This window comes from Harmonia axyridis, chromosome 7, assembly GCF_914767665.1.
Source record: "Harmonia axyridis chromosome 7, icHarAxyr1.1, whole genome shotgun sequence".
Taxonomy (NCBI): domain Eukaryota; kingdom Metazoa; phylum Arthropoda; class Insecta; order Coleoptera; family Coccinellidae; genus Harmonia; species Harmonia axyridis.
Window position 1 is genome coordinate 15,648,970 of NC_059507.1, and position 248,148 is coordinate 15,897,117.

At 33.7% G+C, this 248,148-nt stretch overlaps 20 protein-coding genes and 3 long non-coding RNA genes across 37 annotated transcripts; 10 read left to right on the forward strand and 13 right to left on the reverse strand.

The window, feature by feature from the left end:
• Positions 1–2,424: 2,424 nt before the first annotated feature.
• On the forward strand, positions 2,425–16,105 carry LOC123685061 (H2.0-like homeobox protein). Its single transcript, XM_045624643.1, has 2 exons — positions 2,425–3,199; positions 15,298–16,105. Exons 1-2 carry the CDS (start codon positions 2,827–2,829, stop codon positions 15,633–15,635), a joined length of 711 nt encoding a protein of 236 aa, XP_045480599.1. The 5' UTR covers positions 2,425–2,826; the 3' UTR covers positions 15,636–16,105.
• A 2,883-nt stretch (positions 16,106–18,988) lies between these two features.
• LOC123685054 (facilitated trehalose transporter Tret1-like) lies at positions 18,989–24,754 on the reverse strand. 2 transcript variants are annotated; one of them, XM_045624631.1, is made up of 2 exons: positions 24,078–24,177; positions 18,989–20,865 (listed from the first exon to the last, which is right to left on the reverse strand). In XM_045624631.1, the coding sequence occupies exon 2, from the start codon at positions 20,831–20,833 to the stop codon at positions 19,553–19,555; it is 1,281 nt and encodes a 426-aa protein (XP_045480587.1). In that variant the 5' UTR covers positions 20,834–20,865; positions 24,078–24,177; the 3' UTR covers positions 18,989–19,552. The 2 variants fall into 2 exon arrangements, with proteins under 2 accessions (XP_045480587.1, XP_045480586.1); XM_045624630.1 differs by lacking the exon at positions 24,078–24,177 and adding an exon at positions 24,556–24,754 and having other exon boundaries at positions 18,991–20,865.
• Positions 24,755–27,313: 2,559 nt separating this feature from the next.
• Positions 27,314–49,496, reverse strand: LOC123685051 (proton-coupled amino acid transporter-like protein pathetic). Of its 4 annotated transcripts, none has more exons than XM_045624622.1 (6): positions 49,327–49,496; positions 33,861–34,068; positions 32,332–32,572; positions 31,911–32,268; positions 29,981–30,162; positions 27,314–28,414 (listed from the first exon to the last, which is right to left on the reverse strand). In XM_045624622.1, the coding sequence occupies exons 1-6, from the start codon at positions 49,402–49,404 to the stop codon at positions 27,988–27,990; spliced, it is 1,494 nt and encodes a 497-aa protein (XP_045480578.1). In that variant the 5' UTR covers positions 49,405–49,496; the 3' UTR covers positions 27,314–27,987. The 4 variants fall into 4 exon arrangements, with proteins under 4 accessions (XP_045480578.1, XP_045480580.1, XP_045480579.1 ...); XM_045624624.1 differs by lacking the exon at positions 49,327–49,496 and adding an exon at positions 43,326–43,548; XM_045624623.1 differs by lacking the exon at positions 49,327–49,496 and adding an exon at positions 38,067–38,324.
• A 7,973-nt stretch (positions 49,497–57,469) lies between these two features.
• On the reverse strand, positions 57,470–69,019 carry LOC123685057 (aquaporin AQPcic-like). Of its 5 annotated transcripts, none has more exons than XM_045624636.1 (7): positions 68,628–69,019; positions 64,897–64,963; positions 61,697–61,881; positions 61,099–61,242; positions 59,587–59,799; positions 58,043–58,129; positions 57,470–57,693 (listed from the first exon to the last, which is right to left on the reverse strand). In XM_045624636.1, the coding sequence occupies exons 2-7, from the start codon at positions 64,913–64,915 to the stop codon at positions 57,574–57,576; spliced, it is 768 nt and encodes a 255-aa protein (XP_045480592.1). In that variant the 5' UTR covers positions 64,916–64,963; positions 68,628–69,019; the 3' UTR covers positions 57,470–57,573. The 5 variants fall into 5 exon arrangements, with proteins under 5 accessions (XP_045480592.1, XP_045480591.1, XP_045480593.1 ...); XM_045624635.1 differs by lacking the exon at positions 68,628–69,019 and adding an exon at positions 66,478–66,634; XM_045624637.1 differs by lacking the exon at positions 68,628–69,019 and adding an exon at positions 65,042–65,099.
• Positions 69,020–70,436: 1,417 nt separating this feature from the next.
• Positions 70,437–74,656, reverse strand: LOC123685068. Of its 4 annotated transcripts, XR_006748238.1 has the most exons (13): positions 74,464–74,656; positions 74,301–74,356; positions 73,350–73,915; positions 73,160–73,291; positions 72,860–72,987; positions 72,560–72,687; positions 72,257–72,386; positions 71,956–72,083; positions 71,650–71,781; positions 71,345–71,476; positions 71,045–71,172; positions 70,748–70,870; positions 70,437–70,568 (listed from the first exon to the last, which is right to left on the reverse strand). It is a non-coding gene; the product is annotated as an uncharacterized LOC123685068 (long non-coding RNA). The 4 variants fall into 4 exon arrangements; XR_006748237.1 differs by lacking the exon at positions 73,350–73,915 and having other exon boundaries at positions 74,464–74,629; XR_006748239.1 differs by lacking the exons at positions 71,345–71,476; positions 73,350–73,915 and having other exon boundaries at positions 74,464–74,629.
• A 337-nt stretch (positions 74,657–74,993) lies between these two features.
• On the forward strand, positions 74,994–76,476 carry LOC123685060 (Werner Syndrome-like exonuclease). Its single transcript, XM_045624642.1, has 6 exons — positions 74,994–75,222; positions 75,279–75,391; positions 75,476–75,697; positions 75,891–76,032; positions 76,089–76,190; positions 76,262–76,476. Exons 1-6 carry the CDS (start codon positions 75,157–75,159, stop codon positions 76,340–76,342), a joined length of 726 nt encoding a protein of 241 aa, XP_045480598.1. The 5' UTR covers positions 74,994–75,156; the 3' UTR covers positions 76,343–76,476.
• A 211-nt stretch (positions 76,477–76,687) lies between these two features.
• Positions 76,688–77,495, reverse strand: LOC123685063 (60S ribosomal protein L13-like). Its single transcript, XM_045624645.1, has one exon. The coding sequence runs from the start codon at positions 77,390–77,392 to the stop codon at positions 76,730–76,732; it is 663 nt and encodes a 220-aa protein (XP_045480601.1). The 5' UTR covers positions 77,393–77,495; the 3' UTR covers positions 76,688–76,729.
• A 1,405-nt stretch (positions 77,496–78,900) lies between these two features.
• On the reverse strand, positions 78,901–79,608 carry LOC123685066. Its single transcript, XM_045624649.1, has 5 exons — positions 79,553–79,608; positions 79,420–79,490; positions 79,181–79,356; positions 79,063–79,122; positions 78,901–79,010 (listed from the first exon to the last, which is right to left on the reverse strand). The coding sequence occupies exons 2-5, from the start codon at positions 79,466–79,468 to the stop codon at positions 78,936–78,938; spliced, it is 360 nt and encodes a 119-aa protein (XP_045480605.1). The 5' UTR covers positions 79,469–79,490; positions 79,553–79,608; the 3' UTR covers positions 78,901–78,935.
• Positions 79,609–79,641: 33 nt separating this feature from the next.
• On the forward strand, positions 79,642–82,924 carry LOC123685053 (probable ATP-dependent RNA helicase Dbp45A). The gene is made up of 4 exons (XM_045624629.1): positions 79,642–79,825; positions 79,918–80,620; positions 82,229–82,584; positions 82,670–82,924. Exons 1-4 carry the CDS (start codon positions 79,759–79,761, stop codon positions 82,912–82,914), a joined length of 1,371 nt encoding a protein of 456 aa, XP_045480585.1. The 5' UTR covers positions 79,642–79,758; the 3' UTR covers positions 82,915–82,924.
• A 2,499-nt stretch (positions 82,925–85,423) lies between these two features.
• LOC123685065 (60S ribosomal protein L27a) lies at positions 85,424–86,697 on the reverse strand. Its single transcript, XM_045624648.1, has 5 exons — positions 86,605–86,697; positions 86,367–86,430; positions 86,102–86,199; positions 85,834–85,986; positions 85,424–85,578 (listed from the first exon to the last, which is right to left on the reverse strand). The coding sequence occupies exons 1-5, from the start codon at positions 86,605–86,607 to the stop codon at positions 85,450–85,452; spliced, it is 447 nt and encodes a 148-aa protein (XP_045480604.1). The 5' UTR covers positions 86,608–86,697; the 3' UTR covers positions 85,424–85,449.
• Positions 86,698–86,940: 243 nt separating this feature from the next.
• LOC123685059 (post-GPI attachment to proteins factor 2-like) lies at positions 86,941–89,449 on the forward strand. Its single transcript, XM_045624641.1, has 3 exons — positions 86,941–87,462; positions 87,655–87,855; positions 87,930–89,449. Exons 1-3 carry the CDS (start codon positions 87,036–87,038, stop codon positions 88,061–88,063), a joined length of 762 nt encoding a protein of 253 aa, XP_045480597.1. The 5' UTR covers positions 86,941–87,035; the 3' UTR covers positions 88,064–89,449.
• An 894-nt stretch (positions 89,450–90,343) lies between these two features.
• LOC123685052 (L-2-hydroxyglutarate dehydrogenase, mitochondrial) lies at positions 90,344–92,595 on the reverse strand. 3 transcript variants are annotated; one of them, XM_045624626.1, is made up of 5 exons: positions 92,476–92,595; positions 92,175–92,329; positions 91,593–92,112; positions 91,205–91,542; positions 90,344–91,135 (listed from the first exon to the last, which is right to left on the reverse strand). In XM_045624626.1, the coding sequence occupies exons 2-5, from the start codon at positions 92,276–92,278 to the stop codon at positions 90,718–90,720; spliced, it is 1,380 nt and encodes a 459-aa protein (XP_045480582.1). In that variant the 5' UTR covers positions 92,279–92,329; positions 92,476–92,595; the 3' UTR covers positions 90,344–90,717. The 3 variants fall into 3 exon arrangements, with proteins under 3 accessions (XP_045480582.1, XP_045480584.1, XP_045480581.1); XM_045624628.1 differs by having other exon boundaries at positions 92,175–92,401; XM_045624625.1 differs by having other exon boundaries at positions 92,402–92,519.
• Positions 92,596–92,688: 93 nt separating this feature from the next.
• On the forward strand, positions 92,689–102,040 carry LOC123685055 (ATP-dependent RNA helicase me31b). Of its 2 annotated transcripts, XM_045624632.1 has the most exons (8): positions 92,689–92,839; positions 93,180–93,355; positions 94,050–94,149; positions 94,409–94,577; positions 96,998–97,206; positions 98,484–98,831; positions 99,406–99,601; positions 100,352–102,040. In XM_045624632.1, exons 2-8 carry the CDS (start codon positions 93,300–93,302, stop codon positions 100,612–100,614), a joined length of 1,341 nt encoding a protein of 446 aa, XP_045480588.1. In that variant the 5' UTR covers positions 92,689–92,839; positions 93,180–93,299; the 3' UTR covers positions 100,615–102,040. The 2 variants fall into 2 exon arrangements, with proteins under 2 accessions (XP_045480588.1, XP_045480589.1); XM_045624633.1 differs by lacking the exons at positions 92,689–92,839; positions 93,180–93,355 and adding an exon at positions 93,540–93,588.
• Positions 102,041–102,636: 596 nt separating this feature from the next.
• LOC123685070 lies at positions 102,637–103,249 on the forward strand. The gene is made up of 2 exons (XR_006748243.1): positions 102,637–103,094; positions 103,170–103,249. It is a non-coding gene; the product is annotated as an uncharacterized LOC123685070 (long non-coding RNA).
• A 24,092-nt stretch (positions 103,250–127,341) lies between these two features.
• On the forward strand, positions 127,342–128,391 carry LOC123684827. Its single transcript, XR_006748194.1, has 3 exons — positions 127,342–127,944; positions 128,054–128,198; positions 128,253–128,391. It is a non-coding gene; the product is annotated as an uncharacterized LOC123684827 (long non-coding RNA).
• A 6,550-nt stretch (positions 128,392–134,941) lies between these two features.
• On the reverse strand, positions 134,942–138,240 carry LOC123685440 (60S ribosomal protein L31). Its single transcript, XM_045625142.1, has 3 exons — positions 138,139–138,240; positions 137,749–137,982; positions 134,942–135,110 (listed from the first exon to the last, which is right to left on the reverse strand). Exons 2-3 carry the CDS (start codon positions 137,970–137,972, stop codon positions 134,960–134,962), a joined length of 375 nt encoding a protein of 124 aa, XP_045481098.1. The 5' UTR covers positions 137,973–137,982; positions 138,139–138,240; the 3' UTR covers positions 134,942–134,959.
• Positions 138,241–141,352: 3,112 nt separating this feature from the next.
• Positions 141,353–141,790, reverse strand: LOC123684589 (uncharacterized mitochondrial protein AtMg00810-like). Its single transcript, XM_045623904.1, has one exon. The coding sequence runs from the start codon at positions 141,788–141,790 to the stop codon at positions 141,353–141,355; it is 438 nt and encodes a 145-aa protein (XP_045479860.1).
• Positions 141,791–145,399: 3,609 nt separating this feature from the next.
• LOC123685441 (translation initiation factor eIF-2B subunit epsilon) lies at positions 145,400–151,424 on the reverse strand. The gene is made up of 11 exons (XM_045625143.1): positions 151,231–151,424; positions 151,054–151,178; positions 150,634–150,822; positions 150,399–150,576; positions 149,568–149,812; positions 149,461–149,502; positions 148,156–148,481; positions 147,830–148,015; positions 147,440–147,558; positions 145,796–145,951; positions 145,400–145,717 (listed from the first exon to the last, which is right to left on the reverse strand). The coding sequence occupies exons 1-11, from the start codon at positions 151,321–151,323 to the stop codon at positions 145,517–145,519; spliced, it is 1,860 nt and encodes a 619-aa protein (XP_045481099.1). The 5' UTR covers positions 151,324–151,424; the 3' UTR covers positions 145,400–145,516.
• A 16,226-nt stretch (positions 151,425–167,650) lies between these two features.
• LOC123684590 (jerky protein homolog) lies at positions 167,651–168,318 on the forward strand. The gene is made up of 2 exons (XM_045623905.1): positions 167,651–168,267; positions 168,315–168,318. Exons 1-2 carry the CDS (start codon positions 167,651–167,653, stop codon positions 168,316–168,318), a joined length of 621 nt encoding a protein of 206 aa, XP_045479861.1.
• Positions 168,319–168,352: 34 nt separating this feature from the next.
• LOC123685443 (jerky protein homolog-like) lies at positions 168,353–169,449 on the forward strand. The gene is made up of 3 exons (XM_045625144.1): positions 168,353–168,439; positions 168,502–168,969; positions 169,022–169,449. The coding sequence occupies exons 1-3, from the start codon at positions 168,389–168,391 to the stop codon at positions 169,313–169,315; spliced, it is 813 nt and encodes a 270-aa protein (XP_045481100.1). The 5' UTR covers positions 168,353–168,388; the 3' UTR covers positions 169,316–169,449.
• Positions 169,450–180,400: 10,951 nt separating this feature from the next.
• Positions 180,401–183,218, reverse strand: LOC123685444. Its single transcript, XM_045625145.1, has 2 exons — positions 182,596–183,218; positions 180,401–181,104 (listed from the first exon to the last, which is right to left on the reverse strand). Exons 1-2 carry the CDS (start codon positions 183,073–183,075, stop codon positions 180,544–180,546), a joined length of 1,041 nt encoding a protein of 346 aa, XP_045481101.1. The 5' UTR covers positions 183,076–183,218; the 3' UTR covers positions 180,401–180,543.
• Positions 183,219–185,349: 2,131 nt separating this feature from the next.
• On the reverse strand, positions 185,350–189,530 carry LOC123685446 (coiled-coil domain-containing protein 42-like 1). Its single transcript, XM_045625148.1, has 2 exons — positions 189,042–189,530; positions 185,350–186,093 (listed from the first exon to the last, which is right to left on the reverse strand). The coding sequence occupies exons 1-2, from the start codon at positions 189,528–189,530 to the stop codon at positions 185,599–185,601; spliced, it is 984 nt and encodes a 327-aa protein (XP_045481104.1). The 3' UTR covers positions 185,350–185,598.
• Positions 189,531–190,081: 551 nt separating this feature from the next.
• On the forward strand, positions 190,082–199,485 carry LOC123685445 (cilia- and flagella-associated protein 73-like). Its single transcript, XM_045625146.1, has 3 exons — positions 190,082–190,582; positions 191,262–191,501; positions 199,032–199,485. Exons 1-3 carry the CDS (start codon positions 190,091–190,093, stop codon positions 199,353–199,355), a joined length of 1,056 nt encoding a protein of 351 aa, XP_045481102.1. The 5' UTR covers positions 190,082–190,090; the 3' UTR covers positions 199,356–199,485.
• Positions 199,486–248,148: the final 48,663 nt, after the last annotated feature.

The following is a 248,148-nucleotide window of genomic DNA, read 5'->3' on the forward strand; positions in this document are numbered from 1 at the left end:
CGTTCGTCCATGATGCTTAACTACTTCCGTTTTGTGAAACTGTTTCGAGAAAAATCTTTTTTTTCGATATTATTATCTTCATCATATTAATCCACACGTGAACTGGGTCTATCAGCATCCGTTTATTTAAAAAACATTGAACTCAGTATCAGATGGCAGAGCTGAAACTGGAATAAGAAAAAAACATCGAGAATAGTTATTTATAATACAAGTGCAGAAGGCATTGGTATTCTTCCACGAGTTCAAAATTCAAAAACGAGCCACGAAGTGGCGAGTTTTGGAATGAACGAGTGGTAGAATGAGCCTTCTGTACGAGTATTATACATTATTTTCTCTAATTCATTGCATTTTCATTGAAATTAATGAAATATTTCCATAAATATAATTTAGTGATTTTTGCATTGAAAAATGTTGGTTGGCAGAACTGATTTCTTTAAGGCAAATTGTTGAATTGACAGATAAAGCCGTGGCGGAAAGTTCGGAGTACTAACATAGAATAATAAAATATAACCATGAAAACTGTGCGTTTCTGATATATTCTCGCACGATTTTGTTCTACAAGATGTGGAAGAATGAACGGAATAACATTCTTGGAGAAAGGCATTAATTCGAATCAGAAGCTTTTCAGTGCTCGTCATTTATGTGCCACAGAACTATATAATTGACAGGTACACCAGGGTATTCCTAAATTGGAGGTACAAATAAAAAATAAGAGATTCCTGGAATAATTAAAACAAAAAGTCCTATAAATATAAGCCGCAAACGCGTTGTTTTCGAGATACAGGGATGTTTCTTGTAGTCCTACTTTTTGTGATGATTATGCCAGCTTATCGAATCTCAAGAAACCAAAACGTTCAGTACTGGATCAATGTTTATTTCTATATTTTTCTAAACTACCAGTGGTCCACCAAAAAAAGTTCTGTTCCAGAAGGAATATCATCCTGTAATTTTCATTCAAAATCAGCAATCTCGAAAATAAAGAGTTTGCAGGATCATGTTTATAGGACTTTTTCTTCTTAAAATTATTCAGAAAATCTCTTATTTTTGTAAGTACCTCTAATTTAGGAACTCCCTGTATTATATGAGATGTGATAGATCAGCCTATGTTGTTGATTAGTTTATCTAGATGGAAGGTTCTGATAATAATATACAAAATTAATTTCAACTCAGTTAGATCTATTGTTACCAAAATTTCGGTAATTTTTTGTGGTGTTTTGATTTTTCTATGGTTCTTGTGACGCAATCAACAAATTCTGTACACAGATTGAAATCGTAATTGCACGCATGCAAAATTTCAATTTAGTCGGGTCTGTTGTCACTAAAATTCAAATTCAAAAGATATTCTACGATTCATGGGGTTATCAGATCAAAGAAACTTATTTTTCATTTAGTGGGAAAGTTAGATATATAGCTGAATTTTTGGAAGATTTGTTTTAGCCACGAACTTTATATAGTGAGTTATCCAATAACGATCTGATACAATTCACAAATAAAAAGAATTATAAGTGAGACTATACATACTGCATTCTGTCAACCCCATTTTTTATCCCTTTTCACAATACGTTCAACAAATAAAAGTGCTTTTTGCAAGGTTCTTTCTCATTTCATCATTTTTTTGATGATATGACACTATACAATAAAACTGTTAAAAATCGAGTAGCTTAATAGGATTCAAGTACTTGAAAAATAAATACTTGACTTGACATTGAAAAACTACTACTTGACTTGATTTCAAGTCAAATCAAGTATCTTGAAAATCAAGTCAAGCCGTGAATCGTTAGTTCTTTTATAAAATAAATTTAATAAATAAAAGTGCTTTTTGCAAGGTTCCTTTCCATTTCATCATTTTTTTGATGATGTGACACTATACAATGAATCTGCTAAAAATTGAGTAGCTTGATAGAATTTAAGTACTTGATAAATAAATACTTGACTTGACATTGAAAAACTATCTACTACTTGACTTGATTTCAAGTATAATCAAGTAGCTTGAAAATCAAGTCAAGCCGTGAATCTCTAGTTCTTTTATACAATAAATTTAATAAGTATAAGCTTTTTGGAAGGTTTCTTTCCATTTCATCAATTGTTCAATTATGTGACACTATACAATAAAACTGATGCTCAAAATCGAGTAGGTTGATATAATTCAAGTAGTTGATAGATGAATACTTGACTTGAGATTGAAAAACTATTACTTGAATTGAAGTTAGTAGAAACAATTCGTCAGAAACTTTCTCAATACAATTGGCAGTACCCGAGGTAGTACCTATTGTATAAAGAAGATCTTCATACCACCATACCAATAAACAAGTCTGCTACCTTACCTTGTATTTTCGCATTATATGCTCAGATAACCTCAATTATCGATTGCATTTAATAATCGCAATACCCAAGTCCGTTCCTGCACCATCCAGCGAAATCAGCATCAACGATACCCCTAAATCAAGATCTGAATAATGATTATGACAGAATGTCACGACTACTGATGACACGGAACGCTTTCACATGGACTAGATCATGTGTAGATACTTCACTTTACAACCCTCCACTCGAGATCCAGTATTACCATAATTAACGAATAAAGGTATCAATAAAAGAGATAAAGAACAATAATTAATGCAGCTGAGAGCGCCCGCTTAACGCAGCGGATCTCCCAAGACCAATAAGAACGTACCCGGCTCCAAAGGCTCCTCCCAATCCCTGAACACGACCATGCATGTGGCCCAAGACGTTCAGGCCTCATTAGTTCCCAATTAGCATCTTCTCTAAATCAACCGCTCATCGTCGAGACCACAGAGGCGCGAAGTGGACAATTCGAATATTTCGATGAACGTTTTCTGTCACAGACACGGGAGTTTTTCCGCATTGCACGATAATATAATGCAGAAAAATAGCCAGTTCGTGGTGAATGGGTCGAAGGGTGAGCCTCTCAGGCTCAAATTCGGCATAGATCAGTTGCTGGCCGAAGATACGAAGAAGAAGACGAAAGAAGAGACGGCGGATGTGAAGGCGGAAGTTGTTGGTGCTTCAGTTCCGTGTTCGGACTGTGTTACGTCACTGTTTCGCTGTTGCAGATTGGGCGAGCCTGGTGGTTGCAATCAGGGGCAGGTTTCGAACTTTTTGGGACATCATTTTGGTTATGGGGCTGGCGTTAATGCTTATACGGTCCAGCCGATTAGACCTTTTGCTACTAGACCGAGTAAGTAGAAAAATAGGAATTAAGTTGTGGTTGGATGTTTGATTGTCTCATTCTCACTTACATCTTGGAATTTGAATGAAAATAGTATATACACTTTGACAATAAATTAACGCACCACTAAAAATTAGGCAAAAGTTTAAGATACGTTTTCGTCAAAGCTACTTGTCCCATTTGGACGTTTTTTTTTTTTGAATGACAGGTTATTTTCTTCTGAATGTTAGTGTGTAAACCGTATGCATATAAAAACTTATTTTTTATAAATACCGGGTGTCGCAATTATAGCCTGCTTTTTTCATTAAATTTTCAACACTCTGTATAGTGTAGTATCAGTTATATTATCAAGTTGAAATTAAACTCACACTTCAGCCTTATCTTTTTTAAACATTTTCATTTTTGATTCAGTTCATTATGTTTCTTATTACTCGATTTTACATGATTTTATGGAAAATGAAGATCCGAATTTAACAATAGTAATAATAATAATAAAGTTTATTTCATAAATAAAGACTTTACATCACGGAGGTACATGAGGTATGACCTGTATGTGAAATGAAAAAACAAACTGAAATAAAAAAAAACAAGTTGAACGAAAGTGTCAGTGGGGGGTATTTCCATCTTTGGCACGAATAACTTTTTGACAACGACGATCCCTACTTAAAATGAGAGACTGTCATTTTGGTCTTCCCAAATTGCAATCACTCTCTGCTGTACGTCTATCAAAGTATTCAAGCTACGTTCCTCTTGTAATCTTCTGCCAAGAATATCCTAAAGATTCTCTATGGGATTTAAATCCGGGCTCCGAGCTGGTCATACCCTGGTATGGCCATCGCACTCCTATATCTATGCCACTGTATAAGTTTGGGAGGAGACACTTACCTAATTCGAAACATTACATTTTCGATTTTCAAGACTTCAATACCTAAAAATGAAAATGAATGTAATAATACTAGAGTTATAAGAAAAAAACTGATTTTCCTACAACTGCTATGAAAAGTAGCGTATTCTTCATAGCTTACTCAATTTCAAAACTATGTATTGCTCATACTGTAGGAAATATTATTTCTCACGGAACTTTGCGCACACTCCGCTTGGTAGACCAATGAAATTGGGCTTTTGAGTCGTTTCTTCTTCTTCTTCTTCTTTAAGTGCCGTCTCCTCAACGGAGGTTGGCGACCATCAACTGGAATTCCTCTCTGTCGTCGTTTCTATAGAAACGCAATAAATTAGCACATACCTACTGTCAACGAATGCCATTTTGATTTGAATCAAGTCCATTACTTGAATTATTGAAATTTGTGCAGTTGTGGGAAAAGTATAGTGTGCAACATGTGGAGAATAGTATATTGTGCAACAAGTGGGGAAAGTCCAACTTTTCTCGTGAGTGGGGAAGTTTGTGGCACGAGGCTGAAAGGCGAGTGCCGCAAACACACGAGCGAGAAAAGGACTTTCTCCACATGTTGCACACTATACTTTTCCTACAACTGTACAAATTTCAATAATTCAAGTAATGGACTTGATTCAAATCAAAATGGCCTTCGTTGATAGTATGTGCTAATTTATTGCGTTTCCATAGGAAAGACTAAAAAGCTCAATTTCATTGGTCTACCAAGCGAGGTGTGGGCAAAGTGCCGTGAGAAATAATATTTCTCACAGTATGAGCAATACATAGTTTTGAAATTGAGTGAGCTATGAAGAATACGCTGCTTTTCATAAGAGTTGTAAGAAAAGTCCTTTTCTCGCTCGTATGTTTGCGCAAACTTCCACACTCGCGAGATAAGTTGGATCTTTCCCCACTTGTTGCACAATATAATAATTTCTTTCATGGAAAGAGTTGTTCTATCCGATGCCAAAGTTATTGCACTAAAATTTGGACCACCCTGTATTGTATAATCAGAATCTAGAAATGCACACCTGATACGATAAAGTATTTTTAAAAAATAAAAAATAACAATAATTTAATACAGTTTCATTCAAAACATTTGCATTTATTGAAGTACTCTTTTAGTTAGAGAGGCAGATGCGCAGATGAATGAGTTATTCCAAGAAAATTTTACAAAATAATTTTATCTCACACAATATCTGAAGTCATTCAATATTCTCATATCGATTTCTCAGAAATAATCAGTATCGGCCGTAAAATTTAAACCTTTTGAAACCTGTAATTATATCATAGCAGGCTTCCAATTCATGTTTTTATATTATGGAGTTTTCCAGGGAATTATTCATTTCAATCATATTTGTCCAAAAATTATAAAAACATTTCAAGAGCTTCTGCGTGCTTGTCAAAATTTGGGTAACCTTCGAATTGTTATTAGATACAATCACTCAACCTGTAGAGTGACATGACATAGAATCTTACGTGATACTTTGAAGATAAGGTCATTCATCACTTTTTTGAAACAATTTTTTTTAGTGAACGAGTATCCTTTGTGGCATGTAACCAACACATCACGAGAATGTATCTTGGTATTTTTCCGACCCTCCATATAAAGAAAAAAATTAAAAGGAATTATCAGATCAGAAAAACTAGATTGTTTTTTCGGGTGTAAAAATCACATAGCGAACTTTAATACTACTCATTTTATCGATGAATTGTAAGGCATCCAAATTTAAAACAAAAATCAATCATTCTATGATGCGATGCGATAAATTATGTATAAGAATTTGTTTCGAGGATTTTCAAATTTCAGTCCAATCGGATACATTTTTTCAATTATTCCATTAAGAAAACCAAATTTCATATGGACATCGTCTGAAAATGTCAATGTTTTTAGTGTCTTCCATTCGAGACTTAAGTGTATTGCAATTGAAGACATTTGGCCGAATTTTTCTTCAAAACCACCTGACACCAAATCGAGTTAGTAAATATTTATAACTAAAGAACGATTTTTTTAATTTTTAATTTGGTAGATTGAACTCAGAGCCGCATAGCAAAATAACTATCGATTGACAATCGATGTTAAGTTGCAAAAGAACTGAGGTCTATAGGTTGACGTCAGATTGACATTTTATTGGCTGCTGTTCATAAAAGAGTCTGGATCAGAAAGGTGAAAATTGGAATTTTGTTATGAAATACTGCAATTTCTATATTTAAAACTAGCATGCGATAAAATTCAATATTAGTTTGAGATTTAAACCTAAAATTACCTTGTTGGTTCTGGTAGCTTAACGGTTATCTTGCAGAACCCACGAATTCTCCAACAATGGGAAATAAAACAATTTTTTAAATAAGTTTACTGTTAAAAGGAATTCCAGAGAAAGAACTTCGGTTCTAATGAAGAAATTATTGTTGAAGTTGAAGCCTTGAGAGCAAAGACAAATCTTTGTGCAGAAAATGTATTGAAAAGCTAGAGGAGCGTTAGAGCAAATGTATCACTTCTTGAAAGTGACATTTTTGATGAATACAGTCAAGTTTTCAAAGAAAAATAAGTTTTTACTGGCTAGAACCGGCACTTATTATGTGAAGTGTCATTGAAATGTGTGATTTGAGTTTTTTTTTTATTTTCGAAATAAAACGAAAGCTGTATTTTCGGGCTAGACGTTTGCTGGGTCCACTAATTCCTTATAATTTTTAGAAGGTTTAAAATAGTGGTTCCCAAACTTTTTTCTTCGTGGACCCCTTTTATAGATTTGATGGTTTCGGTGGACCCCCACAATAAATAAAGGTATCTACAACCTTTATTTTAGTTAAATAATTGCTATGAAAAACCAAGAACGAGGGCTATGACATTAAATTCGGTAAAGACAGAGAACATTTTTGCCCATTATGCAAATTCTAGATATTATTTAAAAACGTTGAATATTTTGGATTAATACAATAAAATTGGATATTAACAATTAAATTGCGTCACTACGCAGTTTCGCGCAGCTTAGTGAGTGAAGCTAAGCCGATATTTTTGTTATTCACAATCAAAACAAGAAACATTTTCGGGAACCCTAATCAACAACTTGTGGACCCTCATATGATCTTCCCGTGGACCACGTTCAAGTCCACCCCTGGGGGTCCACCTGTACTACTTTGAGAATGACAGGTTTAAAACGTCAACAGACAGTAACTTAGAGTGAAAGGAGCTTAGAATGAAAAACTATATAAAACTTATTTTTCGTTGAAGAGTTAATAGTAAACCGTAGCCTAAAATTTGCAGTATTTTCAAGACTGGTTAGGAATACTTGTCACAAAAATTGAAAATTCTTATAATATCGTGAGAAGATCTTATTTCCCCAAATGAGATACCTCCTAATAATAGTTGAGTTGTTAAGTACCTAATATAGATTACGAGCCGAATCTTCTAATCTGACTACATACCCGAATGCTAATTAATTAGGATATTAAAATACTTTTTCTGGAAACACCGCTTTCGATTACTATTTATGTTTCCTGCTCCTAACAGTTACCTAATGTTCCATCTAATGATGAAAAATCAATTAATCGAATAATTATATTTATATTCCCTGGTATAAATTTCGCCAAGCCAAGATTAACTAGATTGCTCGATAAATGTTTTCGAGGAATCTATTCAAAACAGAGCAGAAATAAATCAGGAAGCAGATCACTAGAGTGGAACAGATATAATCTATTAGTGAAGCAATAAAAGATTATAAAAATATATTGCTTAACCGTTGATGAGGACCAATTTTATACGCTACTTTAAACATGTTATATGTTTGGAAAGGCACTATTACCATAAACATTTTCAGATGGTACAGTTTACATCTAACCAAATCCGAGTATTTCAGTTTGTGTATATTGAGATGGTTAAGTGTCGGATGAACGTTAATAGACATGGCTCTTTATCTGAAAAACATTTGGTTTGATTTGTTGTGCCTGAAATAAACCAGTCGAGGATGACTCTTGCGTTTTCGATGTTTTCAATGAAGGAAATCCAAATAAATAGAGCGATTTTCTTGTTTATGTGACGAGAGGAACTCGACAATAAGGCATTCTGATTTAGAGAAGCTGTCTTTCAAATCAAATTTGGCCACCTGAAATAATGAATAGGGTCACGGGCGTAGCCAGGGGGGGGGGGGGGTTTTGGTGGTTCAAACCCCCCCCGAAATGTTAAAGATGTCAAAATTTAATAAAACGAAACATGAAGTTAACATGATTAATTCAGTATGTTGAATTATCTGAATCTGAAGTACTTAGTAATTTCTGATCGTTCACTATGTTTTTTATTGTCAGTTTTTATTTCAAAAGATTCAACTTGTAGCAACTTTCTTTTCTGCTTTGCCTTTTTTAGCAGGTTTCAAAGGTGATTCTGGTTCGCTAGAATTCTCTGTTAACCAAAGTATGTTTATATTATATTTTTTTTTTCAAAATATCGAAAATATTTTTTCCAAGGAATTTGTAAAAAGTGAATGAAATTATCACTCTCAGTTTAATTCATTTGTAATCTGAAATCTGAATTAAATTACCTCCACGTAATCCAGTCAACTTGTGCTCATATGTGCCTCTCAAGGGAAGTTATGCGGTAGTTTCAATTTCTTCGATCGTATGTATTTTTTTTAGGTGCTGAATCCGAATCCGACGTTTAGCACCAAAATTTCGTAATTTTCTTTGTTTCTTGAGTACAGAATTCGAATCTGAGGTTTGCCACCAAAATTTCATGGTAAAACATTGCAAAAAATGCAAAAAAGGTGAATGAGTCTATCCGCCATCGAGCACAGGAATTGGATCTGTGTCCATCCACTTTATGGAAGATTTTGGGAAAAATCTTGTTTTGCGTGCGTACAAATTCCAACTCGTGCAAGAATTGAAGCCAAACGATCATCAAGTAAGGCGTAGATTCGTCGAATGGGCCCAAAATGAGATTGCCATTGTTCCCGATTTTCATAAGCGAATTTTGTTTAGCGATGAAGCGCACTTCTGGTTGAATGACTACGTCAACAAACAAAACTGCCGCATTTGGAGTGAAGCTAATCCTCAAGTGTATGTCGAAACACCGTTACATCCAGAAAAACTAACTGTTTGGTGCGCTTTATGGCCTGTTGGAATCATTGGTCCGTACTTCTTCAAAAACGATGACGGCCAAAACGTTACAGTCAATGGTGATCGGTATAGAGCCATGATTACTAACTTTTTCATTCCTGAATTGAACAACCATGATGTCCAGGAGCTGCGATTCCAACAAGACGGCGCAACATGTCACACAGCTCGTGCCACAATCGATTTATTGAAAGACACGTTTGGTGACCGCCTAATTTCACGTTTTGGACCTGTGAATTGGCCTCCAAGATCTTGTGATTTAACACCGCTAGACTACTTTCTGTGTGGCTATGTAAGGTCATTGGTCTATGCGGATAAGCCACAAACCCTTGATCATTTGGAAGACAGCATTCGTTGTGTTATTGCCGATATACGGCCACAAATGTTGAAAAAAGTCATCGAAAATTGGACGTCCAGATTGGACTACATCCGAGCCAGCCGTGGCAATCATATGCCAGAAATTATATTTAAAATGTAATGCCACAAGATTATCTTGCGGATAAATAAAATTCATGTCAATCGAATAATCCATCGTTGTTTTATTGCAATTTAAAGTTCTATAGCTTTAAAAAAAAACACCCTTTATAAATACAACGACGGTATTTATTTTCTAAATATATTCATAGGAATCGATGTAAATAAATAAACTAAATTTAATTTGCTTTTTTTCTGAAAACATACTTGAGAAATACAACTAGTGAAAATAGAGTGAATTGGTTGGCTCTGATGAAGTTGATATATTTAAAAAGAAAAACAGAAGACATTTTTTATAATATCTAAATGAAATCAAATGTACTTCTTTTTTTCTGATTTTTTATATGGTTAAATAAACCATTTTATAATAAATATGATTATGGTTATGTCAAGCCCTTTTATTCGCATTATTTTCTTGAACCAGTGGCATATACAGAGAACGAGTTTTTTGCATGTACATGCATTCACAATACGAACATTCATTTATTTCTATGAAAAAAATTCTTATTTCTCCCATTATCCTTTCTGTATACGCCTTTGTCTTAAATTTCGTGCATAAATGTATGTTCTTGAAATAAATTTTTTTATTACACTTCTACATCTCATATTGTTATGAAGGGTGTTTTTAGAGGTTGAGTCATGATTTTTTTGGAACAACTTCTGTGGTTATCGATGAATCTCGTGATAAATAAATCTGCTGACATCATGTGACTACAAAAACACAAATATCTCGAAAACGGTTCATTTTTTCGTATTTGGATAGATAGATAGATAACTTTATTTTCACATCACCATAGCTTCAAGTGAAAAGGAAATACGTCACATACAAAATTTCAACTTAACCTAAATACACAATATATACCAAACAATATTCATTTCAATCTATAACATGCTGAACAAAATTCTTCAACGCTATATGGATCTATCTTCAAAATTAATAGTTTTTTTAAAGACAACAAAATTCCTCTCTTTCCTGATATTAATAGGAATATCTTTTTCATGAAAATTTTTCGCCCCATCGAATGCTTCTATTTTTTTACGAAAACGAATACAACGAAAGAAGTTGCTCCGAAGAAAAAAAACACAATATCAGAAATGTAGAAGTGTAATAAAAAAAATTTTAACAACATACATTTATGCACGAAATTTCAATCTGGTGGCATTCAAGTTATGAAGAGAATTTTTCTAAATTTTATCAACTTTGGAGGGATATATCTCCCTTAATAGGTATGCATTTTAGGCCATAACTATATATACCTATTTTCCAATGTGCTTTCACCCCCAAAAAGCTCGGTACACATTTTTGACTCACCCTGTATTATCACTGCAGTTGAGTGATTGTAATAACGGTTTAAAGGTTTCTACATTTCGTGAATTTTAACTAGTGCGCAAAAACTTTTAAATTTTTTTTTCATTTTTAGTCGAATGAGAATGTAATAAATAATTTCTTGGAAAAAAGTCTGCTATGGTACAGTAACAGGTGTCAAAAGGTTTAAATTCAACGGCTGATACTGATTATTTTGGAGTAATCCAGTAATCGATATAAAAATATTGAATGAGTTTAGATATTGTGTGAGATAAAATTATTTTGTCAAATTTTCTTGGAATAACTCATTCATCTGCCTCTCTAACTAGGCTAGGAGATTACATCAATTAACGACGCAATAATTTGAATGAAACTATACTCAATTATTGTTATTTTTATTTATTTATTTTTAGCTTATCATACCAGGTGTGCATTACTAGATTCTCATTATACAATATAGAAACAAGTGTTTGAATCACAGCCGTCTGTAGAGATTTTTGATGGCTGTGTATATATATTTTCATTTATATTATTGTTTCTGTTATCAATTTAATCCACTTTCGAATAACTTTCAGTTTCACCGTCATGAGATTTCTGTTGAAAAATTTGTAAAATGATCGCCCGTCTACAGAATAGTTCTTACCTTATTGATATTTTTTCACTTTGAATATGCATTTGGCTTTTCAAAGGAAATTATAAAAATTTCTCAAAACCTAGTGTCTCTACTGATTTTGTTTGAGATAATTCTGGCGGCTCGATTGATTCAAAATCCGGCTTTACAGTAGTTCCCTTTTCCCCGAAGATGGCGCTATTTGATAATATGGCCATATTTCTATGAAAACCATATCGAAAAATATTTTTTTCGATTTGGCCGTCGACGTGGAAGCATGGCCGGGATATCCCTATGATTTTCTGCGATTAGGATCTTCGTAATGATCCCATTTTTCATCTCCAGTTACAATGCAATGCAAAAATCCCTTCCGTCTTTGCCTCGCAAGCAGCTGTTCACAAGCAAACAAACGCCGTTCTACATCTATCGGCTTCAATTCGTACGGCACCCAATATCCTTGTTTCTGAATCATTCCAATGGCTTTCAGGCGTTTTGAAATGGCTTGTTGCTTCACTCCCAATGATCCTGTCAATTCTTGTTGCGTTTGACACGAGTTTTGATCAAGTAATGCCTCCAATACTGCATCTTCGAAAACCTTCTCTTTTTCACCGTCATGAAGCGTTGAAACCACTCTCGGCACTTTCTTTCACTAACCTTAGGTATTTGAGAGAATTCGATGTGCCTCAGCCGCAGATTACTTCATAATAAAGCAGAAAATTGAAACCTCCCGCAAATGACGAGAATTTGGCTCCTAAGCTGACATGTTTAATCGAGAATAACTTTATGATGCAGTCACAAATCGACTAATATTTCGATGGCGTTATGTTAACAAATACCTAAGCTTATTGTATGACATCTACGATTTATTTATTTCGACAAGCTTGACTGAATCTATTGCAAAACGGCAGAAGCAAAGTTGTACACCAATAATCCAAGAAGGCTGGATATTTCAACATTTTTATCCTAAGCTAAGGGTGACATCAGTATTTCTAGTGATTAAAGATGTCTGAATATACTATACAACTCAGATAGATTTTCTAATTGATCATTACTCCTCACTGAGATGTGTTCGATATAATGATACAGCAAATGTAATCATAAACCGTCTTTCGATTACCAGCGTTTTATATTTCGGATTTGTTTATGAATTGACGAAATCCAATTTGCCCAATGTTTGGTTGTATTGAGAGCGTTAGTGATCAGCATTGACGTATTCATCGCTTTTACTCTGATTGAGGCTACTCCATTTGATCACGGAAGTTTCGCAGATAATTCTCTCCGAGATGTTTATCTTGCAGCAAAAGTTTCATTCGATCAGATGAATCTGGGGAATTTTTCGATTGAAGTTTCAGCAGTGTAGGTACGTTTGGTGGAAGTAATAAATCTAATAAATGAATGTATAGATAAAGAGCGTAGAACACATGGAAACAAGGAGTATGTTTATACTGTTTTGGCGCGTGTGATACACTGCAGACGCCGTATAATCATCAGTAATAAAGGATGCTGCTTGAGAGTCTTGAGACAGGCAGGGGTGGCTTCAGATGAAAAAACTTCTAAGTAGTTGAATGAAGTCCTGCAGTCTTATTTGTTATTTTGGTGATCTATCTATTGAATACGAATTTAACCTTGAAATGTTGGGTGGTCTGTGAGGGTAGTTCCAAATATGGTCTATATTCATATATGTTCTCCAATCAAAACGAACGCAAGACCCGAAAGAGAGTAAAACATCATTTTTGGTAGCAAAGCATTCCAAATTTCAAGACTTGATTGTTCTGGATTTCACAGCTCTGTTTCAATGACATATGTGAAACAGAACTGTCATCTGAAGCATCATATGTTCAGTTGAAGATTATCCATTTAACAATTTGGTTCGTTTATCTATTGCTGAACGTGTGAAAATTATGAAAACTTATTAGAAAAAATAACTATTCTGTAGTAAGTACGTTTCGTGCATTACAGGTAGATTATAGTCGACATAAATGTCCATCTGAGAGTACAATTGGTGAGACGGTGAAAAAATTGAAAGAGGATGAATGCATGGAAGCCAATGCATCATCGAAATAAACGCTCGACTGAATATACCTATTGCTGCTGTAAGTGAAAGTAGGAGAAGAATAAATTTATCCATTCCTCGGCGCGCACAACATTTGGGCCTCTTTTACGGCATACTATGGCGTATTTTGAATCTGAATTGGCATCTCTATCCTTATAAGGTTCAGTTGACACAAGATTTGAGGCCAAATTACCACAGAATGCGTGGAATATATGCTGAAGATAAAGATTTTTCGCATCAAATTTTCTTCATCGATGAAACTCATTTAAATTCGATGGCTATATGTATAAAAAAGCAAAATTCTCGTCAATTTTCACCGCTATAACTCAATAACTACCGTTTTTTTGGCCTGAAATAATAAAGTAAAACGTTATACTGGACATCATCATCAACGACCGGAAGGTTGTGTTATGTAGTCCTCGTTCCCCGACGAAATTAAACCCAAATCTTTCTGAATAGAAAGAATAAAAAAAGTGAAAACAAAGTTCAACACATACACACACGCAAAAGCTTCGGATTTCACTTCAGTGTGTGGAAATTTTTTTATTTCGAACTGATTTAACAATTTTTGAGAATATCTCAAAAATAAGTCAATACGTCCCTGGTGATTGTAGAAGACGACCACAATCTGAAGTTTATTACCATGTTTACAAAATGCATCCTGTCAACCCACAATAAGGAGCTCAGTCAATTATTTTCAAGTGGTAGAATAGTAGTGAACGGATACTTAAGTAGATACTAGCAATTATTGAAAGGGTTTGAATGGAATCGAGTTTTCCTATCCTAAACTATATTTCACATTTTTGAGCGTTCGTTTCCAGAGCAGAGAACTGTATCATTTCATTACGGTTTATGTATTTTTCGAATTTTCAGAACTAAAACAATTTTGAAGGTTCCATTCACTTATGGGGAATATGACTAACGTGGAAGCTTGAAATTTTCAGGGCAGATTTGTGTCTGCACCATAAAGTTATTCTCGATTGAACATGTCAGCTTACGAGCTTACTGCTTGTGAACAGCTGCTTGCAAGGCAAAGACGGAAGGGATTTCTGCATCGCTTTGTGACTGTACACAAAAAAGTGGGTTCATCACGATGATCCCAAGCGCAGAAAACCATGGGAATATCCCGGTCATGCTTCCACGTCAACGGCCAAACCGAATATTCACGGTTCCGAGGTCATGCTGAGTATTTGGTGAGACTAACTCGGCATAGTGTATTATGAGTTGTTGAAACCGACTAAAACAACCATAGGCGATCGTTATCGAATGCAATAAATGCGTTTGTGTCGAGCATTGAAAGACAAACGGCCGCAATAAAATGAGAGACATGATAAAATTATTTTACCGCATGACAATGCTCGACTCCACGTTGAGAAAGTGGTCAAGACATATTTGGAGAGGTTGAAATGTGAAGTTCTACCCCACCCGCCGTATTATCCGAACGTTGCTCCCTCGGAATATCACTTGTTTCGATCAATGTCACACGACCTGACTTCAAAAGATGACCAGTTTTTCAACGCGGGATTCGTACGCTGCCCGAAAGATGGTATAAAGTAGTGGCCAGCGATGGACAATAATACTTTGAATCATAAATGTATAACCAGTTTCTTACAATAAAGCCTCGAATTTCCGGTTTCATAACAATAACTAACGCAATTTCTTCTTTCAGCTTTAAGAATACCACAACCAAGCACATCACCAAGTCCACCGATATCAACCAACAACGGAAAAAGGAAAAGGTCCTGGTCAAGAGCAGTATTCAGTAACCTGCAGAGAAAAGGTTTGGAGAGAAGGTTTCAACTGCAAAAATACATCACCAAGCCAGATAGACGACAGCTGGCTGCTACCTTAGGGTTGACAGATGCACAGGTTAAGGTTTGGTTTCAAAATAGGAGGATGAAATGGAGACACTCTAAAGAAGCTAGTAAAGCTGGAGAGAACGCTGCTGATTCCACACAAGACCAGGAATTCAATATAGACGTCGATACAATATCTGAAAATGAGTGATTCAGAGTATTGCGAATCTACTTGAGTACGGAGATTTCTGATATTTCAGGACCATAAGTTTCTCTTATTTGAGCAATATTCATGAAATTTTCAAATTACATACTTCTGTTATTTGGATGTTTCTTTCCAGAAAAAGAATTCTATTGATTATAATATACTGACAAAAAAACCGCAACAACCAGAAGGAGCTGTTTAATTTTTTTTGTTGGTAAAACAAAGGAGTAAATGATTGAAATTTGGAGAAAAAAACGGAGGGTTTACAATTTTTTTAATAAATTTGTTAATAATGTGTTTCTCTTCCGCGATTATCTATACACTCCCCAACACGTATCGGCATTGATGCAATAAGATGGTCTATTTCTACTTGAGGGATACTATCCCAAGCTACCTCTACTTCATGTCGCAGAGTCACCAAAGTCTGTGGGGGATGGGGTAAACTTCCAAGCCTTCTACCCATGATATCCCAAACAAGCTCTAAGGGCGAAAAATCGTGGGATCTGGGCGGCCATGGCAAAATATTCACATGGATCGCTTCAAAAAAGTTTGACCTAACTCTGGTAACATGAGGTCGGGCATTATCTTGCTGAAATATTGGATTCTCGAGCCGGTTAAGGTAAGGGAGAACATATGGCTCCACTATTTCTTGAAGGTAACGCAGCGCTGTCATGTTACCTCGAATGAAGACTAAAGGTGACCTACTTGCATGTGCAATAGCACCCCATACCATAACTCCTACTGTCCGGTGTACATGACGCTCAACATCAAACCGAGGTTCACGTCTTTCTCCCCGACGTCGTCTTACCCTTCTTCAGCCATCATGTGCACCCAAGGAGAATCGAGATTCACCAGAAAAGACGACCTGATGCTATTCCAAATTTCAATGTTGAAATTCTCAACACCACTGTAATTGTTGCCGGCGATGCTCAACCGTCGGAGGTAACACAAGATGGGGTCGATAATACTGCAGTCCAAAAGACCTTATCATTTACTCCTTGCTATACTATCTATGTTTAATTAATTTAAAATTTAAACAGCTTCTTCTGGGTGTTGCAGTTTCTTTGTCAGTTAGTATATATTCTTAAATATCGAGAAATAATAGACTGAACTGAAACCAATCTTTGATGCCATTATGGGATTGGACAATTGAAATGTATTGAATGTTTTTCTAAAAGTTTTTTGTTCAAAATTACTCTGTTGATTATAGGATGAATATTTTTGTAATCAGATATCTATTATATGAACTGTTGATATTTTTAATATAATAGTCGAATTTATGAATTTCTTTTTTCAAGAAAATGTTTTCCACTTTTTTTATTATTATTTTTTATTTATTAGTTTGCCGCTTCGACATCTAGGTTTTCCACTTTTGAATAGTCTCGAACGGAATGTGCTAAAAATTTGAAAATTTCAAGGTAGGCATATAGTTAATTTTTACAAATCATTTTTAGTGCAAATCGGTAAATACCTTCAATTGAAATTATTTTTCAAAAAGTTCAGATCGAAATGATTTGAAAGCATTTTATAAAAAATATTTTTATATATGTTTTTCAGGGATTCTGTATTGATGAATTGGGTTAGCATTTCGAGAAAAAAACAAATTGTCGTACTATAGGCTGTTTTGCCGCACGAATGGTCTAGCGCTCAAGGGCACCTGACTTCACGTTAGTGCTTTCCTCATTGATAAAATTTCCATATCTCAGAATCTATTTCTAACCACAAAATATCTGTAGAAGGCAAGGGATTTTTACGAATTTTCGTTTTCCAAGGATAAATGAAGAAATGCTAAGGCGAAAGAAAGTATAACAAGAACAGAATGATGGCAAGAAGATAAATAATTTATTTTTGTAAAATTCGTACATTTTTATAAAATTACGATTCCCTTCGGAATTTATAAATTTGAATTCTTTTTCTATGATTTACGAATATAAAGGTAAAATCGACTTCTCAAGCATGGCAAATGTGTTGATAGTATCATGTTATTCTATGTTTTCTTGGCATCTCACTTTGGAGGTTAATTCGTTAATTGAGTTTGAATTAAGATGCATAGAATACCTGGTGTGTCTACTTATAGCTGTAAAACTTTCAGACAAAACGGGAGATTTTTCGGATTTATACCTACTTGATTTCGAGGGATCGCGGGCTTTTCAGATGGCGCATACATCGTTTACATTTGACATTTCTCGACTCTTGTGAAACAAGGGCGTAGATCTTTTTTTTCTTGGGGAGGGATAATCGAAAAAAAATTTTTGACGACAACTTTTATTCATATCTGTAATGTTAGAAAAAGAAGTTTTATAATGAAGTTTGAACCAAATTACTCGAAATAATTTTTGTTGTTACTAATTCAGTTGTGCTTACCTTGTTCTCAAATAAGAGTTACGAAGGAAAATGAGAAATTACTTGGATAATTTTGAGAAAAAAAAGTTTCATGAATATGAGCCCACAAACGCTTTGCTTTCAATATACAGGTTGTTTCTAGTGTATCGTACAATTTATCAAATATTTATTAATCTTCGCTACAGATTAGGTAAATAAATACCAAAACTTATAATTAATGCATTCATTAGAGCTTACTAGCTGGATCTTCATAATAATTTGGATTTTCCTGAGGATTACTAGAAATTTTTCTCGAAATCGATAGCAGATACGACAAAACTATAACAAACCAAAAAGTATAGTACTGGACCAGAGTTTTTTTTCTACATTTTTCTAAACTAACAGCCATTCACCAAAATATAGTTTTGGAGGAAGGAAGCAGGCATCCTTCCAGAAAATATATCACCCTGTAGATTTGCATTCAAAATTAGCATATCACATAGTGAAAACTTAAAACAGGAATATCTATGGCCAATTCATATTAAATATCTTGTGAAGGGAAGGTTATACGAGAAAATAACTTGAACTTCAACACATGTATCTCAAAACAAAATGTTTGGGGACTCATGCTATAGGACTTTTTTTCTTAAAATGATCCGGAAATCTGTCATTTTCATTTGTATCTCCAATTTAGGAGCACCGCGTAATTACCCCTAGTATCCCCCTATTTCTACGCTCTTGTCGTGAACTTTGAGTATAGAACAATAATATTTTATATTCTATGGTCTGTCATTATATTCCATTCATTTGAGTAAAAATTCGATATGAACTGAATTGTAATTTATTATGAATGTTTGCAGTGTCTAAAATCAGTATTTCCTTTTTAAACGGCACCAGGCAGATGCGGGAATTCGAAAAATTTTAAAGAGCGCCACCTTACAGCACTCTGGTGAAGCACACCACCAAAGCAACAGGTGGGTCTCTCAAAAAGTCTGAAACAAAATCGAATCAGTAAACACACCAGGTATTCTATGCATCTTAGTTTGAATGTATATGTGAACGTTCGTGAAAAAATTCACGTAAGTGCTTTGATATGATTTGAATTTTGAAAAGAATAAAATCTCCTTTACGAATGATATGATACTATTTAATCTGTGTTTCATATTACAAGAACATATACTATCTGTGTTTCATATTTCAAGAACATATACTCAGTAACATAAGAATGGTTATATCCAGAATGATTGGTTTCGAGAAGTTGGGTGAGCTTAAACAATAACTTATTCCCCAACTCATTGTTTCAAATAGTCAATTTGATATTATGGTCTCGTAGAGCTTATTGTCTATTAGACTTTGTGGTCAAAAACAAAATTGAACGTATTATTTCTTATAGGAGTAACATTATCGTCACTGAGTATAAATATAGACATTTTGCGAAAGAGAGAATATAAACTATATATGTACCTACAATATTCATATCTTTCATTAGACAATTAGGAATTTTAAACAAATTTTTAACAAAACGAAATATTCAAATTATTAAATTATCTGAGTTGGTAACAATTAATTTACTTCAGTGTACCTATTGCGGATCTCCTCAATCATTTACCTAATTTCTTCAATATTTCAGAAAAGCTTTTTCCTTTAGTTTCCGGTACTACCAACAAAACAAATATCAACAAAAACGTACTCAATCCAGCGAACAACCATATGGTGCCAAAGTAATGCAAATTGTTGTTTAAAACGTAGTAATTCTTTCGCAGTAGTGTTGAACTTATGGTTCCAAATATACCGGAAACAGTGGAAACAAAAAACTTAATATTTCCCGGTAAGATCTCTGAAGTGATCGTCAAAGGCATCGGACCCATACCAATAGAAAAGAAGAGCATATATCCCATCAAACAAACCAGAGGTAGCCACTTGACCGAAGTGATGTCATAATTTTCCTCTCTTAAGTAGTAATACGAACCAAAAATCAGTTCCATGATTATAATACCGGTAATGGAAATAACAAGAACGAATCTACGACCCTTCTTGTCTATTACGAATGGACACAGAAAACTAGCAAAAAATGTAACACTACCAACGATCAAAGAGCTTGTAGCTGAATCTTTGATACTACTACCAGCTTCCACAAATATTTCCTGGGTGTAGGAAGTGAACACAGCCTGCCCAGATAGTTGCTGGAAGGTTGTCAACATCAACGCTATCAAACTTCCTTTCAGAGCATGCTTTTTCATCAACGTTTTTAATATATCTCCCTTTTTCGAGCCTTCTATTTCAACCTTTATCTTCTCCAGCTCTGCTTCAGGGTTGCTACGTCCCAATTTCTCCAGAGATTTAGTTGCTGCAGTGTAGTCCTTCTTCAGTACGTGGAAATACGGAGACTCGGGAGCTATCAGAAGGAATGATAAGAAGAAAGCTGCAGGAAACATAAACAGGAACATGTTGAACCAAAACATGGAAAAATAGGGACCGGCAGAGTATGACAATAGACTACCGAAATGTGAGAAGATTCCGAAAGTGACTAGCATGAGACCTCTGTTGGAGTTTTCGGAAACTTCCGCCACATACATGGGTAGTACAACGTAGCAGGAAATTGTGGAGATGCCACTGAAAAATCTGGCAACGTATAGCGTGAATACTGATTTTGCGATAGCTGCTAGCCCAAATGATATCATGTGCGGTATTCCGATGAGTAACAGACTCGGTTTTCTTCCTATGAGATCTGGAAGGAAGACGAAGGGAATGACACCGATCAGTGATCCTAGACCGCTCACAGACGCTATCCAGGAACGTTCGTCTTCACTCAGTGGTGCTCCCATTGGGTTATCTGAACCAGTGCTGTTGAGTTTTGTGAGTACGGGTGACGACCAAGACATGGATGCATCTCCGGTGAGAGCCAGGAGGTTTCCTAGAATTGAAGATAAAATGTTAGTTTTCTTCCAAAAGAGTGATTAGTTGACAAAGAAAATTATTAAAATCTTTTTCTACGATATTATGTGAAATTTAACGCCCAAAAACTGTTTTATAATACCTGCATCATGATTCTTGTTTTACGAAGTGAAAAACGTCCGACATTTCAAGATTAGAACACATATTGAATAATAACAAGAAGTATAACTCTTTTGAGTGCCTGATCTCTGAACGATTAATTCTCATGATGATATCTCTATATCTATATCGGATGTATTTTAAGCTGGTAAAGGCATCAAACGATAAGGTTAACTCACTGATGTAAAATTCAAGGTCAAATTCAATTCTGTTCCACTGTTTGGTCGTCCAAATTTTCAGGGTAGGTTTTGATCTCGAATGCCGAGATTAAATCTATTGCTGGAAATATCCAACTAAATAGATATAGTCGGAATTTTGTTCTCCTAAAAAATTCAAAGCTACAAATTGGATGGAGAACGAATTTTACATTTAAAATAATATGTTGATCGTGTAACCCGAATCAGAGAAAATTTCAGAAGAAACTCAAAAAAATGATCAATATTTCAGCTATAGGTACCTAAATGTGAAATATATACTATCTGATAAAAAAAACTGCAACATCCAGAAGGAGCTGTTTAAATTGAAATTTTTTTTTTGTAAAACATACAGGATGTCCCATAAGTGGCACGTCACAGTGACACCGGAGGTAGGTCAGCTAAAGAGGGACCTAACCAGCCTAACATGACCCCAGTAAAAGTTGCATGGTTTTCGAGTTATTACCAAATTACGTTTTTTAGTGAATTTTCACCTTATTTAACATTGTCAGGGTCAGAATTCTGCTGGAAAGCTCTCGAAGCTTATTTTTTTTGTTGTAATGGAATCTTAAATAGTTATTTAAGATGACATGAATATGATTCTGTCAAAAAGTTATTCGGATTTCCGTAAATTAATGGATAAATCTTGATTTCAATTGCTAGCAAAACGAGAACTTCGACTTTGGACACCTGCTGTGAAAAAAAAATCCTTGAAACAAAACGAGCAAGTAACATAAAAAAATTGGGCATTTTAGACAGATTTAGAAATGGTACAATACACGAATCTTTTGCCCATAAAACTAGGTATTTTCATCATTTTACCGATGCCCTACTTAACTAAGTTGAAACTAGGAACCCCGCTATCAGGTAATTTTGCCGCTTGCTATGACATTACATTTTTGATACCGGGCTTTGTTATTATTTGTAAAAGTCACAATACGGAAAAAGATGGATTAGGGGAAGCGAAAAAGGAATATTATTGAAAAAAAAGGTAAATTAATTAAAAACAGACTTAACTTTCGATTATTTATTTAATTCTTAAATCTAACTTACAGTAAATGTTCAAACTGTTTCCCTCGGACTCTAATGCATAAATGACACCGTTTTATAAAATTACGATTCAATTTTCTTAAACTAATTTCCGATATGGTCCGGGCTGCGTCGAATACGCGTTCACGCAATTCTTCCTCGCTCCTTATTGGTTTTGCATACACTTTGTCCTTTAAACATCCCCAATAAAAAATGAATCGTAATTTTATAAAACGGTGTCATTTATGCATTAGAGTCCGAGGGAAACAGTTTGAACATTTACTGTAAGTTAGATTTAAGAATTAAATAAATAATCGAAAGTTAAGTCTGTTTTTAATTAATTTACCTTTTTTTTCAATAATATTCCTTTTTCGCTTCCCCTAATCCATCTTTTTCCCTATTGTGACTTTAACAAATAATAACAAAGCCCGGTATCAAATGTAATGTCATAGCAAGCGGCAAAATTACCTGATAGCGGGGTTCCTAGTTTCAACTTAGTTAAGTAGGGCATCGGTAAAATGATGAAAATACCTAGTTTTATGGGCATAAGATTCGTGTATTGTACCATTTCTAAATCTGTCTAAAATGCCCAATTTTTTGATGTTACTTGCTCGTTTTGTTTCAAGGATTTTGTTTTCACAGCAGGTGTCCAAAGTCGAAGTTCTCGTTTTGCTAGCAATTGAAATCAAGATTTATCCATTAATTTACGGAAATCCACATAACTTTTTGACAGAATCATACTCATGTCATCTTAAATAACTATTTAAGATTCCATTACAACAAAAAAATAAGCTTCGAGAGCTTTCCAGCAGAATTCTGACCCTGACAATGTTAAAAAAGGTGAAAATTCACTAAAAAACGTAATTTGGTAATAACTCGAAAACCATGCAACTTTTACTGGGGTCATGTTAGGCTGGTTAGGTCCCTCTTTAGCTGACCTACCTCCGGTGTCAATGTGACGTGCCACTTATGGGACACCCTGTATATAGTATATCAAGGAGTAAATAATTGAATTTGGATAAAAATAAAAAATTGTGAAGGTTTACTCTTTTAAAGTTCTTCCTCGATAACTCTTAAAGTATTCATTTTAGGTATAGAGTTTGCTTAAGTAACCTCCACTATTTTTGTACGTATAGAATCGACTGAAATAATAAAAAAATATAGGTTCTAATTAGAAAATCTTGAGTTTTGATGAATTTGAGTTGTCTCAAGTTCATGATCTTCTTATGAACACCCTGTACATTTTTGATCCAAACCGCAAACAGTCTTATGATACTACGTATTTGCAGAATCGAAAAAAAAATTTTCGAAAAAAGTTTTTTCTGCCGAAATATTGAAAAAAATGTGCGTCCTCATCGCTACCATTTTTTTATAAGAATCCCATTAACTCATGAACCGTTGATTTTTTACCCAAGGTATGACATATTGCCGAAATTATGATCAAAAAATCTATCTAATGATGCAATAATATACTGGCTAAACCATTTCAAATAATACCGGAAACAGTTCCGGTATAACCGGAAGTTGTAGAGATCTGAAAATATTTCAGGGAGAAAGATCATTATCTCAAACCCCAATATGCAAATTTTCTGCTCAATGTTATGATAAGTTTTCCATAAACGTCTAATAGGCCATCCCGGTGTATCACCCTATATTTACAAGCAAAATATCAACTCGACCAGATCAGTTGTCAAAGAAATATTAGTAATTTTTTTCGATATTTTGCTTCAATTTATCATCAATATCAAATTTCTCAATTTACTTGAAATTTTTATTTTACATCAAAGTGCATCTCGTTCTTTAGTTTTGAAATGATCAGGAAAACAAAATTACGAATGCTCATAGTTACGGAACCCCTAGTCGGATTGTGACCATTAACGTTGAATGTTGTTGCATTCGAGAATTATCGTGTTAACCGGACGGACGTACAGAAATGCATTTGACCAAGGATTCGTCATCAAAAGGTCGAACCTTATCGTTTGAGACCATCGCAGGTTCAAAATAGTTACGAAATTATATAGGTAGCCCTATAGTAACGAACGTGTTGAAAAATCATCACTCAAAATATTGCGGTATAGGTAAAAAGAATAACAACTGAACCATTCTGTCTATTTGTTTTTCTCTCACTTCCTACCAATGATTATCCAAATGAACTTGAGATCAAACTATAACCGAAATGTGTATATGATGCAATACATATAACAGATATCGACTTATCTAACCTAGTCAGAACAGAATATTTAATCGTGTTTGTGGGACAATTAAAATCCATATAACGCTAAACTATTGTCAACAATGTTGCATAAATCAGAAAAAATGAGACTTACCTGACAAAACCACGAGGTAAACATATTTCTCATGAGTGAAAGAATTCAACATGCTGGACTTTGCAACAAAGAAAAAACGCAGTCTCGTTCAGAATTTCAAATAAATGTGGTGCTCAGATTGTCGTTCACTTCGAACTACAATAATGAGAATATATTACTATACATTACTCGTTCACTCCTTTAATACAATTCGAATAAGCATTAATTAATCAAGATTGATATTGACAAAGGGATTCCTATCTCAGATAATTACATGATTTCGGTTATAACTATTATCAAATTATAAACTATGTAAAAAACAACCCCATAAAAAATATTTGTATCAATTTTCCCTAAAATGCTTTAATTATCATTTTCATTGGAATTGTTCTAAAAAAAATTGTGAACTCAGAGCTAAGAGCTTTTCCGAGCGGGGTGGGAGAAAAGGATTCTAGCGCCGCCCATTTAAATATACAGGGTGAGTCTTTGACTTGTGCATATATTTCAACCAAGGATTCCTGAGGTCAAAGGAAACACTTTTTTCCTTTACTTTTTTCCGATTAGGCTCGGTTGAAAAGATACAGGATGTCGAAAATCCATAAAAAAAATTAATTTTTACTTATATCTCGCAAATGGAATGGAATCAAAGGAAATGCTTCTCGGAATATAGTTTTTTATTGATGTGATGAATCTTTTTCGAACATAAAATTCCATCAAAGTCCAGTCAACTCCAAAATGCTCACTATACTAAGTGGGAAGTGTTTCTTTTGGCCTCAGAAATCAATTCGGTTGAAATTTGAAATAAATGTATAACTCAAAGACTCACCCTGTACACAAAATATAGGAAAATACAAAAATATGTAAACCTTACAGAGTGTTTCCAAATTGGACGTGAATCGTAGTATGAGTCATTTGCTGTCGTTTGAGCCATATTTAGTGATAAAAATCAACAGTTTATGAGATATTTGAGTACCTACTTGTGATTCTTAAAAGATTTCACATTTTTCGTCAATTTTTCTACGTTAACCAAATTTGATTATATTTTTCGATTATTTTCGTGGCCATCGAGAAGTCCGGATCTAACACCGTTAGAGTAGACAAAGCAGCGAGAAGATTGATAGTAAATTTCAAGCGGAAACTAACAACTGACAAATAAGAAAGATGGCACTTGCTTGTTTAAGGAATGGTGGAGGTCATTTCAAATATAATTTATGAAAACATTTTCTACTGAAATTTTGAGTTCAATTGCAATAAAAAAATATTTAATTCATTACTTTCCTTTCTGTGCTTCTTTCAAATCAAAATCTATACTGAAACGGAACTAGTGCCTGCATTCTAACGAAAACTTTTTCAAAAATAAATAAGGAATTAGTCAAGTTTTTAAAATAATTCTGTCATAGATAGATTGTAGAATTCGAAAGTTGCAGCAAATTTATATAAGAAATTTAATGTTATTTTCTCCATATACCAACTTTCAAATCATACTTATTCTTATTCAACATCTAATACAGCAAAGTTTTACTTTTTTCATGCATATCATATGCTTTTCTGAGGAAAATAATCCAAAATTCAAATCGAACTTGGACAACGTAGAAAAACATTGACGAAAAATGAAGTAAGGTGAGAAATTTTTAAAAAAATACAAGAACTCAAATATCTCGGAAGCTGCTAATTTTCGGTTATCAATAAATATGGCTCAATCGACAGCGAATGAGTGATACTAACACCTCCATCAAGTTTAACGTCTAATTTGGAAACACCTATTGATGAAATACTCAGATCACATTCTTCACTCTTTAAACAAACTCCAAGAGGTCACCATTGATTCAAGGAAATCTTTTGAATTCTCATCCAGACGGTTTCAATTTTTTTTTTTTTTTGATAGGTTCCATAATCCATTTCTTTGAAACATGCCCCGAGGAGGGGTAAGCTCAGAATTTTACCAAACATGAATCTCGAAATCATTTTCTCAATAACACCTTCGTCGTTATTTGATTAAATTTTCTTAAATGGGTCTTAATAACTCCCCAATCTAGTTCTATTGATAAAATGTGGAAGATGAGCACAACTCCTATCAATAACAATAAGGATCAAATTGGCATGCGACAGCATGTGTACTATGGCAATGAAAGTAACCAAATCGACACATAATATTTCATATGACGATCAACTAGCATACTCGGATCTATTCAAAAGGACTGGTGAAATCCGTAAAACAATAAATTTTCTGCTCCCTAATACATTTCTATGAAAACGCTTGAATATTAGAAATATTCTGGCCTATTGAAATGAGCTTGAATACACTTCAGCCCAATGAAAATAAAAAATCAGTTACACAACGATCAAAAACCGAGTGAAAATGAAAACAAGCAGATGTTCTCTTCTGTTTGTTTCCTTTTGAATTAGTAGGGCCTGAAGATGATCTCTTGAGAGTTCAAAACATATGTAGCCATTTTAATAAAAGACTTGGAGTCGACATAAAGAGTTTCTTCTTTTTCCTTTATACTTATTATACCTCCAATGAGTTAAGAAGTATTACGTTTTTTTCTACACATTTTGATTCCAAAGACGATCCACTATAATTCCAAGGTTTATTCAAAAGTATAGTGTTGGGGAATAAATACCCTGGCTCGAAATTTGAACAACCCTTTTATAATCCAAACATTCTGGCTTCCTCAATGTACTTTGGATATACTCTACTTACTAGTTCAATCAAGAGGAGCGACTTGCATGGCCAGCTGAAGCTAGTAGTTTATTCAGACATAAAAAAAAACTCATGGAGAGGTATATGATATATTTTATATGTTAAAATAAATACATTCACGGATAAATAATTACATATGCTACATTTTTACAATATAAGGAATACTGTCACATTAGACATTTTGAATCGAATAATACGTAGATTCCAATACTACTTCTTATGGGGGTTGGGAATATAACAATTAAAAACTTCTATAAAAAGCACATCTGCAAAATATACTCTTCAAAACAATTTGCTATATAAAACTTAAGAATCAACGATATGTCTTCACTTCGATTAAAAAGATGCAGAATTTATTGTCGTGATAGCTTATTGTCTCATTTTTCAGATCAAATCGAACATTCTCACAGTGATACCCAATCTTTCTGAGAATTCTGCCTTACATTATTCGACACAGTCAGCTTTGCCGTATATCACATTCTTCTATTCTATAATGTCGATTTGCCGTCCGCAAATCCATACAGAACAAGATTAAAATCCAACATGTACACAGTACATAATATAACAAGATGATCTGTTTTATCCGGTTTGGAGCTAAGGTTTTTTTATAACACTGAATATAGACAAACCTGAGGCCCAGCTAGATGTTGGCAATTTGAATAAATAATAATAGATATATGTATTATCTACGCACTTGGTTTGAAAATCACAGATATGTTAAACGGAAAATAAAATCAGGTACCTGAATTTCACTCCAAAGTCATGATATTTATAACGGCCGAGTATGTGCCGAAAAAGAAGCCGATAAAGCCGAAAATGATGATGAATATGTCTTTCCATACGATGTAATTGTATTCACCCCATCGATCAGGGTAACAGGCCAATATTTCAACCATTGGTGGGAATATTAGAGCTAGGGCTGAACTGCTAAAAGCCCCAACCAAGGTTATAACTGCCCCTAGGTTGGGCACTGCAACGGCCAACAGAAAGGTCAAAAAGATCAGTATCGTTCTTGTGGTGTATTCGGCTATTAGACTTTCGTTGCTATCATCGCATTTGTCCCTGGTCAACTTACTCTTCAGTGGCGGCCAAATTATATTGAAGGGGACATAGAATTGTAGAGGGAAGGAGAAGAAGATAGCGATGGCCATCATCAAGCGTACCATTTGTGCCAATCTGAAAAAATAAAGATGGGTTGTAGTCTTCGTATAGAACCTACTCGAATCGAAAACATTCTTAAAATTTGTTTCAGTTCAATAACGCTTTCAAGATGTTTCTTGAATATCTTGAAGGGGTTATAAAAGCTATTTAACGAAGGAGAAAGATAACTTTTGGTGTTTGCATGTGGTAAGGTTATAGTTATTCGATAGTGTTACTCGTTCATTTTCACCTCGAAAAATCGAAGAATGATTGTCGAAAAACCTCTCCATCCTCAACGTGTTACTATTTGGTCACGGTTTTTGGGCTAGTGGTGTGATTGGACCTTAATTATTCGAAAATGTGGCAGGTGCAGCTGTTACCCTGAATGGATTCCACTACTGAACTATGATAAATGATTTTTAAGCCCAGAATTAGAAGATATCAATATGGTAAAGGGTGTTTTTTTTCGAGGTATATAACTTTAAGTTGGCATTACTGTTCAAGATAGCGACCGATTTAATAGCTGTTAAGTGATTTATTCTCAGTTTGGTTTGACAATTCATCATGAATAGACTCACGCTTGAGCAACGCTTGCAAATAGTGCAATTTTATTTCGAAAATAATGGTTTCTGTGCGGAATACGTATCGCGCACTACCATTTTATCTTATTTAGCGATGAAGCGCACTTCTGATTGAATGGCTACGTCAACAAACAAAACTGCCGCATTTGGAGTGAAGCTACTCCTCAAGTGTATGTCGAAAAACCGTTACATCCAGAAAAACTGACTGTTTGGTGCGCTTTATGGGCTGGTGGAATCATTGGTCCGTACTTCTTCAAAAACGATGATGGCCAGAACGTTACAGTCAATGGTGATCGGTTTAGAGCCATGATTACTAACTTTTTCACTCCTGAATTGAACAACCATGATGTCCAGGAGCTGTGGTTCCAACAAGACGGCGCAACATGTCACACAGCTCGTGCCACAATCGATTTTTATTGAAAGACACGTTTGGTGACCGCCTAATTTCACGTTTTGGACCTGTGAATTGGCCTCCAAGATCTTGTGATTTAACACCGCTAGACTACTTTCTGTGGGGCTATGTAAAGTCATTGGTCTATGACCGTCTATGCGGATAAGCCACTAACCCTTGACCATTTGGAAGTCAACATTCGCCGTGTTATTGCCGATATACGGCCACAAATGTTGGAAAAAGACATCGAAAATTGGACGTCCAGATTGGACTACATCCGAGCCAGCCGTGGCGGTCATATGCCAGAAATCATATTTAAAATGTAATGCCACAAGATTATCTTGCGAATAAATAAAATTCATGTCAATCGAATAATCCATCGTTGTTTTATTGCAATTTAAAATTCTATAGCTCTAAAAAAACACCCTTTACATAAGTTAGGTTAGGTTAGGCGTTTTTTATAACCGAAATTGGGAGATATAGATTTAGGACGTAGGTTATTCACTCGACAAAAATTGAGTTGAAGAATGTCTTCCTTCTATACCTTTTATGCCACTCAGTAATAGATCTAGCAATGTTTATACCTACAAATTAAATTATTGCATTTTAATCTCTATAATAAGTACTTACAAGTCATTTGGAGGCAAGTAGAGAGTGACGCTTCCTAAATCACATTTGTCCCCGTATTTCAAATAGCCAAAAAATCCCACTGCTGTATAGAGACATGTTGTGAACACCATTCCTGTATTCAAAACCCCATTCCATCCACCAAAAGCACATGGTGTTCTCATGTTATTCTCCAAGGGCAAGATCTAGAAGATGATGAGAGGTTAATACATGTTTGCAGCATCAGAAGTCGATGATAAAGATAAACGGAAAGGGTCTGACAGAATATCTCAAATGATTGAAAAAAGCCGTTGAAAATCAAGAGGTTTCATTTTGAGTAGCCCCTATAACTGGGCAGCTGTCACATTTCAAGGTGTCATATTATGACATCCGACAAGTAAAAAATACACCATTATTAATGGAAACCTACATGCTTCAATAACAGATTGAAATTGTTAAAATTCACTACAAATATGGTGAAAATTTTGAAGTCATTGTTCTCAAAACTAAAGCATCTTTGGGTTATCGCGAAGCACCTTTTCGGTCAGCAATAATGTAACTGGTGGGAAAATTAAATCAGTTGGAATAAGTTAGTGATGTAAAGAATCGAAACCGTGTGCGTCACTCAAGAACAACTGAGAATATTAAAAAATTTGGAATTAATATTTCTCAAGCACTCTTCCAGTATATTCAGCTCTATATTGCCTATTGCTTCTTCGAATTTGGAAAATCCGAAATTTGATAATTCAATAAACAATGTTCAAAATAGTATTCTCTATTCTTAAATATACTCGTACCAAAAAATTGGGCGAAGTCAATATCATTGTTCGTTTAGATTTGCCACATATTTCTCCATATAAAGGGTGTTTTTTTCGAGGTATATAACTTTAAGATGGCGACCGATTTAACAGCTGTCAAGTGATTTATTCTCAGTTTGGTTTGGCAATTCATCAAATTTAGCCAAAAGATTATCAAGTAAGACGAAGATTCGTCGAATGGGCCCAAAATGAGATTGCCGTTGTTCTCGATTTTCATTAGCGATGAATTTTGTTTAGCGATGAAGCGCACTTCTGGTCGAATGGCTACGTCAACAAACAAAACTGCCGCATTTGGAGTGAAGCTAATCTTCAAGTGTATGTCGAAACACCGTTACATCCAGAAAAACTGACTGTTTGGTGCGCTTTATGGGCTGGTGGAATCATTGGTCCGTACTTCTTCAAAAACGATGATGGCCAGAACTCACAGTCAATGGTGATCGGTATAGAGCCATGATTACTAACTTTTTCATTCCTGAATTGAACAACCATGATGTCCAGGAGCTGTGGTTCCAACAAGACGGCGCAAGACGTCCAGATTGGACTACATCCGAGCAAGCCGTGGCGGTCATATGCCAGAAATCATATTTAAAATGTAATGCCACAAGATTATCTTGCGGATAAATAAAATTCATGTCAATCGAATAATCCATCGTTGTTTTATTGCAATTTAAAGTTCTATAGCTCTAAAAATAACACCCTTCACATAACTACATGTTTATACATATATAGAATTAGTATCATTGTTTTCGGATAAAAAGTATTTGTAAGCATCGTTGAATCTCAATACTAAATTGAAGTGAACAAAAATATCGAGTTAGAATGGAAATTATGAAAGTAATAAAATTATTTCATGTCGTTCATTTAATGACTAATAAAATGAGAAAACAATGATTAACTATCGATCGGAATATTGAGAACTTTGATGGAGGTTTTAGTTCTAAATATATTTAGAACCATTGTAAGAAAGAATGCACATTAAAAATTTTGTTATAGACTTAAACGGATTTTTCTTTTTGTATAAGTTTGATTCTATAAATCAACATATAATATTTCTTTTGCTAGAAACATTATCCTTCTGCTTTTATTAACATTGCCCTGAATTATGTTTAAAATAGAAACAAAATGAAGAAACTTACCACTCCGATGCCCTCAAACGCATAAACAGCAGTTCCAAAGAATAGGGCCAACGATTGCGGTTGTCCAATCGTTTTAATGCTTTCTATAGAAGGTACGTTGTGCAGAAGATAACCGAAGATAATAACCAAGCCCGCAGTCATCAGTAGAGAGGCCACCAGCGAAAAAGGCGTCAGAAATTTCAGATTTCTAATCCAGTTCAACAGTACCAACGGTACCAACAAAAACGTGAGAAACCAGAAGAAGTCGATGTCGTAGAAGTAGTGCTTCACAACCTCTTGAAGATTGGCTGCGACGAACACAAAATAAACGCAACAAAAACCCATCTGGGTGATGCAGAGGAAGATATTCGTCATACACCTGAAACAGAAGATTGAAATGTAAAGATGGCTGTATGGGGACAGATCAGAAAACTGTACTTACCTAGCTGCAGAAGAGTACCTTTGTATCCACTTGGGGCCTCTCTCGAAGGATTTCTCCATGACATCAGCAAAACTGAGGGAGCAACCGCCACAGTCTTTGCCTAAATGATGCGCAACTCCAATCATTATGTGCATACAATGTGTGCAAACGGCGCCCATCATAAGGGTGCCAAATAGACCAATTATCCAGCCTGCGTTTCTAAAAGCATCTGGCATGGCTAAAATTCCGGTACCGATATTACCTGAAATAGATTTGGAATTAATATAAATTGTTTGCTAAAATCCCCATAAAATTGGTGTTATTTGAAGAGTTTAATAACACCAGAAGATCATTTACTTAACATAGCCCTATAAAAAGTAATCGAGGGACGTTAAGTCGCACGAAGGAGGGGGCCAGTAAACAGGACCACTTCAATAAATAAAGTTGTAATCAAATTGATTGTATGGCAAATCTTGAAAGATATGAAAACCGATGATGCCAACTCTAATGGATGTATTGGTGAATAGTTAATGGCTTGAGGATTGCCATTGCTCCATATACGGAAATTTTGCTTGCTGACGAAGCCATTTAACTAAAAATGAGCTCAATCCTAAACACAATTTTTATAAATGCCAGTTTCAAATAAACCCAATCAGCAAAAATGCGACGTAAATGATGATCTGTATTTTATAGGCACGTGAGCCATGATCCTTACGTAAAATTGTCCACTTAGTCGAAGGACAAAGGCCAACAAGTTGGGAACAACGCCGTATCGATATTTCGGCGTCTTCTTCAACACTTCGCGCTACAGCTGCAATATTCCCTTTTGGTACGCACATTTCTTTATCTTGTTAATGGTTTTGAATCGAGAAGAGTAAAATTAGTGCGAAAACTATGAGTACATATCTGCACGAATTGCTTATTCGTTAAGCCGATTATGTTGACTATGAAATGGACGAAGTGCTCTACTTTGAGAAGATATTTATTTTCAAAAGTAAAGGTTCTGGCGTTGAATTGCCGAATAGTAAAAAGGAGTAATATCAACACAGTTTGACAACAACCATCAAAACTTCTCATGCAGCTATAAAAACACCATTCAGGGTCGCTGCCAGGAGCGGCATACCGGACATTTTGCCGGGGCGCCAAATTGTAGGGGCGCAAAGACTTTTGCCCTTAAAGAACCACGTTGTCTCTTTACTATGGTCTTACAAATAGAGCGTCGTACTTTTAAACAATGCAGGACGTTTTTTGATGAAATCGACAAAGCGTCGGTTAATAAAGACGAGGGATTTCAAATTGAAAAATACGTTTTCATATGGAATTAAAAAAATGCCTGAAAGGAATAACGAAGGCTCCTTTGAAGAAAATTCGTTCAAAGTAGGCAAAGCAGGGTGGCAAAATTTTATTTTGCCAGGGTTGCGGCCCTGACACCACTTCAGTATAACTATAACCTCAACATGACATTGTTCACGCATGCGAGTTTAGCATTTTCTCAGGTTCAAGGTTACCTATCGATTTTGCGTGGTTCGTGGTTCTCAATTCAGACTTACCTTTAAGCAGATGGACCAGAGTTTCGAAGTTCGATAAAGGATGTTCCAGCTTCCTGTTGATCATGGGATCATCCCAACTCTTATAGAAGGGCGGCTCCTCTTCCATAAAAACGGAAGTTTCTGCGCTCTGATAGTCACTGTCCAGTAAATGTTGTTTTTCGTCGTTTCCATTTTTTCCCACCTGCTTTGGCGAAAGCGCTCGATTTTCCTGAAACAAAAAAGGTGATTATAAGCTAAACCAAGCTATCGTTTAGTGAATTCAGAGAGCTTTGGTGTAGTTGCTGATATGCACTTACTAATGTTACGACGTAAGGTAAAAATTTGAAGCACACAAAATATACGTTAGCCATAAATTGGTGGAAAATTACTGTTGGAGTATTCACTGACGATTTCATTTGAAACGATCACATCATTCCTTGTCTTTTGTTATAGGAGTATCATTTCAATGATTGAATATATTATACCCAACATGTGGACGTCATGTCTTACGTCAAAGAGACACTTTTCAGGAGTCCCCTTACTGTATTTTGTGATCTCTGAGTTTTTAGCACTAGTTTTCCGGACTTAGCATGATATTTTTTAATCCCAATGTCGGTACTTTAAAAATTTTGATCCGGGAATGGTCTCAAGTTATAACGTTCGACTTATTGACGATGAGTTCGTGGTCAAGTTCGATTCTGTCCGTCCGTCCATAAACATGATAATTCTCGAACGAAAAAACCTAAAAACTTGACATTTTCAGGGTACGTTCGGATATCGAATGGGTTCGAGGGCAAAATCCATAGAGTTATGAACATAGAAAAAAAGAGTATATATAAATTTGAATATTTGTAATTCGATATTTTCCCCAAATGTTGATTTATAGTGAGAAGAATGCATATTTGTTTTATTCTGTATCTACTTGCTGAAATCCAAGCTTTGTCATCGGTTGTTTCACGTGATTTAACCAGTTTGAAATTAGTTTTTTGATATTTTCAGGTGTTTATTTGATTATATTACATTACATTATTATTATATAGGTACATATTTTGAGTTAATATGAAACTTGGATCACTATGGGACATAAAAAGTATGTTTTTGTGGAGAAACCCATGAATTGAGAGGAACATCGTATTAAAGCTGATTAATGTTTTGTTTTGATATACATTGGCGTTCGTCTCGTGTTTTGAAACAATTAAATTACATCAGATTCCTACTGATTTTGAGATGAGTTGAAATTTTTGAATATGAACGGGAACACGATTGGGTCAGTTAAATATTAACCTGTATTTTGTAAAGATACTTCCAGTCGAGGTATATTTACTGGTAGGTATAAATCATTTCAGAAAAAAATCATTGTTATGTTATGTTCTATTATAATGAACTAGGATTTTAGTTGGAAATGGTTCCTTCAGTCAGATCAAAAATTCTGTTTGTGTTTCTGATTGAGTACATTTATAGCAATGTATTGAATGATTCATTTATGAATTTGAATTTAACAGTATCCTAATGATGGTTATTGCAATCTTAGCTATTCTATTTTAGTATCTAATCCAACTAACTTAATCATTTCAACTCTACTTTTGAGTTTTAAAACTAAACGCCAGAAAACCAAATCGTCTGGTCATATCAATTTCGGAAGTAATTACGTTATTTTTACATATCAGTGAGGTTTTGCTCACTGAATGTTACGCCTCTGATATTTTCCTCCTTATGTCAAATTTGATTTTTATGAAGGGACCAAAATTCGCGCACTGAAAATGACGTATGTTCCCTCTATCTATGTTTATATAACTCTATGACAAAATCCGACTAGGTCATCAATAAATATGTCTGTTAAGAATTATGTTTTCCTGATTATTTCAAAATTACAGATTCGATAGAAGTACATTTATTTTATATTTACAATATCGGTTGAAAAAAACCTATATTTTAGTGCCAACAGATCCGACCAAAATGTGATTTAGCGTGTTAATATAAAGTAACAACCTGAACATTCAAGCAAAATTTGAAGAAAATTAATATCAGGCTCTGTGCAAAAACCGGAGACTGTGAAAAGAATTGGAAATACAAAATAATTCTGAGATCTGAATTTTTTTTAATAGAAAGAAGATTTTTCCTAATATTCTTTAAACTACTAGGAGTTCACATTTTTCCAGGAAAGTACCTGTTTATGAGATTATTTTAAAATTATATTATATCTAAATGATATGTGTAAAAATCCATATCATTACCTACTGTTAAAAACAATTGAAGAGACTAACCTATTCGTAATGTACCTACTTGAACTTTTCCATGTTCAGAATAGGAGTGTATTATTTGTTTTCGATAATGACTAACAGAAATGACTGCTGAAATTTATCGCTTTGCGGTTGTTCATTTTTTTCATATCATATTTAGAAACACGAACCATTCTATGAACTGAGTATCAAGTGACTAAAATAATGCGAGTTAATTGAAATATCTGCACAAATAAATTCTATAGAACGATAATAATTTTGCAGATTCTGCTCGAGGAATTGTATTTCACTTGAGGGTCTTATTTCCTCACATCAAGAATTTAGTTGGTAGAATTGCTAATTCGGATTTAAAGTCAACTTGTAGGTATACAGAAAAGATTTGGTTTGATGAGTTTTTCATTCATAGTGATAAATTACACTTTATACAGACCAACAAAATGTAGTAGTAGTAGTAGTAGTAACAGTACTTTATTGTTAATAACAAATGGCCATCGACCTAAGATCCTTCAGCCAACAAAATGTTTTGCTGAAAATCCAACAACTGACTTAAGACGTTTACAATGTTCTGATTTTGGAAAACGTCACCATATTTTGGTAACCATCAACCATCATCGATTGGTAAGCTAAGTTTAAACGTGGAGAAATGAGCACCGAAGACGTCGAATGCAGCGGACGCCCAAAAAATGCTGTAACCGACGAAAACATTAAAAAAGTTCACAAAATAATTTTGAATGACCTTAAAGTGCAGTTGATCGAGATAACAAACATTGTGAAGATATCATCTGAACGTGTACATCATATCATTCACGAATATTTGTACATGAGAAAGCTGTGTGCAAAATGGGTGCCGCGCGAGCTCACAATCGATCGAAAGCAACAACGTGTTAATGATTATAAGCAGTGTTTGAAGCTGTTTAAGTGCAATAAACCTGAATTTTTGCGTCGATATGTGACAATGGATGAAACATGGCTCCATAATTTCACTCCAAAGTCCAATCGACAGTCAGCTGAGTGGACTGCACACGATGAACCGAATTCAAAGCGAGAAAAAACACAGTCGACTGGCGAGGTTATGGCATCAGTATTCTGGGATGCGCAAGGTATAATATTCATTGATAACTCCAAAAGGGCCGGACCATAAATTATTATATAGCGTTATTGGATCGTTTAAAGGATGAAATTGTTAAAAAACGGCCCCATTTAAAGAAAACAAAAAAGATGCTGTTTCATCAAGACAATGCACCGTGTCACAAATCATTGAAACAATGGCAAAATTGGGCTTCGATTTGCTTCTGCATCCACCGTATTGGCCAGATCTGGCCCCCAGCGACTTTTTCCTATTCTCAGACCTCAAAAAAATGCTCGCTGGAAAGAAATTTAGCGCCAATTAAGAAGTAATCGCCGAAACTGAGGCCTATTTTGAAGCGAAATGGTATCAAAAAGTTGGAAGATCGCTATAATCGCTGTATCGCCCTCGAAGGCAGCTATGTTGATTAATAAAATCGAATTTAACCATAAAAATGTGTTTTACCATGATATGCTGGGGACTTTTCAATTGACCTGTTAGTGCGTCGAAGTTGAAAAATGGCATTTTTTTAAAGTAATATTTCTCGTAGGTACTTACCCATAAGGTAATCAAGTAGACTCAATAAACTTTTATAATTCATACTATGATTTACAGACATATACCTAGCTGAAATATGTTTCAAAAAGGAGAATAGAGGTGATTTTCGAGTTGAAATCTTTGATTCTTTTGGTCTTTACTTGACGAATGTTCGTCTTAAAATAATGAATAAAAACAATATTTTACTTCCGCTATTTATATTTTTATGACAATAATTGTTTCCTCATACCATATCTTTAGCTGTTCACTAACAATTAGGTACCTGCAGAAGTCATGATATGACGAAACAATTGTCGTAGAAATAAAATAGCGAAAGTAAAATATTGTTTTTATTAATAACTACATTGAAATATGTTCTTTTACCTTACATAAACCCCTAGATTTCAGTTTATAGTCCTTATTGGATTCCATGGTGCAAAAATGTCACTTCAACATGTTGATTGTTGGAAAACACTGAGAAAACTCGGAAATATATGAAAATAATAATTCTTTTCGCCGATGTTACCGTTTATAATCATCAGACCAGGAAAGTGTCCAAGGTAACTAACTGTATAATAATGGAAACCGGCAAGTATGACCCAGTGCACCTGCGTAGGTTGGTAATCGGAGTTACGCTAGAGTACAGCGGTATCTCAGGGACTTTTCATCAATTTGATGTAAATGATAATAAAAGGGAATAGTCCTTATCTGTGGGTAGAGGCGCAATGTAGATTAGAAAAATATAAATTTTCCGCGTTTGACTATTGAATATGGAGAGCGCAATCATCCTTCTCAGCCGGTGGAATTAGATTTCAACAAAATTCGAGTTCTATGGCGGGTATCACAAAATCAGAATGCATAGAAAGTATTGTGTTGATTGTCATCATGATCAACTTGTTTCTGTGTTCAATTTATACAGTAATAAACTCAGATAGAGGGAGTATACGAGTATACGCAATCTTTACATGTCCCCAACATGGTTAGATTACGTTGTCGGATTGTGATATATTTTCAAATCCACAATTTTACTATATCATTATGAATGTATATTATATTGAATGAAATATATTTATTTGGATGATTCCCGATTAAATATGCAAATTTGAATATTTGGAATCTGATATCTTTCCTAATTGTCGAATTTATAATAAGCAGAATATTTATTATTTTCTGCATCTAAAATCTGCTGAAATCCAAGGTTTGGCAACTTTTGCTCTCCTTGTGTCATCGGATGTTCCACATCGTTTGGCTCACTTGAAACTTGTTTTCTGAATTTCTGATATATTTAGGTATTTATGTCAATATATTTTGAGTTAATATGAAACATTGATTCACTATGGGACATAAGAAGTACGTTCTTTGTGATGAAACTCGCAAATTGAGTGAAATATCGTATCACTGATATATTTTCATTTCCACGCGCTTCATGTCAAATTTGATAGTTCATGTTGGGGACAAAATTTGCTTACTGAAAATTACATATGCTCTCTGTATCTATATTTATTATCTACTCTGAGGTTTACTCCCTATATCTATTTTTATTACTCTATGGTTAATTCAATTGATTTGACACTTAAAATGTAAATGATGAGGAGGGTGTGTTAAGGTATGTCACAAGTAGAGTCAGTTTCATACTCTATCAATTCGTTGCTTGAATCAAAGGAGAGAGAGAAACATCATTTATATGAAGCGGAAAAATAAGAGTAATTCAAAGGCAACAATAATTTATAGAGGCCCTGTAGTTTGACTCGCGTAGAAGTCGAAATTATAATTAAAATAATTCGTCAACTTGTCTTCTAATGCCTTCTTCAAAAAATGTTTCATTACTGCAGCAGAGCCCCATTTTTAATAGTTTCAGAGTAAATTTTTATGGATTTTATTAGGTTTCCAAAAATAATCTTTAAATGAATAATACGTTTTACCCACACGGGTTTAGATCTTCTATTGTATCAGCTCGGATATCAGATAAAATGATAAATATTGAAATTTGAATTTTTTCTTGAGGATAATGAATACAATTATTAGACAGCTTGTCTAGCCTTGTTATTTATGTTTGTGCAAAAAGCCGCTGTTAAGGGTGAAGAACATTTTTTATCATTGACCCTAACAAAAACAAAATCACAACATATTGTCCTAATAAGATAAACTTTCACGACTAATATTTGATAAGTAATTTTCCACGACCATTATCAAAAAAAAAAGAGTAACATTCTCTGTGTTCACCATTTCCACTGAACAGCCATGTGCACGCGAAAGATAAATATTATCTAATATGAATCGTTTTAGAATGATTACAATTAATTACATTTGGTTTTGATAAGTTGCTGCTAAAATGTTGGAAAGGAATGCTGTGCTTTGAATAATGTCATTTTTAACGTGTTATCAACCAACAATTATCGCCAACGTTATGTATTTATCATCCAAAAAATATCTCAAAAACAATGGAGTTTTCCAATCACGAAGTGTCTGTTAGAATTAGTAACTTTCTGGACGAAGAAGTTTAACTTGATAATAATTTGTTATAGTACGGAGTTCTGTTCTGTTTTCCCTTAAAAAATATACTTATTATAAGCAGGTTGCATTTTTTAGGGTGATGATCCACAAAAAATTAAGGGTCTTCAAATAATTGAAGTTGTGGGAAATGTGAGCTCTCGTCCTTCAACATACAGACCGAGTTTTTTTGCATGCATCCATAGAATATTAATTCAAAGCTTCGTGCAGAATTTCGCGTAATAACCATAAAAAATTCAAGCAAAATATGGAAGGAAGGAAAGCATTGAAGTGAAGTCTAGAGCTGTTGAGAGCTCGATCATTCTCGCCAACTGCAACCGTACTGACCACATATGTATATACCTAAATACAGTTATGAAGGGTGTTTTTTTTAGAGCTATAGAACTTTAAATTGCAATAAAACAACGATGGATTCTTCGATTGACATGAATTTTATTTATCCGCAAGATAATCTTGTGGCATTTCATTTTAAATATGATTTTTGGCATATGACCGCCACGGCTGGCTCTGATGTAGTCCAATCTGGACGTCCAATTTTCGATGACTTTTTCCAACATTTGTGGCCGTATATCGCAATAACACGGCGAATGTTGTCTTCCAAATGGTCAAGGGTTTGTGGCTTATCCGCATAGACCAATGACTTTACATAGCCCCACAGAAAGTAGTCTAGCGGTGTTAAATCACAAGATCTTGGAGGCCAATTCACAGATCCAAAACGTGAAATTAGGCGGTCACCAAACGTGTCTTTCAATAAATCGTTTGTGGCACGAGCTGTGTGACATGTTGCGCCGTCTTTTTGGAACCACAGCTCCTGAACATCATGGTTGTTCAATTCAGGAATGGAAAAGTTAGTAATCATGGCTCTATACCGATCACCATTGACTGTGAGTTCTAACCATCATCGTTTTTGAAAAAGTACAGACCAATGATTCCACCAGCCCATAAATCGCACCAAACAGTCAGTTTTTCTGGATGTAACTATGTTTCGACATACACTTAACGATTAGCTTCACTCCAAATGCGGCAGTTTTGTTTGTTGACGTCGCCATTCAACCAGAAGTGCGCTTCATCGCTAAACAAAATAAAATGGACGTAGTGCGCGATACGTATTCCGCACAGAACCATTATTTTCGAAATAAAATTGCACTATTTGCAAGCGTTTTTCAGGCGTGAGTCTATTCATGATGAATTGCCAAACCAAACTTAGAATAAATCACTTGACAGCTGTTAAATCGGTCGCCATCTTGAACAGTAATGCCAACTTAAAGTTATATACCTCGAAAAAAAACAGCCGTTATATGATAACTTATACTTATATACAGTTATCTGCTCGGTTATGTGGTTTCCAAATTTGCAATTGGCGTATTTTTGAACGCTCGTTTTCTGAAAGAAATCGGCTTTCCAATGCAATTTTTAAAAATAATACAAAATCGGTTGAATGCATCATTAAAATTTTGTCATTAGGTCCGAGATAATTGAATTGCATAATTGCTCAATGATATGATAACATAAGGGTTAAAGTTAACTGGTATCTATAAATTGGTTATGAAGTAATCTCCATGACATTGGAATATTATTCAAGATATTTGATACATGCTACTCTTCTGTTTATCAACATAATATTTTTATGATACCTAATTTGAAGTGGCATTGCTAAAATATTAATTAGATCGCCAAACACTCATTTAAATGCATGTACTGAGTGTGCCTTAAACTTAATCAGCAAGACTACCTAATTCATTGGTAATTTATATTGAATAGATTAAAATGAATTATTATTTATTTTCCTCACGAAACTAATTATTATATCTGTAAGAGTTCGAATCAAAATAGAAAACGTCTCGATAAACTGGCCAAATCTTAACTTATAATGAATTTTAAAGGCTAAAGTTAAAACATCCAATACATTCGTGAATGAAAATGAAAAAAAATGATGACATTACCACACTGAATAAAATATTCAGTTCTGCCCACTAGTAGACCCAATATATTAGAACTATAAAAGACCAGCATTGAGAAAATTTCGAAGTAGCAACAATAAAAGTGCTTAGAACCATTACAAGAATAAGGCACCCGAATAATATACTTCACACAATCCTCCAAACGACTTACTCTATTCAAGCGCCAAGATTTAACCAATAAGATCCAGAGTCCAGACTGAATAAGTGAATACACTTTCAACCAGATTTGTTGAAAAACTCAAAAAACAAGACGATGTATTAGCCCTCTACCAAGATGATATCAACAACAGCTCCTCAAGAAAACACCCAAGACAGATCTTTAAAATATATTTGGAAAAACATGAAAATTATAATTTTTTTAATAACCAAGCATGTGAAAACAATGTTTTTGAAAGAACAGGCTGAAGGACCCAAAGTCTATGGCCATTTGGTCCGCAATATATGACTATTAAATTAAATTATCATATAAATATTATTATAAAAAAAAATTAATACTTATGTATTTCAGAATTCAAGACTGGAGTTCTTTATTCTTCTATTTGATTACTTTGAAATAATAAAGGGATATTATTTCTGTCGCTGATAATAATATTTTCGTTGAATTACAGAACTTGAAATCTCGAAAAAAAGTTGAAATAAAAGCACTTTTTATAAAATTCATATATTCAGTTGTGTAATAAATATACATAAGCATTTCCTTTAATTTATCATTAATTTTATTGGACTAAAACGGAAATGGGAACTTGAAAGAAGGCACTGCTACACAATTACTCTTCTCTTGCAATAAGGAACAAAGAAATCCTTCCTTGAATGGAGTAAATCATTCGAGAATTTCTAGGATATACTACTGTTACTTAATTAAAAGTAATTGAATTAATATTCTGTTCGAATTGAAAGTAGCTAACAATAGAGCAGTGCAACACAATTGAACACCTTTTGTAATGAAGAACAAAGAAATCCTTTCTTAAATAGATCGAATCATTTCATCCTAGGATACAGGTACTTACTATTTTCTCTTAGTACAATATTGCACCCTGCATAAATTGAAAATATGTAATAAGATTCAACAAATACCTACTCACATGGTGCAATAAATCAAAACAAAAAAAACAAAAATCAAATTGAATTAAACGCTAATACATTTAATGAATGAATACACTACAACACTTACTTCATAGTAATCGTCAATCGTTCCATAATGGGTAGGCATTCTGAATATTCCTTGTATTTACTCAATTTAGGAAATAACAATAAACACAGTATTCTTGTTCAACGTCAGATCTTCTCTCTGTTGTTATTCAACTAGAAATGCCGGTATTAGAGAAAGATAACCAAACCCGCATAAAATTGGAGCAGTAACGTCCACACAACCGATACTCGGATACTAGACAGTACTCCTTACCCCCACTTTATATATATATATATGCTCAATAATCATTCTGGTGATAGCTCTTCAGAACTGGAAGAAATTAAAGAGTGTTAATTGAACGTGTAAATTTCCACTGTACTGAAAAATGTTATTGGTTTAATCCAATTCTGATGATTAGGATTGTCTGGAGTTCAGAATTCGCTGAACTCATTTGGTTTTGGTTGATTATTTCTATTAATTTCATAGTGTGATTTGAATAGTAAACGTTTTTGTATAAACAATCGTAAAGTTGAATAAAATAATCTGTCAATCTATCCTGTAGAGATCTTCTCGCAAAACTATTTGTGATATTTATATCGCTTTCATTTTGGCAATTCTTCAACCCTTCCTACAGATAAATTGAAAAAATTCAAAACATATCGTTCTCCAAAAGATAGGTATTCTGTGGTTCAGATCAGATTATCGGATTAGAAATATAATATGAATTTTTCCCTTGTGGAAGTTTCATAGCTGAATATTTGAATAATACAATTTATCATTTCATATGCCTCTTGAAAAATTTCAGTAAAATCTGATGGAAAATTACACAAAATTTTATTTTATTTTTTTTTACAATGAATGTTTTAGCGAACCCAATCGTTTAATAACAAATAACAGACATTTGGACGAAATTCTATGCTGTTCCCTTGAGACAATCGCGCAAAAATGATAACACGAAAATTTCACAGGATAAATTATTTTACCGCGAGGCTCTAGCCTCTAGCCGTAATAGTTTGGGAGTTATGATTTTTTAAAAATTTTATTTGGATTCCGAATAATTTCTTCTTAGTCAAATCCAGAACCATGATTTTTTGCACTAGTGTTGGGATGTTCTATGTCATAGGGAAAATGATAAGCCAAAGCATAGTTCAGTATTTTGCCTGAAAATAGACATTATTTTCTCTATTATAAAGTAAATGTAGATTTTTTTGTATAGTCTCTAGTGCATTATTTTATAGTATATAAAATAAAATAGAAGACTTCAGAATTCCCCTTGAATTTACACCAATTGTTGATTATTCCAAAAAATAATCTTTTTTCATTGAATCTATGCCATATCAGAAACCATTAATCAAATCGAAAATATCTGCAAAATTGACATGTTACCAGTATAAAAGGATAATTAAGGATATTCGCGATATCTAAATCATTACATTCTCACTACAAATATGAGAATAAATAAAATCAATAAAAACCGGTCAAGGTTGAAAAATACTTAACAGATCAAATATGCAAAAGCAAATTTACCCCAGCGACAATTAATTGTTTTTGTATTAAGTTTCAGTTTCTTATTTTCCATGATCTTTGGGTATATATAGATTTATCTCATATAGACACTCTTAAACATTCTAACTGATGCCAAAATTTGCAATTCAATAGATATCCAGAATGAACGAATATTAATAATAGTGAATTATCAGTTAAAGAACATAAAATCGTTTGTATTATTATATTATAAAGATACACCTGCATATAATGATGTAAGTAGGTATGTAAGTGAACAAACTTCAAAATAATATAAAATAATATGTATATTCGGATTATCATAAGGAATTTGTATCTAAATCAATTTCAGAATTTTGTAAAATTATTCCACTCATTGCTTTAGCTATTTACTTGCATATGTAGTACAAATTCTATTATAGAATTCGATTTCGAACATATCCCTGAATGTTCATACAATACTCGTATACCTATGCACAAGGAAGACCCAAAAGGCTTCACACGAATTGTAGGGGAAAATTACAATCACTCATTAACTTTAGAGTGAGTAATATTAATCAAATATCAACCCAGTGGAATATTCCACTGGGTTCAATGTCACAGACTTTATTGAAGCACCCTCCACAGTGGCGTAGTAATGAATAGGCCTGATGAATCACAAATATATATGTATGTTTCGATAAACATGATATGCATAAGATATTATTAAAATTATAATATCGATAAAATCATCATGATTATTTTGATTGAAGTGTATAACTCAACAAAAATTCTTAAAAAAGCGGTATTTATATTACATTGTAAATGAACCAGATTGTTTCTTGAACCGTACTATAATATTATTGAAATTAGAAAGTAAATTGAGTTCACTTTCATGCTATCTACATTTTCGTTAATTAATTTTGGCTCTTTATCTTGAATAAAAGCTTCTTTGGATGTTAAGTAGACTATTTCCTAAATTCCAAGAATTTGAAGAAAAAAAACGAATTGAAATATCTACAAATTTGACAATGAAATTCGAAATTTATATGTTTGGTTATTTTTTTTGTATATTATCTGCAAATAAAGTTTATTATTATTATTATTATTTTATGTAATTTATCAACAGATACCTACCTACGTCACTGAATAGCGAAAAAAATCTTCGAATCTAGCAGCAAATGGAAAATTCCACTGTGAACAATTCTATATAATAAATCATAATATTAACTATTTAACACTCTTAATGTTAATCTTATATCATTCCTTATAGATTTGAATGATAGATGCCTCTATTAGGCCTACTTTCTTCTATGTACTTAGGAAAAATATGATAAGGTTAGCGAAAGATTAGAATTCGAAAATTCAAACAATTGAAATTTCATCTAAAAGAGCCAATCATGAAAATTCTTATCTAAAATTTCAGCTCATATCGGGCATTATGAAAATATAATGAAGTAAAGTATTCTTCAGAACAATGTCTTTTTTTTGGGGGGGAACGAAAAAGCATATTAAAATATTTTATACTAAAATACGGCCTTTTGAAATTTGGTTTTCCTGATAATTTCAAAACCACGAATTTGGTGAAGATGTGAACGTATTGATTGTGAAATAACAATTCTAAGCTTCGTTCAAAATTTCTTGTTGGCGGCGTACCTAAACCCTTGTGAAATCCGAGAAGAATATTAAAAAAAAATCCCGATATTCACGTGATCATGAAATCGACGGATATGAAATAACATAATATGTTCATAGAAATTTCAAGAAAAATATTGGAAAAAAAATACCCCAAATTTCCGTGACAACAGATTTGATTGGGATGATAAGATTTTGCTTGATTTTGCTTATCTAATAAATATTCCAAATTTTTGCTTTTGAGTCGTCTTCTATCGTGAAGAAAGAGATGATCACAATATTTGTCCACCGAGATTTTGTGATTTAACCCCTTCTATTCTTTTTTCTTTGTGGCCACGTGAAAGATAAGGTCAATGCCAATGCTTCACAATCGATTCAAGATCTGTTTTATATCAGAATGAAACCTCTTATTGGAAAACCCTCCATATGCCTATTTCTCCAAGGGCGCATGAATCAACGAGAGCTCAAAAGCTCACGACTTCACGTCAAAATGATATATGTTCATTTTTCAACTTGAATATAAATATTAATTCCTTGTGAGATCCACACTGTATATCACTCTGATTTTTATTCCGCGTGAAGATAGTCTCGGGTTAAATTCATACGTAATATTCGTTCAAGTATTTGAGATAAGTTCAAGCGAAAGACGAAAGTATTCACAAATAAACAAAATTTTTTCGAATATCTTGAGTATTGGGTCAGTGTTTATCTAGGGAATGTAATTCAGGTTATTTCGTTCTATAGCTGAAGACATTTCCTGTTTGATAAAGACTCCTTTGTGAGAAATATCATAAAAAACGTTTAATAATTTTCTATGCACCAAAATTGACTATTTGTAGTGAGTAATGAGTTGGGACTATAATCTTTGGGATTTTTTTTCAAATTTCATTCATTTTCCTGAGGAAATTTCGCACTTTATGCACAGCTAAAAGACCTTGGCACTGTAATAAGTGAGCAATGAGACAGAGCGCAAGAAATTAAAAGTTCCAAAGACGAGGTGAGGACGGTTTTTCAACGAAACGAATGTCATTTTCAAGAGCCACAACATATCCCTTTGAAGAAGCCAAAAGTGAAGTACCTAAAAACTAAATGTCCCCTCCAAATTATTGCATACTATAGAATCCTGGACACTCACAGAAGCCACCACGAAAACACTGGAAGAATTTTAAATGTGTCTATACATGTAAGAGAATGCTCAAAACAACACGGTTAACTTACATAGCAAATAGAAGTGCTTAAAAGAAAAAATATCAACAAGTCAAATAAGCCGTTAAGAAAAAAAAAACTATAATAGAAGACAAAGTAATGGATAAAAGAGCACCCAGAAGGAGAAGAATGGTTGCGAAATTTGATTTGGGAAAAAGTCAGCAGGACTATTTCGAGCTACTACCAACAAAGTTATGATCGCTAACATCTGAAACGGATAGGTACCTGAAGACTAAGAATAAGAAAATCAAGATATATCTAATAGTAAGCATCTAATTGCTTAATATTAGAATATTTTTCCTTGAGCGAATATATATGGAAAATAATCGAATAAAATTAGTAATATTTTTACACTAGTAGCCTAAGCTACTAGAAAAGAAAATTCAAGCCATGAAGTGTTGAGGATAAAAGTCAAGAGATCATATTATGAGGAATATTGAAGATTATTAATTATGGTCTGATAATAATGATAATACTCAAAAGGATATTTTATTTCATTGCCCCCAATAATAAATATTTAAAGACAAATGTATATTATTTTGTCGGGAAGCTTTTATAATAATCTCAATCATTAAATAATATACGAAATCTACTGTTTATACTTCGATCGATATACCTTGAATTCTAAGAATTTATCAGAATATTCCAGAAATCTATATCGAACATTTTTATCAGGTGAATTCACTATAATTTATATCTATCTTCTGAATTCTTTGAGGTCAATGAATTAACTCGACAAATATGATTCATAGGGTTGACTATTTGAACATTTGTGACTTCAAACACAGTTATTTTCCATCACGAATTGGCTTATATTTGTTATATGTATTATTATTTATATTAGAAACCATATCATAAATAATTGTAACTCCCTATTATGTACTATGATTAGTAATTGAAGATTTAATGAAAATAATAGATTAAAGGTAATAATAATATATGATGCCGAACTTTTTCAGCTACTATAATTCGTTTTGTACTGATTTTCGAATGAAAAAATTTCAAGAACATTCTACCATCATTTAAATAGCTAAATAAATTAAAAATTTCATTAGATTAGGACATAAGACTTATATATTTATAAGATATATTTCTTCAATTATTGGGAAAATAAAAGTTAATATCAGTACAACTCTCGGTATAACTATAGAACCGATTTTGCCTATGAACTCTTCGGCAACTGGTCTGACATAGAATTTATTATGACCTCGAATTCTTCATCAGTCAGTCGAACACAAACATTTGAGAACACTCTCGGCTAGAAATTCGAAACTTACAACTTGTGCAAAAAAATTAGAGATAGGTACAAGATATTGTTTCAATCAAAATTACGAAAATCTACATATTGAAAATGAAATATTGTATGTATTTTAGTATTCGAGGAGATGCTTTTCCATTGTACTGATAGTCATAAAGTTAGTAGATACCTTATAAGAGTAGTATAAGGATTATCCTTCCTTTACCTTACCTTTATACACCAACTGACCAAGCAGCAATCTAGAATTAAATGAAAATAATGGAATTTAAATGTTTCATTTGTTAAAATATCTCGGAAAATGAGAGTTCTTAATGATTTCACCATTATTTATAGTAGGTAATTCCATATTCCGCCGCAACAAGTGGAAAATGAGGTTAGGAATTTCACGACTCGAAATCACAACACGACCAAAAAAGTCCCGAACACACCACCATCAATAAAAAAAAATTGTGAAATATTTACGTGAAGCTGTATGGATGTAGTAGAAGTGGATTCCTTCATCCTGCTATCAGGTTCTGTGTAGGATCTTGCCAACGACATCCTGAATTCACTTCAAGCATTTGTTAAATTTGCGAAAAATCCCATTTGTGGTTTTCAAGACTAGAGTCCTAACAGCAGCACTTTTTGAACGAGTTTCCACTTACACGTAATTTGCATTTTAATCTTTGGCAGAACGGTTTTAGTTGTATCGGTTTGAACGAGATAACGTGACTTCTATTCACCAGAAGTGTAATACGAACTTGCTGAGGGTAGAGATCGATATGGGTAGACGAAGAGCGGCTGTGCCATTTTTCGTGAATTTCTGTCGGAGCTTAGGACGTGAATTCTCTTAGGAAAAATTAGAGCATCGCTTTAGGGGAGTTAAAATGAGAAAGAACAAAGTCATCAGTATTCAGTTTTAGTTGTGAACTACTTTTGATTGGATTCTGTATCTTCAGCCTCAAAAATCCCATCATTCCTAAATTATTCACTCTTGCAAATTAGGAGAACGGACAAAATCTGTCAGAGCTAGTAACGGGTGTTTTTTTTCGAGGTATATAACTTTAAGTTGGCATTACTATTCAAGATGGCGACCGATTTAACAGCCGTCAAGTGATTTATTCTCAGTTTGGTTCGGCAATTCATCATGAATAGACTCACGCCTGAACAACGCTTGCAAATAGTGCAATTTTATTTCGAAAATAATGGTTCTGTGCGGAATAAGTATCGCGTACTACGTCCATTAGCGATGAAGTGCACTTCTGGTAGGAATGGCTACGTCAACAAACAAAACTGCCGCATTTAGAGTGAAGCTAATCCTCAAGTGTATGTCGAAACACCGTTACATCCAGAAAAACTGACTGTTTGGTGCGCTTTATGGGCTGGTGGAATCATTGGTCCGTACTTCTTCAAAAACGATGATGGTTAGAACTCACAGTCAATGGTGATCGGTATAGAGCCATGATTACTTACTTTTTCATTCCTGAATTGAACAACCATGATGTCCAGGAGCTGTGGTTCCAACAAGACGGCGCAACATGCCACACAGCTCGTGTCACAAACGATTTATTGAAAGACACGTTTGGTGACCGCCTAATTTCACGTTTTGGACCTGTGAATTGGCCTCCAAGATCTTGTGATTTAACACTGCTAGACTACTTTCTGTGGGGCTATGTAAAGTCATTGGTCTATGCGGATAAGCCACAAATCCTTGACCATTTGGAAGACAACATTCGCCGTGTTATTGCATTTTTTATTTGAAATAGAATGAAATAGCATGTGCATACGTTGAAGTAGCGCTCTGAGTAAATCTGATATTTTGTGTTGAATTTTGCCGAATTAATTTTCGTGAACTGTTTTAGAGGAAGTACATTTGTTTTGGCCACATTTGGTGAATGATATATATATATTATTAATTAGTAATATATTAATATTTTGAAGTTAATCGACTCGATTGATCGGGAGATTAATCGCTTATCTTCAGTCTCTCCATACGGCGACGGTTGATAAGAAATTTTCAAACAGGACCGCATCGAGTGGAATTTGTGAAATTTCATTTCGAGAAATGACAGGAGTTGAGTTGACAAACATACAACTTCGAGATGAGATTGTAAAGGGAAATGAAGATGTAAAATCTTTTTTACGAGCATTAGAGGTGAAACTTTCATTGAAAATCGAGGAGATTAGTCACCGTCTCAACAAAGCGGAAAAAGAAAATGATGAACTGAAGAGGAGAGTTGAATACTTGGAAAGAGAACGAAGAAGGAACGGAATTATAATTTTTGGTTTGGAGAGACACACTGCGATAGTTGGAGTTCAGGATATTGTAGAGTTTATTGGAAATAGTCTGAAAGTTAAACTGGTGGAAGGTGACATCAACAGTTTGTTTACACTAGGGAGGAATAAAAATAGTCCTATAAAGGTTGAATTTACATCCTATTTGAGGAAACTCACAGTGCTCAAGAATACTAAGAACCTAAAGGGTTCCTCAATAAGGATCACGCAGGATCTCACTGAACAGCAGAGATCTGAGAATAAAATTTTGAGGAAACATCTTTACTCTGCCAAACAAAGAGGGGTGACCAATTGCTACATTAGGAAAGGAAGACTTCATATGGACGATCGTGTCTTCACTCCAGCCGATCTTGAATGTCTAGAGGAAGAAGGTTTTGAGTGTTTTCCCAGTAGACCGCATAGTGATCCAGGTACACCAATCCACCAAACCAAGTCTACAAAGGAAGAAATAGGACACGCAAAGCCAGGTGAATCTACGGTGAAACTGCCCCCGCCAACCCAACCAGTGAAACTGACAACAACCAACAGCGTTTCTGAAAGAGGGTCTTCCATTACGCCTAAACCAGGTACTGTACAAAATTCTTTAAGGGCTTTGGCAAGAGATCGACCAAATACAAGAAAAAACTCGGCTAAAGCGAGTCTCAGAGATTAGTTTCTGTATTATTTGTGTGCTTGTTATGTGTGCAACATTTTGTTGATGTAGATTAGTAACTCCTACTACAAGAATTCTTCGTGGGATTATCCTGATTTATTTTCACATTACTTGAATTGTTTTCATTTTGTGCTCGTTTTTTTTTTCTGTTAGGTCTACAAGAGTTTTGGGATGGATCAATATATAAGGGATTTCGAACATCTGCAGTACGAATCGACTGAAGTGGACGACGACCAGGGCTTTAGGATCATTGATGGGGTAGCCAAGAAGGCGGGATTTGCTGTTTTTCATGCGAACATTAGAAGCATCAATAAAAACTTCGATGAAATGTCAATTTTACTGAAAAAGTTCGATTACCATTTTGATGTTATAGTCTTCACGGAAACATGGTGTGTTCCGGATATCAACCTTTTCAAAATGCCAGAATACGAAATAATTTATAACTCAGGAGATTATAATCAGAACGACGGAGTTGTCGTGTATATAAAAAAGAAACTGGTGTTTCAGTGTTTTTTTCTCGATCTTGGTATTATAAGGACAGTTCGCCTCACCATCAAAGGCGTAGACAGAGATATTACAGTTGATGCCCTCTATCGTTCTCCCTCATCCAGTCCGTACGAATTCAATGAACATCTCTGTAATTACATGAAGAACTACTGCCTGGACAACAAATATACGTATTTTTTTGTCGGTGATGTTAATATAGATATTAAATCAGATACTGATTTTTGTAATGAATATCTGAATATACTAGGAGAATTTGGCTTTAATTCAATGATTGATAAATATACGAGAGTACAGGGTGAGTCCCAAACTTTGTTGGACCATATCTTTATCAAGAATCCGGTGAACCCTTCAGGATGCAAGTCATATGTCCTCCACTGCAATGTTACAGATCACTTCCCTATACTTGGAATATGTCCAATGTCAACCATTAGAGAACAACCTCCATCAAAAAAACGAGTTGTATTAGATCGGAAAAAACTTTTTGAGACCATGGAGGTGGAAGACTGGAGTGACTATTTCTGTTTGGATGATGTGAACCGGATGTCTGAATGTTTGCTCAACAAGATAAGAAGTGCTGTGGCATCATCTTCCAGACGACATATTAAAAGCCGTAAAGTGAAGAGAAAACCATGGATAACGAAGGGTTTGGTAAAGTCTGTTGATGAAAAACAAAGGATTTATAGGTTGGTACTTAGTAACCCGAACGATGCTCAATTACTACACAAATACAAAACATATAAGAATAAACTCACCAATCTGATTAGAACAGCGAAGAAAGACTACTACTCAGAACAGATAGGAAAAAATAAGGATAATTCAAGAGCTCTTTGGTCCAATATCAGAGATCTGACGGGAAGTGAGAAGACCCAACCTGGAATATATAAGATCAATAAAGAAGGTACCAGCATCACAGATACAGATGAAATTGCTCGGATGTTCAATTCATACTTTGTGAATTTGGGTGGAGAGATGGTTAATCAGATCAGGAGACCAGTGACCCGTATTGTGAGGAGAGACAGAAAGAGCAAAACAATGTTCTTGAGGCCGACAGATGGAAGAGAAGTGCTTGAAATAATAAATGGACTAAAAAATCATAAATGCCCTGGCTTCGATGAAATAACTGGAGAACATCTGAAAATTATTGGTGAACACATAAAGGAACCTCTAGCGTGCCTGGTGAATGTTATTTTTGAAAGAGGAAAGTTTCCAGACAACCTCAAGACGGCTATGATAAAACCTCTGTTCAAAAAAGGTGATCGAGAAAGTCTCTCCAACTATAGGCCAATCTCACTGATTAGTACCATTGCAAAAGTTGTGGAAAAGGTGATCAGGGTACGACTGGTCGAGTTTCTGGAGAGAAACAATTTGCTTTCCAAAAAACAATTTGGTTTCAGACCGGAGAGATCAACGGATGATGCTATTGTTTGTTTGACGAATGGTATCTATCGAGCACTCGATGGGGGAAAATGTACGATGGGACTCTTCTTAGACTTGGCCAGGGCCTTTGACACTGTCAACCACCGCAAACTATTGGACGTCATGGAGGACCTTGGTATAAGAGGAGTAGCGGGTGATTTGTTCCGGTCGTATCTTGAGGATAGAAAACAATGCGTGGAGGTTAATGGAGTCGTGAGTGAGGGGCAGGAGGTTTTGACCGGTGTGCCCCAGGGGACGGTCCTAGGACCTGTACTATTTCTCATCTATATAAATGGATTCCTGTCTCTTGAGGTGGATGCAGAAATATCGTCCTTCGCAGATGACACTGTGATCCTGTTTACTGGCTCTACCTGGGAGGAAGTTGTGGATAAGGCCGAGAATGGAATGGAAGAGATGAGAAATTGGTTAAGTGAAATGGACTTGATGCTGAATATGGAAAAGACCAAGTGCATGGTATTCTCTAACAGAGTATCTGGCTTACCCAGGATTCAGAATTTGGTATTGAGGAATGGCAGTGTAATTGAGTGCATAAAATCGAAAACTTATCTTGGAGTGGAATTCGACGAACACCTTAGATGGGACCTTCACATCGCCAGGGTGACGAAGAAACTTAGATCCCTATTATTTACATTCAGATGCCTGAAAAGAATCATGGACGATGGTATTCTCAAAATTTTGTATCATGCACTGGTTGAGTCGCACTTACAATATGGAATATCATCCTGGGGTGGAGCGTACAAATGTCACAAAACACAACTCAAAGTTTTACAAAAAACCTTCCTCAAGATTATGTATAACAAGGAACGGACTTATCCCACCCAAAAACTCTTCGAGGAAGTAACCATGTTAGAATTGGAAAAACTTTATTATTTTAGAGTTCTTTGCCAGCAGTACAAAAGGAAAACGGAATTGCCGTCTATAAGCCATACTCACGACACTAGGCACAAAAAAAGATCGGAATATGTCACTGAAAGAGCAACAAAAGCAGTAGGTCAGAGATCATTTTATTATATGGCTCCAAGAGTCTTCTCGCTGGTTCCGCTTCATATCAGAAATGTGAATAGTCCAACATTATATAAAAAGTGGTTGAAGATCTGGTTGAGAGGTGTGTCCGCGGATGAGATTGACAGGATTACCGTGAATTCTGGTTAATGGCACTCTAAGAACATTGAGAGCGATCTGTTTTTAATTTTCACTCTTGCATACGATCCCGGTTTGGATTGCTTATTGTTTTTTTTTTTCTTCTTGCATTTTTTGTGAATTACCTACAAATATGATTTTTCATAACTGATTGTATATGTATTAATTTCTGGGAAATAAATCTTATTATTATTATTATTATTATTATTATATACGGCCACAAAATTTTGGAAAAAGTCATCGAAAATTGGACGTCCAGATTGGACTACATCCGAGCCAGCCGTGGCTGGCATATGCCAGAAATCATATTTAAAATGTAATGCCACAAGATTATCTTGCGGATAAATAAAATTCATGACAATCGAATAATCCATCGTTGTTTTATTGCAATTTAAAGTTCTATAGCTCTAAAAAAAACACCCTTCATATCCAAAGTCACCTGAACTAGTCCATAAAAACGCTTGGCTAGATGTCCCTTTGATATAGATACTATGATCCGCCATATACCGGAGTTTATTTGAAAGTATTGTTAGGCAATAAATTCACTGTATAATCGAAATATACTGGCTTCCTCCAAGTGACTTTGGATATACTATACAATTTATTGTGTTTCATTCAAATTGCAATTTATTTTTGAAGACATCAGTTTTGAATTGACTATATCTAAAGGGTGTTCCTAAATTGGAGATTTCTCGGATCATTTCAAGAAAAAAAAACTCCTATAACATGAGTCCGCAATCGCTTTGTTTTTAGATACAGGTGTTAAAGTTCAAATTTTTCTCTTATAGCACCTTCCCTCCACAAGATATTTAACTTGAATTGGCATAAATATTCCAATTTAAAGTTTTCATCATGTGAAATCCAAATTTTGAATGCACTTCTACAGGGTGCCCGCTTTTCTACTCCAGATTATTTTTTTATGAACCACTGGTAGTTTAGAGGAATTTAAAAAGAAGCTCAGGGACCGTAATCTCGACAAGTGATCTTTCAAAACGTTTCTATACGTTCATTCAGTGTTCAGAGCACTGTAAGTAGGTATGTATACGTTTTGAAAGATCACTTGTCGAGAATACGGTTCCTGGCTCAGTACTACACTTTTTGGTTTGTTGTAGTTCTGTCGTATCTGCCATCGATTTCGAGAAAAAAATTCAAACAGCTCTCTATAGTCATCCTCAAGAAAATCCAAATTATTATAAAGACCCAGTTGTAATAAATAAATTAATTATAAGTTTGGCTACTTACTCAAGAAATCTCTCATTTTCCTTCGTAACTCCAATTCGGGAACACCCAGTATGAGATAAGAACAATCGAATTGGTAATAAAAAAAAATTATTTCCAGTAACTTGGTTCAAACTTCGTTATCAAACCTGTTATTCTCACATTAGAGATATGAGTAAACAATGTCGTCAAAAAATTTTTTTTCGAATACCCCCCCCCAAGAAAAAAAAAAGATATACGCCCTTGTGTATTCAAGTTTGAATTTTCCTTACAACATTAAGGGTCGTTCCATTAATCATTCACATGAAATTCGGACTTTTCTGCTGAACTGTTTGTTTTCAGTGCATGTTCTCTCATTGATCATTTGAAATTGACGAAATAATTTATTCTCAGATCAAAATAATTCCCATTAATTAATAAAGGATGTATCAATTGAAAGAAGATTATTTGGAATCTAGTAGAAATCTGCGACAAGCCGTCTATATAGACGTTTTCTATTAATTCAACGAAAAGTTGGATAATTTACGTAATGTGAAATTCCTTGTGAATTATTAATGGAACAGATCATTGAGATCTTTTAGTGAGTGACTTGATAAAACACGAGTGGTCTCATTTTTGATTGGCCGCCGGGTTTTTAGTCAAAAAATGGCGGATTTTTGTTCACATTCTCCGTTTACCTAATTTTTGGAATTTATTCAAAATGTAAGGCCCAATTTAGTAAGGAAAAGTTCACTGTCTAGAATTGTACTTGATATCTGTGTTAAAGCTAAAAATAACCTAATAGGTAAATCACTTGTTGGCCACTAGTAAAGCGCGCATTTTTCAAATAGTAGCAATTTCAATTTTAAGTCAAAGTTTAATTCAACTGTTTGTGATTATTGAACCTTCGAAGTATAAATTTATAGATTCATAAATTGTGTATGCTTTTTCAATTCAATTATAAAATTTTAAATAAATACAAGGGCTCAGAAATGTCAGTACTCAGTATAGAAAAATTTAAACAGTTTATGTTTTCATAACCAGCAAGTTTCGACTTTAGATTTGTGTTTAGAAGAATGATAAATTAAAAGTACCAAAAATCTAAATGCAAAATTCCGTAGAAAATACACATGAATACGAATTCAAAGAAGCGCGCAAAAAGCTCTCGATTTTTTCATTAGTGTTTTTCTAGTTTTGAATAAGGGTCGTAGTAAATTATATAAGAATAAATAAACAAAAGTATTAGTTTTCCCTTTTTTTAATAATTACAATTTTCGAAATATATTCAATACAATATTAAAAAAATATCACTAAATTACCTACACACACTGATATGATCTTAGGTGTTGTACCTACTTCTTGAAAAATAACATTTCTTTAATTGAAAGACTTGAGACGTTGGTAACGATAAATATATATTCACAGGTACATTTTGTTTATAACAACATAATATAGGAAAAAAATTGTATTTTCATACAAAAACATTCTGAGAGGTAGCTGGTTCAACTATTGATCGCATTAGAGTATTCTTCACTTCGATTCTTAGCCTTTGTTTCAGAAAAAAATAATTTGTAGAAACCTACTGATATAAACGGCGATATATTTGGAGCAGTCCAGTAAACCTGAAAAAAAAATAGATAATTTAGGATTACAGAGAAGTATTTACAAAACCACATAAAAAAAAACAAAAAATATCCCAATTATAAAAATGCTATGAAGAAACCAACCAGGATCTGCAGTTAATCTTATTCTTGTAAAAAAATTAACAATTTTATGATTTTTTGAATGATTTGTTCTCGAAACCACCAACTTATGTTCAAATCTGGACCCTCTGTATTATCCAAATATAATGCAAGAAAATAAATTAAAGAATAATATTGCAAGAAAATGAATTGATGAATAATAATTCTCACATTCAGAATGACTCGCTAAGTTGATTCTTAAAATGGACTTAATAATATCTGAACTCACCCATTGATCTTCCCAATCTGATTTATTTCCAAATACTGCTGGCGCGAAAGATCTGGCAGTGTTCATACTTGCGCCAGTAAGAGGACCCTGAAAATCATAGGATTCAAAAACATATAATATCTTCCACCAAAACCAAACACCAAAGAAAATCATTTTAAATCCTCTCAAAAATATCAAGATAACGTTTGAAATGTGAAACCTAAATAATTGTAAATCTTCCAGAGATTTGTTGGACATTGGTAATTAAAAGAATTAATTCACATTAAATTCGAAAATATTAGTTTCTATACAGCAACAGTAATTCCAGTTTGAACAACAAGTAAAAAATTAATGTGTCGAATTTTAGAAATTTAATGGAATTCAAAACATGTCGATGGAATTGGAATGATTCCTGATCAAAAAATCTTCATTTTTTTCCACAACTTATAATTAGTGGATCTTCACGATCTTCACTCTCTTAACTTTATTTCAAAACTGAACAAAACAATCAAACAATTGCAAATAAAGAAGCACATTTTGCCTGAAGATGTCAGAGTATAATAGAAGAGTGCTGAAGGTATTTTACACTTTGTCCGTAAAGTATGGAAAGAATTCATTTTTAGCTAAACAGACCATTTTAAGGAATAATCCTGAAACACGTCGATTTTTTATTTTAATTTACCGTTTTTTAAAATAATAATCTAATATACAGGAGAGTAAATTACTTTCGAGTAATGACGTCACTCTATTTTTTTTTAAATGGAACACCCCCATTTTGTCTCAATTTTCCTATTACTCTAGCTGAGCTGATTCCAAAAATGTATCACATGTTGATTCCAATTGGTACAGGGTGGACAAAAATACAATAATTTTTTGTGTGCTCATAAAGTACCGCGTAACATTCTTTATTAGTTAAATTAACAATATTATCAAAAATACTTATTATCTAGCGGCAATTGGTATGAATGTAACACCCTGTAGTTTGTTACATTTTTAGATTAATAAAATGAACTGTTTCCAAACATGTTTGGTATTTGAGGTCTAGCAGACAGAATATGAAAGAAATTATTTCTTATCAATTTAAAAAAAAACATAGTCGTGTAGTTTTTTGTGAAATGTCATTATTTATTTATTACTTTATTGGTGTTCAATGACAGTTTAGTACTACAATATTTTTGGTATTCGTGAATGTTTTAATTGTTGTTTAGATTTAATTTATTATTTTTGTCCACCCTGTACCAATTGGAATCAACATGTGACCCATTTTTGGAATCAGCTCAGCTAGAGTAATCGGAAAATTGAGACAAAATGGGGGTGTTCCAAAAAAAAAAAATGACGGTGACGTAATTACTCGAAAGTAATTCACTCTGTATATTAGATTATTATTTCAAAATAATATCAAAAATCGACGCGTTTCAGGATTATTTCTTGAAATGGTCTGTTATTCAGCTTAAAATGAATTTGTTCCATACTTTATGGACACAGTTTATAGCAATTATGGAGAAAAATAATTGCAAAAATAAAACAAACCAAAAAAAGATAATTTTCCTGCTAGAAATACTTACGCCTATAATAGATAAAACTCCTACAATTATGGCAAATCTGAGTGGCGTTGAGTCTCCCCATTGGGCATTCCTATCATCCCACACTGAACAAAGAACGAAACATAAGATGCAGGTGATGACAAGCTCTATAAAAAATCCCTGAGTTAAAGTTGCACCCCCTCCCACCTTCGTCATGCAGAAACCATTCTGGACGTAATCTTCTGGAAAGAGAACCTGAAAAAAAAAACCACAAATTGTACTCTACCTCGACGAATATTCTAAATTCGAAATAAATATTATTCAACTGGCTGAAGGACTCAGGTCGATGGCCACAAATACATTTATTATTATTATTATTCAACAGGAAATATCGATATAACCACTAGTTGATAAATTCGTCGATTAAATTTTCACACAATTAAATTATAAAGCGTTGTGACTTATAATGAATATTCGTCCAGGGGGGAAATATATCTCCCTTATCCCTCCCATGGGTATGTCTGAAAATTTATATGATTTACATTTAAAAAACACAAGTTTGTATTATAACTTAAAAAGTGATTGCAATAAAAAAACAAATGACTCCAACAATGGATTCTACTGGAAAAAGTCCCTGCAGAATGTTTTTGTTAAATGTTGCTTGCACCAGTACCTAATAAAGAAGTTATGAGAACTTTTCATTTCACGCCATTTTCCAATCTTCTCTCATAGCTTGAAAATAGTTAAATTTATGAGGTTGCAGTTTTCACAAAATTAATGCTCTAAAAAATCGGGCACGAAAATGTGCCATTCATTTTTTTCTCGCTCAAAGGGATTCTGAAATACTAGACAACGAATTTGGGACACCCGATACATAGGTGTGCTAGGCTTTATTTGTCAGTTAGTGTGTGGCTAGCCTTATTCGTGGATATTTTTGAATTAATTACCCAATTATTGCCATTATTCAATGAAATCGAATGGATGATCGAAAACGTTGAAATACTCTGGTATTTAACAAGGGCGTTGCTGGAAAAAATTTCTCCAGAAAAAATATTGCAGAGTTTGCGATCAATAAAATTAAAAAAACAATAATAATAATAAAATAGAAAAAGTTGAGACTATTTTCGGTGAAATTTGAATTATGTATTTCTGAACGAATTTTGGGGGGTTCCGGACCCCAACGGACCCCCCTGGGCCCCTGGTATTTTCATGTAGGTATTCGATAAAATTTGAGACGTGATATTCATCTGAAAAAACAGAGCATATTTTGTCCCAGTCTGTACTTATGTGTACATCTACCTTCAATACGAAATGTTTCCAACCTTCGATTTATGTTTGCTCAAATATTCTGATCCACATTGAGTAGATAGGTAGCATTGATTTATTGATTGGTTATATTTGAATTCCTCTAAGGTTTTATGCGCTTTTTATCTATCGAAGTATAAGTAGCATGATCTGATAATTGGAGATTGCATTAGATATAACGATATTTCAATCCGCTTTTTCAATGTCTGAAACTATATGTTTGACTAAGGACTTATGATTTAATCTCACCTTCAACAGTCCAAATCCTAAAACTGCTCCCAGGAATTGGGCCAAGAGATAAACCACAAACTGAATTATATTGATTTTTCGTAAAAGTAAACTTGTAATACTGACTGCCGGATTGATGTGACACGCTGTAATGTGTCCTACAACCTGTGGAGAAATAAAATTAAGAAAACAAATCAGAAGTCTATTTTGAAATTTCAGATATTTTCAATAGTCTTGACATTTTCAATATAAATAGTATTTTCCAATTAAAAATAATAGTGTTTATATGAATTACATAGTTCACAAGTTCAATGAATCATAATCTTTCAAGAAATCAAAAGGAGAGCAAGAATCCATTCGATAAGTAACAATAAAATCAATAATTAACTGGGAATATACGTCATACAACTGAAGAAAGACCATTAAACTTTTACCCACAATGAGTCGACTTTCAACTTGAATGATAATAATACATCCTCCGTATTGGAAAATTCCATACAGAAAGTATTCGAAAAATTTTATCACTTACTCTCGCACACATGCAAAGTAGGTAAATAATTAAGTCCAATCTACAAGTGGATTTATCTAAAGGTGTATCTGAAATCGAATGAATACAGACCTGTATAGCCACATGCACTGCAAATCCAAATCCTAGTGATTTTATATGATGTGGTACCGCAGGATCTTCATTGAAACTGATACAACTGGCGCATCCTACAAACATTAAAATCATAGTTCCAATAAGTTCCGCAAAAAATAATGCCAGAAATGGTCTCACCACTCCCACTACTGTTGGTTTACCACCTGGAAAAAAAAATTGTGGGTTGGATGAAGGGTTTTCGTTCTTTTTGGAATGTTTTCATTGATCCATTCATAGCCAATTTTTTACCATCAGGCATGATTCCCACAGACGATCTTGAAAAAAAGTGAACAATCGTTTTAACGTTCGTGTATATTTTGCTCGATTTCATTTACAAAATCGATATTTTCCATCAATTTCATTATTTTCTGACATTAAACTTACTATGCTGGTTCTACAAAACTTCAATCGATGATCTATATCTATATTCAATTTGAAATCTATGGACAAACCGAAATGAATTGAACACAAAAGTGCTTTGATAATTGCATTGCTATAAAAAATTTTAGAATCCCACTTATACAGAGTGATTCACCGCGATGACCTATTAGACGTTTATGGAAAAATAATCGTAATTTTGTGCTGAAAATGTTGGGTTTGAGACATTGATCTTTCTCCCTAAAATATTTTCAGATATCTACAACTTCCGGTTATACTGCAAACAAACTACTACTTCCTTAGTTGTTTCAGATTTTATACTATTATATGACGTAAGTTTGGCGTCAACGGGTTCGTATTCATATTTGTTTTGGCACTTTCGATATTTGATATATTATATAAAATCCTTCTGAAGCATGCTCCAGTCGAAAAACTATAGAAATAGATAAGATTATCGATGACATTGCTGAAACTCCAGAATTATTTCGAATTGCGGAGTAAAATTCTGTTCATCGAATATATTAGGAGATTGGTGGTAGTGATCTGCAATTTCTGATAAGGAATATGTATATCTACGTATAATGTACTCGTACCTACATTATTTCGTTTCAATATAGTAGATAATCATTATTTTTTCGATAACATGCACCAGCTGTTTTTTTATCTCAATAACGCGCAATTGAAACCAAATAATCCAGCAATTATGCATATTTTATGACGTTATTACATCAATCAAAACGGTATGCACCTACAGTTAATCCAGCTTTTAATTCCAAGCTGTTATTGTTAGAATTTCAAACTGAGTGATAGACTGCAAGAACAAAATCTCAGTAGACTAATGAAATTCAGTTCAATTATAGTTTATTATTTTTCATAAAATACAACAAATTGTATATTATAAAGGCCAAAAGAAGTTTGAATAAATTCTGGGCAAACTAAGATATAATTTATCATTTTAACTGAGATTTACATTATTTATTCATTCATTTCGGGATCCATACGGTATTTATATCCAACTGACTTTAGTACCAAATTTCATACATCAGAGTCATACAGCCAATTATATTTGATTGATTTGATTATATTTGAAACAAAATCTTGGCTTGATGAAGAGGAAAATCAACCATCATTGATTGGTATGCTAAGTTTAAACGTGGTGAAATGAGCACCGAAGACGGCGAACGCACTGGACATCCAAAAGAGGATGTTACCGACGAAAAAATCGAAAAAGTTCACAATATAATTTTGAATGACCGTAAAGTGAATTTGATCGGAATTGCAGACATTGTGAGGATATCATCTGAACGTTTAATCATATAATTCACGAATATTTGTACATGAGAAAGTTATGTACAAAATGGGTGCCGCAGGAGCTCACAATCGATCAAAAGCAACGTCTTAATGATTCTGAACAGTGTTTGAAGCTGTTTAAGTGCAATAAACCTGAATTTTTGCGTCGATATGTGACAGTGGATGAAGCATGGCTCCATCATTTCACTCCGGAGTCCAATCGACAGTCAGCTGGGTGGACTGCACACGATGAACCGAATCCAAAGCGAGGAAAAACACAACAGTCAGCTGGCAAGGTTATGGCATCAGTATTCTGGGATGCGCAAGGTATGATATTCATTGATTACCTCCAAAAGGGCCAGACACTCAACATCGATTATTATATAGCGTTATTGGATCGTTTAAAGGATGAAATCGTTAAAAAACGGCCCCATTTGAAGAAGAATAAGGTGCTGTTTCATCAAAACAATGCGCCGTGTCACAAGTCAATGAAAACAATGGCAAAATTAGATGAATTGGGCTTCGAATTGCTTCCGCATCCACCGTAATCGCCAGATCTGGCCCCCAGCGACTTTTTCCTGTTTCCAGACCTCAAAAGAATTCTCGCTGGAAAGAAATTTAGCGCCAATGAAGAAGTAATCGCCGAAACTGGGGCCTATTTTGAAGCGAAAGACAAATCGTACTACAAAAATGGTATCGAAAAGTTGGAAGATCGCTATAATCGCTGTATCGCCCTCGAAGGCAACTATGTTGAATAATAAAATCGAATTTTGCCAAAAAAAAATTATTTTACTATGGTAGACCGGGGAATGTTCAATTGGTCTGTTAATTGCGCCCCAAATTTTTAACAAATATCTTCGAATAACCATCGTTTTATTCAGAAATGGCTCTAACCGCCTTTATTGATCATTAACATCACATATTTTGTGCCTCATTGACTTATTCTCAGTATTCTTATTTCTTAGAGTATTCATCAGTTTTAAAAAAAGCTCTGAAAAGCGCATAGCACAAATTTTGCATTCGATTTTTAGATTTTACATATTCTAAAACTAAAACTGAATTTATTATTGTAGGTAAGTATTATCAATTTCCCATTTAAAATTGGCACTTCAATTTCGTCGCAGATTATAACAGGAATCAAGCTAAAAGGGAAATCATGACCATGGACAAGGTCATAGTCGAATAAATTCCGATAAATTATCTAGATCATCAACTTCCCGAAATCATTGACTAACATCTCTACCTCAGATTGATAAATGAAACTTATGTAATTCCAATAAATCATGTACCGAATGAACTATCCATAATTTAATCTAAAACATCGTAAATCAATTTTCTACTAGAATTAAAACCTAAAAAGATTAAAATCTATTGGATATTGAATCCTATTCTTTTGGAATTGGCGATCTGAACCATTCAGAGAACGATTGGTAGTATGAAAGAATTTGAAGAAAAATGTTTCAAATTTTTTCATTATTTTACGTACTTAGTTATTCTATATAAGTACTCACCATCTTTGTTTCTAGCCATATTTATCTACCTAGTGGTATAGTTGGTAGCACCAAAAAGCGGCTGTAGCTGTTGAAAGAATAATGATAGATTAAATGGCAATTTTAAAAATAGGGGGGCCTTATAAAATATTCGCACAAAGTATACCTAAACCGGTTGGCGATCCAGCCGCCAACACGTATAATTCAAAAATGGATGTATCCTGATAATAGATGGGCTATTCCCCACTATTCTCATCAAACTGAAATGATGTGTATAAATACATAACTAATTAGAGATGGTTTTTATACTGATATCACTCATTCGTTTAAGTACACACAAATGGATTATAAAAAATAGTTATTGGAGACCAAAAATTTTATGAAAAAATTGAAAAATTTCGATTTTTCAAAATGGGGTAAACCCCCCTCATGAATCAACTCTAGTTATGTCACTGATTATGTACCAAATTTCATATATCTGTAGGGCCGAATTTTTTTATTCGATTACTGAATTCTAAACATTCTGGAATGTACCTATATAAGCTATACTGGGTGTCTGCAAGTTCATAGGTTTTCTCAATTGCGATGCGGTTTTCGAGACACCATTCTACTTTTCGATGAATCCTAAGATACCATATGCAGATTTGCTCTAACTGTTGTGGTGTCTATGCTATAGGATGATTTTCAAATTTTCAGACATCGACTATATCTGTTGCAAAATATATTGAAATAATTTAGGATGACCATTAATATTTTTAAGTGAAATTCAGTGGCGTACTGATATTTTTCCAGGTGTCGGAGTTTTTGATGATATAATTTACCCCTTTTCCTTTTCGTCTGTAACGAATATGGTAAGGTGAAAAATAAAATCATCATGAAACAGTCTATTTACTAATTTTGAAATCTTATCCCTTTGAAACATATGCGTGGAAAGTCGCCGTACAAATCATGAAATGTGAAGAATTTTTAAAACTATTCATTTTAGGCACAATATGTCTCAATAAAAAAAAATTAGGTTACTCACAAGGCTATCCGACAGGCAAAAACAAATCAGGGCATGCCATTTGAATGAATGGACTTATTGACATTTTTTAAAGGTAATTATTTTAAAATACAGTACGTTTAGGGCCACCTTTAGAGTGAAACGTAAATTTGCAGTAGACTTGAAAACTTTTCGAGAATTCAAAAAAATAAATCGTACAATTATCTCCAACGGTTTTCAAGTTATGATATTTTGTTTAAGGCCTCAAGATCCATGAAATTTGTTGAAAAAAGTGGCCTACGTCAAAAAGTATCACAGATAAATGATGACAAGTGGGGTATTTCGAAATTAGAATTTTATGGAAATGAGTATGATTTAAAAATAAGGCATTCTCATTTAAAAAAAACAGGGTGGTATCGTGTACCACCACTTTTGGACCATCCTGCCCGAAATTTCCAAGAGTTGTAGACCGATCGAGCACTATTGACTCACCCTGTATATCCTAATGTACATGATACCAAACAAACTAAAATATTCAAGATGAAAAGAAAATTGTTATCCAGCAAAAATGAAACCTATTATGAATTGCATCATGCATGGTTTTTCCCATCAAAACTCACCTCAACAATTGATTTCGAAAAACGTAGAAAAACCGGTTGCTCTAAACTACATCCAATTCCAGATTGTACTGTGCCCAATGGTTGTTGAGTAATCGAGTGAATAATAGCAAATCACGATTCGAAATGAGCTAGGAAGTATCGTCAATAGTAGCATCTTCATTCCTAATCAAAATGATAAACCAGATGGAGAGATTTCAATGTCGAGTAGACACTGTTTATGAACGAACAAAACGCTCTTGATAATAAAACTCATTATTTCACATTCAATTCAATTTATTTCCTTCAAATTAGAGTACAGGGAGTCCCGAATTCGAAAGCACCTCTAAAAGATTTAGAAAAAAATCTACAAGAACCTCCTGATCTTTTTTTTCGAAATAATAAGATAGTGTTTGATAATTCATTTCCTTTTTGTATATTTTTACTTTATAACAGGCTAATTACCATAGCAGTCGATCCCTTCATTCAGATTAAAAAAAAAGATATCAGAAAGCAGATCATAGGTATACAGGTGGTTCAGATTTTAGTTCAATAACTTTAACGTCGCACAGAACAAAATTTTTTATGAAAAAAAATTCACATAAACATATTGCCTAACATGCTTCTTTCATGAGTTAATGGGATTCTAATGAAAATAATTGTGGCATTTTCTGCAGAAAATTTGACATTTCATGAATTGTAATTCACAGACTACTCCACACAATTAGAAATTGCGGTTTTTCCTCATTTAAAGTTTTTCCTTGATAATTCTTAAAGTGTTCATTTCAGGTATAGGGTTTGCTTGAGAGTAATCCCCACTCTCTTTGTACGTAGAATTGTCTAAAATAATAAACAATATAGGTTTCAATTTGAAAATCTTGAGTTTTGATGAATTTGAGTTGTCCAAATTCATGATCTTCTGCTAAACATCCTGTACATTTTTCGTCCAAACTGTAAACAGTCTTAAATTACTACGTATCTGCAGAATTGAAAATAAAAAATGTTTTTTCGAAAAACATTTTTTCTGCAGAAATATTCAAAAAAGTGCGAGTCCCCGTCGCCAACATTTATAAGAATCCCATTAACTCATAAACCGTTGAGTTTTTACCCATGGTATAGCATATTGCAGAAATTGTCATCAAAAAAGCTACCTAATGATGCAAAAATATACTGGGTGTGCCATTTGAAATAAGGAAGTAGTAGTATGTTTCCGGCATAACCGGAAGTTGTAGAGATCTTAAAATATTTTAGGGAGAAAGATCATTGTCTGAAACCCCAACATGCAAATTTTCAGCACAAAATTCTGACTAGTTTTCTAGGAACCTCTGATATGCCATCCAGTGGATCACCCTGTATAGGGTGTTAAAGTTTGAAAAAAAAATAGTTTTTTACTTATAACTCTATTTAATTGTTTGCAACAATTGTTTCACAACACTGTGGTTTCATTAGGCTACATTATTGACTGATGAAACAATTGTTACTAACAATTAAATAGTTTACTGGAAATTACTTCATGTTATTTTATTTATAATGAATTTCCTCAATGTGAGGATTACAAAAAACAAATGACTACACCAATGGATTCTACCGAGAAAAGTACCAGTAGAATGTTTTTGTTTCATGTTTACAACTCCGGTAAAAAAAGTTATGAGAACTTCTCATTTCACGCCAGTTTCCAATTTTCTCTTGTAGCCTGAAAACCGTTTATCCTAGAAAGTTGCGGCTCAAAAATCGGGCCCGAAAATGTCTCATTAATTTTTTCTTACTCGAAGGGGGTTTTGAGATCCCCCACACAAGGAACTTGGGACACCCTATACATATATGCAGAATTTCATCGAATTCTTAGCTTTGAAATTATCATGAAAACAACATTTCCAACACCCAAAATCTACGTAACCCCCATAATTCGATTTTGCCCATTAATATACTCAACCATGGCATTCCAGAACTATGTTCACGGACAGTCGGCCGGACGGGCAGAATTATATTCGTCCACGGATTCGTCATGAGCGCAGGGTCGAGCCCTAAGGTCGAGCCTCATCGTTTGAGATCATACCCAGCACAAAATTCGAAAATTACAAACATGTCTTGACGAAATGATGTTCGGGGAACAAACATTCAAAAGGGAGTTGATATGAATGAAATGATATTCAACCAAATATCTGATAACTCACCTCCAACTACTAGCTCAAAGTCGTGTTGTAGTCGATAAACGTAAAATATTAACTTTGACAAACAATCCCCCTCTCAATTATCATTCAATCTTAGAAAACAATTAAATAATATACAATCTTCTGTTTTTAGAAGCTTTGTATGTCAGAAAGGATCACATTATCACAAAACAATATTTTATAGACAAATCCCGAGGGACAAAAATTTAACTTAGGTATTTCAATTTACGGCACCAAAAATTATCAGCAGTGAAATTTTTAATGTCACAATATTGCAAACAGAGCGATTATCAATACTCATGACTCGACTTTTCATCTATAATTAAAATACACCGGCATCGAAGAACCTTTTAGATGGCATAATATTCGAAAGCTTCCCCGAAAAAACTCAGGTTAAACTATTGATTTTTCACCTTGGCAATCTTTTTACTATTTCGATACTCAGTATTGGAATGAAGCCAGGACACATCCTGATCTTTTATTTATTTTTAAATTGAAAAGTACATATTCAGTTTATTTATTTTAGTAAAAACATTTGCCACTCCCAGTAAACGAAAAGATTTGAATTATGCAGAATGGATCATTACAGTCTGCCATGAAAATGCCTAATAACTCAACTAAATCATCAAAACTCTACAAATTTAACATAATGATCCACCGTTATATTACTCTTTTATCGCAGAATCTTATGAAAAAATCAATAATTAATTTTAATTAGTGGCGCACTGCTAATCTGACACTATTATTGTAAGTATCCAGTTTCGAATTGAATAATCTGAGTAGGTAAATAGATCCGAAACTAATATAGAGTTATGACTTTACGTTGAAAAACACACATCGTAACATAAACATACCCTTGCGAAAGATCTCATATTGTTATTCTTTGCACATGTAATTAAAATTTATTCTTTCCTGAATCGCTTTTCAAGAATTCCCATAGTAGAGTCATCTGTGAACCGCTACAGAACCTGGAACTTTAGAATATAGCGAGGCAATATTCCTTTGTATAATGTATTCTGTATAATGATTGTACAAATACAGTATGCTACTTCATACAAGTATGCCATCTGCTTGGAAAAGTTCCGTACTAAGACTCGAAGATGCCTATATTCTGCACCGGGTTATTTTTTTTAATTGAATCAGTTAAAAATCTCGAAATTACTTATTATTATTAAACAGGGGTTCCAAAGTTGACCCCTCAAGGGTGAAGGTAAGGGTAAAGAGGTTGTAGCATAAGCGGAGTTCTCTCTCAAAACCACCAACTTATTTAAAACATTTTTCCATGTTTCCTTTTCCAGATTTGAACGGATCCAACTAAAAAATCACCCGGAATATTTATTCACTTGTGGTATGAAATGAGATTTTAGTTGATATCGTAAACTTCTTGAAGCATTCACAAATATGGAGATATCTTTTTTCACAAGCTAATGTCTGATACAGAGAAATGGCGAACGAAATGCGGCATAGGCTGTAGGACCACCGCTTATATACATATATAATGTCTCTTGACGTTAACTCCGTTCCTATGAATCATTCTGATTGTGAATAAAATGTGTCCTTTGAATTTCACTCTTCCAATGTTTGTTTGGTAATTTTAAAAAAGTAAAAAGTTTTCGAATTTTCATTACATTGAAATGGTTGTTAGAAAGAATTTCATGAAATTATGGATGCTTTCAGTTGTGAATCGATAACTTATCATTTTTTTGTTACTAATGTTATTTTTATTAGTAAAAGTTGGGAGGAATTGGCATAATTTTTAGTTCCATAAAAAAGGCATGGGGAATTCCAGCTTAACTTCAATAATAAAGCCTGTCCAAATAAATTCTTTATTTTAATTCACACAATATTCAACATATTTCAAGATCAGCAGAATAAGAATAATCTTCAGAATACAATTTCAAATAATAAAAATAAAAGGATGCCATCTTCCAGAACAGCATAAATCTGAAAAAAAAAAAAGTAATTGAACCTTCACAATAATTTAATTACATTTCAGACATAGATAGCTAGGTAAATTATATCAGAAACGAACACTAATCACAGAATTTATCATTTCGCCCGTTCGACAAAATCATCATATGGATATTTCTTCAAAACTCAACAAAAAAATTCTCAATGTTTACCTTTTGTCGAAGAGTCTGCCAATTCTTCCAATGGTGATATTAATTCAACTAAGAGAACCCTTCCCCCAACAATCCTTCTGTTTTTTAATCATCTTTGGTATTAAACCAAAAAATAGCAGTTACCTTAAAAAAAAATTTAAATTAATTTGAAGAAGATCTCAAATTAAAAAATTTAAATTAGAGACATGCTATCAGCAACGAACACTAATCACTGGATTTATCATTCCGCCCGTTCGACTAAATCATCATATGAAAATTTCTTCAACTCCCAACCAAAAATGCCTATTCAATGTTTACCTTTTGTCAAAGAGTCTGCCATCTTCCAATGGAGATATTAATTCAAGTAGGATAATTCAGAACCCTTAGCTCAACAATCTCCTGTTTAAAAATCATCGTTGTATTGAACTAAGAAAAATAGCAGTCACCTTAAAAAAAAAATTAAATTAATTTGGACAAAATCAAATTAAAAAATTAAAATTAGAGACATGCTATCAGCAACGAACACTAATCACTGGATTTATCATTCCGCCCGTTCGACTAAATCATCATATGAAAATTTCTTCAACTCCCAACCAAAAATGCCTATTCAATGTTTACCTTTTGTCGAAGAGTATGCCAATTCTTCCAAAGGTGATATTAATTCAACTAGGACAATTCAGAACCCTTAAGCTCAACAATTCCCCTGTTGTAGGATCATCTCAATATTAAACCAAGAAAAATAGCTGTCACCTAAAAAAAAATATTAAAATTAGTTTCAAGAAAATCAAATTAAAAAATTAAAATTAGAGACATAATATCAGCAACGAACACTAATCACTGGATTTATCATTCCGCCCGTTCGACTAAATCATCACATGAAAATTTCTTCAACTCCCAACCAAAAATGCCTATTCAATGTTTACCTTTTGTCGAAGAGTATGCCAATTCTTCCAATGGAGATATTAATTCAAGTAGGACAATTCAGAACCCTTAAGCTCAACAATTCCCCTGTTGTAGGATCATCTCAATATTAAACCAAGAAAAATAGCTGTCACCTAAAAAAAAAAATTTAAAATTAGTTTCAAGAAAAACAAATAAAAAAATTAAAATTAGAGACATAATATCAGCAACGAACACTAATCACTGGATTTATCATTCCGCCCGTTCGACTAATTCATCATATGAAAATTTCTTCTACTCTCAACCAAAAATGCTTTTTCAATGTTTACCTTTTGTCAAAGAGTCTGCCATCTTCCAATGGAGATATTAATTCAAGTAGGATAATTCAGAACCCTTAGCTCAACAATCTCCTGTTTAAAAATCATCGTTGTATTGAACTAAGAAAAATAGCAGTCACCTTAAAAAAAAAAATTAAATTAATTTGGACAAAATCAAATTGAAAAATTAGAATTTGAGACATAATATCAGCAACGAACACTAATCACTGGATTTATCATTCCGCCCGTTCGATTAAATCATCATATGAAAATTTCTTCTACTCTCAACCAAAAATGCCTTTTCAATGTTTACCTTTTGTCAAAGAGTCTGCCATCTTCCAATGGAGATATTAATTCAAGTAGGACAATTCAGAACCGTTAAGCTCAACAATTCCCCTGTTTTAGGATAATCTCAATATTAAACGAAGAAAAATAGCTGTCACCTAAAAAAAAATATTAAAATTAGTTTCAAGAAAATCAAATTAAAAAATTAAAATTAGAGACATAATATCAGCAACGAACACTAATCACTGGATTTATCATTCCGCCCGTTCGACTAAATCATCACATGAAAATTTCTTCAACTCCCAACCAAAAATGCTTTTTCAATGTTTACCTTTTGTCAAAGAGTCTGCCATCTTCCAATGGAGATATTAATTCAAGTAGGATAATTCAGAACCCTTAGCTCAACAATCTCCTGTTTAAAAATCATTGTTGTATTGAACTAAGAAAAATAGCAGTCACCTTAAAAAAAAAATTAAATTAATTTGGACAAAATCAAATTAAAAAATTAGAATTTGAGACATAATATCAGCAACGAACACTAATCACTGGATTTATCATTCCGCCCGTTCGATTAAATCATCATATGAAAATTTCTTCTACTCTCAACCAAAAATGCCTTTTCAATGTTTACCTTTTTTCAAAGAGTCTGCCATCTTCCAATGGAGATATTAATTCAAGTAGGATAATTCAGAACCCTTAGCTCAACAATCTCCTGTTTAAAAATCATCGTTGTATTGAACTAAGAAAAATAGCAGTCACCTTAAAAAAAAAATTAAATTAATTTGGACAAAATCAAATTAAAAAATTTGAATTTGAGACATAATATCAGCAACGAACACTAATCACTGGATTTATCATTCCGCCCGTTCAACTAAATCATCATATGAAAATTTCTTCAACTCTCAACCAAAAATGCCTATTCAATGTTTACCTTTTGTCAAAGAGTCTGCCAATTCTCCCAATGGAGATATTAATTCAACTAGGATCATTCAGAACCCTTAGCTCAACAATCCTCCTATTTTAGAATCATCTCAGTATTAAAACAAAAACAAATAGCAGCCACCTTGAAAAAAAATTGAAATTAATTTGAAAAAAAATCAAATTAAAAATTAGAGACATACTATCAGCAACGAACACTAATCACTGGATTTATCATTCCGCCCGTTCGACTAAATCATCATAAGTATATTTTATATAACACTATAGCGAAAGTCTGATAATTGATATTCATCAAATATTCAATAAGGATCAATTATTTACTCATCTAGAATACTCCAACTCAACATGACTCCTTTCTCGATATTAACCACCTTTCAAATAAGAAATCATTAAATTGAAAAAATTTACAATAACGAAAGACAATATAATATATCAATGCTAATCATGGCATATGATCATACTTCTAATTCATGGAACTAAAAATTCACCATTATAAGAGAAGAAAGCACTAGCGTGAACCAGAAGCTTTTGGGTGCTCTTCATTCATGCACCAATTGCCCTCCCAAGAGTCCACAGAATTTATATAGGTATATTGCGAATGAATGTCGAGCGCTCATACGCTTCCGACTTCATGTCAGTCCTTACCTATTCTTGTTCGAAATTCTGCTTGAATTAAATATGGTTCTGGAGAAGCTATTAACAGGAGATTTTGACCCAGACTTATTTAAATTGTTTGAAACTGTAGCCGCTGAAATATTAGATATTCTGCTGTTTAAAAAATATTGAAAAAAAATTTTGCATGAATCTTGAAAAAGAATATTATAACAAGACTAATTAGTTTATTCTGGTCACAAAAAAAAAAAATAACTTATTCAATCTATCATATCGATATGCCACTGATCAATATACCTATACTGTGTCCGTAAAGTATGGAACAAATTCATTTTTAGCTAAACAGACCATTTTAAGAAATAATCCCGAAACACGTCGATTTTTTATTTTAATTTACCGTATTTTAAAATAATCTAATATACAGGGTAAATTACTTTCGAGTAATGACATCACCGTCCTTTTTTTTTTTCAAATGTGTATATGACTTACACCAATTGGTGAAAAGAGTTGATAGCACTTACTTGAATAATGGTAATACCACACCCAGAACATGGTATAAGCTTCCAGGGGATATTTCCTACACAACAGTAATATTTAAATATGAATATACAAACACCTCAATTGAGAAATTAAATTATTATTTTAGCAAATAGTATAACATAATGTAATAACAGAAGAGCCTACCAATACATATTTTAGAAGACATAGGGAAGTGTCCACCTCTTGAATCGCAAATAATAAGAATAAATTGGCAGGATTTAGGAAACCAAGAATCCAAAAACTACAAAGTGCAACTGAACAAGAACAACTTAGCACGTGCTCGCGTAGAATCACAGAATAGGCTATGATTATAGAGCATAGAGAAATGGTATCTACCACAGAATACTAAATATATATCTACTCTACCATTACCACAGAACACTAATATATCTACCCCTTAGAAGATTATTAATGTTCTATTCTTAGAATATAGATTATTTATGTTCTAAGATTCTATTCTAAGATTATTAATGTTCTAAGATCTTCCCTAGATAAAGAAAGTTTATTTCACTATGGTCTCAGCGCAAAGATTCTTCACCAGTTTTTTATAATATATACATACAAAAATTTCCTCTTTTATATAATTAAATATATTTTTGACGGAAATACTGCTGGAAGAATCCGAATAAAAAAAATTTTCAAATGTTTGAATATTGATGTAATAACTAACAAAAGTTGTTTCTTTTAATATATGGAGAAAAAGAATTATACACAGAAATAAATTTGGCGGGATTTCATCTCTTATTCGTATTTTGATTGGAATAATTTTGTATTAAAAATTATTTCTTATACTCTAAAATTTATATTAGTTAATTAAGTAATTGTTGCTGAGAAAAAATGGAAACACCACATCCTAGAATGAGATTGCGGTCGGCAGTATCCCAAGAAGAAAAAGAACAAAATGTAATATATACATTTCAAGCTAGTGCAAATCAAAATAATGATCAACAATTTTTCAGAATAAAAAAAAACTAAAAATTTCAAAGGATGTTCTACCTTTTATCAAGTTTGAAGGAAAGATTGTTTATCGAACAGATTTGATTGGATGTGCAATGGCTTGTGATGAGTTATTGTAGGTATTTTAGAGGACCATTTCTTTTTTAAAATCTTACTACACATCTATAGTAGTTCACAGCTTAAGCTTTAATACTTGCAGGAAAATAGCAGATACTAGTAAAGATGTATTGGTCATAGGTTTCGATATGGAATGGCCATTCAGTTTTCAAACAGGAGCGGGTAAAACAGCTTTAATACAAATATCACCAAATTTAGATATAACATATCTCTTACATGTAAGTGAGTTGAAAAATTTACCAGCAGGTTTATGCGAATTTTTGGCTCATCCTAATGTTCGGTTGACTGGTAACAATATTAAAAAGTAAGTTGGAATTTCCCTTTTGACCCAATATAATTTTTCAACTCGACTAACACAAAACTCTTTACTTTTTTACAATAAGTGAGTCATGAATTATTTCAGATGAAAAAATAATTTAAATTTCAATAAATCATTGGAATTGATATGTTAATTATCATGTTTCTGAGTTATTCCTACTTAACAATCAATCTTCCAGTGACGTCAGGAAACTTTCAAGGGATTTCAAAGTGATAAATGTTGAGAAAATAATTGAGAATTGTATAGATGCTGGAGTTTTTGCCAATGAAGTTTTGCCAACAAGTAGAAGATGGAGTCTAGCAGCATTAGTAGAACATTTGGTATATATCCTCATTTTAATTTAGAGTTTATCAATAATAAAGGTAAATTTTTCTAGTTGAACATGAGAATAAGTAAAGATAAAAAAGTCAGAATGAGTAAATGGGCTATAATTCCATTGAGTAAAGACCAGGAAACATATGCTGCTACAGATACTTATGTAAGTGACTGAATATTTTAAATATCATGATGATTTTTGAAGGATGGAAATCATTATTCCCACTTTTTCAGGCATCTTTGAAAGTTTACCTCGAAATTAAGAAACTACAAAATGATCCTTCATTGATTGAAAAATTAGCTGTAATTGTATAGTTATGCACATTTAATTATTCACAAACATTTTTTCATTGACTACTTGTAAATCTTGACTAATAATTTATAATTTTAATATTTTTCATTGAATTATACTATAATTGACTTTTTTTGAGATTGAATTATTAAAATAATACTTTGTATTTCTTTAATCCTCCTACTTTTATCCCAAAAATTGTAAGTTTAATTATCTAGTTTAATCAAATGAAGTGAAAATAATCATAATCTGAAGTAAATTATTTATATTAAAATTCCCAATAATTTGAAGGGTATTTGTTTAAGGTCATTACATACCATAACTTTGGAATTGATAGGGGAAAATTTGAAGGGAACAAAAAATCAATATCCATGTATATTAACATTTATTTAGATATTTCGAAAATTAACTTATTTCTTAGATTTCTTATCTTTGCCAGCTTTAGTAACATCCTCATTTTCAGCAGCATCTTTAGCTCTCTTAGCACGTATCCCAATTAGTCTAGAATCAGCACGAGCCTTTCTAAGGGTATTATATGGACTGAATGCTTTCTCTTCTTCTGTAGGTACCTTAGTTTTCAATTTGATTGATGGTTGACGGATTGGGAGAACTTCCGTTGTCAATTGAGTAGCGACTTTTCTTTCTTCTTCTGTTGCTTCTCCAGTCTTCAACTTTTTCTTATTATGGACAGGGAAGAGAATCAATTTGGATTTATACTCCTTAAGCCTTTGAGCGTTTAGTTGAACAGATTCAATAGATTTATTTCTTCTTCGGTGATCTACTGCAATACCAACTGTTCTGGCAAATCTAGCATTCAAACCGACAGTTTTCAATTCTCTCAGTGTAAAACCCCTACCAGCACGAAATTTGGTATGATATCTTATCGATGGACATCTTACAGCTGGACGTAGAGGACCTTTCGCAGGACGAGGAGCAATGGCTCTTGCCTTCTTGATTCGGTTTTGATTCCTCCTATGTTTTCGTGCAGGCTGATCAAACCATGTTTTCGAAAATCGTTGCCAATCTTTGTGAAAGTGACCATTTGGAATGATATTATTACCCTTAGGTGCCATAATAATACTTTGTTCTACTAAAACAGAATTGATCAAATTATGCTCAAATTCTTATATCAAACTTGAGTCTTGACATTAACCAAACAGGCTAGATTCAAGCGCGGTGTTGCCAGGTTGAAAAAATTACTTTCCCTAGAATCTGTATCAAAAGTACAAAACAATAAAATAATTAAAAGAAGCCAAATTTTGAATTAAATCCCAAGATTTTTTATTTTAAATTTTCACATAAATGAAAAGAAGACATATTGTGGTGTCTTTTACCCTTAAAAAGGGTAGAAACTAGACATCACTGCACACAGCTATAAAATCAATGGGATTATATTTTTAAGAATTCGAATTTTTCCTGATACCTCATAAAAAAACAAAATTTTCACATTGGGTTTTTACAAGCCTTTACTCAAAAGAAAAAGATTGTTTTCGTCATAGAACACAAATACATTTTCCAAAGATTAATTAATCTTTGACATTTTCATTTCACCTGATTGGTAAGAATAAGAACAATAGATCAAATGATACATATTTGCTATAGATATTTTATCCATAGACCTAATATCAGATATAAGATCTCCTTCTTCTTCTTCTTCCGTCTATGATTTTATCACAGATCTGTGATTTTATATCCAACGACCATAGACCTAATATTTGGTCTTGGTCTATGCCAACCATTGAACTAATAATAATGGTTTTATTAATTCTATGATGCCAACGACAATTCCCGATTCAAGGGTAGGCAGCGCCCTCTTCAGCATGCTTTTTCGGCTAAAGGTAAGATATTGTAAACAAAAATATTTTGAGTGTTATTTGTGAAGAAAGAAATATGATGGACAAAGAAAATAGTGTATTCCTCAGTTTAACTGAATATTTCCGGTATTTGGAAGCAACTCCAAATAATAGGAATGTGATAGAAGGTGAATTCAATCTAATTTAAGAATAATCGTCCATTATCTAAAAAACAAAAAAAAAAAATATATTGAGAAAATGTTACACCATATTTGTAATGAATAATTGAAAAATTAATATATTTTTTGAAATAAAATTACAGTTATTCTATTTCCACTTATTTATTATTTAAATAACAATTAACCCATACACCGAAAGGTAACAAATGGGATACAGATTATATATATATATATATATATATATATATATATATATATATATATATATATAAATAACAACTGTTTCGCTACACAGAAGCTTTAGATTTAACATCTATATTGCTACTCGAAATAAAGGCAAAATACAAAAATATTCAGAAATTAGGTGGAAGATAGCTCGCAGGTTTCAATACTGTCGCTAACACAGTTAGCATGTCATAAAAAATTTCTTTTATACTTTGGGAACTGATGTTTCCAAAGAGTAAAGACAATACAACATAGCTCGTGTCATTCTTTAGTTTTGTAAATGTATTTTTTCCCTAATATTGAGGGATGAAACAAAATTTTCTCTTTTTATTCTTAATACTAAAATTTCAATAGTTTGCAGCATTTCGAAAGAATTCAACCCTGTCAAGCTGTTAAGCTTTTGATTTGTAGTAATATTGTCACAAATTGTCCTTATTGATAAAAGCACATAGAGCTTCAGCAGCCAACAATTCATCAGGCCTGTGAATCATTTCCTGAAATTTCAATATCATCATTTGATTCAACTAGAATATCTCAATACTTTACCTGAGCATGAAGTTCATTTTCATCTTGATTTTGTGTCATTACTTCACAGTCAGATTTCAACTGAAAATTTTGTAAATATTAGATTTATTTTCATTTAAAAAGATCATTATATAATTACAATTGGTTGTTGTACAGGATCATATCTAGTTAAATTCCGTCTTTCTTTCTTCTTTATGTTCTCATGAGTACCTGTAGGAAGGTTTTTTGTTGGGACTGCATTTCTTTTCAAATTTCGGCGTCTCAAGTTAGTTTTTCTCGGTCTCAAACACAAATCTGCGTGTCTCAGCTCCTTACCTGAATATTGAAAAATATTACTACACATGGAGCTCCATTGATACTGATATTTTTAAAACTTACTTTGTGTATGAAAATCAGACTCTTCAAAATGCTTTGAACAAACTTTCATATATATTATAACTCCTCGAACACTAAAATATAAAAATTTAACCTGCAGAAATGCACGCCGTCAAAGCTTTCACTCCTACCGTACCTTAAGCCGATATTACAGTTTCTTCCGATAGGTGGCTTGGGGATGAACTTGAATCGCTAATAAAGAACGAAGAAGAAGATGAGTTATTTATATTTTAACAAAGACAAAGTCTGTGATTTTATATTTTGAGGTTATGAATGAAGATTAAAGCTTATGTTTATTTAAAATAATTGTTTTTAAATAAATTGTTCTACATTTATGTGAAAATGAGTGAAAAAACTTTTGAAGATTTAGGACTACCACCATGTATTATAAGAAGGCTCTCGTCGATTGGTGAGTATGTAAACGTAGTAAGATATTCAAGCAATACCAAATAGCTCAGTATTTTTTTTGGAACATATTTCTTACGCTTATTTTGTTTTCAGCTATAAAGAAACCAACTGATATCCAAATAAATTGTATACCTGCAATACTTGCAGGAAAAGATTGTGTGGGTGCAGCCAAAACAGGAAGTGGAAAAACTTTAGCTTTTGCATTACCAATATTTCATAATTTATTAGAAGATCCCTACAAAATTTTTGCTGTCGTTCTGACTCCAACCAGAGAACTTGCGTATCAAATAACTGATCAGTTCGCTGTTTTAGGAGCTAATTATCATATAAAATGTACTACAATTGTGGGCGGAATGGATATGATTGTCCAAGGCCAAGAGATAGCAGATAGTCATATAGTCGTAGCTACACCAGGAAGATTAGCAGATATAATAGAAACGTGCATGACCTTCAACTTCAATCGTTTGAAATATTTAGTTTTGGATGAAGCAGATAGATTACTGGGTGGAAGCTTTGATGGCCAGATTAAAACTATTTTTTCAGTGCTACCAAAAAATAGACAAAACCTCTTCTTCTCTGCTACTATCACAGACACATTGGCAACAATATCAAATTTTACTAAAAATGAAATGTTCACGTATGAGGCGCCAGCAGAAGTAGCCACTGTGGAAGATCTTGAGCAGTCATATGTTCTTTGTGCAAATTATGTGAAAGATGCATATTTAGTACAAACCATACGTAGTTTTAGGGAAAAAAATGAAAAGGGGAATATTATGATATTTACAGATACATGCAGGTAATAACCAATAGATGATATAAGATATTTATAATATAAGAAAAACAAAGAAAGGCTGAGAAAATGTGCTCAGGCAATGCTCGACAAATTTGTAGACTGGTGGTTCTAAACACAGAAAAAACGGTATTTGAGTATTTTATTATTGCTATTATTGAAAAAAAGATGGGAAAAGTATTCAACAAGTCTCGAAAACAAAATTTTTAGGATAATATCTAGAAAATGATTTTGGATGGGGGGTCGTGTTGACTCTGTATGTAGTAACTTGTGGATAGCGTGTTACGCTCTGTATGATTGGGAGGACTGACCAATTTTAAAATAATGAATTCATACTATTATTCGCATATACACTCTAGAATGAACTATAGTATAATAAACTGCGCTCATCATTGAGCTTAAGAGTATTCTGCTTTCAAAAAAGAGCTTTATGAATTATGCTGGGTGCACAGAGATGTGCCTTGTTTTTTTTTTTTTTTTTTTTTAAATTCACACTAGCGTGGTAGTTTACTTGTGATTATTCGGGCCGGAAGGCCAAGAATAATTTCTGTTGTCAATGGGGAAAGATTATCTGTCGTATGATACCAACTGTCCCCAAGATCACCGCCTTCTGCATCCAAAGAGTAGTGTTGGGAGGCAGCTTCAATTCCTGGAGATGCTCTGTAGTTTTTCGATGAACCAATCCATTGCAGCTCATAATCAGAGGTTTATTTCTACTTTTTCCAGTTGCCACATACTTTTCATTTGCCGTGACTGTGCCTGGTATTTGGTAATTTTTTCTCCTTGTATATATATATATATATTTGTTGAATTCATTTTCGGGATATTCCGTGTAGAAATAAATGACATTTTTGATGGCGCCATCAAAAATGTCATTTATTTCTACACGGAATATCCCGAAAATGAATTCAACAAATATTTCTATTCGTGAAAATTTGAAATTAAATATATATATATATATATATATGGAAATATTAATATTTCTTAAATCCAATTCTGACTACCATGATTATTCTACAAGACATAGATTAAGCATATTTCAACATGACCTTGCCTATATGGGTATCATATTAACCAATTACCTAATTCGATTAAAGACCAGCAGAAAATAACAATAACAATAATAATATTTATTTCAAAGATTATCACAGATCCAACAGGTGCAAATGATAAAATTGAAACATGTCAGACGAAACCACAGTCTAATGCTGGATGATGGAACAGTAATTATAATATTCATTTAGATGATAAGGTTCTGCATCAAGGATAAACTGACGAACTCTTGTTACATAGAGACTCACACTACCAATAGCCCAGAAATGTTTTGGGAGAGCATTATATAATTTCATACAAATACTTGTTTTTAAACATACTGTAATAAATTCATTGATAAAAAAGTGCTACTATTGTGTTCAAGAGTTTCTCAATGATAATGAGCCACATCAAGGTGGCTGTTTTTGTTATATAATTTTTTTTCTCAGCCTTGTTTTTCTTCTTGTAATTGACTCGTCCTATATTATAATATTTCAATCCACAGGATCAATAAATATTATTATTATTATAATACTTCAATTTTATTGATCTATGTGAATTTACATAATTAATTTGTTTCAGAAATTGCCAAATTTTATCTATGATGCTCAATGATGTTGGTTTTGAAAATGTAGCCCTCCATGGCATGTTAAAACAGAAAATGCGTATGGCAGCACTAGTTAAATTCAGGTCAGATCATTCTAAAATACTTATAGCAACAGATGTCGCAAGTAGAGGTTTGGATATTCCCAAAGTACAGTTAGTCATCAATCATACTCTTCCCAAAGTTTATAAGGAATATATTCATCGTGTTGGTAGAACTGCTAGGGCGGGAAGAAAGGGAAAAGCTGTTACTCTAGTGACACCATATGACTTGCCAAAATTATTAGAAATTGAGGAACATATCAATACAAAATTGGTAGAGCATAAAGTTGATGGTGAGTATTATTAAAATTATACTTATGGTTTTCAAATAAAATTGTTGTGTTTGCATTTAATCTTTATCAAACATCTTTATTACAGACAAAGAAGTCGGAATAATTTTCACCCAAATATCTGTTTCTAAAAGTGAGGCACATATAAATTTGGATGAAAATAATTTCAGTGAAAAACGTAGAATTAACCTTAGAAAAAAATGGATACTAGAAGGATTAGATCCAGATGAAGAAGAGGCCAAGCTATTGAAAAAAAAGAAGAAAAATGTTGAAAAATCTAAAAAAACAGATAAAAGAATTAAAGGAAAACCTAATTCAGAAAATAAAAGTTAATAAAAAGGTGCATTTTGCTTTCTCATTCCCTAATTTTTATTATGAAATAAGACAGTAGTTCCTAATGGGGACGTTAACGCCACCAAGGGGATGCTGGAGCCCTCAAAGCGGACAATATTAGATGGAAAAGAAATCAGGGGGTGTTGATGAGAACAAAGGGGACGGCAACTAATGATTTTCTATTTTTTCTTTTACAAACAGAGTACACTTCTATTAATTATCATAAATATGCCTGAAAATGGCTTTGTTTTATGTTCAAAACTAGTATTATTCATAGAATCTTATCAGTTCATATTTCGCCCACAATTACAGTAACTACCATACAGGCTAAATATTTTGTTTGTAGGCACTATTCAAGTTATATTCTGACCATCAGAAGAAACCAAATCATTTATTGAAATTACAGTACGAGCTAACACTTACTAGGTATATTTTTTTATTATTATTTATGAATGCACCAAATTATTCTTAATAGTTTTGTATTAACTCTTTTCTCCTAAAATTTTTAATGAAAATCGTTTATGAATCCTTTCAGAACCAACTCTCTGGCTACATGATTTTTATTCAATATTAAGTTTGTACAGCAGCCATACTCAACGTGCGGCCCTTTGTCCCTTTTTATGCGGCCCGAGCCACGGCATAGTCCATTATTACAATTTTCATAGTATAAGGATAGTTATACTATGGTAGTATCACAAATAAGGTTTCGAAATTAGGCAAAAATAACGGTATTAATATTTACTCATTTATCTTTGTTTTCTTCCTTATTGCGTACACACAGAACACTATTACCATAGTACAACAATGGATTCTTTATACATGCTATGATACTACCTATACCTAATCTTCTTAGCGAGAATGCTTTATCTCACTTTTTTTGCTCTTGTAGTTTTCGTTTCTATGGATTCTTGGGTGCGTTTTTTAGCTGATTATATCGTTTTTTCTGGCTAGTACCATGATTTTTAAAACCACTTGTAAGCATTATTGCGTGACTTATGCTAAAAAAGGGTTTAGAAAACATAGTACCTACCAAAATAAAAAATTGCCATAAAAAAATCAGTCCAATTTTCTTAAAATCATCAATAGAGTATCCCCGGTTTCCGTTTTCGGGAGCGTTTCCCTAACATCCTGCATATTTTTATTTTCGTACTTCCCTACTAATATTAGAAATGCGAAATAACGTAATCTGCCTGTCTGCTACGCTTTGACGCGTAAACCACTGAATCGATTTTGATAAAATTTGGCACACAGACAGGAACCAGTAGAGCTTTGAAAAGGACTTAGGCTACTTTGTAACCGACTTAAAAAAAGGGTTTTGATTATGCGCGATAAACGAAAACCGCGCGGGCTAAAGCTAATTTTACAAGTAGGTAAATTACTGCGGCCCGTAAGAATGAACAGTAGCAATTATGCGGCCCACGTTAAAAAAAGGTTGAGTATGGCTGTTGTACAGTATTGAATTATCATTATATGAGAATATTCTTTATACCTACAGACTTCAGTACTTTCCTAATTTTTTTTCAAGTCTTTTTGAATGATTTTGGTCGATCAACATAAATTTGCAAATTATTTCACCTCAATTTTCAAAATTAACAGGAAATAGTTATTTATGCAACAAGTGCAATAATCAATTTTTGCACGAGTTGCATACTAGGTGTAGGAAAATGAAAAGCGCAACTTGAATACTTTATTATTAATATCGATTTGCATTGAAACAGGAACTAATACGTTACGAACAATTTAACTCAAACTTTATTTTTACCCTCAATGTTGAAAGTGAATGAACAATATTGCTGCAATTTTCAATATGAATAGTTCGTAGTGAAGTACTTTTTAAATCCACTTCTTGATTTGTTACTGCTGTAAACGTAATAGTACTTGGTAACTGTACATCGTTATTTCCTTCAGGCTGAAATATTTGTTCGTCATGATGACAGCACGTTGAAGTAGAATGACAGATGAGTGCAATAAAAACTTTATTGCACTAGTGAAATAAAGAACTTCTTTTTCCACTCAATATAGTTCAATAAGTTTTGCTTTTTGCATGAATGTAGAAAAACAAAATTTCGAACGCCCGTATTTACGGAAACCCTGCTCAGAACTGGGATTTTGGCCATTATTAAACTCAACTGGGCTTTCTTACGAATCTTTTTCTCTAATTTTTAGATGGATTGCTTTACAATTTCAATCATTTCTATCAGAACATCATGTTTACTATTTGAAGATATTTCTTTTTTAATTCAAACGTTCTCAGTTTAACTTAATTTCCAAGGTGTAATTGCAGGTTTCCCAAAAATCTTACTTGTTAACTAATTAGAATTCAATGAAATACCTGACATTCTAATAAATTTTGTTCAAGGCGTACAAGCTAAAACCGGCTTGGATTTGAGCAAAAAATAATTACCAATATATATTTCAATTATTCAAATTAATGGAAATTACTATGGCAATAAGTTTTTTGCAATTTCAATTATAGGTGATCAGTGGGTTATAATAACATAAAAACATATGATTTACAAAATAACTTTATTAAAGTTAGGCAGATAAAATACAAGCTCCTCCTACAGCCTTGATCTTATCTTCTGCCCTTTTAGAGAAGAATTTAGCCTTCACTATGACTGGTTGAGCAGGCAACCTTCCTTTTCCTAATAGTTTGTAGTATCCCTGAAAATAAAGTTCAGAATCAGTATTGAATAACCAAAGGAATTTCAACATAATAACAGAGCAAATAATAATAGTTTATTGGTTACGATTAAAAAAATGTATGCTTCTGCTATATTCATCAAACTTAAATAAATCGATGAGAAGTAGACAGAACCATTTACTTTAGCATTTTTGATTCCCCCTAAGTTGAGATTTAAGATCAAATTAGGTCTACTAAAATGCATAATCAATATTGAAGACGAAAGCTCTACTTACAGCTTTAATAAGATTTATAACTGGGGCCTTTCCATTAGGGTCATCTTTGTACTTCTGTCTTGTTTGTTCACTTACAAGTGTCCATAATTTATCAATGTTGATGGCAGGCTGCCATTTAGAGTTTTTCTTTTGATGATATCTGACCATACCAAGCTGTTGATTAAATAATAGTGATAAAATAGGTCTATGTTTCAAAATACAATGTAATATATAGATGTTATCAGAAGGAAGGACACGAAATTAGTTAATAATATCAGTAAACACTTGCCTTTCCAAAATATCCAGGATGGTATTTGTCGAAGTTAATCCTGTGGTGATGCATACCACCAGCATTACCGCGACCTCCAGGATGCTTACGGTGTTTACCTGAAAATTATAATAATGTGAACACCTGCACCAACTCACAATATAGGAAGTGTTTAAACAAAAATTTCAGATATGAACATTAATCAATGAACAATTTCATTCCGCCCGTTCGACAAATCATCATGAAATTTAATGTAATGATAGATTGAAAATATTCGAATACTCACCGATTCTTCCATGCCCATGGCTCACATGACCTCTCAACTTCCTAGTTTTTTTCTTGTGGGTCGACTAAAACAATTTTTATAATTTTAAACGTGTTGAAATAATAACATGAAAAATATCATTGAATTCTAAATCGTTAAACTATGAATTGAAGATGAAATCAGATTTATGTAGAAATAACCAAAGATCTATTGGGTAAACTCAGAATTAGGATATAAAATACCAAGAAAAATATCTTACCATCTTGAATATCCCAAAGAGACGATAGGACGGTAACCTACGAAAGAGAATTTACGTTCAGAAAATTCACAGAAGTTTGAATATTATTAAAATCATAGAATTCTATAACATTTATTGGCCACGCTATTAAAATAATATTATTATTTTTGAAATTTGTGAATATTGATGGAATACATCATAGTTCCAATTTTCAGGGGTTTGATGATTCACTTTTTTTTTTCATTTTTTGAAAATTGAATATTTTCAACCATTTTCATAAATCAAATATATTTAGTGTTCTGTGATTCAAATGTTCTATGAGTCGAATGACATTTGACATCCCCTGAAAAAATTAGAAAACAAAAAAACTAACCTAGATTCTAAGATATTCGTTGATAGAAAAGGATTGAATGAAATATTAGGAATTAGAGAATAAAAATATGAAATAAAATATGCCAGTGGAAGCTAGATATGCATTACTTTATAGTGATTACGAAGTGGTTCCTTGTTTAAGGATTCCATTCGAAAAATTAACTTTCATTATCTTAACATTACCTTTATTCGCTTTCGTTTTTTGTATTATTTATTCAATTTTATTTAATTTTGAAAGTGTGACTAGTACTCATTGTCATGTCTTCAATATATTACCTTCTATATCTTCTGCAATTGGAAACTATTCACCACAACGAGAAGTTTGGCAAGCTGCAATTTTATTGCAGTCTATCCCTAGATTTTATATAGCAGTAATATATTTACAATTCCATTATGTTATGGCATATCCTAGAGATATTTGGATGGGAAAAATTGCTCTTTTATTGAATTTAACTGAGAACATTTCATTGATAGTACTATCATTTTGGACCTCCTCAAAGCAATATGGTATGCGATAATTAGCTATTCAAACAACTCTTGAATTAAATTAATTATTTTGTGGGATACTATCGTGACTGCTTTGTTCAAATATAGTTGATCTATATATGTTTGACTAAATCTAAGATAGGGAGAAGTAATAGACCACTTATCTACACTGATTGTAAAAATTTGAGACTATATAATTTTTAACTTTTTCAGCTGTTCATGAGAAAGCTTTTATTGCTTTTATTACAATGTCAGAGTTTTACATGATGTTGTCATGTATAATGCAGAGTAGATTTAGAAAACATAATAAAAAAAGTCTGAGGTGGAAGCTTAGATTATTTCTGACAAACATATCATGTATCATATTAGGAACTTATTTTTACATGAGACACAATTCTTTGTGTGAACCATACAGTAAGTTTCCTTAAATTGCCACGAACAGTCTAAAGAATAACATTTTCAAAACATTAATGCATTTTTATTTACAGTGTACTCCCTCTTTGCCTTTGCTGAATATATTGTTGTTCTAACAAATATGGCATTTCATACTACTGCCTACTTCGATTTTCAGAAGAAAGATTTTGTATTATACAGATATGGAGCTGCTATTACAGAAAGATAATATTTGGTGATTTAGCTAGTATTCGAATAACTCCTTGTGATTTTGAAAGTATTTGTTTTATTCCATTATGTATGTAACTATAAAGATATTTTTTTCATCTCTTACGTTACCTTGGGTGCTAAAATTTAGAGGTATTGAGATCTGTTATGTAAAAAAGTCATTACTATTGGTACTGAACTAGATCTTTCTTAAATTGAATTGTATAATATATACAATTATGAACATGTTCATAAAAATGCAATTAAAGTATTAGGTTTTATGACAAAATAATTCATAATGTCACCAATATATGTATAAATTGTTAATATTATCATGGATAAGATAAGATTTGATGTATTAGCTGTGTAACAAATGTTTTATACCTTTTCTTACCTCTGAAATGTTCATTCCCAATTTCAATGAAGCCAATCACCTGAATAATGCACTAAACTAGATCTAATGATGTTCAAACTTACCATTTTTTTATTTAAAGTATTTATTTATTAATGTTAAATCATTGGTGACATTTGAAGCATAATATTAATGATTGATTTGAGAGGAATTTACTCCATTCCTTGTGAAAAATTGTGTTGATTGTTCAAAAGTATAGACTTAGACGTTAAAGAACAGTATTTTCAATTTTATTGATTAGATGTTATCGGAATTTATTCTTTTTACAACTAATTTTCAAGATATTCATTGTTATGGATCTTCCAATTAGGAAGGAATAATTTTTTCTGTTAATAGATATGCTAGCTAATATTCAAAATATTACATCTACTTAACAATTGTTTTTGTTGAAAATAATTTTTATATAGAAAATAAATATATAATTTATTATCAACTTTGCTAATTCGTGAATATAAACTGCCCTTCAAAAGTTAGAGAACTTAAGAAAAAATTGATATATATTAACACTTTTGAAATCATTCTTTTTAGTGGCGTAAGAAAAAACGACAAAAGCTGCCTATCTGTTGTTATGTACATTTCAGAACATTATATAGGTGTGATGTTCGAAAAATTCAGAGTTCCTTAACTTTTGAAGAACAGCATATATTTTATGTATTTATTACTATACATAGGATAGTTTATAAATGTAAAAAGCAAGTCTAATATAACACCAATTTTAAAAGAATCAATTATTGAATTCAATGTAATTTTTTATACTTGCTTACTATAATAATAAGGTATGTATCTCAGAGGTATGTAATTATTCGTTAAAAACTTTAATTTCACTAAGATTATTCACTTGGTAAAAACAATGCTGGTGGTTAATTTTGTTAACTAGGACTCATCTAAACAACAAAAAGGGAATAGGTAATTAATTGAAACTTTCTTTTTTGAGATAATTATTTATATTTTATTTATTTCTACACTTAAATGAAAATAAACATGTTTTTAAGTTTATATATTGTCCAAAAAATTCCCGTCAATCCATCAGGCTTGAAAATCTGATCGATAATATTCAAATATCTTGATAAATTATCAGTATGCAATGACGATATTCAAAATATGCATGCTACTTAATAAAATATTCTTCATCTTTTGGTGTTACGAATTTTTAAATATTCTTATTCAAATGTAAGTAACGTCCCAGTGGCTCCTTGCATAGTGGCTCAAATTTTTGTCATTTCCTATGCCTTGCTAGTATATTATAAGCAGTAAAGTTACTAGTAAGTATTAGATTGTCAAAAAGGTAAATAGACTATTTTGACAGCATGAAAAATATTATCCTAATCATTCATATCCGCATATAACGAGCGTTCATTAAAATTCGTGGTCGAGAGTGCTGTGGAGAATTTAGAGTTGATTTTCTGTGATTACAAGTAGCGTTTAGCTTGTACCATATATAGTTTCCAGATTCAAAGTATGTAAACAAATGTGATATGGTACAATCTAAGAGCTACTTGTAATCACAGAAAATCAACTCTAATTTCTCTACATCACTCTTGACCAGGAATTTTAATGAACGCTCGTTATTAAGAACGACATCTATCAATTCAACAAAAAAATATTCAATATGCGAAAAAGACAAAAAAAAAATTCAAACTTCTTATCTTGTGATGATAAACGAGTGAAGTGGGCAAATATATGATGAATTCAATTTGAGGTGAACATGTGTATTATTTGCATTTTCGTTAAGTGTTATGCTGCTAGAATTTCAACATATTCCAGAATAAAAGATGCCAGTTATTCAGAGATTTTCAACAGATTTATGTTCTGGAGCATTTGATAATAATATCGTAGAAAACTAACCCCAAATAGATTGCTATAAAAAATGTAATGAATCAATACTTACAATGAAATACTAATAAGTTTATTGCTTACATAAAAATGATCTTCACAAAAGAAAACGGTTGAATCAATAAAACAAACACTTTTGTATAAGGCACATCATTTTCTATATATCCAAGGGATGTCTCTGATGCCTTGTTAGGTGAAATTGAATTCTGGAGGTCTTTTTTTCATTGCTATTATTTTGAAAAATATTTATGCGAATTGAAAATATCCACTTTTATTATGCTTAATAAGTATCACCGAATAATTAGAGAGGTTTTCAAAATTTGTCAAATATCCTATTATTTCAGAAGATAAATTTCAGCTTTGATCTAACGTAGTATAATCATAAGATTACACAGACTTTTTATCGATTTATTTTTGTACATTACTTCACTTCAAGTCTTTAATTTTTTTTTTATTTCTGCATGTATTTTCTCAAGACCAAATTCCTTACCCATTTTTTCAACCAGCATTTTAGCTATTGCCATTGAACTGGTGGCACCTGGACTTGGACAATTTCTACAATGTAGAACCCTATCCTTCAATTGGCCTTTTTGACTTTTATCAAAATAAAAATCTTCAAGTAGTTTACCATCAGGACCCAATGCTTGAGCTCTAACACCTGAAGGACCCCTTTCACAATCTTCACTTGTTATATTTGGCAAGTATTTTTGTAGTTGTTTAATTTGAAGAGGCCATATTATTGAACGTATCATTTCGCCCACTCCATATTTCATATTTTTGAGACAGAGTGCTATGAATCCAGTATATGTTAAAGCATCTATAAGCTCCAAAAAGTTTATATCAAAGTAACTGTAAAAAAGGATTTATTTCAATGAGAATACAGAATTTAAAAAAAATAATTTTTTAAATTAGACTAACCTATATCCTTCTCTCTTGAAAGCCAAAACTGCATTAGGTCCCAGCCAAACATTTCCATCCATCCTTGGGGTGAAATGTACTCCCAAAAATGGGAGTTTTGGATTTGGAACAGGATAAATGTTGCATTTCACCATTTTTCTCTTGGAAGGCTTTAATAGTAAATATTCACCTCTGAAAGGCACAATTCTAGGATTTCTAGGACAACCAGTTAACATTGAAATCTTATCAGAATACAGTCCTGCACAAGTTAGAACATATTTTGCTACTAAAACATGATCATGAGTATCAACAACTTTAACAGGATAGTCCTCTCTTCCAGACTCTTCTATTGTAGCAACCTGAAAGTTATGATCCAGGTAAGGAAGTAAGAAGTATGCAAATATCTTACCTCAGCACGTAATCTGATTTCACCACCTACAGTGTGAAAATCATCTGCATGAGATATAGCAAGATTTTTGTAGTCCACTATCCCTGTATTTGGAGACCATATAGCTTTCAAACCTTTACATTCTGGTTCTATTTTATGTATTTTTTCTTGAGAATCAATCAACTCTAATCCAGGAACACCATTACTAAGTCCCCGTTCATATAAAACTTTAAGATATTTGACTTCTTCCTCATCAGTTGCAACAATGAGTTTACCTACTTTCTTATAGGGTATCTTTTTTTCATCACAATGTTTCATAGTAAGTTTGCTTCCTTCCACACATAATTTTGCTTTGAGTGATCCTGGTGTATAATATATTCCTGCATGAATCACTCCACTATTGTTAGCTGTCTGATGTATTCCGAGCTCTTTCTCTTTTTCTAGTAAAACAGCTTTAAGCTTTGGATATACAGATAATAATTCCCTTGCTGTTGCTGTACCTATGATTCCCCCACCAATAATAGCAACATCATATTCACCACTAAAATTAAATCAACAGTTAATAGGAATGATTGTCATATAACCAATTTACGAGCTACGTACATCTTTTGCGTAGCCTTATGTGCAGAGTACAACCTTCGAGAAAATAAAATAGGTTTGAGGAACTTCATTGTTTGATCGTCTGGATACAGTTTCATGAATTTCATTTAATCCAAATAACCAATAATCACATGATTCTCAGTAAACAAACGTTTTTTCTATGACGGCAATAAGAAACATTATTGTGAGTGATAATAATTAATATCAATTTTAGAAAGCTGATAACTGACCTACAAATAAAGTTTATCCTATATCTAAAACATAACAATTACTGTTATCTTAATATTTCTGATACATTTTTTACCTGAAATACTGGTTTTTGAATTTTCCACTATCAAATTTCAAGTTGATAAAAGCAGAATCTGTTAAATTTAATTGATTTTGACTTGAAATAGTTTTCCTTTCTACAACTTGTAGATTAACAGTGATCTGTCATATCTACTGTGTTGCTAATTCATTCTACTCAAACTAGAGGGATTGTAGTCATTTTTTTTTACAAGATGTTACACGCAGCCATATTTATAAAACTTCATTTTAATAGTGGTGAGTGAAGAGTTCGTATTAAGTTCAACGCGAAATCAATTGAATTTGATAACTATTTTCGAAAAACATATGATATTAAGTATGCTTACTTTCAGTATCAACTCAACAAAAGTGAAAAATTCATCGTGAGTACTGTTTTGAGTTCAGATAATTCTATAAATTTAGGCGTAATGAGTGTATAGTTTAGATGTCTTGGTAGCAGCCATTTTATATTTGGATTTGTCATAGATCTGAATATTTCGAATTCATCCCTCGGTATTTCGTTCTTATTAGTTTTAATTTCCGAAAGACAATTTAACTGTACGATTTTTTCAAGAATAGTTTTCAGTTAGTAGTGAAATGTCAAATGATTTTATACTTTGTTTACCTTACGTTCCCCCTTCAATTTCACCAAAAGTATAATATATTTTTATTAACCAGCTTTTTTTTCTTCTCTAATGACATTTCTTATTTTAACTGTTACAGATAATTAGGCACTTCATGAGATAATTTTTTTGAAGAGAAATCTATTGGCCTATATTGTAGTAGGTATAATTATTGGGTTTTATAAATCCTGTTAAATATTAATATATACTGTGCGAAATCATGATGACCGACACTTTGACTCCAAATAATCATGTTATTGCTCTCCCTGGCAAACTGTAAGTACATAATTTTGAATTTTTCCTCTTTTATTTCATTTTATTGGTTCCTCAATTAATGAGTTCAAATATATAAGTTTTTCTGAATATCTAACCTCAGAAGTAAAAAAAAGCCATCTGTTCCATATGTATGAAAAACTTTGTTATGCTTCATCCTTCTTCTGCTAGCTTTTTTTAAACTCATAATTTAATGATAATATATGAAAGATGTGGCGTCGATCTAGGTATTTGAGGTAAGTTCGAATTACATGAAAACAATAGATTTGAAGATTCTCTTACCATATTCATTTAAGTATTTATTTTCAAATATATAAATATTCTTTTGAGAATATAAAATGAGGAATAGAAGACATTCATTTTGGAGAAGTAAGCTTTGATTTATTGCACATCTATGATAATTTGAATTCACTCTTTAAAATTTCATATGTATTGATAAGAAAGAGAACAACAAATGATTTTCAAAGATTAATGTTTTGGTATTTGTTAGAAGTATTAAGCTTTGTTACAATATTGTCTAAATTAGATTTGAAGTAGAATAAAAATGTTATAAAACCATTGTTTCTTGTAATTGGACTTTTCCAATTCATTCATAATAATAACTAAGCAGAATCTCGTATAGATGTTTTAGTTATTAATTTAGGTCACTGGTATATTTCTGTCATTTTCTTGATTTGGACTATTTTAATTGTTCTAGAGATATTGAAAGCCAATCTACTACTCCATCTAATAATGATGATTTAGGCTGGAAATCCAAGCTTAAAATACCCCCTAAGGACAGAAGAATACAAACCAGTGTAAGCATACCCATTTCGTAAATTATTTAATTCAGGTCTATATTAATATTAGTAAAATTATAATTTTTTCGAACTATATACTGTAGTACTAAATTTCCTCTAATTTCTGGTGTTGGAAAGGTGGCGTTATTGTATGATGAGTAGATTCTCCCTCATTTAATTAATAAATGATAACCTCTTAGGCTGATTAATTGTGTTATCCATTTCATATGGTATTTGTTCTTGTTTCATTATTTAAATTTGGCCAAATTTTTCACAGGATGTAACAGATAGACGAGGAAACGAGTTTGAGGAGTTTTGCCTTAAAAGAGAACTGTTAATGGGAATTTTTGAGAAAGGATGGGAAAAACCCTCACCCATTCAAGAAGCATCCATTCCAATTGCTTTGTCAGGCAAAGACATACTGGCAAGAGCCAAAAATGGCACAGGTAGGAATTAAATAAATATACATTTAGTTAAATGATATTATCTTCTGGTTTCACAAATGGTAAAATGGCAATATTTTTTCAAACAAAAAGAAATGAACACGAGACAGAAACTATTTCAGGGATAGATCTTATAACAATTTTTGTAATTTCCATAATATTTTGTAAAAACAATTTTTTGCTTCACAGATAATTTTCAGAATGAACACAGATCTTATCAGAAATTATATAATATTTGCAAATTGTGTGTTAAGGTTTTTTTAGTTGCAAATGATATATTTTTTTGAAAATTTTTATTACGTTTTGAATCTACTACTCAAAGTATATAGGTTTTTTATTTAATTAGTTATTATTTGAGAAAATGAAAAGAATACGCCATTTTTTACAAACTAGATCATACTATTTAATTCAACCATTGAATTTCACTCATTTTCAGTGGCATATTAAGTTATTCTTGTTCAAATTTCCATTTTGAATCAAGGAGTCAAATATGCCAGATCATAATGATCTTTATTACTCTTTCACTGGGACATTCAGGTGAATGATCGCAAGAAGATCTACAATCTCATTGTTCTACTTATGCTTTGGTTTATTATTTCCAACAATAACAAATATTTAAAGAATCCTTTGTGGAAAAATAAATTTTTATCTTTCCTGATATATTCATAGTTCACATTTTGGAATTTTGGAAATTTTTGTCCTCAGTCAAAAGCTTTTCTGAGAAACTATTATGTATTATGTAAGTGTTTTTTACTGCAAATGAATAAGAAATCCACTGAACCTACACTTTGAAGACCTTTCCTATACATCGATATTTATAGATTAATGAATTATTATCATTATTATAAAAGCTATTTGCATGAACTTTGATAAAAAAAAATCTCTCACACCGCATAAATTCTTTAAACTCGAGGTGGCTATCCACAAGTTTTTATGGCGAGAAAATTCAAGTAACACAAATTCTTTTGAGATTTTTAATCCTTTTTCTTTTTCTCTCACGAACAAAAATCGACTCTAGAGACTAATAAAATCTGAAATGATCGTCACTTTTAAATAAATATTGTAGTAAATTTGACTACAATTTTTTTCTTATCGCAAAGTTATTTTCCCAATATCAAGCTCCTACCTGGAAACTGGGTTGGACATATGAGGATATTGAATCAACTAGATTCAAACCTCTTGGCAAAACCATTGGATGTTATGCCAACCATCTTTGATTTTGAAACGGTCCAAGTGCAATAAGTTTTGTAAATCGTGTGGACAAAAAGTCATCCATATGGTTTACCGATGGATCAAAATTAGAGAATAAATCTTTAATGAAAAAAAACTTTGAGGATCTCTAAAGCCCTGGGAAGTGAGCCCTCCATTTTACAGACCGAGTTACTGGCTGTTTACGTATGTGCTCAGGAGTGTCTTAAAATTAACCTCTAGGCGTCGCATGTGTACATTACCACGACAGCCAAACCAAGCTGAGACCCCTAGAATCGTACTGCCAGGGATCTCTGTTGACCTGGGAGTGCTGTAAAACCATAAGGCAATTGGCCAGAGGCAATAAAGTGACTCTACTATGGGTACCAGGGCACTGGTGTTGAAGGAAACGAAAAAGCCGCTGAAATTGCAAAAAAAAGCAGTAAGGTTAACACCTGCTGGATCTGAGCCTTTCTGTGGGCTAGGAAAAGACCAATATAAGGCAGCGGTCCAGCAATGGGAGTTGAATAACAGGGGCAAACACTTCTGGACTTACTAAGGCCAAGAAATTTGTGATGATTTCACCTATCTATGCCAGAAAGCTCTTGAAGCTGTCACGAGCCAAGCTTCGGGTGATGAAGGGACTGCTGACAGGGCACTGTCAGTACAAACATAATTTGTAAGGTATGGGAAAGTCAGCAGATGAGATTTGCAGGCTTTCTGGATCAGAAGCAGAAACAGCCGAACACATGCTATGCAAGTATCCAGAGCAGAGAACCATTCATATGGGAAAGCCGGTCCTGTGAGGTAACAGCCAAGGCTCCTAAGGAGGTTGTCAGTTTTATCAACGCCATTGACGACCTCCTTGGGTTTCCATGAATGAGTAGGGTAGAGAACAAAAGATCTACATGGTCCACTTCCCAGAAAGCTTACCGAGCCACAAGGACCCAGTTCAAATAATAATAATACCCCGATATCAGAGTTATGGAATTTTTAATATCCCCTTCTGAATACCAATTGTTGTGTGTTTGTGACCAATTAAGGCCAACATGTCTTGGTAGCCAGAAATACCTGGAGTTACCACACAATGGTTTGGATATTCTATAATCAAATAGAATGTCCAAATCACTGTAGAAAGGCTAGGAGGAAATAATAAACCATATTGTGAAGTTTCTTTTTTTTTTTTTAGCATTAAATAGAGTTAATAAATTTTTAACTGTTAAAATGTTTCATAGGAAAGACTGGTGCATACAGTATACCTGTATTGGAACAAATCGACGTGACAAAAGACTACATTCAAGCGTTGATAATCGTCCCGACCAGAGAACTAGCCCTGCAAACGTCGCAAATTTGTATTGAACTTGCCAAGCACATGAATGTTCGAGTCATGGTGACAACGGGCGGCACTAACCTGAGGGATGATATCATGCGCATTTATCAAAAGGTAACATTCCTTCCAAAACATTCCTCTTGTCCCAGCAATGGGATAATAATTATGAGATATCATTATGCGGGAAAATTGAAGAAAAAAAATGTTGATCTATCTTGAAAAGTTCATTGATTTCAAATTGATAATATTTGTGTTTTGATTTCTGTTATTTTTGAATTGAAATAATGGATGTTTTTAGAAAAATTACTCGAAATTGTGGGTACACAAGATAATTTAATGTTTCATGATGAGGAAACAACATTTTTTTTTCTATTACTTCTGGCAAGAACCCACTGAGCTCTTAGCTGAATTTACTCAACTGACCAATTGACTTTACAAGTTTTTCAAATCCTCTCAAATTATTTAGTGTTATTTATAAACTTTCAAAACTGGAGTCAACCAATAAGGAGTAAAAGCATTTGTTTTCGTTAACACTAAATGCAAAAGAACAAAAATTCAGATAATGCAAATCTTTATTTCATTTTTTTTTTAGTCTTTCCTTAACCCAGTTTGGGTATAGTCCGTATATCGCCGAGGCTCTGAAGGGTATTTGTTTCATAATTAAAATAATATAGTTTTTTGGTGTCTGATATCATGGAGAAAATATTCATGAACAATAATCAAATTGGCAACTGTCAACTGGAGTGGGCGTGGTTACTGAACCTAACCAGGGACCATATTCTCGACAAGTGATCTTTCAAAACGTATACGTTCTTTCAGTGCTCTGAACATTGTATGTGCGCATACGTTTTGAAAGATCACTTGTCAAGAATACGGTCCATGAACAAAAGTACGGTTGCTCTGGTGACAGATAACTCACCAAAGTTTGAGGAAACAGTCACCAATTTTTGAGGAATTTGACATATATGGACCACCAACTTACTGACCATAGTAACCAAGGTGATATACGGACCAGGCCCTTCGTTTCTTATGTCTCTTGTTGGAATTATTTCTTTCATTTGATTTATGTGATGATATTCGGGTTTTTAAAACTTTTTGTTTCATATTTTAATTTTTTTTTTGTGGAAAGTAATTTTAATAGTTCTTGAAAGTCAAACCTAGAATGTCAATTAATAGAACAATATTTTTATATTGTTAAAAAACCTATTTTATAACTGGTACCGGTATTCAATTTATTTTGTTCTATACATGAAATCTTGAAGGGTTAATCCAAATCCAATTTACCTCAACCAAGTTTAGTCAGCTAGAGGCCAAGTCATGTTTTTTGGCCCTTGTTTATGCAGTTGATCAATAGTAAATTTTGTTTTTTTGAAAATTAATTTGTTTTTCAGGTACAAGTTATAATTGCCACCCCAGGTCGTATATTGGACCTGATGGAAAAGAAGGTGGCTGAAATGGATCAGTGCAAAATTCTTGTCCTGGACGAAGCAGACAAGCTCCTCTCACAAGACTTTAAGGGTATGCTTGATGTGGTTATAAGAAACCTTCCACTGGAAAGGCAAATATTGCTGTTCTCCGCTACTTTTCCATTGACTGTTGAGCAGTTTATGAAAAAACATTTGAGGGACCCTTACGAAATTAATTTGATGGAAGAGTTAACCCTAAAGGGAGTCACTCAGTATTATGCGTTCGTGCAGGAACGACAGAAAGTTCATTGTTTAAATACTCTATTTTCAAAGGTGAGTGGTCTTCGGATTCAGATTCAGATAATAAACTTTTGAATTGTAACGAACACAATAATCGAATAAAAATTAGCTTGGTTCGCCTTTCAGAGCATCAAATTCAGTACAAACATAAGTCGTTATACTTCTTGATCCTCCTGGCTTTCTACATTTTACAAGCAGGAAGTCAAAGAATCAATTTGCAAAATTCATGTCTTCAAAAATTGTTTTTACTCTCGTTTATTTTATGGCATATTCGTTATTCTTGTTTCATGTAATTTTTTGGATTAAGATGGGTTAAATATGCTAAATTAAATGTTCTCTAATACTTTTTCATCTGACTTACGATGAAAGGTCTAAAAGATCTACAATTGAAAATTGTCCTAAAAGTATTAGCTACAGGCAAGCTTGCTTTATGGACATAATAATAATTATAGTTTATTCAACTTGAATTTACAACGTGTATTGACAAAAATTTGTTAAATGCAATCGGCCTGAGCTTTCGCTTGTATGCTGAAAACCCTTAGTTGTAATAAGATTAAAATTTTGTACTTATATCTTCTACAGCTTTCTCTCTCTCTCATTTTTCTAGTTACAAATCAACCAAAGTATTATTTTCTGCAATTCCACACAAAGAGTGGAACTACTAGCGAAAAAGATCACCGAGCTAGGCTACTGTTGCTACTATATACATGCGAAAATGGCGCAGGCGCACAGAAATCGGGTGTTCCACGATTTCAGATCAGGATTATGTCGCAATCTAGTCTGCTCTGATCTTTTCACGAGAGGTAAGATAAAAAAAAAGTGGTTTCTCTATTTCAGTATCGTAATGAGTTCATTACTGTACTAAAAACAGTGCTGTAATGAACTCATTACAGCATTGTTTTCAGTTATATTTTTCGTTTGTGTTTGCCAACACTGACTTCCGATCCAATCAACTTTCATCACATTTCAATTGTCAATATGAGATATGGTCCATATATCGCCGAGAATTTCAGAGCGGTTACTAGTGGTTCTCAATGTTTGGGGTAACCTGCTTCGTATTTACGGACCGCTTGATATTTCTCAATGGTCAACTAAATTTTTCATTGACAGAATTTTGGAGGTTATAAATGGTTGATCTCTTTTAATTTGTAAATAACTAATAGTTCTTAATTGCTCTGAAGGATATTTGTTTCATAATTAAAATAATGAAGTTTTTGAGTGTCAGATGTCATGGAAAATATTCATAAACAATAATATGAAAATTAAAATGACAACTGCCAACCGAAGTGGGCGTGGTTACCGATACCAACCTGAATAAAAGTACGGTTGCTATGGTGACAGATAACTCACCGAAGTTTGAAGAAACAGTCACCGGTTTTTGAGGAATTTGACATATACGGACCACCAACTTACTAACCATATTAACCAAGGTGATATAAGGACCATACCCAAAGTCAACTTTACTCATTATTGAAAATCATGTATGAGGTGTCTTGTGTGACACCTTCCGTTACCTGAAACGTAGTCCAGTTCAATAACAAATTCACTTGCAGGTATTGATGTACAAGCAGTGAATGTTGTCATCAACTTTGACTTCCCCAAAATGGCGGAAACTTATCTCCATCGTATTGGCAGATCCGGAAGATTTGGTCACTATGGTTTAGCAATCAATCTAATCACCTATGACGACAGATTCACCTTGCATCGCATTGAACAAGAATTGGGTACCGAAATAAAACCCATTCCCAAGGTGATTGATCCCAAGCTCTATGTTGCATCGAAACTGGATGGTGATGAAGACGATGACGAAAAATAAAACCCAATAAAGCAAAAAGATACTTAAATCTTGGGTCGAGCAAATAAAAGTTTAATCGATCTAGTTCCAATTTATATTTAATATTTATCAGAGAACATAGTTTCAGTTGAGTTATTTTTTACGTAAGAGAATTTCAAAACGGAAAGTGTCCGATGCTCAATTCATTGTTAACATAAAGACATTAAGGAGGTTAATAATTTGAAAGACTCGAAAGTGAAATCTTAGTGGAAGTGAATGGGTATTTATATGGAAAATATTTTAATGTGTTTCTATTGGCCTGTTTATATTTCCCTGGTATGGGTTGCATTTTTGATAAATTATCATTCATTACGACATTGTTTTCTCCAAATATCATCTAGTAATTTCAATAATTGAATAATAAATCAAGGAAGAATAATTAGTTATTTGAATGATACTTCATTGAAATTTTTGAAATTGTGTAAGTTACCCATACAATTTCAAAACGACCAATATCATGGTGAAATATTTGCAGGCTGATAAAAAATATTAAAATATTTTTAAAACGGGCGAATTCCATTGTATTTTTAAAAACTTATCAACACCTAAATCTCCGAAAATCCAATGGAAATCTTTTGTTTTGCAAGTGAGAGATCTCAACATTTCAAAGACATTACAAGTGCAAGAAGACAGGACATTATGTGCTTTGAGAAAAAGTGGAGATAGGGACTCCCTGTTATTGTGAATGAAACGAGTAAAAAAATGAAATGATTTACTCTGAAAAAAGTGATAATGTAAATAAAAGGAGATTTCTCTCAATTTCAGTTATGATCTTCTGATTACGAGACTAGTCAGTCATAAATTTTCCTTATAGGAAGAGTTTTAAAAAAAGATCAAATCTCAAACGATCTGTGATAGCTTAATAATTATTTGATAATTAAAAGGCTTTCCTTGGTCGTTTTTACGATGTGAAACAAAATTGTAAATTTTCATCTCTCTTTTGGTGGATTTTCAAAATTAATATCTTTTGTTTTGGTCTTTTTCAATAAAAATTTAAATGAGATGAAAATAGTACGCACTGTACGTTGTCTGAAGCCATCCAAACTATTTCTTCGGAAGTAGTTTCGAAGTGATCTTATTGAAAGACTTCTGTTTTTTATATGGGGGGAGAACTTTGTACTATTTATGACTTATGATGTTATTTGTATGCTGAAGTTATTTATAATTTTTCTTGATTATACATTTTTTTCCAAAAGGGTAACAAATTTTTGCATACATTTAACAATTATTTTGTTATAGAAAAATTGGAAAAAACTCGTGAAAGGTGTTTGCTTGTTTCCAAAGCAAAGTATTTTTGAAAATAGTATTAATTGCAGCTGAATAATCAAATTATCAACACTTGTTATTTAAAAAAAATTCTGTTTCCCTTGATTTATGCACAAAATTATAAATAAATACCTTTCACACCTATCTTAGTTTCATTACCTTCCCTGGCATACGTAAGTCCAAGAAGTTTGTGATAAGAAGACACTTGAATATCTCCATTCCTGAATTATGTATTCAAAGTTGTTTTGATTGTTTTTAACTCTTTTCAAAACTCCAATAACTACATCAAAACTTTTAGAATGTTTAGACATACAAGACAATTTGCACAAGAGTAAATTATATATTATATTCGAAATATAAATCCTAATGATGTTGACGGTTTAATTGACTTGAAAAGGGCAGTATATAACTATTCTTTTCAACGTCATTATCTTCTGGAGAAATAAAGGGTAGAAAAACTGGTATAGAAAATAAACTGCTGAATATGATCCATCAACAGTTTTTGAGAGGTTTGAAAGACAAAGACGTTGATATAATTACAAGGTGCCTTAGAATGTATAGCAACTTGAATAAACAAAAAGAAGCTGAGGAGTTCTATCAAGTGAGATTTGTTAGGTCAGTTTTGCGGCCGATGTATTCAGAAAATAATTTAGATAGATTCAATCAAGATATCAATAAAATTTATAAGGAAACATTGAATTTCATGTATTCTGACATGAAAATGTTGGATGATTTTAAACAGTTTTTGGACAGAAGTAGATCGTCAATGCAGAAAAGGACTTCCACACATTACAGCACCAGGAAATCCTGAGTTATTTCAAAAAAGATTTGTAAGCACCTGGAATCTTCTTGTAGAAATTGCCAAGAAATATGGGAATAATGAAATGCTGAAAACAAATCCATCATTTCAAGACCATATAAAGAGATTCAATTTACCAGTATATTTCGAAATTAGATTCCAGCAAATTGCAAGCCAGTTTGAGACTGATCTCACAATTAAACCAAATGACTCTTCAATTTTCAATGGTGATAATGACTTTGGATTCAAACTAAAAATAACACTTGATTTGTATGTTGCTTTGAAAAAATGCTTCAATGGCCATGTCTTCATTGATCAATTGGCAGATCATTTCCTCAAATTCTCAATGTTTCTTCTATCTAGATACATTATGTGGTTCAAGAAAATATTGGAACAGGTGAAAGTCCTTAAATCTACAGAGTTTTTATTGATTTAACTAATAACAAACATTTCTCATCAGATTTTTTTTTAGCGCTATACTAATATGAATTGGGAGTACTTCATTATGAATTCTCTGATGGATTTCAAAAAACTTCTCACTATTCTTGGTGACAGGGCCCCCGCAAGGGTCATCAACGCCCGCGTGCCGAAAATATTTTGGCGCCCCTTAAAGGGGGGAAGTGGAGAAAAACGTCGCAGGATAATCGGCAAAAAATGTTTCAGTTTTTGTTAGGAATTTATTTGTAGAAGGGTTAAAAAAACTATCAGCAACCTTTATTGAATGCCTTAAGAACTTTATGCTGTCAGTTGTTGCATAATACATTTTTTAAATTTTTCATTATTTTATTCAAGCATTCGATCAAAACCGCATTTTATTTTAATTTTGTAATGAAACTGCAGAGTTTTCAAAACCTGAGCTTTATTCTTCTTTAATCTATTCATAAATATATAAACCAAACAATAAACAAATAACAAATAAAATATTCAATTAAAGGATAAAATTAAATTGATGTTTTTCTAGATTTGGCTGCTGCGAATTCTTTTATTATATCATCAAAATCAATTTTATCGAGTATCTCTTGCTCTATAGCTAAGATGGCCAAACCAGATAATCTTTCTTGTGACATAGTAGACCTCAAATAATTTTTAATTATTTTTAATTTAGAGAATGATCTCTCACCAGAAGCAACAGACACAGGTAGAGTCAGAAGGATTTTTAAGGCAATACTAAGATTCGGTAGAGAAGAAGTTAGATTATTTTCAAAAATATATTGTAGAATTTCGAGAGGATTTGACGCTTCAGGTAATTAAAACAATCTTAGGGCTTTTATCTCGTTGAATAAATCATTTTCTTCCACGTCAGCCTCCTTCTTTTCCTGATCAGTAAGCTTTTGTTGAAGAGCATGACAGCATTTTAATAGATCTTCGTCATTTAATTTAAGAATATCACAAATAAAACCAAAAACGTTATCGTATTCAGATATCATATCGAACCTACTATTTAAAGAACTTAGCGTTTGATCAATTATTTTCAAAAAGAAATTAATTTTGAAAGCGATTTTTGGATCTTGAGGTGCCTCATCCGTGTATTCATAATCGAACAATTTTGGTTTATACTTTCGTCTTACACTATATAATGGAGGAATACTTTGCTCTATTTCAAGAGCAGCCGCTAGTTTTCCAGCTTCAGAAAGTTTTTCCTCAAAAACATTATCATCTCTATAATTTTTAAAATGATCAACTAAATTCTTTAAATAGGTTTGGCACACTTTAATGTCAATCGCTACACTCTGCATCATTTTGCTTACAATATTAATTTGGAATAAAACATCATACCAAATTATTACACTACAAATAAATTTGAAAGTTTGAATATTTGATAAAAGAGAATTTGCTTTATGTCTAGTTTCTATGGTGAAATTATATATATATTTAGTATTCTGTGGGTGAAAGTATCATTTTCAGCTAATTCTAAAAGGCTGTCACATATTTGAATTAAATGAAATTTTAGCGGTTTTATAGCATCAATCCTACTTGACCATCTAGTACTAGTATCACTTAGGGGTTCTAGATGTAACTGAGGAACATGCTTTTTTATAACATCCCATCTTTTTGTGGATGAGGAGAAAAATGTATATAGTTCTTGTACAATATTAAAAAAATTCAGTGTTTCATTTGAAACCTTAGCAGCATCATTTACAGTTAAATTTAAGCTGGGTGTAGCACATGGCATAAAAAAAGCCCTAGAATTAGCATCGAGTATGCGTTTTTGTAAACCAATATGTTTTCCGCGCATATTCGCCCCATTATCATACCCTTGACCTCTCATGTCTTTAATATCTAAATTTAAATTTTCCAGAAATCCCATAACAAAATTGAATAGCCCTTCCCCTGTAGAGTCGAATATTGGACTAAACGCTCTAAAACTTTCTTGTATTTGAACCATTTTAGAACTGTCATTTAGAACAACATAACGCAAAACGAGGCTTATTTGCTCTGTATGGCTTGCATCCGGTGTACAATCTAAAATTATTGAATAATATTTGGAACTTCGAACCATATCCAAAATATTATTTTTTACTTTAGAAGCCATCAATTCAATAATTTCATTTTGTATCTGGTAGCCTAAATAATGGGTCATCCTTAAAGAATTTGTTTGTGAGTTTTGCACTCGACTAATGTGCTCTCTCATCACAGGATCAAAAGATGAAATCATTTCGACAGTTTTGAGGAAGTTCCCATTATCATTTTCAAAAAGTTTTTTAGAAGAACCTTGAAAAGCTAGATACTGTCTGGATAAAAATTTAACAATTGAAACAATTCTTTCTAGAACGTCATGCCAATATTTTTTTTCAGTTTCTAAAACCCGTGATGATCGTTCACCGTTGTGGACAATTTTAAAATTTTTTTAAATTCATCCATTTATTCATGTGAACTTTATGTGCAATTGATGTTTCATGTCTTGTAATGGCTGAGGATAAATGTTGCCAATCAGAAAAACCATGAGTATCAGAAAAACTAGTAGAAGTCTTACTGAAAATTTTACAACAAAAACAAAAGATCGAATTTTTCGAAACTGAGTAAATGAGCCAAATACTTTCTGCCTCTTCTCCATTTCCTAGTTTTCTAACAAAGTATTTACTTGAAAATTTTTTTTTGTCTTTATTAGTAGGAAATTGATAATTACGTCCTATCAGAGGAGGCCCACGATCAACCAATATTCTGACATCATCGTTCGTAATGCTTCTGGGCCATGAACCGGGATCTTCTGAAGGAACAATACTGGTAATATCGGTCTCCACTTCATTAGAAGCTTCATCGTCAAAAGTGTCGCTTGTAGTCGTAGTTGTTAGGATGGCCGACTCTACAGAGGCTAGATTTTCAATACTTGTTGATGTCGATGGTTCACATGTTGCAGAAGATGGCGATGGCGCCGCTTTAGAAACTGTAATTTCTTCTCCCTCTATCGTTTCAGTATTAGAAACTTGACTTTCCTGCAAGAAACGGAGTTAATATTAATAATAATAAGTTAAGACCGATCTGAAGGCCTGAAGCACATACCCTGTTCCTGTTATAATAATTAATTTTTGGCAAAGGTGAAATATAATTTCTTTAGAATGTCAAACGGCTACGAACATCAAATAAATAATACAGATCCAGGGTGCATATTAAAAAAAAATTAAGTATAATATGATGGTGGCCCCAGGTAACAATTATTCGAAATATCAAAGTCGATTAAATTTTTTCACGATTACAAACAATACTTCCCTATTTGAAGCAAATAAAAATAATATTATAGTATATAGGTAAATAAGAATAATATTATAGTATAAAGGTATGGGCTAATTTAGGATGTGCACCATTTTAAACAGAAAAAAAAAATCGAATTTTATAGAATAATAGAAATGCTAATACTGTATGTGGATAGGTAATAACCATTTCATAAAATTAAATTTAATCACAACAAGAAACAGTAAAACAAACCACAATTACACAAAATACAAATCTTTTTAATTATCTGAGTATTTTAATTTTTTGCGTCTTGACCTCAACCCCTAAACGTTTCGAAACAAAATAACTATTCTTTGGATAGGTTTCTGCTGTTATAGCATAGCAAGCAGATTTTGGTAGATTCAGAAATTCTCTGTAACCTGTAGTATTTTTCCTACAGATGGTGGCGAAAGTTTCAGTAATTCCCCTGGCTAAAATCTATCAGTGACGGCTCGTGCCCTCGAGATGTGGGTCGGCCACACACACACACATATATATATATATATATATATATATATATTTTTTTTTTTTAATTCACACTAGCGTGGTTATATATATATATATATATATTTTTTTTTTTTTTTTTTTTTTTTTTTTTTTTTTTTTTTTTAATCACCGTTGTAGGGTAAGGCTTCGAGGTTGCCGGTTCCTCACAGAACAAGGCAACACTCAATTGCTAGTGAGGAAACTTCTCACAATTCTCGTGGTCCACAAGATCACCTCCTTCTGCGCCTTCTCTATTAGGTCTTCGTGAAGTCCAAGTTTCGCTGTGTTCCCAGTCAGATGCATCTCACCCAGCCCATTCGTAGTGATGACCAGAGGAAGTATCGTTATGTGGGTAAGTCTATACAGTTCTTTTAATTCAAATGCCAGATCGTGATATTTAATTATCTTTTCAGTGTACGCTTTTTCAGCGTTGTCGTCGGCCGGTACGGTGATGTCAACTATAGTGGCTCGGTTTTCCATTTTTTCAAGGATGACAATATCAGGCCGGTTGTGCGCGATTGGCCTGTCAGTTATCAGTGGATGGTCCCAATACACCTTCACAGCATCATTTTCCTGAACTTGTTTTGGTAAGTATTCATGTATTTTCCTTTCTGTTTTTAATAATCCATATTTCAGGGCGATGGCTTGGTGGAATACTTTTGCCATGGAATTGTGCCGATCAGTGTATTCCCTGGGAGCGAGCGCGGGGCAAGATGATGTGACATGCTGAATTGTTTCTGGTGCCTGAGAGCATTTACGGCACTTATCACTAGGAAGATTTCTGCCCGTTATGTTTTTCTGATACGCTCTTGTAGGGACCACCTGATCCTGGATCGCTGCCAGTCTACCTTCCGTTTCTGGAAAAAGGTATCCAGCTTTGAGGTATGAGAGCGATCTTTCTGTATCTATATCTCTATTTTTTAGGACCGTTGGATATCTTCCGTGAAGTGCCCTGCCATGCCAATCCTCGCACAGTTCCTCGATGGTTGGAGGTTCAGCCGGATGATGTTCAGAAGCCAGGTTCAGCGCCGTAATGCCTTGATCTTCCCTGGAGAGAGCTATATATATATATATATATATATATATATATATAAATATATATAAATTTTCCCACACCCCTTATCATACTTATAACTATATAAATAAATATATATAAACAAATAGATTTCCACGTCACCCAAGAGGACGGGTTGGTTTTTTGTTTTTAATGGGAAACCTCACCTAGAATAGCCCTATTATAACCCAATATAAAAATGTAGTTCTCAAATCAATGAAAACTGAAATAAAATGAAACTCTTGAAAAAACAGAAATAATAAAATATTCAATTATCAACATAAAATATATATTTGAATAAACATAGAGAAAACCTCTCACGAAAACATATAAATAAATGTATAAAATATAAAAAAATCTTATAAAGACCACAAAAAATATTGTGGAAATGACCGCATGTATTCTGGTCGAAAATGTATGAGCTTGCTTACCCTTCATTAATTTTTATAGATCAAATCAATTCGACGATCTTTCTTTGTCGCGAAGTCATCAATTATTTTCTCGAAAAAAATGTTTCCTCTGGCTAGTTCTTTAACTAAACCTCTTTCGATTGATATCAGTGCCAGGTTATTTAAACGGTCTTGAGACATCATGTTCCTACTGAAAGATTTTATTCTTTTGAGCGCTGAAAAACTTCTTTCTACTGACGCGGATGTTGGTGGCAGGGACAAAATCATACAAAATAACTTATATAATTCAGGAACATCGGAAACAATATTATTTGAGAAAATGAATTCCGTAATACCATTCAGCATATTTGAATTGCCGAAGATAGCATTGTCCCAGTACATGATCAGAAAATCAATACCTAACTACTATCGAACGGCATAAATAAGTTTTTTTCTGATTAAGACGTTATATCCCATAATCAACCATTCATTTGAATATATTTATTATATTTTCATGATCTGAAAATCAATAGCTACTATCGAACGGCATAAATAAGTTCTTTTCTGATTAGGACATAATGTCTCATAATTAACCATTCATTTAATTATCAAATATTTGAAATAAACTGTAAAAAGGTGCTGCTTGACGCTCTGCAATAGGATAACCGGCCAGCCGACCCTGTGTATTGGGAAGCGACCTTACATCGAGTTGTTGTGCCGTTCTACTGAGTGGTCGTATTCTGGGCGTATGTCGTAGTATCTTTTCCTTTACTTAGCGTTCTCGGTAGCGCTGGTTCCGCCATCGGCTTTCGGCCGACCTAACGTGATGAGATGCTTTCAGTAATATTCCAGGAGTTGCAATTGTATAATTGTAACATTTGTGTTACATTTCAGACCTAATGTTACGGTGTTACGTACAATTCTGGAATAACTTGTTTGGGGTGATGTTACGAAAAGTAACCATTTACGATTGTGGTTTGTTACAATTTATGAAAGGGAATAACAACGCTGGATGCTTTGGAAATCGAATATTAGGTGGGTCCGAAAGAAAATATTGGCCGGTATAAGTTATATTTTCCTGTTCTGAGTGGAAATATTCATTACCGAGGGAATTTGGATATCGAAATCGATAACTCCGATTGAGTTTGAATGAATTGAATATCTAGAACTATTTTCTATTTCCTGATAATTTTTGGGTCGGCCCGGCCGACCCTGCCGACCCTGACGAGCCGTCACTGAAATCTATTGCTTCGGTATTCAAAGTAATCGGTTGACTGTAGACGTACAAGTTGAACCTGTATTCATTTTCCTAATTTTACACGAATCTAAGTATTGTGTCATAGGAGGTATCTGTTCAGAACACTTAAACTTGGTTCTGAGTTGAAATATTTCAACTGTTTCGGTGTTTCACTTTGCAGTGAGTTGAAAATTTGTGAATTTGTGATTGTTCTCACTCGATAACACTTATTGGTATATAATCATTCAAGTTATCATATGCCCGATATCAGTTGATAACAGAATCGACGGGCGAGAATAAAGGAGAACATACACGTGCAGGCCAACTGAATATCATTATGTCGGGCGATCTTGAGAGGGTGGTAGAGGTACTGAGGGAGGAGATAGTGAAGAGCCGTAATGAAATAAGATCCGTTATAGAAGCGGCTGAAAGTAGATTAATGCTTAAGATCGAAGGTTTGAACCATAGAGTAAGTCAGCTAGAAGCTGAGAACACTTCTCTTTCTGCCAAACTGGAGAACTTGGAAATAATGATGAGAAAGAATAATGTGATCATATCTGGCCTGAACGATCCCACTGATACCACCCCTCATGGCGTCTGCAGTTTTTTGAGACAGAGATTGGGTGTGGAGGTTGACGTAACTGATCTCAACAATGCCTATGTGCTGGGTCCTCAGGGAAGCGGCCTGCTTAAGCTTGAGTTCTTGTCTTACTTCAGAAAACTGGAGGTCCTGAGGCGATGTAGATAGTTGAAGGGCACGAAAATATCCATTAGAGATGATCTCACTTTCAAACAGAGGTCTGATGGAAAAATTTTAAGAAGTCATTTATATAAAATGAGAGAAAATCCATCTGCGAAATGTTACATCAGGAAGAATACATTGTTTGTCAATGGAAAAGCCCATAATATTGAAGAACTTGAGCAACTCAGTCAGGAAACCCAGTCCAGGGCATTAGACCGTGGAATAAATAGTGCCCCGTCGACTCCTTCACGACGAGAGTTCGGATTGCCCTCAGAGGATGAATTACGAGCACCCGACCGGGTATCCAGTCATGGAATGGAGTCGTCAAATGGAAGCGGACTACAAACAACCGAAGAAAAATGTAGCCCTAATCGGAAGGTAGAACCGACAATTGGAGCGCAAACGCCGAATCAAACAGGTACTCTTGAGCAGAAGATGGCATCAACGGCCAAAGCGCATCCAAATAAGGTTAGTCAGACTAAAAAACCATCCAAAACTGAGAATCCTGGGAGGCCAAAAATTTTGAGATCGAATTCCAAAACGGGTGGCCAGCCTTAGCGTGTGGAATTGCAAACGAGTATATTACTGCCTCTTGCCCGTCCTCCATGATTGTATTCCATTTCTTCAGGGATAATGTTAGTTAAGTAGTTTAGTAGTATCAGAATAGTTGTAGATTCAATTGCATTTTGTTGTTTTTTTTCAATAAAACTATTTTCGTTTTTATTATTATTTATTTAGAGGATTTGCAAATTTCGTCTGAATAGTATCGTTGATTTCATTTTATATTGGCTAATTAATCATGTTTACTCTTTTCGGTGATGAATAATCTCATAGATGAAATTGATGTTACTGAGTTGGAGACTGAGGTATTGGATGAGAGTGATCTCATCGAGACGTTCCTCACGGGTAATGACCAGGATTTGTGTTTGTTACAAATGAATGTAAGAAGTATTGGTAGAAATCACAATGAATTCCTCACGTTTGTTTCTTCTTTTAATTTCAATGTTGATATAATCGTCTTAACCGAGACATGGATCGTGGATAATGTCGATCAGTTCAGTATTCCTGATTACGTTGCTTATTATAATGGTTCAAATATAAATCAAAATGATGGTGTTGTCGTGTATATCAGATCATGTTTAACTCACTCCGTTGAGATAAAGGTAATTCGAAGTCTTAATATGATGGTTTGTTCTTTCGAAAAACATGGTAGATTATTTAATGTGTTACCATACTATCGACCACATACCTACAAGATCGACGATTTTCTTCCAGATCTTGAAACATTTCTATCGACCACAAAGCTGAATGGTACGACTTATTTTCTGGGTGACTTGAATCTGGACATTATGAATCAGTGTAGTTCTGATAGCTTAAGATATCTCGAGTTGCTTAGTGGCTTTGGTTTCAAATCGCTTATAAACTCTCCTACCAGAGAGACTGAAAGTACCTCATCGTGTATCGATCACGTCTTTGTCAGCAACTCTGTGGCGAGCGTAGTAATAAAACCTATTATTCTGAAAACCCACATTACTGATCACTATACGACACTTGCCATTCAGACATTGTCCAATCCGGGGTACTGTAATTCACAAGAGAAATTCAGAAGGTGCATTAACTACGAGAAATTAAAAAATGATCTCATGCACGTATCATGGGATGAGTTTTATGGCACCGCGGATGTTGCACGGAAGGCCGATATATTTATTGAAACTGTTACCAGTTGTGTAAGTGCAGCAACCACATTGAAGCCCACTAAAATACAAAAAAGAAAGCAACCCTGGATAACAATTGGTTTGATCAAGTCTATACGTACTCGAGACAGATTGTTCCAGAAGTTTATTAAAACAAAGTCCAATGAGGCCAGGGATAGTTATAGAGCATATAGGAATAAACTGAATTCACTTTTGAGGAAGGCAAAATTTTCTTATTATAGGCATCAGATAAGAGACGCGAGGGGCGACTGTGGAAGAACATGGATGGTGCTCAATGGAGTGTTTGATGGTGGTGGCTCATCTAGATCAGTGCCCGATAGGGTCGTGATTGGCGATGATGAGATTGTTGATGAGTGCGGGATAGCGGATGCGATGAACCAATACTTTGCGAGTGTTGGTGAATCGCTGGCTGCTGATGTTCCGGAGGTCCCAGATGATTCTGAGTTCGACTTCAGGCTTGGACAGACCGGAGGTTCGTTTTATCTGGAACCGACAGATTCAGCTGAGATAATGGGGCTCGTAGGTTCCTTAGGCGACCACAAGGCACCTGGTCACGAAATGATCAGGAACACTCTGATGAAAATAATTGCACCGTATTTGATAGAGCCCTTTGTTGACTTGGTCAATTCCTGTTTATCGGAGGGTTTTGTCCCCCACCATTTCAGGATCTCATTGATAACTCCAATCCACAAAGGAGGTCATAAAAGCGACCCAGGTAACTATAGACCGATTTCTACCATATCTGTGCTCGCGAAGTTGTTCGAAAAAGTACTTTGCTCGAGGTTAGTAAAGTACCTGGATAAGTACAGGATTCTCTCTGAGTTGCAGTTTGGTTTTAGGCGGGGAAGGTCCACTGCGGATGCACTGAATGTCCTCATGGAGAGTCTATATGGTGCTGTTGACAACGGTAAGAAGATCCTCTGTGTGTTCGTATTGGATTATGTGGAATGGTATTGAAAAAGAGTTCACTGGTTTAACTGTATATTCAGTATCAAACACAAAGTAAAAAGTAAAAAAAACGAATTCTGAATTAATCTATAATTAATGCTTCTTAACCTCTGAATGACTGAACGACTGACTGGTCAGAAACGGAAGTGAAGTTTTCTCCCTCGGGTCCCCATCATAGAGTCGCGGTCATAGAATCTTCTGCTCTTGCGGAACAAAAATGTTCTTCTTATACTCCCACCTTTTGTTACGCAGAGTAGTTTCCTCATTCTGTGTATTCAAACTGGTAACTCCAAGTTTTGATCTGAGTCTCTGGAACTGTACTTTCGGTAATGGTTTTGTAAATATGTCAGCTTCCTGGTCCTTCGTGTTTATGTAGTTTGGTTCTATATCTCCACAATCATAATGTTCACGAATGAACTTGAACTTGATGTCAATATGTTTCGTTCTTTGATGAAATTCAGGATTTTTAATAAGTTTGATAGCACTCTGGTTATCAATCATTAGTTGTGTTGGTCCATGCAGGTCTTCTCGAATATCAGACATAAGTTTTCTCAACCAAATGGCCTCTTTTGTAGCTTGTGCAGCAGCAATGAATTCAGATTCTGTTGTTGAAAGTGAAACTGTTGGCTGGAGTTTGCTACACCATGTTATTGGACCTCCATTTAACTTGAAGACATATCCTGTCGTAGAACGTCTTGTTTCTTTATCGCTTGCAAAATCTGCATCACTGAAACCTTCCAGTATTCCTTTATCATTTTTGTACAGTATGCCGTAGTTGACTGTCCCCTTCAAATAGCGAATTATCTTCTTCACCATATTCCAGTGAACGGTAGAGTAGTTGTTTAGGTAACGACTAACCACTCCCACCGCTTGTGCAATGTCAGGTCTAGAAACAACTGCTAAAAACATTAGAGAACCAACTGCTTGTCTATATGGAATGAGTTGATCCCCTGTTTCACTTGATTCATCATTAATGTTTGAAAAAGAATGAACATCCATTGGTACACTTACAGGATGAGCATCGTCTTGTCCAAATTTTCTGATTATTTGTCTTGTGTAATTTTCTTGGCTTAGAAACATTGTTCCCTCTTCAATATCATGATGAATTTCGAGACCTACAAAATAGTTAGCATTTCCAATAGTAATTTCAAAACAATTTTTCAACTCTTCCAAGACAATGTTTATTATAGTCTCATCTGAAGAAAATATTAGTCCATCATCAACATAAATAATTAACAAAACTATGAAATTTTTAACATAACCTTTGTAAACACATTTATCAGCATCTGATTGAGTAAAACCAAAATTCTCTAAGAACGAATTGAACTTTTGATTCCAACATCTAGGTGCTTGTTTTAATCCGTAGAGTGATTTCTTTAACTTACAAACAAGATTGGTAGATCTTTCATAGAGTCCAAGTGGAGGAATCATATAAACTTCTTCATCTAGCTCGCCATACAAAAATGCTGTTTTGATATCAAACTGTGCGTATTTATATTTTTTGTAATTTGCCAAAGAAAGTAACATTCTTATTGAGTCATATCTTGTTGTTGGTGCAAAAATTTCTTTAAAATCTATACCTTCCTTCTGTTTGAAACCTCGTGCACATAACCTTGCTTTAAATTTTGAGGGTGTGCCATCTGGTGGTCTTTTAATCTTGAAAACCCACTTACTGTCTATTGGTTTCTTACCTTCAGGCAACGATACCATCTTCCATGTTTCATTTTTCTGAAGTGCTTCTATTTCTTCTTTAATTGCAATCTTCCAGTTTTCTTTATCTTGGCATCTCATAGCCTCCTCATAGGTTTCTGGGGGATCTTCTCCAATTGATACCATACAGTGAAGATTCAAAATCTTCATACCTGGCTGGTGCTTTGATTCTTCTACTTCTTGTTTCTGTCGTTGACTCACCTTCATCATGTTGAACGTTTTGATCTATAACATTATCATAAGAACTAGTTTCTACAATGATTTCTCTTGTGTCAGGTTTGTTTTCTTTATACTTAAAATCTGATTCATCAAATACAACGTCTCGTGAAATTATTATTTGATTCAATTTAGGATCCCAGAGCCTGTAACCTGGTCCACCATACCCTACCATAAATGCCTCTTCCCCTCGTGGTTCCAACTTATTTTCTCGTGGCAGCTTATAGTACCAAGCCTTTGAACCAAAAATTTTAAGTCTATTTGAGTCTTTTATCTTACCAAACATTTCAGCAGGTATCGTGCTTCTTCTTTCTTCAAGTGCTTTTGTGGGTGAACGGTTTATCTGATAAACTGCACATCTCACTGCTTCCCCCCAAAGAGATTTTGGTAAGTTTGTGTCGATAAACATGCACCTTACCTTATCGAGAATGGTTCTGTTCATTCTTTCTGCCACAGAATTTTGCTGTGGTGTATATGTACAAGTATATTCTTGTTTCAGACCATGGGATTCACAAAACTTTCTTAATTTTGAGGTACAAAATTCTTTGTCATTATCAGATCTCAGTCGTGACACCTTGACGTTTCTGTTTTGTAATTCTAAAACATATTTAATAATATAATCATCAGCTTCGTTTTTATTCCTTAACAGATAAACAACTGTGAAATGAGAAAAATCATCTATAATTGTGAGGTAATACCTCTCTTCATTCATCGTTGTTGTTTGGGATGGTCCCCAAATATCTGTGTGCAGAAGTTCACCTATCCTTCGATCTTTCTTCACCGATCAATTTGAAAGGCTTTCTTGTTGCTTTGCCTTGTCTGCATGAGGAACACACATCATTTGAAAAGGGTAAGTTTAGTAGCTCTAATCCTCTTTTATTCAAATGACCAAGCCTCAAGTGCCAAATATTATCATTTTTAACTATCATGCAAGAGTCTGATTTATGTTTTTGTAGTTGAAGTTCAACAGTGTACAACCCTCTCTCGAAATTACACAATATGAATTCTTCTCTAATAATTATTTTAGCTTGATTTTTCTCAAATTCTACTTTGTAACCAGCATCATTAATTTTTTGAACTGATAGCAAATTGAAGCAAAGATTTTCTACTATTAAGGCATTTATTGTTATTTTAATTCCATGGAACATTACCTTGAGTTTTCCTTTTTTGAGAGCCTGCATTTTTTCACCATTAGCTATTTTTATTATGTGTGGCTCAATTTTCTGTATATCACACATGTGTTTTTCAATTTCCCCACAAACTAAATGCTGTGTTGCACCAGAATCTATCATGAACTTTAATGTACTCACTTTATTTTCCGATTTACCTAATAGTGCTGCAGCTGAGGTTGTCGCTATGAAAGAAATTTCATTTTCTTCTTGCCTGCAGACATTTACTCTTTCATTGTTGTTTCTACTTTCTCCTTTTTGGTTAAACTTCTGTCTGTCTTCAAAGTTCCCTTGCCTTTGGCTCTTTGATTTGCTTCGACACTGTGCAATAAAGTGACCAGTACGTCCACACCTAAAACATTTTTTAATATCCTTAGATTTTTCTTTGGTAACAAATGAACATTGTTCTTCTCTGGGCTTGTTTCCTTCATTCATTTTTAGTTCTGCATCCAGCAACTTACTTTTAACAAAATCAACAGTTAATTTTGCCTCCGTTGTTTCTAGGACAGTTATAACTGTTTCGTACTTTTGAGACAATGTTAATAAAAGATGACATACCTTATCGTCCTCTTCGAGCTGATTACCTGTGGATTCTAGATCTCGAATAAGTCCATCAAACTTAATGAAATGGTCTTGGAGTTTCTCATTTTCATCACATTTCAAAGTTAATAACTTCCTTCTCACATACAACCTTGATAGTGTGCTCTTCCTTTCAAATATATTCTTCAGTGAAGATATCATCTCAAATGCAGAATCAGCATTCCTCACATATTCTATGTGCCTATCAGTAATACACTGGACGATGATTGACTTTTGCTCTAGCATCATTTTTCTCGACTTCCTGCTTCTGTTCGCTTGTTAGACCTGTTAGGTTAATCTTCTTCTCCACAACTTCTCTACATTGTTTTTCCTCCAGTAAACACTTCAGCCGGAATAACCAGTTCGAAAAATTTCCATCATTCAGTTGTAGAATGTCACTCACAGAACTCGCCATGCTTCCACTCGCCATTTTGTTGGTTAGCGTCACTGGGGTTTTTCAATGAAAAACTTCTATTAATTTCCTAATACCAATCGTGAACTGGGCTCATAACCTATTGGATTATGTGGAATGGTATTGAAAAAGAGTTCACTGGTTTAACTGTATATTCAGTATCAAACACAAAGTAAAAAGTAAAAAAAACGAATTCTGAATTAATCTATAATTAATGCTTCTTAACCTCTGAATGACTGAACGACTGACTGGTCAGAAACGGAAGTGAAGTTTTCTCCCTCGGGTCCCCATCATAGAGTCGCGGTCATAGAATCTTCTGCTCTTGCGGAACAAAAATGTTCTTCTTATAGTTCGTTGACCTGAAGAAGGCATTTGACACCGTTTGCCACAGGAAACTATTGAAAAAGCTTCAGAACATAGGTATAAGAGGCGTAGCACTTAAGTTGTTTGAGTGTTATTTGTCAGGAAGGATACAGCAGACAAAGATCAATAATGCATTGAGTAATGAGGTAATGGTTAAGTGGGGTGTACCCCAGGGTACAGTCCTCGGTCCAATACTTTTCCTTATATAACGACCTCCTCAATCTGAATATTAAAGCTAAAATAATCTCATTTGCTGATGACACATGTCTTGTATTTGAACAGAGTTCATGGGAGGAGGTTAAAAATATGGCCATAACTGATTTGAACACTGTGAAAAGGTGGTTTGATTGGAACATGCTCTCGGTGAATATGAAGAAGACACACTTCCTGCCCATTTCTTTGACTGTTAACTCATTGCCTGATTATGACTATCTTTGTTTCGATGGTGACAGGATCAATCGTGTAGAGTTTACTAGGTATCTTGGAGTCTATGTTGACTGTCACCTCAGGTGGGATATTCACAGTGTAGAGTTGCACAAAAGATTGAGGAAAATTTTATATAAGATCCGCGTAGCGAGGGAAATCTTGCCATGGGATATGCGTTATACCGTGGACTACGCCCTTGTACAGTCGGTCCTCCAGTATGGTATTAGTGCCTGGGGTGGTCTTGTGGGAAGATATTGCCTCATTATTGAGAGAGCGCAGAAACGGTTATTGAAGGTTCTCTTTGAAAAGCCTATCCTATTTCCAACGGAGATGTTGTTCCGGGAGCTGAGGATTCTTGATCCCAGACAACTTTATTTGAAGACTTTGATAACCTCTATTCCGAAATTTCGACACAGGCTTGACTTTATGGATTCAACCCATAGAACGCGTCAAGCTGAAAATGGGATAGTGAGAGGTCCAAGAGTGACCAGAGAAAAATCAAGATCTTCGCTTCTCTACAGGTTACCCCAAATTTATAATGTAATACCATCTTTTCTTAAAATGCCGCAGAGCTTTCATTCCCTTAGAAAACACACAAAATCCTGGTTACTCGACAGTTCTGGAAGACAGGCAGCTCATGAATTGTTTTGAGATTTTCAGGTGTTCATAATAATCAGTAAGCCAGCTCAGTATTAAATTGTAATTTAGTGTAGGACTTACCTGTATGTATATATTACAAAAATACATTTTGTTTTGTTCTGTTGATTCCTCAAGCGGGCACAAACACGAGCTCTTAATTGAGCTTTCTTGAGCTCGCGGGGGAAGACAGCTTGTAAGTTATGGAGAAATAAAGTATTATTATTATTAATAATAATATTATTATTATTATTTATGATTGTTTATGTGTACCATATGCGTTTTAGTGATGATCGAAGAAATGGTGCCCGCCGTCCGGTGCAGGTGGTCCATAAAAAAATCCCGTACCGACAAAGGGATGATTATTTATGATTTGTTTACTCGAAAAGAATCGTATAATTGCAATCTGTGGCCGAGGTTATTTTATGGGGATTGCGACGTTCGGGAACTTGTTTGGATGTGTAAAAGATGTCTTTGTACGTTGAAAATTGTTGAAAAAATAAAAAAAAAATCTTTTTCAAAAACCTTTGGTCTTTCGGTTTTTCATGCGGTCTATAAGAGATTTTGGCGCCCCTTTAGAGTGGTGCCCGCGTGCGATGCACGCGTTGAACTCGCGGTTGCGGGGGCCCTGCTTGGTGAAAAAGATACCCTTAATTCAGCTGGAAACTTGTACAACATATTCCCTGAAATGATGAAGCCTGTGATAGAGAACAACAATAAAATTATAAGTGAATTTTCTGTTGATCTGGGTAATTTTTTGACTTCATTCAAGGTGAATGAAACTTCTGAACAGCTGCAAAATATTAGTGCTATTCCAAGATTATTTAGAATACCCCCCAAAGAAGCTAGTACTTACATGATTCTCTGTATCGTTCCAATTTTAGTATATGTACCGCCGAAGCGAGTACAATGATGCTGTTAAACCAGTTCTACAGTTTGCAGAAAAATACTCTGAGATTGACAGTAACAATAATAATAACTTTATTTACCCAACAGGAAAGTTCCCAGTAACAGGGTGACAAATTACATCAACTTAAAGAAAATACATGTGAATTCCCTAAAAAACTAAACGAAATGGCAAGTACTCCAAAAAAAAAAGATAGATATAAAAAAGTAAAAAAAAACTTGAAATAAACAACTACAATAGACTAATATTGACTTTGTTAGCACAATCACAAAGCCTATACACTGGTGCCCGCTGGAGAATGTTGGTTCGAGGCGTGGGTAGACTAAATGTTGGAGAACTTCTGGCTGCCATCCTCGGGACGTGAATGTTCACCCGAGAGAGTAGATATGGGCAGTCAATCCTTCCGCCTAAGAGTTTTTGGGCGAATCTCGCGCACTGCTGAACCTGCCGCTCAAATAAGGTTGAAAGCCTCAGCTCTTCCATAATGCTGGAAGGATCAACACTACGCTCCGTCAAGATGGCATCGTATGCAGACGTGTGTGAAAAGTGCTCTGAAAACTTTATAGTTTCTTCGAAGTTTATTAAGTGTTTTTTTTGTGATAATAAATATCACACAAATTGTGCGTCATTAAAAGACCATTGGTTGAAAATTTTAACTGAAAATCCAAATATTTTTTGGACATGTGATCCATGCAAGGAGAAACAAACATCTAGCAGGACAATCAGTGGAAATAACGACGTCCTATCCGCTGAAAATATATTGTTACGTAAACTTATTGAAGAGAAAGATTCAAAAAACACAATTTTGCAAGAAAATATCCAACTTCTCAAGGAAAAAGTTATTATCATGGATGAAAAATCACGAAATTCGTTGAACAATACACAACAAAAAACCGTTCCGATAACGAACGTTAACAGCAGGAATGCTCCACATATGTCATCATTTGCTAGTGCAGTAGAAAAGGGTAAACAAAGTACAAGTCATAATATTATGAAAACATCAACATCTGCGATTCCGAAAAACCCGATACAGCCTACTGGTATAAATAAACAGTACGATTTTCAATCTGATCAATTTGAATTTGAAAATGTGGGTAGAGCTTCGAGTCATACAGAAAAAAACGAAAGTAATTTCAAAAATCAAAATAACACTGATTGGATAAAAGTTAAACCTAAAAGACGTCGTAATTTTGTGGTTGGTCAATGTAACGAGGCAGGAACCATTCAGACTGTACCGAAATTGGTCTCTCTACATGTCACCAGATTACATCCAAGTACGAAAACCAGTGATTTAGTGGGCATCTTAAAGAATAAATTTCCCGATGTTAGTTGTGAAGTACATGCTTCTAAATACCCTGACAAATATACCTCTATGAAGGTAACAATCCGGCAAGAACATCTCAAAGAAGCCTGGAAACGAGAGATCTGGCCTTCTGGAGCAATTGTGTCGAGGTTTTTTGGCAAAAAGAGGGTGCTAACTCAACAAGTAGACCCTCAAAACCATTAATTGAATTACTTAACACAATAAGCATTATCCATCAAAATGTACAGTCCTTAGGAAATAGTATCGACAAACTTGAACAGTTACTTGCAGACAACCCAGATTGTTCCATTCTCTGTATAACAGAACACTGGAAATCAAGGGAACAAATCTGCCAACTGGGATTGAAAAACTTCAAGTTAGCGGCCAGTATGTGTCGGGAAATAGGAAAACACGGTGGATCGGCAATTTTTATCAAGAATAACATTTTAGCAAAGCAATGTGAATCCATTAGTAACCTATCTACTATCGGAGAATTTGAATGCAGTGCTATACAGTGTGAAGTGAATAAAATGAAGATGATAATTGTGTCAGTGTACAGACCTCCAAATGGAACTATCGAGGTATTCTTTGAAAAACTTGAATGTTTGTTATCCGAAAAAATTGAACCCAATATCATCATATTTATAGCAGGGGACTTTAACATCGAAATGAGGGAAGAGAATAACACTAAAAACAGGTTATTTACTCTTTTGAATCATTTTTCTATTGAACCTCAAATTAATGACTATACCAGAGTAACTCATCTTTCAAAAAGTTCTCTAGATAATATATGTACTAACTTTGTGGGTAAGCTGAAAGCTGAGGTTTTAGAGTACCACATTTCTGATCATAGGGCTCAAAAAGTATCTTTTGAAATAATTAATACTTCTAAGAATGAACTTTCTCGAAAAAGATTTTTCACTGAAAAAAACAAAGAACTTTTCCGAAGTAAACTTTCACAGCAATCATGGACAAATGTTTATCTGACCGAAAAATCTAATGTCAATGAACAATGGCGTGTTTTCAGTAATCAATTCATAAGCCTTTTCAATGAATGTTTTCCTTTAACTTTAGTACATACGAAAAAGAAAATTCACTTTGAACCGAATGCTAACATAAAACAGGCAAAAAATTGCTTGGATATTTTGCTGCTTTTATCTGAATACGATTCATCTTACAAAAATCAGTATAGTCTTTGTAAAAAAGAGTATGACAAAATGTTAAAACTGGAAAAATATAGGGTTTTTGAAGAGAGAATAGCGAAATCGGATTGTAAGATGAAATCTATGTGGGCTATATGCAAAGAATTGACAGGAAAAAGTTGTAATCAACAAAATTCAACACGAAATAATTCAAAAAAATTAGCCAAGGACTTCAATGATTACCTTGTTAATATAGTACAAAATATTTCTGCAAATCAAAGCAATATCCCTTTCGAATGTATGATTCAAGATAATAATTGCTCTATATTTCTTAAACCGGTCACCACACATGAACTTGTAGATTTGTCTCATCATCTGAAAAATAAACTTTGTTCTGGTTATGACGACGTACCTATTGCCATCGTGAAATCATCAATAAGAGAACTGTCAGAAATTATCTGTTACATCATTAATAACTCTATGAAATATTCAATCTATCCTGATCAATTGAAATTTGCTATCATCAAACCATTATTTAAAAAAGGGGATCCTGATGATCTGGGTAATTACAGACCGATTAGTTTGTTGGCCGCTTTTTCGAAAATTTTCGAAATGGTGATGATTTCTAGACTGCTCAATTTTATGAATGAACACAATATTTTCTCCAAATTCCAACATGGCTACCTGAAAGGCAAATCAACAAATACCGCCATATATCAGTTTATAAATGCAATTCTGAATCACTTAGAGAACAAACATTTAGCTTTAGGTCTCTTTATTGATCTTAGCAAGGCTTTCGATTGCGTTAACCATGAGCTTCTACTGCTGAAATTAGATAAATATGGCATAAGAGGAAGAGCGAATGAATGGATACGTTCTTTTCTCACAAATAGAAAGCAACAGGTTTCAGTTGATAAGTCTATCAAATCTGATATCAAAATTGTCAATACCGGTATAGCACAAGGGAGTATAGCTGGACCCATTTTATTCATAGTTTTTATAAATGACCTTCCTTCATCATTAGATTGTTGCCTTACGACGAATTATGTCGATGACACTAATATATTAGTGGGCGGGAAAAATATACCAGAAGTTCTCGAAAGAGCAGAAACCATCTTTATTAACGCAAAACGTTGGTTCGATATGAATAAACTGAAAATAAATGAATCTAAAACCAATTTAATGATATTTAGAACTAAACAATCAAATTTGTCCAAACCAGAAGTGATTGAAATTGAAAATCATACAATGTATCCAGTAACAACTACAAAATTCTTAGGGGTGAATATTGATGAATTTTTAAATTGGGAAACGCATATAAGTCAATTATGCTTGAAATTGGGAAGTATCGGATATGGAATCAAAACTGTCGCTAATTACATGAACATGAATACACTTAAAATTCTGTATTTTGCTAACTTCGAGTCAAATCTGAAGTATGGTATAATTTTTTGGGGAAGCAACTATAAAATTCAATCAGTTTTCATTGTGCAGAAAAGAATTCTAAGAACAATATGTAACATGAAATTTAAAGAATCATGCAGAGGCAAATTTAAGACTTTGTCTATCATGACTGTATATGGGCTCTATATTTATGAATGTTTGTTGTTCACTTTCAAAAATAAAAATCAATTTGATACAGGTCACAGTCATGATTATGCTACCAGAACACATGATTTAATTTATCTACAGCACAGGTTAACTTTATTAGAAAAAGGTCCTTTTTATATGTGCATAAAAATTTTTAATAAGTTGCCTAACAATATAAAATGTTGTAATAGTTTCAATAAATTCAAGAAAGATGTTAAAAATTTGTTAATTAATCTTGAACCATATAATATGAACGATTACTTCAATTCTGAGAATTTAGTTTAATTTATTTCTTTTGTATGTTTTTTTTGACACTATTTCTTTTTATGTATAAGTTTTTGTATATAATCTGGAAATAAACTATCTATCTATCTATCTATGCCTGTCTTCCTATATACAACGTATTTCAGGAACTTCCTCTCAGGGGTGGATCCAGGGGAGGGGCCATGGGGGCCATGGCCCCCCCCTCGCGGACCTTATAAATATAAAAGTGTATCCTGAATTACCGAAGACTATTCACTCATTTAGTTTTTAATTTTTTTTTCCAATGGATAGCTTTAGTTATCTGCATTTCGTGTTTTATAGGTCCGACCAGGTTCCACTAAATGGCGTTAGAAAGATGAGATTTCGTACTACATAATCTTTTTCGACAGTTTTGTGATTAGTTTACTTCGTTTAGTTTGAGCGCGCGTTAAAGAAAAAATACGTTATATTTGAGTTTTTTTCGATAAAGTCGAGAATGCAAGCCAAGCGGCTGAAAATTTAAATAATGGTTATGGTTTTGATACTGTAATAGACAATCACGCGCAATTTTGGTTTCGTCGATTCCATCTTGGTAATTTCTATGTCAAAGATGCATCACGCACTTGAGACCAATTGTCGAAAAGATCGACAAAATCATGGACATTATCGAGTTCTGTTTCCATTGCTCAAGAGTTGAAGATTGCACAAAAAACCGTTTGGAACCATTTGCATAAGGCTGGTCTCAAGAAGAAGCTAGATGTATGGGTACCACATGAGTTACCGCAAAAAACTTCTTAGACCGAATTTCCATCTGCGAATCGCAACAAAACCACCCCGTTTTAGAAAAGGTTGGTGGCTGGTGATGAAAAGTGGACGACTCACAACAACATCAAGCGAAAACAATCGTGGTAAAAAAGCGGTGAGCCATCGGAAACGGTCAGGAAGGTTTTGCTGTGTATTTAGAGTGATTGGAAGGAAATTATCTACAAGCTGCTCCCCTAAGGCACAAATGTTGACTCGGATTTGTACTGTCAACATTTGGACCTTCTGAAGGAAGCAATTGCTCATAAGCGACCAATAGGAGAGAAATTGTGTTCCATGGAGACAACGTAAGTCCAAACACATCGATAGGGACTCGCCAGAGGTTCTTATGCATCCTTATCTCTTGCTGTCCATCGCAATTTTTGCTGGTGAAAAATTCGTTTCAACAGAGGCTTGTGAAAATAGGCTGTCTTCATTTTTTTTGCCAATAGCGACAAGGGTTTCTATGAGAGAGGCATACAAAAAACCTTCAAACTGACAACAAGTTATAGAACAAAACGGCGCATATTCGACTTAAATTGGATCATTCTAACTGTGGTAATTGAAGTATTGATTTTATGCAAAAATGATGATTTTTTTTCCATACCTCATATTTTTTCGTGATGAGTACTGAAGTAGATTTTTCAGTAGGTGAGTGAATTATTTCGAAAGCGGGCCTACTTTGAAAGTGAAACAGTGATGACCAATAGATATCCGTTATTTATAGTCGGCTAATTTTTACTTTTTTGATATAAAGTGGTATAAAATGCTTAGAAGATCAGTGGTTGGATGAGACTCCGCCACTGTTTGAACTATGTGTGGAATTTACAATTAATAGAAGAATTTTTTTCATGAAAAGAGTTGTTCTATCCGACGCCAAAGTTATTGCACTAAAATCTGGACCACTCTGTATAATGGAAAAAATGTGGCCGATTTTATTCCACTCATTGTGAGGAATTAAAACACACACATGGCTTACATTTTAGGTTTGAATAAGAGAAATGAAAAATAATTCTTGGAATATTGTATCGGATTATTATTTTTTATTCATTTAAGTTATAGGGGCTTCATGACATACAACGTATACTTAGGTCATATAGTTCTCGCGATTATTTTTGTGTACAATTATTGTATTTTTTAGATCAATAAATGTTAATTTGAATTTTAAGTTCAACCGTTTTTCTAACATGACATTTTTATGTCCTATAAGTAGGTACCTATTATTTATAGCCTTGAACAAATATTTTTAGGACTTCATTAAAAATAGTTTAGTTATAATTGTTGGATAACTATTCTGTTTTGCTATTGACTGCGAAGAATGGAGCGATATATCAACTTTTAGGTTTGATTGCTCTTCAACTGGAACCTACCTTCTAATATTTTCATTCAGCGAAACTAATATATATTTTTAACTCTAATTATATTTTTTCTCTGCAGAGATACGGTTCAGTAGGTATACCTTGAACTAATTACAATACCTCTGATGTTTTTACACAATTTCAATCAGTGAAACAGTAATTTCAATTATTCGTTAGTTAACCTTGACCCCAACAATTTATTGTTTTCTGGTCCATGTTTCGTTTTGTGTAACGATAATAATATTTTTATTATAGCTCCCACAGACTTGCTTTCTATTGATATTAATAAAATTGTTCAATTGATATTTATCTTTTTTTATAATGATTGATTATTACAGAAAATATAGATGCGCAACCAAGTCCTATAAAAAAAATGGTGGCCTTTGAAAAATTAACTATTGATGCATGTATATTCTTGCATTCTAGTGGATATGAAAGGGGATAGTAACGAGTATTATTATGTTAAGGAAGTACCGGTAATTGTGTGAATTGAATTGAAATACTTTTTGCATTATCCAGCTTTTGCAAATATACAATATAAAAATATTAAAAAAATAAATAAAATTGTGCGAAAAATTGCACGATAATTACTGATCCACCCCTGAGTAAAGCACTCACAAAGCTGAAGCAATGTTGCCGCGTTTTTTTTTGTATAATCTTTTTTTTTTTTTCTGAAATACCCTTACTAAAATAAAGAATGAAATGTATCAATGATCCATAATCCCAATCGATTATCATATTTTTTTTTGCATTTTTAAGAAAGGTCATTTCGAATAGTTTCTCAAAAAAAATTAATGTATTCATCATTGTTTTACTTTGATGCAAAAATGTTAAAATAGATGCTGGACTGCTGGATTATAACGTGATCAAAGTCCTTGAAGCTTTTAATAATATGCAAAATGTGTCCTACTTCAAATTCAACGTCATTATTAGTGGATCTGGCAACGTTCATCCAAATAAATAATATAACTCATGGAACTTCTATGTTCACAATGAAGTTTTGTGTTATATCGGTGGTGTACGCATCAGGAGTGCATTAGCCCATTGTGAAACCTTTAAATGCATAATTTTTCACCCGAGAAAAATCTGAGAAAAATGGTAAATGCAAAAAAATTTTTAATTTGACCAGGGGAATCTGTAGTTACCTAAATTCAATGTACAACTTCAACTCACCTTGTATACTTGAGTTGAACTAACAAAATGGAACAGTAAAGAAGCAATGTGAATTACAGATTACATTCAACATTCGCGTGAGTAATGGACAATGGTGACAGATGTACCAGCTAAGCGACAACTGGAACTAATAATAATAATCCCTCAAATCGAGTTTAATAAATATTCAAATTATAGTACATTCTCATGAAATAAATCTACATGTATTCATGAAATTGTTTGAACTTGTTTTTGTACTACAACAATTTTGGATAATTTTTTCATATGATATGAATTACTAAAATACATGTTTCTTAAAAAAAAACACTTGACCCAGCAGGCACCAACAAAAAATGCCGCTATTTTGCTAATCGATATGAGCCGTGACTTTTTATGGCCCCCCCCTCAGACATCGTCTGGATCCGCCCCTGCTTCCTCTGAACTCGCTCAATGGCAGTAAGATGCGTTGCATAAATTGGGAACCAAATCATGTTAGCGTACTCCAACCTACTGAGAACAAGTGAAAAGTAGACATTTCTGAGAGCAGACAGATCGTCTAGCTCACGGAAGCTCCTGAAAGACTTACAGGCAGATGAACACAGATCCTCAACATGTGGAACAAAACTCAGCTCACTGTCAAACCAAACTCCCAGGTCACGAAAGCGATCTCAAGCCGCAATAAAATCACCACCAATGTGATAATCGAAAGCTAGTGGCAGCGTCTTCCTTGTGAAAGTAACTTTAACATTCCGCAAGCACCAACCTTGAACCAACTCCAAACTTGACTGAAGAAGTAATTGGTCATTAATTCCATGTATTCTCATGAACAGCTTCAGATCATCAGCATAGGTTAGAGCCTCACAATTGAGAGAGCATCAAAGGTCATCAATGAATATTAAAAACATAATGAAATAAGCGAACCTTTCCTTGATAAAGTGATTCTAAAGATCAGTCAGCAGTAAGTTTTCTTTGAGAATGTCTTAATACTATGTAAAAAAAAATTTGTAATAGATAATTTTGATAAATCAGATCATATATTTTTTTTGACATTATTTTAAATTTTCTAGATTTTCCCATCTAGTGAAGGATGTTTTGAAAAGCAAAAATATCTCATCCTTGGAGGAGCCTTCATCGTATACATCAGAAACAATGACCGATGAGATGAAGATTCGATAACAAATCAAATAAGACATCATATACTTATTTTCAAAGGTATGTGAATTTTTTTGATATATTCTCCATTTGAATTTCTGATAATTTTTACAGTTACAACCAGTTACATCATCAATTGATGGCGAAGAAGCTTTAAATCAGCTTGAAAAGAATATTTCTATTTGATATAGATTCTATTGTTAATATATTTCTTGTTGTGTTATGTTGATAAAATGAATATTTTAATACTGCTAAATGTAGTTCAATGTTGTATACAACGTTTAGAATGTAACCCGATGGGGTTGAATATTGTATAGAATTTTACGCAAATAACTTTAATGGTTCTCCGGAAAATCTTTGGAAAACAAATTGAAATTTTTTCTCATTTTCGAATCTTTTAGTAAAAAGTAGGCTGTATAATGGAAGAATTTAAGATGCTTCAGATTATTATTATATAAACAAACGATAATTTTCAATATATGATTTTGCTGGGATACGTAGGCACCTCTGAAGGATTGGAAACATTAAATAACAGTTGAAATGTTTTTTAAAAATAACTTTCATTTTAACAATGTCATTCTCAGAGTAAATATCAACTGAAAAAATATAAAAGAAATACGATTAATATCCTATAAGTACTTCTGAACTTGTAAAAATCATCAAAATCTCTTAGCTAAAGTGAATAAAAATGTGTTGCTGTTGAAGACTGCAGTTCTATCTGACTATTTTTGAACTGGAGTCTTTGTAGCCATTTCAGTAATAAAACATTATTGAGGTTCATTTTCGCTTTATCAGGATGATTATTACTTTCGAATTGAGTTTTAATGGACCGATTTAATTTCGAACTTTTTATGGAATTGATTCAGTTGATATCACAGAATACTAAATATATAGGTACATGATATATGACGCCGGTAAGGTTAGCTCCCGGCCGGCCAGCTCCACGGGAACCATTCATTCCACCACGGTCAAACACACTTTCGCCATTTTCGATATTTTGATTGAATTTCTAGATGCGTGAATGTAATAAAATGAGGTTTATCTTATAGAGAAATGAAAGATCTAGCGAGTAGTAATTTTTCGTTTACATAGGCCACATCTAGGGATCAATTTCAGGATGGAATTGAAGAATTTCATACCGGCCGAAGAGATTTTCGTGATTTTTATATTTTCCGGATAAGCGGCCAGAAATGATATTTAATCCATCTTATGGAAAATTGAAAAAGCTATAAATATTGAAATTTTCGTTCACATTGGGTACCTCTAAGGGCCCTGCTCCACGTCCTGAATTGTATGATATCATGCCGGCCGGATAGTTTTTCGTGATTTTCATAATTTTCGAATTAGCGGCCAAAGATGAAATTTAATCCATGTTATTAAGGATTGAAAAAGCCATGAAATTTTAAATTTTCATTCACATTGGTAACTCTAAGGGTCCAGCTCCACGATCTGAATAGTATGATATCGTGCCGGCCGGATAGTTTTTCGTGATTTTCATGTTTTTCGAATGAGCGGCCAAAGATGATATTTAGTCCATCTTATGGATAATTGAAAAAGCTATGAATATTGAAATTTTCGTTCACATTCGGTACATCTAAGGGGCCTGCTCCACGACCTAAATTGTATGATATCATGCCGGCCGGATAGTATTTGGTGATTTTCATGTTTTTCGAATAAGCGGCCAAAGATGAAATTTAATCCATGTTATTAAGGATTGAAAAAGCCATGAAATTTTAAATTTTCATTCACATTGGTAACCCCTAAGGGCCCAGCTCCACGATCTGAATAGTATGATATCGTGCCGGCCGGATAGTTTTTCGTGATTTTCATGTTTTTCGAATGAGCGGCCAAAGATGATATTTAGTCCATCTTATGGATAATTGAAAAAGCTATGAATATTGAAATTTTCGTTCACATTCGGTACATCTAAGGGCCCTGCTCCACGTCCTGAATTGTATGATATCATGCCGGCCGGATAGTTTTTCGTGATTTTCATAATTTTCGAATGAGCGGCCAAAGATGAAATTTAATCCATGTTATTAAGGATTGAAAAAGCCATGAAATTTTAAATTTTCATTCACATTGGTAACTCTAAGGGTCCAGCTCCACGATCTGAATAGTATGATATCGTGCCGGCCGGATAGTTTTTCGTGTTTTTCATGTTTTTCGAATGAGCGGCCAAAGATGATATTTAGTCCATCTTATGGATAATTGAAAAAGCTATAAATATTGAAATTTTCGTTCACATTGGGTACCTCTAAGGGCCCTGCTCCACGTCCTGAATTGTATGATATCATGCCGGCCGGATAGTTTTTCGTGATTTTCATAATTTTCGAATGAGCGGCCAAAGATGAAATTTAATCCATGTTATTAAGGATTGAAAAAGCCATGAAATTTTAAATTTTCATTCACATTGGTAACTCTAAGGGTCCAGCTCCACGATCTGAATAGTATGATATCGTGCCGGCCGGATAGTTTTTCGTGATTTTCATGTTTTTCGAATGAGCGGCCAAAGATGATATTTAGTCCATCTTATGGATAATTGAAAAAGCTATGAATATTGAAATTTTCGTTCACATTCGGTACATCTAAGGGGCCTGCTCCACTACCTAAATTGTATGATATCATGCCGGCCGGATAGTATTTCGTGATTTTCATGTTTTTCGAATAAGCGGCCAAAGATGAAATTTAATCCATGTTATTAAGGATTGAAAAAGCCATGAAATTTTAAATTTTCATTCACATTGGTAACCCCTAAGGGCCCGGCTCCACGATCTGAATAGTATGATATCGTGCCGGCCGGATAGTATTTCGGGATTTTCATGTTTTTCGAATGAGCGGCCAAAGATGAAATTTAGTCCATGTTATGAAGGATTGAAAAATGATAGGTTTGTGTTGAATCTTCAAAACCATACGCCGAAAAAAAAAATGGAGTACGCCACTGGATTCTACGCAGAATTCTGATTCAGACGTAGTTTTTACCTCAGCATTATTTCTAATAACTTCGGAGATAAAGGAGGGGTCCCAAAAGTATCAATTTCCAAAATCGCCCTGTATCTCTTGAACGGAAACAGTTATGCAAAATCTGATTAGACCAACTTGAGTTTCACGAAAAAGTAGGACAGGAACGTGAAAACCGCAAGGCTCTATCTTAAATAACAAGCGAGAAACCTGGCAGTCTCACCCAAAATGGGATGCACTGTACATCGTCATTTCCTTCAGGCTGAAATATTTGTTTGTCATGATGACAGCACGTTGAAGTAGAATGACAGATGAGTGCAATAAAAACTTTATTGCACTAGTGCAATAAAGAACTTATTTTTCCCCTAAATATAGTTCAATAAAGTTTTGCTTTTTGCATGAATGTAGAAAAATATATTCTATTGTTTTATTGAACCAATAGATTTTTCTAATAATATTTGTAGACCAATATTTTATATTTATATTCTGTATTTCTTTGATAAATATATTCTGTTGTTTTTTCTAATGTCTTTTCTCTCTATTGATGACCTGTTGTCATATGATTGAATAATATACAGTAATATTTTCCTTATATCAAATCTAGCCAGTCTTCTGGACGCATTAGTAGTTTTAGTATACAGGGTGGCCACTTTTTCAATGGGATTGTATTGGTAACTTTTAAACCATAAGAGTTAGAAGGTCTGTCAAATGGAGAAAAAGTTGCATGCATAAAAGCATTATCAGGCCGTTCAAACAAATCGAGATTATCAGGGCCGGTTATTGAGATATCATAAGAAAATAGTTATTTATAATACAAGTGCAGAAGGCATTGATATTCTTCCACGAAGTGGCGAGTTTTGGAATGAACGAGTGGTAGAATGAGCCTTCTGTACGAGTATTATACATTATTTTCTCTAATTCATTGCATTTTCATTGAAATTTCCATAAATATATTTTAGTGATTTTTGCATTGAAAAATGTTGGTTGGCTGAACTGATTTCTTTAAGGCAAATTGATGAATTGACAGATAAAGCCATGGCGGAAAGTTCGGAGTACCAACATAGAATAATAAAATATAACCATGAAAACTGTGCGTTTCTGATATATTCTCGCACGATTTTGTTCTACAAGATGTGGAAGAATGAACGGAATAACCACAGAAATAGAGAATAGTTATTTATAATACAAGTGCAGAAGGCATTCATATTCTTCCACGAGTTCAAAATTCAAAAACGAGCCACGAAGTGGCAAGTTTTTGAATGAACGAGTGGTAGAATAAGCCTTCTGTACGAGTATTATACATTATTTTCTCTAATTCATTGCATTTTTATTGAAATCAATGAAATATTTCCATAAATATCATTTAGTGATTTTTGCATTGAAAAATGTTGGTTGGCAGAACTGATTTCTTTAAGGCAAATTGGTGAATTGACAGATAAAGCCGTGGCGGAAAGTTCGGAGTACCAACATATAATAATAAAATATAACCATGAAAACTGTGCGTTTCTGATATATTCTCGCACGATTTTGTTCTACAAGATGTGGAAGAATGAACGGAATAATCACAGAATTAGAGAAAAGTAAATTCTGTCATTTTGATTTTTCTTTTTTTCCCACTTCATTTCAAATATTATCAAAAAATGTTACAGGAATTTTTTATTCGACAGTAAATTGTTCTCAATTTAACGTAATCAGATTTCGTATTCAACGTTTCGTGCTCTCTGGGCCACCCTCAACCTCATTTTTTTCAATACGGACCTGTATATTTTAAGACACTTTTCGAAATAACTTTTAACGCTGAATTCAACGATATATCATACAATGTCATTCAAAGTTGATTTTCAGGTGATTTTGACCCTTATCAAAATTTCTTTGGGTCGGATCTGTATCACATTTCGATACCTTTAGTTTAATTAACAACAAGCAATACATTTCGATGAGAAAATGAACTTACTCATCTTGAACTAAATGCAACATATCAGAATCAAATCAAGAAACAAGTAATAATTACTTACATATTTCAATTCATAATAATTAAACGAATTGTCATTTAATGAAAGAAAAATCGAATGATTATTCGAAAGTTAATGAAAATGAATGAAGTAAGTGTTCCAAATTTCCACCATTTTGTAAAATGCACTTAACGGTTCTGGAACCCATACTTCTTGTACATTTGCTTATTTCGTTTTCTTGAATACCTTCCAATACATTCTCAATCTTCTCGCGAGAAATCACTATTGTTGGATTTGTCATTTGTTCCAGAATCGAACTTTATTTTGATATCATTACGTTATAAGTTTTGAAGGCTTGGTATTCAAATTTAAAATCATTGTATTCGCGACTCTTGACTATTTTATTAACAGTAGTTTTGGATAAATTGCATTCACTACAGATCCGACCCAAAGAAATTTGGATAAGGGTCAAAATCACCTGAAAATCAACTTTGAATGACATATCGTTGAAAGTTATTTCGAAAAGTGTCATAGAATAAACAGGTCCGTATTGCAAAAAATGAGGTTGAGGGTGGCCCAGAGAGCACGAAACGTTGGATACGAAATCTGATTACGTCAAATTGAGAACAATTTATTGTCGAATAAAAAATTCCTGTAACATTTTTCGATAATATTTGAAATAAAGTGGGAAAAAAAGAAGAATCAAAATGACAGAATTTACTTTTTTTTTATCTCAATAACCGGCCTTGATAATCTCGATTTGTTTGAACTGCTTGATAATGCTTCTATGCATGCAACTTTTTCTCCATTTGACCGACCTTCTAACTAATGGTTTAAAAGTTATTTTTGAGCATCAATTGATTATTTCGAAATAAATCAAAATATGTTACGCCACTGCTATAGACACCGATCAGACAAGGAGCTACGAATGTAGGCATCAAAACAAATGCTTCAGTTACAAGGCGATTTCCATTCCTCTTATTAATGTTCTAAGCTGCAGATCGAAGCGAGTAGAAGCCACGTGATGGCCAGTCCATGTTATTATTATTATTAACTCGCTCATGGAGGATGATGAGTCCATCTAGCGGTCAATATACAAACTCTTATAGAGGACAATTATTAGTACATCTGATGGTCAAGGTAAGTAAAGGAACGGTTAATGACCATGAATTTTATACTGCATTCGAGGACTGATTGTGGATGATGACTCGCCGTATTATTCGAAAAATCTTGGTAATAAGAAGATATAGTTCCGAAGTATCTAAGGGAATGCTTTATCAGGAATCTTTCTTTCATAACTTCACAATAGCTAAATAATTAAACTGAGGAAAACATTGACCCTTTTAAACATGGGAATTTTTAAGAATGAATCACTATTTTCGAGCAAGAATTTATAATTTCAAAATTGATCTATTTAATAAATTATGTTATGCTACTGCTATAGTGCCATGCCAGACGATAAGTGACGAATGTTGGAATCAAAACAAATGCAACAATTACAAGGCGATTTCCATTCCTCTTAATAATGTTAAGGTATAGATAATTAATGAAATGAGGGAATATAACAAATGCAAGATCATTTTTATCACTGAAAAAACAAGATTCATAAAAACGTTTTTTAAGCCAAGAAAATTAAAATGTATTGATTATAGTTTCAATTTGTGCGTATCAACACCAAGGCATATAATAGAAGTTATTATAAACCAACTCTCGAGATACATAGTTTCTACACTTCCATTGAAGAAGAGCTAAAACAGCAACTTCTAAATGGTTATGAAAAAACCTTTTTTTTACCACAGGTGTAACGCTAAGTAAGCCATTAAAAGGCAGTCACTCTGCTGACTCCATGTGGAAACAATTGAGGTTAAAAAATGGATAATAAAAGATTACTCAAACTTATATCAACATTTATTCGGTACCAGCATCAACATTTTCTGTTTGCAACTTTTTGAACGTTGCAACTGGAACATATGTCGCTAGGGTGTATAATTTGTTTACGGAGTCCTCATCTTCATTCCTCCTTCTTGACAAACGAACTCGTAATCTGAATGGTACATTTCTGTAAAAAAATTAATGAATCAATCAGTAGCAATAATGAAACCAAAAATTTTCACCGATCAAAAAAACTTGGATCAGACGAGTGCCATTATTACAATGTACAAAATCAAAAGAATATTCGAAGAACTAGTTAACTGTTAAACATAAAATAGAATGAATATCATCAAGCAGAGTAGCAACCCCAGGAACCTAAATAGGAATCGTCAAGTGACACAATTTTGAATATTTTACATGAAATGCTAAAAAATTTCTTCAGTGCAGTCTTTTGCATGAGGGACTAATGATCGGCTAAGTGCATGAAGTAGTAGTTTCTGAATGAACTTTTAATAATAAGATTTTCAAACAGTTATGTTTCTAATTCTAATGAACAAATAAGGTTTTATCAAGAAGTTAGTTATGAAAAACACTTGAAGTTGCTAATTTTGTTATTGTTAAACCATTAATCACATCTTTGCGTACAAAATGTGACTGTACAACATGATGCTAAAAAATTAGTGCGATGTGAAACAAGATTCTTCTTAAAGTGCCTATCCTCTATGGATGTTGGCTATCACATTGGACCACATTACTTTGTTCACTGCCGCTCTCAAGAATCCAGTCGAAACAAGATTACAGAAACATTATTATTGGCAATAAAACTATTTACAGTCCATTCAGGAATTATTGACATCCCGGGTGGCTTTGGAAAATCGAAATTAAGTTGGTACTGGCTCATTCAGTAACATTTCGAATTGCAGATTTCGGGTTGGCCTTGGAAATGTCATTGACAGGAGGTTAGATTTCAGTTTGTTTGTGTTATTGGATTTGATCGAAGAAATTTTGAAACTTAAAAGTTGTATCAATTTCAAACACACATTGATTAGTTTATTTGAGTATTTTTCACAGTACTGTTTGAAAAAAGAAGAAGGCAAGTCGTTACAACCTGGATTATTAGCGGAAGAAAACCTGTGCAATACGATTTCACCTTCAAAGAATCATTGAATGATTTGATTGTTACCAAAAGCCGAGCCAAAAGTAATCAATATATCAGCCTGGATGAAATTTGACCAAAAATCATCTGGATTTTAATCAATCAAAGACAACATTACATAAACTTAATTGGTTACAAGTTCAAAACAGTTAATAAAAGGAAAATTCTTATTGATAAACAGAAAAATATAATAATAAGTTGAGTACGATTTTATGGTGAATACAGAGAATATTTGCAACAAAATGTGAAATTCATTTATCTGGAGGAAACTTGGTTATTTGAAAATGCCAGCATTATTCAACAGTGGACTCTAGAAAGTAAACAAAATGTTTTTCAAGTATATTCAAGGGTAAAAGTAGAAGGAGCACTATTTTGAATGCTGGATATTTGGATTTTTACCTGGATGTTTTGTTTTGACAGTGGTGATCATGATGATTATATAAATCTTATAGAGAGAATTATTTTATAATTGGATTGCTAAACAAAGTCTTGGCATTGCATCTATAGTTTATTTATATTTTATATTGAAATTAAGTATTGTTATATCTGTTTTTTGTTCTTCAATGAGTAATCCAAAAATCTAATAAATTCCAATTGCTTTATAGAATTTTTACTGAGTATTTAATCAAAAAATATATTCTGAAGAGTAACTTGAAGAATTTCTTCACCTCTTACCCACTTGAAGATAATAATAGAATGCAATAAAATTTTAAAATTTACAAATTAAAAATAATTTCATGCCAAAATGCTTTTAGTGAGTGAGTTAAAGCTGTTATGGGCAAAATAATTTATGTAATTTAATAGAAACTAGTATAAAAGCATTTCAATAAAAAACAGAAAACTCGAGTACAAATAGTACCTCTATTTTTCATACAAGTTAAATCAATCATTCATGTCATGAACAGTTTCAATAAATAGTGACTTTAGAAAGTAATTTACACATCGGCTGATAAATTGGTTCCAATTTTGAAAGTTACAGTACAACTGTGATGTCAAAATTTTTCATATACTAAATGGATTCTTTGAATTTTATTTGTCTTATTATGATATGGCTCTTCCATTCACTAAGCTACAATACACTATTTAAATTTATCAACCAGTTTTTTCTGTTTTCTTCACCAGTTAAAATGATCCATAAGAGTTATTTGATAAGAATTTTGCAAGCAGGTTGGTATCCAGTGTCTATCAGTAATGCAACAATTTTTGAAGAGCCTTTGGTGAAAAGGAATATGCATATTTTAATGATCTTCAATGGGATATTTCATGGGCGACTCTTAAATGAATACATATCTCTTCATTGGATTTCCTTGAAATGAGATAGCATTCACCATATTTTTACGTTATATAATCTGAATTTCAATTTATGGAATCATGACTATGCGTCCCTTCGTAATAATCGTAATTTCGAAAATTCAGGATCTTTCGGATACAAAAATGATGAAAATAATTTAAACTGGTTATTTCTATGATGAACCATAGCAATTTTTAGTGATATTTTTGTAACCAGAAATAAAGCCGCGACTAGACGTTCATGGCCTACTTCGATGTCAATAATTCCTGAATGGACTGTACATACAATGCAAATTGAATCTATCCTCCAATAATAATAATGACAAAGCTTAAATTAACTATAATATAATTGAAAGATCAGGGTTGTGATACAACTTACCTTATACCTTTAGACCAAATTTGTTTATTCAATCTGGTGTCTATTCTCACATCAGGAGTTCCCATTTGGAGAACGGCAAATTTACGAATCTCCTTAATGGCTCTAGGAGCCCTCTTTTTGAAACCTATACCATGGAGACGTTTATGGAGGTTTATTGTGTATTCTCTTGTGACCACCTCGTTGATGGCGGATTTGCTTTTTTTCTCAGCTTTAGGTTTGGCCATTTTTTATAACCTAAAAAAATGGTTTAGAAACAGACTCAAATAATTATGAGAATATAAAAATATTAGAACTATGCAAAGCAAAGAATTTATGTACTCAAGTTGAATATTTGAAAAACATAATTGAAAGAAAGATTATTTGAATATATTTAGGATAATTCAAACATACCTTATCCGACAGTTATAACTACAAAAAGAACTGCTTTCCTAAGGATTGTCACTAAGCAGCATAGAAATGAAAGTTTGAAGTGACATTGACAGAATCACCGAATCACGGTATAAATTTATTAATTCAAGTGGTAATAATTTTCTGATGTTTTTAAAGTTATGTGAAATATACCAAATATTTTTTTAATCCAAGCAACATTCTGATTAATAAACCAAGGTAAATTTTCGCTGGAGATCAGAATACTTATATATTATATAAAAAATAATCTTGATTATTTTTCTTTATATTATATTCTGTTGTGAAATTGAATTGTCAAATGTCTTACAATCGACATTGCTAATTGTTCAAATATTAGCAAATAGGAAAAATATACTTTTTTGTTTTATCTGAAAATATTAATATTCATAAAAAAATTTCCACCCTCAATATTCATTTGTGAACGAATAATAATATAATATAGCTTGTTCGGACTTCAAATACACCTTTTTCGAGTTTTTATAAGCGCGAAGAAACAGAGGTTAATGTGCTTTTATCATTTAGCGCGTTCGGCAATAGCATCCGAGAGCGGACGGATTTCTTAGTCACGTGACCACAGATTTTACAAATAATCAAGATTTATCTGAAATAAACGAACGGTACCTTAGAACATCAATAATATCTACATTTTAATAGCGTATCTATATTCTAATAGCGCGTTCGGCAATAGCATCCGAGAGCGGACGGATTTTTTAGTCACGTGACCACAGATTTCACAGATAATCAAGATTTTTCTGAAATAAACGAACGGTACAGAAGCATCAGCTGTTATGTCAGTTCTTTGATATTTGCATGTGGCGCCCTTGGTGGCGAAATGAAATGAAATCATTAGTAAAACATAATCGATAATCATAACATACGCTTTTACTGTCTTGCCTGCTGAAGAGATGTTACAAATTAGATAAGTTTTGAGTTGATTTTGTTTTCAATATTGAAAAGGAATTCTGAAGGTATGGACTTTATTATTATTATTAATTATTTACTGCAAGAAATTCACAAATTCAGTGCTATGTATTTGGTTGACACAATTCATATTACAATAAGAAAAAATAGCTCGAGAAGAAGGAAAGATGTGGATTATTAGTGTGAGAAGAGTTTGGTAAGAATATTTGAGAAATGTTAGCAAATGTCTCTCATCTAATACTTATTGTAGTGCTGATTATACTTTGAGAGAAATGGCAACCTGAAGTATTCCATAAAATATGCAGTGCTCATTTTGTGTGAAACGTGAGAAATAATGATCCTGAGAGAACTTCAGTTAACCCAAAGATTTGTACAAAATGTTCAATTCAAATTATGTTATGTTTATCCATTATGTTATGTTTATCCTGATAAAGTTTGGGGTTTTTTGCTTTTAATTTTAATAATAGAAACGTAGCTTTTAAAATTATTTTAATAGAGATCAAAGTTAACAACTGAACATTAGCAGATTAATTCAAAATAAAAATTGATACAACTTCATTCGTTGGTCCTCTGTTGATTTATTTGATCACTGTCTTACCGACTCTACGAAACAAACAACTGTAACTTAACTTTCTACTGACCAACAGAGGTCTCTAGTAATCTTGATAATTTCTTTATTTCTTAACACCTTTTCAAATTTCAAGATTACAAAAAAAAACAAAAAAAATAAATACATTCAAGACAATTTCTAAATGTTACAAATGAATTGTTCTTTCAAATACTGAAATTTAATTTTATTAAGTGGTTTTGTCAGTATATCAGCGATCTGTTTTTCAGATTCACAATATTTCAACTTTATTATCCCCTCAGAAACCTTTCCGTTGATGAAATGAAATCTCACGTCTATGTGTTTATTACGCCTGTTAAATTGTCCATTCTTAATCAATGTTATCGCACTTTGATTGTCCACATTGAGTTCAATTTTTATGTCACCTCAGTTCGTCAATAATTGATTTAAGAAACACCAGTTCTTTCTTCTTTCACACATTCGGCCGCTGCGATATATTCCGATTCGGTGCTAGACGATGACACGATCGGTTGTTTTCGCGAACACCACGCAATCGGTCCACCACAAAAAATACTATGTATCCAGTGTAGTACTCAGGGGGGTTAAACTCGTAGTACTAAATTGGAAACAAATATTCTATGCGCCTACCTAACAGAGAATGAAAGAGATAGAAGATGTATGGTTATCTCTGTCGCTCATGACAAGAAGGATAATGTTCCAAAATCCAAATTGACATTCGACAGGCTTTATTGTGTTTGTTTTGTGCAGTTGATGCAAGATTTTTCACCTATAAAAAAAAAAAACTTATTATTGATCATAAAATTGTTGAATGAATTCGTTGACATTCTAATATCTGTTTACAGGTCTGCACAACTTTTGGTCTAGTCTAAGGATTGAAATGAGTGCCTCAAATCTTCGATGGACGACTCCATTGGTTATGTACATCCTAAAATGGCTGTTTGATTACTATATCATCAATTTTTAACAGAATTATAAATGATTGAATGAATTTGACCGGTAAAGGTCAATAATTAATCATGGAAAACCCATTTATTAGTTGCCGACGTGAAGCCAACATACTTTAAAATCCCATATATCGCAGACCTCTCACAAAAAGCTCGTCATTTTTCAAAATACGAAGGGGTTGCAATTGCTTTGAAACCAGAGAACATCAAAATAGATAATTTTTTTACACTTTCATAGACTTAAGTTTATATTTAATATTGTATTCCTTCTTTCAGAGCCCTGAAGGTATAACGAAACTGGTCGACAACTAATAAATGGGATTTCCATGATTAATTTTTGACCTTTACCTGCTAATTTCATTCAATCGTACAGTCATTATCAACCAACAATATTATAAATTATGTACTGTATTTCTGTTTGTTCCATGTAGTGTGTCCATTGAAATATTAGATAGAAGTCAAATAATATAGAGTGAAATCAATTTTTGTTTTTTTTACTAGTAGAATTAAAGGCCGCTTACATTTCAAACTTTCCTGCGGTAATTTCAAATTTTCCCGCCCTGAAGAAAGCCTATTTCTCACTTTGCCCGTTGGTGTCGCTAGTGCGGACCTAATCAAGATGGCGGCTATTTTGTTTCCACAGATTAGTAGGGAGATTGCATTTCTTATTATTAGTATTCTGTGATTAGTAGGGAGATTGCATTTCTTATTATTAGTATTCTGTGGTAGTACTCTTTCGTGTCTAAACATCTCCAGCGAAGTCCGCATCACAATAGGCAATAAGCTTTTCACACTCACTGGTTTTCCGGAAACATATCCCATCTTCTTTTGATGACACTAAATATATCAAAATTCTTTTCAAGTTTTTCACATCTCTGGTTTTAGGTTCTTCCATTCTTCTACTGCAAAAGTTGACTGCATATGAAATGTCCGGTCTGGTTTTGTTAGTTAAGTACATCAGATTTCCAATAAGTTCTAGGTAAGGATATTTAATTTTGATTTGATCGTTTGATTCATCATCAGTCACAACTTCCATAGGTGTAGTAACTGGTTTCGCATCTTCCATTCTGAATTTCTCCAAAATTTTCTTCACATAACTTTCTTGATTCAAAAACAATATTCCATGCTGTCTTTTAATTTGTATTCCAAGGAACTTATCAGGGCTGTTACTGATTGTCATTTCAAATTCTTGCATTAGTTTAGACATTAATATTTTCATTTCTATCATACAATTCCCAATCAAGATACCATCATCCACATATATGTGGATGATGGTATCACTAGTCCTGGCAAAAATCTCTAAACAGTTCAACTTTAATAAAGGTTATGTATTATAAGAGTACTTGTATAGATCTGAGTAATATATCATGAATATGCTATATTTACATAGCTTTTACATAATATTAGCAATGTAAAATATATATTGCGAATGTTACATATATGATATGTAACTATATTACACACTAGTAGATATCAGAGTTATATTGTTTTTAGGGATACTGGAAGATGTATCATATACGTAACTTCAGTAATATAACAATGTTACATATATGATATATGAATAAGTCAAATAATTTCATGGATATATGAAATGTTATGTATCAGATACATTAGTTTTGAGATGTATCAGGTATATACCTCATTTCTTAGGGATGTTATGTAACGGGAAGGCGCATATAACAACATGGTTTGCTGGGAGTAAGCTCTGTGAGCGTTCATAAACATACTCGAGTAGTGGAGCACACAAGTTTATTTTCTTTAGTTCCCACGTTTTTGAATCAAGTTGGACATGAAACAGGCATTTTGAGTAAATTCGCTGATGTTCGGATATAGATAGACAGGGAAAAACACTTTTCACTTTCTGAGGCCGACCAAAAAGACTTCGATCAGACAAACACAGGTAGGCCTAGGAAAAAGCAAGGTAACCCCACAAAGGAAAATAACAAAGGAAGTTATAATACAAAAATATTTTCATCAATCGAATTTATGTTCAGCTAGAAAATGGAAAAACATTAACGTGTATGTTCTCCCTTAATAACCAGGCCTCGATATGCTTTTCAGAAAACGCAGATGACTGGGTACAGATGGAAATTATTTACGTTCCACTTACTAGTAAAAAATGAAATTGAGTTGTTTATAATTAATAATCAAAAGCAATAAATTGAAACATATCACCTCAGAACAACTCTGAAACTCACAGGAACACCCTTATCTGTCACCTGAATACAGTAAATCAATAAATTTTCAATAAATCACTCAAATCACGTGTATGTGTCACGATTTCAATGGGATGAATCCAATTAGTACGTTGTCGTTGAAGAAATTGGCTTATTTTGATAAATAAGATTATTCAAGGAACGATTTTACTATTAATTGATAGACAGAAGGAACGAGATTAATGCCAGTAAGTTCGAACTTAAAGTTCAACTAATAAACACGGCTTTTTACAAAATCTGGGGAATGATACAGGATTCAAACTTACTGGTATTAACCTCGTTCCTTCTGACTATCAATCAATACTGAAATCGTTCCTCAAATACTTATTTATGAAAATAAGCTAATTCCTTCAACGACACCGTACTAATTTGAATGACAATAAAATTCTTTCAGAGAAAGCATATATCCTCAACAGTTGAAGCGGGCATTAATCAAACCGTTATTCAAAAGTGGTTGTGGTCACTCGTAGAAAATTACAGGCCAATCTGTTTGTTATCAAGCTTCTCCAAAATCTTCGAGCTTGCAATGTGTTCAAGGGTAATTGGGTTTTTACATCAAAGCAACTTCTTTGTGGAGAGTCAACACGATTATTTAAAAAACAGATCAACGCAAACAGCTATGTTTCAGCTTACGAAAAGTATAATTGATCTAATAGAAAATAATAATATGGTATTAGCAATGTTTTTAGATTTATCTAAAGCGTATGATTCAATCAATCAAGAATATTTACTGAAAAAACTAGAGATATATGGAATAAGGGGAAAAGTTAATGAGTGGTTCCGATCATATATATCTGAAAGAACACAAAGTGTTAAAATAACTAAAAATGGTTTCACTGTGAAATCTGCCATGCTAGTTAACAAAACTGGGATAGCCCAAGGGAGTGTAATTGGACCTCTACTATTTATAATATATTTAAATGACTTGTGTGAAATAGTACAAAATACTGTAGAGAGTATTGTGAATTTTCGGACGATACTAACTTAGTGGTAGGTGCACGCGAAAAAGGTGAATTGGATTAGAACCGGAACAGACTTTTACACTAGAGCAGAAGAATGGTTCTCAAGGCATAAACTGTTATTAAATGCAAAGAAATCTAATTTTGTAATATTCAGTACAGACAGAAATAGGAAAGAAAAGCCCAACGTACAACATAACATTACAGGGTGAAGAACATAAATTTTCTGAGCACTCAAAATTTTTAGGATTATTTATTGACAACTTTTTAAAATGGAGAGTACACACGGATTATGTGAAACAAACTCTTAATAAAATCAACTTTGCAATGAGAACAACCAGTAGATACATGAATGAAAAAACCCTTAAAATTTTATATAACGCTAATTTTGAGGTATGGGATCATGTTTTGGGGGATGGAATACAACCAAGAGGATGTTTTTGTTGTTCAAAAACGAGTCATGAGAATTATTTTCAAATTACCTTTTAAACAATCTTGCCGCGGCATGTTCAGAAAAAATAATATTCTGACGGTTTTTGGTTTTTATAGGTACACTTGATTGCCTAACTTTTTTAAGTAGAAACAAGGAGAGGTTCACAGGGAACACTGTAGAATCGTGATATAATACAAGATCACTAGATTTCATATTACCAATACACCGTTTAACTGTCACAGAGAGGAATACTTCATATACGTGCATGAAACTTTTTAATAAACTTCCAAATGAAATTAAAGAAGTCAGTAACGGTAAGAAATTCGTCAAAAGAGTAAAAACACTATTAATAGAAAGGGAACCCTATAACATAAGGGAGTTTTTTCGATAGGTGAATTTTGGTTTTGATTATGTAGAAAAGATTGTTTAGGAAATAAGTATTAATATTCAAAGATGTAATATTTGACGCCATTTTGTTTGATGTTTCGTGTAGCTTTAATGTTATATCTATGTGGAGATCATTCAAAATAAAGCTTGTTATTATTTATTTATTTGTTTGGATTCCGAACATTGACAGGAGAACTAAAAATGGCGGTGTGTGACGTCACACTAATAGAGCGTATCGTTTGTATATTCACAGCAACCAGAGTGTCGTCTTTAAGACGGCATCTACTTCTATGGAAGGATTGGAAAGCCTGATGTTAGCATTTAATGAAATGTGAGGGAAAATGTTGAAAACAGATTAGAAATTAAGGGGAAGACAATATGAACATTTTATCAATTAAAATTTTTTCGGAAATTCAACACCGCAATGCATTTCAACCGTCACTTCCAACAAGTTTTTTATAATGAAACAATTGGTAATGGAAAATTTTTTGAATTCGTCCTTCTACATCAGCAAATTATGCCTTAACACAATTTGAAAGTATCTAACAAAAATCTGAGTTCCTAACAAGAAGAAGCATCATTTATTTTCAAAAACTATAAATTTCAATAAAAAATCTATTTAATCCGAAATAGACAATTTTGAATCCCCCTTTTTCATGAGGGACATGAAATTATTAATGTTATTTGTTTATTGATTGCATCTGGAGAGATGAAGAGTTTCTTCTGATATTTATTTTAATCCTTTTATCCATTGACGCATCCAGATTATCTAGCATTTTGGAATTAATCAACAATTATCTAATTAATATATATTTTGTTCAGTCACAATTATATAGATTATATCATTTAAATGGTTTTAAATCACAACCTTAAAATTAAGTTAGTGAAAATAATGTTCTATTTATAAAATACTATTCGTCAGAGGATTCTTCATCAGCTTCTTCCAACCACTTCATGAATGGATATATTTTAATGTATAGTTTCTCTGAGGTATCCAAAGATTTACCCCAATTTAAAATTACATCTTCTGATAAAATATCATTTTGATAAAACCATTTCAAAACATAAAGAACCCAGTCTTTATCTTCCTCTCCGCTACCAACAGCTTGATCCTAAAAAAAAATAAATTATATTGACTTGTAGGACCAAAAAATGCAAAAAACTTGAGTTTTCTGACGACAGTTACTCACCTCAACTGCACTTAGACAATCTTTCATTGATTCTTCATTACGTATATAGTTCTTGAGAATTGGACGGAATTTTGTCAACAATGTAGCTAAATATTTGAGACCAGTATTTTTTTGTGAATACATTTTTAGGATAGCTTTCACTACAAAAAAATTCACCTGAAAATAGAACATAAACTTAAAAGAAATTCAAACAAATTAATTTTTCTGGAATTTTCAGGAATAGAAACTGAAATTAGACAATATTCATTTCAAAGGAGTTCAATATGAATGCTAGTTCCATTATATCCTATTCATTGTGTAATACTTCTCTCAAAATCACAGAAAATTGAAGTCAGGTATCTACAAGAATAAATGTCAAGATTTGAGAAAAAGTATGCATAGGTCAGACTATTAACGTCATATAAGGAATAAAAATATAGGTAAATGTTTTATAAAGTAAAATAAAGAAACAATAAGAAAAACTATTCGAAAATGACGTTTCTAATAAACGCATAAAATGATGGCAATAGATTTGGATCACAGCTAGTATTTCATTATCTATGTCAGTTGATGTAATGAAATACAGACAAAATTCAAGTGACTGAAAGGTAATATTTTGCAATCAAATTCCAATTTCAAATCATTGATTCTGTAGTATGTACTTGAAAAATGTTATTTTGCATGTTACTTCGTAACTTAGTTTTAAATAAAAAAATTGCGGCAACATGGCCTAAGCTGCGTTCAAGGTATTTCCTTGCTAACAGGTGGATCCATTATTATAGTGTAATTTGTTGATTTTTCACTGATTTCATATTATTCAAATGATTAAGGATAATTTCATTTTTGAAAATGATTGAGTATTCTAAAAGGTACTTAAAATTATCTTTGCTTTTATTTTTATGTTTTACCGGTCAGTGAGGCTATAACTTGGAAATCATCAAAAGTAGTAAAAAATAATGATTGAGGAATTTCTCTTAGTTATCGAAAACTTTCCACTAAATTTCATTTCATTCTCAATGACCATGCTAAAGCTTCAAAGGAAAAACTATTTTTTGGAAAAATAATAATTTCATTTTTGAAAATGATTGAGTATTCTAAAAGGTACTTGAAATTATCTTTGATTTTACGTTTTACCGGTCGGTGAGGCTATAACTTGGAAATCATTAAAAGAAGTAAAAATAATGATTGAGGAGTTTCTCTTAGTTATAGAAAACTTTCCACTAAATTTCATTTCATTCTCAATGACCATGCTAAACCTACAAAGGAAAAACAATTTTTTGGAAAAATAATTATTATTTGATTTGAACTGGGGTCGTTTTGGTTCGGTAAGCCTTCCGGAAACTGCGACCATGCAGATCTTTTGTTCACTACCCTACTCATTCATAGAAACCCAGGGAGGTCGTCAACGATGTTAATAAAATTGACAACCTCCTTAGGGGCCTTGGCCGTTACCTCTCTGGTATCCAGGACTGGCTTACCCATGTGAATGGAAAAATAATAGTCTGTATCTTTTCATCTGAGTCAAATCTTGAAAAATGGTAAATGAAAAAAGTTTTCATTTTATGTCAGGAATTTACAGTTGTATTTAATGTACATCATGATGAATCGCCCAGTATATAAATAAATAAGTTTATTGAAGGGAAATAATTTGAATTTTTAACTCACCTCATGAAGTGGTATCTGATATGCATATCTCGAGCCATTGATTTCAAAAATTAAATTTTCACAATTGACATCATCTTCGATACCTCTTGCCAAACTTTCGATGACTTCATTGAGAAAGACTGTTGGAAGTAATATAATTGAAATGGATTGGAATTCAAAATCAAGGAATAACATCAGTTATTAATGTTAGATAGTTATTTGGGCTGTTTCCATCATGGATGATGGAACTACTATCAGTTATTAATAATAGGCTATTTGAAAAAATTGGATATTTTCAATTCACATAATTATTTCTCAAAAAAATTAAAATCTAAAAAGTCAAATTCAAAGTGTTTTTTTGTCAACTATTGTTCTTGAAAGTTAATTCTATTATTGGTCAAATATTCATACCTTCTGTATCGTCTATTTCGGGAGACTGCCTAGAAGATTCATCATCTTCAGCATCTGTTTCGATGTATTCTTCAACTTTTCGCACTTTCTCCATCACAGTTTCACGAGTACTCAATTCAGGGATTTTATTACTTCTTTCTAAATGTGCTATATATGCATGTTCGCCTAAAATATCTTTTTCATCACCTGCAAAAATATTTGTTACATTTATTCATAAATATTTGACTTTAGTTATTTTCGGGACTTTTTATGTTTGAAATGATCAGCCAGGTTTTGCAATAAAGGTGCAAATATGGAAATAATCAGAAGGAAAATATTATACTCACAGAATTCCGGTTTTGTTGCTTGAACTAAACATTTGTCAACTATTACATTTTCATTAATTTGCACATTTTTCCCTAATACAGAGTTATTATTAATTTGACAATTGTTCATTAAAATACAATCTGGTCCAACAACACTTAACTGAATCTTGACATTATCACCAATGACACAATTTGATAAAACTACACATTCCTCCAAGTACACATTTTTTCCAATTTTTACATTTTCACCTAACACGCACTTCGATATCTTAGCACATTTCGGAACACTAGTACTTCGACCTGCAATTCCTCTATGGATATACTTATCGGTATTTATAAGTCTATTCCTGAAAAAAAAAAGATATTAAATTGAGCTGGTTGCAGGTGATATGAAAGAATTTGAGTTCTCGGTACACTTTTGTTCAGGGGATAACATAACAGCAATAAATTGTCAAAATATGCATGAAACGCTAATTAAAAATCATGTGAACAAGAGTGTGTTTACTCTTGCTTTTAAAGATCTGAGTATAGTTCCTCATAAGGAGGAGTGGACCAGTTTATAACAGGTTTGCTCAATAATTTTATTACAATAATTGTAAAATATAAGAATACTTTGCGTTTGATAACAATTGAAAATAACATCCTATACTTTTATTTTTCCATTTTAGTTTTGAAATAAAAAATTCCTTAATTGGAGATACAAATGAAAATAGGAAATTCCTTGGATAATTTCAAGGAAAAAGGTCCTATAAAAATGGACGCACAAGCGCTTTGTTTTCAAAATAAAGTGTATTTCTTGTATTTCTAATTTTGTGATAATTTTAATAATTAAATTATTGATCACAGCTTAATAACTGGAAACTTATGACAATTTATTTTTCCCTGCGACTGCGAACTTTTTTCTTAAAATCAATATCAGATAAGACAAAACTACAAGAAACCAAAAGTTTAGAACTGGAGCAGTTTCTTAAAATACAAGCAGACTAAAAGTTTTGAAAGAAATAAGCAAATACTGTTCCAGAAAATATATAATCCTGTAAATTTGCACTCGAAATTGGCATATTACATGATGTAAACTTTGAATTGGAATACCTATGCCAAATTTAAGTTGAATATCTTGTGAAATTCAAATCCAATGAGAAAAAGAAATTGAAAAATATTCTAACTCTGCATAAAAAAAAAGGTGGCTCATGTTTATTTTTTTTTTTAAATGTCCAATGAATCTCTGATTTTCAAATGTACCTTCAACTTAGGAACACCCTGTATATAAATATTTCAGTATATAAGGAAGAAATAGAAAACAAAATTAATTAAAAATTTACTTACTCTCTGAAGCCCCCACCTAAGCGCATGTCATATACTTCAAAACTAAAAAAATAAGTAAATATATCAATAAGGCAATCGAATATTGAATGAATATGTCATTTATTTACCTCATGGCGTGGTAGTTTTGCAAATTTATTGCAGCAGCTCCGAAGTTTACCCCTCTAAGTAAATGTACATACATGGTACAATCTAATATTTCTTCATTCATCAATAAATTCTTAATGAAATCTTCTTTGGTTTGAAAATCAAAGTTGTCCGAAAAAAGAGGTAGGAACTTTGGAGAACAAATAGCTAGACCAATGTCCCTCACACAACGATGCCAAACCAGTTGATCATGTGCCAATATCAAGTCCTGATGATTGAGAATCAGATTTAATTTTTTATAAAATAAATGGCTATCGACCTCAGTCTGCCAATAGTTCCTAATAATATACAAGGTAAATCTTTAAAGTTGAATTTAACTATAGATTCCTCTAATTAAACGGAACACTCTTTTCCTTTATCATTTTTTCATAGTCCGCTTACATAAAAAATTGTAATAATTTAATGGTTTCACATTGGGTTAATGTACTCCTATTCTTTCGATGTTCACACCATTGAGATAACATATAACTCAATCAATGTGTACATAGAAGTTCTATGAATTATATTCATTTGCCGAGAGGAATCATAGTTACATGTATAACTTTCTGTTTAAATTATGGTATTAGTTCTTAATTTTTGAGCAAAATGCATAGCTGTTCTCTATATTCTCTCAAGTATGATACCTCAAAAAATATTATATGTATACAAGATGTGAATGCAGTTAATAATTTTCAAAATATCCATCGAGTTTTTGGACTAGAAAAAATTGAATGATTTCATTTAAAATTTTTAAAAGAAATCATCTCAATCAGTTTTCTCTTGAATACTCATAATCTTCAATGGCAGAATCTTACCAATGGGACTTTAGTCCTGTGGTCTTCAGAATCTTCACAATTTTTATAAAATACCAATTTACCCTCAGGAGTGATAATATACAAGGAATTGTCAACTTCACATTTTATAGCTTGTACTTTACTAGTTTTCATGCACATCATCGTTATACAAGCACCTTTGTCCTTTTTTGTTATTTCTCTAAGAAAATAAAGGTTGATTAAATTAATTGATCTTATTTGCTTCAAAATTACTTACTTATGTTTATCGAAAATTGGTCGAAAATCAACATTTGTTATTACTCCTGGTCCAACAAGAATAAAGTCATCCCTAATCAAACCTCTCGCATCCAAATCTCGAAAACAATCACCCAAAGTTTGACAACTTTCTGATGTGATGATGTGAATTGTAAGATAAGTCCATAATGCTTCATCTTCTTTTGCTTCCCTGTTTGTTGTTTTTTTCATTCATGAAATCAATTCGAGATGAATATCATTTACAGCATCTTATGTAATTATGAATCTTCCATATATTGAAAATTCATCTATTTATAAGACTATTCTGATGTGAATAATTAACCAAAACCATATTGTAGTGAGAAAATTATTTTTTCATAAAAAATTAAATAATATAAGTTCTCCAACAAGAATATGAACTTCATATTGAAATTTTGTTTACCTTACGAATTCCTTAATAGCTTGTACACCAGACTTACAGAATAGGAATATCTCGTCTATCCCACCAATTTGGAGAGCTTCTAGAGTGTAACTCAAAATGGGCTTGTTCAAGAGTGGGATAAGAGTCTGAAAAAATAACCATTAGATATTATTTCAAAGAATTATTCAGAGAACTTACAGAAGGAATATCCTGAGTTAATGGATAAAACTCATCATCAAATGTATCTGTGAATACAACAGCTTGTAATTTGCAATGACTTTTTCGACTCATATTGTTTGATGAGAAGTATCTTCAAGTTTAAAAAAAATTATACAACTTTCTTTCAAAAATTCATTAAACATATGTAGGATGAAGGTACATAACCTTAAATGTCATAAATTACAATTAGTCTATGGACACAACAAATAATGCCTAAAAATCATCAGCTCTACCAGAATATCTTTTTATCGATTAGGTCTTAGGGAGCTTCATATTGGAGATTCAAGAGCCATAAAATAGATTGTTTTGAAGGGAATTTTCACGAAATTATTTATGTAAATAGCCATTAGTCTATTGATACAGGTTCCAGAACAAATAATTAGTGGTGACAATAACTAGTTGGATCATCCACCATTAATTTTAGACTAGTCTTGAATATTATTCATTCTGGATTTGTAGGGAACGATATATGTGGAATGATCTTGGAATCAAATCTCCCATAAAATGAACTAATCTCTATCTTTTAAAAAGTATACAATAACAAAACGACAAAAAGTTAACGCTTCCACCATTTATTGGACATATTAACATCGTCATAGATGGCGATTCAGATCGTAAAAATATTTTAAAAATTCTTATTCGAAACTATTCCATAACTGCAGTATAATAAGTTAAGAATTTTTTCTGATAGAGACACAATTTTATATCAATAATTGGCAAGCATACTGAGATATTACAAACTAAAAATGATTTTCGAATTCCTCGTTCAATTTGTGACGAAAAATCTGTCACGGTTTTTTTTCGTATGGGGCGCCGTTTTTATGCGAAGAAATAAAACATCTTAACGCGTATTCTTCATTTCTCTGATAAATTATCTATTATTATACAGGGTCTTTCTAAATTGGAGGTACAAAGGAAAATTAGTGATTTCTTGGACAATTTTGTTTTGTTTTCGAAGTACAGTGTGTTTATTGTGCCTAGTCCTACATTTTTGTGATGATTAATACCAGTTTATCGAATCTTTATTAATATTCTCTACAGATTGGGTGAACAAGTACAAAAACTTATAATTGATTTATTTATCACTGCTTACTAACTGGATGATAGTTTGGAATTTCCTGAGGATTACTAAAGAAATGTTCGGAATTTTTTCTAGAAATCGGTAGCAGAAAATACAAGAAACCAAAAAGGGTGTACTGGACCAAAGTTTCTTTTTTATTTTTTTCTAAACTAGCAGTGATTCACCAGAAAAAAAAATCTGGAGGAAAGAAGCGGACACCGTTTCAGAAAAGATATCACCCTGTAGATTTGCATTAAAAATTAGCATATCACATAATGGAAACTTCAAATTGAAATATCTATGTTGAATTCAATTTAAATATCTTGTGAAGAGAAGGTGCTATGAAAAAAAATCAAACTTCAACACTCTGTATCTCGAAAACAAAGCTTTTGCGACCCCACGTTTATGTTTATAGGACATTTTTCTTAAAATGATCCGAGGAATCTATCACTGTACTAGCCGGGTGCTAAATAAATTTTATTATTATCATTATTATTTTCATTTGTACCTACAATTGAGGAACTCCTTGTATAGTTCTTGGTAATGTAGAAAAGCTTATATTTTTTTTGCATGTAAACGGCACCCCATACTTAAAGAAGGAATTAGAGATCTTCTGTCATAAATTGAACGAGCATTTGAAAAATGATTTTTAGTTTTGAATATCTCAGTGGAGTGCATTTTTTTCTTTCAAAAAATTGAGAGGAATGAATAGTCAGGTAAAAAAAGCTTCAATATCCAGTATCTTGGAATACGAAGTTATATAGCAAACTTTCTTTATTTTTTCATACAGAATCCCCCCTGAATTTTGTCGCACCTATTTACTAACACCCTATATACATATAAATAATATAGCGTGCCAAAAAAGTAACTTAACTAGTCAGTAATTCTTGTACGAAGAGAGTAGAGGGGTGCGGGTCGTAAGGGGCGAGAAATATCGTTATAGTAAAGTTATATAAAATACAAAATTATGTCGTACTTGCAAACAAAAAAAACATTGAAGAAATTAAATAGTCACTCAACACTTCGAAAACTTCTTTTCCGCAACCTTCTTGAATCTTGAAACAGTCCCTTTTTAAACTTCAGCAGTAATCTGCCACTCGCTCTGCCATCATGTGCATGTCCTATATTCTTTGGTAGAGCTAAAGGTCCTCCATAACTTTAATATCTTAGTGAAATCTTTCACCTTGTTCCTCACTCATGTCTCCTAAATTTTCTGGAAAACGGTATAAATGTCTGTGAAAATAGTATTTTAATAATCATATTGCACCCTAAGGATTTGAAACTATTAAGCATCGTGTTAACCATTTCAGCATGGTATTGAGCTTTATGTTTGCCTAGAAAATGTTCTACAACTGCAACAAATGATGTCCAAGCTTCTCGTTCAACTTGATTCATTGAATTTATGAAGGCAGGATCCTTAATTAATTGTTTTATTTGTGGTCCGTCAAATATCCCTGCTTTGAGTTTTTCTTTGTTCATCTGATGCATTTTCACCCCTATATTTGTCAAACATGACCCATTTTTATCAAGAGCCTTTACAAATTGCTTCATTAAGCCCAACTTTATATGTAACGGAGGAAGTATGATTTTTTCTCTTACTTACCCGAGTTAGGGGATTAAAAGGGTCAGTTCAGGTGCCTGATAGGTAATGGTTCCACTATTTATGGATTTACCTGAAATTTACTAATTTACAGACTGACAATGGAACCATTGTACCTACATTAATGAATATATAATAATTTTCGAACTCTCATAAATGAATAATATACTGAATGAAACCTACATTGGTAGAAAAGTTGAAGTATCAAAAATGTAGAGCTGATAGAGAAAAACAGATTAAGCTTCCCAAATATAGTTGAAATCAGCTCTAAAATCAGTAAAATCCCAGGGTCAAAAAAAATTTTTTTTTTGCCCTGTGAAATCTTCGTACAAGAATCATTGACAAGTTACGTTACTTTTTTGGCACGCTGTTTATACTCATAATGAAATATAATATTTTATAAATAATAGACGGAAAACGAGCAGCCGACATTCGAGTTTCGTTCCACGCTGAGTTTTGAAGGACGAAAGTCTGAAAAACCAATGACCTAGCATCAATTCGAGGACCTTTAGAGGGCACACGCATCCACGCAACTCACACGCAGCAGGCCTGGCAACGAGCGCGCGGGGGGCGGGAGGCTTCGCCAAGAAGTGCAGCTTCCTCCCGTTCCCCCCAAAACCGACGACTACCAGCGGTACTGGCCATCCGAATTTTATCAGCAAGCCGTTCTGCCCGCCAGACTGTCACGGGTTTATACACTTTGTAGTGTCTTATAATACGGCCAAAGTCGTCGCATACTCGCGCTTTCCTAAAGGCGCCACGGACGGACGGACTTGGTCGGATGTTCAATCATTAGGAAAGCACTGACGATGGACGCTCGTTCATTCATTCGCTAATTGCATCCTTGGAGATCACAGAGTTATGAATATAGGTGCAAAATAGCGTTACGTTGTGTCTATGAATTAAGTTTTTGTGATTATTTTTTTTTTATATTGAATCAATTCATCTTGAGTAATGCTATTGATAAATAGGGTTAGAAGGGCACTATAGGGATATCGAAAACCGTTAGAAATACAGGGTGGCTTATATCGCAAAAAAGTTGCGTTATTTGGGTAGAGTATGTTGGCTTGAACAGATCCAAAATATCTCTAATGGACAATGGTTCCTGAGATATCTCGAAAAAACTGAAAATCGAGATTTTCTTTTTTTCTGTATAACCCATTTGTTTCTGGAGATAACTTCACGAAATTTGGTTTGTAGTCATTATTAGAGATTCTAATGGTGTCGTCAGATGTTTTTCTGTTTTCCATTGTTTCGAAAACGCGATAGTCATTTTTTTTTTCTTGTGGACGCTATATTGGTACTCCTTATAGGGCGATGAAGACAAATATTACGGATTAAACAATGTATCACACTCTATAAAAATATCGAGTCTTGCTATGCAAATTTGAACTTTTTACTTTTTTTTATGTAAAAGCCGAAGCCAGAATTGTCAAATAACTTTGTTGGCAGCTGTTATGTGAAACCATCACTTGAGTTGTTTTAATTATTTAGAATAATTTATACAGACATTGCCAATTGTACGCTATGTAGAGTGTTGGTTTTAACATTATTATGTAATTAATAGGAGGTTACTTATTTCTTTTTTTCGGAGTTTATTTCGGTAAATAAACAAAATACATCACTGAGGTATAAAACATTATTACCTGTATGTGATACAGGGAGGATTCAGGAGGTTACTTATCAAACAGGATTCAGGTTCTTACAAAAATCAAGTGATGGTTTCACATAACAACTGAACGAAGTAAAAAGTTATTTGACAATTCTGGCACCAGCCTACTACTTAAACAAAAAAACAAAAAGGAATTTCAAATTTGCGCAGCTTGACTCGATATTTTCATAGAGTGTGATATATTGTGGAGTCCGTAATTATCTCACCCCATAAGGATTACCAATATGGCGTATATATTATTTACAGATAGTCCTTCTTTATGATTGAAATTCTACCAAAAATTAAGAGGCGTCTATTCTCAATTAGTAACTCATTTAACAAAAATAAAAACTTTCTATTATATCTACCTACTTTCGAAACTATATAAAAACCAACAAATGATCACTTTGATTTCTGAAAATAAATTAGTCTACATATTCAACACATTGTTGTATTATTTCAAATAATTTAATTTTTCCGAATTTTCATGATTTAATTCATATTGCGTATTAGAAGAAAGAGACTTTTAATTCTCGATTTTTGTACTATAATGAAATGAAACAAACTTAATATCCACGATTTTCTTTAATATTAACATCAATCATTTCGCCAACATTGTGGCTTCTTCAGGTTAATTTCACTTGTTAATATTGAAAAAAATGATTAATGGAATGGATTAAGGTCGTTTGGATAGAAAGTTCACACTCGTTTACACAGAGTTCCCATATGAAATTCCAAAGTTGACCCCGAACCCCCACGAGGGGAAATGAAATTAAAGAAATTCTGGCATAAGTGAACTCCCCCTTCAAAACCATTAACCTTTTATATATATAATCTACATCCATTTTACCTTTCGGTGTTTGGATTCATTAACCTTTTATTCGATACATTTTTCGGCAAGACGATTCCTTGTCGAGATTTTTGACTGATTCCACTCAAATAAATTAGCCGGTTTACAGGGAATTTTGCACGAAGATTTCTAATGTTCTAATGATGCACTTTGTGACGCTAGAATTCCAGCTAACACGATTTTTTATTCTAACTTACAATGATAAAAAAAAATTTTCTCCTTCTTCTGAGGGTTTAATAACAATCAAAATCAATTAATTATTACAACTTGTATATTCCATTGTTGGTAAGTGTTGATATATATTATATCTTCTGATATATAATCCAAATTCAGTCATAAAATTCAGCCATTAGATTTAAATATTATATTAAATGTTTTTGAATCTCTCATTATAATAGAGTAAACCAAAGATTGAAATAAATGCAGATTGAGATATTGAAAGAGCACAACTTGGACTCTCGGGTGGAAGGGGGACAAAAGCTTTTGCCGAGTAATTAATAACGTCTTGGTGTAAAACTGATAAATCGGAAAGGTGCTTTCGATATAAAGAATCATTTCCGCAGAACTAAAATATTCTAGTTTCAAGATTCAGTAGGTATCTAGTTTCAGACTTGCACTCGATTATTTGCGACGTTTGCGCATCTTCGCACAGTATCTTCAAATTCCAACATTATACAACTTGGAATTGTTAGTCTATATACACGTAGAATCTTAATATGATGATCGGGTATTTGGTATATTGGATATTTTTTTTTTAATATTCCTATCGAAGTTTCTATGGTTCTGATGATCTTGAAACCTTTGCACAGAGCTTGAAATTGTTATGTTAAAATCTCAAATCCGTTGGCTTTATGTTAAATATTGGGTATTTTTCTTTCGATCATCTTGAATTTTATTGAAAATTTTGAAATTAAACAAAACATTTCAATTTTCATTTTCACGGAACCTCTATTCGGATTTAGCTCAAAGTTGTCGTGTATATGACCGGACAAAATCGAATTAGAGAACGAATTCATCATTAGTGAGTCGAACCTGATAGTTTAAGATCAAACTCGGCTCAAAATTCGAAAAATACACACATCGTTACAAATGATCGCATCAGTTCCGAACATCCGTGGCGACCTTTAAAAATTCGCCGCTGATAACGCAATTCTGTACAGGCTGCTCGACGATTCGTCACGCTCGAGGGACTGTAGGAAATTCCCGTCTGTCTATTGACTGCGTCTGAAGAAATTGCTATACGAATCAGTTTCGTAGAAACGCTGTCTGCCTCAGATAGTCGTAGAGATAAGGTTATTAGGGTGTTGAATTTTTCATGTATATTAGCGATGCCTTTCGTAAAACGTTGAGGGTTTGGAATTTATCTTATATGATATCATAAGGCATGAAAGATTGGTGCTAGTCGACACGAAAGTCATGAGCAAAATTTCCAAAAAAGCAAACATAGAAATAGAAAATACCACACAAAGAGATATTTGATTTTTCTAATACACAAAATAAAATGAGAAAAGCTTTTGAACCATTCGACAAATACACCCTTGGATACACAATAACTGTATATAGGGTGTTTTCAAATTAGACGTGAACCTAGTAGGAGGTGTTAATATCACTCATTCGCTGTTGATTGAGCCATATTTATTGATAACCGAAAATTAACAGTTTCCTAGATATTTGGGTTCTTGTGTTTTTGAAGAAAAAATGTCACCTTACTTCATTTTTCCCCAATTTTTTTCTACGATGAAAAAAGCAAAACAATGTTGAATAAGAATTAGTATGATTTGAAAGTATAGAAAAGAATAGTACGTTTATGATATAAATTTGCCTGCAACTTTCAAAATCCACAATTTATGAATGACAGAATTATTTAAAAAACTTGCAAGCAGCTGTTAACAAGCAAACAAACGCCGTTCAACATCTCTCCTAATGATCCTGCCAATTCTTGTTGAGTTTGACATGAGTCTTGATCAAGTAATGCCTCCAATTCTGCCACCGCCATGCTAGTTTCCGACGTCGAAATCACTCTCAGCACGTTCTTTCACTAACAGCGGCTTGACCATAGGTATTTGAGAGTATGCGATGAGCCCCTGCCGCAGATTTCTTCATATTGAAGTAGAAAATAAAACCTCCCGCAAATGACGAGAATTTGGCTCGTAAGCTGACATGTTTAATCGAGAATAACTTTATGATGCAGACACATATCGTCTAATATTTCGATGGCGTTATGTTTACAAATAACAAATAACTAAGCTCATTGAATGACGTCTACGATCTATTTATTTCGTCTACCCCTTACCGCTATAGCCATCTATTGCGAAAAGGCGGAAGCAAAGTTATACACCTAATAAAAATCTTTGGCAATTTGGCACCGTAGTTTCGGGACACTCTGTTTGTATATCGAATGAACTAAGTTGTTGGTCAAATTCCACGAACAGTTATTACGTAATTATTACCTTCAAATCGTGGTAGAAAATTAATGCAAATGGGTCATCGATGAGCGACGTGCAAAGTAAGACCATGAAAAATTCGACGTTCAAGCCAGAACAGCAAAGGAAGACCATAAACTTTGGTCCGGCGATTGTTGTTAACCTAGAGGACGTTGCAAAAGCCTCAATTAAGATGGTAAAACAATCGATTAATCATTCATAAATTAGCGCGTCATTGGAAAGTATAGATTTAAGGTTGATTCTCTGCCTTGGATTATGCGAATTCCTCCAGAATTTTAATGTTGTTCCTCAAGACCGATCGAGATTAGAAAGGAAAGGATAGAAAGCTGTCAATTACCTGCAAGTTTTATCGTTTGATTATGCGACTTCGATACGAAGATAGTAGTTTGGCTAGTTTCAGATTTATTCGGGATAAATTTTCAGGTAGACACTACTTTCAAAGAGGTTTTGAATCAGTGGCGGCCCGTGGTGGGTTGTTGAGGTATTGCATAATTCTTTTTGATTATAGAAATTCGATTGAAACGTTGGAATTTTTCGAACGCTTGTTCCCCGAAAAGCACGATAACTCTCGAACGAAAAATCATAGAAACTTAAAATAGCCAATTTTCAAATAGGAATTGTAAAAACATGAGAAATTATTTCGAATATCAAAATCCATATTTAAACTTCAAACACCCGGTATCTCTGAAACCAGCAATATTTCTACGAGGCTTGTTGGGCATAGTCATCATATTTTGAGGTCTAGATTGTCTAGAATTTATAATTCTGAGATTGGAAATTTTTAATGAATCAACCTATATACAGGATGTTTTTGAATTAGACGTGAACCTTGAGGAAAGTTTTAGTTTTAGTATCATTCATTTGTTGTCGATTGAGCCATAATTATAGATAACCGAAAATCAACAGTTTTCGAGATATTAGAGTTCTTCTCTTTTTCTTCTTTAAATTTCACTTTACTTCATTTTTCGTCAATTTTTTCTAGTTTGACCAAGTTTGAATTAAAATCTAGATTATTTTCATTAAAAAAGAATATGATATGTAGAAAAAACCAAAACTATGCTAAAGGTATTAGATGTTGAATAAGATTAAGTATGACTTGAAAGTTGGTATATGAAGAAAAGAATTGTAAATTTCTAATATATATTTGCAGGCAACGTTAGAATTCCACAATTTATGTATGACAGAACTCTTTTAAAAACTTGCAACATTCCTTCTTTATTTCCTTAAAAAGTTTTCGTTGGAATGCTGTATTGTTTCAGATCAGCAGGTTTTGATTTGAAAGATGAAAAGAAGCAAAAAAAGGAAAGTTATGAATTAAATATTTTTTTATTGCAATTGAACTCAAAATTTCAATAGAAATTGTGTTTGAAATGACCTCCACCATTTCTTATTCAAGCACATGCCCTCTTTCTTATTTCTTCAGTTGTTACTTTCCGCCTGAAATTTACTTTCAATCTTTTCGCTGCTTCGTCTATTCTTACAGTGTTAGGTCCGGACTTCTCACTGGCCACGTATTTAATCCAAAATTATGATCAAATTTGGTCAACGTAGAAAAAATTTACGAAAAATGAAGTAAGTTGAGAAATACTTTAAAATTCAAAACTAAATACTAAACTAAAATATCTCGTGAACTATTGATTTTTGGTTATCACTAAATATGGCTCAAACGACAGCAAATGAGTCATATTAACACGTTCTCTAAAGTTCACGTCTAATTTGGAAACACCCTGTATAGAATAATTTTTCATTTCTCTGATAAATTATCTATTATTATACAGAGTATTCCTTAATTGGAGGTACAAAGGAAAATAAGAGATTCCTTGGACAATTTTAAGAAAAAAAGTCCTTCAAATATGGACCCACTAACGCTCTGTTTCGAGATACAGGGAGTCCTACTTTTTGTGATAATTATACCAGTTTATCGAATCTTTATTAATATTCGCTCAGATTGGTTGAATTAGTAACAAAACTTATAATAAATTTATTCATGACAGCTTACTTACTGGATATTTATAATAATTAGGATTTTCCTGAGGGTTACTAGAAAATTGCACATAGGATAGAACTACAAGACACCAAAAAGTGTAGTACTGGAGTAAAGTTCCTATACATATTTTTCTAAACTACCAGTGGCCTACCAAAAATAGTTTCTGGAGGAAAGAAGCAGGCACTGTCCCAGAAAAAATATCACTCTATAGATTTACATTTAATATTAGCATTTATGAAAACCCTAAAGTGGAATATCAATGTCAAATTTAGGTTAAATATATTGCGAAGGGCAGGTGCTTTGAGAACACTATACTATGAAGAAAACTAAAAAAAAATCAAGCTTTAACATCCTGTATCTCGAAAATAAAGTGTTTAAGCATGTTTATAGGTTTTTATTCTAAAATTGATCAAAACATTTTTCATTTTCGTTTGTACCTCCAATTTAGAAACACCTTGTATAAATTGATGGACAGCAATGACATCATATTATTGATTCATTAAAATACAATTCTGTGGCCTCCAAGAGCGCAATGGCATTAAAAAGACTCCAATTAAGTCAGAACCTCGAATTTTCACATGCCCTTTTAGAGTTTTTCCAAAAAATAAATATCAAGAAAGTAATATAATGAATAATTTCAATCTGATAACAGCAGTAGATGTAAAAATTTACATTATTGTATTCCGATATGTGGAGTCCGACCCGGTATCTGACCCAGATGAGCCGCCACTGGCGCGGGCAAATTTTTCGAAGTGGTTATGCATGTCGATGATTTCGGACAGGTCTTTTGTCTTTAGTCGGGGCCATTAGGTTTCAGAAGTGTCGAAATAATAACGGTTTGGATGGGTCTTTGTCGAGGTCTTTGTGTACAGGGTGGTTCTGATATAAATTTTGCTGGATCTTCATCGAGAGTTATGAAGCTATTTGTTTGAATTTATATCCCAATATTTCGGTATGGAAGGAATTTGAGGTTTCAAAACCATTAGAAGTCTTCGATGTATGGATAAAAAAACAAGAATATGAAATTTCAATGATTATTTAGAAAGTAGCTTGAAAATAGTAATTTACGTAACAAGTCCGGAAAATAGGGTTTTTTTTGGACGAATAGACAAAATTCCAGGACGAGCGTAAGCGAGTCCTGGAAGTCTGTGAATCCAAAAAAAACATTTTCGGGCGTGTTGCGTACAATATTTTTTCGGCAACCATGTAAAATAACACTATCGCTGCTGCTTTCCATATTTTATTGCGATTGCGATCAAAAAACATGCAAATTTTTGACAACTAATTTCATATAAACTGTCAGCCTAACGGCTGACCGAGATAACTCTCGGTTGCTATGGATTCTATGATTCTTTTCCGGCCTAGTCCGGGAAATGCTACTTCCTCAGAGAAAAAGCGTCCAGGAAGTGAGCACTTCCCGGACGGTTGCCGAAAATAGTAATTTACGTAACAAGTCCGGAAAATGGGGTTTTTTTGGACGAATAGACAAAATTCCAGGACGAGCGTAAGCGAGTCCTGGAAGTCTGTGAGTCCAAAAAAACCATTTTCGGGCGTGTTGCGTACAATATTTTTTCGGCAACCATGTAAAATAACACTATCGCTGCTGCTTTCCAAATTTTATTGCGATTGCGATAAAAAAAACATGCAAATTTTTGACAACTAATTTCATATGAACTGTCAGCCGTTATCTCGGTTGCTATGGATTCTATGATTCTTTTCCGGCCTAGTCCGGAAAGTACGTACTTTCCGGACTAGGCCGGGAAATGCTACTTTCTCAGAGAAAAAGCGTCCGGAAAGTGAGCACTTCCCGGACGGTTGCCGAAAAAAGTTTTTTTTTTGCTATGGTCTATCTATCCAAAGAATATCGTTTGGAGATTGGACTGCTTTCCTTAGAATTTTTTTTGCAGGGAGGGTCAAAGATATGAGAAGATACAAAAAGGACGGGATGTTCATGGCCAGAAATTTTTGTAGAATTTGTAAATTTCAATAAAAAGATTGATTTCATCGGCAATAAACAAATTTGAATTTTCTTCTAACACATTTGTTGCAGTTAGTTAATAGCATACAGGTTGAGTCAAAAATGTGTACCGAGCTTTCGGGGGGTGATAGTACATTGAGAAATTAGTATAGTTTGGTGAATAAACTTATGGCCCAAAATGTATACCTATATTGAGGGAGATATATCCTTCCGAAGTTGATGAATTAAAAAAAATCTCCTCACTACTTCTAAACGTTGAATGCTATCATACCTGATTGAAATTTCGTGCATAAATGTATGTTGTTAAAATACATTTTGTACTACACTTCTACATTCCTGATATTGTTATATCGGGTGTCCCAAGGTGAGTGGCCTATTAGATTATTATGGAAACTATTGATGGTAAAGATTTCAAATTTTGTGGATAGATATTTGGCCATGTAAGGTACATTTTTAAAATAATTTCATATTTCCAGTGTTGCCGGATGTACGACAATTTGGCAACAACTTTGTTATTTTGAATAAGACATCCGGTATTTCTATTTTTTTTATGATACTCCATGAAATATTGAATCTATTCACTCTTACTTTTCCATCCCTATCTTCAACGGTTTTTGAGTTATTAATTATTTTTCGAAATTTAAGATCAAATTGGCGTATTACGAAAATGACTCTAGTTCGCTCAATATTTGAGATTTAAGTCAGAAATTTTGCAAGTCGTTAGATATTGATCTGATCTGTGTCACTGCTTTTGAATTATGGATGTCAATAATACAAGACGGACCAAAAAAAATCATCATTTGCCAAGTTACAAAATTGTAAAAAAGTCTATTTTTTCAAATTAGACACCTAGTATATTTTTCAATTCTTGGAATCAGTACAACACACTCTACAATTTTTCTATTCACGTCCCTATACCTATCTCAACTGGATTCCGAGTTATATGCGTTATATGTGTTCTTGAGTCATTATTTATAGAAAAACCTCGGAACAAAACACCTGTTAGGCAATAATTGTTTATTTTGACATTTATGGATTGAACTGATTCATTGATATATCGATCTATGAACGACAAAGAGAAAATAACAATACAAAAGAAATTAACACTTATTGAATCAATGTGAAATCTAATAAACGCATATAACTCGGAATCCAGTTGAGATAGGTATAGGGACGTGAATAGAAAAATTGTAGAGTGTGTTGTACTGATTCCAAAAATTGAAAAAAATACTAGGTGTCTAATTTGAAAAAATATACTTTTTCACAATTTTGTAACTTGGCAAATGATGAATTTTTTTGGTCCGTCCTGTATTATTGACAACCATAATTCAAAAGCAGTGACACAGATCAGATCAATATCTAACGACTTGCAAAATTTCTGACTTAAATCTCAAATATTGAGCGAACTAGAGTCATTTTTGTAATACGCCAATTTGATCTAAAATTTCGAAAAATAATTAATAACTCAAAAACCGTTGAAGATAGGGATGGAAAAGTAAGAGTGAATAGATTTAATATTTTATGGAGTATCATAAAAAAAATAGAAATACCGGATGTCTTATTCAAAATAACAAAGTTGTTGCCAAATTGTCGTACATCCGGCAACACTGGAAATGTGAAATTATTTTAAAAATGTACCTTATATGGCCAAATATCTATCCACAAAATTTGAAATTTTTACTATCAATAGTTTCCATAATAATCTAATAGGCCACTCACCTTGGGACACCCGATATAGAATGGTTTTAGAGGGCGAGTCATGATTTTTTTGGGACAACTTCTTTCGTTGTATTCGTTATGGTGAAGAAATAGAAGCATTCGATGGAGCGAAGAAAATTTCATGAAAAAGGTACTCTTATCCAAATACAAAAAATGGAACCGTTTTCGAGATATTTTAGTTTTTGTAGTCACATGATGTCAGCAGATTCATTCATCGCGATATTCATCGATAACGATATTTTAGCAGGTTATGAAGCATTCTGTTCTTCATTTTGTCGAAGATATAGGTAACCTTAATGTGATAAAATATGAGTACATAACAGTAAGTCTGTCCCAACAAGGTTCAGATTGTTTTCTAGAGAAAATGTTTCCAAAACAAATTAATAACAGTGTGTTGAGTAATTATATGTTTTCATGGCATTTTACAAACCTGAAGATTTTGACTATTTACTCATTTATCTACAGAAGACTGAAGTCCAACAATTTGAAATCCCTTTACACAAATATTCCGTAGGACCCCAATAAAACCATGATTTCTACATATATGCAGTTAAACTGGAGAACAAAAAAATTTGTAATAGGGCAATAAATTAGCCTGAATAGAGCCTGAAATTACTATGACTTTATTCTGAGGGGATAGTTAGGTTCTGCTAGCTTAACAGTTAAGCTAGCAGAACCTAGGATTTTTTAAAGAACTTAAATTCACAATTTTGGCAGTGGGTAAAGTGGGTTCTAACGTGAGACTGAAATGAGCCTAAAATTATTATCATTGTCCATAAACAATACATTCGCTTGTTGTTGTCGTTGTTGTACACAAAAAATTCAACTAGCTTAATTTTAAGCTAGTAGAATTCGCGAATCCTCTCACAATTGAAGATTAAAAATGTTTTCAATGAGATAAATAGGGTAAAATAGGGTTGCCTAAAATTAGCCTAGTATTATAGAAATCGAAAATGCCAAATTGGTTCTGCTAGCTTTACTGGAGTCTTCCTAGGAATAATATTTCTCCGATAGCCCAAGTAGCAAAACTTATTTCATAAGGGTTGTAAGAACTATTATGCAGCATATCTTATAGAACAGTGAAAATCTTTTAATGTGACTATACACCATTATACAATATCTTTACAACCAAAAAGGGCCCCAGTTTATACAACACTTCAGTGCTTTTAGGACACCCTTTAGTACACTACACAACCATTATAGGATAATGATTATATAACTGTCCTATAAGTATGTCTTCAAGATAACTTATACAATGCATTTACAAAACTATTTAGGAACTGCTATAAAACTGTTGTATAGAACTACTAAGAAAGTATTTTATAAGCATTTTATAATGCAGGCAGAATCGCTAATACAATAATTTTGTTTTCTACTGTTGAAATTCGGAATAGAATTGTCACAAGAATATTTTATTAGGTAGGTACATAAAAGTTGTCATGACAGAGATGTTAGATCCAATATCAGGCAATATTATGGCGGTGGGTGATGGAGTTATTATTGTATCTGTTGGTTATCATATAGAAAATATTAAAGACCTTTATCGCTAATCCAGGGACAAAATTGATTTGCGAAGCTAGCTTTTCTGACATTATATATATATATTTTCGATAAAAAATTGATGCGCCTCATATTAGCATACATTTTATTGGAATTATTGAAATAATAAAAATAAAAATTATGTTTTATTTGTTGAATTTTAAACTCAAAACAACATATATTATGACTGTTGTGAAAGCTGAAAGAAAATCTCTATATTTCTTTGAAAAATCTATTTTTATTTAATCTGTTTACGTTTCTATATGATTTTTTTCAAAATGGCGGTGGTTTCTGATAATCCAAACATTTAATAAATATGGCGTATATGGTAGACTACAAATTGGAAACCTTATACAATAATTCTGTTTCCTACTGAGCACTATACGATATTACAGTTTTATTATGTTGTTCAATGCAGCGCCATAAAATTGTTCTTGACAATCTCAGGAGTCAGTTGCAGTTTGATTCTTGACCACTTTTGAATGTTGCCAGATTTAATAATACATATGAAATATTTTCCCTCAGCATTTTGTTTTCTACAGAAAAAATAGGTAGAATTTAATATAAAAGTTGATATTGATATAAAGGTGAGTTTAGTAAGTAGTCTACCACATTGTGTGCAAAAAATACACGTCGCTGTTCTGCATAAAATGTAGGTAAAGAAGATTTTTTGCTATAATTATTCAGTTATTATAGAAATAAAGCTGTTTTCTTAGTTAAAATATGGGGATCTGTCGCAATATAGTTTTTATTATATGACGAAACTCCCTTCAATACAAGTTTACAGTTGAAAGTTAGAAGACTTTTCATAATAGAATTGCCAAAACATACATTATAGGTGCATTTAGAACATCTTGAACTACAAGATGTAGGTATCATAATAAAATAAATAGTCCACCTATTTATTGCTACTAATTTTATGTATGTTATAGCTACTTACTGCCTAAACTAGCAACATTGCACGTTAGATTTGCGTGTTATCCTATAGCGCGGTTGCAAACTACATAATAGGACAGAAGTATCGCTTAACATGCGTAACGTACAACAGTAAACAATTATTTAGTTATATTGCGTTTCGAATAACTTCTGCATACAGATTCTTTCCACGCGTGAACTAACCTCAAATTATTGGATTTGGAAATGATGTGCATTAAAATTCGATACTCCTGAAAATAAATAAAAATTAATGTTGAAAAAAATTGTCAAAAAAATAGCCACCTTTGATGAAAGCTCGCGCGGGAGAATCTGCAATAAAACATCGAATTTTTAGTTGAATTTTCTTTTTGTGGCGCTCAACAAAAATTCGATTCGTAAGTACAGTAGACTCGCAATAACGTGAACTTGCGATACCGTGAATGGCTCTATAACGTGAACAGAAATTCTGATCCATTGACTACTCTGTAACGTGAACATCGCAGAAATTCGGTAACATGAACAGAGACAGATAATCTAATTTTTTCGCTTACGAACACGTTCAGACTTGTTTGCATAGTCATAATACATTTAGTATCTCAGATTTATTGAAACAGTGAATATCGTACTTTGCGTTTACGGAATATCAGAGTGTAACGATGCCTCCGAAGTGTTTAACTCTATTTGAGAAAGCGAATATATTAGACGAACACAAAAAAGGTCTAAGTGTAACTGCTTTGTCTGTGAAATATGGCGTAGCAAAATCAACGATTTGTTCCATAAAGAAGAAGGCTGAAAAAATAAAGGACTCTGTCAATAAAACCTTGAAACCTAGCAAGAAGCGAACGTTGAGAAGACCGGAAAATCCAAAAATGGAAAGAAAATTATACAAATGGTTCCTAAATCAGAGGAAACATAATGTTCCTGTCACAGGAGATATGATTAAACACATGGCATCAAAATTACATGAAGAATTTAAAGAAACCAATAATTTCAATGCCAGTGATGGTTGGCTACAGCGATTTAAAATTCGACATGGCGTTAGATTTTTAAAAATTACTGGCGAAAAGCTATCATCGCAGCCAGAATTAGTCGATCCTTTCAAGCAGAAGCTGAAGAATTTAATTCAAGAACATCACCTAAGTAACCATCAAATATACAATGCAGATGAAACAGGCCTTTTTTGGAAACTTCTCCCTGACAAAACATTTGTTGCCCTTTCTGAAAAAGCAGCTCCTGGATTGAAGATGGCTAAGCAACGTATTACTTTATTGGGGTGCGTGAATGCTAATGGTTCGCATAAGTTGACGCCTTTATTAATAGGTAAAGCAGCGAAGCCAAGATGTTTTAAAAATTTTAAAAATCCGTTCATCTACAAGCACCCAAAAAATGCTTGGATGACGATAGACATCTTGAAGACATGGTTTTTTCATCATTTTATTCCAGAGGTGAGTGACATGTAATTTTTTTACGTTTCGTATAACATAATGATATCAAACTCAAATTTCAGGTCAGATCCTTTCTGCGAGGTCAAAAACTGCCTCAAAAAGCAATTCTCATTTTGGATAATGCTCCTTGTCATCCGCCGGCTGAGGAATTACGAAGTTCAGATGGAATAATTTTCACTGTTTATATGCCGCCCAACGTGACTCCTTTGATCCAACCCATGGATCAGAATATCCTACGTTTAACAAAACTACATTACAGAAGGAGCTTATTGAGTCAAATTGTGAGTCAAAAGGAAAACATAACCGATGCTCTGAAACGACTTACTTTAAAAGATTGTGTGGCTCATTTACAAGTTGCATGGATCAAATTGGATGCAGAGATGATTTCAAAGTGTTGGAAAAATTTGTTTGATCGCACTGAAGATTTCACTGATGAGGATAATATACCTTTGAGTATGTTACAAGAAATGCTCAATAGAGAAAAAGTTGTTGTGAAAGATACAATATCACTCTTAATGGAACTTCAACCGGTAAGTAAAATCAGCATACATTTTCATGTCCTTCAAATTTTCTATATTTTAGCATGATTATAATGAAAAAGAAATTGAACGGTGGAATTGCGATGAGCTAGATATGAATGATGAAAATATTCCAGAAAACAGCGACGATGAAGATAACGATGTCGATATTGTAAGGCCCAAAGTTCCACATTTCGAAGCAGTGAAATCAATTTCCACTGTTATTTATTGGGCTGAAGAAAATTTTATGGAAATACAAGACATAATAACTTTGAAACGCCTGCAAGAAAAAGCTGTACTGGAAAATTTGAAGAGTAAACAAATTCAAACCAAAATTACACAATACTTCAAGTGTTAAAATAAATGAATTATTATAAAATACGTCACAAAATTTGCACATTGCCCTACCCCCCTTAAGATGAACACTTCCGATAACTCGAACACCCTTGATACATTTTGTGTTCACAGTATCGCGAGTCTACTGTACTTGTTTTGCCTCACTCACAAAATCTCGCAGATAACTGTTTATATCAGAAAGTTTTCCAGTGCCACCATAGATTCCGATAACAAAAGGTTTAACTTCTGGGATTTCGTGTATGGTATATAAAATGGGACAAAATTCGCACTTTGAACTTTTATATATTGGAAGCCCATCTATGCTTACATTCAAGGAAATAGATTCTATATGAGAATATTTTTCCAAGCAAATTATTAGGTTGGATTCTAGACCATTGTGTCAATACGTTCCATTTTCAAGTGTTACCAGTTCAACTTTTTGGGGAGTAGTTAGGAATGTCCTTGGATGTGTAGGAAGAAGATTAGGAATAGCCAGGTTCCATATAACGAAAAGCTCTCTTAATGCAGAATGATTGATATTGAAAAACGTTGCCCACATCTTGAGTTGTTCTTTCATTTTAATCTTCTTTTCGATATCAGATAGAGAATGCCTCAAATTTTTGTTGTCGATGTTTTCTTCGTCAGCACTATTAATGTCGACTCTTCCTTTTGACATATCATGTTCGTATTCATTTCCTTTGGTTTTTCCTCAGTATTATCACTGCTGGCTGAAGCTATAATCATTGTTTCTTCTAGATTAGCACTTTTCGTTAAATTCGACTTCAACTAGAGGTTGATCACGGGTACTGCAATTCTGAAGTATTTTATTTTTATGGTATTTCTTTTTTACTGATCTTTTAAAATGACCACTTTTTCTTATTCATTTCCATTCAGATATTGCTGAATTCATTTTGTAAACGAAACCTGCTACAAAACCCGTGTAAATTTTTATTGTGTTATGTGTATAATGTTCTTTAATATATAGATGAAATGAATAGATTTTATAACGCAGAACTTGGGATAAATTTATTCCTGGGAACTACATTTTTATTCTATAAGCTCTTCATGAGAGAGAATACTGTTGTTGTTATAAGATGATTATAAAATAATTCTATAATTATTGTGTAATGTTTTACTTCTGCATAATGCAACAATTTTATTACTTTTCTTAAGCAACTCTAATGCAACCATTTATACAGCTTCCTTTACAACCATCGTTTAACGTCGCTATTAAAAGTAATACAATAGCTATGCAACCGTATTATAATTTGTATAACATTGTTTTATAATTATTCTATAGGAATTTTATAGTACGTTATGCAACTGTTATAAAATTTATATACTTACACTTTTTATTTGTCGTATAATATTAGTTGTAAGAACGTCTATACAACAGCATTATAGAAATCCCTTCATTATATGATAAAATGGTCGTATTCACACGCATTAAAAAATTATTTTATTCTTTCATGCGGCACTTTGCGATAATTATGAAATGATTTCGTTCTTTTAGTGATCAATTTTGCTACTTGGGAGGTATGTCTAAAATTATAGATACAAGATTAAGCATGAATCTGCTACTTGGTTGTAGATATGTGTTCCTCTAAACCCCTTTTTTTATGATCTTATAGATGAATAAATCTTCAATTATCAAGGTAAAACTGCAATATAATACTTTTTGGGTCCTGAAGAATTCCATACCTCTTCCTCCGGTAAAGGATCATTCACAAATCGCTGCTAGTCATCCTTGAAATGCAATAAAACTGCCGAGTTCTTTCGAAAACGGAAGGGTTCATTGTGCAACAACCCTTTGCCACGTCAAATTTGCTGTAGAGTGGCGTAAAATTGTCACTTTCGGCGAATTTGTGGAAGAAAAAACCTTCGAAAAAAAACGAACAATAACGTGTGCATAGAGGTCCTGCAAATACCAAAGTATATTGCTCTATTTTTAACGTTTATGACTTTTAAATAAAGTTGAAAATTGCAAAAGGGTTCAGCGCTGTCATTGTGATGTGACCAGTTGGTTAACACTGTATTTTCTTGTTCGACCTTTTTTTTATTGCCTTATGCCGGTTTTGGGAGATACACCGAAATTGCACTGCGGTTATTGCGGCGGTTTTCTAAATTACAGCCTACTATCACTTTTTTAAGGGTTGGTAAATCTCCAAGATTGCAGACTTGACCCTTTAAAAATGATATTTTGGTGCGTTTTTGAAATGTGGAGTTAAGGGATATTTTCTTGGCTAATAAAATTCAATTGAACGCAAAATTCTTGTAATTATATCAGTGATAATTATCGTTGATAAAAAACCAAAGTTCAACTAATATTTACTTCTGTGTTTAAAGGAGTACAGTACACTATCTTTTAAACTAGGTTTTTCAGTGTCGATTCATTTTTATTCTCTACGGAAATGACTTGATAAATTCTTTAAATTTTTTGAAGAAACTTTGCTATTGCAGATTAGAATGAACTCACTGATTTTTTTGCACGGTATGATGTTATTTATTTCTTTGAATAGAAATGGCATTCCATACGAAAAGATGCATGAGAAATTTTTTGTCGCAAATTGGAAGAGTAATCCAAAAATGATTTTCAGCCTGAAATATCTCAGTAGCCTACCATTTGGTTCAAAAAATGCGTATGCTGGCCAATGATTAACATGAAATTCTTAAACGCATGTCAATAAAAGTGCAACTACCTCTGGAAATTTGAATATCTCGACCGGTTTCAGAGCCATAAATAGTCAGTTGTTAGTTTCACACCCCGCATAATACGAAGCATTTGCGAACAAGAATTATTTAGCAAACTTTAATTATTTTTTATGCAGAATCACCTCCTGAAGTTTGGTACATTTATTTACTAACACCCTGTATACAGGGTGAATTTTGTTGAATAAGTCAAAAATTTCAAAAAAAAGGAAAAATCTTACACAAAAATATCTCGAATAAAAGTTAATAGTTTGAAGGGATTTCCGTTATTACTAAAACCTTTTCCATTTACTTCACTCTTGCGGGGGAAGGGGGCCAACTGGAATTTCAAATGGGAATCCCAGTTGTTCATTTTATATCTCTATTATATAACTAATACAAAAGTTTTGTAACAACAGTTTTTTCACGATTTGTCACATGATGGCACTGCAATCGAATTTGAATTTTCTGTCTAAACTACCTTAACGTATTCGTTCCAATAATCATTTACATGAAATTCTGACTTTTCTACTTCTACTGAACTGTTTGTTTTCTGTACATTCATGGTTTTTGATCATGTGGAAAGGGCAAAATTATTTGTTTTTGTTCTTTATTTGAGCCATATCATCCTATTCACAATAGCCAGAGCAAATATCGATATTCAAAATACTCTAAGACACTGATAGTGGGTTTCATAAAACTTTTATCGTGGGGGGGATTTGCTCGATCCTCAGAGTAATAAACATAGATAGAGGGAGCATATGTCATTTTCAGTAAGCAAATTTTGTCCCCAACATGAACTATCAAATTAGACGGAAATGAAAACATATCAATGATACGATATTTTACTCAATTCGCGAGTTTCTCCACAAAGAACGCACTTCTTATGTCCCATAGTAAATCAACGTTCCATATTAACGCAAAATATATTGAAATAAATACCTAAATATATCAGAAATTCAGAAAGCAAACTTCAAGCAAGCCAAACGACGTGGAAACAACCGATGACACTAGGAGAGCAAAAATTGCCAAACCATGGATTTCAGCAGGTAGATACAGAAAGTAATAAATATTCAGCTCATAATAAATTCGACACTTGGGAAAAATATCGGATTCCAAATATTCAAATTTGCATATTTAATCGGGAATCACTCAAATAAATATATTTCATTCAATATAATATACATTCATAACGAAATAGTAAGATTGTGGATTTGAAAATATATCACAATCCGACAACGTAATCTAACCATGTTGGGGACATGTAAAAATTGCGTATACTCCCTCTATTTCTGTTTATTACTCTATGGCTCGATTCATACTCTTATGGCCAATTGCACCATTTGCCTAAACATTGATTAAAAATTTAAAGATTGATTACTCTCTGATTTCTCTCAAGAAATCAGAAAGTAATCAATGTTTAAATTTCTAATCAGTGTTTAGGCACTACTGACAACCATATATTAACAAAATTTTGAGTATAGCTAGAAAAGTCAAAATTTCACGAATGGTCGGAAGGTCGTTCAGATGGAAAATTCAAATTCTCTGTGAGAAATCGTGAAAATTGTTTGTACAAAACTTTTTGTATCTTTTTGCCGTAGAATACGGATCTGCTGTAAAAGACAGGGGTACTCGTTTCAAATTCCAACTTCTCCCTCCAAACCATCATTTTATTCTAAACATTTTTCCATAAAATATTTCCTTTTCGGGATTTTTAGTTGATTCGACTTGAAAATTTCTTGATCAAATCTCGGATCAAATACAAGTCGCGAACAAACTTATTTTTCCTCGAGTTACGAAAAACCAAAACTCGAATAAAACGTACAGTCATCGTCCAAAGAAGATTATAACAGTCCAAACAATGCAAAACTCCCCAGACTGCCAGAAGAATAGAGTCGTCACTATAGAGATAACAAATCCAAACATCCAAGACGCAACACCTGTATCATTAAGATCGTGAAAGAACTCGCCATCTTCGAAAATTCACCAGCAGGTAGAACGAAGTAACAGTATATCTTGAGATTCCCACGGCCTTCTATTTGGCAACGGTCCAATAAAATGCGAACCCTTTTTTAAGGGACGCAATTTACCTTTTTTCTGTCAGATCCCGTTAGCCTGGGTTTGGGAATTATTTGTCTATAGTCATCTTCGCAATTTAGATGCCCATTAAGCCACAATGGGGGTTGGGTTGTTGGCAACCCTTTTGGCAATTTACGGAATTGGCCCGGTCTGCGTTCAAAAAACGGTATCGTAAAATTTGGCATTGGACTGGGGAAATCGCGTGTTTTATTGTGGTCGCTTGCCAAGTGGTTTTCGTAGAAATTTGCCTCTTTTTTTTCGGCGTTTGTGTTCAATTGGAAGGAAGGGTTGCGAATTGAACCCCTTCGATTTACGAGTTTGACCGCTTGCGGAATGGTTTTCTTAGAACTAGCAGTACGCCTTTTTTTGGCAGTTTTATTGGATCAACAAAAATGTTTTTTCCAATCAGTCATGCTTCATTTTAATGACCACAAAATTTTTAGTACAGTTATCCTTGATAACACGAATTATTTTCAATCCCCTCGGAAAAATCTGTTAATTTGTCAATTATCAATTTTTGTTTTTTAACGACGAAATATACAGGGTGGCCACTTTTCAATGGGATTGTATTGGTAACTTTTAAACCATAAGAGTTAGAAGGTCGGTCGAATGGAGAAAAAGTTGGATGCATAGAAGCATTATCAAGCAGTTCAAACAAATCGAGATTATCAGGGCCGGTAATTGAGATATCATAAGAAAAGTAAATTCTGTCATTTTGATTTTTCTTTTTTTCCCACTTTATTTCAAATATTATCAAATGATGTTACAGGAATTTTTTATTCGACAGTAAATTGTTCTCAATTTGATGTAATCAGATTTCGTATCCAACGTTTCGTGCTCTCTGGGCCACCCTCAATCTCATTTTTTTCAATACGGACCCGTATATTTTATGACACTTTTCGAAATAACTTTCAACGCTGAATTCAACGATATATCATACAATGTCATTCAGAGTTGATTTTCAGGTGATTTTGAGCCTTATCCAATTTTCTTTGGGTCGGATCTGTCTGTAGTGAATGCAAATTATCAACTGGTATTAATAAAATAGTCAAGAGACGCGAATACAATGATTTTAAATTAGAATACCAAGCCTTGCAAAACTTATATCGTAATGATATCAAAATAAAGTTCGATTCTGTAATTTGTTTCAACGGAACAAATGACAAATCCAACAATAGTGATTTCTCGCGAGAAGATTGAGAATGTATTGGAAGGTAACCAAGGAGACGAAATAAAATAAGCAAATGTATAAGAAGTATGGGTTCCAGAACCGTTAAGTGCATTTTACAAAATGGTGGACATTTCGAACACTTACTCCATTCATTTTCATTTACTTTCGAATAATCATTCGATTTTTCTTTCATTAAATGATAATTCGTTTAATTATTATGAATTGAAATATGTAAATAAATATTACTTGTTTCTTGAGTTGATTCTGATATGTTCCATTTAGTTCAAGATGAGTAAGTTGATTTTCTCATCGAAATGTATTGCATGTTGTTAATTAAATTAAAGGTACCTAAATGTAATACAGATCCGACCCAAAGAAATTTGGATAAGGGTCAAAATCACCTGAATATCAAGTTTGAATGACATTGTATGATATATCGTTGAATTTAGCGTTAAAAGTCATTTTGAAAAGTGTCATAAAATATGCAGGTCTGTATTGAAAAAAATGAGGTTGAGGGTGGTCTAGAGAGTACGAAACGTTGGATACGAAATCTGATTACGTAAAATTGAGGATATTTTACTGTCGAATAAAAAATTCCTGTAACATTATTTGATAATATTTGAAATAAAGTGGGAAAAAAAGAAAAAACAAAATGACAGAATTTACTTTTCTTATGATATCTCGATAACCGGCCCTGATAATCTCGATTTGTTTGAACTGCTTGACAATGCTTCTATGAATGCAACTTTTTCTCCATTTGACCGACCTTCTAACTCTTATGGTTTAAAAGTTACTAATACAATCCCATTGAAAAAGTGGCCACCCTGTATGTTTTTTCTTATGGAACAACCAGTTTTTTATTGCATTTTCATATTGAATGAAATAAACGAACCCAAGTTTGTTCAAAGGTATACAGGGTGTTTTCAAAATAAACGTGAACCTTGAAGGAGATGATATCACAAATGCGTGATACTTCACTCATTTGTTGTGGATTGAGCCATATTTATTGATAACTGAAAATCACTAGTTCCGGAAAATATTCGAATTCTTGTGTTTTTTGAAAAAATGTCTCACCTCACTTCATTTTTCGTCAATTTTTGATTTAAATTTTGGATTATTTTCATCAGAAGAAGATATGATATGTATGAAGAAAGCAATACTATGTGCTGTATTAGATGTTCAATAAGAATTGGTATGATTTGAAATTTGGATTATGAAGAAAAGAATAGTAAATTTATAATATAAATTTACTTCAACTCTCTAATTCTACGATTTAGGTTTGACAAAATTATCCTGAAAACTTGTCAAATTCCTTTTTCATTTCCTGACAAAGTTTTCGTTAGAATGTTTCAGCAGATTTTGATTTGAAAGAGGAAAGAAGCAAAGGAATGAGAGTAATGAATTGAATATTTTTCATTTCAATGAAACTCAAAATTTCAGTAGAAAATCTATTCATAGATTGTGTTTGGAATGACCTCCACCATTCCTTATACAAGCACGTCCTCTTCTTATTTCTTCAATTGTTGCTTTCCACCTGAAATTTATTCACAATCTTCTCGCTGCTTCGTCTATTCTAACGGTGTTAGATCCGGACTTCTCGCTGGTCTCGAAAATAATCCAAAATTATAATCAAATTTAGTCAACGTGAAAAAATTGACGAAAAATGAAGTAAGGTGAGAAATCTTTCAAATATCACAACAACCCAAACAAATATCTCGTAAACTGTTGATTTTTGGTAATCACCAAATTTTTTCTAATTTGACCAAGTTTGAATTAAAATCTGGATTATTTTCATTAAAAAAGAATATGATATGTGGAAAAAACCAAAACTATGCTATAGGTATTAGATGTTGAATAAGATTAAGTATGACTTGAAAGTTGGTATATGAAGAAAAGAATTGTAAATTTCTAATATATATTTGCAGGCAACTTTCAAATTCCACAATTTATGTATGACAAAAGTATTTTAAAAACTTGCAACATTCCTTCTTTATTTCCTTAAAAAGTTTTCGTTGGAATGCTGTATTGTTTCAGATCAGCAGGTTTTGATTTGAAAGATGAAAAGAAGCAAAAAAAGGAAAGTTATGAATTAAATATTTTTTTATTGCAATTGAACTCAAAATTTCAATAGAAATTGTGTTTGAAATGACCTCCACCATTTCTTATTCAAGCACATGCCCTCTTTCACATTCCACATTCCTTCTTTATTTTCTAAAAAAGTTTTCGTTGGAATGCAGTTTTGTTTCAGGTTTTGATTTGAAAGATGAAAAGAAGCAAAAAAAAGGAAAGTTATGAATTGTATATTTTTTTATTGGAATTAAACTCAAAATTTCAATAGAAATTGTATTAATAAGTTATGTTTGGAATGACCTCTACCATTTCTTATTCAAGCACATGCTCTTTTTCTTATTTGTTCAGTTGTTACTTTCCGCCTGAAATTTACATCAAATCTTCTTGCTGCTTCATCTATTCTATCAGTGTTAGGTCCGGACTTCTCAGGGGCCACATATTTAATCCAAAATTATGATCACATTTGGTCAACGTAGAAAAAAGTTACGAAAAATGAAGTTGAGAAATACTTTAAAATTCAAAACTAAATACTAAACTAAAATATCTCGTGAACCATTAATTTTTGGTTATCATTAAATATGGCTCAAACGACAGCAAATGAGTCATACTAACACGTCCTCCAAGGTTCACGTCTAATTTGGAAACACCCTGTATATGTTTAAAACTGACCGCTTTTGGAATACATAACATTTCCCGGCCTAGTCCGGAAAGTACGTACTTCTCGGACTAGGCCGGAAAAGAATCATAGAATCCATAGAAACCGAGATAACGGCTGACAGTTCATATGAAATTAGTTGTCAAAAATTTGCATGTTTTTTGATCCCACTCGCAATAAAATATTGAAAGCAGCAGCGATAGTGTTATTTTACATGGTTGCCGAAAAAATATTGTACGCAACACGCCCGAAAATGGTTTTTTTGGACTCACAGACTTCCAGGACTCGCTTACGCTCGTCCTGGAATTTTGTCTATTCGTCCAAAAAAACCCTATTTTCCGGACTTGTTACGTAAATTACTATTACAGGATGTCGTTCGTTAAATAAAGCCGTTGCAGAGTCGTTATTTTGAAAAAATAATTTTATCATTTCCACCCTCTCTACTTCTGAATACACCATTTCAATTCTACTACACACTTACAATCGCTTTGACAAACTTGTAACGTTCAAAAAATTCACGATAGAATAAGGTAAATCAACAACATGATCCGTCAACTTTTTTGGAATAGTAATTAATACTTTTTTGGACAAAAAATTAACAACATAACTACTAAATACCTTTGGAATGTGTCGGATACGAATAATATTCTCGAGATAAATTTCACATTGCCTCTTTACTATTTACGCTGTTATTTCATTGGCGATGGATATTTTGAAGCGAAATTTTATGGTCAGATATTAGGTAATCGATACGATTTTCAAAATTACTTACTGCAACATCTTTCATCCCTGTTCAAAATCAAGAGGTTGTACTCACCTCCATTAGAGGGTCGCAGTAACGGGGATGCGAAGAGCGGAAAAGTTGGTCCCCCTCGAATCAGAAATTGACGGGTCCGAGCGATTTTCCAAATTTTCATTTTGAAGTCGGAAAATCGAGGTGTTAAATTTTCGTTGGACCACCCAGTATATGTTGCCTAGGTGACTAAGATATCATTCATTGTTTTGTTTCCATTAATTTTTTGATTTTTTACTTACAGTACAAATTTTATGTCTTTGTTACTCGTACTTACTATAAATAGAACAACCATACTAATATTACAAAGGACCCCGCACGGTTTCTATGGAAAATGGGTCCCAGTCGAATTGGCTGAAAATTTAGTATAATGTAGTTTATGAAGTCCTAATCGAATGTCTCATAGGCACAACAAGATCTAATGTACAGTTTTTTAGATACAGGGTGTCAAACATGCAGAGAGAGGGTTGTTACTTTCCTTTAGAAAATCAAAAATGTGGCGATTTTTTTGTTACAAAAAGTTGAAGATAATAATTACAATCTCAATATTGTCGACACGATTTGAAATAAGAAGTTTTAAGACTCCGTATACAGGGTTATTAATAATTACATAATTTTTATGTAATTCTTTAAACAAACTCAGTCAAACGCAAAAGCTCGTAGACTTGCAGAATAAGTAAAAAACATTTGATATCAATATTGGGTGATCTGAGGTTACTATTATACGGGGTCTTCCACTTTTTTAGTTGTAGTAATTTAATTCTTTTCAGGAACATATAGAAAAATTAAACATAAAAGTAGAAAACTAAATATAATATGATCAATATTCTGTGGATCTTGTCTATTTGTTGCATCTTGTACGGATCATATAATTCGGTTAGGGGATAGGCCGAGCGAATTTTTGGTACGTTCCACATAACGCTAATATCGGATGCAAGCCATCAACAAATAATAGAATCCGTTCATAATCATAATTACAATGTCTTAACAGATATGGTATGAACTGGTAAGAAATGTTTTTAATGCAGTAGTCTCCCATTTGATTGCTACAACATCATGCGGTCGACCAGGATCCGTATAAGATGCAACAAATAGACAAGAGCCGCAATATTGATCATATTATATTTAGTTTTCTACTTTTATGTTTAATTTTTCTACATGTTCCCGAAAAAAATTTAATTATTACAACTAAAAAAGTGGAAGACCCCGTATAATAGTAACCTCAGATCAACCAATATTAAAATCAAATGTTTTTTACTTATTCTGCAAGTCTACGAGCTTTTGCGTTAGACTGAGTTTGTTCGAAGAATTACATAAAAATTATGTAATTATTAATAACCCTGTATACGGAGTCTTATAACTTCTTATTACAACTCGTGTCGACAATATTGAGATTGTAATTATTATCCTCAACTTTTTGTAACAAAAAAATTGATTTTCTAAAGGTAAGTAACAACCCTCTCTCTGCATGTTTGACACCCTGTATCTCAAAAACTGTACATTAGATCTTGTTGTGCCCATGGAGACATTTGATCAGGACTTCATAAACTACATTATACTAAATTTTCAGCCAATTCGACTGGGACCCATTTTCCATAGAAACCGTGCGGGGTCCTTCAGATGTTGGAAGATGTTTACAAAAGCAACCCAATTCAGGTTAAACTTATATTAAAATAATATAACAAAATATTGAAAAACATATCCTTAAGTTACCAGAAACCACAATCTGATGATTTCAAAGCTCCAAAGCGAAATATTTCTCCTTAAATGATTAGGTACCCCTTGTCTCTCATTTCAATTCGCTTCTCGACTATTTTTTTCCATCTTTTTCCTATAACCACAAGTGTGGATAATATCGTTCAACATCTCCATACTTTTACAGATATGTACAAGTTGATTATGAAAATCCCCCTTTGGAAACACAGCTTCTTTTCTTTGTCTTACACACATCGACAAGTATAACTGATGAATGAATTCGCAGGCCAGAATCCAATTGCTGAAGAACTTGTTTGTTTCTGTTCTAACTTCATTCAGCTGTTTTTCGCTTTTCTTGCTTCTTTCAACAACTGATACGTATGTTTTATTCAAAATGCCTACTTCGTTAAGTAGGTGTCCAATTTCGTAAATTTTTCCCGTGTTATTTCTTTCCACTTCGTGTATCAAGAATTCCAATTGTTTCTTGTCAGTATCATATTTTACTGCCGTATTTTCTACTGTGGAATATAACAGTTCGATTCTTGCAATCAGCGAATGAACTGAGTCGAATTCATTACCGCTCGTCGCCACTTTTTTCAAGAAATCGTAGTATATTGAGTGCTTTAAAAGTTGTTCTCTGTACATCTGTCTAATTCTTCCCTGGAAAAATTGATTCAATTTCAATTCAAAAAAAGAACAGTAGCTTTTACACGCCAATTGCACAGTTAAGTGATAATTTTATTTCTCTATTTCAGTATCGTAATGAGTTCATTACAGTTCTAAAAACAGTGCTGTAATGAACTCATTACAGTATCGTTTTCAGTTATATTTTTCGTTTTGTGGTTGTCTATACTGACTTCCTATCCTACCAAATTTCAACAAACGTCAATAATTGTCAATATAATATAAATTTGGATATAGTGAAATGATATGCAACATTATTCGCAATTTCTCTTAATTCTGGGGGTGTTAAATCGATTTCGTCACACATAATTCACGAATTTATTGCGTAATTGAAAATTATTTCAAAATTCGAAATAAACGATTCATATCCAAATTCCGTAATCTGTCAATTTTCGTAACAGTCACACCAACTGCCATGATACAATACAAATGTCATTAGAATCTGCATTTTTCATTGAATTTCTACAATATTTCACAAAACTTGACTGAAATAGAGAAAATATCGTCTAAAACTCGTTGGAGAAGGCAATTCCAACACTCATGCGTTCGAAAACGAGCGACGAAGGAGCGAGTTTTCACATTCGTGTTGGAATAGGAGCCCATTCTGCAACTTCTTTTAGAATTTACTATTACAAATTCAAGAAATACCAAGTACTTCTGTGTTATTGCACATGCAAGTAGGTCACCTTTAGTCTTTATACCTTAGCCATCTTGAGAATCCAATATTTCATCAAGATAATGCCCGACATCATATTGCCAGAGTTTGTTTAAACTTTTTCGAAGCTATCCATGTGAATTTTTTGCCATGGCCGCCCAGATCCCCTGATCTTTCTTCCATAGAGCATGTTTCGGACATCATGGATAGAAGGCTTGAAAATTTACCCTAGCCCTCACGGCCTTTGGCGACTCTGAGACATGAAGTACACGTAGCTTGTGATAGTATCCCTCAAGAAGAAATAGACCATCTTATTGCATCAATGCCAAGACGTGTTGGGAGTGTATAGATGATCGCGGTGGACAAACACATTATTAACAAATTCATTAAAAATAAGTAAACTTTTAGTTTTTTCTCCGAATTTCAATAATTTACTCCTTGCTATACTATCTATGTTTTACAAAAAAAAATTTCAATTTAAACAGCACCTTCTGAGTGTTCCAATTTTTTGTCAGTTAGTATATTTTATTTGGAAAATAATCAAACAGTATTATTAGTATCAATTTAAAATTATGTATCATATGAAAGTGACAGTTTTTCGGAAAAAGAAGTTTTATTGCTCAACACCATTGATTTCCATCCCGCAAAAGTTTCTTTTCCGTTCCCGCAGTCCCGCGTCGGTTTGTTCATACCTTTATTGTGTTCACAGTAGACCAGACGGGTAGAATTAATTTCAACTTATTGTTTAAGACCTTTCGGCTCAAAATTGAAAAATAACAGACAGAGACAGTTCAATAATGAAAACAATTTACCATTTCCAAAACGTTTTTTTTTAGTTCTTCTACATCTCCATCGTATTTCTTCTTTGTACTCTGATTGATACTGATATTCTCTAGGAATCTTTCTCTTTTCGTCATATTCTGCTTTAAAAACTTATTGAAAAAAACCATGCTCGATTTTAGATCATTCTCTTTACTCTCCAATTGTTTCCATAGTTCATCCAGATTCGATACGTCTTCGAGAAATTTTTCACGTGTCCTTTTAAGAGCCATTGAATATTTGAAATATTTTTCTTTGGTATCCTTCGTTATTTTCTCCATGTTGTAATGTCGGTCATTCATTTTTGGGAGCTCAATACTATCGCATCTGATCTTAAGGCGATGTTTGATTCCCATTGAGTTATAGTTTAAACCGTTGAAGAGTTTTGCCTCGATGATATCCTCATCATCCAAATTTTTTTTAATTTGCCTTCCATCCGTTGTGCTTACTCGAGGGAGTCTTCTGTTTGCCATCAATGGACTTATGTAGTTTCTGATGAAATAATAGCAACAAAATATAATGGAAAATAATGACCAAGGAATAAATGGAAAATATTGCGGAAGAATAGACTTCAATAATGACAATATGCCATTTTGAAATTTTAATTTTGTTAGAAAATGAGTGCTTAGATTTTGAAAATAATAATATATCGCATACTGGCAATGATCTAATAATAGATGCATATTATGAAATCATTGTTTACTCCAATATGCAAAAATAGTGTTATAAGAGGAATAAGTGCCAAACTTTTTGTGAAAAGACTAAATTTTTCATTATTTCAGTGAAAGGATCAGGAACCTAAATGTATGAAAAATAGTTATTGGTTATTTTAAATTGTATCGTTTCTTGTAAACCTTCATCTTCATGCCCTTAATAAGAAAAGTAGACATAGCGATAAAAGCTATGAAGCTTACGAATATAATATTACCCTAACTTTTGAACCAGGAAACATATTTCGCTACTTTGTAGCTAGAAAGGCTATTTTTGATGGCAAGGGTTTTTTAATTTGTTAGGGGTATTTATCATCTTTACCTATGCGTTGCATGATTATAGGCGGAAAGCGCTCAGCTGTTTTGCCCATAAAATGTTTTATTTTTATTATTCGTTTGTTATTTCGTTATTTCCATTGAAAAATCAAAAGCAAAAGAATATAACAACAGCAGTTTTGAATGCTCTAAAGCAGGATTCAACCTGTTTCTTCGGCTATAATGTTGATATGGGTAACTTTGTTCCTTTTCGATAATTTATTATTGATTCTTCTATGAATTTCAAGGTTCACTTGGAGAATTAACGTATGAAATCGAAGTTGAGGAATAATACGGGTATACTTCAAAAATTAGATGGTTCTTAATGGGGTGTTGATGCCAAAACTCTTTGTACGGTAGCTATGATCTTGGTGTCTTGGCTGCTGAATACTGTTGTTCTGTTAGGTTCAATAGTGCTAATGTCCATAAAATTGATGCACAACTTAACGTTTTTATGAGAATCTTCAGTAGAACTATTAGATCTACACTTTCAAATTGGTTACTAGTGCTATCACATGTACTTTCGCCTCATAGTCGCAAACAGACCATTTTCAAGAAATCTTGGGAAAATTTCATTTCTACCCAAACCAGAACTTATTTTCAATTGTATCTTACCACCCAGGTTCTATAACTGCCAGATTTAAGTCATGCAAACCTTTATTAATTAATATTTATACTTTCTTTCAATCTAATGCAATTGACAAGGAAATTTGGTGTTCTTGTATTGTCTTTAAAAAAGGTCTAATCGTTGAACCTACAGGGAAAGACCGAGGTTTCAATCTTCGTAGGCAAATTTGGTGTATTCAAATCGACTTAGGACTGGTCATGGTCATAGCAATAGAATGATCTTCAAATGGCATTCTATTGAAAACCCACTAGGTGAGTGTGGTCTAGAAGAAACCGTTTAACACTTGGTTAATACTTGTCCAATTTATAAATTTCATGGTGGTTTCTAAGCTATCCATTCAGTCTCAGATTCTTTTTTAGAATGGGTCGCTAACTTCAAATCAATATAATGGAAACTAACATTTATCTCTCCTTTCTAGTTCTTTTCTTTTTTGACTTTATATTTAATTATAAACTCTTCAACCGTTGGTGAAGAGAAAGGATGTAAAAGATTTTGTTTGGAAGAAGCACTTCAACATAATTGTCAGCTTATTCTGTAAGCAAATACACAAACCCATTACTACACCTAAACGGGGAGATACAGTTTTTGCTGTGGTTTTTATCTGTTCTCTTGTATCATACAACCATTTTTTCATAAGAATCTCATTAACTCATGAACAGTGAGTTTATACCCAAGTTATGACACATTACTGAAATTATCACGAAATAATCTATCTAATGATATGATATAATAATATACTGGGCTTGCCATTCAAATAAAGAAGTAGTGCTCTGTTTCCGGTATAACCAGAAGTTGTAAAAGTCTGAAAATATTTTAGGAAGAACGATCATTGTTTCAAACTCCAATAGACAAAGATTCAGCAAATTTTATGATTAGTTTTCCATAAACGTCTCAAAGGCCATCGTGGTGAATCGCCCTGTATTTCAAATGTAAGAAAGTAATAACTTCAAAATGAAGACTATATTCACCTCTTAATAGATTACTATGATTTCCATATGCAATTATGTACAGAGTCTTCATGTGGTGCCAACAGTGGAATATTCGGCCAGTCTTTGATTTCAAATGGTTTTTAAAAATAAATGAAAATAAAAAAATAAACCAAGATTAAAATATAATTGAATACACAAAAATAACATAGAGTTGGAGTACAACATATAAAACACAGGTATATAGGAATAAAACCACTTTAGCGTTTAAACAGTTAGCGCCGAATCCACATAGAAAAATAACTCAGAATTTTCAAATTCAAGGAAATGATTGCTCTTATTTATTACGTTATTTTTCAAAATGAATCCGGTGCAGTTTTGACCTTCAAAATACAATATTGATCTGTCCTTTCCATCTCAACATCTCCACACGGACTTGATGTAAATCAATTGGTTCTTGAAGTCGTTTTTCGCAAAACCCCTTTCAACGTCCAACCTAGCGCAGAGGAGATCGTAAAGATTATCGATATTTGCAAGACATTCTTCGTGGGCCTTTCTGCCGTCATTTATTTTTGAACAGATGGACATTATCAACTCCTCGTTTTCCAAATTCTTACGTTTTATCTCGTCGAATCTTTCCGAAAGGACGTTGATCTCCAGGTCCAGTTTCAACAGCATCGGCTTGTTGTCATCCGTCAAGTGCTCTAGTTTTCTCCGTTTATCTTCCAGCTCGTCCATGTGCTTGTTGAAGTAGCCAGTGGTTTTTTCCAGGGAGCCCTCTATAGCCTCGAAACAGCTGGTCAGTTCGGGGACGCTTGTATATCGGCCACCTTCTTCCACAACTCTTCGGAGAAAATTGGGGTAAATTAAGTGTTTCTTCGTTTCGATGTCGAGTAGCCTTTTAACTATTTTCTATAAAGGAATAACTATGAGATTATAAGGAAACAAAGGTCATGTTTTTTTTTTCGTGAATGAAACATACGCTCAAGACGTATTTGTGGGAATTCAGAAAACATATTCCACAATCAACAGATTAAGAAAGTTTTGGGCTTTCTGACCAGTGGGAGGCTGAAATGCAACAACAAGTTGATGGTGTTATTATGGGTAAGCCCAGCGATTGTAAACCTTCTTTGAAAAAATCGACGACGATTCTATCCAAATAGCCCAAAAGACATCTTGGTTGTGTTTTCTGGTTTCATGAAGAGCAACATCTAAGCTAAGTACCTACTAGAGCAACCTGAATAGTAGAAACCCGAAAATTAAGTTCGCTATGGACATTGTAATAGATAATAGATAGATTAGGATGCAAGGTTTACAAACAACTTATCGTCTTAGACAGATAACTGAGTAAAGACCACCACAAGACATCTACTGAAAGATCTCGACGTATATTCCTTAAACTGATGAAGCCATCTTTATTCTTTACCAAATATGGAATTTTTAACTTTCAAAATAGCCATATTTGGGCGAATGAAAATCCACACGCCATTCATGAATCCAGGCATCAACAGCGTTTCAGTATAAATCTCTGGCTAGGTATTTTAGGAGATCGTTTGTTAGGACCAGTAGTTTTATCACGAAATTTAACAGGAGCTGCATACCTTAACTTTCTTCAAAATACCTTGCCCGATTTTTTTGATGTGGTACCTTCAAATGAGTGGATGAATATTTGGTTTATGCAAGATGGAGCGACCCCACATTATATCAAACATTTCCCTGAAGATGGATAGGACTAGGGAGTCTATAGTGCCATGGCCCGCTAGATCTCCCGATTTGAACCTTTTGGACTTTTGTATTGGGGTTATTTGAAAGGTTTAGTCTATGCAACGTCAGTGAAAAACATTGACGAGTTGCAACATCGGATTGATCTATTCTGTCAAACAATCAGAACACAACCAGGTCTATTCGAAATATTACGAATTCCTTCATGCGAGGATGTACTTCCTGCACTGAAATGGACGGTGGTCATATGAAACATCTTCTGTAAAACACTAGGGGTCAAAAATAAATAGAATTTCTTCTGTTGTTATTCATCGTATTTGGTTGCCCTAGTAGTTAATATTTTGAAAACCGAAAATCGCTCATACTTCTAAAACGGCTCATTTGCGCTTATATGAAACTTTTTACTTATTTTGAGTTCTAGATTGGCTCCCAGAATATTGAAACGTTGTTTCTTAACACCCGCTATGTCAGTCTTGTCCAATCGTTTTAGCTTGAACCTGTTTGCAAACCAACACAAAAACTAAACCAAATCTTAAGAAGTAATAAGCAGAAAATTGATTCGCTTTCCAAGGCTGGAGTTTGTAGGTATAGGCTCTTTAATGACTCAAGAAAAATTTACATTGGGAAAAAAAATTAAGAGCTGCTTGCCGGGATTCAATATGGACTCTAACGAATTGTTTCTAGAACCTGTTTACTAGAAATCGATCACATTAGAACTATAAGAGCAAAAGTAGAAGGGATGGACAACCTATCACCTCCTTTGCCATCAGTTCGGAGTATTCCAGTGTCGAGTTACAATTTACAACCTAGAATCCTTTGTAGGTGCCTACCACTGTTTAAAGCTCGAAACTTCCTACCATTGTTGGATAATTCGCTTTCAAAAGCCTTTGAATATATTAGGAGTATAACTTTGCTTCCGCCGTTTTGTAATAGATGGCTATAGCGATAAATGGTAGTCGAAATAAATAGATCGTAGATGTCATACAATAAACTTAGGTATTCGTAAACATAACGCCATCGAAATATTAGTCTATTTGTGTCTGTATCATAAATTAATCTCGATTAAACATGTCAGCTTACGAGCCCAATTCTCGTCGTTTGCGGAAGGTTTTAATTTTCTGCTATTATATGAAGAAATCTGCGGCTGAGGCTTGTCGAATGCTCTCACTGCCACTATTGGTGAAAGAAAGTGCAGAGTGGTTTCAACGCTTCAAGAACGGTGATTTTGACGTCAAAGACCAGCATCGCGGTGGAAGAGAGAAGGTTTTCCACAATGCAGAATTGGAGGCATTACTTGATCAAGACTCATGTCAAGCGCAACAAGCAGGATTATTGGGAGTGACGCAACAAGCCATTTCAAAACGCCTGAAAGTCATGGGAATGATTCAGAAACAAGGAAATTGAGTGCCGTACGAGTTGACCAGCTTTTGGTCGCTTGTGAACAGCTACTTGCAAGGTGAAGACGGAAGGGATTTCTGAATCGCATTGTGAATGAAGACGGAAAATGGGTTCATTACGATAATCCCAAGCGTAGAAAATTATAGGGGATATCCCGGTCATGCTTCCACGTCGACGGCCAAACCCAATGTTCAAAGGTCATGCTCAGTATCTGGTGGGACCAGCTCGGCGTAGTGTGTTATGAGTTGTTAAAGACTACTGAAAGAATCACAATTGATGCCGAGCATTTGAAGACAAACGGCCGCAATACAACGAGAGACATGATGAAGTGATTCTACAGCATGACAATGCTCGACCCCATGTTGCAAAAGTGGTCAAGGTATCCTTGGAAACGTTGAAATGGGAAGTCCTACCTCACCCGTCGAAATCTCCAGACGTTGTTCCCTCGGACTAACACTTGTTTCGATCAATGGCACTTCCGTTCCTATGAAGATGTATGAAAATGGATCGATTCTGGATCGCTTTAAAAGATAACCAGGTTTTTCAATGTGGGATTCGTACGTTATTCGCTATTCGTAAGCCTCGAATTTCGGAAAAAACGAAGGAAGCAAAATTGTACGACTATGTATTCCCCATTTTTGACCACTTTCTGGATATCGGAATATTTTCGAAAAAACTAATATGTGTGAAGATTCGAAATTTCTCAAAGTTGCTTTATTCCTGTTCGATTATCTACTCACGCTTTTCTCCACTTCGAGCCTGAGTATATCATTCTGAGCACCACGAAGTCTGGCCTGTTGCTGGAATTGCTGCATATTGTTGAAAAATCTTCGCCTTTTCTCCAAACCCTTAAGGATAAAGGCATTGTACTGTACAAAGTACCGTTGCAATTTTTGCTCGCACTCTTCGAGAAGCCTCCATTTTTTCAACGTCACTTGAACTAATTCTACCAGGCTACTCCTCCTTCGTTGTAAGAGTTTTTCTATCCGACGTCTTTCCTGCTTGAGGCCCATAATACCCACCATGGGATTTGTAATGTGGTCTCCTTTTAGGAAAGGGCAGTCTTCGTGTTTTTCCGCAGGATGTCTTCTCATATCGCAGGAATCGAATACGAGTTTCTGTTTGCAGCTTCCAGGTAAGACTCTTCTTCTTCCCAAAGAGGAAGGTATGAACTTGGAATGGTTTTCTCCTTGCATTATAGAAGATGAAGAAGACATCGTACGGTTCATTAGAAATAACGTGGAACAAAACGTGAAAATAGTAGCACGAAATGTCGGAAAACTTTGTGAACAACAACAGCTGTCAATGAAAACTTTTCCCTCTGGGTACTAGGGTGATCATTTCAGAATCTTACCACAGATATTCGTTAATTATACTTTCAAATATATTGTGAAACAAAAAAAACTGAAAATAATAGTTAAGACAATGAGGCATAATTGTGAAACGTCCATAATAAATCAATTTCTTTGAAAAGTCAGAAGTAATACAGGGGTAGAAATGATTAATTCTTCATAATTAGTGAAGTACCCCAAGACAGCTTAATTGGTTTCCTAAACCATGTTGAAATACTCCATTTCCAAAGTATATCGAATTTTTATGTTTGATTGTAAGTTTTCCTTTGATAATCGACAAACAATCTCCTATTGACACAACTCTTCTTTTTCTATGACCCGATAGAACATTTTTTGACATTCTGTCATAACTTGAATATTGTTCTTCACGTTTCTTCCTGTTATTCCTTAAATATTCAGGATATTTTTTCGATTTCATCGATCAGAAATCCCCCAGAATGTCCCGACCGTCCAAACACTCAAACTTAAACATTGCAAAATCTCGCACCAAAAACTTGCCAGGGTTCACCTCGATGCCCTTAGGGAAAAACCTGATACTACCACCCATACCAATTACCAAAAGTTATAAGTTACAGCCTCTGAAGAAAGACCATAGGGAGCCTGAAAAATTACCCGAACATTTTATTAAGGGACCAATCAGGATCGAGAGAGAACTAATCTCTAAACAGAACCGCTTACGTTATAAAACTGCCTCTTTGGCGTTGCACAGGGTGAACATGTTGGATGCTGTAGACGAGGTAGACGAAGAGTGGGAACAACTCAAGGAGAAAGAAGAAATGCTCAGATCTACTTTTATCGAGTTCCAACGCTTCTTGAGAATGAACTTGTATAAGAGAGAAAGATTCAAGGAAGAACACCATCAGCACATGGTGATGATAAGGAAGAAGAGCATAGAAATACAAGTGTTGATGAAAGATGTGGAAGAAATGGTAATCTACTTGATCGATTTTTTTATAGGTGACTTAAAAATGATAAAGATTAGCAGACGGTTAATAATCTTTAAACTAGTCAATCGTCATCATTTACCTGTAGTTTACTCTTACATATTTTTGTCAGTCCTTATTCTATAAATAAAAAATTTAGGGATCGATTGACCAGCCAATCGGCGACCAAGCAAACTCTGGTTGATGATTCCCATAATGACAAATTTTATAATGATATGGATCACTTTCTGAGGATTTAAAATTTTCTTTAGCTGACCAATTCTGAACATTTGCATAGTATGCTTCAAGTTGTTTTCATGATTAATTTGCAGAATATGCAAATTTTCAGAATATGCAACTTCCATCTCCTATCAGGATCATCCACAAATGACAGTACCCGTTAGGAATCCCACAATAACCAAAAGCCCTGCTTATAGTAGGTAACTGTATGAGCATCTCTATGTAAGACGTCGAAAATTGTAGGAATTTTTGTGTCTATTCCTTCTGATGGATCGAAAATACACTACAATGATGTGAATCATTGTATTGCGGAAAAATGTGCAACTGATTACACCCGAGACCTTTTTAGTATAGTGACATTTTCATTTTGAGATTTTTGCATTCATATATTCTAACATATCATTAAGACTTATACATCAACAAAGTGAACTCGAATTTTTTTCAGAGGAAGGTGCGTCTGCTCATGAGACATAAAATAAAAAAATACGAAGACAAATACTTGCACTTCCTGCTATCGACGGTACGTCAAAGCAACAAATATCAGGAGATCCATGAGATGATGAACACCTATGAAACTCTCGTAAAAGCCAAGGATTCCATCTGCAGTATGGAGATGGAAAGCGTTCGGACCTTCGTCGAATACAAGGATAGATTCCTGAAGATGGCATTTGAAAAGCAGCTTCAGGTAGATAGTTAATCCTTCTATGGCGCCTTATATCTGTCTTGCGTCTTTGCTGTGCCAAAAAGTGTTTCACAAAGATCCACAAATATACATTATGATAAATTCCAAAGCAGTTTGCTGAACTGAGAAGGGTGTAATGCCACAAAACATCGGGTTAGAGGCAACGCAGGGTGGTATCAAAAGAAATAAAAAAGCTGATGAATGCAATAAGGGCGTCAAAAAGGGTAGCACTCGCTTGACATGAACCCTTCGATGAACACTTTAGGGCAGCAAGTTCAGCAATGACAGTTCAGGATTAGAATATTATAGATTTATTCATGTTTACATCAACTGGTTTGCATTTGTCACAACTCCAGCATTATAAAATCAAATTTCAGATCACCAAAAAAAGACATACACTGCGCAAAAAAATTAACGCACATTATGGAAATCTCAAATTTATTCTACTACTGAAGGTGTTCTCAATGATAATTATTTTTATCAGAATTATGCATGCATATGTTATCCCCTTTCAACGTTTTTCTTCAATACAGATGTTTTTTCCCAGCAGGAATAAAAAAAGATGAGATTATCAGATTTTGAATGTATTGGCTCCATTCTGAAATCAGTTGTTCTCGATCAATTCTAGTTATCAATAGTTTTTCTTTCGTTTGATTATCTACACTCGATCGCTATGCAAAGCGAAACACGCAATTTGACCCAAGAGGAATGTGCCCAAGCGGTAGTTTTGCGAGAAGAAGGGTGGACATACACAAGAATTGCAGAAAGGTTTGGAGTTTCCCATACAAGTGTTTCCAGAATGTTGCAGCGATTCAGGGAGACAGGTATGAATGTCCGAAGACCAGGACAGGTTAACAACTGCCATTCAAGAACGTTACTTGAGAGTTTCTTAGTTGAGACAACGGTTTGCAACCGTTCGCCTCCTTCAAAATCAGATTGAGCAAACTCATGGGGTGCAAATTAGCACTCAGACAATAATAAATCGCCTCAGAGAATATGATTTAAGGCCTCGTGTCGCGGCAAGAGGCCCAGCTCTTACCCCACCCAGCCCATCGAAGGGCGCGTTTGGATTTTGCGAGAGAGCATATCCATTGGGAAGAGGCTGATTGGGAAAGAGTTCTCTTCACAGATGAGTCTAGATTCTGCCTCTACCATTGTGATCGACGTTCCCTTGTATACAGACGTCCACATGAAAAATATGCTCAGTGCAATTTCCTGAATACTACTGGTTTCGGGGGAGGATCGATTGTGGTATGGGGTGGAATATCTTTGACTGCTCGCACAGACCTAGTGGTCGTTGATAATGGAGCTATGAATGCTGATAGGTATGTATAAGAGACATTCTTGAAGAGCATGTAGTGTCATTTGCCCCATACATTGGTGAAAATTTCATTTTTATGTACGATAATGCCAGACCCCATCGTGCGCGCATCGTTCAGGAGTACCTTGAAGAGGTTGACGTCTCTTGAATGGAATGGCCAGGAAGAAGTCCAGATCTCAATCTCAATAGAAGGCTGAGAAGTTCAGAAAATCATCCAGCTACTCTTAATGACTTAGGAATCCAACTCAGAGAAATCTGGGAAGGATTAGATCAGAACATTTTAAGATCACTCATTTTGAGTATGAACCGTCGTTGCCGAGCTGTAATTAACGCAAGGGGTGGAAATACCAAGTATTAAATCACTCATCAGCATTCCAGTATTTTGAAAATTGTTTATTTCTCTTCTTTCACATAAGATTTGGTGAAATCCTGAATTTTTCTTCCATTTAATGTGTCTTGTTTCGTTCAAAACCTTCCCGAGAGAACATAAAAATAAGTATAAAGTCAATGTAGAGTTAACTTTCATTAAAATTGAGATTTTCAGAATGTTTATTATTCCATACCACATTCCATTATATCATAATATTTTTCATTTTTTTTTTATCAAATTAACTAGTGTTGGGCGTGGGCGCATTCGAATTTAAAATGAAGGTTCATCTGCATAAATCAAATCAAGTTTATTGAAATCAAATCAAATAGATACTCGATAATTCAAAGAAAAAAAAACAAAATGTTCAAGCTTTTTATAAAGTCAAAACTGAACAGAAGAACCTGAAACCGCAGGGCCCGCTCTAGAGGGGCGACAAATAATGGAGGGCGGCATTATCTAATTTTTCCGAGAAAATTGGGTTCCTGAAAGAATGAATTAAATATTTTTTTATTTCAACGAATTTTACGAATTTTTGTTATCGGAAAGTTTTTAGGGCGGCAAGTTGGGTCTTTGGCTAAGAAGGCAAAGTGGGTCTCTGCCTAGGGCGGCAGTTTGGCTAGCGACGGCCCTGGTCGTACACAAACAAGCTCATGTAATTGCCACGAGCTGTTACCCTCTGTACCGCATGGGTCTGTCAGCGGATGACATTTGAAGATTCTGCAAATTGGACATGAAGACAGTTGCAAGCATAATGTCCAAAATTAACCAGCCTGAGAAAGACACAGAAGTGTCTGAAGTGTCAGAAGTGAGAATTTAGAACTGGCATGCCAGAAGGCAAGCCAGTTCGAAATTCTCATGAAGAGATAACCGACGCAATTGTGTATAGAAGCATGGTATAGAACGGAAGGTCAAACTGCTGGGAGATCGTACACTTTTTTCTAGCCAATCATTGACTATTATACGAGCGACAATATGTTGTTTTTTTTTCTCTTCTCTGTTTTTATTTGTCTTTTTTATGTAGTTCTATTAGGTATACAACTTTGCTTCCGCTGTTTTGCAATAGATGACTGTAGCGGTAAGTGGTAGTCGAAATAAATAGATCGCAAATGTCATACAATGACCCTAGGTATTTGTAAACATAACGCCATCGAAATATTAGTCGATTTGTGTCGGCATCATAATAGTATATTGTGCAACAAGTGGGGAAAGTCCAACTTTTTCCGCGAGTGTGGAAATTTGTAGCACGAGCCTGAAAGGCGAGTGCCGCAAACACACGAGCGAGAAAAGGACTTTCTCCACATGTTGCACACTATACTTTTCCTACAACTGCACAAATCTCAATAATTCAAGTAATGGACTTGATTCAAATCAAAATGACCTTCGTTGACCGTATGTGCTAATTTATTGCGTTTCCATAGAAACGAGCCCAATTTCATTGGTCTACCAAGCGAGGTGTGGGCAAAGTGCCGTGAGAAATAATATTTCCCATAGTATAAGCAATACATAGTTTTGAAATTGAGTGAGCTATGAAGAATACGCTACTTTTCATAGCAGTTGTAGGAAAAGTTATTCTCGATTGAACATGTCAGCTTATGAGCTAAATTCTGGTCTTTTGCGGGAGGTTTTAATTTTCTGCTTTAATATGAAGAAATTTGCGGGTTTCTGCATCGCATTATGACTGGAGACGAAAAATGGGTTCATTACGATAATCCCAAGCGCAGAAAATCATGGGGATATCCCGACCATGCTTCCACGTCGACGGCCGAACCGAATATTCACGGTTCCAAGTTCATGCTCAGTATTTGGTGGGACCAGCTCGTAGTGTAGTGTATTATGAGTTGTTAAAACGGACTGAAACAATGAAAGGCGATGGTTTTCGAATGCAATTAATGCATTTGTGCTGAACATTGAGAGACAAACGGCCGCAATACGAGAGATATGATAAGGTGATTTTACAGCATAACAATGTTCGACCCCATGTTGCTATAATGGTCAAGACATACTTGGAAACGTTGAAATGGGAAGTCCTATCCCACCCGCCGTATTTTCCAGACGTTGGTCCCTCGAACAATCACTTGTTTCGATCAATGGCACACGGCCTGACTGGCCAGCACTTCTGGTCTTATGAAAAGGTAAAAAATTGGTTTGTGGATCGCTTCAAAAGATGACCAGTTTTTTCAACGCGGGATTTGTAAGCTGCACGAAAGATGGAAAGTAGTGGTCAGCGATGGACAATACTTCGAACTATAAATGTAAAGGGTGTTTTTTTTAGAGCTATAGAACTTTAAATTGCAATAAAACAGATAATCTTATGGCATTACGTTTTAAATATGATTTCTGCCATATGTCCGCCACGGCTGGCTCGGATGTACCTACTCCAATCTGGACGTCCAATTTTTGATGACTTTTTCCAACATTTGTGGCCGTATATCGGCAATAACACGGCGAATGTTGTCTTCCAAATGGTCAAGGGTTTGTGGCTTATCTGCATAGACCAATGACTTTACATAGCCCCACAGAAAGTAGTCTAGCGGTGTTAAATCACAAGATCTTGGAGGCCAATTCACAGGTCCAAAACGTGAAATTAGGTGCTCACCAAACGTGTCTTTCAATAAATCGATTTTGGCACGAGCTGTGTGACATGTTGCGCTGTCTTGTTGGAACCACAGCTCCTGGACATGGTTGTTAAATTCAGGAATGAAAAAGTTAGTAATCATGGCTCTATACCGATCACCATTGACTGTAACGTTCTGGCCATCATCGTTTTTGAAGAAATACGGACCAATGATTCCACCACTCCATAAAGCGCACCAAACAGTCAGTTTTTCTGGATGTAACGGTGTTTCGACATACACTTGAGGATTAGCTTCACTCCAAATGTGACAGTTTTGTTTGTTGACGTAGCCATTCAACCAGAAGTGCGCTTCATCGCGAAACAAAATAAAATGGACGTTGTGCGCGATACGTATTCCGCACAGAACCATTATTTTCAAAATAAAATTGCACTATTTGCAAGCGTTGTTCAGGCGTGAGTCTATTCATGCTGAATTGCCAAACCAAACTGCGAATAAATCACTTGACAGCTGTTAAATCGGTCGCCATCTTGAACAGTAATGCCAACTTAAAGTTATATACCTCGAAAAAAAAACAACCGTTATATCCAGTTTTTTACAATAATGCTTCAAACTGGAAAAAAACGGCGGAAGCAAAGTTGTACGCTTATCACGGGCGTAGCCAGGTTTCAGTTTCGGGGGGGGGGTTTTGAGACAAAGGCGTATACAGAAAGAATAATGGGAGAAATAAGAATTTTTTTCATAGAAATACATGAGTGTTTGGATTGTGCCTACTTGTAACGGGTGTTTTTTTTCGAGGTATATAACTTTAAGTTTATTTGTTTATTTGTATAGTAATCAATGTAAATTTACAAAGATCCTACCATTTTAACCCATCAAAATTACATGGGGAGTCATAAATACAATGGTATATACAGGCATATGAATATACACAAATTACAGGCATATGAATATACATAAATATTATTAAAATTGGCATTTCTGTTCAAGATGGCGACCGATTTAACAGCTGTCAATTGATTTATTCTCAGTTTGGTTTGGCAATTCATCATGAATAGACTCACGCCTGAACAACGCTTGCAAATAGTGCAATTTTATTTCGAAAATAATGGTTCTGTGCGGAATACGTATCGCGCACTACGTCCATTTTATTTTGTTTAGCGATGAAGCGCAATTCTGGTTGAATGGCTACGTCAACAAACAAAACTGCCGCATTTGGAGTGAAGCTACTCCTCAAGTGTATGTCGAAACACCGTTACATCCAGAAAAACTGACTGTTTGGTGCGATTTATGGGCTGGTGGAATCATTGGTCCTTACTTCTTCAAAAACGATGATTGCCAGAACGTTACAGTCGATGGTGATCGGTATAGAGCCATGATTACTAACTTTTTCATTCCTGAATTGAACAACCATGATGTCCAGGAGCTGTGGTTCCAACAAGATGGCGCAACATGTCACACAGCTCGTGCCACAATCGATTTATTGAAAGACACGTTTGGTGATCGCCTAATTTCACGTTTTGGACCTTTGAATTGGCCTCCAAGATCTTGTGATTTAACACCGCTAGACTACTTTCTGTGGGGCTATGTAAAGTCATTGGTCTATGCGGATAAGCCAAAAATCCTTGACCATTTGAAAGACAACATTCGCCTTGTTATTGCCGATATACGGCCACAAATGTTGGAAAAAGTCATCGAAAATTGGACGTCCAGATTGGTCTACATCCGAGCCAGCCATGGCGGTCATATGCCAGAAATCATATTAAAATGTAATGCGACAAGATTATCTTGCGGATAAATAAAATTCATGTCAATCGGATAATCCATCGTTGTTTTATTGCAATTTAAAGTTCTATAGCTCTAAAACAACACCTTTTACATGGTATAGCAAGAATATCAAACTCGTTCTCTGTATATGCCACTGGTTCAAGAAAATAAAGCGAATAAAAGTGCTTGATATAACCATAATCATATTTATTATAAAATATATATTTAACCATGAAAAAAACAAAAAAAAACAAAAACATTTGATTTTATTTACATATTATAAAAAAAGTCTTCTGTGTTTTTTTTTAATATATCAACTTCATTAGAGCCAACCCATTCAGTCTATTCTCACTAGTTTTATTCCTCAAGTATGTTTTGAGAAAAAAAGCATTTTCAAAATCACTTTTTGAAATTTAGTTTATTTCTTTACTCGATTCCTATGAATATATTTAGGAAATGAATACCTTCGTAGTATTTATTCAACAAAGTAACTACTCAAATTCAAATTGATGTGTAGAAAGTTTCAAAAAATGAAAATTTTCACCTTTTTTGCATTTTTTTCATGAAATTTATAATGAAAATTTGGTGGTAACCAAAACGAATTCTGTACCCCAGAAACACAGAAAATAAATCGAAGAAATTAAAACTTCCCCATCTACTGGATTTTAGCAAAGATAGATAAAATACGCCAATTTTGATCTATCGTTTGAGCCAGGTTTATCGGACAAAAAACATGATGGAATAATGGCCAGAAGATGAAATTTTTTTTTTATGTTCCGTAAAGAAATTTTGGTGCTAAACTTCAGATTCGGATGTTGCACCCAAAAAAAATACATACGATCGAATAAATCAAAACTACCCCATAACTTCCCCTTGAGGGGCACATGTGAGCACAAATTGACTGGATTACGTAGCGGTAATTCAATTAAGATTTCAGATTACAAATGAATTAAATATATTTTCGGGATTTTGAAGAAAAAAATAAGTTTCAAAGTGAATGATCTGAAGTTACTACTTCAGATTCAGATAATTCAACATAATGAATTAGATCGAATAAAATTCGTTAAATTGTGGAGTCCACAATGCATGTTTAGAATTGATATAAAATAGAAAATCTTATTTCTATTTATTTACGAATATATATTCTTGTTAACTTGATGTTTCTTTTTAATAAATTTCGACATCTTAAACATTTCGGGGGGGGTTTGAACCCCCGAAACCCCCCCCCTGGCTACGCCCGTGACGCTTATATGTACTTTACATGTAATTACTGTCTAGATGTTGTTTGTAAGGGATTCAATAAATATAATAAATATCACAACTATATGAGGAATAGTGAAAGAAATAGAGAAACTTGTCATGATACCGTAAATGAAACAAGAAAAATGAAAAAACAATAATAAAATAATGAAAAAAAATGAAAGATAAGATGATTTATTTAAAATTCCATAGTTTTTCATTTAGCCGAAGATATAACTTTCATCTCATTTGTAATGTTATAGATAGAGAAGAAGGAGTTGATGATCGATCGATTATTGCCGGCCTTCATTGAGGCCAAATCTAGAGCTCACCAGGCGGAAGTGACGATACGAAATGTCGTCGAAGAAATAACGAAGTTCGAAGTGGAAGCGGAAAGAACGTTGGGTGCGATCTACACAATGTACATGTTCATTTGTCGCAGAAACTGTGCGGTTCCTCTGTTCGGGAAAGGAGACTACGTCGCACATTTGCCATTCATCAAATGGGTCCTTGGCAACGTCGAAAAGGTCAAAAGGAAGCTTGGTCTGGACCATAAGGAGAAAGTTGTAAGATGGAAAAAAGACTGAGATTGTTTTCTATTTTTTTACTGGTTTTAAGTTGTTTTGTTCTGTGATTAACGTTATGTGGTTTATTTTCGTTTACTATTAAGTGTAAATATGTATGCTTTTAAGAAGTATAAGTATTCCTCATATAGTATATTTTATGTTTACATAATTTCATTTTTATTTAGTGATTTTTTTATTGATTCGTCGAATTATTTGATGAATGATGAATGAATTTCAGCTAATAAAAATAAATGAGAGTTTCAATATACAGGGTGAGTCAAAAATGTGTACCGAGATTTTTGGGGGTTCGCCTAGAAAATTTTCTATAACATCAACAAATGATGTCCAAGCTTCTCGTTCAACTTGATTCATTGAATTTATAAAGGCTGGATCCTTAATTGATTGTCTTATTTGTGGTCCGTCATATATCCCTGATTTGAGTTTATCTGTGCTCAACTGATGCATTTTTACCCCTATATATGCAAAACATGACCCATTCTTATCAAGAGCCTTTACAAATTGCTTCATTAAGCCCAACGGAGGAAGTTTGTATTTTTCTCTTATACTTACCCGAGTTGGGGGACTAAAAGAGTCAGTTCGGGTACCTAATAGGCAATGGTACCACTATTTATAGATTTACCTGGAATTTACTCAATTACAGACTGACAATAAAACCATTGTATCTACATTAATGAATATATAATAATTTTAGAACTCTCATAAATGAATATACTGAATGAAACCCACATTGGTAGATAAGTTGATGTATCTAAAAAAGTATTGCATATACAGATCAAGCGTCCCAAATATAGTTAACATCAGCCCTAAAATCCCAGGCACCAAAAAAAAAATTTTTTTTTTGTTGCCCTGTATTATCTAAAGGGTGTTTTTTTAGCCTTATATCGGCAATAACACGGCAATGTTGTCTTCCAAATGGTCAAGGGTTTGTGGCTTATCCGCATAGACCAATGACTTTACATAGCCCAATGACTTTACATAGCCCCACAGAAAGTAGTCTAGCGGTGTTAAATCACACGATCTTGGAGGCCAATTCACAGGTCCAAAACGTGAAATTAAGCGGTCACCAAACGTGTCTTTCAATAAATCGATTGTGGCACGAGCTGTGTGACATGTTGCGCCGTCTTGTTGGAACCACAGCTCCTGGACATCATGGTTGTTCAATTCAGGAATGAAAAAGTTAGTAATCATGGCTCTATACCAATCACCATTGACTATAACGTTCTGGCCATCATCGTTTTTGAAGAAGTACGGACCAATGATTCCACCAGCCCATAAAGCGCTCCAAACAGTCAGTTTTTCTGGATGTTACGGTGTTTCGACATACTTTTGAGTATTAGCTTCACTCCAAATGCGGCAGTTTTATTTGTTGACGTAGCCATTCAACCAGAAGTGCGCTTCATCGCTAAACAAAATTCGCTTATGAAAATCGGGAACAACGGCAATCCCATTTTGGGCCCATTCGACGAATATACGCCTTACTTGATGATCGTTTGGCTTCAATTCTTGCACGAGTTGGATTTTGTATGCACGCAAACCAAGATCCTTCCGCAAAATCTTCCATAAAGTGGATGGACACAGATCCAATTCCTATGCTTGATGGCGGATAGACTCATTCGGGTATTCCTCAATGCTACGCTCTACAGCAGCAATAGCTTCTTCTGTACGCACCGTACGGCGTCTCTGGGGATGCGAGTTTTCAATAAGAATAAACTTGGTGCGAAAACGTTCCATGGTTAATCGAATTAACTGCTCTGATGGACGATTTTGTCGACGATAAAATTGACGTAGTGCGCGATACGTATTCCGCACAGAACCATTATTTTCGAAATAAAATTGCACTATTTGCAAGCGTTGTTAGGCGTGAGTCTATTCATGATGAATTGCCAAACCAAACTGAGAATAAATCACTTGAGGGCTGTTAAATCGGTCGCCATCTTGAACAGTAATGCCAATTTATATAACTTATATAAAACAGTCACAGTTTTCGTCGCACGTCAGCTACTCTTTTAGTTAATAGAGATGATACATCCAATTGAAAAGTCATGAAGGTTGGAAAAGTTCTCCTACAGCCGAGGGTTCCATTGAAGAAAGCAATAATAATGAAATTGACACGGCACAGAAAATCTTGGGTAAAGGCGAATCATTTGAAGTGTAAATTGTTGAATCAGTAACAATGGCGAAACATATAATTCCATACTGGAACTGTCATAAAAAATTGTAAAACCTCTACTTTCAATTTTATTCATCAAATTAAATAAATATTTGGTAACATGTGAACTGCTCGATTGTAGAAAAAATATTGTGTGTAATTCGAGCGCAAATTCATTGTCGATTTCAAGAAATTCAACTGTCTTTTTCAATCGACAATATCTATATCATTTTGAGCTCTTGGTACAGAAATACTGCGTGTAATAAATTCTGCTATTCGGTATGGAGACAACTCCTTGAGTGAAAAGATTGAGATATTTGTTTCATGGAATAAATACTTTTGGAAAATAGTCTCATTCTCATTTTATATTCCCTCGGATTTGAAACCCTCCAAATCATTTTTCGATTAATCTAACCCCCGAAAAAACCGTCATTGATCTTTTGGCTACCTAATAAACGACCCTGCAGGAAATCTCTCCAGACGTGCATTTTTCTGGTCGAAATTCTAAACGAGGGGACCGATCTTGGCAGTTGCAGGTGCATATATCGGGCTAGACCGAACCCTTCCTATATATCTATATATGTGTGTGTACCTAAATGGTATAAACCTGCTCCTAGAATCGGCCAGCCCAAAGTCCACCTGTGTGAAAAAAACGGATAAAATGGCCCTCGACCGGTTTTGATATTGTATAATTAAAGTTTCTTCTCGATGTCATACGCTGTCTGGGGTATAAAGAAATGTTGATCGTCTTCACCTGCAAAGATTTTCTGGTCCTGTCCCGAGGTTTTCATGAATTCATTGGTGTTTATCAATTTATTGGTATGGGGATGCTTGAAATTATTGAAAAACCGTAAAATTTCAATGGATTATTACATTTTCATTATCTCTCTAAAAATATCAACTTTTATATATTTCCCGTTTAGCGCATCGAAAGTAAATTAAAACACCTATCCCTTATTTGAATTCCTTCAAATATGACTTAAAATGGCACGAATGCGAGAAATATATGACCAAAGTGCAACATGACTACTGATAAGACGTTTTATCATCATTGATATCAACATTTTTGAAAATAATAACCGAAAATTCAGTTCTTCTTTAACAACGATAGTGGCTAATATGGGTCCGCTCAAGCATGTCCTAACAATCATTACTCTTGTTCTGTGTTCCATCTCAGAGAAACCATGGTAACATTCAATAGACGAATATAATAGTTATTTACTATACAAGTGCGATAAAGGCATCATTACTATATGAATGTGTAAGTTGCAAACGGGTACGTAGCACGCGTTATATGTAAGCACATGCACAAATATAGTAATGATATGTATTTTTCATGTATGTTTTATCTTCGACTGCCTATAATTAACAAAAAAAGAACACAACGTTCTAATTAACTTTTGTGAAACCAAACTGAAAATATCAAAATGATATCAACTGCCTCGAGATCATCGAAATACATTGACAACCACTTGACGTTCATCAAGTTTGATTGTACACAATGTCTTTCAAGTGAAATTATCTGCTGGTATTTGATTTGTTTGGTTGAAATTAGTGATTCAGACTTCCATCCTATATAAAAGAAGCAGTGCCGGTTATTCTTTAGGTACAAATTCTTTATTGTTTGAATTCTTCTCCGAAAAAATGCTTTCTTCACGTTATGAAATTTGAGTTATGTAATAAAATTATTCACTGCGAATTCAATTGATTTCAAGATGTTTTCACAGCAAAGCGATTCAAAAAAAAAAACCTTAAGAAATGTTAACAGCATCAAAAATTGAATGCCTAATTATTACCCAAAAAGTTATGAAAGGGAGTATATCAACAGTTTTGCTACTGGTGCAAGCAAAAATAGGAGTACGATATTCTTCCTGTGTTGGATGTACCAAATTCGTTGTCTAATAAGGGGATCTCAAAATCCCTTTGAGTTAGAAGATATTGATGACATATTTTCGGGCTCTATATTTCAGAGAATTAATTTGGTGGAAACCGTAACCTCATAAATTCAACTGTTTTCAAGCTATAAAAGAAAATTTAAAAATGACGTGAAATGAAAAGTTTTCATTATTTCTTTATTATTGGGGCTATGAACATGAAACAAGAACATCCTACAGCTACTTTTTTGGTAGAATCCATTGATGGAATAATTTGTATTTTATTGCAATTAGTTTCGAAGAAGAGGTTTCATAAATGTAACCATCAAAATTTCTAGAACAAATAAAATCGCCTACTTTTCCCCTTTTCAAAAATATATAACATGATATATAAATTTCTTATGATATAAAACTAAAGAATCATCAGAAGTATCAGTTTTACACGACAAATAAACCAAGTCTATCTTTGATAATCTGTGAAATTCAGATGATTAAAATATTCGGTGGCCACCGCAATTTTTCCGGATTTAGCACCATTAGATTTTTTCAACATTTTCAAATTGATGAAAGTTTTTATTTAAATGTTACCAAAATAAAACGGTGTTGAATCCGGAGACCTTGATGGTCACCGAATATTCTTAGTATCTGATGTTCCCAGATTATCAGATATAGGCTTTTAAATAAAACAGTATTGTCATTTTTGTGAGATATATTACAAAAGATCGTTCACTACAAGTCCAGAACGGATTTTACCTTGCTTTGTTGCACACCTGAAAAAAGCACTTCCAGAGGACTAGTAGGTAATGAAATATATTATACATATATCTATCAAAAATACAAACAAAAATTTGCATGAGATATCGCTAAGCTTAGCTAGAAGACTGTTCTGTAGTGTGGTTTTTTCGATATTTTGTTGGTAATTTTGATATTCTCGACGGAGACAAATCTGAAAATCATAGATAATAAAAATCCCCTTACCGATTGATAACTAGATCCATTAATTTATATTCGATTTGTCGGATTTGTTTGAGATTTAACTGAAGATAAACATCACGTTGAATGTTGTAGACAAATTTACGTAATGTTTATCCACTGAAATTAGTCAACTCAAATTGAATTTGTATGATGATTACATGTTCTTCATAATTTAGAAATGGTTATAGAAACGGAAGCCGAATTTCTGGATAGCTCTTTAGTGGAACCACTAGTGGTATCTATTAAGCAAAAAAAAAATAAATTCTCTCATTAGATTGAAATGGAGATTTATATGGGAATATCCATCCAAATTGAGAAAATCACATGAGAAATTGAGTGTAAACATTGAATTCCTTCAAAGAACCTTAATTGTAGAATGCTATCATGAAATCATTGCAAAATTGACAGATAGGTACATTATTTCCGGAATTCTCTCAGAATTATATCGATTCATATGAAAAAATTCATTTAAATTTTTATGATGTTTTAAAAGATGTTCTAGCTTACTCTCGATTCGATTCTCCGAATTCCATAATGAATTATAATTACTTGTATGCATCGAACGAATGCCCCATGAAAAGATTCAAGGTTTTCTGCTCTCCACCACTAAATAAAAAAACGATGCACATCTCATTAGAACTTTCTTGAATGTTCTTCCCTAACGAGATATAATCTATTATATCTAATTGACTCCAAAAGCCGTATAAATATTTTTTTTCTCGTATAATTAGCGTATCGTTGAATTCGGAATAGCACAAGGTTCTGATTTGAATATTATACGCATTTGAATACTTTTTTACAATTCTTCAAGATTTAGGTAAAAAAAATTATGTGTTTTTATAGGATTGTTGTTTGTCTCATTACAAGTGTTCTGCAGCGGATGATCGTTTGTGCATCTGACATATAAGATTGACAAGGTATTAATGAATGTTAGATGTAACAATAGGTCCACTTTTCTGTATTCCCTAAAACACTCCACTCCATTTGTTCTACGAACTGAAATGCGTGCGAAATCTCAAGTATAAAATACGCTTCATTACGTTTCAAATGTTTCTAGATAACAAAAACATTTTCAACTTTTTATTTTGAGATCTTACGATCCATAAAGCATTAATTTTTCATATTCTTCAAAATAAAAATTTCTCTGGCATCAATATTGATTTAGCATCCTCGGCTTACTAGCCGAAAATTTCAAAAAGAATTCTTCTTGATTCGCAACCATTTTACAATTATCAATCATATGAACTGCCAAACAACAAATTAACAAAAATTTGATATTCTGTATTTTGGGATATAGAAGATACTCGATGCAAGTTTTGCATGTCTAATAATTAGTCCAGTCATTTGGTAGTTTTACCTGGATAGTTTCCAGGAAATTTTGAAAATTGGTGATTTACGAATTTCAACACAGTTTTTTGGTAATATATCCTTTCCGACTGATTTTATGATGAAAAAAGGTATATAAAATATTCAAATAGGGAATATATCCTATAATTTTTGAATCTAAACTTTTTTTGTTAATTCAATGGATTTGGCGTAGAAGCGCCAAAAGCTGCAATATGAGTTTTGGCTATGCAATATTGATTGTATTTTTATATGCCATTTTTTGAGTCATGCATATACAGGGTGAGTCTTTGACTTGTACATATATTTTAACCCAAGATTCCTGAGGTCAAAAAAAACACTTTTTTCCTTTACCATTTTTTCTGATTCGGCCCGGTTAAAAAGATACAGGCTGTTGAAAATCGTTAAAAAAATGTGATTTTCAGCTATATCTCGTAAATGGTTCTATCGAAGGAAATGATTTTTGAAATATAGCTTTTTTTTATGTGATACATCTTATCCGAACACAAGATTCCATACACATTCTTCTGTTTCTTTATTATGAACATTACATCCCATAAAAATACCAGAAATTCGAAGAAACCAACTCTTAAGAGTAATTTGAACGTTCATTGAAGAATATTTGGCTAATTTGAAAAATAAAAGTATTCTTCATGTTTTCTCGTACAAAGCGCCGTTTTCGAATAACTTGATCTTAAAAAAAAAAATTATCTGTGAAATTCAAAAAATTGGGTACTTTGGCTGAATGCAACTCTGTTCTGTTGTGAAAAAAAACCACAGAAATGAATATTTACTATGATGTCATGTCTCAGATTTTAGAATTGAAGTACTAGCCAACTTAGTTTGAAAATGAAGTTATTTGAATAAGCTCACCTCAACTCCTCGATTTGATAACAAATTACTGAGCTTTGGCACAGCTCTGATAATAAGAAGATACTTCACTAAAATCAACATTCTTTTTGAAAAGTCCAGATTATTCATAAAGCCCATGTTTAAAAAAGTTTTCACAAAATAGTCCCATTATAATGACAACAATCAATATCCCACTAAAGACTGCTGCTATCGAACAATACTGTATTCTTCTTCGGCTCATTCAAACTCACATCGAAACATACCACTAGGACTAGGTACATACTAGACAAATTTTCATGTGATTGAGATTGAATACTTTTATTCTTTTGCTATTCCATAAATTCATCCTAAGAGCATATGATTGACATACTTCCAAAAGGGCCATAATTGTTTTAATGTGAAAACAAATTAGGTGAGTTGAAAGAAACTGGATATTCTATTGTGGATATTTAAATTGAATACTTCTCATTTATTTTCAATGCCAAAATCAGGATGAATTAAGTAGTAAAGTTGGCTATAATGTAGGTACACATTAAGAACAAATTTGATTACAAGTGGAGTCTAACATTTTCCATTGATTACAGAGCCAGAATATTTTACATATTTCCATATTTTCATACTGATGGCTTCAAAAATATTGATGCATTTCAATATTTTTATGAGATAGTTGGAACAAATCAAATGCTTCATTTCATAACAAATATCTCATAACAATAACAGTGTAAACTGTAAATGAAAATTTTAGGTTAGAACATAGATTATTCGAACCGAACTGCTGTGTTTATATTTGGCATCACTCGAAATTTGAAAGTCAAACTTAAAACCACAGATTACTATAGTCTGTGTTAGAACTTTCACAGATCAATATTATTTATTTGAGATTTTAAGGTTAAATGGCAATTCTTGTAAACAAAACGATATCATATAAATGAAATATAATGAATGAATGGATATGAATTATGAGTATCAGAGCTAATATGGGTGGTAGCGAGCTCAATTCGTTATAATTATCGAAAATGAAATAGAAATCAAGAGAAGAATATTTAATCTTTAGCGTCAACGAATTTGGAATAACTCATTTATTTTATTATAAACACTACTTTGTTCAACAAATGGAATGTTAAACGTGAGTTTATGATGGTTTTTCTAATTTAGTAGCTTATTTCCAAGGTTCAAAAGGTATATCTTATGCTTGAGAAAACTTCAGTGTTTTGGTTTTCAGGGGTGAATTAGCTCATTTTGAAAATTTAAAATGGCTATATCTTTTTAACAGGGCCGAATCGGAAAAAATGGTAAATGAAAAAAGTATTTCTTTTGACCTCAGGAACCTTCGGTTAAAATATATGTACAAGTCAAAGACTCACCCTGTATATCTATCTATATTCGTTAATGCTTTTCTTACTTTGATGCATAAGCGTTTGGATATTCAAATGCTTGTATAACCTCGTGTAAATTTAAATTTTTTTGGAGTACTGTAATGAATTTCATCTTACCTTAATTTAAAAGTGCACAGTTGTATCACAGGCAATGAAGGCAAGCAAGAATGAAATATGATCTGCAGATATCACATCTGAAATTGATCAAATTGGAAAAATTTAAATTTACATGAAGTTATTGAGGCATTTAAAAACAAATAAGATCTGCTGGTGGACTGAAAGATTTTCCAATAAGACTTTTCATTTTGGTATTAAAAAAACGAGTATATTTCAAAAGTCATTAATGGATGTTTTTTATCATTGTGAAGAGAAACGTATGACATTAATGATGGAAAGAAATATCTACCTTTTAGCTGCCACCGCTACAGTTGGAGCACCATATCTTTTTCATGAAAATTCTATGACCAATTCAATTATTTGCGACTGTATATCCTCGATAACTTCACAAATTCTATCTTTAAAGTCTTGAATAGATTGTGGAGCATTGACATAGACTATGTCTTTCACGTGATCTCACAGAAAGAAGTCTACTTCTTAGTACTTAGTGGTAAGTTTTTTTATTTTACCTTTCATTTTGTTATCGATGAAAATTTTGAAGCGAAATTTCTGGATCAGATAGTACTCGATAAGATCTTCAAAATGAGATATCGCAATACCTTTTACCCCCATTCAAAATCGAAGGGTTGTACTCACTCCCGTTAGGGGTTTGAAGTTACGGGGATGCGAAGAGTGGAAAAGTTGTTCCAGTCGAATCAGAAATTGACGGGTCCCTGCGATTTTCTACATTTACATTTAAAAACATGAAAATCCAGGTGTTAAGTTTTCGTTGGACCACACTGTATAGTAGTAAGTAGGTACACTTCCACTATTTTACCTGTCATTTTGTTATCGATGAAAATTTTGAAGCGAAATTTCAGGATCAGATAGTACTCGATAAGATCTTCAAAATGAGATATCGCAATACCTTTTACCCCTTTTCAAAATCAAAGGGTTGTACTCACTCCTGTTAGGGGGTTGAAGTTACGGGGATGCGAAGAGTGGAAAAGTTGTTCCCAGTCGAATCAGAAATTGACGGGTCCCTGCGATTTTCTACATTTACATTTAAAAACCAGAAAATACAGGTGTAAGGTTTTCGTTGGACCACACCGTATAATATTGTAATATCTTGGCAGATCATCTGACTCTAACAGTACTCTTCCACGAAATAAAGAATGGCAACCGGGTGTTCGCATCCCACATATCAATTCGTTTCTAGGAGGCCGTTGATCCTCCTTGACGAAAGAACAAACAGTTTTGCCATAGCCTTCTCGGCATGCCGCTGAACAAACACTTAATATTCACCAAACGCAGTTCGCGCCAATCAACGATCGAAAAAATTCAAGATAACGAGCTGGATGTCGTTGACCTCGATATAATATACACTTCGCGCAAAGTCTGCGTGCACACGTACGTCGTAGCGTTTTGTTTTGACACAGTTTTTGTGCGATTGCAACAACACGTGGCGATTTTGCCTTTCGTCACACTATGACCCAAATTTGGCCACGTGTGTGCATGCCAAAAACGAGAGATAGCGTCGGCTGTGGGGATTAGGCTCGCGAAGGATATACGGACTATACGGTGGCCTCGGGGCTTAATATTGGCACTCCTCTGGTTTCGGAACGGTTCTTTATTATGCTACTAATTTTTTTTACAGTTAGCGACTTGTTTGCGGTTTGTTTTGGTAGAGTCTGCCGGATCTCGAGATACACTTGGAGCGTTATTTAGCAATTCTGGCAATTAATTTTGTTCAAATCGTCGTTAGAACCATAGGAAATTCGAGCAGAATTCCGTTCAGGAAGTTGGTAATGGCTCATTCAGTCATTCAGTAAATTTTGATTTGCAGAATTTGGGTTGGTATTGGGAATGTCATTGACAGAAGATTGAATTTAGTTCACTTTGTGTTATTGGTTTTGATGCTAGAAATTTTGAAACTAATTGAATCAATTTTGAATACCCATCGATTAGTTAATTTGAGTATTTCTCCCAGTACTGTTGGAAAAAAGAAGTAAGAAAATCATTACAGCCTGGATTATAAGTGAAAGAAAATCTGTGCAATACTATTTCACCTTCGAAGAATCATTGAATGATTTGATTGTTACCGAAATCAAAAGCAACGAATATATCAGTCTGGATAGCATTTGACCAAAAATCATCTGGATTTCAATCAATCAAAGACAAAATTAAATAAAATTAATCGTTTACAAGTTCAAAACAGTTGATGAAAGGAAAATTCTCATTGATAAACAGAAAAATATAATAAATAGAGTACGATTTTATGGTAAATATGGAAAATGTTCGCAACAAAATGTGAAATTCAATTATCTGGGTATTTGAAGTGGACCATAGAAACAAAAAAAAAACAAAAAAGTTTGCCAAGGGTAAAGGTAGAAGGAACACTATTTTGATTAATGGAAAAATTGATGGATTTTTACCTGAATGTTTTGGCAGTGGTGATCATAAGGATTACCATAATTCTGTGAATGGAGAATTATTTCATAATTGGGTTGTTAAATCAATGCCTTCTCTGTAGATAATTGGTATAATGTGTGTTCAAAAATTCTCTGAAGAATGACTGAAGCATAGTATGAAGAAGGATATTCTTTATACTGCGACTGAAGCTAGGATTTTTGAAGAATGACAACAAAAATGGATGGACAGATAAAGACAAAGCTGATATCAAGCTTTATGAATAAGATCTGCGAACAAAGCATTGAAACTATAGTTCATTTATATTCTATTTTGAACTTGAATTTTGTTATATCTACTTATTTATATCGACTACAGTAAATTGAAAGCTAGGATGGTACAATAAATGAGATAGATCTTATAGAGTTTGACTACCACACTCGATATTTGTTATATCTATTTTCTGTTCTTCAAAGAGTAATTCAAAAATCTAATGAATTCTAATTCTTCTATGAATTCTTTTAAGTATTTAATCGAGAAATGCATTTATAACATTAAATTTAGGAATTTCGTCAGCTCTTGACCACATAAAGATATTAACAGAATGCAATTAAATTTTAAAATTCACAATTTAAAAATGATTTAATGTGAAAATGCTACAGGTATTTGATAGGTAAATCATAGCTATTATAGGCAAAATACTCTATGTAATTCAATAGTAAGTGGTAAAAAAGCATTCCTATAGCAGATATAATATAAGATAGGAAACTTGGACAAATACGTATCTACATTTTTCATACAAGTTTAATCAATCATTCATGTCATGAACAGTTACAATAAAAAGTGACTTATTAAAGTATTTTACACCTTGGTTGATAATTTGGTTCCAAGTTTGAAAGTTAGAAACTGCAATGTTAAAATTCTTCATATACTTAATGGATTCTTCAAATTATATTTCGTCTTATGCTATTGCCATTCCATTCATCAAGTTTTCTTCACCAGTTTAGCTACAACAGTTGAAATAATCCATAAATCCTGGGAAAAAATAGCACGTTAAGAGTTATATAATTAGAATTTTGCAAACAGGTACCCAGTGTCCATCAAGAAAAGTCTTCGTTAAAAAGGAACAAGCATATTCTAATGATCTCCAATAGGGTCTTTCTCTTGAAATAATTGATATCTTTTCATTGGATTTTTTCAAAATGTGAAAGCACCCTTATTACCCTCCCATTACGTTATAGAATCTATACCTATGCAAAGTGAGTACTAGATATTTTTTTCGATATTCTGCTGAATTTTTGATAGTCCTGATGAAGCTATCGATCTGAATTTTTGCTGGAAGCTTGAAAATCGGATTCGTTATCACGGTAATATATATGTTCATTTTTTTAAATATTCAAATGGAAGGAATAGTTGTCCTGCAAACCTATGACTCAGGTAAAGAAGCATCCACAAATCGCTACTAAAGCTATCCTTGAAATGCAATAAAACTGCCGAGTTCTTTCGAAAACGGAAGGGTTCATTGTGCAACAACCCGTTGCCTGCACGTCAAATTTTCTATAGAGTGGCGTAAAATTGTCACTTTCGGCGAATTTGTGGAAAAAAAAAACCTTCGAAAAAAACGAACAATAGCGTGTGCAATAGAAGTACTGCAAATACCAAAGTATATTGCTCTATTTTTAATATTTATGGCTTTTAATAAAATCGAAAATTGCAGAAGGGTTCAGCGCTGAAATTGTAACGACCAGTTGGTTAAAACTGTACTTTTCATGGTCGACCTTCCTTTTTATTGCCTTATACCAGTTTTGGGAGATACACCGAAATTGCACTGCGGTTATTGCGGCGGTTTACTTAGTTACAACCTACAATTACTTTTTAAGATTTGGTAAACCTTCAGGATTGTAGACTTGACCCTTCAAAAATTATATTTTTTGAAAAGTGGAGTCAAGGGATATTTTGTGGGATAATAAAATTCAACTGGGCACAACATTTCTAACTAACTGAATAATTGTAATTTTATCGTTGATAATTATTGTTAATAAAAATCCCAAGTTCAACTTATATTTCTACTTTTTGACCACATATGTACCTATATGAAAATATGTGGTCTCCAAGGATGCAATTGGCAAAACGAGGGTTTGAAAGTTCCTCAATTTTTTTCGTCGAAGTGCTACTATCATATAATTTTGAAGACGCTATCAGCACCAAAGTTCGCACGTAGATTGAAATGATAATAATGGTATTCCTTTTTCAATATTCTTGAATTTTTTCTTATTCACGGCCAGTCGGATATTTCTTGAATTTGACTAGTTAGTCGAAACTTATCGTTTGACACCATTTCTGAAACCATTCGAAAATTATAAATATCGTGGAATTATTCATGTTTATATAACCCGGAATTACTCCATCAAAAGAATGATGGAAATTCGCAACAATAATTACAGTTGTGCAAATAATAACGTAAGAGGTGATGATAAAACCAGTCTTGAAGTGGGTATACGAAATTTAACGAGAACTTTCTAATCGGTTAAAGTTTGCTAAATCGCAATACTCAACTCAATATATTTTATTCTTTGCAATTCAACATTCTCATTTAGTCAGGAAGATTTCAAACAATACTCGTATGAAATATCAACGATTTCGAAATCGTAAGAAATCAAGGATTGACCTCTTGAACAAAATCACTTCTTCAGTTAATTTGAATTCAGCATAGGTTGTTTTGAATTTAAAATCGGAAATAGCAACATAGTTGTTGAGTGTTTTTCGAAGGCGATGATAAAATTCAAAAATGAAAAAAAAACACGAATTATTTAGTGAGATTTTTTTTTGTTTGAAAGGTTACAAGTGTATGAAAAATATAACATTGCTCAAATGAACACCATGATTTCTCCGTACGTATTGCATTCTGTCAACCCAATTTTTATCCTGTTTTCACATCAATTTGGCTGAATTTCATCCATACATAGTACATCCAAAGTTGATTTAAAATTGGTCAGTTTTTGCTCGATTATCAGCATGAACTAGTGACTTAATATATCCCCACCCGCATTGGGAATCTTCGTCCGGGAAACTGGATTAGACAGACGGGGATATTGAATCAATTAGATTCAAACGTCTTGGCGAAATCCTCGGATGTGATGCCAACTATATTCGATTTCGAAGTGACGAATAGTCATTGAATACCGTCTCAGTGCATTGAACTTGGTTGATTACTTGGACAAAAAGCCCTCCATATACTAAACCGATGGATCTAAATTAGAAAGAAGCACAGGTATTGGGATATATGGGATCTCTAGATCCCTGCGAAGTCAGCCCTTGATCTTGCAAACTAGGACACTAGCTGTTTAGACTTGCGCCCAAGAGTGTCCCAAAAGAAACCTCAAAGTGGCGCGAATTTACATCACTACGGATAGCCAGGCCAAGCTGAGATCCCTGGAATCATATTGCCAGGGGTCTCTATCGACATGAGATTGCTGTAATATCATAAAGCAACTTGTCAGAAGGAATAAAGTAACTCTACTATGGGTACCGGGGCATTGTGGAAACGAAAAAGTAGAAGAACTTGCAGAAAGGGCATCAAGGTTAACACCTGTTGGTCCTGAGCCCTTCTGTGGGCTTGGAAAAGACATCAGTCCAACAATGGGAGTAGACCAATAGAGAAACCCTCTGGAGAAACCCTCCGGGTCTGGCTCAGGCAAAGACATTCATGGTGCCTTCACCGACCTATACCAGGAAGCTCCTGAAGCTACCACGAGCTGATCTTCAGGTGATGGTAAGACTGCTGACAGGACACTGTGGGTGCAAATACCTTTTGTACCTTTTGGGAAGTCAACAGATGAGATCTGCAGGCTCAGTGGAAAGGAGAAATAGCGGTACACTTAGTGTGTAAATGTCCGGGGTTGACTGACCTAAGAACCACTCACATGGGAAAGTCAGTTCTGGATACTCACGAAGTAATAGCTAAGGCTCCTAAGGATGTCGTCGGTTTTGTTAACCGTATCGACGGCCTCCCTGGATTTGTATGAATAGATAGGCTAACAGAGCCGCAACGACCCCAATTCAGTGAATAATAATAATATATTCCCAAAGAAATAATTCTCAAGGTGTTAAATCATATGGCTTGGAAAGAAAATTAACTGGATCATTTCTTGAAATAATTTCAACATTAAATTTTTTTCCATGGATCGATTGTTATGGTAGCTGTGTGGCAGGAGGCACTTACGTGTTGAAAATACATATCCAATATTCCCAACAACACCAGAAGAATCAAGTAGATTGTTGACCATTTAAATTCATTAAACATTGTTTCTCAATAATTAGAAGAAAAAAGTTTCCTGTTTTTTTTCTGTTGAACTGAAGGTTATGTTCACCTTCGAAGACCTTTCCCAAAATTAAATACCGAAAAAAAAGAGATAATGTAGGTAAGTAAGTAATTTAAGACAAAAATCAAGGTACCTCATGGTAATTTATTGTATCGAATTGTTTCCAATCCTCTTTTAAACGCTGGAAGTAAATAATCAGATGACTTGTGATCAGATTATGGTAATCTTTCCAAGTGTATCTACCGCGTTACAGTCGAGAGAAAGAGAATTTCCAAGAACCTGTTGGTAATTTTCGATTTATGTAAATCGGATCACACTCCAAAGTTCGACGACACACCTCTAATTAAAAACAAAAATATGCAATATCGAGAGAAGCGAAAATTATTCCACTGATAATAACTGTTTTCATAGCCGTTGGCTCACACTGTTAGAAGATCTTAACGGAATCTGCTGAATGGATATTGGGAAAAACATAGATATTTTCACGGTGAGGTAACAACTGTTGAATGCAAACGAGCAATTCTAGGAATAGAATGAATTATTTATTATTACGATCTAAAAATAGCGTGTAAAGTTTATTTTCGATCAGAAATTTCAAAGTGGGCATCCAGATTTCACCATAACTTATGGAAATAATCTTATGTGGCTAGCCAGCAGGGGTCAAGAGAATCCACGTATCAATGTCATATAAATTTTCCTCCAGATGAAGATCTCGATTTCTTATAACTTTTTTATAGTTTATATGAAAACTTATGACAATCGTTCCAATATTCGGTATGTCGATTGAAGAGTGCCATAAATTGAATTTTTAGAAGACGAAAATACATCTGAAATATGTATATGAAAGGAAGTTATTGGGTCCAAAGATCGATCCCTGCAGAATACCTTCCACAATGTATCACTTAATTGCCGCCACAATTTTTGTAATATCTGATAGTATACGTCAGTGTAGGTAAATTTGGGGATTTGACAATCGATTTCAATATGCAGAATCTAGCTTGACGTCAGTTTGACACACAATAAGTTGACTGCTTATCAAAGGATGGATGAAATATTAATTGAAATAGAAGAAAGGTCACTTTGCATTCGAAAGGCGAAATTTAAGATTCCGATATGGAATTCTAGGTTTTTGACATCTATAAGTTTGATATTTCAAATTTCAACTGAAAATAAACAATATAACATGTTTATTTTTATGTCATTTTTGTTCAGTAGGTTATGCCATTCAATCATGAAAATATATATGCTTCAACAACGATTGGAAATTTGTAAATTGTTCAATCAAAATCAGTATTCATAAATTAGCACTCATTTCGATAAAACAATTTACCAATATCTGAACGTTCTTGAAGCATGTATATTTCCATTTTAAAAAGGCGAAACTTATAGATCACAAATGACATAGACATGATGTCAAAAATAATAAACAGTGTTGCTAATGGTATAGCAACATTTTCGACAAAATCTTCAAATACCTTTACTTTCCACTATATGTAGAAATCCCTTTAATTCTTTCCAGCGCACTGATTTAATAGAGTGAAAAATTATAGTTTCTGAAAATGAAATCCTACTTAGGTTTTCACCTGATAAATAAACTGATGAAAAGGCATATCACTGAAAAGGAAAAACATATAGCAAAAAAGATGAGAGAAACAAATTGTAAACGTTGTTGAAGCGAAAAAGTATTACACATTGTTGCCATTTTAACCATTTTAAATTGTATCATTCCTAATATAAAACCTTATATAAAATTGTTCAAAAATACAAAAGTCAATATGGGAGTCCATTAGAATAAAATTTGTGGTGTTTTTTTGATATTTTCGAAATCAATTATGCCACTGAAATGAAAACTGAATTTCTAACAGGATAACTTCTGCTGGGTTCTTGGTCTTCTAGTGTTGAACGATTTAAAATTTAGTGATGTTTTAATGGTGGGATATTTTCAAGGCATTTCGAAAAAATTATGAGCAAAAATTTTACAGGGTGTTCCCTAAGTGAAGGTATAAAGGAAAATGGGAGAATGCTTTGGTAATTTTAAGAAGAAAAAATCCTATAAACATGGGCCCGCAAACGTTTTGTTTTCGATATACCAGGACCTACTTTTTTGTGATGATTATATACCATTTATCGAATCTTTATTTATCTTCGTTACAGATTGGGTATATAAGTAACAAAACTTATAATTAAATTATTCCTCACAGCTTACCAATAGGATCTTCATAATGATATGGATTTTCTTTAGGATTACTAGTGAATTGTTTGAAATTTTTTCTCGAAATCGGTGTCAGATACAACAAATCTACAAGAAATCAAAAAGGGTAGTACTGGATCAAAGTTCCGTTTTACATTTTTTTAAACTATCAGTGGTCCATCAGAAAAAAGTTCAGGAGCAAAGAAGTGGTCACTATCCCAGAAATCACCCTGTAGATTTGCATTTAAAATTAGCATATAACATTATTAAAACTTCAAATTGGAATATTTATGCCAAATTTAAGTAGAATTTCTTATGAAAAGAAGGAGCTATGAGAAATAAACTCGAAAAAATGCCTGTATCTCGAAAATAAAGCGTTCGCGGGTCCATGTACAGGGTGGGCAAATCTCGATGTTTTAGCACTACAACTTTTAAACCAGAGGAGATCTGATACCCCATTCTCGGTCTCTTTTTCTGAGAAACTAACAAGGGTAGTATTCATTTTTGGCCACCTTCTTTTATTTTCGAGTTATAAGCGAAAATTGGAAAAATGGCGATATCGAAAAACATTTATATCTCTGCTAATACTGATGATAGAGCTCTGAAATTCAAACATTATACAGGCACTTTTTTACGTAGAATTCAGTGGCGTATTCGTCTTCTCAAAAAGGTCTTTAATTACGAAGCTATGACCCAAAGTTATGTTTTTTCAAACGAAAACACTAGATTTATGTGCCATTTTTTGAAAGCTCAATTTTTCCTGATTTCAAAAATATATAACATCGTATGGTTTGTATCAATATAAATAATAGAAAATGGTCAAAAACCTCTTTTTATCTAAGAGTCTCAATATTTCTATGGTTTCAACTATTGATGAGCAGAGAAAAATTGAGCTTTCTATAACAAGAGTGTGTCCTTCCGTCAATCTGATTATTTCTATGCTTTTCACCAATTTCTACAAAATTCGAATCTAGATATATTTTATAAATTTTTCATCTTAAAATTGATTTGGAAATAACAAAAGATCCGCAAGATCGAATGTTTCATTCGAAAGAGTTGTAATGAGATGGATGTATCAGAAGATTATTTTTATAGGTCTCCAGAATGAATACGCACAAGTAGGTACCAATCCATTTGAAAAAGCATATGAAACGACGCACATTGATTGAACTCAACAATTTAATTAAGAAGGGAACAAACAAAAAATAATATTTAACCTAATAATGACAACGATGCACAGTCGATACATCTTCTCGATATTTTAATAGACGAATATATGAAACTGTGTTGAAATAAAGCTTTCAAAAAATGGCACATAAATCTAGTGTTCCCATTTGAAAAAACATAACTTTGGTTAATAGCTTCGTAATTAAAAACTCTTTTGAAAAGTCGAGCACGCCACTGGATTCTACGTAAAAAAGTGCCTGTATGATGTTTTAATTTCAGAGCCCTATCGTATTAGCGGAGAAATAAATGTTTTTCGATATCGCCATTTTTCCAATTTTCGCTTATAACTCGAAAACAAAAGAAGGTGACCAAAAATGAATACTACCCTTGTTAGTTCTCAGAAAAAGGGACCGGGAAGGGGATATCAGATTTTGTCTATCTCCTCTGGTTTGAAAGATGTAGTGCTAAAACATCGAAATTTGCCCACCCTGTACATAGGATTTTTTTCGTCATTTTCGTTTGTATCCCAATTTAGGAACACCCTGTATAACTAATTATGAACATCAAAATTACGCTACTCCTATTTCTTCGCTGTCAAAAACTGGCAAATACTCAACTACTCAAAAACGTTGGCATGTTAAACGTTCAAAAGCACTTCCTTCCTCTTCCGATAAGATCTAGCAGTTACCTCGACGATATTCCCGCAAGTCTCACGGTGCATTTCGAAATGCACATTTCCTTGTCCAAACGATTATTCCTTGAAAAGGACGAAAAAATTACGAGAAAATTAACAAAAAAAAATTTTATGCACCTGCAGCTAAGGGTGATTACGTAAGCGGGAATTTAGATTCAGATATTCATCAATTATTACCCGTACGTACCAGCTGCTTGGACTGTCCACCGAAAATGTGGGTATCTTAAACGGCTGCATCGAAAGTCGTGACTTTGCCATAACAATAATTCGTCTCTGAAGATAGCAGCTAGCAACGAAACCGAACGCTAGATGCTACCATAATTGATAAAGAATAGGGGAAAAGGTCTGAGAGTTGGCGAGGTGAAACGATTTGCTGTTTCGCTTCTGTGAATTTTATTGACGTCAGGTTGAAATATTCGCTGCAGACAGGAAGTGGTTTTCATTCATTGCCTATCATGATGCAGACTATCGTTAAGCGTTAGGTTTTGCTCACTAGCTACGAATTAACTAAATTCTCATATTTGTTGGAATCTTACCACACCTTACATTTACCAAGTTCTAGGATTTATAGTTTTACAAAGGTAGACACCGGATTATACAACATAAAAAGCTTGAAATACGCAAGAAAATTTCTTCAAAAATGGATGAAAATTATCAAAATATAAATTTGAAAAACAGAAACCAGAAAGAAAAAACACGATTAGTTATACATACAGGGCCGTCGCTAAGGGGTAGGCAGGGTAGGCGGTCGCCTAGGCCGGCAAAATTCAAGGGCGGAATTTCAAGCTTGATCAACAAAAATTAAATTTGCAGCAATTCAAAGTATCAAATGAGATTTAATTCAGTCAGCAACAACAGAAAGGAATACCGATAAATTTAATTAACATAAAAAACCATCAAAGGTGCCGCATTATACATAATACTCATAAATATCCAGATGTGGCGTATTCTCCTTATTACTAGTTATTGACGCTAAAAAAAAAACACATGCACTCATCAGGCTTGTCGACGTTCTCTTTACGTTGCCAAATTTTATTGCCACTTGGGGTTCTGGATTATTTTCTTTTCAATTCTCTAATCAAAATGTTGTTTCCCCAGAATGGAATGCAAAATATAAGAAAACAATTCCATTCCATCACTTCCAACTGATCCTTCTTAGGAAATATAAGAAGTTTTATTATTTCATGCCACATTCCATTATTTTATAATATTCTTCATTTTTTATATCAAATTATCTAGTGTTGGACGGGGGCGCATTCGAATTGAATGATAGGTCATCCGCATCATCCGATTGTTTTACTCGATAACCTTAACCGAATTTTGTAGAAATTAGTAAAAAGCATAAAAATAATCAGATTGATGGAAGAACACTGCTCTTGTTATATAAAGCTAATTTTTCTGTGTTCATCAACAGTTGAAACCATAGAAATATTGAGACTCTTAGGTAAAAAAAGGTTTTTGACCATTTTCTGTTATTTATTTCAATACAAACCATACGATGTTATATATTTTTGAAATCAGGTTAAATTAAGCTTTCAAAAAATGGCACATAAATCTAGTATTCCCATTTGAAAAAACATAACTTTGGGTCATACCTTCGTAATTAAAAACCCTTTTGAAAAGTCAAGCACTCCACTGAATTCTACTTAACAAAGTGCCTGTATAATGTTTTAATTTCAGAGTTTTTCGATATCGCCATTTTTACAATTTTCGCTTATAACTCGAAAACAGAAGAAGGTGGCCAAAAATGAATACTACCCTTCTTAGTTTCTCAGAAAAAGAGACCGAGAAGGGGTATCAGATTTTGTCTATCTCCTCTGGTTCAAAAGTTGTTGTGCTAAAACATCGAAATTTGCCCACCCTGTACACATAATTTTATTAATTTTACCAGTGCCGTCTGTATGAGTATTGTATTGAATATTTTTAGAGAAAAACTACCTACTTCAGGGACCGGACAAATGTCATGAGGTGATTTTCGTATGGAAATCGTGTTCTTCTCATTATTTTCAATAATTTGAATATTCTATGCGCTAAGAAATAATAAACTTTTGTGTTAAATTTGCAGTTTCCGATCCGAATGAACCCATGTGCCATCGGAAACATTTCCGTTATCAGAAAAGAAACCAAAAGTGCCCCGATCCACGAATTTTCACCGACCACGCGTAACGGCGACAACCGCCACCCAATACGCCAACAAACCAGGAAAAAACCCAACCAAAACATCCACGTAGGCCAACCAGAAGACCTTGAATCCGAAGTCGAAGGACCAGACGAAATTCCGATAGAAAAGCCTCTCTAGAATTTCGTGTGGCGGTTTCTACGCTCGCGTCCCCCGTTCTAGCAGCCCCCCCTTCATCTGTGCGCCCCCCGCGCCCCTCCAGACGCGTGAATCTCGCTAAGTCGCCGAGTTGCAACGGCGACTGCGACGGGGCGCGAACCACACAATGCGTTTTTACTTGCGCCGATGAGGTCAGTGGACTCGCGGGGTATTCGAATTCAAATCACTGCTACTAATCTTCTAGAAAACATTCACCGGATGGGAGATTTTCGGCATGCACATAGCCTGCGCTACCCCGTTCTCGCGAGATTAAGATGAGGAGAGAGAGAAAGAGATTGATCTGCCATAGCTTGTTGTTGATGCTTACCCCACCCAGATTCTTGTTGAGCCATTATTTTAGGCCGTTCTAATTGCCGTCTGAAACAAAGAGGTTAGATGGCCGAAACGGCAATGGTCCGGAAAATAGGCAAACTGGGTTTCAGGGTCTATTTTTGTGCGCTGCTTCACTGACCAGATCTCCCCAACCATCGGATTCAGAATGGCAATTGACAAAATTGACAACAAATTACCAAATATTTCAGTGACCACAGAACCGTAAGAGTTGAAATTTGGAATGTTGGTATGCAATAACAATTCGAAACTTTGTGCAAAATATCAAGCTGATCACATTATGAGAAGTATAGAAATCTCAAAAAGAATATTGAAAAACAAATAACCACTTTATATATACTATTATTAGATCGGGTTGAGATTTGGCGGGTATATGTATATGGAATAAACATTTCGAGCTCCTTGTAAATTGTCGTGCTAATACTCAAGACCTTAGAAAATTCGAGCAGAATATTGTGGGAAAAACTAAATATTTCAGTGGAAACAAATCCGATCGAGTTGAAATTTTAAGCGTATAGAATAAGAGTTACAAGTTTCATTGCAAATTTTTGTGTTGGTATAGCGTCCTTAAAAGCTTAGAAAACTCAAGTAGAATAAATTTGATACTTCATGTCCTTGAATACACATGTTCAAATTCAAATTACTGGCTTAGGAGCAATGAATTCTAGCGACCAATTAGGACAAAGGAAACGAATTTAGACTTATTCAAGACAATTTTGTAATGTACTTATAACTTTGTATGTCGTTATTTCTTAGATGTTATATGAATTACACCCAAACAAATCATCTTCATTTGATTAAATGAACTTGCCTTATATATATAGAGACTTAGTCCAAATTGGTCTTCTGATTTCAGTGGTTGAACAGTGCAATTTGAACTTCAATCCAAACATTGAGAAATAAAGGATTCAGAAACTTTTAAAAATTACTTTATTCTTGTGGCAATTGCGTCTCTAGACCTATATATATATACCTATACAGTTTTTTGGTCTCCAAGGTCGCAATTGGAGCAAGCATGGATGAGCGTTCAAAAACTCTTGATTTCATATAGGTGCTTTCATATAGCTCTCTGGTTGTTTTTGGGATGTCTGTTAGTTTTGTGTCTGCAAATCCTTGTAAAAACCTCAACTTCCACACTTGTTTCCCAATTTTAATAAAATTTGGTATGAATATCCTATTTGGGACAGATATAGCTTCATATGAATTTCAGCTATTCCAGAAATGTGCTGAGAGTTGAGCATTCGGTGTTCTGTCGATTTCCTTTTGATTAAATTTGGTATTGATATTCGGATTGCATCGTAAGTTCCATATCAATTTAATCTCTTTCAGAAATATGTTGCAACTTCTATTTGCGCAAACTTGAAATTTCCGAGACTTAGGTGAAATTTGGAACGGGTTCCATAGAAATCACAGTTCATTTAAATATATACGGTGCGTTATATTTATATGGTTTTTCTTTCAGAACTGCATTCTATTCTGTTTTAGGACTAGATTCTTCTTGTGCTATTTCTAATGGTTTGAAACGATGTTCACAAAGTAGAAATTTTCTACGGCAACCTAGAAATCAGTCGTACGAAGCCTTTTCATGAGCAGGTGCTTGCAAAATGACATTCACTTCATTCTTGATGAGATAGGCACGAATAGAGATTACAGAATCATCGTGATGTAGAATGTATGAATTGTTTCGGCATGATTTTCTAATTGACTCAAGTGAAAGACCTAAATTATATCTTTTGGGAAGACGTTAGCTGGATGAGAGGAACTCTAGATCTATGAGTTTGGACAACTGACTACTGTGGAGTAGTCATGATATAGGTATTACCTTCAAGGTTAAATTGATTTTATTTTCATGAAAACTTGTGTTTTTGGTTTTGGTTAGCAATGATACTTCCCATTCGTTTTGAGATTTCTATTGATGATAAATCTATGCAACTTTTCAAGGAATGGTTGGTATATTCTGCATCTATCGCGAAATAATGAACATTTCTTACCAGTTTTTTGGCATATTATCCGAAATGTTCTGCTTTGAATGCAAGTAAATGATAATATAAAAGGATATTTCATTATTTTCGTAAAAAAAAGATTTCTGGTTCTCTAAAAGTTTTTAAAATTTACATACAATGTTTTCTATCATGCAGATGGAATCATGTAATTTTATTTTTCTACATTCATGCAAAAAGCAAAACTTTATTGAACTATATTTAGTGGAAAAAAAAGTTCTTTATTGCACTAGTGCAATGATGTTTTTATTGCACTCGTCTGTCATTCTACTTCAACGTGCTGTCATCATGACAAACAAATATTTCAGCCTGAAGGAAATAACGATGTACAGTTACCAAGTAGTAGTACGTTTACAGCAGTAACAAATCCAGAAGTGGATTTTAAAAGTACTTCACTACGAAATATTAATATTGAAAATTGCACCAATTGTTCATTCACTTTCAACTTTGAGGGTAAAAATAAAGTTTGAGTTGAATTGTTCGTAACGTATTAGTTCCTGTTTCAATGCAAATCGATATTAATAATAAAGTATTCAAGTTGCGCTTTTCATTTTCCTACACCTAGTGCAGCACCTCAATAAATCATTTTTTGCTTTTTGCATGAACATAGAAAAAATGTTGTATGCAACTCGTGCAAAAATTGTTTATTGCACTCGACGTGTTGTCCACGTCAACGACAATTTCACGTCGAGTGCAATAAGCATTCACTTTTTGCACTTGTTGCTTAAATAAGTATTTTATTACTGACAAATCAAATGTGACGTTAATAATGAAGTTAAATTTGTGGTACTTAAGGAGATATATAGATATCTATTATCTCGGAAATATTTTTCAAAGTATTATACCTCCTGCTTAGACAAATAAACTTTATGATTATTATTAAAATGGCTCTAATATGTCAATACAGAATTTCAAATTGATATCCAACCGAATCGAAGGAAACAAACAAAAAACTACGGTAACGAAAAAAAAATCAAAAAACGCAATTAAAAACCCAAATCGAAAGAACAGAAACCCTGAAATCCAGCGAGCCAAAAAAACGCCCAAATACCCGGTCAAACATCGCCATCAACTACGTTTCTTTACGACTCTACCCCCTCTCAACCCCCCTACTCCCCCTTCTCCGTATCTGGCTTCATACCCGGGCCAAATTCTCATGAATATTTTTTACGATCCACCGTAGGACCGGGTTATCTAATTTCGTCGAGAGAGAAAGAGAGAGACTCGCGGCGTTGTTTTTTTCGGTACGCAAGAAGGTCTGGTCCGCGATAACCGACGTTTTTTTTTCATCTTCCTTAGGACTGAAGGTACCACAGCCGGCGGTATACAGGGAGAACGAAGAAAGGGTTGATGCTGCAGCAGGTTAGGGGCGTATCCTATGACCTTGGATGTCTGTGGGAAAGGCGAATCTCTATTAGGAAGCTAGCCACCCTACGACTAAACCCCTTTGCGCGAACTAGGGTGATGCGGGGGTGGAAGGATGGTATTAATTTTTTTGAGGGAAATTTTCTTGTCTTAGATTTAAAGGGGAGAAATTTGGGGAAAATGGAGTAAAATCCTTCCTAATTTTCGCAGAAAAATATTCTCAAAAACCTTTTCGAAATTTTTTTTTTTGGAAGTCTGTATTTATGAAAGCCAAAAAAAAATATTTTCACTACATAGGCAAAGATGACGGAATTCCAGTTCAAATACAGGTTAATACATAATATCTCCCACTTTTATTGAAAAAAATCATATTTTTGCATATTTTCTGATGTTTCAGGTGATTGTATGGAAACAGTGTGTTTATATTTTATATATTCATATTTTTTAGTTTCCAATTTTTTTTATAATAATAATGAATTGACTTTATTGGATCAGTTAGATTAGGTTTTTTTTTGATATATTCACTATTTTTAGCTGAACCATATTTTTATTGGACTTTTTTTTCAATTTCGGTATCGACTAATAATACAAGGTTATCTAAAAGAGTAAATAAACAAATGAACATAGGAAGTAAATTATTATAAAAATATATGACGAAACATTGTACACAATTGAATAATTGAATACTCATTTTTGGGGGTAATTCTTTTTTCAATGATGATATTCGATTCCAGTGCTTTTCTTTTCAGCCTCATACTTCAGGACTGAGGAAAGTCGATTAGAAAATGTTTAAAACTGTTCAACAGTAAGTATTTTGTTGCTTATTATATTAAATATTGACATTTATCACATCATATGACTTTTATAAGTGTGGAGACTTTTTGCAATATAAGAGGAAATAAAATAATGATTCATAGCATAAAGTTTGAAGTATTTTTTTGAAAACAAAAGAATCAACACATATATACCCTATAGGTACTTTTTAAACTTTCATAGAACACGAGCAATATTTTCAATTGACCTTTTTTCGAAATGTTATCATCGTCCATAATTATCAATTATTGTTATTATGTCTTTCGATCTTAACAATGTTGGTTTCGCTGCGGTTAAATGGATGCATATCAAGTCTAATCAATTCTTCTCAACTTTATTATCATCCTCAGGACCTTCATTATTCGGTTACTTAACTGTAAAGGAACTCGTTCCTTTTGCATTTCAACTCTAGTTGTAATTTTATATTGATTAATTGTTAGTACTGACAAGAACACAAATATTATTTCGTATTTGATTGTCTTAGGGGTTACTTGTTGGAAATACATTCAATTTATATCAAATACGAGTTATTCTAATTTCCACTATTTTATTATGTAAATAAAAATTGTTTATTGTTATTTTAAATCCTTAGAAGCTACTGCGTAGCGAAACAATTGTTATTTACATAATAAAATTGTGAAAATTATAATAACTCGCATTTAAAGTATCATATTTCCTCTAAATACTCATCGATTATATTCTCATTTCTGATTGAATGATTCTATTGTGTTCATTTTAATATATTCAATTGTGTATTCGTTTTTATTTGCCGATATCAGCGAGAAGACCCCTATACCCACATCCCTCATCTTCTCCAGACACAACAGACACAATTTCACCCTTTTCTCAGACTTAGGCACTTGTCTCGAAGTCAGGGTCAGGTCAGGATGTAGCAGACGATATCCCCCTTCACACTTGACACCCCCGAGCGGTCTCACGCATTCCGCATTCCCCGCATCTATCTGCATGCGCCCCCCCTCTTACTCCTCCCGAAAATCTGAGGAATATCAGAGATTACAGAGACGGATCGAGTGCTTGGTTTTTACATTCACAATCGTGAAACTTTTGGATCGTTCGAGGAGAAGAATTTTAAGCGGTGCTAGTTTGGGTTGGTGTTAAATTCATTATTAATTACCATGCTAATAGCTAGAGAAAAACAGGTTGTTTCTGAATTGTTGCATAAGAAACTGTAAAATTGTGATTTTCGCTTCATAACCTACTTGATTCTTCCAATGAACAACCCTTCTGTAGATTATTATGGAAATAATTTAGGAATTGTCTAATGTTTTTCATATAGATTAACTATTTCTATAAAAACATATATTATCCATCTTTTCGAATAAATTTTGTTCAGTAGAAACCTTTGAAAAATCATGACGCGAAACGTTCGAGGGGTTGATTTCACCACAAACTTTCAAGCAGACTTGTCAGGCTCAAGCAGTCGAGAATTTTCAAGAAATCATAAGTGAAATTCTATTAGAATTTGTGACATAATCATTGATCTATGAACGGAAAATATCAAGCCTTGCTTCAAAGCTTGCATTAACAAAAACTTTTATTTTGAGTGTGTTTCTTTCGATCCGCATCTTGAGATTACTGAGATTTGCTGAAAGCTTATGGTGGCAACAATGAATATTTTTTGACATTTATTATGTCATTTGTGTTCAGTAGTTTATGTCATTTAGTTATAGAAAAATACACAACAACGTTTAGAAATTGTTGAATTGTTTTATCAAAATCATTGCTCATTTGTGAATACTGAAAGAAATTTAAAAATAATTTATGGACGACATTATTCAGTTATGTAAAAAAAATGGCAGAATTTGGAGTGATAGAAATTGGCCCGTCAACCTTGGATGACATGTTAATATGACTCATTTGCTGTATTTTGTGCCATATTTAGTGATAACCACAAATGAACAGTTTACGAGATATTTGAGTTATTGTGATTTTTAAAAGATTTTCCACCTTACTTCATTTTTCGTCAATTTTTCTTACGTTGACCAATTTTGATTATTATTTAGAATTATTTTCGTTGCCATCGAGAAGTTCGGATCTAACACCGTTAGAATAGACGAAGCAGCAAAAAGATTGAGAGTAAATTTTAGTCGGAAAGTAACAATTGAAGAAATAAGAAACAGGACACGTGTATAAGGAATGGTGGAGGTCATTTCAAACATAATTTGAAAATACCTTTTCTAATGAAATTTTGAGTTGAATTGAAATAAAAAATATTTAATTGATTACTTGCCTTTCTTTGCTTTTTTTCCCTTTCAAATCGAAATCTGCTGAAACTAAACTACTGCATGCATTCTAACGAGAACTTTTTTAGGAAATAACGAAAGAATTTGGCAAGTTTTTGAAATTATTTTGTCATACTTATATAAGAAATTTACTATTCTTTTATTCATATACCAACCATCAAATCATACTAATTCTTATTCAGAAATAATAACGTAGAAAAAATTAAAGAAAAGTGAACTGAGACATTTTTTAGAAAACAAAAGAACTTAAATATCTCGGAAATTGTTGATTTTCGGTTATCAATAAACATGGCTCAATCGGCAAATGAGTAATACTAACACCTGCTTCAAGGCTCAGGTCTAATTCAGAAACACCCTGTATGTAATTGACTTTCTTCGTTCAGCACAGGCTCAAAATAAATAATAGATGTTCATGGAAAAGATAACTTAGCCGTTACGTCATAAACGGACGCCATGACACATATTAGCGTTTTGGCGCTATATCAAAATAAGGTAGAAAAATTGTTGACGCCTTCCTACACTAGCGAAGGGGATTCCTAAATCGCCATTAAGAGGGAACACCACCACGTGGCTGCTCAGTTCAAAACGAAATTAGAGATATATCTACTAACAAATCACTGATTTTTAAAAGGTTTTCACACAATTTTCTTCAATAATAATCTACATGAAAGAACATGTACACCGTACAAAGTTTGATCATCGGAAGAGCGCCAGGAGGGATATGAACGGGTACCAAAGTTTGATTGATACGTGAAAAACCACGTGGTGGTAATCCCTCTTAAGTCCATAGAAAGAACCTAACGACAGTGTTTTTTAATTTTGATTTGTTAGTCTGTTTCCTCGCAGATTGAAAATGAAGAGGATTGGGCGGGGTCAGTATCTTCAAGTAGGCAATTTCCCCTAATTTTTTTCGTCAAACCCTCCTCTTGAAATTTCCTATCTCTAACGACCTCGTTGAAAATCTACGAAAATATCGAGTTAACGCCCCGAAGAAAGAGAGATGATGCGGACAGAAATTTATCTCCGACCGAGGTAATAATGAAGATAAATTCCACGAGAAATTATCAAGTTTCCTTTGGAGTAACCTTTGGCGTTGAAGAATGCGTCCTACGCTCTTTATCGCCTTTTCTCTCCTTTTTTTATGCGGGCCATTCGAGGCGAAGCGGAGAGAGCCAGTCTGAAATCTAAAATGTGGGGATTTGTGACAAAGCTGGCTTATACGAGTATGCACGTTTTGGGGCAGGGTGTCTGGGCCTTCTTTGTCTGTCGCGTTGGGCCGTAAGATATCCGATGTAATCTGATATTTGAGTGTTTCGAACGAAGTCTCAAAATGCTGCAAAATTTTGATGGATGATGATAATATTATGTGAATCCGTTACTGAAATAGTTCTATACTCAGTTTTGTTATAGTAACATTTTATTTTCGAACTATCATTCTAAGCCGCAAAATCTAATTTGTACTCAATTGACTTAGAAATTTCTCATCATATTTGGACCGCTTCACCGCTTCTGTACAGAATGAAGTGTTTTTCAATAGGAATGATACAACATAAAATGGTCGTAATGTCAACATTCTGTATAATTTTTCCACATTTCTTATGTCATTTTTGTTCAGTAGGTTATACCAATTAATCATGGAAAGCAACACGATTAAACAACGTTTAGAAGTTGTAAAACTGTTATATCAAAATCAGTGCTCATTTGTGATTATCTACTGAGAGAAATTCAAGAAGAATTCATAGACGACATTATTGAGTTAATTGACTGACTATTCATCATATTGTTCAAAAAATTAAAATTGGTATCAAGTACGGCTCAGTAACAGGTACTGCTACTTTTGAATGGTGTAAAAAAAAATTCACATTCAAACTTATTTTGCTTCCACCGTTTTGAAATAAATGACTGTAAAGGTGAGTGGTAGTCGTAGATGTCATACAATAAGCATAAAATAAGTCATAAAATAGGTATTAGTAAACATAACACCATCGGAATATTATTCGATTTGTGTTTGCAGCATAAAGTTATTCCGATTAAATATGTCAGCTTACGTGCCAAATTCTCGTCATTAGCGGAAGGTTTTCATTATCTGCTTTAATATAAAAAAAAATGCGGCTGAGGTTCATCAAATGCTCTCAAATACCTATGATGAGGCCGCTATAAGTGAAAGGACGTGTCGAGAGTGGTTTCAATGCTTCAAGAACGGCGATTTTGACGTTGAAGACTAGCATGGCGGTGGTAAAAAGAAGATTTTCGAAGATGCAGAATTGGAGGCATTATTCAATCAAGACTCGTGTCAAACGCAACAATGATTGGCAGGATCAATGGGTGTGACGCAACCAGTCATTTCAAAACGCCTGAATGTCATGGGAATGATTCAGAAATAAGAAAATTGGGTGCCGTACGAGTTGAAGCCGAGGGATGTTGAACGGCGTTTATTTGTTTGCGACAGCTGCTTGCAAGGCAAAGACGGAAGGGATTTCTGCATCGCATTGTGACTGGACACGAAAAATGGGTTCATTACGATAATCCCAAGCCATGGGGATATCCCGCCCATGCTTTCACGTCGATGGCCAAACCGAATATTCACGGTTCGAAGGACATGCCCGACGTAGTGTATTTTGAGTTGTTATAACCGATTGAAACTATCACAGATGATCGTTATCGAACGCAATTAATGCGTTTGGGCCGAGCATTGAAAGACAAACGGCTGCAATACTGCGAGAGACATGATACAGTGGTTTTATAGGATGACAATGCTCGAACTCATGTTACTGAAGTGGTCAAGACATACTTGGAAATGTTAAATTGGGAAGTCCTACCCCGCCCGTTACTCCCTCGGACTATTACTTGTTTTGATCAATGGCACACTGCCGAGGTGACCAGCATTTCCGATCTTATGAAGAAGTAAAAAATTGGATCGATTCGTGGATCGCATCATCGCGAGATTCGTATGCTGCCTGAAAGATGGGAGAAAGTAGTGTCCAGCGATGGAAAATACTTTGATTTTCAAAGTATAACCAGTTTTTCACATTAAAGCCTCGAATTTCGGAAAAAAAACGGATGAAGCAAAGTTGTACGCATATGAAAATTATTGATACAAAGTACAACCGATCGATTAATGAACTCAACATTGTAATAAACAACAAAAATTCATCAATATGATGAACGAATTTGCATTTTATTAATGTTTTCGTTCATCGGTTGAAAAATGAACTTTTTAATTATTTATGCACTTTTTAGGTTCACTGTAGTTTGAGTTTTCCACAGGAAATTTCGATTAACTTTTCTGTTAGTGTTATTTTATAGTATTGTTAACATTTTAGCTAAACTTAAGTTAAAAATACTATTCGAATTGTTAAGAAAGCGGCCCTATATCAAGAACCATTGGGCAGATTTTGCCCATTAACGAACGCAAACAACAATTAGCAAAGCTTCCCTGCTCTCCAACACACCCAATTATCCCAGGAAACGCACCTAATTGGCAATTTGTGAAAAAAAAATTGTCGCAGATCCAAATCTACGGGGACCTTCCGCAAACATACCGGACCGGAATTCATAATTCAAACAGGACGGCAGGTAGACTGTCGAATTCCAAGCCATCGCGATACCGATCGAATATATACACGGAAACAGGTATATACGGCGTTATTTTCGGCACTGTGCAGAGCCACCGTGTATCAGAAATAGACCCCGAAAAAATATATCGCTTACAGACGGACGCCCGTGTTTATTTTCGCAGACAATTGAACGTGGGGGAGAGCCCGGCTCTTGAACTTGGCACGCAGAGCGGCAGACGAGAGAAAAAAAATCGAAATAATGGATTTCCCGAAGGTTTGTTTGCCATTTATTTTTATACCGGGTTTCCGGCGCGTTCGGGTTATTTGGGTTCGGTTGGCAGCAGTACGTCGTAGAGGACGGCTTGAATCAAATGTAGACAAACCAAACGAAAGCATTGAGCTCTTTCACGCTTGTTCATATTTAGGTAATTTTATTACATAGGCGTACAACTTTAACGTTTCCAAGTATGTCTAGACCACTTTAGCAACATGGGTTCGAGTATTGTCATGCTGTAAAATCACTGTATCATGTTTCTTGTTGTATTGCGGCCGTTTGTCTCAACTCGGCTCGGCTCAAACGCATTAATTGCGTTCGATAACGATTGCCTGTGAATGTTTCAGTCGGTTTTAACAACTCGAAAAATATACTACGCCGAGCTGGCCCCACCAAATAATGATATTGGAACTGTGAATATCAGGTTTCCATGACACCGCATTTTGCATAAAGACTTAGTTCTTAAGGCTTTTAAAGTTCATAAACACATGAACGCAATCCGTTTGATCACCAGCAACGTCGTATTTTCGCTGATTGGCTCTCCCAAATGCATCAAAATGATTTCCATTTTAAAAATCATCTTCAGCGTTAAGGCTCATTTTCACCTCGGAGGCTACTTTAATAAGTAGAATTGTCGCATTTCGGGACCGGAAATTCAAGAATGATCCTCATCGTGTTTTTGGGCTGGTGGTGTGATCGGACCTTACTTATTTGAAAATAAAATTGCTCATTTTTATGGCCGGAATTGAAAGATATTTACCTAATCAACCAATTTATTGAAATTTTCCTTGACCACTTCGCACAATTGCGGCTGTATATCCTCGGTAACTTCACGAATCCCATCTATGAAGTCCTGAATTGATTGTGGAGCATTGGCATAGACCTAAGTCTGTTAAATAACAAGATCTCGATGCTCATTATTTTCGATAAGTAAGGTCCAGTCACGCTACATTTCCACCTCGAAGGTTACGTAAATAAGCAGAATTGTTGCATTTGGGGCACTTAAAATTAGGGTTGCCAGATGTCCGGTTTTCGACCGGACAGTCCGGTTTTTTTCATGATTGTCCGTTCGAAAAAATCTGGGTAAACCGGACAGAAGATTGTCCGGTTTTTAAATTTCGCGCAATATCTGGCGCGTCCGCGAAATATCTAGCGCAACCGCGTGACAACCAACAGTATTTTTGTAGTTACGTAGATAGATATTGCGCATGTCAATGTTATGGGAAATCTATGGACTGACGAAAGAAATCGTCTGGACGTAAACACTGTAAAATATGAATTGTGTGATTATGTCAATATAAATGCTAGTTGCACGGAATTTCAGGATGCCATGTCAAGCAATAAATCTTTGTTGAAAGCAGTCTCGTCAAATGCTAAGTATATAAAGAAGTAGATTGTAAGCTTTTCGTAATTTTTTGTTATATTTTGTAATTTGTAATATGAACTAATAAAAAAATAAAAATTTGTCCGGTTTTTTCCTCATATACATCTGGCAACCCTACTTAAAATCCAAGAATGATAGTTAAAAAGCCTCTAAGTCCTCAACGTATCACTGTATATTGCGGTTTTAGGCTGGTGGTGTGACTCGACCTTACTTATTGAAAATAATGAGCATCGAGATCTTGTTATTTAACACCTTCAGACTTGGGAGCTATGCATAGCCCCCAAGTCTGAAGGTTTTGCCAATTAATTAACGTAGTGAAAAACGAGGTGAAAAATTCATCGAAAAATATAGTAGGGATATCGACATAATCTAATTCAAGGATGAAGCTTTTGTTCCCTTAAATTTATGAAAGAAATGAATATGACAGATCCGGTAAAGAATTATAAACTCTTCATTGATGGCTTACAGTCCACGTTTCCAAATGTAGAATTCGTTCTGCCCATCTGTAATGCCAGGAGTGAAAAATTATTTGAGGAATATTTCGTCCCAAGCAAATTCGAATGCTTTGGTAATATTGTTTATCGAATCTGAATCAGTTGAAAAAATTAATTATATAATCAAGTCTGCCAGATCAAGAACTAGAAAAGGTCGTTTATGAATTATCCAGATAGTTTCTTTTTTAATTTTTCAGCACCTGAAGAAAGTGTTTTTTTATTTTAATATTTTATTCTTCTCATATTTCATATCATTCTTTTCGAGTCTGAAAAATCTTTGATCTTGATCAGGGTAGTCCCAGATTTGCCTTGTCACATGTCAAAAGACGACAGTTTCAGAAAAATGAAAGCTGCACACAGAGAGGGCTATTCAAAATGAAACCTCTTATTAGAAAACCTTGTGAAGGGTGTTTTTTTTAGAGCTATAGAATTTTAAATTGCAATAAAACAACGATGGATTATTCGATTGACATGAATTTTATTTATCCGCAAGATAATCTTGTGGCATTACATTTTAAATATAATTTCTGGCATATGACCGCCACGGCTGTCTCGGATGTAGTCCAATCTGGAGTCCAATTTTCGATTACTTTTTCCAACATTTGTGGCCGTATATCGGCAATAACATGGCGAATGTTGTCTTCCAAATGGTCAAGGGTTTGTGGCTTATCCGCATAGACCAATGACTTTACATAGCCCCACAGAAAGTAGTCTAGCGGTGTTAAATCACAAGATCTTGGAGGCCAATTCACAGGTCCAAAACGTTAAATTAGGCGGTCACCAAACGTGTATTTCAATTAATCGATTGTGGCACGAGCTCTGTGACATGTTGCGCCGTCTTGTTGGTACCACAGCTCCTGGACATCATGGTTGTTCAATTCAGGAATGAAAAAGTTAGTAATCATGGCTCTATACCGACCACCATTGACTGTAACGTTCTGGCCATCATCGTTTTTAAAGAAGTACGGACCAATGATTCCTCCAGCCCATAAAGCGCGCACCAAACAGTCAGTTTTTCTGAATGTAACGGTGTTTCGACATACACTTGAGGATTAGCTTCACTCCAAATGCGGCAGTTTCGTTTGTTGACGTAGCCATTCAACCAGAAGTGCGCTTCATCGCTAAACAAAATAAAATGGACGTAGTGCGCGATACGTATTCCGCACAGAACCATTATTTTCGAAATAAAATTGCACTATTTGCAAGCGTTGTTCAGGCGTGAGTCTATTCATGATGAATTGCCAAACCAAACTGAGAATAAAACACTTGACAGCTGTTAAATCGGTCGCCATCTCGAACAGTTATGCCAACTTAAAGTTATATACCTCGAAAATAAACACCCTATACATCTAAAATGGCATTTGAGAGCTCCTGATATCCCATAATTTCTATTTTCCATGAAAAAATCTATTGAAATCAAACCCCAACGCTTAAAAATGACGTAGTTTCATGTTTCATATCGCAATCAATAAATATGTGTCCGTCCTATGGACAGACACGTAAAAATATTATTTGTAGAGTAAGTCAATTATTGATTCTCGAAATCGAAAAAGGAAATCGTCTAATCCGACTACGAAGTGTATTATCCAATAAACCGATTGCAATTTGGCCGGAAATGGAAGGTTGAGTAATGGCCCTTGTCCAGCTCGCCTGATACACATTTATTTTTCCAGAACAAACCGACAAACACGAAACATGTCAAATTGTTTCGTACCAAGGCTCGCGTAAAAAGAGCAAATTCGATCGAATTTCGATACAAACATTTCGCTATCAAGTAGCATGTCCGTCTTTGCTGGACCGGACTCGATAATTTTTAGGAAAATGGTTTATATTATTTGCAATTGGAGCGTTGTCCTGCCAAATATTCGGTTTACGTTTTGTTGGAGCTTTTGATTTAGAAAAGACGAATAGCAAGAAATCATCACGAATTTAATTCCAAATGGTCTTCCTTAATTAGATACCTATATTTGCATTTTTGAAAAAATTTGCATTATGATCATTTTCAGTTGAAATCTCAAATTGATCATGAATTCTGACGCATGCAACTTTTGAATGCCTGAATCCCAGAAATTCATATCAAATTATTTATTATGATCATTTCCTTTCGAATGCACAACAACCTTTCTGGTCCAATTGTAATACCATTTCAGGTAGGCCAGGTAGGTCCATTTCATGAACACATTTTCACCCAAATATGCTTTTAGTTAGTTAGTTAGCTATCTTGTTGAGGTTCACTATGAAAATGGTGAAAATTTTGCAGTCACAGTTCGCAAAACTAAAGCATTTTTGGGCCTTCGTGAAACACCTTCACGGCCGGCAAGAGGGAAACTGATGAAAAAAAATTGAGCTGTTGGGACAAGTTGTTGAAGCGTGTAACTTTCCGTTTTTAGTAATGGCTTAGTTTTTACTTGTCAAATTTCAAACGATGACACCTTCAAAAGTGATGGCTGTCGAGATGGAGGACTATTCAAATTTAAATCTCTTTTTAGGAATTCCTATTAGAGGTTTATGGAAAACTATATGAGTTTGTGCTAAGTTTCTCCTTCAAATATATTCAGATCTCTAAAACTACTCTATTATCTCTACAGAGTACTACTTCCTTATTTCAAATGGCACAACCATCGCATCATTATAAAGGGTGGTTTTATTAGGGCTACATAACTTTAAATTGCAATAAAACAACGATGGATTATTCGATTGACATGAATTTTATTTATCCGCAAGATAATCTTGTGGCATTACATTTTAAATATGATTTCTGGCATATGACCGCCACGGCTGGCTCGGATGTAGTCCAATCTGGACGTCCAATTTTCTATGACTTTTTCCAACATTTGTGGCCGTATATTGACAATAACACGGCGAATGTTGTCTTCCAAATGGTCAAGGGTTTGTGGCTTATCCGCATAGACCAATGACTTTACATAGCCCCACAGGAAGTAGTCTAGCGGTGTTCAATCACAAGATCTTGGAGGCCAATTCACAGGTCCAAAACGTGAAATTAGGCGGTCACCAAACGTGTCTTTCAATAAATCGATTGTGGTACGAGCTGTTTCACATGTTGCGCCGTATTGTTGGAACCACAGCTCCTGGACATCATGGTTGTTCAATTCAGGAATGAAAAAGTTAGCAATCATGGCTCTATACTGATCACCATTGACTGTAACGTTCTGGCCATCATCGTTTTTGAAGAAGTACGGACCAATGATTTCACCAGCCTATAAAGCGCACAGTCAGTTTTGCTGGATGTTGACGTAGCCATTCAACCAGAAGTGCGCTTCATCGCTTCAATGGACGTATATTACTCATCACTTATAGTGCGCGATACGAATACAAAACCATTATTTTCGAAATGAAATTACACTTTTTGCAAGCGTTGTTCAGGCGTGAGTCTATTCATGATAAATTGCCAAACCAAACTGAGAATAAATCACTTGACAGCTGTTAAATCGGTCGCCATCTTGAACAGTAATGCCAACTTAAAGTTATATACCTCGAAAAAAAACACCCGTTAGATAGCTTTTTTGACGACATTTTCACAATATACCATACCTTGGGTGAAAACTCAACGGTTTATGAGTTAATGCGTTCCTTATGAAAACAATTGTGGCGACGGGGACTCAAATGTTTTGATTATTTTTGCAGATAATTTTTTTTCGAGAAAATCTTTATCATTTTCGATTCTACAAATACGTAGTATTAGAAACCCATTCGCGGTTTGGAGTAAAAATGTACAGGGTGTTTATAAGAAGACTTGGACAACTGAAATTCATCAAAACTCAAGATTTGCAAATTAGAACCTATATTATTTATTATTTCACACGATTCTACGAACAAAAAGGTAGGGGTTGCTTAAACAAACCCTATACCTAAAATGAATACATTAAGAGTTACCGAGGAAGAACTTTAAATGTGGAGAAACCGCAATTTATAACTGTGTGGAGTTGTCTCTAACTTCCGGAAAATACAGAAAGAAAATTCAAGTCACTCATAAACTGTTGAGTTTTTACCGAGGTATGGCATATTGCTGAAATTGTCATCTTATAACTATCTAATAATGCAATAATATATTGGGTGCGCCTTTTTAAATAAGGAAGTAGTAGTATGTTTCCGGTATAACCGGAAGTTGTAAAGAACTGAAAATATTCTTGAGAGAAAGATTATTGTATTAAACCCTGACATGCAAATTTTCGGCACAAAATTATGATTAGTTTTCCATAAACATCTAATAATAATAACTAATAGGCTATCGCGGTGAACCATCTTGTATAATACTTAAGAATAAGTAAACCATGTTTTATTTTTCAACATACAAAGTAAGGTAGGTATGTTATATGCTTAAAAATAACATTGAGTAACCTAACAGCAAAATTGCCAATTCTTCAATATTAAAATCAAGAATCTCTCAATAAAACCACCAATATTTGAGAGCAAAACAGAAGCATCGATACGAATTCCAATTTTAAGGCAATTTTCAATTCTGCGTTCGAAATACGGGCCTGCGTTCACTCAGGATAGAAAGGACATAACTTATTGAAAAATGAATCGTACGTAATATTGCCAACAGAATATTAAATGAATAGCAAACACGTCAAAGTAAGGCAATGTGGGGAAAAGTTTCAGCATTATCGATCGGAAATTACTGTAATTTGCCACAAAGGCCAGCGCGCATTTGTGATCAATTATGCATCGCACAGTAGATACAAACACGGGGACTGGCAGAATATTTAGGTAACGATCACGAATTGCATAACGAAGGAGCTTCTGGAATATAGATTCGTCGTTAGACATCGAATTTATAGGGCCCATTGCACCATTCAAAAAATAAACATTGTTTGTATGTCAAGTATCAACCGATGTTCATAATTTCTACCGATTACACCGTTTGATAATTATCGATGTTAAACTAAACGGGAGATATGTTTGGCAACATTGCAAAATCTCGACGGTGATCATAGAGAAATCAGGAATTTCAATTTCCTAGTATAATATTCTCTGCTCTTGTGGTGTCAAAGTAATTATAAATTATTATTATGAATTGTCATTAAATGATAATTCACATAAATCTGAATCTGAATCCATAGTTCAATTTTGAAAATCCTCATAAATCCAAACACTGAAACACACAAATTAACACAATCAGGTTATGTCCATAGAGAAATAACGTTTATGGTTATGTAATAAGTCATATGTTTCGACCTGATAAACATAGATAGAGGGAGCATATGTCATTTTCAGTAAGCAAATTTTGTCCCCAACATGAACTATTAAATTTGATATGATTGATTGAAATGAAAACATATCAGTGATATGATATTTCACTCAATTAGCGACTATCTCCACAAAGAACGCACTTCTTATGTCTCATAGTGAATCAATATTTCACTATATGTATTCAAAATATATGGAAATAAATACCTAAATACATATATCAGACATTCAGAAAACAAACTTCAAGCGCGCCAAACAAACGTGAAACAACCGATGACACTAGGTGAACAAAAGTTGCCAAACTTTGGATTTCAGCAGGTAGATACAGAATAAAATTAATATTCTGCTTATTATAAATTCGATAATTAGGAGACATATCGGATTCCAAATGTTCAAATTTGCATATTTAATCAACTAAATATATTGCATATAGAATATAGATTCATAACGATATAGTAAAATTGTGGATTTGAAAATATATCGCAATCCGACAACGTAATCTATCCATGTTGGGGACATGTAAAAATTGCTTTTACTCCCTCTATCTATGATTCTTCTATGTGTACCCTTAAAATTTCAACTCGGCGTTCAGATGTCTATAGCCATGAAAATATTTTTTTTCGATATTCTTCTTGAATTTTCTCTATGGTTGCAATGATCAATCAACACGAAATTAATATGGTAATAATTATCATGCAAAATCTCAACATGATCGGATTTTCAATCACGGAAGAATTAGGTATTTCTTTTGCAATATTCTTCTTGAATTTTCTACGGTTTTGATGATATGCGCACATTGGTCACTTCAAAACTTAGTGCGCGCGGAGCTCGAAATTGTTTTTATATTACGAGTATTGCCCAAAACCACAACTGCATCTGTTTTGTGATCTCGAAAATATTATCCTTTTGAATTAATTGATCAGATTTTGAATTCATAGATCAGATTTTAAATTTGTGTATCTGAGATACGCTCTCAAAAAGTTCCAGTCACTATTTTTCGTACTAGGTCATTGTTAAAGCTGTTCTTTCAATAATCGTTATTTATTCAGTTATTCATTTATTCACTCCATTATTTTCACAATTTTTTGCGATGAATACTGTTCTTTTCGAATAGCGAACCTTGAAAATTGTCCATCCATAACTTCCTTGAATGAATTATTATTCAACAAGAAATATTGCCAAGGTGATAGAATAAATAATAATATGTTTCTGATTTGCAAAGGTAGTTCCAAATCCCCAAAATTAAAAATGAGAAGGTACCATGTTTTCCGGAAATTCTGACAATTCCACCGTATTGTTTTCTGATATTTCCCATATCATTTGTGATCAGTATGTTACTGATTTGATCACAAATTTTTTGTGATGATTATACCATTTTTTTGATTCTTCATTAATCTTCGCTACAAGAACACACTGCATAGAAAAAAGAATATTATATACCTATGTGTGAACAAACATTGCTTGAATTTATTGATTCAAATATTAGTGTTGGCGATAATGAAAGAATCCGAAATTTCTTCTGTCTGCTTGTCTGTCTGAACACGCTAATATTCGAAATTACAAAACGGATTTCTTTGCGGAAGATAGAGCTTATCTTGGAGCAACATTTAGACTTTATTTAATTACAATCGGATGGAAGTGGAAAAAGTTATCTTTCATTTAAAGATCGTTTTTAACGCGGTCGAAGCTAGAGAGTACTAAAAGACAACTTCTGAAAATCTGCTAGAAAAAAATGTTTTTACAAAACTTGCTTTGATTCACCATTGCATCCTTCATGAATACTTTCACGCCAGACGTTCAAATCGTAACTCAAAACATTTTGGCATTTTCTTTACAAAAAATCGAGTCGACATTACCTTCACCATTCATGCCCCATGCACCGTATTCCTTTATTATAAATCCCGGATTTCTCAAGCCTATCTCGCATCACACGAATCAATTGTGGATGAAAAATTCCAAACAAAGATCAAGCTAGTCAACAAAGGAAGAGTCGTGCGAAAGTCTCTCCTTCGCTACCTTACCAAAATTGGATAAAAACCCGAGGATCTAACGGTACCACCTGAATTCGTGAATTAGTGGTTGATTATCTGAAAAAGGTGGAAGGATCCACATCAGACGAGAGAACCCCGCTAAGGGGTGCGTTACACGGTTCTTTAGCGGACACATTAATCATCCTCAAGGAGCCTTTTTAGCCTCTCACTGACTTGACCACCTGACATCGCCGGAGACGACTGATTTGGGTTTTGGAATGCAGAAATTTAAATTCAGATTTTTGGATGGGTAAGCAAACAACGCGTGGGGCGAAGATGATTTTACGAAAAATTGTTTAAGATTGATTATTTGTGGATTGAGGTTAGGCCCCTTCAGATCGTACCATCAAAAACGTGATTTGGCCCTTTTGGGTTTTGGTCTAGGCAATTTTGGTAGAAAACTTAATATTAGGCACATTAAAGGCCATTATATTTTCAAAGTAGTCAGTGATGTTCATTGAGCACATGAGGTATTTTTAATGAGCATAGGTATCTCTTAAAATCTTGACAATCCAGAAAGTAAAATTTAAAAAGACCGGCAAAACGAAATTTTACCCGTAGGAAGTTAAACATTCAGTATAATATACGAAAGTGAATGTTTTCGTTAAGATTCAAGCGTTACATTTTATGAAGATTATTTTGATGTAAGTAATGAAGTAAATATTACATTCTTATCATAGCAATTTAATTGAATATAGAATTTAAAGTTATATTGAATGCTTCTACTTATAGCGAAAATAAATCGCTAAACGCAAAAGAACGAAAATGAAGATGATACACGTGACGTTAACAGCAAATTGATGTAATTTATGTGAGTATATAAAAGTTTTCGTATTCATGTTTGAAAACATATTTTTTCGCCAAATAAAGTTTAATCATTCTTAAAACATTAATCTAATGGGTGTTTCTTTGAGAGCTTGAGAACTTTAAATAATACTAATACAAGACAAAAATATTGTTGGAATGAAATTTTCATTATAATCGGATGGCATTTATTTTTCAAATATGATTTCCGGTATATGTCCGCCGCGGCTAAGAGTTACATAGTCCATTCAATCAGTCCAATGTTTTCAATAAATCTCGCCGTATGGCTTCAATAGTGGCTTCCATTCCTTCAAGAGTTGCTGGTTTGTTGGCATAAACAATGGTATAAACATAGGTCCTTAAAAAATAGCGTTAAGTCACACGAACGTGTCCAGTGGTCAGTAAACAGGGCCACTTCTGGAAATGAAGTTGTCACCAAATTGATTTTGCAATGAATTTATGTTTAAGTGCGCCGTTAAGTGTTGGAACCCAATGTCGTCGATGTTTAGCTGATTAATTTGTGGAGAAAAAATCAGTCAGCATGGCTCGATAGCCCTCGCCAATTAACCGTAAATGCAGCTCCTTCCTCCTCTTTTCGAAATCCATAAGGATGATGCCCTCAGTGTGTAAACCGCACCAAATAGTTAATTTGAATTGATGTTATGGTAATTCGTTGGTGGTTTGAGGATTGCCTCTGCTCCTTATACGGAAATTTCGCTTATTGACGAAGCTAGAGAAGAGCTTCATCACTAAACACAATTCTTCGGTAAAAAATCCTCATTTTCGGCCAATTAAATTAGCTCAATCAGCAAAAATGCGATGAAACCATATTTTTAATTCTGGCATGAGCTGTATTTTATAGGCAAATAAGCCAAGAACGTCACGTAAAATTTTCCATGCAGTCCAAGGACAAAGGCCAACAAAATGAGAACGGCGACGTTTTGACATTTCGGCGTCTTTTTCAACATCTCGCGCTACATCAGAAATATTGTCTTTGGTATGCACATTTCTTTGACTTGGTTTTGAATCGAGAAGGGTAAAATTAGTGCGGAAACTATCAATAACTGCACGAATTGCTTGCTGACCAGTCCAATAGACGAAGATCACTAGAACTTCGCGAACAGATTTATTTTTCTCAAAGTAAATTTTCACAATTTGGAACCGTTGTTCTGGTGTAAAACGATTCATGATAAATTGCTAAACGTTACTGAATAGAAATCTTGATATAATATAATATTTGCGACTAATTTATCAATTTGAGATTTTTGATGGATAAATTAATTTTTCAATAACATTGATACTTGCAATATTACAATTAATGAAGTGTGTTTTGACTAGGTACTCAAGAAGAAATTCATAAAGCAATGTGTATTACAAATATTTATGACTCGGGTTAGAGAAATAGGTCAGAAGAATATTAAAAAAAAATTAGTTTGCGTTGTTTCGACGATGGCATTTGTCTAAAGTACGTTTTATAATTGATTTCTGTGTTTCTGGTATCAAGATAAAAATTTCTATATTCTATAATAATATTTTTATTTCAATAAGTGAATGAAAAATACGTGTTTGTCCCAGACACTTTCGAGTTAATTTATTTCGTTTTCAATACATTAATAATCTTGGGAATTTTATGTTTGGTGATGATGAGGGAATAAGTTCTATTAATTCCTTTAAAAAAATCTCTGAAGGAATATAATATGGAATTCGGTACAACCTAATAGAACCTATGTAAATATTAAATAAAATACTTTGCTACAGAAAACCGAGCTTTATTGAACTATTAAATCTTGCTTTGATACTTTTTATATTGTTCAAATAAACTAAACTAATATTTGAAGTATTCATTATGCATGTAATTGCTCAAGCATTATGACATTAATTATTCACTAGTCAATATCTACCCTTGATTTTGTGAACCTCAATTTAGAGAAATTAATTTCATTGAATATTTTCACATCTATAATTTTTTTTATGTCCTCTGACCGATATTCTTCAATACTACATAATGAGTCGAGAACAAAAAAGTTTGAATAATTCACCGCAAGTAATTCTGGCCCGCCGAAATTTCAAAGGAAGACGTATTCATTAAACAATTATACAGGGGTGTAATTTGAATTAAAACCCCAATTCAGACCCTCTGAAATATTTATATTGTGTCTAAAGTGACGGTTCTATAACAATTAACTACTGGATTTCACGTTTTTCACGATTTTAAAATTACAGAGTGGATCCGTTAAATAACAGTTCCGCAGTAAGGATATTTCGATACCTGGCATGAATAATTCTGAAGGTTTCTTTCCTTTTCCAAGTTTTACACAGAGAACCTACGCACCACTTATTTGGATTCTTCCGCTTTGTGGGAAAACTCTTCATTATCTATAATATGGAAAAATTCGATCGATAAGGAAATTTCACACTGGCGTAGCTAGATGATTTTTCTAAAGGAAACAACAGTTAAAATATGAACGGTATACAGGTCTTCTTAAATCGAAGGTATATAGGAAAGTGAGAGATTCCTTGGGTATTTTTAAGAAAAAAAGTCCTATAAAAATAAGCCCATAAACTCTTTGTTTTCGGGATACCGGGGTGTTTCTTGTAGTCCTTCTTTTTTGTGATGATTATACCAGTTTATCGAAACTTCCATCAATGTTCACTACTGATTGGGAAAAGTACCAAAAGTTACAATTAATTCATTCATCACATCAGGCTACATTTCTGAACTGATCAGTTCAGAAATGTAGCCTGATGAAGCCACAGTGTGGCGAAACAATTGTTGCTAACAATTAAATAACATAGTGGAAATTACTTCGTTTTATTTTATTTATAATGAATTTCCGCCAAGTAAGGACCGAATCCATTAAATTTTCAACTAATTTCAACTTTCAAATGATATAATAGACTATTATTGAACCAAGTTCAAATTGAAGATCTCAATTCAATCGGTTTTATCGAAAACAAATTGAAATCCTTGACTTACAATTTCCACAAAATTTAAGTTAATACATAGTAGGTACAATAGCATGGCTTTTATTCTGTATGTTAATTTCCCAATGATGATTATCGTAATACTAAATAATACTTCTGTTGAATAATGTTTCTAGTATTATTGTGTTCTAATTCGACATTTCCACTGTTCTTGATCTAATAACTGAAAATAGCGTAAAATTGATATTGTGTTTTTGAAACCCTATTATTTGTTCTAATTTTTGAATAGTACCTACATTTTGAATCTACTAGTAAATGCGAAACTTTCCCGGACGATAAAGTAAATTGTTAGAGTTTGGAATGTGCTTTTACTACGAGGTATACACATAGTATTCTTTCTGAAATCACAATCAACACTTTTATAAATCAAGGAGTTTTTGAATTTTCGATTAAAATCTCATTGTCAATGGAATTGTTTCCTTGACAATCGATTCGTTCATCTTTGTGACAAAAATCAGGTCATCATTATTTCTTCTTCTTGATAGTGCCAATCCGTTATCGGATATTGGAGACCATTCTGGCTATTGTGACCTTATTCACTGCTGCACGAAACAGTCCAATTGTTGTTTCCGAGAACCAGACTATCAAATTTCTGAGCCACGAAATTCTCCTTCTACCGGGACCTCTCTTTCCCTCAACCTTGCCCTACAGTATTAGCTGGAGAAGGCCGTATCTTTGTTCATTCCGCATGATGTGGCCCAAGTACTCCAGTTTCCTCCTCTTCACGGTGTCAACAATTTCAGTTTTCTTGTTGAATAATATTAGCACCCTCTCATTGGTCATGTGCTCTGTCCAACTGATTCGGAGTATTCTTCTGTAGAGCCACATCTCGAATGCTTCAAGCCTCTTACACGAAGCTTCAGTAAGCGTCCATGACTCCACCCCATACAGAAGCACAGGAAAGACATAGCACTTCAGAAGTCGTATTTTGGTCTTCTTGTTCAGGTCGTGATTCGTGAAAAGTTTTTTCATTTTAATGAAAGCTGCTCTTGCCTTTTCAATTCTACAGCGGATTTCCCTCGAATGATCCCATTCATCATTCAGCGCAGTGCCGAGGTACGAAATTGTTTTGACTCTCTCTACCATTCTGTTGTCGATGTAAAGTTGTCCTTGTAATGTGGAATTTTTGCTGACTATCATGAACTTCGTCTTTTTGATGTTAATGGATATACCAAACTCCTGACTTATCCGGACCAATCTGTTCACAAGCCCTTGCAGATCCGAGAGATTATCGCAAAATAATACGGTGTCATCTGCGTATCTTATATTATTCAGTTTTCTTCCGTTCACACTGATACCACTCGAAACGTCACGAAGCGCAGTACTGAGAATCTCTTCGGCATATACATTAAACAGCAGTGGTGACAGAATGCAGCCCTGTCTTACGCCACGTTTTATGCGGATATTGTCAGACATTTCACCTTTAAAGGTGATCTTTGCTATCTGCCCCCAATATAGGTTCTTAATGATGCGTAGATCTTTATCATCTATTTCTATCTTCTTCAATATCTCAACTATCCTTTGATGTTTCACTCTATCAAACGCCTTTTGGTAATCTATGAAACAGGCATATATGTCTGCATTCACATCTCTACATCTCTGAAACAGCACCTGGGAACAAAAAAGAGCCTCCCGAGTACCTGTAGCACGTCGGAACCCGAACTGTGTATCTCCCATGTTTTCCTCACATAACACGTATATCCTCTGGTGAATAATTTTCAAAAAAGACTTCAGCAAATGGCTCATGAGGCTAATTGTTAGTCACCGCATGTTCTAGGTGATGTCTTCTTAGGAATGCCGATGAATGTGGATTTGAGCCACTCAGTTGGAATGACGCCTGTATCATATATCCTATTGAATATTCTGGTAAGTCTTTTTATATTATTATCATCCAACAGTTTTAAAATCTCTACATGCACCCCGTCTGGGCCAGGAGCCTTACCATCTTTCATTGAGCTTAAAGCTTTTCTAGTTTCTTCTTCAGTTATGGATGGGCCAGTATCACAGCTGTGCAAGTGTATGTCAGGTCTTTCATCTTCAAAGAGCTCCTGTAGGTACTGTTTCCACATTTCGACGGTTTTCTGTTTATCTGTGACCCACAGTCCGTCTCCGTTCACCAATGCTGATGACGTTCGATGTTTGTATATTCCGGCTGCTTCCCTTACCTTCCTATGAAGGTTGAAATTGTCGTGTTTCCTCTCAAGTTCCTCAATCTCTTCGCATTTTTCATCGAGCCAATTTTCCTTTGCTTTTCTTATTTCTCTTCTGATCTCTCTATTAATACCATTATAATCCGCCAGATTTGCTTTTGCCATTCTTCTCTTATCCATTAAATTTAATATATGACCGGTCATCCATGGTTTGTCCCGTTTTTCTCGCTCAGCTCTGAGAAACTGCTTTTCACATGTTGTCATGGCAGCTCCGAAAGTTTCCAACTCCTCCTCTATTGCTTCACTCTGATTCACTTGAGATATTATTTGGTTCAAGTCACACTTAACTCGTTCCTTTATTTCCTCATCTTTCAGAAGTCTCATGTTGTAGTTTATCTGAATCTTTTTCTTTTCAACTTTTTTCAATTTAAGCTTGAAGCCACCGATCAACGGATTATGGTCAGAGCCGATATCTGCCCCAGGAAAGGTCTTTGCCCACAAGCAGCTATTTCGAAAACGTTTGTTGATGAGCATAAAATCGATTTGGTTTCTAACTACCTTATGAGGGGTATCTGCAGGCGATTTCCATGTGTATAATCTCCTTGGATGTAACTTGAAGAATGTGTTTCGCACAACGAATTGGTGTTCCTCGACGAAATTGTTCAGAAGCTCTCCTCTTTCGTTTCTCTTACCCAGACCATGTGGCCCTACAAGTTCTCCTCCAGGACCCTTACCAATTTTTGAATTGAAATCTCTCATGTCATTTTTAATTTACAACAATTTACAAACGTTTATTGGAATATTGTCAAAAAAGATGACCTCTTAATCTGAAAATGTATATTTTGTCCATTTGTATAAGGTGGAAGTATCTACATTCTGGAAGCTACCCCTTTTGTCATTTGAAGATGTTGGTATTTCAGAATTTTATAGATGAAATGGCAGAATGATATAATGAATCAATATAAAGAGAATGACGTTTCAGGTAGAGTTCAACCTATGTTTAATAATTGTACAAACTGCAACATAACTACGAGAATAAACTAACAAAAAACGACATGAAAAGTGTTCTATGCAGGTGTCTAATAAATGCTATGAGTATTTTCATTTTTATATTGAAAAGTCGAACAAAATCATGTATACAACTCGATTAAAAAGTCTTTTTTTGGATTAACATACACTATTCATTATGTATTTCATTGATCTTCCGACTTTTCTAAACTCTAAAAGTTCAAAATGTAAACTTCCAAAATAGTGCAGCAATAATTGTATAATTATTGTTAAAAAATTATCACAAGAATTGATTAATTAATTGGGTAAGTATTCTCATACCAATAAAATATACTTA

What these genes read in the sequence shown, in the direction of transcription:
- LOC123685061 (XM_045624643.1), top strand. Translation starts at nt 2,827, where the DNA reads ATGAACGTTTTCTGTCACAGACACGGGAGTTTTTCCGCATTGCACGAT. An exon ending in ACCTTTTGCTACTAGACCGA is followed by an intron (nt 3,200 to 15,297) that starts GTAAGTAGAAAA and finishes TTCTTCTTTCAG; the next exon opens with CTTTAAGAATACCACAACCA.
- LOC123685054 (XM_045624630.1), bottom strand. Translation starts at nt 24,607, where the DNA reads ATGTTGAATTCTTTCACTCATGAGAAATATGTTTACCTCGTGGTTTTG. An exon ending in TTACCTCGTGGTTTTGTCAG is followed by an intron (nt 20,866 to 24,555) that starts GTAAGTCTCATT and finishes CTTCAATTCTAG; the next exon opens with GAAACCTCCTGGCTCTCACC.
- LOC123685051 (XM_045624621.1), bottom strand. Translation starts at nt 34,255, where the DNA reads ATGAAATCGTCAGTGAATACTCCAACAGTAATTTTCCACCAATTTATG. An exon ending in TCTGGTCCATCTGCTTAAAG is followed by an intron (nt 32,573 to 33,860) that starts GTAAGTCTGAAT and finishes AATCTATTTCAG; the next exon opens with GTAATATCGGTACCGGAATT. An exon ending in AGGTACTCTTCTGCAGCTAG is followed by an intron (nt 32,269 to 32,331) that starts GTAAGTACAGTT and finishes CTTCTGTTTCAG; the next exon opens with GTGTATGACGAATATCTTCC.
- LOC123685057 (XM_045624636.1), bottom strand. An exon ending in CAGTGCATGTGGCTATACAG is followed by an intron (nt 61,243 to 61,696) that starts GTCTGTATTCAT and finishes ATTTCTCCACAG; the next exon opens with GTTGTAGGACACATTACAGC. An exon ending in GAGTTTTATCTATTATAGGC is followed by an intron (nt 58,130 to 59,586) that starts GTAAGTATTTCT and finishes TATGATTTTCAG; the next exon opens with GGTCCTCTTACTGGCGCAAG.
- LOC123685060 (XM_045624642.1), top strand. Translation starts at nt 75,157, where the DNA reads ATGGAAACACCACATCCTAGAATGAGATTGCGGTCGGCAGTATCCCAA. An exon ending in ATGGCTTGTGATGAGTTATT is followed by an intron (nt 75,392 to 75,475) that starts GTAGGTATTTTA and finishes TAATACTTGCAG; the next exon opens with GAAAATAGCAGATACTAGTA. An exon ending in ACTGGTAACAATATTAAAAA is followed by an intron (nt 75,698 to 75,890) that starts GTAAGTTGGAAT and finishes TCAATCTTCCAG; the next exon opens with TGACGTCAGGAAACTTTCAA.
- LOC123685063 (XM_045624645.1), bottom strand. Translation starts at nt 77,392, where the DNA reads ATGGCACCTAAGGGTAATAATATCATTCCAAATGGTCACTTTCACAAA.
- LOC123685066 (XM_045624649.1), bottom strand. Translation starts at nt 79,468, where the DNA reads ATGAAAGTTTGTTCAAAGCATTTTGAAGAGTCTGATTTTCATACACAA. An exon ending in GTCTGATTTTCATACACAAA is followed by an intron (nt 79,357 to 79,419) that starts GTAAGTTTTAAA and finishes TTCAATATTCAG; the next exon opens with GTAAGGAGCTGAGACACGCA. An exon ending in AAAATGAACTTCATGCTCAG is followed by an intron (nt 79,011 to 79,062) that starts GTAAAGTATTGA and finishes TTGAAATTTCAG; the next exon opens with GAAATGATTCACAGGCCTGA.
- LOC123685053 (XM_045624629.1), top strand. Translation starts at nt 79,759, where the DNA reads ATGAGTGAAAAAACTTTTGAAGATTTAGGACTACCACCATGTATTATA. An exon ending in ATATTTACAGATACATGCAG is followed by an intron (nt 80,621 to 82,228) that starts GTAATAACCAAT and finishes AATTTGTTTCAG; the next exon opens with AAATTGCCAAATTTTATCTA. An exon ending in GGTAGAGCATAAAGTTGATG is followed by an intron (nt 82,585 to 82,669) that starts GTGAGTATTATT and finishes TCTTTATTACAG; the next exon opens with ACAAAGAAGTCGGAATAATT.
- LOC123685065 (XM_045624648.1), bottom strand. An exon ending in CCATGGGCATGGAAGAATCG is followed by an intron (nt 86,200 to 86,366) that starts GTGAGTATTCGA and finishes TATAATTTTCAG; the next exon opens with GTAAACACCGTAAGCATCCT. An exon ending in TTATAAATCTTATTAAAGCT is followed by an intron (nt 85,579 to 85,833) that starts GTAAGTAGAGCT and finishes CTTTATTTTCAG; the next exon opens with GGATACTACAAACTATTAGG.
- LOC123685059 (XM_045624641.1), top strand. Translation starts at nt 87,036, where the DNA reads ATGCCAGTGGAAGCTAGATATGCATTACTTTATAGTGATTACGAAGTG. An exon ending in GACCTCCTCAAAGCAATATG is followed by an intron (nt 87,463 to 87,654) that starts GTATGCGATAAT and finishes TAACTTTTTCAG; the next exon opens with CTGTTCATGAGAAAGCTTTT. An exon ending in TTCTTTGTGTGAACCATACA is followed by an intron (nt 87,856 to 87,929) that starts GTAAGTTTCCTT and finishes TTTTATTTACAG; the next exon opens with TGTACTCCCTCTTTGCCTTT.
- LOC123685052 (XM_045624626.1), bottom strand. Translation starts at nt 92,278, where the DNA reads ATGAAATTCATGAAACTGTATCCAGACGATCAAACAATGAAGTTCCTC. An exon ending in CATAAGGCTACGCAAAAGAT is followed by an intron (nt 92,113 to 92,174) that starts GTACGTAGCTCG and finishes ATTTAATTTTAG; the next exon opens with TGGTGAATATGATGTTGCTA. An exon ending in AAATCAGATTACGTGCTGAG is followed by an intron (nt 91,543 to 91,592) that starts GTAAGATATTTG and finishes CATAACTTTCAG; the next exon opens with GTTGCTACAATAGAAGAGTC.
- LOC123685055 (XM_045624632.1), top strand. Translation starts at nt 93,300, where the DNA reads ATGATGACCGACACTTTGACTCCAAATAATCATGTTATTGCTCTCCCT. An exon ending in ACAGAAGAATACAAACCAGT is followed by an intron (nt 94,150 to 94,408) that starts GTAAGCATACCC and finishes AATTTTTCACAG; the next exon opens with GATGTAACAGATAGACGAGG. An exon ending in CTCTGATCTTTTCACGAGAG is followed by an intron (nt 99,602 to 100,351) that starts GTAAGATAAAAA and finishes ATTCACTTGCAG; the next exon opens with GTATTGATGTACAAGCAGTG.
- LOC123685440 (XM_045625142.1), bottom strand. Translation starts at nt 137,972, where the DNA reads ATGGCCAAACCTAAAGCTGAGAAAAAAAGCAAATCCGCCATCAACGAG. An exon ending in ATTTGGTCTAAAGGTATAAG is followed by an intron (nt 135,111 to 137,748) that starts GTAAGTTGTATC and finishes ATTTTTTTACAG; the next exon opens with AAATGTACCATTCAGATTAC.
- LOC123684589 (XM_045623904.1), bottom strand. Translation starts at nt 141,790, where the DNA reads ATGACAATCAGTAACAGCCCTGATAAGTTCCTTGGAATACAAATTAAA.
- LOC123685441 (XM_045625143.1), bottom strand. Translation starts at nt 151,323, where the DNA reads ATGAGTCGAAAAAGTCATTGCAAATTACAAGCTGTTGTATTCACAGAT. An exon ending in CCAATTTTCGATAAACATAA is followed by an intron (nt 150,577 to 150,633) that starts GTAAGTAATTTT and finishes TTATTTTCTTAG; the next exon opens with AGAAATAACAAAAAAGGACA. An exon ending in AGCAACAAAACCGGAATTCT is followed by an intron (nt 148,016 to 148,155) that starts GTGAGTATAATA and finishes ATATTTTTGCAG; the next exon opens with GTGATGAAAAAGATATTTTA.
- LOC123684590 (XM_045623905.1), top strand. Translation starts at nt 167,651, where the DNA reads ATGCCTCCGAAGTGTTTAACTCTATTTGAGAAAGCGAATATATTAGAC.
- LOC123685443 (XM_045625144.1), top strand. Translation starts at nt 168,389, where the DNA reads ATGACGATAGACATCTTGAAGACATGGTTTTTTCATCATTTTATTCCA. An exon ending in TTCATCATTTTATTCCAGAG is followed by an intron (nt 168,440 to 168,501) that starts GTGAGTGACATG and finishes CTCAAATTTCAG; the next exon opens with GTCAGATCCTTTCTGCGAGG. An exon ending in TCTTAATGGAACTTCAACCG is followed by an intron (nt 168,970 to 169,021) that starts GTAAGTAAAATC and finishes TCTATATTTTAG; the next exon opens with CATGATTATAATGAAAAAGA.
- LOC123685444 (XM_045625145.1), bottom strand. Translation starts at nt 183,075, where the DNA reads ATGGCAAACAGAAGACTCCCTCGAGTAAGCACAACGGATGGAAGGCAA. An exon ending in AAAAAAACGTTTTGGAAATG is followed by an intron (nt 181,105 to 182,595) that starts GTAAATTGTTTT and finishes CAATTTTTCCAG; the next exon opens with GGAAGAATTAGACAGATGTA.
- LOC123685446 (XM_045625148.1), bottom strand. Translation starts at nt 189,530, where the DNA reads ATGAACCGTACGATGTCTTCTTCATCTTCTATAATGCAAGGAGAAAAC. An exon ending in GGCTCGAAGTGGAGAAAAGC is followed by an intron (nt 186,094 to 189,041) that starts GTGAGTAGATAA and finishes ATTCCTTTATAG; the next exon opens with AAAATAGTTAAAAGGCTACT.
- LOC123685445 (XM_045625146.1), top strand. Translation starts at nt 190,091, where the DNA reads ATGTCCCGACCGTCCAAACACTCAAACTTAAACATTGCAAAATCTCGC. An exon ending in TGAAAGATGTGGAAGAAATG is followed by an intron (nt 190,583 to 191,261) that starts GTAATCTACTTG and finishes AATTTTTTTCAG; the next exon opens with AGGAAGGTGCGTCTGCTCAT. An exon ending in CATTTGAAAAGCAGCTTCAG is followed by an intron (nt 191,502 to 199,031) that starts GTAGATAGTTAA and finishes GTAATGTTATAG; the next exon opens with ATAGAGAAGAAGGAGTTGAT.